This window comes from Muscardinus avellanarius (assembly GCF_963383645.1).
Source record: "Muscardinus avellanarius genome assembly, chromosome: 12".
Lineage (NCBI taxonomy): Eukaryota > Metazoa > Chordata > Mammalia > Rodentia > Gliridae > Muscardinus > Muscardinus avellanarius.
This window is the reverse complement of record NC_137798.1, coordinates 63,533,246-63,815,150: the sequence shown is the minus strand read 5'-3', so window position 1 is coordinate 63,815,150 and position 281,905 is coordinate 63,533,246. Positions and strand designations below refer to the sequence as shown.

At 40.8% G+C, this 281,905-nt stretch overlaps 4 protein-coding genes across 11 annotated transcripts; 1 reads left to right on the top strand and 3 right to left on the bottom strand.

The window, feature by feature from the left end:
• Positions 1–9,228: 9,228 nt before the first annotated feature.
• DACT1 (dishevelled binding antagonist of beta catenin 1) lies at positions 9,229–18,738 on the bottom strand (the record flags this gene model as incomplete). 2 transcript variants are annotated; one of them, XM_080707518.1, is made up of 4 exons in its annotated part: positions 9,229–11,081; positions 15,395–15,550; positions 16,249–16,381; positions 18,418–18,738. In XM_080707518.1, 4 exons carry the CDS (start codon positions 18,736–18,738, stop codon positions 9,229–9,231), a joined length of 2,463 nt encoding a protein of 820 aa, XP_080563644.1. The 2 variants fall into 2 exon arrangements, with proteins under 2 accessions (XP_080563644.1, XP_080563645.1); XM_080707519.1 differs by having other exon boundaries at positions 9,229–10,973.
• An 86,918-nt stretch (positions 18,739–105,656) lies between these two features.
• Positions 105,657–236,342, bottom strand: KIAA0586 (the record flags this gene model as incomplete). 4 transcript variants are annotated; one of them, XM_080707299.1, is made up of 31 exons in its annotated part: positions 105,657–105,808; positions 114,253–114,321; positions 139,557–139,656; positions 143,131–143,279; positions 154,931–155,114; positions 158,003–158,137; positions 159,607–159,683; positions 161,500–161,753; positions 163,268–163,490; positions 164,485–164,653; positions 169,964–170,163; positions 175,899–176,017; positions 177,532–177,725; positions 178,614–178,694; positions 186,753–186,863; positions 189,900–190,087; positions 192,665–192,859; positions 195,431–195,605; positions 197,735–197,962; positions 200,475–200,547; positions 201,073–201,293; positions 202,356–202,464; positions 206,819–206,942; positions 209,573–209,740; positions 212,277–212,430; positions 213,988–214,209; positions 215,403–215,577; positions 230,765–230,834; positions 232,255–232,324; positions 233,146–233,219; positions 236,138–236,342. In XM_080707299.1, 31 exons carry the CDS (start codon positions 236,331–236,333, stop codon positions 105,657–105,659), a joined length of 4,659 nt encoding a protein of 1,552 aa, XP_080563425.1. The 4 variants fall into 4 exon arrangements, with proteins under 4 accessions (XP_080563425.1, XP_080563422.1, XP_080563423.1 ...); XM_080707296.1 differs by lacking the exon at positions 114,253–114,321 and having other exon boundaries at positions 236,138–236,333; XM_080707297.1 differs by lacking the exon at positions 158,003–158,137 and having other exon boundaries at positions 236,138–236,333.
• A 16,027-nt stretch (positions 236,343–252,369) lies between these two features.
• Positions 252,370–255,165, top strand: TIMM9 (translocase of inner mitochondrial membrane 9; the record flags this gene model as incomplete). Of its 4 annotated transcripts, none has more annotated exons than XM_080708243.1 (3): positions 252,370–252,414; positions 253,631–253,726; positions 255,031–255,165. In XM_080708243.1, 3 exons carry the CDS (start codon positions 252,376–252,378, stop codon positions 255,163–255,165), a joined length of 270 nt encoding a protein of 89 aa, XP_080564369.1. The 4 variants fall into 4 exon arrangements, with proteins under 4 accessions (XP_080564369.1, XP_080564368.1, XP_080564367.1 ...); XM_080708242.1 differs by having other exon boundaries at positions 252,376–252,414; positions 255,118–255,165; XM_080708241.1 differs by having other exon boundaries at positions 252,376–252,414; positions 255,115–255,165.
• A 445-nt stretch (positions 255,166–255,610) lies between these two features.
• TOMM20L (translocase of outer mitochondrial membrane 20 like) lies at positions 255,611–273,808 on the bottom strand (the record flags this gene model as incomplete). Its single annotated transcript, XM_080708179.1, has 4 exons — positions 255,611–255,664; positions 257,034–257,176; positions 261,952–262,033; positions 273,629–273,808. 4 exons carry the CDS (start codon positions 273,806–273,808, stop codon positions 255,611–255,613), a joined length of 459 nt encoding a protein of 152 aa, XP_080564305.1.
• Between the last annotated feature and the right edge of the window lie 8,097 nt (positions 273,809–281,905).

The following is a 281,905-nucleotide window of genomic DNA, read 5'->3' as shown; positions in this document are numbered from 1 at the left end:
AAACAATTAGTGGAACCAGTAGGGGGATTTATGAATGTTCCAGGCTCAAGTTATTGAGGAGATAGAAAGGAAATAGGCAAATAGGGAAAAGGCCTTGGTAGAAAAAGTTAATTTCCTGAGTTTCCTGAGGGGCAATGAATATCTGAAATTCCAAAGGCTCAGAGATAAGAAGGACCAGAGCTTCACCAAGCCATCGGTTTACTAATCAACAAACCCAGGAGCAAGTCTGGCACTCCTGAAAGGAGATTCTTCAAGGACTTGCAAATATCCTATGCAAATCCTGAAAGCTGCTTCCCAGAATTCCCAAAGTCACCCTAACCAAAAGAGGACTCGCAAACAGTCGAGCAAGGCCCCTAGTCAGCCAGCAAATGGAGCTTTTCTCTCTCGGGACCCCCTCCCCTTTTGGGGAGCTGTTCTCTCTCTCATAGGTCATGTTAGCCCTGAGAGAAGGCAGAGTGCAACTGATGGCTCGTGGCCCGGGATGCTCTCAGGTAGTGACCTGAAGGCCTCTACTGGACATCAAGGCTGACCAGGGCCCCTAGGGGTGACCTGCACCTCTTTTCTGACAATTGCGTGGACCCTGGGAGAAAGTAGTTTGCAACTGACGACACTTGGCTCAGGCTACTCTTGGGTAGTGACCTAAAGGTAGCTACTGGACACCAGGGCCCCAACAGCCCCTTTGGGGAGTTCAGCCACTTTTCCCTATTCCCTTCTGGCAGATCATGTGGACTCTGGAAGAAAGCAGCCTGCACCTGAAGGCAATTCGGCTTGGGCTACTCTCAAGTATTGTCCTGAAGGCAACTGCTGGACCCCAGAGTTCCAGCCCCTTTGGGGTGCTCAGCCACCTTCCCCCATTCCCTGCTGCTTCAAATAAACCTTTTACTCCCCTTCCTGAGGTCTGCGGGTGTCATTCTTCGCTCACCGTAGACAAGAACCCTGTAAGGAAATGCCAAGTTTCTTCTCAAGAAACTCCGTTTCATCTATGATGAAACCCCAGGTTTCTTCTCAGGAATCCCCCGTTTCATCTTGGGGGGCTCAGAAGAAACCCCTGTTTCATTATTATACAAATAATGCCAGCATTCAGGTGCACACCTGCAATATCAGTACCCAGGGGCTGAGACAGGAAGACTTGAGGATCCGGGCCAGTCTCAGTAGCTAAGTGAGACCCCCAGCAACTTAGGAAGACTTTGTTTCAAAATTAAAAATTAAAAGGGGGCTGAAGGTGTAGCTCAGAGATAGAATACCTCTGGGTTCAATCTCTAGTACAGAAAAAAATAAAATAGGCTATGGATATAGCTCAGCAGTAAAAGCAGTAAAAGCTTACATGTGCTAAGCAAGCAGCACATGCCTGGCTGATAAAAGAAAATTTAAAATGACCTGCCCAGCATGGTAGCTCAGACCTGTAATTTCAGTATTTGGGAGCCTGAGACAGGAGGATCACAGGTTTGAGGACAGCCTCAGCAACTTAGCAAGCCCTTTTTCAAAATAAAGAATAAATAGTGGTGCAGATGTAGTCTGGAGGTAGAATTCCCCTAGTTTCAATCCCTAGTACCAAAAATAATAAAATGAAATAAAATAATCTAAATAAACAGAAAGATATAGTATGGTTATGGATCTAAAGACATTATTATTAAGATGGAGATATCCCCATAGTGAGGTATACTCCAGAGGATAGCAGTAAAAATTTCAGCAGGCTACTTGTCCTGGTAGAATTGGAGAACTTAATTCTAAAATGTATATAATGCAGAGAGTCTACTAACCAAAGGAATTAAGAAGGAGAGGGAGGAGAAACAGAAGAGAGAAGCTGAGGATCGGATTTCAAGACAGTGTAAAAGGGGAGAAGTCAAGAGAGTTTAGTATTGATAAGATAGATAGAGCAGAACAGAAAACATAGACTCCCCCTTACAAATGATAAATTGATTTTCTGACAAAGATGACGTGCAGAAGGGAAAGACATTGCAAAGACAGTACTAGCCAACTGGCTATTTAGAAAAACTGAGTATCTTTACTTCACGTTATACACAAAAATTAACTCAAAATAGGTCACTGACCTGTATGTGGCCCCCAAATCATAAAACTTCCAGAAGAAAGCCTATGACGAAGATTTTGCAATGTTAGATTAGGCAAAGGTGTCCTAGATGGGATACCAAAATCAGGAAGCATACAAGGAAAAATAAAAAATTGGATTGATTAAAGTTCAAAACTTGTCCTTTGTAAGGCAACATTAAGAAAGCAAAAAAGGCAAGCCACAGATTGGGGGAAAAACTTCATAACACTTAACAAAGGATTTTTACAGAGAAATTATTTAAAATTTTTTTAAATTAAAAATACTCTTGAAACTTCCTAATAAGAAACCAAACAACTCAATTTTTTTAAGTGGATAAAATATTTGAACAGACCTCCAACAAAGAAACTATGTAAGTGGTCAATCAGCACATGAAAAGATACTCAACATTGTTGGTCATTGGGGAAATACAAATTTAAATTATAATGAAATATTTCTACATATTCATTAGATTGGATCAAATTAAAAAGACCAGGCATGCCAAGTTCTGATGAGGGTGTAGAACAACTAAAACTCTCATACACTACTGGTAGGACTGTAAAATGGTACAATAAGAGCCAGGCACGGTGACGCATGCTTGTAATCCCAGCACTTGGGAGGCTGAGGCAGGAGGATCGTACAGGTTTGAAGCCAGCCTCAGCTACTTAGTGAGACCCTGTTTCCAAATAAAATTAAAAATAGGTCTGGGAATATAGCCCAGAGGTAGAAAAGTCCCTAGGTTCCACCCCCAGTACCAAAAAAAAAAAAAAAAAAAATGGTACAATCAATCAGTTGGGAAAACATTTTTGCAGTTTCTCAAAAAGTTAAACATTCCCCTATGATAAGACCCTTGCATTCCACTCCTAAATATTTACCCAAGAGAAGCAAAGACACTTGGGCCCACAGAGACCTGTGCATGTTCACTGTAGCTTTATGCGTTAACAATATCAAACTGAAAATAAACAAAATGTCCCTCAATAAGCAAATGAATAAACAAATTGTTGCATATCCAAAGGGGGGGAAAAAACAACTCAGTGAAAAGAAAAGAGAATGAACTATTAATCCATGAAACAACATGGATGAATCTATATATCTTTATGCTGAATGGAAATTCCAGACAAAAAAGAAGCACACCCTATTTAATTCCATTTGTAAAGAATGTTAGAAAATAAAAATCTATAGTGACAGGAAACAAATCAGGAGAAAAGAGTTAGAGGAAGAGATCAATTAAAAGGGTCTCAAAGGACCTGGTTGTGGTGATGCATGCTTGTAATCCCAGTACTTGGGAGGCTGAAACAGGAGGATCGCAGGTTCTGGGCCAGCCTCAGCTACTTAGTGAGGCCCTCTGCAACCTAGTGAGACCCTGTTTCAAAATAAAGAAAAATAGGGCTGGGGGTGCAGCTCAGTGGTAGAATGCCCTGGGTTCCATCCCCAGTTCCACCAATAAATAAATAAATAAATAAATAAATAAATAAATAAATAAATAGGCTGGGCGTGGTGGCGCACACTTATAATTCCCGCACTTGGGAGGCGGAGACAGGAGGATCGCACAGGTTCAAAGCCAGCCTCGCTGGCTTAAGAGACCCTGTTTCCAAATAAAAATATAAAATAGGTCTGGGAGTGTAGACCGGAGCTTAGGTCTGGGAGTGTAGACCGGAGCTAAAAGGGTTTCCAGGAACCCCAGTACCACAAAAATAAATAAATAAATAAGTAAATAAATAGCCAGGCATGGTGGCACACACGTGTAATCCCAGTACTTGGTAGGCCAGCCTCAGCTACTTAGTGAGACCCTGTTTCCAAATAAAATGTAAAATAGGTCTTGGAGTGTAGCCCAGAGGGAGAATGTCCCTGGGTTCCATCCCTAGTACATTATATATATATATATATATATATATATATATATATATATATATATATATAGTCTCAAAGAAACTATTGAGAGCAATGGCAATTTTTTTTACCTTGATTGCATTGGTTACATAGAAGTCTAAATTGCCTGGGCGTGGTGGATCCTGGTTTGTGGACAGCCTCAGTTCCTTAGCAAGGCCCTTCATGACTCAGTGAGACCCTGTTTCAAAAAATAAAAAGACTAAAAAATAGGGCTGGGGGCGTAGCTCGGAGGTACAATGCCCTGGATTCCATCCCCAATACCACCAAAAAAAAAAAGTCTAAATTGATCAAATCATAAATTTCAAATATATGTATTTTATTATACTTCAACTTATTTATGTATTTATTTAGTAATGGAGATTGGCCCTAGAGGCATTCTATCTCTGAGCTATATTCCCAGTCTTTTTTATTTTTTGTTTTGAAACAGGACCTCACTAGGCTGCTGAGAGGTTCACTAAGTTGCTGAGGCTGGCCTTTAACCTGGTATCCTCCTGTTTCAGCCTCCCAAGTACTGGAATTACAGGCATGAGCCACCTTTTCCTGGCTCATGTACTTCATTTTTACCTAAAGTTACACAAAAAAAGAGGGGTAAAGAAAAACCCAACTTAATGACAAGAGCAATGGGTGCCTATATAGTTTGTTTCCAGCCATACAGTAAATAAGACAACTTGTCATCACTGGAAAACACTTTAAAATGATACACAAACTATGTACAAACATCTCCTTAAGCGTATATTGCTGGCTACTCTGGAGAGCAGGGTAGGAGAGATTGCTTATCCCATAAGCAAGGGGCTTGGTTTTGACAGTCACTCAGAGACTTAGCCCTCCTAGGATAAGATCTGGAACTGAGACTTCTCTATATCCCTGAGATATGGGGAAGTGAAAGGCTAGACCTGGGGGGGAAAAATTCACTTGCTAGCCCAAGATGAAAAAATATATATTGCCTGGGGAAAGGTCTCTTCTGCGAACATATAACCACAGCCTGTCCTCATATGGATTTGAAATTCTAATTTACTCCTGTAGTCAGGGAACACCCAAAGCAGATAAATTAACTTACGTTCATTTCAGACTGGAAATATCCCTGGGGCACTTGGCAGGAAAAAACACAAAATTTCTGTGTATAGCAAAATCCTTAACCAATCCTCACAGAATGCCCCCACTGAGAGCAAACTCACAACACAATAAAATACATGAGAAAACTAGGAAATGAAATGTGTGCAGATATGTAGCCCTGAGTTATCCCTCTGGCTAAGAAGAATTTTGCTAAGCAGGGCAAACTCAAGCGGCCCGTAAAATCTGGCACCTCACCTGGGCGTGGTGGCGCACGCTTGTAATCCCCGCGTTTAGGCGGCGGAGACAGGAGGATCGCGCAGGTTCGAAGCCAACCACGCTGGCCTAAGAGACCCTGTTTCCAAATAAAAAAGTATAAAAATGGGTCTGGTAGTATAGCCCGGAGGTAAAAAGGCTTCCAGGAACGCCAGTACCACCAAAATAATAATAAAATAATAATAATTATAACAACAACAACAATAATAGACAAAAACCCATTTTTCCAAGTGCAGTACAACTGTAAGTTATAGGGAAGTCAGGCAGTGAACTGGGAGAACAAATCCACGGTTCTTTGAAAATTCTGTTTTTCACAGTTCTCTTAGTTTGGCATTGTCACCTAAAATGTAACTACTCAGAGCTGGTTTTCAGAAAGTGTCCCCTTCCGAAAATAATGCTCATTGAGAACAACTTGGGGAAGACTCAAGTACTGATCGCAGGTCACAGTGGACTTACACAATAAACTTCAGAGTCGTGCCCTGAAGAGATGGGATCACAGCATTAGAAATGGCGAGATTGTCCCCGCTGCCCTGCACTTGGCTTAGATTTAGTCAGGTAATCAAAGAAAAAGCAGAATGCAAAGTTGCATATAAAAACATAGGAAGAGTAAAGACTAGCAGCTTTAAGGTATTTAGAAGAGTTACCTGAGATGCCTTGCAAAGAATGTTGGGGGAAAATAGAGATGTCGCTTTGTAAGTCATAGAGAATAATCTGCTATGTTCTAATGATGAAAGCTTCAGTAAAGTTTAGAAAAAAAGAGTACTTCCAAGAATAGATAGTTAGGGAATTTTTGTTGCAGTAACATTTAACACTCTCAAGTCTAGCATTTGAAAAAATTAATTTTAACTGTATACACAGCATAGTGAATCCTTTCACTGGACAAACTTAAGACAGTTTCAAGAACAGACAAAAGTACATGTAAGATAGCAAATAAAACCCCACGAGTCCACTGTGATATTCAAAGAGAAAGGCAGACAAGTTCTTTTTTAGAATGTCATCGAAGAAAAGCAAGAAGATACTTAAAGAAGTATCTTTTTTTTGTGTGTGGGTCTGGGGATGGGACCCAGGGACATTCAACCTCCGAGCTACAGCCCCTGCCCTATTTTTTATTCTTTGTTTGAAACCGGGTCTCACTGAGTTGCAGAGGTCCTCACTAAGTAGCTGAGGCTGTCTGCAAACCACCCTCAGGTCTCAGCCTCCCCAATGCTGGGATTACAAGCGTGTGCCACCACGCCCAGCTCTGAAGTATCATTTTCTTATCCCCAGTATAGTAACTGATTTAGGCAAGGATCAGCAATGTAAACTAAAGCTATTAAGTGGAATTTGAGGGATACTATATTCACACAGTATCAAAGAATCTTCCACAAATACTAACCATTTGCAAAGAAAACATACTGTTATAATGCAAACATCTATGCTCACTAACATAACCAAAGAACTCTTATATTCAGTAATAGGACAGCAAACCAATTTTTTTTTCCAGTACTGGGGGCTGAACCCAGGGAATTCTACCTCCAAGCTACACCCCCAGCCCTATATTTTGTTTTGAAGTAGGGTCTCATAGGTTGCTGAGTCTTGCTACATTGCTGCGGCTTTTCTTGAACCTGAGATTCTCCCGCCTCAGCCTCTCAGGTACAGGTGTGCATCACCACACCTGGCTCTGATATATTTCATGTAAAGCAATAAATGTACACAACATCCCTAGTGAAATCTTGCCAAAAATGTTTAATCTTAATCCAAACAAGTCTCACATTGTTCATAGGAAATTGAGGGGCTGAAAGATGTTAAAATACAACATATAGAAACAACCACATCCACAACTTGCCTTTTCTGTAAAGCAACTGTTCCTACTTTAGCCCGAGGCAGAACTGCCAAGTTCCAGGCCAGCTTGGGCAACTTAGTGAGACCCCCTCATGTAGCTCAGCGGTACAATGACCTGGGTGCAATCCATAGTACTGCAAAATAAGTTGCTGAGAGCCTAAGTAGCCGAAGCTGGCTTCGAACCTGTGTGATCCTCCTGTCTCCGCCTCCCAAGCTCTGGGATTACAAACGTGCCCCCCCCCCCCCGCTCAGATGCCATTTTTTTAAATGTGGGGAGACTATTCTAAACTAACAGAACTCATAACTTCAAAAAAAGAGAAGTCTAGAACACATAACCAACTGCAATGCATAACCATTGATCAAATTTTGGTTGGGGTTAGAAGGATGCCATTTAAATATTCTTGAAACAAACTGGAAAATTTAAAATATTTTCTATTATGAGTCAGTTTTCCTTAGTTGTGATCATCGTGTAGTTAGAGAAAACTTCTTACTCTTAGGAAATGCAGATAAGTGTAAAAATACTTGAAATTTACTTTAAGGCAGCAGCATTTGGTGGGAAGATTTCTAGTATGTGCCTTTGATTTACAAAACCAGAAATATGGTTTAGCCTAATACATATGGAGAGAAGAAGCAAACACAGCAAGATGTCAGCAATTGTTGGACGTAGGTGGTGGTTATACAGGTATTTAATTAACTAACCTTTCAACTTTTCCAGGTTAAAAAAATTTATACTAAAAAGTTGGCAGGGGATTTCTTCTAAAACATGTTTTCCTTAAAAGACATCTATAAAATTTACCTTAAATGTTAAAGTAACTTACCTTTCTAAAAAAGAAGTTTGCTTTTCTAAGTTTTCTTACCCATCCATCCAAGGACACTAAAACCTGCCTTACTTATTGCAATTAATTTTCTAATGCTAGAATAAGCCTAATATGAATCTTACAAATGACACCAATAATCAGCACACGATTTATAGGTGTAAACATCTGGTTTTATATCCAAATAAGAAACTTAACAGCAGTAAAAACAAATCGCTTATTACAGCATATAATGTGTTATATTAAATTTACACAATGATATATATAAAAACACATACTGTTTATATCATACAGTAATTTAACAAGAGGAATATCAAAACAAATACTACTCATGCACAAAACATGCATATATTGGTATTTTTAAAAAAGCAATTTTACACAATACTGTTTACCAAAACAATTTTTTTTTTAAAAAGCCCTTTCGGATAGGGTCAGTGGTCCAATCTGGACTGGATTGCACTAATGTTCAGGCCAATGCTTAGGTGGCACAGTGCTTAGTGAGCAATTCTAGGCTTGGGCTCATGCCCAAGGTTATTTCATTAAGAGTAAATTCTTCGTACCAGAGGACCAATATTTTAGCCCAAAGGCAAGTTCTCCAAGAGACAAATGGCTGAATTGGCTACAAATTGGGAATGGAGAGAAAGGCATCAAAATGTTGGATATATATATAGTCCAAGAAGGGGTTACTGTAACCAGGAGCTAGGCACTAAAGGCAAAAGTTTTTGTGGATCCTTTTAAGGTATTACCAGCCCCCCTCTCCAGACTGCTATCTCTGGATTTAGGGTCTGGTCCACAAGGTCTGAGTCCAGTGAACAGAAGAGTTCTGAGAAGAAAACAGGAAGAAAAAACATCTGAGAAATGTAGGCTATACTATCAAACATTATATAAAAACAATCACGGCCTCTCGTACCTACTTCCCTCAATTGTATGTAATGCCCCTCGACAGGAAAGCCCTTGCAGAAACACTGCCCTACAGGAATCAAGGAGCAAATATATGTCCTAAACTCCATCCCTGACTTGGGACCAAAAAAAGTCTCATCCCCATAAATCTTGGCACATCAAAACCTGTACCTTGCCAGATGCTCAAAAACTTAAGTAAAAACCAGCTGATATCACAAAATTCACTATCACCACCATTAAAACCTCAATATTTACTTCTAACTAGCGATACATCCTCTACCTTCCATTAAAGGCACTAGTGTCCATACAGGATTGAAGAAGAGACAGACACAACTGACGCTGGCTTTATCTTAACCAAAGAAAAGCATTCCAGGAAAAGGATTACACAACACTTTAGACGCCACCTCTTCTCCCGCGGAAACGAGAGGCGGCTCAGACCGTGGTCATCAGCTTCAGGGAGCCTGACCGGAAGCGGAGGATCTTCTTCTTGAGGTTGTGCGAGGCCTTGATCTTGACGAAGGCCTTGGTGGGGTTGCCGTGGAGCTCCGCGGCGGGCACCGCGGGGATGGGGAGCGTCTGGACGAACTGGGACCAGATGAGGCCGCCGCTCTCCTCGGAGTCGCTGGTGGTGGAGCTCTCGCCCACGAACTCGCCCTCGCTCACGCTGGACTCGCTGTCGCCGAAGCAGTTGGTGGTGTAGTTGCTGCGCTCGTCCTCGCTGGTGTCCACCACGGTGGAGTGGAAGAGCGACTCGCACTCGGCCGAGTACTCGGAGTCGCTGGCGGCGTAGGCGTAGGGGCTGGCGTAGGGCAGCGCCACCGGCACGGGGTACACGCCCGCGGGCTCCCGGCGGCCGCGTCGCGCCCTGCGCAGGGCCTCCTCGTAGGAGACCTCGGCCGCCGACTTCCAGCGCCGGTAGTCGGTGCGCTTGTGCTTAGGCTTGGCCACCACCGGCTCCCGTCCGTGGCCCTGCGCCCGACTTCCGGCGCGACTTCCGGCCCGACGGCCGCCCAGGGGCCTGCCGGGAGCCGCGGCCTCGGGCCCGCCCCTGCGCCCCTTGGAAGAGGCCTTCTTGGCTCTCTTATTTGTATCCAGGTCGTCGGGGAAGCGACACTTCTTGCTGGCGGCGCGGGGCTTCTCCCGCACGGTCGGGAGCCCGCTCTCCGGCCCCTGGACGGCCTGGCCGCGGGGCCTGACGGCGGAGCTTCTGGCGCCGCCCGCGCTCCGGTGGCCTCGGTGCGGCCTGGCGCCCGGCTGCTGCCCCGGGATGAACCGGGCCTTGACCAGACAGCCCTCCTCGAGGCTCTGCGAGGAGGAGCCCTCGCTTTTGAAATCCAAAGCGGGCCTCTCCTCCAGCGGGAAAGCTGGCGGCGCGGGCGCGGCCTTGGCCTGTGCGCTGCTTTTCTGCGGCATCTTTTTCAGGGGCGGCACAGCCTTGCTGTCTGGCGGGGGCCCGGGGCCTTTGCCCGGGCTCTCCTTCGGAGCGGCGGCTGCGAGCTGGCTGCCATCTTTAAGGGCTTCCCCTGGCACCACGGCCACCCAGGCCTGTTCCTGGGAGGCGGGCTTGGCAGTCTTGGGCACGTGCTTACTCTGGAGTTCCAAGGAGCCCTCGGGCAGGGGCAGCCTCTTGCTTTCCGGCTGCTCTGCCTTTGGTTCCTTTGGCCGCTGCTGCTTCAGTGGGGAGAACGCCCCGTTGTCCAAAGAGGGTATCCCCGCAGAGGGCAGACACGCAGGCTTGGAATTCTTAAGGTTCACACCACTGCTCTGTGGGCCACCGCCAGTGGCCCTGACACACAGGCTCCCATTCCTCAGAAGCCCTTTCGTGGGGTCCGCATTCACACTGGTTCTGGGTTTGTTGGTCCTTACAGGGTGTGTTTTTTTCTGGACCAGGCTTAGAATGTAGCCATCCATTTTCTTACTGGAGGCAGGATGGGATGCAGACCACAGACTGCTCGGAGATGGTAAAGAACTGTCTGCTTTGGTGACGTCTAGTTCCGATCCCACACAAATGTCACTGGCATGGTCCCCGAGCCTGTCCTCTTCCCTCAGAGGGTTGCCGGTCAGACAGAGGAGAAACATTGGACTCTGCACAGCCACAGCATGAAGCGGACTGGGATAGCGATATACATCATTTCCGTTTTTAGACACCAGATCACACTGGTACTTGGGGTTCACATCTGCAATGACATCAAGGGAATTAAATTGTGTGGAGAGGGAACTGCAAATTGCCACTGAGGCCCGGTCTTCACAGTGGCCTTCTTTATATTCCAACCATCCTATGAGATCTGAAAAACATTTAAAGGTATACTCTGAAGAAATGAATTGGTACCACCATCTTGACTCTTTGGCCAGTTTTTTCTCTTAAAGCAAATTTTTTGTGAATAAAGGGAGAGTGCCAAAGGATTTAAAAGTACTCCAAAGGCCAGGGATGTGGCTCAGTGGTAGAGTGCTTGCCTAGCATGCTCAAGGCTCTGGGTTTGATTCCCAGTACTGTGAAAAACAAACAAAAAAATACTCTACTAGTTACTTTACCAATTTACATACAATTTATACCTGTGAATGAATGAAAAAATATTTAATGAAAGTTTGACAAAATATGACATTTTCTGAAGGAAAAATATTTAGCCATTAGGAATGCCTTCAAACTATTAAAATAAATGGGGGAAACTATAAAGTTTAATGAAAATCATGATACAGTATTGGAGTATGGTTATTAAAATTATATATACAAGTATAAAATGAAGCATATCAAGATTCTAAATATACAGTATATTGGGAGAAAATGATGTTTGCTTTCTTCATTTTCTAAATTTTCAACAGTATACTATATAACTGGAAAAAAAAATCATTCTTTTAGTCTATCTCCTCTCTCTGTTCTAGTCCTGATGTCTCTTCAAAATACTCTGGATAGCCAGGGTGGTGGCACACTTGGCTGAGACAGGAGGATCGCACAGGTTCAAAGCCAGCCTCAGCTACTTAGTGAGGCACTCAGCAACTTAGTGAGACCCTGTTTGCAAATAAAATATAAAATAGGTCTGGGAGTATACCCCGGAGGTAGCAAGCCTCTGGGTTCCACCCCCAGTACCACCAAAAAATAAAAAATAAAATACTCTGGATAAACTTGAGTTTCTGTGAACTCTTCTCATTTTGTATTTTTTAAATTTGACTCCTAATGACAGGTATCAAGTATAATTGTCAATTGAAAGGCCAAAGAAACTGATCAAATTTCAATATAGACTAATAAAATTTAAATAATAGTAACAGTATATTTTCAATAATGACACTCTAGTCAGGTGTTGTGGCACATACTTGTAATCCCAGCACTTGTGAGGCTAAGACAGGAGGATCACAGTGTGCAGATAGCCTCAGCTACTTAGGCCCTTTGCAACTCAGTAAGACCCTGTTTCAAAATAAAGATATAAATAGAAGCCGGGCATGGTTGTGCATGCTTGTAATTCCAGCATTTGGGAGGCTGAGAATGGAAGATCGCCGTTCGCGGACAGCCTCAGCTACTTAGTGAGGCTTTCCCCAACTTAGTGAGACCTTGTTTCAAAAAAGGGCAGGGGTATAGCTTGGAGGTTGAATGCCCTTGGGTTCCATCCTAAAACCCAAAAAAAAAAAAAAAAAAAGGGGCTTTGGTGCAGCTCAGAGGTAAAATGTCCCTGAGTTTCATCCCTAATACTACAAAAATAAAGAGTTCTTTGTGTGCTGTACTGGGGATGGAACTCAGGGGCATTCTACCTTCAACCTATACCCTTAACCCTTTTTATTTTGAAACAGGGTCTCAAGATGGGAATGGGTGCTCATGCTTGTAATCCCAGTAAAACAGAAGGATAAAGGGTAAAACAGAAGGATCACAGGTTTGAGGCCAGCCCAGCAACTCAGCAAAACCTTGTTTGAAAATAGAAAAGGCTACCTCAGAGGTAGAATGCCTCTGGGTCCAATCCCTAGTACTAAAAAGAAAAAGTACATCCAAAAATACAATGAAATCAAGCTTTCTTAATGAAGTAATTTTGATTCCTTATTTTGGTGAATATTATAAATATCAAATCTTCAGTTATCAAAGAAAAAGCTGAGTTCACTGATTTATCCTCCATTATAAAATATATTCATTCATTCAAATATTGAAACTCTACATGTGCCAGATTCTGTAAATTAAAAGAAAGCTCCCTGAACTTTAAAAATTAGCAGTCTTGGTGAAAAAAAAAAAAATAGTCTAGACCCAAAGGTAATATCTTTAAAGAAAAAGCTAATAAAATAAAATCTCTGCCTACTTGAACCCCACAATAGTTTGTTCTAAGAGGAAAACTACCTAATATCCTTTCCATCCCTCCTCTTCTAACTCCTATCTTTTCCTTTTTTAAATCCACATTTACCTACATTTCACCATTTATTCCTTTTCCTTATTTAAGAGTTGAACAAAACAGATATCCCAGCCCCTAAGGCCCGGCCAAGCCCAACTGTCTCAATTATCTGAGGATGTAGCATTTGGGAGAGCCAGAAGTCTGTCTTCAAGAAAACCCTGTATCACAGTGTCTTTTAATGGGTTCATAAAGTTTCCCTCTGAAACCAGATCTGCAGAGTGAAGGCGAGCAATTATCAATGAACTTGAAGCCCAGACACTCTAGATACACAGTTCGGTGCTTCCTCGAATGATTGCTGCTGACAACACCTACAGCACAAATACAAACCCACCAACCAATTAGCAACCTCAGCTGCCCAGGATCATGTCCGCCTAGCCTGGACTCAAAATTTCAGCCTTATACTGAAGTGAGAAGCTCAGACAAGCTAAGGTTGGGGCCAGCACCTACAGCAGCTCTAATCTTCATACTTTCTCTGTTCTTTCAAAGAATCACTGTATAACAGGACTTAGGAGCAGGACTTAGGAGCTGATCTGATATTCTGCCATTTAGCGGATTTGGAATTTCTGATAATAAGTTATAAGTCAAAATTCTTCCTCTTTAAGATGAGGTGGTTGAAGACAATTTTGAATTCTCTTGGGGTGGTAGAAAAACATGGTCCTACAATTAGACCTCAGCTTGAATCCACCTCTGCCCCTCACTAGCAATATGGCCTTAAATAACTTCAACTAGCCTCAGGTTTTTTGTTTTGGGTTGTTGTTGTTGTTGTTGTTGTTGTTGTTGTTTTGCATTATTGGGGGTAGAACCCAGGGGCATTCTACCTCCAAGCTACACCTCAGCCCTATGGGTTTTTTTGTTTGTTTGTTTGTTTTTTGGTGGTACTGGGGTTCCTGGAAACCCTTCTACCTCCGGGCTACACTCCCAGACTTTTTTTTATATATTTTTATTTGGAAACAGGGTCTCTTAAGCCAGAGCGGCTGGCTTTGAACCTGTGCCATCTTCCCGTCTCCACCTCCCAAGCGCAGGGATTACAAGTGTGCGCCACCACGCCCAGCTTCTGTTTTTATTTTTGAAACCGAGTCTCACTGAGTTGCAAAGGGCCTCACTAAGTAGCTGAGGCTGGCCAGGAACCGCGATCCTCCTGTCTCACCCTCCTGAATGCTGGGATTACAAGTGTGCGCCACCACGACCAGCGCCTCAGTTGTTTTATATATAAAATAAAGCTAACAGCACCTGTGCCCAGCAGGACTGTTGGGAGGACTCAAAGGAGATAAGTGTATGCAGAGCATCCAGCATGAGACACACAGTGGAAACGCAGAAACTCCTCCAGGACTAACAATACCTCAATTCTGTCTGGAGGTCATTGCAACTATAGCCCTAAATGGGAAATTATGGCATATGGGCTGAGGGGAGGCCAACATGCGGGGTTTTCAGGAAAGCATGGAGGGGCCATTCTTCCTGAAGTGCCAAGGAGTTCGTGGCCAGGTGAATGGACATACATACATACATACATACATACATACATACTGAAGGTATACTTTAGCTTTAAGTGAATAAAAGAAATAAAACAATTCCAGAATGATTTTCATAAGAAAATGCAAACAGTGGTGTCAAGGGTTTATGTGGTTCAGTGGTAGGATGTGTGCTTAGCATGGGCAAGGCTCTAGATTCAGCCCAAAATGCAAAAAAAAAAAAAAGAAAAGAAAAGATAATGCAGACAAGATAAACTAACACTGAAGGCTCAAAATGCAACTCCAGCCAGGCGTGGTGGAACACGCTTGTAATCCCAGTACTTGGGAGGCTGAGACAGGAGGATCCCACAGCTTCGAAACAAGCCTCAGCTACTTAGTGAGGCTCTCATCAACTTAGTGAGACCCTGTTTCCAAATAAAATAGAAAATAGGTCTGGGAGTGTATAGAAAGCTCCTGAGTTCCATCACCAGTAACCCCACACACATACGCACACACACAAATGTAACTCCAGATCTATGATATTGGGACAATATTTCTAAAATTATATTGTCTTGCTAGTATCAATATAAGGCCAAATGGCACCAAAGAGTACTGAATTTGTTCTATTCTCCTAGATCAAACTATGGGTTTAGGTGTAACTGACACTAAGTACAGTAAATTGGTTAACCTTTCTTTTTTCTATTAGTTAGGTTTGAGCTACATAACTTTAATACAGGCCTCTGACCCCTTCCAATTAAAATTCCTGTCAATTCTAAAAAGTCTTACCTGCAGATTTGAGGCAACCGTCTGAGATAGTCAAGGTCGCTTCCAAGGGACTGCAAAAGCAGGTGCTGGAATGACAACTGGATAAACACTCACTGAACACCGAGTTGGAGGAATTAGAAAGGGATCCTGAAGCCCCATCACTCAGCTCATAAAACCCTACAAATAAAAAGATCATTAGAATTAAGGTTATGTCCAGGGATATACACATTCATGCTTAAAAGGAAAAAGGGTAAATCATCTAGGAAAGGGAGGTGGGTTTTGATTTTTTGTTTTTTAGGAGGAAGATGGCCAATTTTGTTTCCACTGGATTTTAGAATACTGATTTTTTTATGGTCTTATTTCAAAGAATCCTCAGAAAAAGCAGAGTGTATTACTATGGCTACATTTCAAAATTAGTCTTACCCTCAAATTGACCTTCCTCCATGGCCCTACCTTTAAAGATGTGTAAGAAAGGAACTTAGATCCGCCAAAGCTTCAGACTTATCACGAATCCTTCAGAAGGAATAACTTTAGGAGAAAATCAGATCTATTTAAGGAGCCAAATGGCGTAAAAGAGGAAAAGAAACTTTTGAAGTGGTCTCAGGAAGTTGAAGTGTGACTAATTTTCTAGCCTAGTTCTGACTTTCTCAAATTTCAAAGGACCGCTCTTCCAGAAATTTGAATAGAACCCTGGACCCCAGCCAGATCAACCTCATTATTAAAAACGTCGTTCGATTTTATTTCTGTAGCCTGCAAATGAATGGCTCTTAATTCTCTGCATTGGAAACAAACTCCGTGGCAATTCGAAGGTCTGGGAAGCTAACCACAGGATAACCTGTGAGAGCAAACTTCTGTCCCTGTGCTCGCTCACTCACCTGAGCTGGGCCGGCTGTCTGTCTCCAGGTGCTCCCCAGACGTCTTTTCTACATCCAGTCTCAGGTCACTAATCTGCTTGTCGAGCTCTTGCAACTGATTCAACAAACCAGCATCTCTTCTCCTCAAACAATTCTGAATGGGGGAAACACAGGAAAAGGAAAAATGGATACACTTAGGTGACAAAGAACCAGAAGGCCTGTGTTTTCAAATTATCAAATTACCATCTAAAAGGTTCACTAACCTTATAACCAAAATTATACCAAACTGAAATAAAAGATTTCTACAATTTAAGAATATGGCCTATCTTGAATTTTACTTTTCACATGTTGCAGTGATACAGTTTCCTCATTTTTTTGAAAAAGGGACGTATTTTTAATCTTAACTGCTATATACAAGCTGTGACTTTTTATAGGTAGAGACTTTATAAACGATTTGGTATACAGCCAGTTTAAAAAAGTACTTCACAGTAGACTCTTGAATTGGAAGTCAGAGTAACAGATTTTCTACAATGTGCTATAATCTTACGTAGGTGAGGTTTTCTAGTCAAATGTCTTGGCCTGCAGAGTTTTGTTTTCTATTAGTTGCTTTGTGGGGTTTAATCAGTCTTAGGGCCTTTGAAAGTGAGAAACTAATACTAATAACCAGTGCCAAGTATAATGTGAGCTGGCAGAACCCAAAGCCCTCAAGGGAGGGCCCATCAAGATTTGAACTCAGCTCGGGTTTCTGAGGTGACAGATTGGTTGTGCTAACTCACACCGCCACCTAGTGCTTCCTAGTACTGGAAAAGAAAAGAAAAGAAAAAAAAAAAAAAAACTCAAAAGGCATCTGGTTCAAATCATGAATGCCAAGCCTACAAATGAAAATAGTACCATAAACACTGACTGGACTGGAATTCTCCTGACAGACTGCCTTGCTCCCCTTCCACGGACAATAGGAATGCACCACTCACAGTCCTGAGACTCATGAAAACAAAAAGGTGCTATTGTAGCAGAGGGTGCACAAAATGTAAAAGACCAGGCACAACCAGTTAGAATTGATTCAGAAACAATGTCACATACAAACCTGGACGGTTACCAAAGAAACACAGGAAAATGCCCAAACCAGTACTACACAAGCCACAGCATACAACCTTACAGAACAGACGCATGTGAGTACTCTCCTTGCCTGTCCTTTGACTTAAAAGCTTGGAGCCATTAACAATATGCTTGTTTGCTAAAATTTTAATTTCCTGAGGACAAATGAATCAAAAGTACTTTGATGCTCAACACATTAATTAATTATCTGGATGGAGGGAATACAGGAAAACACATGACAGATAACCCTACCGCCTTGCCACTTTATTGTAAGAAGGCCATTATATAGTGTGCCTCTTGTTTAAGATAGGGTCGGATAAGGATCTTTTTGCTGTTTTCAAAACTACATTTTGAGGTCACTGAAACAAAGCTGCCGCCATTATTCTTGAGGCGAGGTCAAAAGCTGTTCTCAATACATTAAGGTCGAAAGTTCTTTTTCTTCCTCGTTAATGAAGACTGCAGAGAATGTCTGAGAGACACTGACAGAAATCCAATAAGATAAACGCTCCCCGAGAGCAGGTTGCCTCTTCTCCCACCTCTGCCCCCAATCACAGCTGGCAGAATCTATAAACTATGAGAGGAGGGGGGCCAGCCAAATTGCCATCATTTGCATCTAGTTTTAGCTGCTTTATACAAAGGACTTCTATGTGAAACTCGGCACCAGCCCGGGCGAAAGCGGGCGCGCAGGGGAGAGCCCGGGAGGGGCCCGGCTCCCCGGCGGCGCTCCAGGGCAGTCGTAAAACTCGGTGCTGGACAGTCAGCCCACCTCCAGCCCCCTCCTCGCCCCCGTCCCCACTCGGCGGGAGTAGATGGACTAGGAGACCTCCAAAGGGAAGATGGCTTTTTAAGTGGGCGTTTGCGATCTCCGGGGGGAAGGGCACGTACTCCTCCAGGGAGACTGGAGGTGGGGACCCGGGGACCCCAAGAACCCCGAAGGCGGCGGAGGGGAGGTCGCCAGCCCCTCACCTGCACAAAGCAGGCCCGCTGCGGACACGGGACCCCGCGGCAGGGGCGCAGGGGGCGGGCGTGACCTGCGCCCTCGCCGGGCCACCTGCCCGCGCCGGCACCGCGGCGCCGCCCCGGGCCGCGACCTACCAATTGCTTCCGCAGCAGCAAGATGTTCTCCTCCAAGAACTTCTCCTCCAGGCGGCTGCGCTGCGCCGCCTCGGCCGGCAGCTCCCCCGCGCGGACCCCCGCGCCCCCCGCGCCGCGCAGGGCGCCGCGCACCAGCAGCTGCTGGCGCTGGCGCAGGTACTCCAGCTCCGCCAGCCCGGCCAGCGTGGCCTCCTGCCGCTCGCGGGTGCGCTGGCGCTCCGTGTCCGCCTCGCCCCGCTCCCGCCAGCGCCCCTCGGGCTCGCCCCGGCCCGGGGCCGGCGCCTCCGGCTCCCTCGCCGCGCCCAAGGGACTCGGCTTCATGGCGCTAGGGCGGCGGGCGCATGGCCCCGCGGCTGCCGCGCTCCGGCCCGGGCGGCGCCGAGGCTGAACGCGCGCCCCTCGCCGCGGCCCCGCGGCTGATAAGGCCCTGCCCGGCGCGACGTCACGCGCGGCGGCGCCTCCTCCATCCTCCATCCCTCCCTCATCCCTCCCTCCATCCCCGCCCGCCGGCCTTCCCGCCTTCTCGCCTCCCCATTGGCTCCTTTCGCGCCCCGAGCGGAGCCAGCGCCTCCAGCCCCAGCGCCTCCAGCCTCAGCAACCTGCAGCCCCAGCATCCTGCAGCCCCAGCGCCTCCACCCCAGCACCCTGCAGCCCCAGCACCCTGCAGCCCCAGCATCCTGCAGCCCAGCGCCTCCACCCCAGCATCCTGCAGCCCCAGCGCCTCCAGCCCCAGCAACCTGCAGCCCCAGCATCCTACAGCCCCAGCAACCTACAGCCCCAGCCACCTACAGCCCCAGCATCCTGCAGCCCCAGCATCCTGCAGCCCCAGCGCCTCCAGCCCCAGCACCCTGCAGCCCCAGCGCCTCCACCCCAGCATCCTGCAGCCCCAGCGCCTCCAGCCCAGCACCCTGCAGCCCCAGCATCCGCAGCCCTGCAGCCGGCGGCTCCCTGGAGAACTTTCCGAAACTCCACGGAGCCGCGGCGCACACTCTTAACCCTTTCCCCCTCGCGGGCCAGGCCTGCGCCTGCACTCAGAGATGATTTCCGTGGCCTCCGTTTGGGCTCTCCTTTCTGTTTCCCCGCTCCATTTTGTAAAAGCAAGCCATGCAAAGCACCGTTTGTTTGGTATTAAAACGTTAACGGGAGTTTGACGTTGGGAGCAATCGAAGCCGGAGGAGGTCGTGGCATCAGTTCTTCTAAAGGATTAGAAGCGTGCGCGCTTCTGCGGTTAGGTGGTTGTCTGTTTTTGATTGTTGCTATTTAGTCTTGATTCACTAGCGCTCTGACTCTGAGCCAGATTATCTGAATTTGAATCACTGTTTCACCCCTGAATAGCAGGATACGGGCACTCGCTATACAAATGGAGCTATTTAAAAAAACCTGCCTGTTGTTAGAATTATAGTAATTACAGCATATAATATATATTGGGGGCATACGTTGGCAACGTGGCTGGCACATAAATGAGTTGCCGCTCTTTTTTTTTTTTTTTCCTTAGAAAATTTCCTCTTGAAATCATTCACAGTATGATCATCTTGGCTTGGAGAAATTGGTCACAAAGAATTTTAGGGGCCGGAATCTGGAAATGCCCCTATCTGGCTTTTCTATGGAATTGTACCATATGTGTTTTGAAGAACAGTGTATCCAAGCGCCTCAGCAGCCAGTCGCAATTTGCCAAAGTTCAGACCAAGTGGTGTGTGAAGCAGAGCATCTAACATCATTTCACTCATACTTACACCTTTGACCAGCTGCTTGCCCCTGCTAGGAGTTCTCTCTTCCCCTCTCGGTGTGGTGTGGTCTGGTCTTCCTTCCAAGACCAGTTCACTTGCTTCCCTGCTTTGCATTCCTGAGCTGCACGAATATTTGGTCCTTGCCACATGCCATTGTTTGGTTGTTTATCTAGGTGTACGCATGTGCGCGCGCGCACACACACACACACACACACATACACACACGTCTATGTTGGTGTTTCTGTGTGTGTCTTCTCTCCAGCTACATTATAAAAGCTCTCTGAAGGCAGGGGCTGTGTTAATAGCCCCCTTAGTTCTCAGCACCGTCCCTGCAGTTATTCAACTGATAATTGCTAGATTATCATAGGTTAGATGTAAATTGTTTTTTCATTAGCATACTTATAACCAACTTTAAAACTTAATAGTGCCCAATTAATCTCTACTCCAAATAGAATCAAGTCAGCATTTGCCAAAAAGGCAAAAACAAAAAAGCAAGTGCTCCCTGCCCATCCTTCACTCTCCTCATTGCTACCTCCGACAGACGGGGAAGGGACTACAGTGTTGATTCATAAGTAACAAGATTTTATAGTAGATCTAAAAGTGGAATTATGTTTGGTGTTTCTAAGCATACAAAATCAATTCCATTCAGGCCCCCTGCTCTTTATGCCCACCATGTACCAAATCCCACTTGATAAATCAGGAACTAATTTTGCTTCCTACTTCTAATGAGACACTGAGAAATAAGGACTTACCTGCCTGTAAAACGCCATTCACCCGTTCCTCTGTCACTGTCCATTCTAAGGGTTCCTAGGCAAGCATCTTGCTTTCTAGTTCCGAATTAGGTTCTGCCTGGCTGGATGCAGTCTGTTATTGTGGCCTGTGTTGTGTCACACATTGACAACTATATTTATATAGTTGAGGAGGGGGGAAAAGCTGAAACATGTTTTTACACACTACTAATAAATCTTGCTAAAGCAGACAGACAAGTTGCTCTGTCTCCAAACCTCCCCACCTTCTCCCCACCCCCACCAAATGCCACTTTGAGCCGGCTCATTAGTCCAAAGTGAACCATTTGCCATAACAGCTTGTACATCTCTGTGAAAAGTGTTTCCAGTTTAAATATTAAAACTAATGTATTCATTCAAATGGTTCCACCAATAAAATGGTCACAAATAGGAAAAAAAGGTTATGCTTTCCAAAGTATCCATTACACATTAATAAATAATGCTCCTCTTTCACGTGCCAATTAAAACAAACTCGGGCTGTCAAATGAAGTTTGAAGCAAGGAGCTCAATGCCGTAATTGTTTTTCCAGGAAAACTCCCAATGTCATCAGATCAAGCATGACTGGCTGCTGGGTTGCCCCTCTTCTCTTCTTAACCTAAAAGCCAAATAGTCTCTTCTCCAATCTAGTTCCCTGGATTTTTTTTCCCCCCTCTTTGATTCTTTGTTTTGATTCAGTCACTCACTGTTCCCTTCTGTTGTCAACCAGACCTCACTTTCCCTTCCAGTTTAGACCTTTCTTTCCCTTTCTTTTTAAAGCAGGTATGGGGCTTCTCCCTCCACTTGTGCTACTTCATTATTTTCTTTCCAGGGTTGGTCAGCCTTTGCCAGTACTTGTGCTTTTCCTGAAGGCTTCTGTCTTTTTCAAAAGCTGTTTATTGACTCTCAGAACATGTGACACTCAAGGTACAGTAAATCTGGAGAGCAAGCTAAAATTTGCAACATGAAAGAGATTGAATGAATACATGAAATTGCATAGCCTATGCTTAAAGATATTTCCTAGGCAGAGCAAAAAAAGGTCCCTCAGATCACAGCATCCAGAGCTTTGCCCTTGGGCAGAACAATTCTTAACAGCACCCCCACCAGAGACTGAGCATCCTTCTGCAAATTCCTTGTCCAGCAGTCAACATTCTATTGCAGACAAGCAAAGTCAGAAGCATCAATTGCACGTTTTGCTATAAAGAAAAGCAACAAAATCATGCCTTGCAACTTTTATGGCCAAACAAACACAAATGATGTAATTGGGGAAAGCTGTCTCCAAACAGGAGGAAAAAAAGTAAAGGGCAAGCCTTTTAGTTTGGGGGAAGATCACCATTTGAGGGTCTGGGATCAAAGCACCAGCCAGACATCAAAGCACATCGGAGTCTAATGCCAAAAGAGCCACAGTGAATTAAACTTCATATATAAACTAATTATAGCTTGACCCCACAATCAGGCTTCAGTGAGTAGTGTACAGGGAAAAGAAAGCAGACATTGAAACAAAAGATCAGGAAAAAAGAAAGTCGATAGCAAAACTGCACAACATCATGGCCCTGAACACTTTAAAAATCTTTTGAGGGCAGAAGGGGAATCGGGCCAGCAGAGGAAATAGCAAACCGTTGATTAAGCTGGTCTTGTTTGAAAGGCTCTGAAACAGCTTCTCCCACCCTCTCTGGCTGCGTGCCCAAGCACATCCTTACTCTGGGAAGAAAAGGTTATCTTTTAGCTGTACTTTAGTGTTGTTAAAGAGGCTTCAGCTCACCAGGTTTCTGTTGAAGAAGCCCAAGGTGACTCCACCAAGTTTGCTTCTTTGGGAAACTTCTTGCAGAGTCTCGAAGACTCTAATTGCAGATGTCTCCATCAACCTCACGCTTCAGTGGTTTTATTCTTCATTTCTTCTCTCTTTTTTTTTTTTTTTTTTTTTTTTTTTGGTGGTACTGGGGATGGAACCCTTCCTTCTGCCTCCAGGCTACACTCCCAGACCTATTTTATATTTTATTTGGAAACAGGGTCTCTTAAGCCAGAGAAGCTGGCTTCGAACCTGCAAGATCCTCCTGTCTCCGCCCCCTTCGAGTGTGGGGATTTCAAGCGTGCGCCACCATGCCCGGCCTTCTCATTTTTAACAGAGGGAAGGTGCAGGGTCCAAGTGCGCAGATGCCCTAGAACTACACACCCTGGCACCAAAACTGCGAAACACGAAAGACTCCTTCATTCTCAGGCAAAACTTAAAAGCATTTCTGAGACAAGTGACTTACAAAATCGATTGTATTAGGTGGGTTTTGCAGATACTTTGCTTTATTGGAACTGATCGTTGGTATTTTTGTTTTTTCATTTCTTTGTTTTATGGCACTAGGGATTGAACTCAGGAGAATTCTACCTCTGAGCTTTACCTTAAGCCCTATCTTCTTATTTTTTATTTTAAAAAAGGATCTCAACAAGTTGCCAAGGTCCTCCCTGAGGTGATGAAGTTGGCCTCAAACCTGTGATCCTCCTGTTTTAGCCTCACAAGTATTTGGATTACAGGTGTGCACTCCCATGCCCAGATATTCTCAAATTATTTAAAATTACTAGCCTTGCCTAGTGTGGTGGCACACACCTGCAAGTTCAGTAGTTGGAAGGCTAAAACGGGGATTTCAAATTCCAGGTCAGTTTCAACTTAGCAAGACCCTCAGAAATTTAGCAATACCCTGTTTCATAACTAGACTAGAGCCAAGCGTGTTGGCACATACCTATAATTCCAGTATTTGGGAAACTGATTCAGGAAGATTGCAAATTTGAGACCAGCCTCAGCAATTCAGTGAAACTGTCAGCAGTTTAGCAAGATCCTGCTTCAAAAATAAAAAAGGATTCCCATCCAAGTACTAACCAGGCCGGACCCTACTTAGCTTTGGGGATCATATGAGACTGAGTGCATCCAGTGGTATGGCCATACTGTTAGAGCGGCCATTGCCCCACTTCTCTAACAGCAGTTGGGGTCACTTCATCAGTGAGTGGACATGTCAGGGCAGAGGACCTGGGAAAGGGAAGAATTAAAACAGCCATATGCATGGCCCTTTGTGAGGCTGAGGAAAGTAAACAGGAAGGAGAGTGGCAGGTGGGTGCCAGGAAATCACCACCACCCCAAAAGATAATTCAAATTAAGGATCAAAACTGTATAAAAGTCATTGGTTCCCCCAAACCCAATTCTGACCAATCATAAAAAAGTGGATGGAAAACCTCAGTAAGGTTTAAAAGCTCCAAGAGCTTAAGAGGTTACTCTCTTCTCAGGACCCCACCCCACCCCTCTCTGGGGGAAGCTGCTTTGCCTTCTATCTTTCCCTGACTTATAATAAACTTTCATATTTCTAAACCCAAAAAATAAATAAAAAAGGGATGGTGGTATATCTCAAAAGTAGAATGCCCCTGGGTTCAGTCTCTGATACAAAATATATATATAGAGAGAGAGTAGGACAGGGAATGTAGCTTGAAGGTAGAATGCCCCTGAGTTCAATGCCTAGAACAACAAAAAAAGAAAGAGGTTACATTGTACCCTGCACCCTACAGATATATATATATATATACTTATGTGTCAATTGATTTTTTAATTTTACAAACCATATATATTCCCTGATATGTAAAAAAGTTATATTCAACTGAAGTCACAAAAATATATTGCTGATTTTTGTTATTTTTAAGTTTATCCCAGGGAAAGGAAATCTTGTATTTTACTCTTTTCTTTATTATATATATTTTTAATATTTACCCTCAGCTTGGCATGGTGGTAAACACCTGTACTCCTAGCAGGTGAGAGGCCCAGACAGAAGTATTATATGTTCAAGCCCAGTCTCGGCAACTCAGTGAGACACTCAGAAACTTAGACTCTGTTTCAAAATAAAAAATAAAAAATATGGCTGAGGGTATAACCTGGAGGTAGAATGCCCTTGGGTACCAAAAAAAAAAATTTTTTTTTTTTTACTGTCCTTAAAGCCACATTTGAAATTTCTATAGAAACATACTTGGTCTCTAACAAAACAATTCCATATTTTAATCTAAATATCATCCATTGAAAGGTAGTAACTAGTATATAAACTTTTGTGTGTGTGTGTGTGGTACTGGGGATGGAATCCAGGGGCTTTTCTACCTTCGGGCTATATTCCCAGACCTATTTTATATTTTATTTGGAAATAGGATCTCACTAAGTTGCTGAGAGCCTCACTCAAGCAGCTGAGGCTGGCTTCCAACCTGTGCGATCCTCCTGTCTCAGCCTCCCAAGCACGGGGATTACAAGTGTCTACCACCATGCCCAGCTAGTGTATAAATTTTAAGGTAACTAATTTTCTTACTGGTCTATCTACCCTTTCATAGGAATAATCCAAGAAAAGAGAGAACATATCACTCAAACCCACAATATGGTACTATGAGCCATTTCTGATATGGTTTCCTCATCATTTCGACACTGGCCTAGAGAAATGGCCGGGGAGATAGATGGTGCTTTGCTCTAGATTATTGGCAGGAAGGAGGAGATTCCCACTCCAGGACAGTTGGTCCACTTCTTCCATTTCTTTTGCTTCTATGAACCCAGCTTTGAGAGCAGGCAGAAACCCAGCCAGAACTCAAAATCTCCCAGACCCACACTTTAATTAAGACCCCAGGGGCCTGTGGAATCCCTGTGGAAAAGCCCAGAACGCCATTATCACCCGGTGAGGAGCTGAAAGCCACACGGCTGAGGCTTTGGTGGCCTTGCCCCACGGGGAGCCGTTTCCTCTAATCCTGTTGCACCTCGCAGCAGCTGTGTGAAGAGTAGCACATCCACTTCAAACAGAAGCTGGGCCTGAGCATGTTTGGGCTGAGGGGAAGGATGGGGGTGGCGAGGAGCCTCAGATTCAAAGAGAAGTCGGCCTGGATGACAATGACAACTGGTAGCTGTGCAGCTCCAGCCCCAAAGACCCGCAGGGGTTGATAGGAAGCCTAGGAGCTAGCCTCCATCTCTCCCCACCCACCCCCACCCCGGGGACCACTCCTTCCTGAGCTCGATTCTTTGAAGTCTGTGAGGATGCTTTCAGCAACAGATGGAACAATTCACTTCTGTTCAATTGGGTCCAGGCAGACTAAATTCAAACAGTCTGGAGAGTCTTGCCTAATGATAAAGAAACACTGCCATTTTGTTACACCCAACTCTTCCCCTTCCTGGGTCCCATGGAGGAATTTGGTTGACCTGCTCTTGGCTGTGATGGAAGCTGTTTTTATGAGAAGAAGAATCAGAACCTAGAGCCACTTGCTGACGTGGTAGAAGGATACAGGTTTGGGGTCCGGCCAGTTTGGACTATATTACACTTTGCTGCCTCAGTTGGTACACATTGGTTTGCCAACTTTGACATTTCTCGCCCTAGTTTTTCTCATCTGTAAAATGGGACTTATGCCTAACCTTAGAGGTAGTAGAATGAAGTTTAGTTACCCTCAAGGTCCCAATCTTTACCCACACATGTGGATACACACATTCACACACAGAATGTCCAATGGAGGAAATTTCTGTAGGATAAATTATCATTAGCCAACTTAGTTGTTTTGAAAGTTTTCATAAAGTGTACATGTTTTTTGGTTTGCAACACTTTGTTTGATTTTGACCTAGAAATAGATCCACTCAAGGACACACAGCGGGCAGAACTGGCAAGATCTAACACAAGGATGCTGCCCTTACAAACCTTATGGACCAACAGAGCTGCATGTTGTAGTGGGAACATTGTATTGGGAAGAACATAAGCTTTGGCCTAGGTTCCGCTCCTTGAGCAAGTTGTTGAACTCTGAGCCTCTGCTGTCTCGTTTTAATTCACAGATAGCAATGGATTGACCCCAGGGAGGTTCTACCACTGAAATAGACCCTCCCCAGCCCTATTTTATTCTTTATTCTGAAATGCTCTTGCTAAGTTGTTTATGGTCTCACTAAGTTTCTGAGGCTAATCTTGAACCTACAATACTCCTGTCTCAGCATCCCAAGTACTAGAATTACAGGCATGTGCTAACATGCTCAGTTATTTCTTATTTCTCCTTTTTGAATATTTTTATCTGAGATATTTAAGTTCAGCTCTCTCTCTCTCTCTCTCTCTCTCTCTCTCTCTCTCTCTCTCTTTCTCTCTCTTTCTCTCTCTCTCTCTCTCTCTCTCTCTTTTGCACAGCCTCATTGGGGGGGGGGGTTCTTCTGGGTATTGAATTGAACCCAGGGCATTCATTCTACTTCTAAACTATACTTCAGCCCTATTTTATATTTTTATTTTGAAACAGTATCTACTAAGTCATTGAAAGTTTCACTAAGGTGCTGAAGCTGGCCATCTTCCTGTCTTAGCCTCCTAAAACCTAGGATTACTCCAGGTGTGAGTCACCATGCTAAGCCTTCATAAAGTTTTAGTATGGAAATTTTCAAAACACCAAAGTAAAGAAAATAGTATAATGCATCTCCATAAACCCATCACTCATGTTAACAATTGCAAACACATTATAAACAGAACCCATTTAGAAATGAATAATTTAACAATTTGGGGACCAGCAAGATGTAAAACAGTTACAGATAAAAAATGTGTTTTCACCAGGCATGGTGTCACACGCTTGTAATCGCAACATTCGGGAGGCTGAAACAGGAGGATCACAGTTCAAGGACAGCCTCAGCTACTACTTAATGAGGCTCTTTGCAACTCAGTGAGACCCTGTTTCAAAATAAAGAATTATAAATAGGGCTGGGTTGTAGCTTGGAGGTAGAATGCTCCCTGAGTTCCATCTCCAGTACCACGCGCACATGAGAGAGAGAGAGAGAGAGAGAGAGAGAGAGAGAGAGAGAGAGATGTTTTCATCATTAATGCCAAACACATAACAAACACTCAATAAATGCTAGATGTTATCATTATCATCATTATCAATTTTTCCCTAGAAATTATTCAAACCTTTTTATTGACCTTAAATAATGCATCTTTGATCCAAAGAGCACAAAGCTGGTTCCCACAATTTTCTCAGTATATCCTGCTGTAGGGAGACAAAGACACCCTGAATAAATGCAGTGAAGTGGCTCCTCTATTCAAGGGACAGACCTAGTTCCGGATCCCTGGTCCTCACTGTTCTTGATGCCAGTGACTTTGTTTTCCCTCAAGGCCTGTCTTTCTGCCGAGCTTGATGGTGCGCTCCTCTTGATGGCTGAACAGCTGGATACAGCTTTACTGGAGGCAAGTGGCAGAACTGGGTAAATGCTTAATGGTCAGAGTCTGGGATAAAGTTCTATTAGGAAAATAACCAAATGAACCAAAGTAGCTTGAAAATTAGTTACAGCATTCCTAGTGTCTGCACTATTCTCTTATATTTGAGTTTCAGGGACTTTCCATGAACAACTACATTTACTGAGTTACATAGATTAAAACTAATGGTTATTATACATAAACACAATAGAGCCAAAAATATGTCTTCATAACCTCAGAGATAGCCAAGTGTGGTGGAGTATGCCTATAATCTCAATACTTAGAGGAGGCTGAGACAGGAGGATTGCAGGTATGGAAGTCAGCTTCAACAACTTAGTGAGGCCCTCTGCAACTTATAAGTTGTGAGACCCTGTTTCAAAATTAAAAAAAAAATAATCGGGCTGGGGGTAGCTCAGAGGTAGAGTGCCCCTGGGTTCAATTCCTATTTCCCTTCTCCCCCTCCAAAAAAAAAAAAAAAAAACCTCAGCAGTGAATTCGTGGCCTACTTAGGGTTGCCTTTCTTGTTTAACTAGATTTTAAACTCCTCAAGGGCAGGGACAAATACCACTTCATCCCAAACTCTCTCAGAACAAGGCCAGAAACAAAGCAGATACTCAACAAATGCTTGTCTAATGAAGTCATCTTTCAAGATACCATAGGGTGGAGTCTCGCCTGTGACACCCCTGAAGGACTGACTTTGGGAAATTCCATTAGTAGATATTTAGAGACAAATTCAGCTTGGATTCTTTTCTGGTCTACTCCAATTTCAGAAATGTCTCTTATGAGTTTGTGCCCTCTAGGAAAATATGAGGAAACAAGAAAAAGAGAAAGGGTTCCATTTCTGTAAAGATAAAGCCTGATAAAGACAAAAGGGCATCTGGGGGTCAGTAGAGTTAAAACAAACTCGGACAACTCAGCCTGTTTGAAGTTGACAAGAAACAGAATGACCCGTGGCCCATGGTGGAGCACAAAGCCATTCAATCCGCATCTCCTCTGTGGGTTGACACCCCGGGGTAGCCCAGTTGAGTCTGCTGGGGACCATGCAAAAAGACCTGACTGTTTTCACCTAGAGAGCACTGCTTCGGGAGTCCATCTGTGTACACTGTGTGCCCATGAGATGGAAACTGGCAAGGAGTAACATTCATTTCATTTACGGTTCAGCCTTTCTCACTGTTTGTGATAATGGAACTAATTCCTAAAAAGACTTAAACAGTGGTTTTATTTTGTTCTGTCATTAATTACAGTTTACTTCTTGGTGATAGTCCACAGCACCTCACAGAGTCCCAGCTGCCCACTAGGATTTTAATAAATGCTTGTTGAACTGGGTGGGGGCAGGGATGAGAAATCACTAGCTAAATATTAACCAAATGCCATTTATACAAAGGGTGTTGCTATGATGACACCTCTGCTGAGAATGGTTCCTTTTCCAAAATGGGACCAAACAAGTTGCCCTGAGTATGGAAACATTTTTATTAAAAACTGTTTGAAACTCAAGCCCTTATTGAACAGGTATTAGCAGATGAAATATAATCTTTATATGAAGGTATACTACTGGAGGTTGAACCCAGGGGCAGTCTACCTCTGAGCTATACCCCCAGCCCTATCTTATTTTTTATTTTGAAACAAGTTATGGTACTCTGGGTTCCAACCTGCAATCCTCCTGTCTCAGCCTCCCAAGCACAGTGATTACAGGCATGCACCAAGTCCTACCCAGATATACTCTTGTCCGATGCTGGGCTCTTCCCCAGGTGGAAGCCAAGATCTTACCTTGCCAACAGCTGCCAGCTGCAGCTGCATTTGCTTCAGTCAACTCAAAGGGAGGGAAGCCTGGTCTATTGGTGCGCCATGCTAAGCCATGCACAGGGCGGGGTGGGGGCTGGATGCGGGAGGCTTCACTGGCTAAGAGTAAGCAGAGAGAAGATGCCCTGGAACTCATGGGCACACTCTTCCCTTTCCCTTTAGGCCATTTTTACCTTAAGGAATGAGGTTTTCCTGTTTTCAATAGAGCTAAGCCCAATTTAGAGTCACAAGCACTCTCCTGTCTGTACCGTTTGTGTCTTCTGACATTATGCAAGCCATTTCACCCCCACTAGATCTCTCCCTTCCTTTTGGAATAGCCCCTTCCTCCAAGGACCCTAAATAAGCATCTTGTCAGCTGAAGGCAGGAAATTCAAGTGGCTCTTTGTAGAAACAGAAAAGTGAGAGCAGCTTAGTATGCACCCCAAGTGAGGGCTTTATTTTATTAACTGCCCAAATCCTTGGTCTTGACCAAAAGTCATCCTGTCAAATTTGTTCTCCAAGAAATAACAAAATTAGCCCTTCTACTTTTCCTTTCTGTCATCACAAAGAAGGAAATGCCAAAGCTAAGCGATTGTGTTTGTGTCTCTGTCTATCCCTTCTGTCCTGCGTACTGACAGCAAGCCTATGGGAAGAATGTAAACAAGGAGTTGACATTCCCTGTTGACCCAGCTGTTGGTAAGCACAGTTCTTCCTTCTCAGGGAAAAAAAACGATATTTAAATTGCTAAAAATTATCAGCCTCAACTCATCTGAAACTTTACCTCATATACAAACTCTTTCAGGAAATAGGACCAGGAGAAGTTTCCTTTCTTTCTTTCTTTCTTTTTTTTTTTTTTTTTTTTTTTGCAAATTGCCTCCAGATGTGTCATACAGAAGAATCATTATATTAAAATATCACACAGTGGCCAATACCCCATAATTTATTTTTCTGTCACCTTGTTCAAAAAACTACTGATCATTAAAAAAAAAAAAAAAAAAAAAAGGTAGGTGTTGTCCGGGATCAACTTTAAAATTGCAACCACCTTGCCCTGCTCCTGCAGCCTCCAGCCACCTTCCCCTCCCTGGCCTTGTCTTTTTTCCATAACACCTTATTATACTACATAATTTACTTATTTATTATGTTCATTGTTTATTGCTAATGTCCCTCACTAGAATGCAAGCTTCACAAAAGCAGGGATCTTTGAGGTTTTGTTGTTTTGTTTTGTTTCGTTTGGTCCGGGGGATTGAACCCAGAGGATTTCCCCCTTCGATCTATACCCACAACCCTATATTATTTATTATTTTGAAACAGGGTCTCACTAAGTTGCTGAGGGCCTGGCTAAGTTGCTGAGGCTGGCCTCAAACCTCCTCATGTCTCAGCCTCCCGAGTACTGAATTACAAGCATACACCACCGCGCCTGGGGATCGTGTTTTGTTCACTGATGTACCCTAAGGGTCTAGAACCAAGCCTGGCACATTGTGCTTGCTCAAATAAATATTAGTTGAGTGAATGAATGAATGAATGAATGAGTCTGTCTACATTCATTAGCTTCAGATCTTTAATCCTGATCTCAAAATTGAGACCAAAGCCACAAGTCCTACTCTGTACAGACTATGAAGGTGACAGGGTGACTCATTTCCAATGCCCTCTCTTTCTCACGTCCTTTCTTTCCCAAAGCACCCATTTTTCATCAGTGACAACACAGTCTACTACTCTTCATGCTAAATTTTTTTTCTATTATTTTTACCGGGTCATCCCTCAGATCACTAATTTACCCAATTCCAGGAAGATGCTTCTTTTTAATAATCTCTCTGTCTTGTCTTTTCCTGTCTATTCCCTTTGTGCTAGTCCACACAATTAGCACCTCGAATAGACTTCTAATTGGCCTCCAAGCCCCCAGTCTCTCCCCCCTACTGGTTCTTTTGCATGCCCTAAGCCTCCTGGTTTTGATCACAGCGGGCCTCTGCCAGAGTGGCCTGTGATCTGGCCTCCCTATCAAGCCCCACCTTCCCCAGCAGTCAAATGGTCAGGAGTTAGGGCTTGAAAAAATAGAAAGTGCTGCATAGACCAATGGGTTCCTGTATGCTGGGGTGGAGGGAAGGCTGGGGAGAAGCCAGTAGCTGCCAGGCAAAGGGGTCCCCACTTCATCTCGGAAGATCTGAAGGGTGCACAGAAAAAAATGGTGGTTCAGAAAATAATCTGGTGAATGAGTAGAAGGCTGAGGAAAAACAGAACAAATGGAATAGCTGCAAGATATTTAGCTAATAATTCAACAATTACCATCTGAGCTCCCATTATATCACAGACAGTATTGAAGGTGTTGGAGATACAGCAGAGAATTTCTTGGGATTCTGGGAACAGATAAGGGAAAAGCAGCCAGAGCCGTCCACCGCCTGGGTCCCTGTGTCCGCTTGGCCACTTCTCTCAGCTCCAGGCAATTCCTCAGATGTAAAGTAAACACAGTTGGCCAGGCTCGTCATCACCCATCACCGTGCCAGCGCTCTCATCCCAAGGTGCCGCTGCCTCTGAGGACCTGGATCGCACGTTTGTTTCCTGTGAACCAGGAAGCAACACACTTTTTCTGTAAATAGCCAGATAGTAAATATTTTAGTACTGCATACACCACAGTCTCCATCACTACTCATCTCTGTCACTGCAGCATAAGAGTGGCCCCAGAAAACAAGTAAACAAGAAAGCAAGGCTGTTCCAATAAAACTTGATTTCTAACAACAGGTAGCAAGCTGACTTAGCTCACAGACCAGAGTCCAAATCCACCAGCCTTTCTTTGCTCTAAGATATCAGGATATTCTAAACCCAATGCTCAAATATCCATTAATTCTCATTCATTCTCTCTCTCTCTCTCTCTCTCTCTCTCTCTCTCTCTCTCTCTGTGTGTGTGTGTGTGTGTGTGTGTGTGTGTTTCTTCTTCAGTGCTGGTGATTGAACTCAGGGATTCTCTACCACGGAGCTACATTCCCAGTCCTTTTTATTTTTGAGCCGTGGTCTCACTAAGTTGCCCAGCTGGCCTTCAACTTTAGATCCTCTTGCCTTGGCCTCCCAAGTCTCTGGCATTACAGGTATGTGCTACCACACCTAGCTAACTCTGGGTTTTAATTAGGGGAGGTAGTATGAGAAAATATAAAGGGAAGGCGTTTCAGAGCCCAGAAAGCTAGAATACAATCCCAACTTTAAGGGCCTGGGGATGTATCTCAGTGGTAGAGTGCTTCTCTAGCATTTGTGAAGGAGGTTTGATTTCTATCTTCTAGTACCTCAATCCCACACCCCAAAAAAGTAAAAAATACCAACTTTACAAAATCTATGGTGTTTCAGGAAACAAAACCACAGTTCCTTATTGCCTAAAATGAGAAATAGTGCGGCATGGCGGCCAGAGTCAGACGACCTGGGTTCAAATCCAGCTCCGTCCCCTTGTACCTTCAAGATCTTGGGCAAGTTTGTTAGTCTCTGTGGACTTTCGTCCTCTCAAATATCACCTTCTTCATTGAGAGGATTAAATGGAATCATGCATAGCAGGGGCCTGGCACAGAGCAGACACTATAACTTCAGCTACTATTTCTATTATTATTGTTTATATTACTGAGGAGGGGCTTTTGCCACAATGTGTGCAAGTCCTCATTTCTTTACTTCAGAGATTAAAAAGACTGGACTTGTTCTGTTTTCGCTCTTGTACTTCTGAAGCATTTTCCACACATCTACTTGTAAACCAGCCACTGTGCTTTTAGACGATTGCCTGGCAGTGGCTTCCACGTCCTGAAGATTATCATGCATAATATATTATGCTTCTCTCAGGACTGCATTTTCCCCATTGACTGGCCTCTTGCCTCCGTCAAGGGTTTTGTGGAACAGCACTTTGCCCCTGGAGGAAGCCGCGTTTGCTTTCTTGGGACTGTGAGTACAAAGAGTTTCTTTCAGGGTGGGTGTCTTTACATCAACTAATGTGATTTCTGTCTCCAGTTACAACCGAGTTAAAATTCTCTAATACCCGATGCTCTTGAGCTAGACGTGGGAGTGTGCCAATCAGTCCGGCATCTTGGGGCAGAATCTGAGGACTGGGTGGTTGGTGGCTCCTCTCAGGGCACCTGGTCTTCCTGGGAACTGGCCCCTGGACTGAGGAAAGCGATGAAATCCATGCCTTTTGGAAGTTATTCTGTGCACTGCGGTCACAGTTTAACGTAAATGTATAAGCAATCTTTCAAAGAGCAAAATACAGACCTTATATAATGCTTACTAATATTTACTCATATTCATATATAAATGTATATCACACATTTGCATACATTATATAATTAGGGAAAGATTAATTATGCATACGTCACGTGTTTACATATAATTACATATCGTATATACTTACGTATTATCTTTCACATTGTATTGCACATACCAAGAACATTATTGCCCCATAGCACATCAAAGCAGAGATGATCTTATCTGTGTGACAGGTGGTAGGACAGTCTTTACTGTCTGTTGTCCATTAAAATGCATCGCAGAAATCTTTATGGCTACTCCTGTAATGACCCCCTGAGCTAGAGGCGGGGCTCTCCCACCCAGCCATGCCACCAGGACTCAGCCCAGGGTCTCCTGCCTGCTCCGAGGGTGGAGGGCTGCACTTCAGGTCGTCTCCTGTCTGTCAGATAATCAAGCGCAGTGCGTGTCATGCTCTTTGTTAGAAGTAATCAGCCATGGGGGCAAAGGCGGTAAACAGTCATTAATATGCAAATTTGCAAGTAACTTGCTTCTTGGTGCTAAGGTTTCTTTGTTTGTTTGCACAGTTGTGAACAAACTGAGGCTTGTCTTAACCATAATTAGCAGGGTAAATATAAAATTATGGCATTAATCGTTAGCTGTCTTTTTAAAACTGGTACTCTACCCCTGTGGTGTCTGAGATACTGTAGCTCAGTAGGGGGGTGCCTTCAAAAATGAATATTAAGATGCTGAAATACCCATTTTAATTAAAAGGCAAACACTGAAATGAATTTTTCACTTAGAAAAATCATAGCTACCAGGCAATAAATCATTGGTGTTAAAACTAGTATCTTAATATCAGTTGATCTTATGCCAATGCATAAAAAGACAAAGACCACTCTTTTCTGACAGTAATAATGAAGAGTAATATTTATTAAGCATGTGGCACCAGTTACTTGCTAAGCACTTTCTTATATCATTTCAATGAACTCTCCCAGCAGCCAGAGTAGGTGGGGCTATGTAACTTTTTATAAAGGTATTGGGGATGGAACCCAGGACCTCAAGTATGCTAGGCAAGTTCTCAACCAGAACTACATCCTCAGATCCCCCAGCCTTTTTTTTTTTTTCTTTTCTTTTCTTTTCTTTTCTTTTTTTTTTTTCTTTTTTTTTTTTTTTTGGTACTGGGGATGGAACCCAGGGGCATTCTACTCCAAGCTACACTCCCAGCCCTATTCTTTTCTTCGAGCTGCACCCTCAGTATTGTTTTATTTGGAAACAGGGTCTCGCTAAGTTGCTGAGTGTCTCACTAAATTGCTAAGACTGTCCTCAAACCTGCGATCTCTGACTCCCAAGTACTGGGATTATGGGCATGCACCACCATGCCTGTCTACATACAGTTTTTCAGGTTCTGTTCTTGTGGTGTCTTTGAAACTCTCATCTGAAGCTTCTATTCTTTTTCATCCTTCCACAAACTCACCATCAGACTGGTGATGACCTAAACCGAGTCTCCAGCTCTGACCTATCCTCTTCATTCCAGTCCACAATACAGGCTCATCTCTGCTTCCAAGGAAAGCCCAGATTTCTCAGCCTGATACTGAAGGCCCTCCGTGATCTGAGCCACCTGCTTTCCCATGCTTAGCTCCCATTTTACCCTTTCATTATTCAATTCAGGTCCCATTACTTAGTGTTAATTGGGAAAGACACTATACTTGTCCCTTGGGGTGAGGTAGGATGGGAAAGAGAGGAAGACTGACTTTTTAAAAAGTCCCAGCTATTTATTTATTTTTGTGTGTGTGTGTGTGTGGTACTGGTGGTGGAACCCAGGGCTTTTCTACCTCCAGGCTATACTCCCAGACCTTTATTATACTTTATTTAGAAACAGGGTCTCACTAAGTTGCTGAGAGCCTCACTAAGTAGCTGAGGCTGGCTTCGAACCTGTGTGATCCTCCTGTTTCAGCCTCCCAAGCGCTGGGATTACAAGCGTGCACTACCACTCCAGACCCGGTTTCAAATAAAGAATAAAAGAAAAAATAAATAGGGCAGGGGGTGTAGATCGGAGGTCGAATGCCCCTAGGTTCCATCTTGAGACCCGCAAAATAAATAAATAAATAAATAAATAAATAAATAAATATAAAAAATATAAATAAATAAATAAAAAGTGCCAGCTGGCCAGGCGCAATGATACATATCTGTAATCCTAGTATTTGGGAGGCTGAGACAGGAGGCTCACAGGTGTGAGGCCAGTGTGCAGTAATTTAGCCAGATCCTCAAGAACTGGCTGGCCACGAACCTGGATGATCCTCCTATCTCAGCCTCCCTAATACCAGGATTACAGGTGTGCATCACAGCCACAGCCGCCCCCGCTCAGAGTATATCACTTTCTATTCCGGCTCTTCACAGTAGGCCCCTGGTCTTCCAGGGTCCTGCAGGCTGGAAAGGCTGCTCTTCAATAAAGTGGATGGATGGCCTGGGAGAAGCGGTGTCTCAACAACCAGCAGAAGACAAGTTCTGGGAGCGGCTCCATCTCCACCATGTCTATGGCCTCCCTTTCTCCTCATAAACTTACAGAGAATCACGCTCCCGGTATTGTTCAGCCATAAGCAACGTCCCAAAGAGCTGTCACAAATATTCTAAAGCTTGTAATTCTTCTCTTAAATAACAGCATGCTGCTCTCCTCTACAGCTGGCTAAATGCTTCATTATAATCGCCACTCCAAGCTCCAAAAGGCAAAGGGCGCCAGCCCAAAGACTTAGTGCCCTGTGTTTCCGTGCGGTATGCGGGTCTGCCCCCAGGACAGCTCGTTTCTGGGCTACATCCCCAGCCCTTTGTGAAATTTTATTTGGAGACAGGGTTTCCCAGGCTGGCCTCACACTTGGGAGCCTCCAGCCTCAGCCTCAGAGTAGCTAGGATTATAGGCCTGTGCCACCACGCCCAGTTTTAGTGCTCTTTCAAAGAAAAGTCCTCCACACCTGTCCGAGACCCCTTTGGCCCCTGGACTCCATCTCGCCCACCTGGGGATGCTGATGAATACTGCCCCTCGCCAGGGAAAAAAGAGAGGAGAATAACGCTCAAGATCATTTACTGCTGGGTGTGGTGGCGCACACCTATAATCTCAGTACTTGGGAGGCTGAGACAGGAGGATTGCAGGTTCGAGGTCAGCCTCAGCTACTTAGTGAGACCCTCCCTGTTTCAAAATTTAAAAAAATAAATATAGGGACTTCCGGGAAGATGGCGACCGAGAAAAGCGGGGCTTAAGAGCCCCGCTAACAACAAATATCCATTACCACAAAATCAGCGCCTTTCAAAGCCAGAAAACAACATCACCAGAGAAACAAAAAAATCACCAGGCTCCAGAGAGAAAGCGGACTGAGAACAGAGCCACAGAGGAGATCCTCACGCCCGAGGACGCGGCAGACGCGGCAGCAGCGCCATACTGCCGGCGGCAACGGCGAATTCACGGGACAGCCACAGCAAGCCGAGGAGAGCCGCTGCGGAACAGCCAGGCGGGATTTCTCGGCGCAGAGGACATCTAAAGCTCCCAGTGTCTGAGCTCAGCACACGCTGCAGGGATTCAGAGTGGAAATCAAAACCAAGAAAAAAAAAACACCAGCCCAACAGCCGAGGGCGTAGCAGCGGCGCCATATTGCCACCGGTGGCAGCAGCACCGAATTCACTACAGCTACATCTGCGTACTCAAGAACAGTGAGTCAAATTGCGGGCCCCAGAGGAGAAATCCCAGTACTGTACTCACTGGGACTTGACCCAGTGGGAGAGGGGCGGTGGCAGTGATATCACAGCATAGGAGAACGTGCAACCTGGCACCCCACACAGTCTAAAGCAGCCTCTATCGACTCTCTGGGTCGGAGACTCTGTGATACAACCCAGTAAAGGAGTAGTGGGGTCTGAGATACTACTGACTCGAGATCCAGAACACCTTAAGTGAAGTCATAGTGACCCAAGGGAAGAACCCAGAGAAGGCACAAACTTCCGAAATCATGGGAAAGAGGAATAATACTGGAGCAATGAATGCTCACAACCCCACAACATCAGAACCTGATAAAACAGAAAATCAGAGATTTCTAGAAGATCAAATCAAGAAAATAACTGTAGAAATAATAGAGGTGCTTCAAAAAGAACTCAGAGAGAGCCAAAAAGAGATAAAGGATGCAATAAATGAAGTAAAGGCCTCAATTCAAAGCACAAACAACCGATTAGACCACATGGAGAACAGAATCTCGCTCTTAGAAGATGATCATTCCAAAAATGAATGCATAGTTTCTAATCTAGGAAAAAATATCCGACAGCAGGAATCTGATATTGAAGAAATATGGGCCCATTTTAAGAGAGCTAACCTAAGAATAATTGGAATAGAGGAGGGAAAAGAAAGTGAATCCAAAGGAATCAACAATCTCTTCAAGGAAGTAATAGCAGAAAATTTTCCAGACATAGAGCAAGAGGTCGATACGCAGGTCCAGGAAACTTATAGAACTCCCTTTAGACAGGATCGGAGAAGAGGATCCCCACGCCACATAATTGTCAAAATGACCAATGTGGAAGCCAAGCAGAGAATCTTAAAGGCAACAAAAGCAAAGGGCCAAGTGACATTCAGAGGCAAACCAATTAGAATCACTCCAGACTTCCCAAACCAAGTTATGAGAGCCAGAAGGGCTTGGAGTAACATATTCCAAACTCTGAAAGAAAACAACTTCCAGCCAAAAATTTCCTATCCAGCAAAACTTTCTATCAAATTAGATGGAGAAATAAGAAGCTTCCAAGACAAACAGAAACTGAAGGAATTTATGTCTTCAAAACCAGCACTAGAGAAAATACTCAAAGAGATTAACTACAAAGAAGAAATAGGTAACACACATCAGAACTAGAGAAACAAGACTTTCCATCCAACAGACAACTAAGATTGGTTATCTGTGGAGATTCATTATTTATGTTAGTCTGTTACCTATCTCTAAAGGGTATTGTTTGCCTTTATTGTTGTTAATTTTTAGGATTTCTAGTTGGAATAATAATATACCTTCAGATATAGCATTTGGAAATATTTTATCCCATTCTATTAACACTCTGTTTACATTGTCTTTGGATATACAATATTTTTTTTTTAATTTTTTAGGGAGTTTGTATACTCTTCTGTTGCCTGTGCCATTGAAATCATAACCAAGAAATCACTGCCAATTTCAATGTTGTGAGGTTTATGACCCAGATTTTCTCCTAAAAGTTTATAGTCTTAAGATTTATATTTGGGTCTTTTATCTATTTTGAGTTAATATTTGTATATGGGATTAGGTAAGGGTCCAATTTTATTCTTTTCCATGTAATTATTATGTTTCAACAATATTTAGTTAAAAGATTATTATTTCTACCACCAAATGTTCGTGGAAACCTTGTCAAAAATAACTTGACAATATAGGGAAGAATTTAGGTCTAGGCTTTTATTTAACTCCAATGGTTTATATATCTGCCTTTAGAATAGTACTACACTGTTTCAATTATTGTAGCTTTATATGGTTTGAAATCAGAAAATATACATCTTCTAGCTTTGTTCTTTTTCAAGATCGTAGTGGGTACCTAGAGTCCATATTCCATATTAGGATAGATTTTTTTTTCTGAAAAATAAATATATAAATATATGATAGTTTCACCTAAAAAAATAGAAAAAATAGATTCTCTGGTAAGAAAGAAAGCAAAAAGAAATATGGAAATGTTATCTTTAAGTCATCAAAAGCTTGGTATCAGACAAATGAAACTGTTATGTGAGATTATCATTTTTAATTTTGGATAAATTGCTATAATACTAGATGTCAACTACTAAGCCAAGCATGGGAGGGAGGGATAGGGAGAGAATGGGGTGGGGATTGGGTGGGGGCTGACTGGGCAATGTGTGCATATATGTCTACAAAAGTATGTATCCCACTATGATGTATGAATACAGTGCACCAATTAAAAAAATATGAAAAAAAATAAAAATAAAAAATAAAAAAAATAAAAAAATAAAAAAATAAATATATAAAATAGGGCTGAGTGCGTAGCTCAGAAGTAGAACACTCCTGGGCTCAATCCCCAGTACCCCCCCCCCACACACACACACAAAGATCTGTTACTGTCACTTCAGTTGAAACTACATATATTTGCATTTAGATTAGATTGTTAGCATAATAACAATTATTTTAAGAGGCTAGGCAGGCCCTGAAATGCGCGTGTGCAGTTGACGCCCATGGATGGAGAAGCCAGTGCTGCACTTGGTACACGTGCGTCTTCCCCGGGACACGCAGGGAGGCGCTGTGGAGCGGCACAGCGTCATCTGTGGTGGGACAAGCATTAGTGAACGCAGAGCGAAGCAGCTCCTTCGGGGACGATCTGGCGTTGGCGTCGCCCAGCCAAGGGGCCAGTCTCCATTCTAACCTGTCTCAAGCTTAACTTGACGTGTAGGAATGGCCAGTGACGTTCCCCAAGATGCCCTCAGCTCATTTCTGAAACGTTCACAGCTCTGAGATAGGGAAAGGGAAGGTCCCTTCTTTTTTTCTTTTTGATACTGCGGATTGAACCCAGGAGCATTTTCCCACTGAGCAACACCCCCCCTCCTTTTTTTTTTTTTTTTTTTTTTTTTTTTTTGGTGGTACTGGGGGTGGAACCCAGAGGCTTTCTACCTCCGGGCTATACTCCCAGACCTTTTTTTTTAAATATTTTATTTGGAAACAAGGTCTCACTAAGTTGCTGAGAGCCTCACTAAGTAGCTGAGGCTGGCTTCGAACCCATGCGGTCCTCCTGTCTCAGCCTTCCAAGTGCTGGGATTACAAGCATGCGCCACCACGCCTGGCTAAATTGCAGAGGGCCTCACTAAGTAGCTGAGGCTGTCCACGAACTGCAATCCTCCAGTCTCAGCCTCCCAAGTAGTTGGCATGCACCACTCTGCCTGTCGAATTTTCCCTCTTTAAAACCTGTTCTTTCCTCTTAGTTGGGGTACCCGGGCCTACTGGGGTGTTAGCATCTCATATGTTCTTCATAAGACAAAGCCACTTTCCTTCCTGACATATTTTGGCTTATGCGCTCCATAGTGTTAGTGGCCAGGGTTTAGTCTAGGAATTAAATGAGACTTTGTCATCTAAATCTGCCCTAAACAATTCTGACCTAGGTATTTTCTCAGTCCTATTTGCTTATTTGTTTGTTTATTTATTTACTCACAGATCCGAGTTCTGGCTCTCCAGCTTCTCTCTAACTCTCCATGTTCTCTGAATCCTGTGTAGTGCCTCTGAGCAGTTTTTTCCTTTGGCCCTTCTTCAGTTAACCTTGACATTAATAGTCCAACCTTTTTTCTTTCTTCTTGTTCTTGTTCTTGTTTTTTATTTTTGATTTTCATTTTATAGTACTAGGGATTCAGTCCAAGGGTATTCTAACCTCTGGGCTACAGGGTCTTGCTAAGTTGCTGACAGCCTTACTCAGTTGCTGAAGCTGGACTCAAAGCTGAAATCCTCCTGTTTTCGCCTCCAAAGCACTGGGATTACAGCCATGCACCCCCTGTCCAGCTTCAATAGGCATTTGTAACAGCAACAATATCTCAGAAAGCATGGGGATAAACATCATGAGATTTAACTTCCTACTTATTTTTTAAAAATTCATAATTTTCAAATTTAATACACAAACTTTTATTGGATAATTCTTATATAAGATTCTATACCTGCTGGACATAATGGCACACACCTGTAATTCTAGTGTTTGGGAGGCGGAAACAGAAGATTGCAGGTTCAATCAAGGCCAGCCTCAGCAATTTAGTGAGAGTCTATTTCAAAATAAAAAATAAAAGCCCGGCGTGGTGGCGCACGCTTGTAATCCCAGCATTTGGGAGGCTGAGACTGGAGGATCATGGTTCACGGACAGCCTCAGCTACTTAGTGAGGCCCTCTGCAACTCAGCGAGACCCGGTTTCAAAATAAAGAATAAAAAATTGGGCAGGGGTTGTAGCTCAGAATGCCTCTGGGTTCCAGCCCAGACCCGAAAAAATAATAAATAAATAAAGTCTGGGGTGTAGTTGGAGGTAAAATGCCCCTGGGTTTCATCCCTAATACCAAAAGAAGAAAAAAGAATTCTACATCATTAAATATCTCCTTAGTTTCCAGCATGAAGGTTTTAGACATCACATTATAAGGACATTGATTGAAGATATTTGGGAAAGTGTGCCGAATTTGTGGCTAGATCTTAGAATACTGGTGAGCAGAGCTTGGCCCCTGACCCATGGGGCGATGGGTATCTGTTTCCTGGCTCACGTCTCTTGTCTAGAATCCCATCTGTGTCAGCATTTGTTCTGGATTTTTCAATTTTTTTTGTGTGGTACTGGGGTGCAACCCAGGGACATTGCACCTACAAGCTACTCCCCCCAGCCCTATTTTTCTTTTTCTTATTTTGAAACAGGGGCTCACTGAGTTGCAGAGGGCCTCACTAAGTAGCTGAGGCTGTCCATGAACCAAGATCCTCCTGTCTCAGCCTTCCAAATGCTGGGATTACAAGCATGTACTGCCAAACTCGGCCGATTTTTCAATTTTTAATGAAGTGCAATTAGCTATTATTATACTAAAATAAACTGGGATTGAACCGGACCTTGTGGCGCATGCTTGTAATCCTTGTACTTGGGAGGCTGAGGCAGGAGGATCACGGTTCATTGACAGCCTCAGCTACTTAGTGAGGCCCTTTGCAACTCAGTGAGACCCTGTTTCAAAATAAATAGGGCTGGGGATGTAGCTCAAAGGTAGAATGTCCTGAGTGCCATCCCCAGTACCACAATACATACATACATACATACATACATACATACATACATACATACACAATCAAACAAATAAATAAAATAATGTTCCGGGCGTGGTGGTGCACACTTGTAATCCTAGTACTTGGGAGACTGAGACAGGAGGATACAGGTTTGTGGCCAGCCTCAGCTACTTAGTGAGGCCCTTTGCATCTCAGTAAGACCCTGTTTCAAAATAAAGAATACAAAATAGGGCTGGGGTGTATAGCTCAGAAGTAGAATGCCCCTGGGTTCCATACCTGCAAAAAAAAAACAAGAAAGAAAGAAAGAAAAAGAAAAAGAAAATAAGCTGGGATCGGTTTAAGAGACCTCACATTCCATCCTTACAGCCTCCACGTGGCGCACACCTCGCAGGATGCTCTCTCTTCAACCCACGGTGGAGTCTAAAAGACAACTGGTGGCACTCTGTCTGTCCTCTCCCTACACCTAACACTTCTCTTTTTGGGGTGCATGCGGGCACTAGCTGATACAATACAGGGCACCTGGATATAAGTGACCTAGGGCTACTAACTCCTTCAGGCCTCAGGGGCAGTGGGAGAGGGATTTGAACCTGTGTCCTGAGGGCCGTGGCCAATGCCAGCGTCAACATGAAATAAGGGTCACAAGGACACGTGGTAAAACACACGTGAGAGGCCTAGGGATTAAGTTCTCACAGGGCAGTTTTGCTGTTTATTGTAAATCTACAATCATCTGTGTTATTGATAACATGCGTTAATATTGCAATAACTCCTTTTGACAGCAATGAGATCAAAGTAAATGAATATTTAATGAAAAATTAAGTACTAAAAATCCAAGTTAAGAAAATCCACGATAAATGAAAACGCTTACATTCATCATTCTCCGAGGGAGCCGCAGAGACCGATGATTGGGTGAAAACCAGAGGCCCGACTCTGCCAGGAAGGCATGCAATCAATGGGTAAGAGCTAGTTAAAGAATGGGTTTGCGGGCGTGGTGGCGCACACCGGTAACCCCAGTACTTGGGAGGCTGAGACAGAAGATAGCAGGCTCGAGGCCAGCCCCAACAATTTAGTGAGACCTGTTTCAAAATAAAAAACTTTAAAAGTGCTGGGACTGTACTTAGCAGTAGAAAGCCCTCAGGTTCCATCCCCTTTACCACAAAGAAGGAAGGAAGGAAGGAAGGAAAGAAGGAAGGAAGGAAGGAAGGAAGGAAGGAAGGAAGGAAGGAAGGAAGGAAGGAGAAGGAAGGAAGGAAGGAAGGAAGGAAGGAAGGAAGGAAGGAAGGAAGGAAGGAGAAGGGAAGGAAGGAGGGAGGGAGGGAGGGGAAAGAGGCAGGTTTGGTGGCACATGCCTGTAATCTTAGTACATGGGAGGCTGAAACAGGAGAATCACAGGTTCTGGGAGTGTAGCCCGGAGGTAGAAAGCCTCTGGGTTCTACCCCCAGTACCACCAAAACTAAAAAATAAAAAAAATTAATGGTTCTTTCAAAGGTATTTTAGTATATTTAAATTCCAAATATTCTTCTGCATATAGAGAAAGTAAAACAAGAGATGCTATATGTTATCCCCATTAACAGAATTAGTTTAACACCATCAGTTGTATATCAGTGTTATTTGCTTCAAATAGAAAATCTTTTTTGTGTGTACGTGTGTGGGGGGGTACTGAGGATTGAACCCAGGGGCATACTACCTCTGAGCTTCACTCCAGCCCGATTTTTTATCCTTATTTTGAAACAGGGTTTCACTAAGTTGCAAGGGGCCTCACTAAGTAGCTGAGGCTGGCCTCCAACCTGAAATCCTCCTGTCTCAGCCTCCCAAGTACTGGGATTACAAGCACGTGCTACTATGTCTGGCTAGAAAATCTTTTAATTAATTGCCGTATTAGCTCAATATTTTCAACCCAATTCATGGTATCAAAGTAGAACTATCAAATGTCAAATTCTTTCGTTCCTGATATTATTTTGAATGAAACAAAATTGGAAATTCCATTTTAAAATTGAACATTGAGCCAGGCATGATGGTGCACACCTGTAATCCTAGAACTGGGAGGCTGAGATAGGAGTATCACAGGTTCCAGACTAGCCTCAAAAATTTAGAAAGGCCCTCAGAAACTTAGTAAACACTGTTTTCAAACAAAAAATAAAATCAGTCTGGGGGTGTAGCTCAGAGGTAGAAAGAATGTCCCTGGACTGGATCCCCAGCACCACACACACACAAAAAAAAAAAAAAAAAAAACTGGACATTGAAAATAAAACTATTTTTTGGCCAGGCATGGTGGTGCGCGCTTGTAATCCCAGCATTCGGGAGGCTGAGACAGGAGGATCGTGGTTCACGGCCAGCTTAAGCTACTCAGTGAGGCCTCTGCAACTTAGTGAGACCCTATTTCAAACTAAAGAATACAAAATAGGGCCAGGGGTGTAGCTTGGAAGTCGAATGCCTCTGGGTTCTCTCCCCAGACCCTCGAAAGAAAGAGAGAAAGAGAGAAAGAGAGAGAGGGAGAGAGAGAGAGAGAGAGAGAGAGAGAGAGAGAGAGAGAGAGAGAGAGAGAGAGAGAGAGAGAAAGAAGACTATTTTTGTGGTGAAAATAATACAAATTCTGGTGGAGCCAGAACTTTTAATCACATCATGATTGAAACAGTATTCTCCAGCTATGGCACAGAAATGTACTAAAAACTGGTGTGGTGGCCATATAACTCAGAGCCATGTCCAAACAAGCTGTGAAGAGCTGTAATTGACAAAGTAGACAAATAGACAAATATTTAATACACACTGTCACTGAACTACGAACCTGGAATCGCGCGCTCTAACTTACACCAGCATGGCACCATGTATTTTTCTCCTTTCTGTCTGATATTCATAGGATTTTAGAAGGGTTTGGGCCTTTGAAGAACTATTTTATATATAAACCAAAGTGCCCATCGATGACTTTGAACATTTCAATAAACAAGCCTAAACTTGGCCTGCATTTTATTCAAAATGTTGGAAATATTTAAACTATTTGAATAGAAACCAAATACTTGAGCTTCTGAAGCCTTAATGAAATTGCAGTTATTGGCAGCAAAACTTGCAAATTAAAAGATATTGAAATGCACCCCTGCAAAAGCAAGAGAGAAAGTGAATAAATTAGAAGAGAGAGCTCAAAGGATCTTCAGATATGGGTCTAGATTCTACAATTGTGCTTTGAAATATCTCATTTCATGGGAAGTATCTTTTGGTAACATTCCTGTTTTAACTGGATAAATGTATATTCTGTACCAAAATTGAACGAAATCTGAGAAGCTCCTCAGTTTGTGGCCATCTACATTTGGCAAAACATTTAAAAGATTCTTGGGGACAACTTTACTCATTGAGTTTGCTTATAAAATCGTTTTCTGATGCCAGGCATGGTCGTGCAAGCCTGTAATTCCAGTACTTGGTTGGGAGGCTGAGACAGGGGGATCACAGGTTTGAGGCCAAACTCAGCAACTTAGCAAGGCGCTCAGCATTTTAATGAGACCCTATTTTAAAATAAAGAATAAAAAGGATTGAGGATGTAGCTCAGATGTAGAATGCCCCTGTGTTCAACCCCTAGTATCACACACACACACACACACACACACACACACACACACACACACACACAGGAAGACACAGTGGCACATGGCTATAATCCCAGCTACTTCAGCTGCTGAGGTGGGAGGAAGAAAGGTGGAGACCACTCTGGGCAATTAGCAAGACCCTGTCTCAAGTTAAATTAAAAAAGGCTAAAAAGGTAGTATGCCCCTGGGTAAAAACAAAAAACAAAACAAAACAAAAAAAAACATTTGTTGAAATATTTACTCTAAATAAAGACAAAAATACAACTTTTTGTGAAAATAACTGGGCTGTCTTGTTTAGCTGTGTGCATGTGTGTCACCACTGCTATGAAGTACATTATAAAGTGAAAATATAATGATAATAAGAGTATAAGCATTCAACTAAAAATAAATTGACAATACATATTTTTAAGCAGAATTAGCTTTGATTTTATTAATTGAAAGTATATTTTAAGCCAGGCATGGTGGCGCACAGTTGTAATCCCAGCATTTGGGAGGTTGAGACAGGAGGATCCAGGTTCACAGCCAGCCTCAGCTACTTAGTGAGACCCTTTGCAACTCAGTGAGATCCTGTTTCAAAATAAAGAATAAAAAATAGGGCTGGGGGTGTAGCTTGGAGGTAGAATGTTCCTGGGTTCCATCCCAAGTACTGCAAAAACATAAACTAAAATATATTTTTTGTTTAGCAAAATTTGCTTTGAGTTTATCAGGTGCCTCAGTACCTGGAAAGAGTTATCTTTTCAGACAATAGCCAAATAAAAGTAATAACAATTTAAACATTTATTAACCTTAAATTGTGATCTTTAAAATGATTACAAATGGCTAAATATAAAAATTTTGTCTTTATAAGACCATACTGAAAAACATATTTTTAGAAAACTATCAGTGGCATAATTTTGGACTTCTGAAGGGTGTTTTACCAAGAGACTCCTTAGTTTTTCATCTTGCACAGGGCCTTACAAATTATGTAGCCAGTCCTGCTTTAGAAACAGGATCTGTGTTGTCTGCTGGGGCCCATGGGGTCAGTGGTTCAGATAAGGAGGCCAAAATCAGAATGAGAATTCAGAAGGATTACAACCTCAAGAGGTTTACCCCAATCTTGGTGACAGCACTGGGTTTCTACAGAATATTAGAATATCAAAAAAATCTTTATGCAATTTCTGAAGGCTGGGAAAACCCCAGCATGATCTGTATTACAGTATAATAGATAGATGATATAATAGAAAGATAGAATAGGGAGATAGATACTAGCAAAATTATATGCAATGTGCTAGAACATGGTTATACTCAATACATGACTACTTTTCTTTACCCTTTGGGATTATACCTACAGTAGTGATGAGTAAGTGTGCAAAGTATGAATAGTATGAATGAGTGTGCACATGTGCTTTGGGTGCTTTTCTGAGTCTCTCTTCCAAATAGTACATCTCAAGATATATAAATTCTGAAATCTCAAGATCTATGAAGTCTTATTTACAGATGTCGGATATGTTGCATGTTGTAAATGATTTTTTTTACATTATTGGGGATTGCGGGGATTGAATCCAGGGATGCTGTACTACTGAGCTATATCCATTGATAGCCCTTTTTACATTTTATTCTAAAATAGGGTCTCGCTAAATTGCTGAGGCTGGTCTTGAACTTGAGACCCTCCTCTCAGACTCCCAAAGAACTTGGATTACAAGCATGCACCACTGAGCCAGGCTAAATGATACTTTTCAGCCTATTATAGCTTTACTAGAGAATTTCTAGGGCCAGAACTACAATGAAAAGTGTTAATGGAGAAGTAGAGTAGTATAGACAATGAAAGCAATACTGCTACAACATGTTCATGGAGAAATATTTTTAACACAAATAGTGGACCGGTGTCCCAGCCTCACTATGAATGTCAACCATGATCAGGGTCATTTTCCCTCTGAGGACACCAGGCAACATAAAAAACTCACTTTATCCCAAGCAGGGGAGAGGCTGAATATTTCCCTTGGACCTTCAGCCTATATCTGTTTTCTTATTCTGAAACACATTTGTTTTTCCATTTTAGGCTTAACAAAAAATCTTTCTAAGACACTCAGCTTGCTTTGCACGCTGATATTCTGTGGAAGGAAACAACCAACATCCAAAATAACCACACACACCTTTTACTTTCACACCTAAAACCACATCGTGTCAAAGTTATTCAATACAGAAAACTCTTAAACTCTTAAACAGGGGTATTTGGCTTTAGGATTCAGTTTGCTGATGTAAATGGAAATATAGCATTGCCTGGACCTTAATCTGTTCGTACTTCCCTGAATGCATGAGTGGGTGGTTAGTCAAAGGTACGCCAGCCTCGATCCAGCTCTGATCCAGAAAGAGGATGTGGTAGGCAGAATTCTAAAATGACTTCAGTCAAGCCGGGCGTGATGGCGTATGCTTGTAATCCCCGCGCTTGGGAGGTGGAGACAGGAGGATCGCGCAGGTCTGAAGCCAGCCTCAGATACTTAGTGAGGCTCTCGGCAACTTAAGTGAGACTCTGTTTCCAGGGACACCCATGAGTTGCTTCCGACCAGTTGAATAGGGCAAGAGTAAGGGACAGTACCTTTGTGATTATGTTATATTATCACAGAACTTTAAATAACCTGTTGACTTGAAATGAATCTAAGAGAGATTATTCTGAGTGAACCTGGCCTGATTTTGATGATACTATCAGAAGAGGATCTAAAGGCCAGAAAGGCTGGCTTTCAAGCAGCAAGTTGTCAAGAAGTCTACAGCTACTAGAAGAAGAATCCTGCCAATAACAACATGCACAAGCCTTGGGAGAAAACCCAGGCCCAGCTGGCACCTTGATTTCAGCCTTGGAGGACTCTGAGTGGAGAAGCCGGTGCACAGTGCCCAGATTCCAGAGCATGCAATGTGAGATCATAAATGTCTCCAGGTGCTAAATTTCTGGTAATTTGCTACACAGCAACAGAAAATAGAAAAGGTTAGAAAACCAGGGGTGAAGCGAAACAGGCAACCTATGGAGGAAGTCATGAGCTAAATGATAATTAAAGCTAAATGGGAGTGCGCAGCTGCCAAGAGCCCCAGCCTGGGCCTCTCCTTTGACGGGAAGAGAAAGGTGAGGAAGGCAATAATGGACTCCTTTCAGATCTGAAATAAAAAACCACCTCCCACCTGATTATCATCTGATGCACATCCACAGTCAGAGCTGGTTCGCTATTTAAGTCAGACTTCTTGTTGCAGAGCAAAGAGAGAACAGAAGTATAATCTCAGGGTTATCAATTATCTTCCGAAGTATCGATACACATTAGTCATCAGCACCAGCTTTTTGTGTCTTTGAAAGATACCAGCCCTTAGAGTCTACTGCACTGCTCCCAGCCAACTCTCCAAATTAGCCGGAAAAGGCAAGGGTCTTCTTTCAAAGAGCTAAAGACAACAGTGTGTAGTACTGAGATTACTGGAAAGCATGATCTATCTGATCAATGATTTTTACTCCCTTTAGGAAGAGAAAGGAAAAGAATCTGTTCTGCTGGCACACAGAAGCCTTGAGGGACCTTTAGTCCTCTTTACTACCGGAGCTCCTGGGTCGTAGAAAATAAATGACTATCAAGGAAAGCATTTACGTAAAGCAGGCTGTTGTTTACTTCATACTTTTAGTTCTTGAAAAGCTGTGAATCAATTTTGTCATCAGTCGAGCCTCATTTTCAATGCATCAGGGAGCTCAGCATTTGGAGGAGCTCTGCAGCAAAGCAAATTAACTTTCTGTGCTATGGATAATTAGGCAACCTAAGCCTTCTGTTTTGTTAATATGGATTTTTTTATATCAGGATTTGTTTATTTATTTTTGATATTGGGAATTGAACCCAGGGGCATGCTACCTCCAAGCTATACCCCCAGACCATTTATTTATTTACCTATTTATTTATTTACTTATTTATTTTGGCTCTGCAGATTGAGTCCAGGGGCATTCTACTTCCGAGCTCTATCCCAGCCCTTTTCAGTTTTTATTTTGAAGCAGGGTCTTACTGAGTTGCTGAGGCTGGCCGTGAACCTGTAATCTTTCTGTCTCATCTTCTCATTACCAGTGTGTGCCATCACACCTGGCTCCGTCAGGGCTTCTTAAGGTGGAGAATTGGTCACTGGAAACTATACCAAATTCAATTTCATGCGTGAAGCACCCGTAGAAACTGTGGCTGATGTGGGATAGTCCTGGGCGGGCCTTGCTGGAAGGCAGCGGCACAGGTAGGAACTGGTCTGGAATACTGAGGAGAGCAGGCTGAAGGGCCACAGACCCAGAGGCTTCTGAGCAGGATGTGGACAGAACTTCAAGCCTGAATGTGAAGTAAACGAGGCTCAAATGTTAGGAAATAATGTCTTTTTATTTATTTGTTCTTTATTTATTTACTGGTGCTGAGGATGCAACCGAGAACTTCACACATACTAGGCAAGCCCTCTACCACTGAGTTACTCCTCAGCCCCTTAAGATATTTTGCAGCCGGGCGTGGTGGCGCACGCTTGTAATCCCCGCGCTTGGGAGGCGGAGACAGGAGGATCGCACGGGTTCAAAGCCAGCCTCAGCTACTTAGTGAGGCTCTCAGCAACTTAGTGAGACCCTGTTTCCAAATAAAATGTAAAAACAGGTCTGGGAGTATAGCCCGGAGGTAGAAAGCCTCTGGGTTCCAACCCCAGTACCACACACACACACACACACACACACACACACACACAGAGATTTTGTAATCAGACTCCAAGATATAAAGTCTTAGAAAACTCTTGGGCTAGCTGTGCCACCAAGGGGAGCTTTTAACTACTCTGTGCCTATCTCATTTCTGTAAAATGGAAGAAATTTAATTGTATAGGGTTCCTGTAAAGATAAATGCAAACTTGCAATGAAGTGCCCAGTGCTTAGAAAGTGTTGAATCATTGTTAGCTATTATGACTGAGCACAAGAGTTGTAGAGGCTCCAATTATTAAAAAGGCCTGAGAGGAAAGAGCCCAGAAGAAAATAGGCATGCCAGAGGAAAAAGTATTAGCGTCTCCAGCAGCAGAATACCTTAAACATTTCAGTTCGATGGCCTCTTGCCATTTGTAACCTTTATCTCATTTAGAAGTACACGTGCACCCAACTTATGATGGTTTGATATACAGTGTTTTGGCCTTATGATTCTACAAAAGTGATAAACATTTCGTAGAAATCATACTTCCAGATTTGAATATTGATCTTTTCCTGGGCTATTGATATGCAATAAGACGCCTCCTTGATGTTGGATAGTGGCAGGGAGCCACAGCTTCTGCTCAGCCACGGGATCCATAGGGGTGAAACAACCAACTCTGCAGTGTACTATGTGGCTGAGCCATTATATTCTGTAGGCAAGGTATACTATTTTTTTTTTTTTTTTTTTGGTTTTGATACTGGAAATTTAACCCGGGGCAATCTACCTTCAAGCTATATCTTTAGCCTTTTTAAAAAATATTTTTATTTTGAAACAGAATCTTGCTAAGTTGCTGAGGCTAGCCTCAAACCTTCAAACATCCTGTCTCAGCCTCCCCAGTACTGGGATTATAGGTATGTGCAGCTACATCTGACTTAAAAGGTGTTTTCTTTTTTGTGGTACTGGGGTTCCTGGAAGCCCTTCTACCTCCGGGATATGCTCCCAGACCTATTTTATATTTTTATTTGGAAACAGGGTCTCTTAAGCCAGCACAGCTGGCTTCGAACCTGGACGATCCTCCTGTCTCCACCTCCCAAGTGCAGGGATTACAAGTGTGCGCCACCACGCCCGGCCTTAAAATGTATTTTTGACTTCTGGCATTTTTAACTCACAATGGGTTTGTCCAGGCAAAACCCTACTGTGAGTCAAGGAGCATCAGTATAATGACGAGTATTGGGAACAGTTAGTCCCTCTGTGAAGTCCCAGGAGCCTGTCACCATGGGGACTGGGTACCAGCTCTGTGTTCTCTACTGAACAGACACATGGGTTTTTGTCAGTCCTGGGTGTGCAAACTTATTTCCCACAATGATAGGATACACCAGTCGACTGTTTTCAGACAGTTTTTGTAAACCCTCCACCCAATGCATAGTAGCAAGGATGATATTTTGCATTCATCTCCTGCCTTGATGATACTTTTCTGATCATAGAATAGCGCCAAACCCTGAAAACAACCAGCCCTTTTAAAAGCCCAAACGCTGCAATAGTAAGGAGTGTGCGTCCCTTTAGAGCCTGTCATGGTGGTAAACCTCACTGAGCTGCCAGCCTTGAAGCCTGCTCTCTCCTTTGTTAGCAATTCTGGTCACAAAAACCTACAATAAAGTGCTGCAGGCACATCAATAAAGCATATAATGAAATCAAATGAGTCTTGTTCCTTACATTTACATGCAAAGTATATCAAAGGAGCATCCAGTTTGTCCCCGAGATCCACACAATGGATTCTTCTGTGTGAAGGGAGAGAAGATATATGAAGCTGAATTAGGAAGCAATTCCAATTAAAAGGGCTGTGTTTAAGGCTCCAAAGACAATGCAGCCTTTGCCAGACAGTTAGCTATTAGGAGTGTCTGGCTGCCGAGGTGGTTTTATGGTAATTGGGCTAGAGCTGAGTGGAAGGGAGCACAGTAGTAGCACCCCTGGGTCCCAGGCCCCAGGTCACACTGTGTCTGTTAGAATCAACTAACTCCTGCATGACCTCAGCAGTAATAACAGTACCTGCCTAATAGGGTTGTTAGGGGATGACAAGGGAAAACACTCTTAAATGGCTTCAGGCGGTGCCAGGCACATGCTCAGTACTCTAGTTAGCTATTATACTTGTGACTTCCTCTAACTGGTCCCCACCCCAGGGCTGGCACCTTGCCTACGTGCCTGGGCCAGAATCGCCCAGATGACAGGTCAGTGGGCCCCGGAAGTGTGTCTGGCATGGAAGCCATCTGCTATGGGGTGAAGGGAAAGTTGTCCTTTGGCACAAAGGCCTCTAAAGTCAAGTCCAACTTTCCATTCTAGAGAAGCAGAGCTCCTGTTGCAAATATCAGATACCCAGCCATTTGAATGAACTGGTCTGTTTCCTGCACACCTTTCATATTTTGTGGCTTGAGAATTGGAGAGTTGGCAGGCAGGGCTCTTTGGCCAGATGTCTGAGATTTCCCTCCAGATTCTCTATTATCTTTGAAGGGATCCATGTTTCTGAAACTGAGTGTGAAGGCTGCTTCGAGTCAGCTCAGCTCTATAGATGAGCCCCTGTGCGTGAGGACCATGGGGGATCACACTGTGAAGGACGCAAGATGCTGCGTTTACCGGTTTCTCTCTCATCTGGATCCCCAACGGGCCTCTGGAGTTTCCCTTAGTAGAGGAGCACAGAAAATTCTCAGTTTTGTAACTTTAACATCACTCTTTATTTACCTTTATTTTCTTATTTTGATACTTCTGCCCCCGAGCTACACTTCCAGCCCCTTTTTATTTTGTTGAAACAGGGTCTCATTAAGTTGCGGAGACTGGTCTGGAACCTGCGAGCCTCCTGTCTCAGCCTCCCGAGTACTGCTGGCTTTTTCCTTTTTGTTTAAATGTCATCCCCACCCCCCAAAATAAACATAGTGATTCAACTCTAAATGTGGATTTTGACTGCACCTCCTCTTTGCTTATGTCAGTTTGTTTTAGGGAAAAGGGGAGTCATTTCAAAGTTACTTCCCGTTTCACCACTATTTTGTCTAAACCAACTGGTCTTCAAACCACTGTCTTGTTCCTGTTGCATATTTGTTAGATTACATAAAATTATATTTCACAACCTCACTGAAGTAAAAGAGAAAAAATCAGGAGAGAACGGCGTGGAGCGCTGTGGGGGCTCAGGGTGGCGCCCTCCTTCCCGGCTCCTCCGCTTTTTGCTTCTGCACCTTCCATGGCCACTCTTGGTAGTCACCTGCCTCTAAGGGGTAAGCTCTCTCTTCACTTTCTTCTTTCCAAGATATATCTGGGGTTTTTTAAATTATTTCTTATGATTAGCAAAAACTCTGTTGTTTTTCCTTCAAAATCTGCTTAATTATTTTAAAATATTCCCCAAAACTTTCCAACACACACAGCCTACAGCAGAAGTAACATAACAAATACCTGCGGCTCACCATCCAGATTTAATAATTCTTACCTTTTCCCATCATTGCTTTAGGTCCCTTTTTTTTTTTTTTTTTTTTTTTTTTTTTGCGGTTCTGGGGATGGAACCCAGGCTCGACCTCCGAGCTACAACCCCTGCCCTATTTTTTATTCTTTGTTTTGAAACAGAATCTCACTAAGTTGCAGAGGGCCTCACTAAGTAGCCGACCAAGGCTGTCCACAAACCCAGATCCTCTGGGCTCAGCCTCCCAAATGCAGGGATTACAAGCGTGCGCCACCACGCCCGGCTAGGTCCTTTTTCTTAAACCTGATATTACAGACAAGAAATGAAACCCCTTTTGTAGCCTGCTTTTCCCCATCCCTCTTCTTTCCTCGTGACTGGTTTTAAAATGTCACTTTAGAGTGACAACTTCATGTCACTCTTATTCCTCAGGGTTTTCTTACATCAGATACACTACAATTTAGGCCCATTTATACCTTCACGGTAGTAGCATTGAGGCGCACAGCCCATGCATCGTAGAGTGACAGCCACAGCTTCCGACGATACACTAGTAGCCATGGATCTGGGCTTCCTCTTCTCTCTCCAGTGTATTGGAGAGGTGGGTGGTCCTCAGGCATCTCATCTCTGTGAGAACTTTCAGTGGTTCCTCTGGCTCTGAATTTCTTATAGACTCCATAATTTCACCTGTGTTTAGTTTATACTTCAAACTTCCCCCAACCCATATTTCCAATTGCAATTTATCAAGCTTTTAGTAAGATAAATGAAGAGCTGGGCATGGTTGAACGCCTGTGAGTTCAATCCCTAGTAAAACACACGCACACACAACACATACACACACACACACACACACACAAACACACACACACACACATGAAAGTACACACCCATGGAAAAACCAGGATAGGGAGAATAAGTCCTGAGTCCAATCCAGTCTTGAGCTAGCCTCCCAAAACTGGCCAACTTAGCGAATAATGTCTTAAGCACCAGAACTCTCCATCATCAAGTCTAAGGCCAGACTGCAAGCATTTGCCTGCTCAGAGGATGGCTGCTTTGAAGAGAACGGAACCCAAGGACCCATGAAGTATTGATAAGGGAGACTGTGTTGTTGGAGACCATTAGTTCACTCATTTGTCTAAAGATTTCAAGGTGAATGGCAAAAGTGAGAGAAACATCATGAACCATCTTCATTTCTAAAGTCCTTTGCCCAGCGCTTTGAGATAAGGTAAGAAAGACTGTTTCAAATCAGACTTTCCTTTTCCCTAAACTGGCCATATAAAAAGACGATACAGTTAAGCCAAGCTTCCTCTCCAGTGGAGCCATGGGCCTTGCTGGGTCTTCCCGTGGACTGAACACTAGTGGAAAAGAAAACTGTTGCTATTGAACGACAATTATATTTTATCATTGTGTTTCAACATGCTGTGACTCCGGAGCAGAGAAGTTGCTGGGTGCCTAAACTGAGGCATATGTTTTTCAGATTCTATAGTGTGAATGTAACTTATCCAAAGAGGCTTTTAAAAAACATTTTTGGGTTTGCTTGTTGTTGTTGTTGTTGTTGTTGTTGTTGTTGTTGTTGTTGTTGTTACTGGGGATTGAATCCAGGAGCACTCTATGACTGAGTTCTCTTTTTTAGATTTTATTTTGAGATAGGGGCTTGCTAAATTTTTGTGGCCTCAAACTCGTGATTCTTTTGTCTCAGCCTCTCCAGCCAATGGGATTGCAGGTGTGCACCACTGCACAGAGTAATTTTTATGATAAATAGTTTAAAGACTATAAGAAAAAAATTGGAGATTGGGTGTATTAAGACATTGGGCTTCAAGTATCAGAAATCAAGTTAGGGAGCTATGCAAAGCGGCCCATGACTATGATCTCGGTGCTTGAGAGGCTGAGACAAGAGGATCGCAGGTTCACAGCCAGCCTCAGCAATTTAGCAGGGCCTTCTTAGTGAGACCATTTCAAAATAAAAATACAAAATTAGACATTTGAATTAACTTGCCTGTTTCCTGCACACCTTTCATATTTTGTGACTTGAGAGAGAGAGAGAGCTCAGAGGTAGAATGCTTCTGAATTTAATGCCCAGTACCACAAAAGTAAATAAATTAATAAATAAACAACAAGGGCTAGAGATGTTGCTCATATATAGCATGGTCCTAAATTTAATCCCCAGTACACACACACACACACACACACACACACACACACACACATATATATATATATATATATATATATATATATACACATACATACATATGTATATGTGCTTGTACATATATACATGTGTGTGTGTGTGTGTACATTACACACAATGGGGATGATGTGTTATAAGGGCATGAGGGATGAGCACCAGGGAATCTTCTTTCTTTCTCCCATCGTTGACTCTCTGGGAAATGGCTTCCTTCATCTTAGAGGAGGTTTTCTTTGCTACTCAGTCCCCATGGTGAACAGGGAATGGTCATTGATGGCTCCCACATTTGCATTCTTTTTTTTTTTTTTTTTTTGGTGCTGGGGACTGAACCCAGGAGCATTCTACCTTCGAGCCACACCTCCATCCCTTTTCTTTTTTCTTTCCTTTCCTTTTTTTTTTTTTTTTTTTTGGAACAGGGTCTTGCTAAATTTCTGATGCTGGTCTCAAATCTGTGATCCTTCTGTCTTAGCCACCACGCCCAGCTCCAAGTTCATACTCAAAGCACCAGTTGCTGGCTTGCTCCCCCTGGCTCTCTCGCTCTCACACAATGCCTTCTCCAGTTCCAGATGCGCATTTGAGGGACACACACACTGAGGCAGCCGTCTGCACCAGTGAGGCAGAGCCACATACCACGGAGGGAAGGGGGAGGCGACAGAGTATGTCCCACTACATTTACATTAGGGAGTAGAATGCCTTTGTTCAATAACTCTTTATTTACCACCTCCTCTGTGCCTGGCTCTTGTCTAGGTACTGGAAAAATGAACAACAACAACAAAAAAAAAAAAAAACCCACAAAGTTCCCCCTCTCAGGAAATTTACATTCTACTAGGAGGAAAACATAGCAAGCCTTTAACCAATATACGTGCATCAGCTGGTTCTAAGTGCAGTGGGACAGTGGTAGTGGTATGTGGTAAGCGTTTAACAACCAGCTTTCTGGAATGCATTTGACAATTTCCATGACATTAATAATTCTATCATGATTTATCTCAAGCTACCAATACATGTCACAGGACAGAGGGATTGAGAAGACATGTACAAAAGTTTGTGTAGTGAGTTGAGCGTGGTGACATGATTACAGCCACACCTGTACCCAGTACTTGGGAGGCTAAGACAGGAGGATTGCAGGTTCGACACTAGCCTTAGCAACTTAGCAAGAATCTGTTGCAAAAAAAAAAAAAAAAATAGGGCTAGGAGTATAGCTGGGAGGAAGAATGCCCCTGAATTTAATATCTAGTGCCAGGGGAAAAAAAAGTGTAGGTACTGTTGTATTCACCAAAGGGATACAATAGACATAAACACCCTCAAGAACATAGATAAGAGCAAAGTATAGTAATATACCTAGAAGTGATGTGTTTTGAGAATTTATTTTCTTTGTTTTTGATATAATTAATTTAATTATAAGCTAAATAAGTTTTAATGATGGCTTTCTTTGATAACTGGTTTACAAAAATTCCTGAGAATTGAAGAGTCACCTCCCATGAGCCAGTGTGACTCGAATCCAGGACACCACCTGTGATGGTAAAGACTGCAGGTTGAGGGTCGGTGTCCCAGGGGTCTACCATTGTATTACAAACCACCTCAAGACTTAGTTATTTAAAACAGAAACGCTTCTATTATATCTCACAATCCTGTGAGTAGACATTCTGGTGGAGCTCAGTTAGGGTAGTCCTTCTACCCCGCGACACAAATGTCAGATGGACTTGTTTTGAGAGTCCAAGCTGGGTTCACTCACCTCTGGTGCCTTGGCAGGAGATGACTAGAAGGCTGAGCTCAGCTGGACCTGTTGGCCAGAGCACCTCCACATGGCCACTTTGGCATGGTGGCCTCGGGAACTGTCCCAAGAAGCAGGAGGTAGAAGCTGCTAGTGTGAAAATGTCGGCTACCATAAAGAAGAACAAAATCATATCATTTGCAAGAAGATGGAAAGTCCCGGAGAGGATTATGTTAAGTGAGATCAGCCAAGGACAGAAGGAGAAGGTACATATGTTTCCTCTAATATGCCCAAACTAGGGAACATAGAGGATACCAGTGGGACTCCAGATAATGGAGGGGAAATACCAGCAAAGTTTGAATGGAAGGATAGGAGAGGAGGAATGCTGAACTTGTTTAATGAGGGTCTACATCTGAATATGTGTAAAATTATGAATGTGGCATGGTTACCCTGGAAAGTCATTGGTGGGAGGGGTGAAGGGAAAATGGGGACGGGGGGGGGGAGGGCACCAAGCATAGCTTAAATGTAAACCAAGTATGTTCAATAAAAAATTTGTAAAAAATAAATAAATAAATAAAAATAAAAATTGAATGAAAAAAATAAAATGCAAGTATTTGAAAGTGTTATAAAAAAAAAAAGAAAATGTCGGCTACATTCTGTGACTCAGAACAACCACTGACTCTGTCTAGATTTGAGGGGACATAGACTCACTTCTCAAGAGGAGCTGCAGCCTAGAATCCGTGGCCATCTTCACCCACCACTGAGAGAGAATGTAGTGGTGCAGGAGCTATATGGTTGCAGAAGACTTTCTATGAAGGCTACATTTCTTTCTTCTGAACACTAAAAACAAAATTGTCTCTGTTCCATATCTGAGACATCAGCTAAAAAGAAAACAAACAAACAAACAAATTTTAAAAAACTCATTTTGGGGCCAGAAGCATCCAAAGTCTTCTTCCCTCTTATGTCTGGTCTCTAGACTGAAATGACCAAAGGCCAGATCCCACTGGGACTGTGGGCAGGTACACCTACCTGTGGCCTCTCCATGGGACTTCAGCTTCCCAATTTGGGTTCCTGCTGGTGGTGGGAGGGACATCTCAGGACAGAATGTAGGGGAGCAAGCCTCCCAGGAAAGCCAGGAACAGTTGCCTGACTCTGGGTGTCACGCCCACATCACCTTCGCAACTTTTTTTTTTTTTTTTTTTGGCTGCAAGCAAGTCACTGTGGCCAGTTTAATTCAAGGGGAAAGAAATGAGAATGCCTCTTGATAGAAGAGGGCCAGGACATCTTGCTGATGAGCAAGTGGGGTGGGAGACACCATGGTGGCCATCTTTGGAAACGCAACTTGCCTCATCTCATGGATAACCCTGTGTCACAAAAGAACTGAAGTCGAGTTGAGGAATTGAGCTCCCTCCGCCAGACACTCCACAGTGCTGGGGTGAAGAGCCTTGTGGGGCACAATTCAGATGTTCTGCTTTCTGGGGCCAGCATCTGAGACCGGAAAAGTCTCCATCTTTTTAGTCCATGGACGGGGGCTCAGCTCAGCTCAGCACAGCCAACCTGGTGGCTGCAAAAAACACACCAGATGCTTGTCACTCCTGGGCTTGGTGGTTATGCCACCAGGAAACCACAGACAGGCCCGGCCACATGAGGGTTTGTCTCTTTTTCAAGTGGCAGGCCACCGACGAACTGCCAGAGTTACCAGGGCTCAGGCAAGAGCCAGATGTTCTTAACAGATGTGCAAAGAAGGCAGTTCCCTTATTACATCCTTGTAGGTTGTCGGATGCTATAAGATGCTTGTTTTAGCCTAATGGGGGGGTTTGGACACCCCTGGCAGAGCAATTGTAGCCGTCTCCTCTATTTTAGTGCACATGAAGTAACCAGCCAGGATGTCAAACCCCTTTTCTTCTTAACTAATTGGGTGGCCTTCCACAGCCCAGCTGTGGAAACCAAGGGAAGTCTCAAATTGAAGATATATATATTTTTCCTCTTTTAAGTTCTGAAATTTATGCTGCCATCCCACAATTTCTGTCCATTAGTATAAAACTAATTTGGCATAAGTAAGAAAGCAAGTAGAAGAAATCAGCATCTATAATCACACGTGCGTTATGTTGACCTCTGCGTATCCCCCCCCCCCCCCGCCGCCTTCCCATCAGCTTGACTTGAACGTCACACTGATTCACCCCCTTGCTTCTCCAGGTGTTTCTCCTGGTGTTTCTCCAGGTGTGCTGTCCCTGAAATGAGATGTCGCCATAGCAGACCACGAGAAGTCAGAGGGAGCCGCATACCTGTGAAAGAAACGCTCCTGGTGAAAATACGATTTCTTTCCTCTAGAGAGAACGATTGAGGGCACATAAGCAAACTGCTCTGATTGTTCAACTTAACCATATAATTTACCGTTTTAAGAATGTATTCAGCCACATTGCCCACATGCATCTGTTAACATGAGAAAGTGCTCGAACACATCCCCATTTCTCCTCCTCCTACCCCCATCCCACCAAATAACAGTGTGCAGTCAAGGTTACAAAGAGCTGGGGTTGAAACCAGGTATGTTTAGAAGAAGAAAAACCTGTAACAGGACATGAAAGCTATAATCAAGTATTTCTAAGGAATTGGACCTTCCCTATATCGCATTTTTGAGCAGCCACCCTGTACCAAGCACCACACTGAGGAAATCCATTAACTCTATACATCTCTCTGTTATCGGCCTGAGTAGGCCTGCGCCATTAAACTATGCATATGCCAAGCACAGCAGCACCTGTGATACCAGCAACTCCAGAAGCTAAGGCCAGAAGATCACAGGTTTGAAACCAGCATGGGCAACTTAGAATAAAAAGAGCTAGGTATGTAGCTCACTGGTAGGACACTTCTGGGTTAAATATCTAATTTTGTAATTGTTCTCCCTACCCACTTTACGTGGTCCTTAAGAGTCAGTAAGAAATAAAAAGTAGAGGGCAGGCACAGTGGCATACACCTATAACTCCAGTACTTAGGAGGCTGAGACATGAGGATTGCAGGTTGGAGGCCAGGCTCAGAAACTTAGACTCTCAGCACTTTAGCAAGACACTGCTTCAAAATGGAAAATAGGGCTGAGGATATAGCTTGGAGGTAGAATACTTTGGCTTCAGTCCTCAGTACCAAAACAACAACAACAGGCAAAAAAAAAAAAAAAAAAAAAAGGAAAAAGAAATATAAAATAGAAGGTTTGAGGACTAAGACTCAAGAACATTTCCTCCCTTGGTAGCAAAGAGGCCCCCAAGTGCGCATGCATCCCACCCTCATTCCGCTGACTTCAGACTCCAGCTGCAGCGTCTATCCTTTCTTCCCTCCCTGCAGATTTAGGACTGCCAGCCCTCTGAGTGCATGGGCCAGTTCCCTAAAGGGAGAGCATGATGCCAGGGTGTCCATTATGACCCCCGGACTGCGAATGAGCTGGCCACCTGCAACTCACTAGCTGCTAGATGTGGCGGCGCAGTCCCCAGGGTCTCAGGCCACCTGAACAGCACATGCGTGACGGTGACGGGGCAGCTGGTCTGTGTCTGAGCCTCGATCTGTCACCCAGCTCCCGTCTTCTCTCCACCCCGTCACCCCCCCCTTAAGCCCTCATAAGGCCGAGCTAACCTCAGGCTTTTTTGAATCAGGAGGCTTAGCGCGCGCGCTCTCTCTCTCTCTCTCTCTCTCTCTCTCTCTCTCTCTCTCTCTCTCTCTTTCTCTCTCTCTCTCACTGACTGGGGGCCCTTTACTGCTCTTCATTTGCTGTTTCTTATTCCAGAAATATGGGGGAAAATTTGACAAGTCAAGATATTCAAATTAAGCCAGATGGACTTGGCTTTTTTTTGTTGTTGTTTTGTTTTTTGTTTGTTTGTTTGCACTTGGTGTCAAAAGAAACTTTTCACTTGAAAAAACAAAGCTCTCAGAACAGCTTCTGTCTTCCTTTGCTGAGAACTCAGTAGTAAGTGGAAGAAATTCCTAAACAGAGGGTGACACCCGAGTATACTTCAGCACTCCAGTCCTTTGGTTAGGACAGGAACAGAAAGTAAAAACAAACTCCTCCAAGTATGGTGGAGGCACAGGCCTGGAATCTCAGTACTTGGGAGGCTGAGAAAGGAGGATGACAGGTTTGAGACCAGCCTCAGCAACTTAATGAGACCATCAGTAACTTGGCAAGACCCTGTTTCAAAATAAAAAATAAAATAGGGATGGGGGTATAGTAGAGGTAGAATGTCCCTGGGTTCAATCCCCAGTACAAGAAAGAGAGAGAGAGAGGGAAGAAAGGGAGGGAGGAAGGGAGAGAGAAAGAGAAGGAAGGAAAGAAGGAAGGAAGGAAGGAAGGAAGGAAGGAAGGAAGGAAGGAAAAGAAAAAGCAAGCGGGGGAACAGATTCCTGATTCCAGAAGGAGCTGCACAGGCAGTCTTGTCACCCTAGTGTTCCAGAAGGCTTTCTGTTGAATGACTAAGAGTACTTGCTTGCAAACTACAGAAACGGATCCCAGACCAGATATTTATTGGAAAGGTATCAGGTGACTCACAGAATAATCTGAAAGTTTAGAGAATCAGGCTGGGAAAGCAGCCAAAACTCAAGGCTAGCCAGCAGGAACCAGGCCAAAGTCACATCATCACTGGAGCAGATGGAAAAGACATCTCTGCCGCCCCGCAGCCTCCGCCACAGCTGCCTCCAGACTCTGGATGCCTCCACTGCAAACAAATCCTAAAGAGCCGTACATGCTTCCATCACCAGCTCAGGCCTTGGAGATTTGAGAAGGCGCATCTGACTGCTCAGCCTCGACCACGACCACGGGCCTGCGCCCTGGCTTCCAGGGGCTGAAACCCTGGCCTCTTTCAGATTCCACAGCAGGACGCAGGACCCCACACAATGGGATGATTGCAAATAGTAAGGAGTTTTATATGCAGGGGCAGCCAAAAGAACAACTGTCATCCATTTCTATTTTGCTACTTTGCACCAAGGCACTGAAACTAGAAAAAAAGACTTTGAAAGAAAGTCATGCCAAAGTCTCGATTGCTTCCTCAAATTCTAGAGTGTCTCTCTTCTACCTTTCCAGAGTATTTCCTGTGTGGAAGCTAGAGAGAGAAAGGAGATCTCTTGTAAATGAGGAGAGAGACCAGCAGAGTAGTGGAAGAGGGTTGGGCGAGGGCCAGGGGAAGGAGACACAGCAAATAGCATCACGTGCCTATATGAACGTATCTCTGTGAACCTTGCTATCGTGTACAATTATAGTGTACCAATAAAAAAGTGTTTTTGGCTGGGCGTGGTAGTGCACACCTGCAATCCCAGTCCTTGGGATTGTTCCCAAGAGACAGGAGGATTTTAGGTTCAAAACCAGCCTCAGCACCTTAGTGAGGCTCTCAGCAACTTAGCAAGACCCTGTTTTCAAATTTTAAAAAATTAAACAAAATAGGGCTGGGGGCATAGCCCTGTGGTAGAAAGCCCCAATTTTCATCTCCGGTACCACAAACATACAAAAATGGGTTTTAATTTCAATTTAAGCCAGGAATGGTGGCACACATCTGCAATCTCAGTTCTTGGGAAGCTGAGGCAGGAGGATAGCAGATTCGAAGCCAGCCTCTGAAACAGTGAGAAGCTCAACAACGTAGCAAGACCCTGTTTCAAAAAACAAAACAACAAAAAAAGTAGGGCTGGGAGTGTAGCTGAGGTAGTATGCCCCTAGGTTCTATCCTCAGCACCACACACATGCCTGGGTGCGCACAAAATCCAATTTATCTTATCTGCAATCATCCTCTCCTTATTCTATTTCCATTCCCTCCCCTCCATGACCATACCCAAGAATACATACTTCAGAGACTGGTTTGGCTTTGACTACAGCAGGAGAATTTGGACAGTGGGAGGTGTCTAGGCTCTCTCATCCTCATTTGTGCTGTCAGCAATTCATTACCCTCTGCTCTGACTTTAAAGTTACTCAACAGACACCACTCATCATTTTGTCTCACCCACTGCTCTGGTTCTCAAGAGCCTCAGGGCCTGTGACTGCTGCTGAATCTCCAGGCCTGGTCAGGCTCCTAGCAGCAACCTGGTGTCCTGCTCCTCCTGGTCTCCTTGCCCACCTCTTCTGAGCCTCAGGACTTGGACTCCAGCTCCTGCCCACTGTGCCTACACAATAAGCACTCTGTTAAGGGAACTATAGTCACTTTCTCATATCAAAGGAAGGGAGCCTGCAGGCAGAGCCACATACATGCTGCTGAGGGAGTGGGCACATGGAAAGAGGCTCTCCAAGAATCTTCTGTTCTTGCCAGGCTTGATAGCAAAATTTGTAATCCTAGTGCTTGGGAGGCAGAGACAGGAGGGTCACAGGTTCAAGGACAGCCTCAGGGACTTAGTAAGACCTTGTTTCAAAATTAAAAAAATAAAAAGGTCTGGGGATGTTTCTCAGAGGTTAAATGCCCCTGGGTTTAATCCTCAATATCAGAAGAAGAGAAGGAAGAGGAGGAGGAGGAGGAGGAGGAGGAGGAGGAGGAGGAGGAGGAGGAGGAGGAGGAGGAGAAGGAAGAGGATCTTTACTTTCCCTTCTATGGTGCAAGGAATCAAACCCAGGGCCTTGCACATGTCAGGCATGTACTCTACGGCTGGGCTATGCCTCCAGCTGCAATGATCATCGTATAGCTCGCTCATGGGCTCACCTTGGGCAAGCCAAATATATTTTGCATGGATGCCTTTAACATTTTTCTATCATTCAGTTGGACATAGCGGCCCATGTCTGTGATCCCAGTGCTCGGGAGGCTGATACAAGAGGATCACAGGTTCAAGGCCAGCCTCAGCAACTTAGTGAGGCCCTGTTTCAAGACAGAAAATAAAAAGGGCTGGGTATGTGGATCAGAGGTAAAATGCCTCTCAGTTCAATCTCCAACAACACACACACACACACACACACACACACACACACACAGAGAGAGAGAGAGAGAGAGAGAGAGAGAGAGAGAGATGGGGTAGTAGCTCAGAGGTAGAATTAGGTTCAGTTCTCTAGGTCCGATTCCCAATAGCAAGAAAGCAAAAAGGAGGACGAGAAGGAGGAGGAGGAGGAGGAGGAGGAGGAGGAGGAGGAGGAGGAGGAAAGAAAAGAAGAGAAAAGAAGAGAAAAGAAGAGAAAAGAAAAAAGAAATAGCAACAAAATCCCTCCATCTTGCAGGGTGCAGTAGCATGTACCTATGATCCCAGCTACTCCAGAGGCCAAGGTGGGAGGATTGCCAGCCTGGGAAATTAAGGGAGAACATGACTCAAAATAAAGAAGGACTGGGAGTGTAGCTCAATGATAAAGTGCCTCTGGATTCAATCTCCAGCACCACTACAAATTAAGTAATGATTTTCTGACTATCTGGAGACTCACCCTGGGAAAGCTGGACAAGCCGGGCTGGACGGGCGCCTCTCTCCAGGGCCTCTTCCTCATAGCATGGTGGTTTCAGAGTGCTCGGTGTCTTCACACAGTTGTTGAATTCGCCTAGAGAATGTTTCCCCAGAGACCAGGGCGGATGCTACAAGGCTTCCTATGATCAAGATCTGAGTCTAAGAACATCCCTTGGTTGCATTCTATTTGTTAAAATCCAAAGCAAGGCAATAAGACACACTTCTTGACAGGAAGTAGAACAGAATTTGTGGCCGCTGAATCTCCCACACCAGTTAGAATTTAAGATGTCTACATTAGCACAAACTGCCAAAGTATTCCCAATTGTTCAGTCAAGCTTATTGACATTACCTAGTAACACTTATTTGCAGAACTATTTGTTTCCGAAGTGGATGTATATGTTTTATCTTACATGACCCTAACAAGAACTTTTGATCTTTAAGAAACTGCTGAAGCCCAGTGATATTGGTGACTTGTCCAACCAAAATAATCTAGAGCTCAAGATCTTTGGCTGCTAGCGTATTGCTTTCTTTTCTCTGGCATGCTACTTCTACTTAGCTGCACAAATCCTTCCAATTAAATAAGCTCCTGCTTTCCTAGAGACATTAGGTTTGCGGTGGCCCCTCGTTGCTAATGAACTCTTTATTGATGAATTTTCAGACAGGAAGAAGATTGGTCTATTTAAATAATTAGGTACTATTCAATAAAGTCTTATAAGGACCAGATGTTCAGTGGTTGGAAGGAATGAGAATGACTGAATTCACCTAAATTGCACCTCTATTTTTTTTGTTGTTGTTGTTTTTATGGTGTTGGGAATTGAACCACCGAGAGGTACTCTACCGCTGAGCTATATCCCTGGCACTTTTTACTTTTTATTTTGAGACAGAATCTTGCTTAATTGCCCAGGCTGGTCTCAAATTCACAATCCTCCTGCCTCAGCTTCCTGAGTAGATGGGATTAGAGGCAGGCGGGCACCACTCCTGGCTGCACATCTGTATCATAGCATTATTATATTGTTGCTTACATTTTTATTTACTGGCATAGAAATGACAGTCCACTTAGTGAGATACCACTTCACTTTGGTATGAGTACACACGCACACTTTCACAAGTACACATGTGAGTCTATGCACAAGATGTCACCTACGAGATCATACAAGTGCTAGCGGTGTTATAGCTTAAAGATTTTGTCCTGTTGGAACTTGAATACACATTACTCTTGAAATACTACTACTACTACTACTAATAATAATAATAATAATAATAATAATAAATAGGATTTTAAAACTAGCTAGTCCTTTCAGAAACACATGATAATGATCAGGCCTGAAGAATCGGCACAACTTTTGTAGCCCTGAGTAGAATATGTGTAAACAAATGAGCAAACAAATAAAACTTCAGACCAGATCATAGCAAGGACAAGAATTCTACACATGTTGATTCATCCCCCAAACAGAAGTTACTGCGAAGCTGTCTTTTCAATCCTCTGCATTAGAGAGTATGTTTTTAAACAAAAGAGTACAAAAATGTTCTTTGAGCCAAACATAATGGGCTTCCAGAAACTCACTGGTTTAGAACTCCAGAGACATAGGTAATTCTTTCCAAACCAAGAAGTGATTGTTTTTCACAGATCTCAAAAGGCCAATAAACAATCAAGAGAAAAGTGAACTTGGACATATGTGTATACATACACACGTGTAAATACCCCCTAAAGGAGAGCTTTCCAGACTGACACTAAATTGTTTAGAAATTCCAACCCCAAAGGTGGCCTTACTGTGTTCTCAGCCAGTCATAGAGGTGGTATGAAGGGGGGGTGGTAAAGCTATGAACCTGAAACAAAGTGAAAAATGCATTTATTTTGGGGGGGAAGGTATTGGGGGTTGAATCCAAGGGCATTCTACCTCCAAGCTACATATCAAGCTTTTATTTTAAAATAGGGTCAGCTGGGCATGGTGGTACGTGCATGGTGGTAATCCCAGTACTTGGGAGACTGAGACAGGAGGATTGCACCCAGCCTCAGCAACTTTGTAATGCCCTCTACACTCCACAATTTAGTGAGACCCTGTTAATTAAAAAAAATAGGTCTGGGGGAGTAGCTCAATCCCCAGTACCATACACAAAAATAAAAAAAAATTAAATTAGGTCTCACTAAGTTGCTGAGGGGCTCACTAAATTGCTGAAGCTGGCCTTGAACCTGCGATCCTCTTTTCTCAGCTTTCTAGTACTAGAATTACAGGTGTGTGCCAACACACCTAGCAAAAAATTCATTGACATATGTTTCCACTTTGGGAATAAAGTAGGGCCAGCCAAGGGCAAGGGTCAGAATAGTAATGCCGCCCATGGGACAGGTGTTCCAGATAGGAGTGTCCCGAGTCACGTCAGGAGGGGTGCCTCCCCAACTGGCAGGGGTCGAGGCTGAAGCCACTGTGGAGAGGTACCAAAGACAAACCTGGCAAGGACAGAAGGTCCTTTTAGTGCCAGCAGTCGCCATTGCTGAGTGGCAGCCATGCTAGTTCCCTTTTTTTTTTTTTTTTTTTTTTGGTGGTACTGGGGGTGGAACCCAGAGGCTTTCTACCTCCAGGCTATACTCCCAGACCCATTTTTTATATTTTATTTGGAAACAGGGTCTCACTAAGTTGCTGAGAGCCTCAAAGTAGCTGAGGCTGGCTTCGAACCTGCACGATCCTCCTGTCTCAGCCTCCCAAGCGTGGGGATTACAAGCGTGCGCCACCACGCCCGGCTATGCTAGTTCCTTTTCACACAGTAAGCCACAGCCCAGTCTCCTTGCAACACCATTGCTTTTTCAGGTGACAACACAGACTTAGAAAAGTTCCCTGGCATGCCCACAATGCTAAGAAATAACAGATCCAGAGTCCAAGTCCTTCCCACCAGAGTCTACACTCTCACAGCATGCCGAACCATGGAAACCTAAAGGAGTCAACAGAATCGTGGGAGGGAGCCGGGCGCGGTGGCGCACGCTTGTCATCCCAGCGTTCGGGAGACTGAGACTGGAGGATCGTGGTTTGAGGACAGCCTCAGCTACTTAGTGAGGCCCCTTGCAACTCAGTGAGACCCTGTTTCAAAATAAAGAATAAAAATAGGTCTGGGGGTGGGGTAGCTCAGAGGTAGAATGCCCCTGGGTTCCATCCCCAGTAAGTAAAAAAAACAAAACAAAACAAAAAAAATTGTGGGAGGGTAGTTATGTCAAGAGCCAGGAGCTCAAGAGAGGTGAGCTAAGGTGCCAGGTCAATCAGATCCACCTGTTCAGGGCTTCCTACAATAGAGACGGCCTCCTGTGTTTTTTTCATAGACAGCCAAAAACACGCTGCCAAGTGTGTGAAGCTGCCTCCTCCTCCTCCTCCTCCTCCTCCTCCTCCTCTTCCTTTTCCTCTTCTTCCTCCTTCTGCAATAATGGGTATGGAATCCAGAACCTCATGCATGCTAGACAATGCTCTATCACTGAGCTACATCCCAGGGCCTTTCGATTTTATTTTGAGCCAGGGTCTTGCTCAGGCTGGCCTTGAACTTGCAATGCTCTTGCCTCCGCCTCCTGCGTACCTGGGATTACAGGCGTACGCCACTGCACCTGGTGGGGTACAGATTCTTCATAGAGTCTTGAGTCCATAAATTAAAATGCACTGGATGAATGCTTCAAAAGTAGTCAGGTCAGTTCCACCAGCGTCGGGTGCGGTGTCAATGGTAGGCAGACACGAGGCGAGAAGGCGTCGGCGTTGCTCTTCGCTCAGGTTCTATCCCAAGGCTCCCTTTCCTAAGAGGACCACTCAGAAAGACACAGTGAGGCTGTCCACGCAGAAAAGCACTTCTAGCTGAATATCATGCGCAGTGTCAAGTGCAAAAGAAAGAATGAGGTAGAAGAAGACTGAGAGGCAGCCTGGATTCCACCATGAGGACACAGGTGACCTTTGGAGCCTTGGGGTGCGTGAATCAAACGACAGTGAGGGGAAAGTACGGAACAAAAGCAGCACGCAGCTGACCGTGTCACGAAGCAGGGTAACCAGGATTAGATGGGGGCCAAGCCAGGGCCAGGAGGGCAGGGTTGGATTAGGATATTGCAAAGGCAGCCTCAGGCCAGGGGAGGGCAGGGAGCGAGGGAGGCTCCAGGTGTGGAGGGGACGGGATGCTGCACGTTGAGAGATTCTTTCTTTAACAGGGAGACAGGAGAAAAGAGAGACGGGAGACTGATGAAACACAGGGTTGAAGGGAGTTGTGCGCATGTCTGCTCCATGATCGATGGGTTCTGTCTTTTAGTATTCAACATGGCATGAAGGATAAACTTAATCCAGCAGGAGAAAGCCTTGCTGCAACAGCGGGCACGGATTCGGGTTCCTAGTTTTCTGTTGCTGCCTCTGGGCCCTAGGACAGCTTCTGAGCTTTGCTCTGCTCACTTTCAAACCAGGACGGATATACATGTGTGGCCTCCAAGGGTGAGCGCGAGGCCACGCACACCGGCTCTCCCGAGCCCACTGTTAGAATCCAGAAATTTAGAGCCGTTAAATCTTGGGCAGTTTGAAATTGGCCATGGTGGGAGAACTTACACCACAGAATTAGGCAAAGGTTACAGACCGGGGCTTCCCTCTCCCCAGTGCTGACCACACGATTGACTGCTTCCCCTGCAAGGTACCATCAGGCTGAGATGAGGGACTTGTAAAACTTCTTAGCAAACAACCAAGACCTCTATGAAGGGGAGGGATTGTTATTATATTAATATTAAAAAGTACAAGCCGGGTGTGGTGGCGCACGCTTGTAATCCCAGTATTTGAGAGGCTGAGACAGAAGGATTGGTGGTTCCTCGGCAACCTCAGCTACTTAGTGAGGCACTCTGCAACTTAGTGAGACCCTATTTCAAAATAAAGAGTTAAAAATAGAGCTGGGAGTGTAGCTCGGAAGTAGAATGCTCCTGGGTTCCATCCCTGGTACTACAAAAAATATATATATTAAAGAGTATTAATGACAGACATTTTCATATATTAGACTATTTTCCACCATTCCCAACAGATAACCTCATCTTAGCAGGTGTTTGATTGTTTGGGTACTGAGGATTGAGCCCAGGGGCATTCTACCTCCAACCTACACCACCAGCCCACTTATATTTATTTATTCAGTACTAGAAATTAAACCCAGAGGTATTTTATCTCTAAGCTATACTCCAGCCCATTTATTTATTTATGTATTACTAGGAATTAAACCTAGGGCATTTTTATCTCCAAGCCACATCCCCAACCCTCAGCATCTCCTTAAGTTGCTGAGAGTAACACTAAATTGCTGAGGCTGATCTCAAACCTGTGATCCTCCTGACTCAGCCCCCCAAGTGTTAAGATTACAGGCATGGACCAACATGCCTAGCTTTTTATTTTTTGTTTTGAAACAAGGTCTCACTAAGTTACTGAGGTCCTTGCCAAGTTGTTTATGCTGGCTTTGAACCTGCAATCCTCCTGTTTCGACCTCCTAAGTACTAGGATTTCAGGTGTGCACCACCATGGTCAGCTATCTTGGCAGTTTTTATTGGGCAGAAAACAAAGATACTTGAAAATAATGGCTCTTCTAGTCTTGTTAGAGAACTATAGTCACCAAACATATTTTGTTGAGAGCAGAAAGGAAAATGGAGATATCAAAAACTCTTTAAGAGACTCCCTACACATATGGAGGGGGAAAGGGTTGTGGGTCCCAAGAGAAGCAGAATGGACAGCCTCCCCTAAGGCCCACTTCCTGGGATATGGCTACAGAGTGGATCTGCAGTACTCACCTGAGAGTCTTCTTAATAAACTCAGCTAAATATTTAGACCCCTGAGATTATAGTCAACCGTGCTTGGTGTCGATATAATCAAGAAAATATTGTTTGCCAGCAAGGAAGCATCAGCCTCCATTTCCCCTGGGCTCAGTCTGTGCGGCAAGCCATCAACGCCTCTTCCTCTTGGTTTCTCAGGGTTTCCAAAGAAAATGAGACCACATCAAGTACGTGTGGGGTCCTGCCTGGATTGGGAGCCTTGGGTCCCAAAGGAGCTGTATTTCTTGTAAGTACTTCATAGCACAGCTGCCAGGGGCCCCTCAGAGGAGAGGCCGACTGCTTGCTTGCTGTGTGTGTGTGTGTGTGTGTGTGTGTGTGTGTGTGTGCGCGCGCGTGCGCTTTAGTGGGGACTGAGCCCAGGGGGGGCATTCTACCTATGAGCTACACCCCCAGCTCTATTTTATTATTTGTTTTGAAACAGGGTCTTGCAAAGTTGCTGAGAGCCTCACTTTGTTGTTGAGGCTGTCCTTAAATCCGCAGTCCTCCTGTCTCTGCCTCAGCACTGGGGTTACAGGTGTGCACTGCCACACTCGGCTGACAGGCCCCATGTCAAGTCACTGCTCTTCTATAAGCCCAAAGCTACGGCTTCCTCTGCAGTATTTAAGTCTCCCAGGCCATATGCCAGTGAGGGGCCATTTTTGATATAGTACTAGACCCAGTAACACAATCAACCTATTACCTCTGTTAGGCTTCCAAGGAAAACACTGAGAGAAGGCTGACTGAGGGAAAATTCTCCTGTAGAAAGAGAAAGCGTTTTGAGCCAGGTGTGGTGGCACACGCTTGTAATCCAGTACTTGAAAGGTTGATACGGAAGGATTGCAGGTTTGAGGCCAGCCTTAGCAATTTAGTGAGGCTATTTGCAACTTAGTGAGATCCTGTTTCATAATAAAAAAATAAAATAGGGCTGGGGCTGTAGTTAGAGGTAGAATGCCCCTAGATTCAATGTCCAATACCACATGCACGTATAAAAAAAGATGTCCATACCCCAAGCATGGCCTATAAGCAGAGACTCTGGACATAAATCAGAAAGGCCATCTTACTAATAATTATAAAATTCTTGTCCTACAATCGCTCACTATCCATCAATTGCTAAATCCATCCCCACAAACATTATTGTTAAAAGAAATCCCTTTAACCTCCACACACACCAGTTTACAACTGCAGTAAGAATGTGTCTGTGTCACCCTTGAGAGTGCAGCAGAGAACATTTGCAAAACAGACAGAAGATGAAAGTTCATTAATAAAAGCACGGGGCCTGCACGGGGCTGCTCTTCCTCTGGGCACCAAGCAATCACAAACTATTCAGTCCCTGTTTGCAAAGTATTATCTGTCCATTTCCCATGCAAACAACCTCTGCATTATAAAAAGAGTTTAATCCCAAACTATCTTGTCATTTAAAAATTTTCCTTTCAAGACATGCCATTATGCTGAATTGTTCTTTTTTTTTTTAAAAAAATTTGGGTACTCATAGTTTGAAATAGCTGAATTAAAAAAACACCTTTTAACATGCTTTATATAAAAGATTTTTTTCTTTACAAGCAAAAAAATTTAGCTGCAGAAGTAACACAGTATAGACTCTAAAACAAAAAAGCCCAGTGATCAGTATAGGCTCATTAGAAAGAAAAAGTCGAGTGCTACATTTAAAGTCGTAGCCGGGTCTTCCGGGAAGATGGCGACCGAGAAAAGCGGGGCTTAAGAGTCCCGCTAACAACCAATCTCCATTACCACAAAAAGAGCGCCTTTCATAGCCAGAAAACACCATCACCAGAAAAACAAAAAAACCACCAGGCTCCAGAGAGAAAGCGGACTGAGAACAGAGCTCAGGGCCACAGAGGAGACACACGCGCCCGAGGACGCGGCAGCAGCGCCATACTGCCGGCGGCAGCGGCGAACTCAGCGGACGGCTACAGCAAGCCGAGGTGAGCCGATGCGGAACAGCCAGGCGGGATCTTTCGGCGCAGACAGCATTTAAAGCTCCCAGTGGCTGAGCTCAGCACACGCTGCAGGGATTCAGAGTGGAAATCAAAACCAGAGAAGAAAAAATACGCCAGCCTCATGGCCGAGGGCGTGGCAGAGGCGCCATATTGCCACCGGCGGCGGCAGCAGCAGTGAATTCACCGAGTCCAGTACAGCTACATCTACGTACTCAAGAACAGTGAGTCAAATTGTGGGCCACAGAGGAGAAATCCCAGTATTGTGCCTCCTGGGACTTGACCCAGTGAGGGAGTGGTGGTGGCAGAGATATCACACCATAGGAGAGTGTGCAACCTGGCACCCCCCATAGTTTAAAGCAGCCTCTATCGACTCCCTGGGTCGGAGACTCTGTGATACAACCCAGTAAAGGAGTAGTAGGGTCTGAGATAATACAGACTCAAGATCCACAGCACCTTAAGTGAAGCCATAGTGACCCAAGGGAAGAACCCAGAGAAGGCACAAACCTCCGAAATCATGGGAAAGAGGAATAACACTGAAGTAATGAATGTGCACAACCCCACAACATCAGAACCTGATAAAACAGAAAATCAGAGATTTCTAGAAGATCAAATCAGGAAAATAACTGTAGAAATAATAGAGGTGCTTCGAAAAGAACTCAGAGAGAGCCAAAAGGAGATAAAGGATGCAATTAATGAAGTAAAGGCCTCAATTCAAAGCACAAACAACCGATTAGACCACATGGAGAACAGAATCTCGCTCTTAGAAGATGAGCAATCCAAAAATGAATGCATAGTTTCTAATCTAGAAAAAGATATCCAACAGCAGGAATCTGACATTGAAGAAATATGGGCCCATCTTAAGAGAGCTAACCTAAGAATAATTGGAATAGAGGAGGGAAAAGAAAGTGATACCAAAGGGATCAACAATCTCTTCAAGGAAGTAATAGCAGAAAATTTTCCAAATATAGAGCAAGAGGTTGATACACAGATCCAGGAAACTTATAGAACTCCCTTTAGACAGGATCCGAGAAGAGGATCCCCACGCCATATAATTGTCAAAATGACCAATGTGGAAGCCAAGCAGAGAATCTTAAAGGCAACAAAAACAAAGGGCCAAGTGACATTCAGAGGCAAACCAATTAGAATCACTCCAGACTTCCCAAACCAAGTCATGAGAGCCAGAAGGGCTTGGAGTAACATATTCCAAACTCTGAAAGAAAACAACTTCCAGCCAAAAATTTCCTACCCAGCAAAACTTTCTATCAAATTAGATGGAGAAATAAGAAGCTTCCATGACAAACAGAAACTGAAGGAATTTATGTCTTCAAAACCAGCGCTAGAGAAAATACTCAAAGAGATTAACTACAAAGAAGAAATAGGTAACACTCACCAGAACCAGAGAAACAAGAGTTTCCATCCAACAGACAACTAAGATTGGTTATCTGTGGAGATTCATTATTTATGTTAGTCTTTTACCTATCTCTAAATTGTATTGTTTGCCTTTATTGTTGTTAATTTTTAGGATTTCTAGTTGGAATATTAATATACCTTCAGATATAGCATTTGGAAATATTTTATCCAATTCTATTAGTAACTTTTAACTCTGTTTACATTGTCTTTGGATACACAATATTTTCTTTTATTTTTTTAGGGAGTTTGTATATTCTTCTGTTGCCTGTGCCATTGAAATCATATCCAAGAAATCACTGCCAATTTCAATGTTGTGAGGTTTTATGACCCAGATTTTCTCCTAAAAGTTTATAGTCTTAAGATTTATATTTAGGTCTTTTATCTAGTTTGAGTTAATACTTGTATGTGGGATTAGGTAAGGGTCCAATTTTATTCTTTTCCATGTAATTATTATTTTTCAACAATATTTAGTTAAATGATTATTATTTCCACCACCAAATCTTCGTGGAAACCTTGTCAAAAATAACTTGACAATATAGGGAAGAAGTTAGCTCTAGGCTTGTATTTAACTCCAATGGTCTATATATCTGCCTTTAGAACAGTACTACACTGTTTCAATTATTGTAGCTTTATATGGTTTGAAATCAGAAAATATACATTTTCTAGCTTTGTTTTTGCTTCGAGATTGTTTTGGGTATCTAGAGTCCATATTCCATATCAGGATAGATTTTTTTCTGAAAAATAAATATATGATAGTTTCACCTAAAAAAAAAAAAAAAGAAAAAAATATTCTCTGGTAAGAAAGAAAGCAAAAAGAAATATTGAAATGTTATCTTTAAGTCATCAAAAGCTTGGTATCAGACAAATGAAATTGTTATGTGAGATTATCATTTTTAATTTTGGATAAATTGCTATAATACTAGATGTCAACCACTAAGCCAAGCATGGGAGGGAGGGATGGGGAGAGAATGGGGTGGGGATCGGGTGGGGGCTGACTGGGCGATGTGTGCATGTATGTCTACAAAAGTTTGTATCCCACTATGATGTATGAATACAGTGCACCAATAAAAATAAAATTTAAAAAAAAAATTATCATCAAAAAAAAAAAAAAAAAAAAAAAAAAAAAAAATAAAGTCGTAGCCGGGAATGGCGGCGCACGCGTGTAATCCCAATACTTGGGAGGCTGAGACAGGAGGATCGCAGGTTTGCAGCCAGCCTCAGCTACTTAGGCCCTCCACAACTTAGTGAGACCCTGTTTCATAATAAAAGAATAAAAAATAGGGCTGGGGTGTAGCTCGGATGTAGAATGGCCCTGGGTTTAATCCCTAGTAACCACAAAAAAGTAAAATAGTGGAAGTGGTGGCCCTCTTCCCGTGGCACTCCCTTCCTCAGAGGTAACGAGGACATCTGCTCGTGGTGCTTCCTTTCCTCTTTTCTTACTATTTATAGGTAATATTTTATAGTACTTCCTTTGGCTTCCAGTTAAATCATTAAAGTGTAGATTCTCTATTTCCTTAGAAACCATTAGAGACACAGTCCTTCAGAAAACGTTATCACCAGGAAATGTTCATCTGTTTCCTACACACACTTTAGAGGAACCAAGAATAAGTCACTTTTCCCTAAAGAAACTGGAGATGTTTGCAGAAGAGGAACAAGGTCCATTCCAGTAGTGCTACCCTATAAGGTGCTCACTCTCCTAAGAGCACCTGGACAGTCCTCAGCCCTGGACGCCTTCTGTGACCGAGTGTGAGGGGAGCTGGCATTTCACAGGGCGCAGTTCAAGCTCGGCAATCTACAAAATGATACACGCAGCCAAGCAGACACGGGCGCTCTATTCCCGGGTCTCACCTTCCCCACCTCTGAAGTTTCCATGGTGTCTGGGCTTTCATCTGGTAAATAAATCTGCCTCCAGTCCTGTGGCAAAGGTTGGCATTCTCTCACTCTCCATTCTGGGGTGACCTGACCAATTAACAAACAGAAAGTGTCCTGTGACAGTTCATTGTTTTGTACCTGACCTGGCGAGACTGAAAAACGACTTTTTCCAGCAGTCTCTTTTGCCCATTTCCTCTCTTCCCTTCCCCCAGAACCTAAATGCCGAGATTCCCCCTGGGGATTTTATAGAAACCAGCCCACCTGGAATATTCTGCTGACAGAGAGTCAGTAATTGATGCCAGCCGGAGAAAGCACAACCTCTCCAAGTGCCGTAGTTTCAGAAAAGTCCTGCTTTGCTCACCAGGCTCACCGGGGCCCGGCCCTCCCTCCTTCAGCTGTGGAGCATCAGTGCTACAAGGTACCCAGGACATGGCGCCCAACTGATTGGCGTTGAATTGGATTAATTGCATTGAAGTCACTTGTTCTCAGTATCTCATTTGAAAATGATAAGAGTCATACGAACTTCGCAGTGTGGATGTAAAAGTCTGAGCCCTGTTTGGTCATATTGCTTGGCTTCCCCAAGAAAGAAGTCTTTGGGGTTCCTATTCCCTAAGGATAAATGGGGAACACATTCTTCACAGTCAAGTGTCAAAGAGGCTTAGGAGCTTGCCATATGGGTTCTGTTCAGTAGGTGAAAATTGAACTGAGTTTTGGTTTCTTCATCTATAAAATTAGGAAAATGGAGCTGGGCGTGGCGGTGCATGCCTGTAATCCCAGTACTTGGGAGGCTGAAACAGGAGGATGGTAGGTTTGAAGACCGCCTCAGCAAATAGTGAGACGTTCATCGACCTAATGAGACCATGTTTTCAAATAAGAAAAAAAAAATCAGACTGGAAGTGTAGCTCAAAGGTAGAATGTCTCTGGGTACGATCCCCAGTACCACACACACACACACACACAAATTAGAAAAAGTGACACCTATTCTGGACAGTTGTTGTGAATACTGAGAAGACATGTGAAAATCATGGCTCAAGCACTGTGTGTAGTATGCATTCTGTAAGCGTGTAAGCACTACCTGTTGTTATGTGCTTAGTCTACACCGCAGGCACATGACGAGAGCTAAATAAATATTTAGTGAGTGAGTAAGTAAATGAGTGAACACAGCTGCATCACCCAGGAGTATGTTAGGCTGCATGTGATGGGAGCCCATTAAAGTGACTGTACCAAAAGATGGGGTTTTTCTTGTATAATAAGAAGTCCAGATGCAGGCCACCAGAGCTGGCACAACTGTTCGTAGAAGTTATCCGGGACCCAGCCCCCTCCTTGGCGTGTGGTCCTCATGCTCAGAGTTGCGAGATGCTCTTCTTCCCCGTTACATCCACAGGAAGTCAATTCTTCTCAGAAGGGATGGGCTGGCTCCCTTTCCACTGAGACTTTCTATAACTCACCAACCAACTCAGGATCAGACGGGCTCTGTCATTTGGAATAAAGGCTTTTGTGGATTGATGATTTTGTGTCCCATATAAGCCACTTGGGTCTCAATCCTGCTCATACCCATTGTTCAAAACGAGAAGTATAAAAATATCTGGCAATATGGAGAAAGGTTTACAAAATTATCGAGTGAAAAAAGGTAAACTATAACATTTGGTCTAGGCACTAACATGGAAAGCTCCCTCAAAGATAAATTAAGTAAATAAAAAAAATCACAGACAACACTTTTGGATATCTTTTTTTTTTTTTTTTTTTTTTTTTTTTGGTGGTACTGGGGATGGAACCCTTCTAACTCCGGGCTATACTCCCAGACCTATTTTATATTTTTGTTTGGAAACAGGGTCTCTTAAGCCAGCGAGGCTGGCTTCAAACCTGCGTGATCCTCTCCTGTCTCTGCCTCCCAAGCACAGAGATTACAAGCGTGTGCCACCACGCCTGGTGGATGATATCATTTTTTATAAGAACAAAATTATAACAACAAAATAACTTATTTTGGTTATGTAAAGGAGATTTTCACTTTAGCTTTTATAGACTTGTTATGAACTTTTATAGTATGTACATATTCATATATTGCTTATCAAGTAAAATCAATCTAAATTTATACCTATGCAATAAGGCAATTATACAAACTTGTATATGCACAGGATAAAGCTCAGAGAGGAGTCTAGAAAAATGATACAGTGGGTGTGTCAGGCTGATAAAATTATAGAAAAAATTCTTAATTGTATTAAGTATCCTAAAAATGATTTCCTAAGTTCATATGAAGCACAAGTAGATTTCTGAAACAATCTAAGTGATACAAGTTTGTTTTTTTTTTTTTGGTGGTACTGGGGATGGAACCCAGGGGCCTTCTACCTCGGGGCTACACTCCCAGACCTATTTTATATTTTATTTGGAAATAGGGTCTCTTATACCAGCTGAGGCTGGCTTCAAACCTGCGCGATACTCCTGTCTCCGCCTCCCAAGCGCGGGGATTACAAGCGTGGGCCACCACGCCCAGCGTGCGCCATCATGCCAGGCTGTGATACAAGTTTTAAAAGGTATATGCTGTGGAGCCAGGCGTGGTGGCACATAGCTGTAATCCCAGTATTTGGGAGGCTGAGGCAGGAGGGTCACAAGTTCATAGCAATTTAGCAAGACCCTCAGCAACTTAAATCCTGTTTTAAAGTAAAATAGGAGCCAGGCGTGGTGGCACACGCTTGTAATCCCAGCATTCGGGAGGCTGAGACCGAAGGATCACGGTTCGCAGGTAGCCTCAGCTTCTTAGTGAGTCCTCTGCAACTCAGTGAGACCCAGTTTCAAAATAAAGAATAAAAAATAGGGCAGGGGGTGTAGCCCAGAGGTAGAATGCCCCTGGGTTCCATCCCCAGTACTGCAAATAATAATAATAATAATAATAATAATAATAATAATAATAATAAATAAAAATAAATAAAGAATAGCCGGGCGTGGTGACTCATGCTTGTAATCTCCGCGCTTGGGAGGCGGAGACAGGAGGATCGCACAGGTTCGAAGCCAGCCACTCTGGCTTAAGATACCCTGTTTCCAAATAAACATATAAAAAAAAATAGGTCTGGGAGTGTATCCCAGAGGTAGAAGGGCTTCCAGGAACCCCAGTACCACAAAAAAATAAAAAATAAAAATAAAAATAAACAAAGCCAGGCGTGGTGGCGCACACTTGTAATCCCTGCGCTTGGGAGGTGGAGACAGGAGGATCGCGCAGGTTCAAAGTCAGCCGCGCTGGCTTAAGAGACCCTGTTTCCAAATAAAAAATAAAAATTAAAAATAGGTCTGGGAGTGTAGCCCGAAGGTAGAATGGTTTCCAGGAACCCCGTACCACACACAAAAAAAGAATTAAAAAAAGGGTTGTAGCCCGGAGGTCCAATGCCCCTGGGTTCCATCCCCAGACCCTAAAAAAAAAAAAGTACAATAGGGTGGGGTAGCTCAGAGGTAGACTTCTGCTGGGTTCAATTCCTAGTACAGAGGGAGAAACAGAGAAAAAAAGGAGGAGGAGGAGGAAGAGGAGGAACAGAAGGAAGGGGAGGAACAGGAGGAGGCGAGGAAGGAAGGAAAGAAAAAATGCTCTAATTATGTACTAGTTACTGACAGGTCAGGAGATCAAAGCCTGAGAGGACAGCTACGCAGCACTGCCTTGCCACTCTGCTTTATGATTTCCAAATGAGAGCACATTATCTGGACCATCAACCTTGACTCTATAAACTAGTCACCCAAAGAAGCTCAAAATAAAGTAATTGTAAGCTGGGTGTGGTTGGGTACACTTGTAATCCAGTACTTGGGAGGCTGAGACAAGAGGATCACAAGTTCACACCGAGCCTCAGCAATTTATGAGGCACTCCACAATTTAGTGAGCCCCTGTTTCAAAATAAAAACTAAAACGGATTGGGAGTGCAGCTCAGATAGACTGCCCCTGGATTCAATCCCTACTATATAAGTAAATAAATAAATAAGTAAATAAATAATCATTGTCATAGGAAGATTCCACGTTGGGCATAGAATTTTTGGTAGGAGGTCCCTGCTAGAAGTCTTAGCCATATAGTACTTGATTTATTAGGCACAAATGACACACTTTACATAGGCAATCTCAGCTCAGTGTGTGTGTGTCTGTGTATGAGTCTTTCTGTGTGTGTGTGTGTGTGTGTGTGTGTGTGTGTGTGTGCGCGCATGCGCGCCCATGCTACAACCCCAACCCTTTTTTTATGTCTTGTTTTGAAACAGTCTCATTAGGTTGCTAAGAGTTTTACTAAGTTGCTGAGGCTGGTCTTGAACCTGTGATCTTCTTGTCTCAACCTTCCAAGTACTGGGATTAAAGGTGTGTGCCACCAAGCCCGGCTTTCAGCTCACCTCTTTGTGGCCCTGCAACATAAGCATTACACACATGTATAGGCGTGTACACATGTAAACACACTCCACATACACACTTCCTAGATCATCAAAAGTCTAAATAGGTTCCTCACTTGAGACAACATAACCTGAATGACTCAAAATCCATTCTTTTAACCCAATTGCGTTTGACATTTTCCACAGACATTTGCACTTGATCAGAGTTTTGGTTCTTTGGAACAAGTCATACAATTTGAGAAATATTTCATTGTTGTTTGGGGAAGAAGAAAAAAAACACAGAAATTTTCTGAACACTCTCAATGCTGCAAACAAATTCTGCAGGAAAATAGGCAGGCTTAAGTCTCCCCAAGTGTGCACAACATGGCCTTCAGGCACTGGGTGTGTTTTCCCCCCAAGCAATATATCACCTGGGCCACAGTGGCCCATAATGTATGGCTTTAACATATTACCAAGGGGAAAATAATCTAATGATTTACTGGGGTACACATTGGTGGCACTAGGCAGGAGCTATGGGTTTGGCTTCTTAAAACTATTAGGTCACTCCTCAGCTCTACATTTAAGGTCGTATGGTCCTCTGGGACCATAGGCTGGGAGGAAAGAAAAGGTCTCATGACTTTTGCTTTATAGCTGCCTTCTAACCAGTCACAGTGGTGCACATCTATAATCCCAGTACTTGGGAGCCTGAGACAGGAGGTTCACAGGTTCAAGGACAGCTTCCATAATTTAGTGACATTCTCAGCAACCTAGTGAGAACTTGGGGGTATAGCTCAGAAATAGGGTTCAACCCCCAGTACCACAAAAGGAATGAACAAACAAAAACAAAAAGCAAGCTGCCTTTTCAGTGGTAAAATGTGTGTGTGTGTGTGTGTGTGTGTGTGTGTGTGTGTGTGTGTGTGTAAATTACTTGACGATTTTTTTTTTTTTTTGGTGGTACTGGGGTTCCTGGAAGCCCTTCTACCTCCGGGCTACACTCCAGACCTATTTTTACATTTTTATTTGGAAACAGGGTCTCCTAAGCCAGCGCGCGCAGCTGGCTTCGAACCTGCGCGATCCTCCTGTCTCTGCCTCCCAAGCGCGGGGATTACAAGCGTGCGCCACCACGCCTGGCCAACTTGGCGATTTTAAAATGTGTTAAGATGAACAGTTGGTAACAGGTCTCTTTACCAAGTATCTCTCTAAAGGTAGTATATGATGACTGGCCAGAGCAACTCCATTTTGAGAAGGCGTTCTGCTTACTGGAAAAACTCCCCCAAATCTTGCTGGGCATAATCAGCAAGAGACCTTTAGATACCCCTTTCCTACCCCCAAGGACTCCCACTTCCTCCCTTAACAACTACCCACCAAAATTTGAATTTCCCTTCTGATTAACCCATATAAACCCTCAGTCTGTAAGTGGACATGGGCTCTATCCTCTCCTGGAGCCCTCCCGCAGTAGATTTCATCTCTTAAAGCCTGTTCAACCACAGAGCCCTCTGCCTCTTTCTACCTTTCCTCCCCTGACCTTTCAGGTGGAAAGGCCAGTCCCCTCCGTTTGCATTCCAAGGATGGAGGACTGTCACTGCTTTCTAGTTTAATGGCTGCTGAAGTTAATCTTGGTCATCAGCTTGACTGGATGAAGACACCTAGAAAACTGGTACGATGCACATGTGGGCATGTATGTGAAGGCGAATCCAGAGACAACTGCCTTGTGGGTCAGTGAGCTGAGGAGGGAGACCCGCTCAGAATGTGGGTGGCACTTCTGATAGGCTGGGGCTCAGGCGAGCACAGTGGAGGAAGGGGAAGGTCCCCGGATTGTGCACAATGTGTTCCTCCTGAACGGGTGCAATGTTTTGCTGTCTCCATCAGCCACAGGCAAGCCTGTGACTGTAGACCCACACCCGAGACTCTCCAGGGACTTCCAGGTCTTTGGCTCCGGTGGGGGCTGTACTGCTCACCTCTCCTGTTCTTAGACTGAACAGCTACTGGTTTCCTGGCTCCCAGAGGGTGATGGTGGGGCCACCCGCCTCTGATGGTTGAACCTGATAAATCCCCTTTTACAGTTATATTCTGTGCGTCCTGCTCCTCTAGAGATCTCTGGTACAGTTGCCAACCACAAGAAACGAAGTATAAGACCAGAATTGGTTTACTTTTCCAACAGTTTGATACTACTTGCTGGAGGGAAAGTTGATGAATGTGAAGTTCCTAAAAAAGCAAATTCTGGTGAAGAAGGCTGTGGAATGTGAATCTGTGAACACCAGATAAAGAAACAGGATCTAGAAGTCTATGCTCAAGCTGGGCACATGCTTGTAATCACAGTACTTGAGAGGCTGAGACAGGAGGATCTGGGTTCGCGGCCAGCCTCAGCCACTTAGTGAAGCCCTCTGCAACTTAATGAGACCCTGTTTCAAAATAAAGCATAAAAAATAGGGCTGGGGGGTGTACCTCAGATGTAGAATGCCCCTGGATTCAATTCCCAGTACTGAAAAGAAAAAAGGGATAGAAGTCCATGCTCTGTTTCTTTTTCTGTGAATACTGTCTCCTTATTGACTATTCCTTGCTTCAAAACAAAACAAAAACAAAAACAAAACTCACTATAGTCTGTTTATTTTTGCAGTGTTGGGACTCAAACCAGGGCAAGAACCATACCACTGAGCTACATTCCTAGCTCTGTTACTCTTTTTCTTTTCGTTCCTTTTAGTGGAGGGTAGCCAAAGAGAACTGTCAGTGCTGACAAGAAGGGGCACCATGATAAAGGCACATGCTGGAGCTCATTATTGCATTCCCTTTTCTCAGATGCACTGGTCAACCCCAGTACAAGGCCAGGCCAGAATGCTTACATTTTGTAGTATGCTCTTATCAGTAAAAATTAAAATTGTCACCAAAATTAAAGAGCTGTTCACTGGAGCTTGGTTAACTTTTTTTTTTTTTTCTTTTTTTTTTTAGTGGTACTGGGGATGGAACTCAGGGGCTTTCTACCTCCAGGATGTACTCTCGGACCTATTTTATATTTTATTTGGAAACAAGACCTCACTAAGTTGCTGAGCTTGGCTTCCAACTTCCAACCTGCACGATACTCCTGTCTCGGCCTTCCAACTACTGGGATCACAAGCGTGCACTACTACACTCGGCTCAGTTACCACTTTTAAATGTGCTCAGAGAACCTAGGGGCCTCTGTCATTGAGAAGATGCAGTACCTCCCGAGCCCTAAAATGCTGGTATTGCCCTGACTTCACTCATTCTGCTGCAAACCCCTGCGTGGCTCAGCCAGCCACACACTGCACACCTGGAGATAGAGGCTGGCAATGTGGGGAGCAGGAGTCACCAAACCGGGATGGAGGGGTGAGGTCGATGAGAAAGAGAAATAGGGAGACAGTAGATAATATTTTCAAGGAAATACCTTTGATGATGAAAGAAAAGAATCAATCATTAAATAAATCAATAATCAAATAGACCAAGGGTCCCTGCTCTTTTGAAGCTCAGCGGACAAGCACATGGTACTCAAACAAACAAACAAAATGCCCCAAGTAAAATGTTAACTATCAGACACCCTGAGGCTTTTCTTAATAATCAAGGGGACTCCCTGGACTACATCACAAAATTATGCTTTTTGAGAACTTAGCAGCATTTTGTTAGTCTCCTCTCTCCTATATGAATGACTTTATCTTTATTTATAATTTATTTTGCCAGTTTACATTCAAGAACAAACGTCTCACCTGATCTCAGATAGCTCCACTCAACAGTGTCACTACCTTGTCGTGTTCTAAGGAAAAATACTCTAGGAACAGGTCACTAACTGGATATTTTAGAACCTAACACATCATTTAAAAAAAAAAAGACTATGAGTGATCTCACAAAGTTTTGAGGAATGTTTAAAATGAGACTCTATTGAAGTAGCAGTGTGCGTGGCCATCAATAGCTCTACACATATTTCTTCTGCATAAAAATAGTCATGTTAACGTTTATTTCTAGATTTCCACCGATTGGTAAGACAAGCACTAGGAAACATACTTTCATCCTGCACAAAGCAACATTTAATGTATAGTTTGTGAATCTTAAAGATACTTCATATTTCCCCTCATTTTCATGTATGTTAAATTCTCTAATTACATTCTCAGCTGTTCCAGAAATCATTTATTTGATCATTTTACCCAAATGTACTTCAAAAGCAAAAAAAAGAAAAAAGAAAAAAAAACCTATGTAAGGTGTGAAAGGAGAGATGTTAAATATCTTCTTTTCTTCTTTTAGCCAGGTGCATGCCTACATTCATAGTAATTGGGAGGTTGTGGCAGGAAGATAGCAAGTTTGAGAAGGACAGCCTAGGTAACTTAATGAGACCTTGTCTCAAAATGAAAAATAAAGAGTGCTGGGGGTTTAGCTCAATGACAGTGAACCCTATAGCTCAATCCCCAGTGCCGCACATAAAACAAACTTCTTTTATAAAGTAATTTCTCAATTTTTCCTGGGGCATTGGCTGAGCAGAACTGGCTCACAGGGTGATACAATTAGAAAACAAATTCATTCTAGTTCAAGCCTCCTGGATGGCATCTCAACTGGGTTGCTTACCTACTCTTCCCCAGGGGTAATATAGTCACATTATTATATTACTAGTAATTATTAGATAAAGCTATAATAAGCAATAAAGGCAGACCCCACAGGTATTCACTCATGACTAGTTAGCAAAAAGTTCTCTGCTCAGTTATAATTACAAACACATCATAAAATCAAATGCCCAGTCTTGCGTAAGAGTGAGGATTCTGAACTGCCACAAGAAAGTGAAATCTCTCCATGTAGAGACCAAGATCTGCAGCTGGAAGCCCTACAGTGGGGAGGATTCCTGTCCATTTCTTTGTCTGAGGCTCCTATTTCTGCCCCTCCCCCCACACTACCCAGCTCTGGAAGATTGTATGATGGGGAGGGGGAAGAAAAAGGCCATGAAAGATCTTGACTGACGCCAGTATCCCCTGGGGTTGCTTTCTCTGGCTGCATGGGTATTGTAAGCTGATGCTCCCCAAACTGGGTGAACAGTTGAAGCTGATCACTTTTCTTGGAGTGCATTTTTGGGTTCTTCAGCAATCATGGTGAAAACATCAGATCACAATTCTGTTAATGTAAATAACACATTTCCCTCTGGTTGGCTGTTTTGATTTCTTCTTCCCTGGGCTCCAGGGAATCTAGCGGCACAACCCCCAGTTGGGGTCACATCACTCATCTGGGCAGTCCTCTCAGGCAAATTTAAAATGCCTCTAGCAGGGCTCTTTTCCACGTTGCCCACTTCTGGACTGAGAGAGTGCGCTCACATAGCCCTCGGTAGGCTGTGTGCCAAGTTCCCTGCTGCACCGCTGCTCTCACCCTCGCCCTGCTGCCTCAGGGGAATAGCCGCGGCTTCTCCTCCTCAGATTCCAGGGTAGAATCCTGCAGCTCCTTGCACTGGGCACCATCAATACCCAGGAGCCATCGTCTCCCACAGAACTCTGTCTACTGTCCAGCACCAGCTCCTTCTGTTTTTGAAGTGGGTGTTAGGCTTCAAGTCATCACCACCCCCCTCCCTGCACATTCTCTATTAATGATCTAGCCCCTCCGTTTAGAATGGAGGCATACTCACCACCTATTGCTTTGGCCTTCAGCTGGGAAAAGTTTGTTTTACCTACCTGTGGTGGAAAGATTCACTTATTCCACAGTAAACACCTGGGCCACCCCAGAGGGGATTGATGCAGCTGCCATATCAAACCTGAGTCCCAGAACGCCTTGCTGCACTGCCTGTACTTTGTGGCCTGAATGCTGAAAATTCACTTGGACAAAAAACAAACAAAAAACAAGATAAAATTACCACAAAACTATTTAAATGCCTGTGGATTGCCTTGAGAGGCTCACAGATCAAACACTGACATAAGCAAGCCCTACCCACAGGGCTCCTCCCCGTGAGAGGCACACAAGGAGGTTCCCCCGCGGCTCTGCTCTTGGGCTTCCTGCTAAGGTTTAATGATTTTTATTTTGGTAGTGGTACTCTGCACCAATTAAAAGTGCCTGCCAATAAATATCCTGGACCAATCTTGGCCACTGAGTGCCAGCCATTAAGGTTTAACTCTTATGGCAGGAAGACCTCTGAGACCAGGTGAGCTTTAATAGCACCTCTTTTGTTAGTTCAGAGCTTCATGTTATGCCAAGAAAGCATTAGCCTCATACCATGTTTATACTAGAGAAGAATGAATGGGTCAAAATTGTTCCCTTTCCTCGATTTCTAAATCACCCTTTTCTTAATAGTTTAAAGCTAATTTCTTATAAAACCTGAACAATAAAACATCAGGCTTGAAAGAGTCTCCGATTGCTGGCCCTGAGCATTGCCAGCCCTTCACGGTTCGATTTTTCCTCTTAGCTGGCTGTTCTTTTCCTTTCAGCAGGAACGCGTTCTGGTTTTTATAGCCCAATGGGATGAGAGAAGCAAAACAGTAAGAGGTATTCACGTAGTCATGTTACATTTCCCCAACATACAGTTCCATTAGAGTTTTCTTTCTTGCTTAAAGAATATCACTGTGTATACATTAGGATTTTAGTCCTCTAACGCAGGCCTGCTTACAAGAAGCAGGAGATTAAAGCACTGATGTCTCCATAGAAAGAGAAATAACATGTCAGTTGTGTTTATTTGTTGGGTTACATGATTTATGCTTTCTCATGTGAAGATGGAACAGAGAAAAGGAGACACGTGACATTGTTTAGATAATCCCCAAAGAAAGTTAGAGTCCGTCCTTTCAAAAAAAGCTTACCGTTCATTTAAAATATAAATGGTACTGACAGCTTATGAGGGAGAGAAAGATTTCTTATGTTCTAAGAAATAAATTCAAGATGCACCTAATTTAGTCTCTAGAGAAGGTGGATATTTAGCATTCTAAGGGAGAAAGAAAACAGTGAGATTAAGGAAGAATCTCATAAAGATGGAATTTAGGGGCTCTTCCATGAAATTTTATGTTCATATAGAGGTAAAAAAGAACAGAGTAATTTGAATTTAAAGTGTATCTTTAAAATTCTTCAGCATCTAACACAATTCAACCTCATTCTCCATCCTAGGTGGATGATTAAGTATAACAATAATGGTGAGCAAAAACTTCAGAAAACTCTGAAACGAAAACGAAAATATGTTAATAAGGTTTCAAAATAGTCTCTTCTATCCAGTTGCTTTTCTATTGAAAAAGTAGGTGGTAAAGAAGTGCAAATTCAGCCCTACTTAGATAACTATGACTTCCCAAGGATTCAAATTGGTGCATATAACTATCACTAATAAGTATAAAAACTTTTTATGTATTAAAGTACTATAGTCTTGTGCTTAGGTGTCTTTATTCATTTTTTTCAGGTTGAGAATGTAGGTCAGTGCTATAGTACTTGTCTAGCATGTCCTAGGTTCAATCCTCAGTATCACCAAAAAAAAAGCCTTTTTTTTTCCTCTTTAAAAAATCATTAATAGAGCCGGGTGTGGTGGCGCACGCTTGTAATCTCCGCGCTTGAGAGGCTGAGACAGGAGGATCGCGCAGGTTCGAAGCCAGCCTCTGCTGGTTTAAGAGACCCTGTTTCCAAATAAAATATAAAATAGGTCTGGGATTTTAGCCTGGAGGTAGAAGGCCCCTGGGTTCCATCCCCAGTACCACACACACAAAAAAAATATCATTAATACTTCACAGATATATTCTAAAAGAGAAAATCCAAATCCAGTTAAAAGCACAACTACAGTTTATAAACTGTACCTCAAAAGAGACTCCCCCACATATACACACGCTTTCTTTGTTGATTGGAGTTATTGCAATAAATATGCAGTGAAAGAACAGATAAAATAATGTACCTTCCCCAAATCTATTAGGTCACAATTTGGAGAATGGGAACCATATCCCATGTAAGATCTTCTGTGGTTGGCCTCTGTGTCCTGAACCAAAGGCCTCAATGCAGTAACAGAAAGAGGCCATCAATTCATTGTAAAGCACATGTCACTTTAACTAATTAATTAATTTACCTTTTGGTACTAAAAATTGAACTCAGGAGCATTCTATCTCTGAGCTATACCCTAATTCTTTTAATGTTTTTTGTTTTTGTTTTTTGGTTTGTTTTTTTTTTTTTAGGTACTGAGGATTTAACCAATGGGCATTCTACCTCGGAGCTACACCTCAGCCCTATTTTTATTTTTTATTTTTAAACAAGGTCTTACTAAGTTGTGGAGATTCTTACTAAATAGCTGAGGCTGGCTATGAACCTGCCCTCCTCCTGTCTCAGCCTCCCAAGTATTGGGATTTCAAGTGTGGTCACCATACCCGGCTTAATATTTATTTTATTTTATTTTGTGGTACTGGGGGTGGAACCCAGAGGCTTTCTACCTCCGGGATATTCTCCCAGACCTTTTTTTAAAAAATATTTTATTTGGAAACAGGGTCTCACTAAGTTGCTGAGAGCCTCACTAAGTAACTGAGGCTGACTTCGAACCTGTGCGATCCTCCTGTCTCAGCCTCCCAAGTTCAGGGATTACAAGCGTGCACCACGACACCCGGCTCCCACTTAATATTTAATTTTGAAACAGGGTTTCACTAAATTGCCTGGCACATGTTACTTTCTTTATTGCAAATTTGAATGTCCCTAAAACTTGATGTATGTTCATCTCATATGCAAGGGCTTTATTTACAATACTTGATGCAAAAGTCTTAGGTTAAGACTAAAAACCAGATTACTGCATCTTAAAATATTATCCTCCCACCAGAGAAGGATTCTTATTAAAAGGAGAGGATTTCAAAGTCACTTTAGAACTGTCCCACTGGGTGTTATTTTTCAGGCATCATAAAGCATTCGAATTCAGCTGCTGTTCAATCCAAGTAAAACACTTCTTATAAAGATGAGTGAGTTTTGTTTCCTGAGCTAAGGATATCTTTAAGTGACAAATGCAGGACAATAAAAGGCCTTTTTTTCGGAAGCATATAAACGGGAACGATGACAAAGAAATTTCAAGATTGTTGAGAGTTTGAGAAACCTAATAGGATACCTCACATTTGCCGCATTCTCAGCGGACTTCAGACTTCCTGGCTATTTCTGAACTATTTCCCACAAAGCCAGGTTTCATATATCAGTGTCAAAGTGTACTCTGGCTGATACTTTCCACAGCATTTGGACACATCTTGAACAACTCAGCATACAGGAGAACCAGCCTGTGAGAGAGGAGGCAATTTTAACTGGTGTGAATGGTCACACTGTGGCAGGCTGTGCACATACCTGCAGTCAGTCATTCATTCATTCACTGAGGAGCCACATGAGCCTCTAGTCCTCTAGTCATGCTTTCGATCCCTGCTAACCATCAGAGCCACTTCTTCAGTGGGTATGGAGTAGGGTCTGTGCGTCTCAGTGTTTACACAGTTCACAGTCAGATTTAGAAGCATACCTTTAGTATTTCATGAGTTCATTGCGAGAGAGGGCTTACAGGTAGCTGGAGACCATCCTTCTCCTCCACATTCTATTTTCTCTTTCTTTCTTTCTTTCTTTCTTTCTTTCTTTCTTTCTTTCTTTTCTAAGGATGGACACAGGGGCATTCTACCTCCAAGCTACACCCCAGCCCTATTTTTTAGTCCTTTATTTTTGAAATAGGGTCTCACTGAATTGGGAAGAGCCTCGCTAAGTGAACCGCGATCCTCCGGTCTCCGCCTCCCGAACGCTGGGATTACAAGTGTGAGCCACCACACCCGGCTCCTACACATTCTTGAGTTACCTTTTCATTCCAAAATCTTACTTTGTTCCTTCCTTTCTTTTGGGTTTTTGCATTTCTAATCTGGGGTCTACAGTGGAAAGAAAGAAAAGAAAGGAAAAGATTAAAAATGACAGTGCGAGCCAAAGCTAGTGGTACATGTTTGCAATCCCAGTACTTAGGAGGCGGAGACAAAAGAATTGCAGGTTCATGGATGGCCTCAGCAACTTTCTGAAACCCTGTTTCAAAAAAAAGAAATGAAATAGCCGGGCGTGGTGGCGTGCGCTTGTAATCCCCACACTTGGGAGGCTGAGACAGGAGGATCGCGCAGGTTCGAAGCCATCCTCAGCTATTTAGTGAGGCTCTTGGAACATAGTGAGACCCTGTTTCCAAATAAAGTCTAAAAAATAGGTCTGGGAGTATAGCCTGGAGGTAGAAAGACCCCTGGGTTCCACCCCAGTACCGCAAAAAAAAAAAAAAAAAAAAAAAGAAATAGGGCTGGGAGTATAGTTCAGAATTCCCCTATGTTGAATCCCCAGAAACACACACACACACACACACACACACACACACACACACGCATGTGCCTCCCTCTCTTTCACCAGTTTACTGCTGCTTCTGTCCCAGCTTCCAGTAATAGTAAGATACAGATGACCTGCAATTTGTAATGCCTCGACTTAGAATTTTTTAACTCTGTGGTGGTATGACAACCAATACAACCATCCCATTTCTCACTTTCAATAATTTTCAAGAAATTACATGAGAGGTCTGTGTTAGATAATCTTGTCCTACTACAGACTAATATAAATGTTCTCAGCACGTCTAGGGTAGGCTAGGCTAAGCTATCATGTTCAAAAGGTTAGGTGTATTTGCGGGGAATACTGGGGATTGAGCATTCTACCTCTAAGCTATACCCCCAGTCCTTTTTATTTTTTATTTTGAAACAGGGTTTCACTAAGTTGCTAAATATCTCACTAAGGTGCTGAAGCTGGCCTGGGACCTGCAATCCTCCTGTCTCAGCCTCCAAGATACTGAGATTTCAGGTATGTTCTAGGCTAGGTTAAATGTATTCAATGCATGTTTTACTTATGGTATTTTAAATTTACAATGGGTTTATTGAACATAACCCCACCATAAGTCAAGGAGCATCTATATCTTATGGCAAACTATTCCTGCTGTCAGTAACAACTAGAAACTCTGGACAAAAATTAAATGTCAGTCACTTGAATACACTGGAGAATTTCCAAAACCAGGCAGAAACTGAGAAGATTCAACCTTTGAAAAGAGAAGCGCACGCTTGTAATCCCCACGCTTGGGAGGCTGAGACAGGAGGATCGCGCAGGTTCGAAGCCAGCCTCAGCTGGCTTAAGAGAACCTGTTTCCAAATAAAATATAAAAATAGGTCTGGGAGTCTAGCCCAGAGGTAGAAGGGCCCTGGGTTCCACCCCCAGTACCACCAAAAAAAAAAAAAATCAGAACAATAAATAGAATTATGATTGTTGAATTCCTAGCATTTTCTATCTAAATATTATCTGGTTTTCTATTCTCTCCATGAGAAAACACTATATAGCAGTGGATATGTACAAAACTTTAATAGCCAATATAGTTAAGAATTGGTGCTTAATTTCTTCATGTGAAGCAAGTAAAACCTGAGGACTTGTGGAATCACTCTCATTTTTCTCAATGTACAAATAAATGATCTTAAGGATCCAATTTTCCCATTAGGAACCACCTTCATACAACAGGTAGATAATGTATTGCCCCGTTCTCTTTGTAAGACTTCAAATATCTTTTTAGAAATGGCCAAAAAATGAGGGAGGGATGTAGATTGTCTAGAGAGAAGTTAAAACTCGACTTAATTTTTTCCGGGCGTGGTGGCACATGCTTGTAATCCCCGCACTTGGGAGGCGGAGACAGAAGGATCGCACAGGTTTGAAGCCAGACGTGCTGGCTTAAGAGATCCTGTTTCCAAATAAAAAAAAGTATAAAAACAGGTCTGGGAGTGTAGCCCGGAGGTAGAAGGGTTTCCAGGAACCCCAGTACCACCACCACAAAAAAAAAAACTCTACTAAATTTTGATTTATGAAAGTGAAAATTTGTAACTACATAATTACAAAATAATTACAAAATTTGAAGCTATATAATATTGTCATGATCTGTCTGCAGGCACTCTATTATCCTCCAAAACAAAAATGATTCCATTATGTTTAAGGCCCCCCAAATGCAAAGACAACTAAAAGGCTTTTCAAGATTGCCCTTACAAGAGCTTAGTAAGAATGATTCCAGAGTCATGTTGGTGAGCCCGCACTGGAGCTGGCAGCTGCCAGAGTCCAGCGACTCTCAGAGACAAACTGCAGCAAAGAAGCTAAATCCTGTCAAGCGAGTGATTGCAGAACCAGCATGAAAAGCCATCATATTCTTCTCCCCAGGCACAATATCTCAAGAGTGCAAATCTCCAGAGCACACAGCCAAAGTACCCAGTGAACTCCCGTGGCTTCAGCTGAACTCACTGGGACTGAGAAACTACTGACCCTTTCTACAGGGACTTGAGTGGTTACAACTGGCTTCATCAATACTGTGAATCTCTAGACCACCCAGCCAAACCACCCAGCAAACTCCTGTGGCTTCAGCTTAACTTACTGGGACTGAGAAACTATTGACCTTCCTATAGGGACCTGAATGGCTACAACCACTATCATCAAGACTGTGAATTTACATATTATCCCAATGGGAGCCTGTATGGCTGCAGGGACTTGTGTGGTCTGTAAGTTTGCAAGCAAACCCCGTGGAGGTGGGGTTGGTTTTAAAGTTGGACCAAAAAAAAAAAAAAAAAAAAAACCCAACCATGAATTAGGATAGAGGTCCTTGAGACACTCAGGCAGGACCTAAAGTCAACAGTCTTCCACTCCTGTGTGATCTACAGCATTCACCACAGGATTGTCAGCAGTGGTTTCTTTGGGGCAAAATAACTCAACCACCATGCTCGAGCCTTAGAACAGTACAATTATTCCCTTAGCCAAGTTTAGGCCTGGTGAGTATCAAGGCCATAGGTTTATAGAGTTTCATGTAATCAAAACCAGCAGAGCAGCAGTGGTGTCCCTGGAGTGTTAAAGCTCTGCTAGCTGGGCCATAGGCTTGAAATGTTATAATTTCTGGCCATGCTATGATTGGTCCTGCAGAGGATGGAGGCCTATAGTCAATCAGAGACTGCTATTTGTATGCACTGGCAAAACTATGTACTATTAAAGAGGGTCTGGGGACTAACTCAAAAGTCTGATTATATAAAGCAGATTCATTGAGGCACATATATGCCCACAGCACAGGACTAATTATAAAGGGACAAAGAATAGATACAGGACTTCAACGACAACAACAAAAACAAAAAACAAAAAAGCTGGGTGTGGTGGCGCATGCTTGCAATCCCAGACCCTGTTTCAAAATAAATAATAAAGCCGGGCGTGGTGGCGCACGCTTGTAATCCCCGTGCTTGGGAGGCTGAGACAGGAGGATCACACAAGTTCGAAGCCAGCCTCAGCTACTTAGTGAGGCTCTCAGCAACTTAGTGAGACCCTGTCTTAAAATAAAGAATAAAAAATAGGGCACGGGGTAAAGCTCAGAGGTCGAATGCCCCTGGGTTCCATCCCCAGACTCACAGAAACAAACAAAAACACTCAACCAAAGACTTCTAGAGCTGATTAAAAGATTCAGCCAAGTAGTGGGATACAAAATTAATCTATAAAAATAGCTTTTTCATATGCCAACCATAAATCCACTGAAAAAGAAATCCAGAGCCAGGTGTGGTGGCGCACGCTTGTAATTCCAGCATTCAGGAGGCAGAGACTGGAGGATCACAGTTCACGGACAGCCTCATCTACTTAGTGAGGCCCTTTGCAACTCAGTGAGACCCTATTTCAAAAAATATAAAGACTAGCCAGGCGTGGTGGCGCATGCTTGTAATCCCCGCGCTTGGGAGGCAGAGACATGAGGATTGCGAAGTTTCGAAATCAGCTGCACTGGCTTAAGAGACCCTGTTTCCAAAAATAAAATAGGTCTGGGAGTGTAGCCCGGAGATAGAAGGGCTTCCAGGAACCCCAGTACCACCAAAAAAAAAAAAAAAAAAAAAAATATTATATATATATATATATATATATATATATATATATATATATATTAGAAATAGGACTAAGGGTATAGCTCGGAGGTAGAACTGGGTTTCATCCCCAGTATGGAGAGAGAGAGAGAGAGAGAGAGAGAGAGAGAGAGAGAGAGAGAGAGAGAGAGAGGAGATATCACAAAAACAATTCCATTAACAATAACTTCAAAAACAATAATACTTAGGAATAAATCTAACCAGGAAGGAAAAGAGCTCTGCAATGAAAATTACAAAACCCTAAAGAAAGAAATTGATGAAAATCTTAGAAGATGGAAAGATCTCAAGCCAGGCGTGGCAGCACATGATTGTAATCCCAGCATTTAGGAGTTTAGGACAGGAGGAATGCGGTTCTCAGACTGCCTCAGCTACCTACTGAGCCCCTTTACAACTCAGAGAGATCTTGTTTCAAAATAAAGAATAAAAAATAGGTCTGTGGGTGTAGCTTGAAGGTAGACTGCCCCTGGGTTCCATACGCAGTACAGACAGAAAGAAAAAAAGAAAGAAAGGAGGGAGGGAGAGAGGGAGGGGGGGAAGGAAAAAGAAAAGGAAAGGAAAGGAAAGGAAAGGAAAAAGAAAATAACATAAGGCTGGGTGTGCAGCTCAAAGGTAGAATGCCCCTGGGTTCCATACGCAGTACAGACAGAAAGAAAAAAAGAAAGAAAGGAGGGAGGGAGAGAGGGAGGGGGGGAAGGAAAAAGAAAAGGAAAGGAAAGGAAAGGAAAGGAAAAAGAAAATAACATAAGGCTGGGTGTGTAGCTCAGAGGTAGAATGCCCCTGGGTTCAATTGCTAGTACAGAAGTACAGGAAGGAAGGAAGGAAGGGAGAAAGAAGGAAAGAAAGAAAGAAAGGAAAGAAAGAGTAAGAAAAGAAGAAAGGAAAGAAAGAAAGAAAGAAAGAAAGAGAAAGAAAGAAAGAAAGAAAGAAAGAAAGAAAGAAAGAAAGAAAGAAGGAAAGAAAAAGAAAAGTAGGGCTAGGGGGTGTAGATCAGAAGTAGAATACCCCTGGGTTCAATCCTCAGTACCCCCCCCCGAAAAAAAAAAAAAAGAAGATGGAAAGATCTCCCATACTCTTGGATAGGCAGAGTAAATATTAGCAAAATGGCTATCCTATCAAAAGTAATCTATAGAATCAATGTAGTCCCTCTTAAAGTATCAATGCTATTTTTCACAGAGCTAGAAAAATCAGTCCTAAAATTTTTATGGAAAAGAATAAAAGACCCAGAATAGCAAAATGATTGAATTCAGCAATAAGAATCATGTAGGAGGCATCACAATATCTAGCCTCAAATTAAACTACAGAGCTATATTATTTAAAACAGCATGATATTGGCTCAAAAACAGACACATAGGCCCATGGAACAGAATAAAAGATCCATAAACAAATCCACACACTTATAGCCAACTGATTTTTGATAAAGGTGCTAAAGCCATATGCTGAAAAATGATAGCCTTTTCAACAAATAATGTTGGGAAACTGGTTATCCATATGTAAATAATGGAGTTAAACCCAAAGACCTGGAATTTAGGCTAGAGACTTTAAAATCACTAGCGGGCAATGGATCAGCACTCTAACATACAGGCACGGGTATAAACTTCCTCAACAAAAACCTGAAAGCTCAGGAAGTTAAAACAAGAATTAATAAATGGGATGGCATTAAATTAAAAAGCTTTTTTTCAGCAAAGGAATCTGTCAAGAGTCTAACGAGAGAGTCTACAGAATGGGGAAAGATCTTTGCCTACTCTTAAAATAGAGGACAATATGTGGAATACAAAAAAGAACTTAAAAGCTTTAACACAAAAAACCCCCACAAATAACCCAATCAAGAAATGGGCAATTGAGCTAAACAGACACTTCATAAAAGAAGAAATATAAATGACCAATAAATATATGAAAAATGTTCGATATCATTATCAATCAGGGAGATGCAAATCAAAGCTACATTGATTTCATTTAGCCTCAGTTAGAATGGCAATCATCAACAAGTCAAACAACAATAAATGCTGGAATAGGAACTCTTACAGAAGAAACCCTAGTGGAGTGAAGATGGTGGTTGGGGGAGAATCAGTAAAAAAAATACTTCCACTGGCATTATGTACATAATTACCAATGCCAATTTCAGTATCATGTGTAGGGAAGCAGAGGGAGTGGAGAAGGAATCAGAGGGACTCTCACCATTACTAGGTGCATGCGGTCCCTTATCACTCTGAGCTAATTATGATGTGAGATTACAATGTCCCAGTAAAAGCATATTTTAAAAAAATGATTCCAGAATCTCTCACATGGGATGCAAAGGCAGAAAACGTTTTCTCTAGCAGCCCTACGTTTTGCCTACCTTTTCCTGTGCCAACCTGTCTCTCCAATTGTTTAGGAAAGACAAGGCTGCATAAGAGGACAGTTAATTTGGCAGAGAAGTTCATGCCAGAAGCTTATCTGAACAAGTTTCCTTGTCTGGTGGCTAGAGCATACTTTCTCTGCTTGCTTCTGGGGGCAGCGACCGTGTAATGGTCCACTTTTCTGCACTAGGATGACTAGTACTTACCTCTGCAGTAACTTTGCATTCCACAAACTGTGCAATCTCGGATACTTCTAGGCAACACTCAGCATTTCTCTGTCACCTGCCTTACTGATTATGAAGTTCTTCTACTGTGCACTTTACAGTTTAACATCAGTCAGATTTTAGTCCCATCATTAACTTCCTCTTCTATGTTAAAATAAATTGATGACAATTTAAAAAAAATTTTTTATTGGTGCATTATATTCATACATCATATTGGGGTAAAAACTTGTGTGTAACACTAGACGTGGTGGCGCACGCTTGTAATCCCCGCGCGTGGGAGGCCGAGACAGGAGGATCCCGCAGGTTCAAAGTCTGCCGCGCTGGCTTCAGAGATCCTGTTTCCAAATAAAAAGTATAAAATAGGTCTGGGAGTATATCCCGGAGGTAGAAGGGCTTCCAGGAACCCCAGTACCACCAAAAAACAAAAAACAAAACAAAAAAACCCACCAAACTTGTGTGTACATACATGTACACATCACTGATTTAACCTCTACCCAATTCCCACCCCATTCCCTCCCCATCCCTCCTTCCCTTGCTTGGCTTAGTGGTTGACTTCCATATGTTTAAATACATTGTATGTTTTAGAGATCCCCCCCCCCCTTTCTCCTCCTTTAGGTTGTCTTGTTTGCTCCTCTATAGGATTTCCTTTTTCATCTAGAGTTCCTCCTATGACCCATTTCTCCTTAGCTCTCACATATTAGGGAAAGCAATTTGATGACAATTTAGTGGTTCCTTGGGAATTAAGAATGCCCGGGTTCTAGAAAGCTAAATATATGCCTACATTACCACCCAGAAATGTACCTAAATTAGTATGTCTGTCCACCAAAATAAATAGCAGTTCTATTAATAATGAGAGGTAACTACTCAAATGCCCATCAACAGTAGAATGAATAAGTGAATTATGGTATATTTATATAATGGACTACCACATGCAAAAAAAAATAGCAAACTACTGATATAGGTAGAAAACATGTATGAATCTTATAGGCATATAAAACAAACCAGAAAGAGTATATATGATTCTGCTTGAGTGAAATTCAAGATTAAACAAGACTAATTGATGGTGATAGAATCAAAATGGTGATTATATCTAGCAAAGATGGGTATGTATTGATTAGAAAAGGGGAGCAAAATAACTGTCTGGGGTGGTGGGAAATGTTCTTTCTGGGAGGTAGTTTCATGCATAAGTATACTCATAAGTGAAAATTCACTAATCTCTCCAGGTGATTAGTATTTTACTGCATAAATTATACACTCTGGTAAAGAGTAAATCTAAATACACAAGAATGTCCCAATACAATCTTAGTCAATCCTGACTTGGTACTATTTACAGATAGCTCTTATCTTAAGAACAAGGGCATTTCCTGTGTAGCATATGGTCTCACCACTGAACACCCAACTTTCAAAGCTGCTTCACTGCCTACTGTTCAGTCTGCCCAAGTAATGACCTATGTTCTGATTTCATCTCACAAAAAAGAAATGGTAAACATTAAATAGACAGTAGATATGCATTTAGAATTGTCATAACTTTGTTGGGGAAAGGATGTTATGGGAATAGTTATCTTGATAAAAAATGATAAAACATCAGTTATTAGATCTATTTAATATTGGAAAATATCTACAAGTTATGGTAGAAAATTGTAGACAAAATATTGCCCTGGAAACCACTGACAATGCCCTTGCTAAATTACATGCTAAACAAGTAGATTTTTATTTTATCAGCTATAAATAGGTCCACAAAATTGGCATCCATCCCCATCAAACTTGGAAGGAAAATTGGTCAATTTGGACAGGCTATAATTGACTCACAACAATCAATCCAAAAACTTCTGAAGAACAATACTGGCAATTACAAGGGATTTTCTTCATAAACATGGGTCTAGGCAATCTCCTGACAGCTGCTCAGATGTACAGTGGATCCAATGGATGCTGGCTCTATGGATTCATGATTTTTTGCATCATGAAAAAAGTCAGACTAAGTTGATGAGAAAAATTCAAAATTTGATCACCAAGTGGTAGAATAATATCTCACCTATAACTAACATAATCCAAGAGAGCTGAAAAGGTAAAATTTTATAAAATACAAGAACTCCACAGGATTTCTCTCCTAACATAAGAACTTTACTTTCCATTCAGGAAAGGTAGAAAAGAATAAATGAGAATACAGAAACTAAAACTGAAGCCAGGCGTGGTGGCGCATGCTTGTAATCCCTGCACTTGGGAGGCTGAGACAGGACTGCACTTAGTGAGGCTCTCAGCAACTCAGTGAGACCCTGTTTCCAAATAAATACAAAATATGTCTGGGAGTATAGCCCAGAGGTAGAAAGCCTCCAGTTTCCACCCCCAGTACCACCAAAAGAAAAAAAAAAAGAAAAAAAAAACTAAAACTGTTCCAAGCAAAGTTTGGCAAACTACAGTCCCTGGGTCTATGATGTTTTCACATGGTTCATGAGTTCAAAACTGTCCATTAACCATGGGCTTGGGAGGACTCCTTCCCTGGTGCTTCCTGTCTTTCTCCCTGCTTCCAGCTGCCCTTTCCTCTGCTGTGCCCTAATGCCATGATGTTCTGCCTTAGAGCCAGCCAACTAAGGATCAAACCTCTGAAACCCAGAGTCCAAATAAGCCTTTCCTCCTCCGAGTCATTCTTGCTGGTTTTTTGGCCCCAGTGATGCAAAAGTTGACTAAAATAACCTGATATCCATATCCAACTCCAAGCATCACTCAAATCATGGGAGTCAGGCTGGGGCTGGAGGTGTAGCTCAGTGACAGAGTGCTTACCTAGAATTCAGGAATCTTGAGTTGATCTCGTGTACTGGGCCAAAATAAATAAATAAGTAAATAAAGAAATAACAGGAATACCTCTGCTTAATGCTTGCAAACAACTCCATTAAGTGTTTCTAGGCTCAGTCTGGTTGTTATACAGTATTATACACAGTCAGTCGGGCGTGGTGGCGCACGCTTGTAATCCCTGCACTTGGGAGGCGGAGACAGAAAGATGGCCCTGGTTCGAAGCCAGCCTTGCTGGCTTAAGAGACCCTGTTTCCAAATTTAAAAAAATATATATATATATAAAATAGGTCTGGGAGTGTAACCCAGAGGTAGAAAGGTTTTCAGGAACCCTGGTACCACAAATAAATAAATAAATAAATATTAAAAAGAATTATACACAGTCAATATTATACCCAGAAAGAAACGTCAATCCAACCACATTTAAAAACTATCTTGAGTATTTATGGCACTGTCATAACCCATCCAACTGTTAGGGAATATGTACAAAGAAAATAAGCACATATGTCAGTCTTACCAAGAACTCCCATACAACTATCCTGGTGATAGAAATATCTCTTAGATTACAATTTACACAATTATTTATAATGTTATACCTTGTGACAAGAAGAATGTTTGCTTTCAGGAAAAGCAGGGCACAAAATGTAGAGTGAAATAGTTATCACTGTTTGTCATAATAATTCAGAAGAAAAGACATACGCTTTCAAGTCTTTTCAGACTACATCAATTGAGCAGCACCAGGCCTGTTTTTTATCTGTGACTTCTATATACACCAAAACTATTCTTGGGACTCCTTCTTAGCAACTCTGAAGAATTTAAATTGTTTAGTCTCACCATCTGCATCTCTTCAGATCTCTCTTAAGGGCAACCTCTCGGAGAAGTTAGTGGAATCTATGATATGCTTGAGGAGTTTTTTAACCTTGCTTAGGAAACCCCTGAATTTGAAAGATATATAAATTATCCCTCACATGGTTGAAATCAAATGTAACCATTCGCAATATAAAGACCCAGAAAACAGCTTTGATTCGATTGCTGCCTTGGTAACTAATGGACCATCGCGTAACTTCACAGTATTTACTGGCCTCAAGAGGGAGCATCTGTACTCTGGCTAATATCTTCTATTGTTACTAGGTAAACACTTCAGGACAAGAAAAAAAAAGTATCTTTAAAAAATACAGACATAAGCTAATAACTCTCAAAGGTCTGACAGTCTGAAGTTTGGAATCTATTAATCTCCTGGGTAGGTCACATAAAAAACTGGTTTCATAAAATTTTAACTGTAATGATGGGATTTCTTATTATAATTTTGTTTGCTTTTTGCTAATGCAATTTAATTAGGATCTTTAAAACTACTGTGCAATTGATGCTTGATGATCAAATGATGATTCTGTATCAGGAAGAGACATAATTATTTGTGGTTAACTCACCCTTCAGAAGAGGCAGATGACCCCAAACAGGGCAAGACAAATCCTGACACAGCTGCCCAGCTTGGCCCCTGAGGACCCACATGCTATATGCCCAACATCCTCACACTTAATATTTCTTAAACAGGTGCACATATGGATAAACAGTAGATAATAATACTTCAGTGAATTCCTTCTAAAAGCACAGAAATATTAAGAATTCTACTCATCATTATTGTTCATGTGACCCATCTATGATGAAATGCCCTTGCATCATGGTATCTTTTAAAAGATAAAATTTTTCAACTGTATGTTTTTGAATTGGTGGTAGTCCTTCATGAAATCAGATGTGCTTATATTTTTAGAAATTTTTTTTTGAATTTTCAATAGAAAAACAACAAAAGAGATTATACACAGGCTATTCATTTAAAAAGAATAACTAAATGCCGGAAATATGCAAGTAATAAGAAATCTACTGAAACAATCATTTTCTGAGAATAAAAAATTTATTCAAGATTCTTTTAAAATATAAATTCATCTTAGGGATTAAACAAAGGAACATTTTAAATACATGTTATCCTAGTATTAAGGTATGTTAATCCAGCATATTAGCCTTGATCTTGATAGAATTGAACTCTTTTTAAAAAAAATTTTGGTACTAGGGATTGAACCCAAGGGAATTTCACTTCTGAGTGACCCTCCCATGATTTGAGGTAGCTGGCCTCAGAGGACTATGTATAAGAGTAACTTTTAGTAAGAATAAATCTATAAAAACAAAATATTGATGAGCAGGAACTAATTTCTTTTTTAAAGAAATTTTCAAGTGCACAAAAGTAAACTATATCAAAGATTACACTTTTTTGGGGGGCAGTACTAGGGATAGAACACATGGCATTCTACCTCCGAGCTACACCCCCAGCCCTATTTTTTTATTCTTTATTTTTGAAACAGGGTCTCACTAAGTTGTGGAGAGCCTAAGTAGCTGAGGCTGTCTGCAAACCATGATCCTCCAGTTTCAGCCTCCCGAATGCTGGGATTACAAGCGTGCGCCACCACGCCCAGCAAGATTACACTTTTAGAGTTAGAAAAAGGAGGCTTCCTATGGGGAGGGGGTATTTCAACACCTTTAAATAAAAAAATGCTTTGGGCTAAATAAGATTTTGCTAAAATCCTTCCTAAGCAGAAATAGCTCCAAAAACCAGAAAGGGAAGAAAGCAAGTTAGGTAATATTAAAAATGAAGTCGCATTTAGGCAGGTTTCCCCAGCTTTTACCCTATATAGACATTGACAAATAAATACTGAAAACAAATCAAGAACCACATTTTTCTTCTATTTTTTTTTTTTCTTGTGGTACTGGGGGTAGAACCTAAGAGCTTTTCTACCTCCGGGCTATTTTTATATTTTATTTGGAAACAGGGCCTCACTAAGTTGCTGAGAGCCTCACTAAGTAGCTGAGGCTGGCTTCTCAGCCTCTCAAGTGCTGGGTTTACAAGCGTGCACCACCATGCCTGGCTCTCTTCTACTTATTTAAAAGAAACCATTTTTAAGTATTATAGCAAAGAAAAATAGAGACACAAGCTAATAATTCTCAAAAGCTCAGCAGTCTAAGATTTGGATCTATACTTAAAGAGAAGCTGGAAGAGCTTGACACAAGAGGAAACACGTGTGGCTGGCTGACACATTGTTGAGTTTCCACAGGTTTCCATCTCCAGTGAGAAGAAATCCAGGCCTGGGGCCATACCAGAGGCTTTCAGAATTTTACATTGTTCTTTAGTAATTCTCAACCTTGAATGTAGGATGCACTGAAACGGCCTGAAAATATCTTTTTTCATTTTTAATACCACTGCCTGGACCCCACCTAAGGTCAATTAAATCAGAATCCCTGGTATGTAGCCCAGGCATTAGAATTTTTAAAGCTCCCAGAGGTTCCAAGGTGCAGCCAGGGCTGAGACCCTTAAGTAACCTAGAGAAATGCTGATAAAAGTCAAGGATGATTGTAATTACTGCATGTTTCAACTTCACTGGTGACACAACAATATCTCAGGGAGATAAATTTTTTGCTAATGCTAGGCTGTCCTTCTTATGTGCTCACTCTGTAGTTTGGATCCCTCAAGATAATAATGACAACATTTATTAAGCACTTACCTGGTGCCAGCACTGGGCTGGATGAACCCCCACCTTTTGACCTCTCTCTACCCCACTCATGCCCTCCATAAATACATTATCACTAATCTCCATTATTTTGCAAAAACAATCATTAAATATATTAACTGAAGACAGCTGACACAGAGGGGCTTATCTGTCCATCACAGAACAAGTAGGTATCCAAAGTGGAATTAGAGGAGAAAACATAGATGAGCAAATAAGGAGGCCTAACTGGGGGTGATAAAAGGGGGAAGAGGTAAATTCCCTAACGTACATGATATACATTCATAAACATGTCAAAGTCAATCACTAGGCCAAACATGAGGAGTGAGGGGGGAGGGAGTGGGGTGGGAACTAGGGAAGGGCTAAATGAGTGATTGTGCATGTATGCCTCTACCTTCTTGTAGTCTATTAAGATGTAGGACTACAATGCACCAGTAAAAAAAAAAAAATTAAAACAGAAACTGGAATTAGAAATTACATGTGTCTCATTACAAAGCCATGCCTTGAACTTTCTTCTAATTTTATATATTTGTTTCGAAAGGTAATAGAGTCATATGTTTCACAGGCTTATAAAGTAGAAAGACTTATAAAGTGTATATATAAGGCATAGAATTAACCTATTCATCCTTTTTTCCTGTCATGAATAAAGTTCAATAAAAGAGTAACTAGTCATCCTAGATTCCTATCATTTGACCATCAGTTCTCCTCCCAGAAGACAAAGTTGGTGGTTTCTTGTTTATCTTCCCAAAGTAATTTAATGCATATATATGTAAGTATAATATATGTAAGCAAATATATGTAAGTATATGTGTATGTAGATATATTTGAAGTTCTCCCCACCACATTTTAAACAATAGTAGCATAGCTAAAGCATTACTTTACACATTATTTTCTCCACATTAACGGTGTATCTTAAGCCAGGCATGGTAACACATGATTGTGATCCCAATACATGGGAGGCTGAGACAGGAGGATCATGGGTTTGCATCTAGCCTCAGCTACTTAGTGAAGCCCTCCACAACTTAGTGAGACCCTGTTTCAAAACAAAGAATAATAGCTGGGCGTGCATTTGGGAGGCTGAGACAGGAGGATCCCGGTCTTGGACAGCCTCAGCTACTACTTAGTGAGGCACTTTGCAACTCAGTGAGACCCTGTTTCAAAATAAAGAATTAAAAAAAAGTAGGTCTGGGGTGTAGCTTGAAGGTAGAATGCCCCTGGGTTCCATCCCTGGTACCGCAAAAAAAAAAAAAAAAAAAAAGATAAAAAATGGGCTGGGGTTGTAGCTCACAGGTAGAATACCCCTGAGTTCAATCCCTAGTACTGAAAAAAAAAGTATATCTTAAAGATAATTCTACATAAATGCATACATGTTTTAAAATTCTTTTTTTATAACAGCATTTCCTGTACAACTCTATCATTATTTTTAACCAGTCCCTTATTAGATTACTTCTAATGTGCTGTTATAAAAATGTTGGAATGATTAATCTTGGGCTATCTAATTTCATAGGTATAGGCAGATAAGTAAGCCTGTAAAATAAATTCTTAGATGTCAAAGTCATGCCTTGCCCTATTCCATGTTACCTCAGGCTTCTAAAAAATAATTCACAGCCAGGCTCATGATGATTGATACTTATTTTATTCAAAAACTTTACTTAAATACCTGAATTGTGCTTTTTATTTTAATAAAAAATTAGAAATGGTTTTTCAGAATAAACTGACAGATCAAAATGGTCTGAGGGGTGGTTTTAGGTCAAAGTGAAACACCTTCACAACTCTGTGCAGGCTCTTGCTCGCCACTCAGAAGGTATCTGTCCCCGAGGACTCCGTGTCTCCCTGCACTGAGCTGATGCTCAGGGACTGAGAGCAATCCTCCAGCTTCACTGAGGGCAGTGTCACGGACATCTTGGCAGGTGATGCTTGAGAACTGAAGAGAGGTACTGCCTCACCACCTGCACAAAGTAGAAATTTATTCAGCTAAACCAGCGTATTCTGACAGTTTAATGGGATTTCTCTTATCTCAATAATATGGGGAGGGGGGAGGCAAAGCAAGGATTGCAGGCAAGGGACTGTCTCTTAAAGTGCTCAGAATTTGTCTTGAGATAAAACACACTTCTCCCCTTTCCCACTTCACTCCTAGTCAGTTGCAGACATTTTAAAAGTGCTCAAGTGCTAAGAGTTGTGGTGCAGGTGATAAATGCTACATGAGATCAGGTGTGAGCCTACTCTCAGTCAGGCATGGCGGCATATGGCTGTAATCTCAGTACTTGGGAGGCTGAGACGGGGAATCACAGGGTTGAGACCAGTATCAGCAACTTAGTGAGACCCTGTCTCAGAATAAAAAGTAAAATAGGATGGGGGGGGGCGGGTGTAGCTCAGAGAGGTAGAATGCCTTTGGGTCCACTCACTAATACCACAAAAAGAAAAATAAAAGCCTACTCTGTGAAATCCAGCCGTATGCTCTTATTGGCTGTGTGACTTTGGGCAAGTTATTTCACCACTCAAAAGTTCAGTTTCTTCAACAAAAGGAACTTCAGTCAAATAGAGAGAGAAACCACTAAAATAGTGGAAGGGGACTGAGGAAGGTGGGCAGGGGGAAAATAAGGCTTGAGAAAGAGGCCAGTTCAAATAATGCTAGGTCCATGTAATCTCACTACCTGTACGGGGAGGAAGGAGGGGGAGCAGGGTGGGATGTGGATGCAAATACACCAAGTGCTGCGTGCACGGACTAAAGTATCACTGTGAATCTCGCCATCATGCATAATTGTAATGCACCAATAAAAATATATTTTAAAAGTTCAGTTTCACCAGGCATAGTGGCGCATGCCTGTAATCCCAGTCCTTTGGAGGCTGAGACAGGAGGAACACAGGTTTGAAGGTAGTAGCTTCAGCTACTTAGTGAGGCTTTCAGCAACTTAGCAAGACTCTATTTCCAAATAAAAATAAAATTGGGCTGAAGGTGTAGCTCACAGGTAGAATGCCCCTGGGTTCAATCCCCAGTAACCCCGCCACCCCACTTGCACACAAAAAAAGTTGTTTCCTCATATGTTAAATGGGATAATGGTACCTACTTTGCATAGCATAGGAGGAAAAAATAGGATTGGTAAAGAACTCAAAAACAGAGCTTAGCACTTAGTACATGCTCCACAGCAGTTTGTATCCCTAGCCTTTTTATTTTTTGAGACAGGTCTCCCTAAATTGCCCAGACTGGCCTTGATCTTGAGATCCTCCTTCCTCAGCCTCTCAAGTAGCTGGGATTACAGGCATGCACCACTCTGCCCAACTTCTTAAAGGATCTTAAAAATAATTCTGATTAAGAGTCATCATAAGTTTTCTAAAACATTTCTAAAAAATGTTCATCAAGCCAGGTGTGGTGGCACACCCTTGTAATCCCTGCGCTTGGGAGGCGGAGACAGGAGGATCGCGCAGGTTCGAAGCCAGCCATGCTGGCTTACGAGACCCTGTTTCCAAATAAAAATATTAAATAGGTCTGGGAGTGTAGCCCGGAGGTAGAAGGGTTTCCAAGAACCCCAGTACCACCAAAACACACAGACACACACACACACACACACACACACACACACACACACACACACACACAGCTTATTAAGTCATTTCCACAGAAATAAAGTGGAATTATCTACTAACTTTTTATAGGGGCCACAGTAAAAGTAGACAGTTTTGGAGATTTCAATGATGGCTCATCACTGCAGTCCATGATGATCAGAATACTTGTAAACAGCAAATTCCTTCCATATTAGAAAGTCTAACAAAGATTATTTATTTATTTATTTATTTTTGCAGTACTAGGGATGAAACCCAGGGGCAGGCATTCTACCTCCAAGCTACACCCCCAGCCCTATTTTTTTTTAATTATTTTTATTTTGAAACAGGGTCAAACTGAGTTGCAAAGGGCCTAAGTAGCTGAAGCTGTCTGAGAACCGTGATGTGATGCTCCTATCTTAGCCTCCCAAATGCTGGGATTACAAATGTGCGCCACCACTCCCAGCTTTGTATTTTATAAAATTATGATGCAGAGCACACAAAACGACCATTGAAAATATTCAATATCAGAGCTTACATTATCAATAAAGCAAAAAGTTAGCAAATATAGCAAATTTGGTACTGGGGATTGACCCCAGGGACATTCTATCTCTGAGCTACATACCAGCCTTTTTTTTTAAACAGGGTCTCAATAAGTTGCTGAGGTTGGCCTCCAACCTGCAATCTTATCTCAGCCTCCCAATTACTGGAATCACACGTTGAGCCAACTACACAGGGCAAAAATTCCATTCTTTGAGTAGAATCACTTATTTACCCCAAACTACACTGATGTTAAATACTCTTCTCTATTTTCTAATTTTATGAAACTGCTTTATATGCACCCCTGCTTTCTACTATATGCATAAAATTGCTGATTAAATTGCTTAATGATGTAACTCTTTAAATGTTTTTGGTTCTTAAAGTAATTTCCAAAGAAAATATTATACTCACTCATTGAAAACATGGTATTTCTTGCAGTTACTGTCTTATATTTATATAGCAATTCAAAATTTTGTAAATATCTTCCCCAATCATCTTATCTGATCGTAACAGTAATTCTGGGAGACAGACAGGTGACTGAGGCACAGAGATAATAAAGTGGACCTAAAGACATACGCTGACTAATTACACATTCATATTGGTCTAATGTGTGTTTGGAACTAAGAGAGTACTGAGAGGACATAAAGATAAAAAATACAGACTCCATCTTCAAGATGCTCATAATCTCATAATGGATATAAGCTTGTACGGGGATACTGGTTTAAAGTGGATGGAAGTAGCAGTTGAACGAAGAAAAAGGACTCTTGAGTATTCTGCTTTTAAAATATGGACTGGATTGAAGGAATGGTGAGAGACAGGCTCTAAAGAAGGCCAGGGAATGTCCTGTCAGAAAAATTTTGAAAAGAAGAATAATCTAAGAAAATATATTTTAGAAAAAATAATTCTAACAGATATGTAAAAAATAAGGAGCAGGGAGGGATCTATGGCAGTAATCCCTAGAAGAACTGAAACTCCTTAGCAATGGAAACAGAGTCAAGATTTTTTTTTTTTGGTGGTGCTGGGGGTGGAACCCAGAGGCTTTCTACCTCCGGGCTATACTCCCAGACCTATTTTCTATTTTATTGGGAAACAGGGTCTCACTAAGTTGCTGAGAGCCTCATTAAGTAGCTGAGGCTGGCTTCGAACCTGCGCGATCCTCCTGTCTCAGCCTCCCAAGCGCGGGGATTACAAGCATGCGCCATCATGCCCGGCTTGAGTCAAGATAGTTTAGAGGGAGACTCAGTAATTATTAAGCATTGAGGCTGGTGCTAAAATGGCAGATTTGGTTAATTGGGTAGGCAGTAATAAGAACTCAGACATATTTGAGGGCTATAGTGATATACTGAGTGGGAAAGATGCTGGGACCAGCTACATGCTTGATGAATATGAGATACTTCCAAGATGTGTGCATAGACATTTCCAGCAGGAAACTGGATTTAGCAATTTAAAAAAATTATAAGTTTTACAAAGTGGTTTTTTAAAATTTGTCTGTTTTTTTGTTGTTATAGTCATTTGTTTGCTTGCTTGTTTTTGGTAGTACTGGAGATTGAACCCAGGCCCTTATGCATGCTAGGCAAGGACTGAACCACTAAGCTACACCCCCAGCCTTTATAAAGCCATTTTTTTATTTTTTTATTTTTGGTGGTACTGGGGTTCCTGGAAGCCCTTCTACCTCCGGGCTACACTCCCAGACCTATTTTTACTTTTTTTATTTCGAAACAGGGTCTCCTAAGCCAGCGCGCGCGGCTGGCTTCGAACCTGCGCGATCCTTCTGTCTCTGCCTCCCAAGCACGGGGATTACAAGCGTGTGCCACCACGCCCTGCTTATAAAGCCATTTTAGGGACACAGAACTACCAATCATCTAATTGCTAAGGAGGGAAAACAGATCTTCAGAACAGATATGGTGACAAAAATATGAAGAAGGGCAAAGGAAGGTGACTAAAAGGAAAACAAAAGAATCAGTGAAAAGTAGAAAAAGATTCGGAAAAATGAAGAAAAACACAGATAATCTTCAAAAAAGAAAACCTAGTACAGTTTCTCTAATACACAATGGGTAGAATTGATTCTATAACTCAGTGTCTTTTCACTATACCATATGCCTTAATTATTTGCAATAAATATTATGACTTTTAAATGTGGTTGAAGAAAATTCCTCTTAAGCTGTTGTAAGTAGTGGTGGGGCAGCTAAAGGGAGGATAAAGTTTTAGTACAAATCCATTATTGACAGAGCTAGGCAAGTTTCCAGTCACTTAGGAAGGATCCAGCACAGACTGTGGGGGTGAGGCTGCTGGGGGGAGGAGAAAAGGGCAGGGAGGATCAAATCATGGATTCTGGATCAGAACTGTGCTGGGCTCACCCTCCATCCAAATATCAACCAGATATCCACAGAACACAGCAGGGAACTTACTAGGTACCAGGCACTGTTCCTGAATCTATAGGATGAAGAGAACAGAGGTTCTGATCTCATGACCTTACGTGGTACTTGGGTGAAGAGACAAATGATAAACAAGAAAAAGAACACAAAACATCAGGAAGTGGTTAAATACTATAAAGAAAAGCAAGTAAAGGCCAAAAGACAGAGAGAATTTAAGAGACTTTGGGCAAGTTCTCTAAGGTCTCAGAACCCCAGGTTTCTCATCTATAAAATAGCCTCAGAAAGTTTTGTAAAGAACAAATGAGGTAGTGTATCTAAATGCCGCATAGTGCTGACACAGAAAATACTCAAAGCAGGCCATTTCTTACTTTTATAGAACTAGAAAGGAACTATCTAAGAGGTAGTGAGCCACAGGGTGGGCAGCAAACGATACTGCTGGGTAAGGGATAGGAATCTTTCACTGAAAAGTTATAAGGAGGGAGTATTCTAAAAGGCCTCCAAATAGTTATGTTATCATTTGAAATTCTAGTTATCTGTGTTTTAATGAACAAATTATATCTGTAAAATGTATCACTTTATCTAAAGGTTTTCTTAATGTAAAATTTGGGAAGACTTTTTAAAAAAATGTGTTCATTTAAATCAACTTTTAAAAAAAAATCAAGGCTGGGTGTGGTGGCGCACGCTTGTAATCCCCACGCTTGGGAGGCTGAGACAGGAGATCGCACAGGTTGGAAGCCAGCCTCAGCTACTTAGTGAGGCTCTCAGCAACTTAGTGAGACCCTGTTTCCAAATAAAGTATAAAACAGATCTGGGAGTATAGCATGGTGGTAGAAAAGCCCCTGGGTTCCACCTCCAGTACCACCAAAAAAAAAAAAAAAAAATCACAGTTTTAGCTGGGCATGGTAGTGCATTCCTATAATCCCAGTACTTGGGAGGTTGAGACAAAAGGATTGCAGGTTCAAGGACTGCCTCAGCAAGTAATGAGATTCTCATCACCCAGGAAAACCCTGTTTAAAAATTAAAAATAAAAATAAAATGAGCTGGGGATATAGCTTGGAGGTAGAATGCACTTGGACTCTATCCCCATTTCCTCTACAAATTAAGTTTTGGGAACTTTAAAAGATCATTTAAGAAGATTTTTCCAACTGAGAACATTAAAAAAAAAAAAGTAAAAATCACTTCAGTTACTGTTAACAGCAAAAAGGATAACATTCATTTCTAGTATGGTCCCCGCAGAGTTTAAATTTTTTTAAAGAAAAGACATAGCATCTTAATAAATCACCATTAAAGCAAATATAAATCTTCTACCTATCTTAAATGTAGTTTGATACTTTTAAAGTTTAACTTTTAAAATTTCCACAGTCAAGTCCTTACTCTATGATGTAATTGTTTCAACAGCTGTTTTCAGGTCTTAAAAAAAAAGATGATTCCTTGATTTCATGGGTTTGCAGAATCTCATTTAACCTGGCATGCATTTAAACTGGGGATGCCATAGCTAGACCATATGTTTGACGCTTCCTAAGACATAATATACTTAAGACATTCAAAACATCAGGTTTTTACCTTTAAAATATTTAAAATTAGCTAGGTGTGGTGGGGCACGCTTGTAATCCCAGCATTTGAGAGACTGAGACCGGAGGATCATGATTCAAGGCCAGCCTCATCTACTTAGTGAGGCCCTCTGCAACTTAGTGAGACCGCTTCAAAATAAAGAATTAAAAAAAAAATAGCGCAGCGGGTATAGCTCGGAGGTCAAATGCCCCTAGGTTCTATCCTCAGACCCGCCCCCCCCAATTCAAATTCATAAATGTTTATATGTTTTCTGTTATTTGATGGTGGATTTTTAAGACTAAAGAAGATAAAAAAGAACTAAAAGCAATTACCTAGCACATGTAATGAGGTGGAAATTTTAATACATTTAAGATGTTGCTTATATATTTTACATATATTTAAAAATACACATAACATAGGCTTCTAAAAGCTTTCAGATTCAGATAAACTATTTCATCAGTGGGTTTTAGATTATGACTCAACTTTGAGACAGGTTCAATCTTAGTAATCCATTATTATTATCTCTGTTATTTGCAAACTGAGATGGATTCAAACAAAGGATTATCTCCTAAAACAAGATGACAGGAGAAAAACAAAGAATGTTTCCTCTGTACCTTAATAAATCGTGGAGTTCAGCATCTCAAACTCGTCACCCTGACTGACTATGCATGGCACAAGCCATCTATATACATTTGTGGTGTTCTTCTACAAGATAATGGAATTACTTTTTATTGCCTGGATTGGAATATTTCCACAAGCAGATAGAGACTGATTTCTTGTAAAGGAAACAATTGTAATAATCTTTAATCCAAGTATATGAAATATCTTAACCCAGGGTTCATAGACAGGTGACTAGGGATCTGTGAGCACCCTGAAACTACATGCAAATTATTTTCACATAGGTAGAATTCGGGAAAGAGATAGGTGGTCACATACATACCAACTCCATGTGCACCAACTCACATTCTCTTGAATTGTTCTTTCAAGCAGTATTGGTAGAATATTAGTGTTCCTATCCTGCTAATTTGTGGATGCCTTTTCTCCAAAGGCAACTTGATTGTGGAACTTACCAAATTGCACTGTAATTATTTATTCATATGCTCATTTCCCCCCCGACAACAAATTCCTTAAGAGCATGGAAAGAGGCCAATAGTATTTGGTCTTCCTAGTGACTAGCACAGTAGATACACTAGCTTGTGAGTCTATTGTTCCTGTTAAATATGTGCTCCACTAGGCCAGAGACTCTTATTTGCTTCTATAGTCTACAAAGCATGATGATGGGTGCATAGTGGACCCTGAAATAATTGCTGAACCAAGTAAAGATCATGTGGTTCTTTTTGCTAACAGCTTGCTTAGATTCACATTGGCCAGATCTTGTCTTTAAAGTTAGCAGCTCTAAATTCCAGCAGTGCAGTTGCTTCCCAGCTGTCTGTGAAGACATTACAGTATTTCAGCCGTGTTTTACTGGGTTCTTGAAGCATTTTTCCTGTACACCTTGGTCTTATCCACTCATGCTTAATTCTTTGTGTAAGCAGCTGCTACACTATCCTGCTGTCTTCAATTCTCCTCACATACTTAACCTAGCCCTGCAGATTTTGCAACCTCATAGCCTCAGTGCTTGACTAAACAAATCCTACAATCCTTCCTAGTGAAGAAGGTACCTCCTAATATTTAATTTGCCTCTGCTTTCTAGATTTAGTCACTATTAACCATTTCTTCCTTTTCTCCAAGTTTAAAGAGGTGCTTAAAAAATGCTACAATAGTTTTATCACAAAGCATTTTAGACATATAAGCCCATTATAATTTCTTAGGTTTCTATTGCTTCTGTTTTCCAATGAGTTGACAAATGCTTATTTTAAAATTTATAATTTGGGATAAAAATAAAATAGTTCCTATAGGAAGAATAAATGTACCAGCACCTGTAAAAACAACTCTAATTCTTTTTCCTCTAAAAGAGCAATAGTTAATGTGAAAGATTTGTTTCTTCTTATGCCAGGTTCCAGCTGCTTCACTTTGTTTAAAACTGACTTCAAAGTTTAAACACTATCCTGTCCCAACAAATAGCCTCCCCCAGATGGAATTATCTTGGGTGCTCTCCTCAGTTCTCTGAACACCACACCTGCAACCTTTAAATTCAATATTTTCTAAACTTTCAAAAAGGAAGAGACAGATTTATTTCCTGTCCCCAAACTTAGGCCTTCTGGAGAGTTGAGTTTAGTGCACAGAGGGATTTCTGCATCTCGGGCAAATTGACATTAGTATTTCTATTATCTAGTATTTAAAAACTGACAGTATTTCTGTTGTACTGATTCTTAGGAGAAAGAAATAAGAAAATGAAAAAATTTTAACAGCTCCAAGTTTAAGAACTTTTAAAGTAAAAATCTTACCTGTAAATACAGATGCAAGGTACAGATTGGGCTCAATTTGTGTCCGATCCATATCACCTGGTGAAGCTACTTGAAAAAAAATTTTTTCAAAAGAAAATTAGTTAAGCCTAGAAATAACCATGACTCATTTCTATTCACTAAAAACAACACAAACCAAATGCACCCCCTATAGTTACTTTCATAAAATGAGGTAAACAGAAGCTTGACCTACTGACCTTAATGTAAAGAAAGAAGTTAAACAGTTAAATTTTAATGACTGTCAACAGAAAGTTACTTTACCTAATGGATTGTTATCTTTTAGCATAAAAGATAAGAGAATGAGGAAGCAAAGATCTTGAATAACTTGGCAATAAAAAACAAAATTAAAAATTTTTAAATAAATTCATGATCTATTCCTTCCAAGGTTAGAAATTCCCACAAATTCTCTTGCCTATGGATTTAATCATTACCAAAAGAAGTTTAGAATCTCCCTTCTCCCTAGGCCAGCCTGGGGTATATACTCAGGGAATAAGGAAGAACAATGCACTATTAAACCAAAACAAAATGCTAATATTAAAATAGGCTGGAACAAAAACTTCTTCAAGAGAAAAACCTGTAGAATATATACAGATTGAGTATTTCTAATCCAAAAATCTAAAATCTGAAATGTTCTAAAATCTGAGACTTTTTGAGTGCTGATGTGACCACAAGTGAAAAATTCAACACCTGACTTCAAGTGATGAGTCACAGTGAACACATGGGTGCACTAAAATATTACATAAAATTACCTTCAGATGTGTTTTATAGGTGTATATATGAAGAGTATAGGTATATACGGAAAGTAAATATCATATTTGGAATGGGGTCCCATCCCCAAATATCTCATTAGGCTTATGCAAATATTCCAACACTTGAAAAAGTCCAAAATCCAAAACACTTTTGGTCCCAAGCATTTTGGATAAGGGATACTGAATTTGTTGTTCTCAAGCTAACAAAATACCCTTAATATTATGAGCATGGGTCTGTGCTGTAGCATGCTATTAACCTGTGCTCTGAAATATACAGTCAGTAAGCATGATTAGCTATTGTTTCAAACAAATTCTTGGGAGAGTGTAATAAGGAAAATTTATAATATGGTACTATCAGTATTTTATTTTTCTCTAAGGAAAAAAACTATCTCAAACTTTTATTTCACAAAAACTTTTAGTGGATTTTAGGAAGATATTAACAAAATAATAAGCATTACATATTTCATTATACTGGACAATATATTCTCATTACAGATAAACATTCATGTCCAATTAATTATAGTTATATTGTAGAAAACTTAGAAATTGAATCAATATATTATTTGTGAGTATAATTAATTCTTTTACCTTTACCAGAAGAAAAAAAACAGACTTGTTAATCTTAAATGTACCACAAAATAAAAAGCTAGTAATCTCAGATTTAGAAACAAAATCTTAGGCTGGGAAAGCAAGGATACTGCTGGAAAACCTTTAAATGAAGTCATTCTAGGGACACTGAGACCGTACCACATATACATACCATTTTGCTCCCCAATACTTTTTTCAATACTTTACCTTTTCATTTTAAATAATTATTTAAAATCTTGAAGCTCTAGGATGCCAATTAAAAGTAATCAGTGGACTGGGGATGTAACTCAGTGGTAGAAGGTTTGCCTAGCATGCATACCCAGTAACTAACACATACATACACACATATACATGGCTTAGAGCATAAACTTTAAAAAAATTGTATTTGAAAGAATAGGAATCCAGAATCTGAACTTTAGGGATATAAATGTGAAGTCCCTCAAAATATGAGTATTCTAGCCCACAACACATTAATTTTAAAATGGATGTCCAGATTTTAAAATAAAATATAACAAGGAAATATTTAAAACTAGTAACACTCAGAATATCTGCATTTTTATTTTTCAGTACTGGGAGTGGAACCCAGGGGCATTCTACATCCAAGCTACACCCCAGCTCTATTTTTATTCTTTATTTTGAGACAGGGTCTCACGGAGTTGTAAAGGGCCTCATTAAGTAGCTGAGGAATATCTGCATTTTTAATGTTACTTTGAGTTCAATAAAGGGGGAAAAACCTAGAAATATTACTACAGTACTTAAAAATATGTATAAACGAAGTTAGCACTTTTTAAACAAATACTCTTCCTAATTAAGTTACTCACTGGCTGCACATCTAGTAGGTACGTCAACTCTCTCAAATAATAGCATTTTCAGAAATAGAAACTTGGCAGCAATAAAAGCTTATATCCAACTGCCAAGAAGTTTATTGTTAATTCAGAAAAATAGATGGTGCACCTAATCCTGAATACAGACCATGATTTATTTGAATAATGTACATTTACTTATTAAAACACATTAGAAAGCATTTAAGTACTTGGATGTATTGCTGTACAGTGTTATAGCACAGAGCAGCCTGCCTTTTAGGGGCAGGAATGTCTAGAGGGACATTCCAGCACTGAAATCCGGTTGAGAACTCGGAGGCTCTATGTTTTAGTAGACAACTTTATCTATAACACATTTCCTGTTGGTTCAACAGCCTGTGAAACAGTTACTAAAACAAATTCCTCTCTGACAATTCTTTATAAAAGCATGCCATTATGGCTTTAAAAAAAGAATCTTAAAGATTACAATAGGCTTGTCTTGTGAAAGAAGCCACTTGTATGGCATGATTTCATTTATGTGAAGTACAAACACAAGAAAACTAAATCTATGTTCTTAGAAGTCAACGTAATGGTTTCATCCTTGCAAGGATGTGGCGATAGTAATGTTGCTTCCTGAGCTAGACACTGCTTGACCAATGGGCCCCACCACAATTCTTTGATCTGGATACTTGCTATGCATACTTTTATGTATGATTATTATAAAAAGTTAGAAAAACACAATAGGTTAGTTTTAGCAATTAAATGATAATATACTTATAACCAGTTGTGGTGGCACAGGTCTGTAATAATAGTCCTTGGGAAGCTAAAACTGGAGGATTGAGTCTCAAGGCCAGCCTCAACTTAGCTATACTTACAGCAACTGAGCGAGATCCTGTTTCAAAATAAAAAATAAAATAGGGCTGAGAGTATAGCTTGGAGGTAGAATGTCCCTGGGCTCAATCCCCAGCACAAAGAAGGAAGGAAGGAAGGAAGGAAGAAAGGAAGGAAGGAAGGAAGGAAGGAAGGGAAATATCTTTGTAATTTGAACTGTTTTCTAATGATGAATTAGGGTCCCTCCCAAAATTTATTTTGTGTGTGTGTGTGACTGAGGATTGAACCCAGGGGCATTATACTTCGAAGCTATACCACCAGTCCTTTTTATTTTGAAACAGGGTCATGTCAAAATTGCTGAAGCTGGTTGTGAACCTGCAATCCTCCTGTTTCAACTTCCCGAGTACTGGGATTACAGGCGTGTGCCACTGCTCTAGGCTGTAATATATATATATATATATATATATATATATATATATATATATATTGGTGGTGCTGGGGTTCCTGGAAACCCTTCTACCTCTGGGCTAAACTCCCAGACCTATTTTTTATATTTTATTTGGAAACAGGGTCTCTTAAGCCAGTGAAGCTGGTTTCGAACCTGCACAATCCTCCTGTCTCCACTTCCCAAGTGCGGGGATTACAAGCGTGAGCCACCACGCCTGGTGTAATATTCTTTTATAAATGATATTTGATAGCCACCAAGGCTGCAGGCAAAATAACTCTCTAATATTTATTAAACATTTTGAAGTTAAGTACCCTACCCTCTACACAAAGAGAATCAATTTTCTGAGATGGACATCCTTCCTAAACATGAAAACCCTCAAATTATAGCTTATGATTATCACTGTATTATCTCTGTGTAGTCTTTACAACGAGTTTGCCATAGATACCCATTCCTAATGAAATTTGGAAACAAAAATTAAATCTGACATAGTGACCAGTTCACTTCCCCAAGGGCAGACCTGGTAACTTTTAAAAGAGTGAAAGAATGAAAAATGAGCTTTCAAGTACAGGAAGCCACTAGAAAATAAGAACAACACCATTCTATATCCTAAAAAAAGAGCTTTAAAGATTTTCTGTTGAATAGTAAGTTTCAGGTCAAGGGGGAGGGGGAAGGAAGGTGGTTTCTGTTCACTGTACACACGACACCGATGGGAATAAGGGCCAGTCCAAGTTCTACGTTACCCTTACTCTGGGTAATAGTTCCAAGCTGTGAGCACAGCTGTACAGGCCCTGCCAGCAAGGCCATCGCAGCAGTGCTTTGACAGCACGGGGCCCCAAAGTGTCAGGATATAGAGAAGGCAGCAGTTGTTGGCTGTGAAAACAGTCTGATACAAACCAGATGGGAACTTACTAGATGGGCAACACGAAGGAAAACAATTGGCTCATTCAACAAAGTCCGGACCCTGCCCAAGAATTCACAGAAGACAGTAACAGTCACCCAGAGTTGATGCAAACAAAAAACAGCCATGTGGTCATGGTTTAAAGAATTGTTTTTACTCAGACTAAACAGAGTTTTGATTTCTAATTCTTGTACTCATTAATTGTAGTTGGGTGTACAGGCTTTTTTTTGTGTTGCCAAAGACAAATATTTCATGTGTATAATGTATACTTTTGTGACATCAAGAGAAATATATGGGGAGATAGAAACTAATTTTGTGCTATTTCCTGTTAAGTGCTATGAACATAAGCTAAATCATTTCAGGAAACTGGTGAATTTAGAAAATGATTGATCATGCTGACATAGTCATTAGAAAATATCCAACATAATATTACCAGAACTTTACTATGTCCTGGATTTTGTTAAGGCAGGCAGAATGACTCAAAAGGCAATAATCAGAAGGATTTCAATAGAACTACATTTCTACCTAAACATTTTTTTTCTGACTTCATTAGGTAATATACTATTATTGCAATTATTTTTAAAGAAAAAAAGTACCCATGTTCCGTATGTATTCTGAGCTAACAAGTATAACAGACACTAATAATTAGTTTTCAAGATACTTTTGGCAGTAACATTTCACTTAAAGACTATTGTAGGTATGTATTCAACATACCAAGCACATGTGTATACATATATACATACTATTTCAATATTTCAACAGAAGAATCAGTATACTAGCTCAAAATACTTCACAAGTAATTGCATTTTTCAACTAAAACTCCCAGCATAACTTGGGCCTCTGCATTTACTACCAATTTGAAAATATGCACAATGCTAAGGATGAAGCTCAGTGGTAAAGTGCATGCTTTTTGCATGTGCACAGCCATGAGTCTGACTCCTAGCAACATCAAAATATTTTAAAATTTTCTAAAAAATTAAAAAATACACTCAAGGAAGCCTTAATTTTGCAATCACCATTCTTAGGTGATGGCTAAGGAGTTCATCAGGGACACGTGAAAAGAACGAGCCGAATTTACAGCATCTGTCACGGACATATTTTTAAATACTTTATAATTAACTGACCCTGTTTTGTCTTGCACTTTTATAATAATAAACATGACTAGGTTTCTTAGAAGGCATTTTAGCTGTGGAAACTGATGTAGTACATGAGACACAAAGCAGGTTCCTCAATTTGCATTTGCTACACTGACCAGATTATTCCATTTACTAAACTGAGGCTGAGCACTTAAAAACACCTTTCCTGGCCAGGCGTGGTGGCGCACGCTTGTAATCCCCGCGCTTGGGAGGCGGAGACAGGAGGATCACGCAGGTTTGAAGCCGGCCTTGCTGGCTTAAGAGACCCTGTTTCCAAATAAAAATATAAAAAATAGGTATCTGGGAGTGTAGCCCAGAGGTAGAAGGGTTTTCAGAAACCCCAGTACCACCAACAAAACAAAACAAAACAAAAAAACACCTTTCCTGTTCTGTGAGATCCCATGTAAGGTAATTCTGAAGCAAATCAGAGAAACAGAAGTGGAATAACAATTTGGAATATAGATTGCATCAAGCAATCTGTATTTCCTGCCACAAGTATTTCAACTTTGCACTCTGCTATATATGCACGTCTTATTTATTTATTTATTTATTTTTGCAGTACTGGGGATGGAACCCAGGGTATTCTACCTCAGAGCTACACCCCCAGCCCTATTTTTTGTTCTTTATTTGGAAACAGGGTCTCACTAAGTTGCAGAAGGCCTCACTAAGTAGTTGGGGCTGGCTATGAACCTGTGATCCTACTGTCTCAGCCTCCCAAGTACTGGGATTACAAGTGTGCACCACCATGACCAGGTAACATATTTTTATTTTATTTATTTTGGTACTAGGAGTTGGACCCAGGGGCATTCTACTTAGAATCTAAACCCCCAGCACCCCCTCATTTTTTTTTTCAACTTTGCTTATTACTTCTTTTTTTTAATTTATTTTTTAAATTGGTGCATTGTAGTCATATATCAATCACATTGGAGTCTAAGACTTGAGAGGATATACAAGCACACATCATCCAATTAGCCCTCCTCCAGCCCCCATCCCTCCATTGCAAGCTTCTTTGGTGATTTACTTTGATACATTTGTTTATGTACCTCCTGCGTTTTAAAGAGGCTCCGTCCTCCAGTATTACATACCCTCTGATTGGTCACATTAGTTGCTTCACTATAGGGCCCTTTCTATAGCTCTACCTCTTCCTGTTGCCCTTTTCCTCCTAGTTATTGCTGATTAAGAGAAGCATCTGATTTATATTTCCTGCGATATTTCTCTGTGCATGCTGCGTTGCGAGTACCGATCCCACTCTTGATGGTCCCAGTAGTGGCCTGGCTACTCAGTGGACTGATCCAGACCTCGCTGGCTCAAGCAGCGGCCTTGCCTCATGGGAGGCCCCAGTTCTGGTCTCGCTGGCCCCTGCACCGGTCTAACCCCTAAGCTGGCTTTGGTCCTGGCCTTGGAGGCCGCAGGAGTGAACTTGCCTCACGCCAGGCTCCGATGCTGGCCATTGGCCCCTGCACCGGTCTAACCCCTTGGCAAAATTCCAATCCCGGCCTCAGAGGCCCCAGCACCGGCCTAGCCTCACGGCAGGCTCCAATGCCAGCCTCGTTGGCCCCAGCACCGGCCTAACCCCTCGGCAGGTTCCGTTCCCGGGTTAGGAGGCCCCAGCACTGGCCATGTCTCACGGCAGGCTCCGATGCTGGCCTTGCCTCACGGCAGGATCCGATGCCGGCCTTGATGGCCCCAGCACCGGTCTAGCCCTTCGGCAGGTTGTTATCCTGGCCTCGGAAGCCCCAGTACCGGCCTTGCCTCATGGCAGGCTCCGATGCCGGCCTCGCTGGCCCCAGCACCAGCCTAACCCCTTGACAGGCTCTTATGCCAGCCTCGGATGTCCCAGTACCGGCCTTGCCTCATGGCAGGCTCCAATGCCGGCCTCACTGGCCCCAGCACCGGCCTAACCCCTCGGCAGGCTCTTATCCTGACCTTGGAGGCCCCAGTACCGGCCTTGCCTCAAGGCAGGCTCCAATACCGGCCTCAGAGGCCTCAGCACCGGCCTTGCCTCACGGCAGGCTCCAATGCCGGCCTTGCTGGCCCCAGCATCGGCCTCACCCCTCGGCAGGCTCCAATCCCGGGCTCGGAGGCCCCAGTACCGGCCTTGCCTCAAGGCAGGCTCCGGTGCCGGCCTCGCTGGCCCCAGCACCGGCCTAACCCCTCAGCCGGCTCCGATACTGGCCTCGGAGGTCCCAGCACTGGCCATGCCTCACGGCAGGCTGCGATGCCGGCCTCACTGGCTCCAGCACCGGCCTAACCCCTCAGCAGGCTCTTATCCTGGCCTAGGAGGCCCCAGTATCGGCCTTACTTCACGGCAGGCTCTGATGCCGGCCTCGCTGGCCCCAGCACCTTCCTAACCCCTCAGCAGGCTCTTATCCTGGCCTCGAGGCCCCAGTACCGGCCTTGCCTCAAGGCAGGCTCCGATGCCGGCCTCACTGGCCCCAGCACCGGCCTAACCCTTCGGCAGGCTCCGATGCCGGCCTCGCTGGCCCCAGCACCGGCCTAACCCCTCAGCAGGCTCTTATCCTGGCCTCAAGGCCCCAGTACCGGCCTTGCCTCAAGGCAGGCTCCGATGCCGGCCTCGCTGGCCCCAGCACCGGCCTAACCCCTCGGCAGGCTCCAATCCCGGCCTCGGAGGCCCCAGCACTGGTCATGCCTCACGGCAGGCTCCGATGCCGGCCTCACTGGCCCCAGCACCGGCCTAACCCTTCGGCAGGCTCTTATCCTGGCCTCGAGGCCCCAGTACCAGCCTTGCCTCACGGCAGGCTCCGATACCGGCCTCGCTGGCCCCAGCACCGGCCTAACCCCTCGGCAGGCTCTGATCCCGGCCTCGGAGGCCCCAGCACTGGTCATGCCTCACAGCAGGCTCCGATGCCGGCCTCACTGGCCCCAGCACCGGCCTAACCCCTCGGCAGGCTCTTATCCTGGCCTCGAGGCCCCAGTACCGGCCTTGTCTCAAGGCAGTCTCCGATGCCAGCCTCACTGGCACCAGCACTGGCCTAACCCCTCGGCAGGCTCCGATCCCGGCCTCGAAGGCCCCAGCACTGGTCATGCCTCAAGGCAGGCTCCGATGCCGGCCTCGCTGGCCCCAGCACCGGCCTAACCCCTCGGCAGGCTCTTATCCTGGCCTCGGAGGCCCCAGTACCGGCCTTACCTCACGGCAGGCTCCGATGCCGGCCTCGCTGGCCCCAGCACCAGCCTAACCCCTGGGCAGGCTCTTATCCTGACCTTGGAGGCCCCAGTACCGGCCTTGCCTCATGGCAGGCTCTGATGCCAGCCTCGCTGGCCCCAGCACCAGCCTAACCCCTCAGCAAGCTCCGGTCCCGTCCTCGGGGGCCCCAGCACTGGCCTTGCCTCATGGCAGGCTCCGATGCCGGCCTCGCTGACCCCAGCACCGGCCTAACCCCTCAGCAAGTTCCGGACCCGACCTCAGAGGCCCTAGCACAGGCCTTGCCTCATGGCAGGCTCCAATGCCGGCCTCGCTGGCCCCAGCATCGGTCTAACCCCTCTGCAGGTTCCAATCCCGGCCACAGAGGCCTCAGTAGTGGCCTTGCCTCACAGCAAGCTCCGATGTCGGCCACTGGCCCCGGTGCCCGCCTAACCCCTCAGCAGGTTCCGATCACTGTCTCTGTGGTTATTATTTCAAAGGTTCCAGGTGTAATGTATCAGATCTCTGCCTCCCCTGAGTATTGGCCACTGGCATTGCCACTGCCTCCACCGTTTCAAATCCTTCCCAGGCTCTTTTTCCACTCTAAATGTTGTCCAGTGTTCCTAAGCATGCGTGATGGTAGCATTCGACATTTGGTGTAATTTCTCCAAAAAAAATAAAGTTGGTAAGATCCGGTTTCTGCTTCTCCTGAATACAAGTCTCCACCACCATCGCAGAGAACCCTTTCAACACCGCATTTCTCCTTGGTCTCCGCTAAACTCTCTCCTTATATGTGATGTCTGAGATTCTTAACAATATAGAGAAATAGCAGTCCTCTTTCACGGAGAATTTTTCCATAAGTTCCAGTGCATTTAGATAAGTTTTGTCTGCATCTCCAGTGTCCTGGCATCCATAATGGCTTTCTTACCTCCTCTCCAATATTTATCTTTTTTTGTTCTGGGCCCGGTTTCTCCAGGGATCAGGCGTGCTACTCGCAGTTCGGCCCGGGGCCCAGAGTCCCGCGACCCAGGCCCCAGCTAGCGTGCCCCGCGCGCGACCCCTGCCCAGAACCCAGCATCTTACTGGGCCTGGTTTCTCCAGGGGTCTGGCGTGCTACGCGCAGTTCGGCCGGGCCCAGAGTCCCGCGACCCGGGCCCCATCTGGCGTGGCCTGCGCGCGACCCCTGCCCAGAACCCAGCTTCTTACTGGGCCCGGTTTCTCCAGGGGTCTGGCGTGCTACTCGCAGTTCGGCCTGGGGCCCAGAGTCCCGCGACCCGGGCCCCATCTGGCGTGCCCCGCGCGCGACCCCCCGCCCAGAACCCAGCGTCTTACTGGGCCCGGTTTCTCCAGGGGTCTGGCGTGCTATGCGCAGTTCGGCCCGGGGCCCGGGTCCCGGGCCCCGGCTTTTGTGCGCCGCGCGCGACCCCCGCCCCCCCCTCATTTTTTTGAAACAGTGTGTCACTAAGTTACTGAGGGTCTTGCTAAGTAGCTGAGGCTGGCCTTGCACCTGTGATCCTTCTGTCTCAACCTCCAAAGTATATTGGAATTAACAGGTGTGCACCACCATGCTCAGCTTCAGATAAACTTTTTTACAAGTCAAAATTAGTTTGTGTAGCAGCACTGTTTTGACTAAATGTAGTTATTAAATCAAACATTTGGTGTGTGCTTACCATAAGCTGAATTCCCATGTAAAAAGTAGGAAAGAAAAAAGTAGAAAGACATGATATTTATTTAAGGCTAATATAAGAGAAATTGGGAATAAATGCATCATGCATCAAAAATATATTCTGTACTCAACACATGAAATCAACTCTCTTGCCTTGGATTTATTAGTAATGCCTGTCTACCTGGCTGCTTCCTTCCCTCCCTCCTTTTCTTCCTTTCTTCATGTGGGAACTGGAGATTAAACCCAGGAGCATTCTACCTTTGAGCTACATCCTAGCCATTTTTACTTTTTGTTTGGAAACAGGGTCTCACTAGGTTGCTAAGAGACTTGCTATGTTGCTGAGGCTGTTCTTGAAACTGTCAGCCTCCTGTCTCAGCCTCCCAAGTACTGGGGTTACAGCAGTTACCACCACACCCCAAGCCAGTAAATGTATTTCTTAGACCTTGGGTTAATTTAGGAAAAAAATATAACTGGTTTAATTCTTGCCATTAGGCTTATTGATAATTATTTATACACTTTTTCAGAAATAACCCTATCTACTTTGATGGGGTGCTATATATATGAACCTAATGAACTAGCATAAATTTAAGTAAAAAACTTTTACCAAGCCGGGCATGATGGCGCATGCTTGTAATCCCCGCGCTTGGGAGGCAGAGACAGGAGGATCACACAGGTTCAAAGCCAACCTCGCTGGCTTAAGGGACCCTGTTTCCAAATAAAAATATAAAATAGGTCTGGGAGTGTAACATGGAGATAGAAGGGTTCCATCCCCAGTACCACACACCAAAAAAAAAAAAATCATTCTGGCTTTGGATGGTAATAGACAGTAGGGAAGCAAAAATGAAAACAGGAAGACCAATTGAGAATTTTCTCAAGGTAACATTAATGTTGAAAAATATTTTGCTTATAAAAGTCAACTACAAGCCAAATGTGGTAGCGCACACTTGTAAATCCCAGCATTCGTGAGACGGAGACGGGAGGATCACGATTCATGATCAGCCTCAGGTACTTAGTGAGGCTCTTTGTAACTCAGTGAGACCCTGCTTCAAAATAAAAAGAATAAAAAATAGGGCTGGGGGTGTAGCTCAGAGATAGAATGCCCCTGGGTTCCATCCCCAGAACTGGGGGGGGGGGGGAGGAATCAACTACATAACTATAGGAGGTAGAAAATTTAGTTTGATTCCAGGTTGCTGAAAAAATCTTGGCCAGTTTTATGAAAATACTGTGTCAGACAATTTTTAACAACGTCTGTGAACACTGAGACAATCAGAGAGTAGAAAGTTACTCATCCCCTCTGAGCCTGGCTTCACATCTCACTAATAACTGCAATCACATCTCTACATATTGACAATTGTGCTGTGAGAATGAAAGCTACAGGTCTGAGAGTTCTTTACCAGCAGTAAGTCACTGGACAATTCCTAGTTTCATCCCCGTAGGTTTAGACAAGAAACAGATCTTCTGTATTGGCAGTGACTGCTTTGTCCTAATGTAACGCTATACAAGACAGACTGCTTCTTTCAAGTATGATCACTCAAGTAAAGAGATTAGAAACAATATTAAGTGGTAAAAGGAACATAACATTCAGACTTTGAGTTAGATAACTATCATCATATATCTAAAAGGTTGTCCTATTCAAAGACTTGTTTGTAACACTCATCAGACACAACTAGAACTTGAGGTTAATGTTAACTTAGAATAATTAGTGCTTTCTGTCCATGATAGTATCAGTGTGTTCCCTAATACTATGAGATGAGCACCTCTGGGTGTTATCTTCCTTTTGCTGCCCCCCTCTTTCCCCTACATTTAAATCTTACAAATGTCTAGGGCCTGGAATGCTTCTTTCCCGTCTATACTCAATTGTTAAGGTGAGTCTCCTTCATATTCATAGCTTTAAATAGCAACTGCACTATCAATTCTCAGGTGCTGTGTCCTGCTAAGATATCACATTTGGAGACACAGAATAATCAGTTGCCCCTCTGTGCTGACACTAACTCTGATCACTCAATCAAGGTGCTATTTTTGTCTTTCAAATAATGAACTAATTTTCAGGCCGGGCGTGGTGGCGCACGCTTGTAATCCCCGCGCTTGGGAGGCGGAGACAGGAGGATCGCGCAGGTTCGAAGCCAGCCGCGCTGGCGTAAGAGACCCTGTTTCAGAAATATAAAATAGGTCTGGGAGTGTAGCCCGGAGGTAGAAGGGCTTCCAGGAACCCCAGTACCACCAAAAAAAAAAAAAAAAAAAAAAAAGAACTAATTTTCAAGGACATACTTTAAAGCCATGCAAATATCCTGCACCTCATCAAAATTTCCCTGTACATTTAGCATTCACTGATGACTTTTACTCACCTAATTTTCACTATGATGTTTACAAAATGCTGACATCCTGACATCAGCAGTCACTCCATACTTACTATTTGACATCTGATATTTTTTATAAACCTTTTGTTTTTCTTATCATTATCTAAAATTGTTAAAAAGTTGTTTGCCTGTTTTTTATGTTAATGTTCACAAGTATGTATGCTCTGTTAAAACGGATTTCACTGTTAGACTTTAAACAATGTCTAGCACATAGAAGTTACTCAAGAATGAAATGAATGAGCCAGGCATGGTGGTGCAGGCCTGCAATCCCAGTACTTGGAAGGCTGAGATAGGAAGATCTCAGGTCCAAAGTCAACCTCAGGAACTTATTTAGGCACTCAATTTAGCAAGACCCTGTTTCCAAATAAAAAATAAAATAGAGCTGGGGATGTAGCTCGGAGGTAGAATGCCTCCAGGCTTAATCCCCAGCACCACAAAAAAAAAAGGGGAAAAAATTAAATGAATGAACAATCAGATAAAGAAAATGACCCTGAACTGGCTGGGAGAAAAGAATTAAATAATGTATTTATCCAAAGGTAGAGAGCAGAGATACAAAGATGAATGAAACAAGGCCAAAAAAATCATTCAAGGTACATAAAGAAGGGCTAAGAATGAGTACATATAAAAAGGCATAGAGGTTCTAAAGAGACCAAAGTGGGCCAAGAATATTCATTTATAAGATGGAGAGATCATATCACATGGCAGGGGAGGAAAGGTTTTAAGTGTAGATACTGAGAAAGGTATGGGATGGGGCAAGAGGAGCTTGAATTTGACTGAAAAAAATAATGTCTGACTAAGATACAGGGGATTCTACAAGTACAGTGGGGTGAGGGGCTGAGAAAGATATAATAATAATAATAATTAATAATAATAATGATGATGATGATGATGATGATGATGATTATGATGCTGGGTGTAGTGGTGCATGCGTGTAATCCCAGCATTCAGGAGGCTGAGGCCGGAGGATCATGGTTCACAGACAGCCTCAGCTACTTAGCGAGGCCCTTCGCAACTCAGTGAGATCCTGTTTCAAAAAAAAAAAAAAAGACTAAAAATTAGGGCTGGGAGTGTAGTTCGGAGGTACAAAGCCCCTGGGTTCCATTCCTGGTACCACACACAAAAAATAATAACTATTATTTTTACTGTTATTTTGTACCAGGGATGGAACCCTTCTCATCCTGTCTTTCCCTGTCCCACCTGAGCTTCATCTCTAAATGTCTTTCCTCTCTCCCTTTTTCTCTTTCCTCTTCACCATATTTATCCTCACCTTTTCCCTTTTCTCATACCTTTCCGTCCTTTCTCTGCATTTATTCTTTTCTCCTCTCTGAACAATATCACTCTCTTTTCTCCCTGTATCAACAGTATAAATTAGTTGGGATCAAAGTTGCAGGAAGAAAAATTACCTTTTTGGGGGGAGATGGGTACTGGGGATTGAACTCAGGGGCACTCTACCTCTGAGCTAGCTCCGGCTCCATTTTTAGTTGTTATTTTGAAACAGGGTCTAAGTTACTGAGAGTCTAAGTTACTAAGGATGGCTGTGAACCTGCAGTCCTCCTGTTTCAGCCTCCCAAATACTGAGATTATAGGTATGCACACCACATACAACTGAAAGGTTACTATTTATTTATTTATTTATTTATTTATTTATTTATGGTGCTGGGGATTAAACCCAGGGGCATTCTACCTTCAAGCTACACCCCAGCCCAATTTCTTTATTCTTTATTTTTGAAACAAGGTCTCACTAGGTTGCAGAGGGCCTAAGTAGCTGAGGCTGGCCTCAAACCCAGATCCTGTCTCAGCTTCCCAAGTTAATGGGATTATAAGCATGCACCACCACACTTGGCAAAAGGTTACCTTTATAGAGGAGAAAACTCTAGTTCACTCTTCAACCCCAAAACAAAAACCAAAAAGCAGAGAAGATAAATGTAGAGCAGTGTGAAGCTGAGGCTAGGGGAGCTATAAAAATTCATATTCAAAAGAGATGACCTTACAAAAGAAGCAGAACATAGTAAAGAGAACTGAGAGAATAAAATTGAGATTAGACTTGAGAAGGACTGAAGAAAGCATTACTTGACAGCTAAGATCAACATGAAATTAATAAAAAGAACTACTGGGGAAAGGCAAAGGTCCAGTTCAAGACCTCTCTCCAGTAGCTGATTATAACTGTACAAACTGCATGTTCATTCCTACAGGGAACAATATTAGAGACCCTTGAAAGTGAGAAGAATACGGAAAGGATAGTGCCTCAAGTGAGTGATATGACTTGAATGTCCCACCAAAACTCATGTTGAAACCCAAGCCCTACTGTTGTGTGTGTGTGTGTGTGTGTGTGTGTGTATGTAGATACACATACATATATCCACAAACACACACACAAATGTATGTATGTATACAGTGTCTGTGGGTGTGTGGTACCTGTGTCCGTGCGGATTGAACCCAAAGGCTACTGGGAATTTGCCTCTGAGCTACACTCCTCATCTCTCTCTCTCTCTCTCTCTCTCTCTCTCTCTCTCTCTCTCTCTCCATATATATACATATATATATATATATTGTTTTGAAACAGGTCCTACTCTTGCTGAGAGTCTTGCTAAACTGCTGAGACTGGTCTTGAATCCTCCAGTCTCAACCTCCCAAGCATCCCAAGTACTGGGATTACAGGGCTCTTAAGAGGTGGAACTTTGGGATCTCCCAAAGGACTTCTGGGAGGTAAAGTCAAATAGGGTGTGGATTTTGTTATTGTTGTTTCGTGGTGTGTGTGTGTGTGTGTGTGTGTGTGTGTGTGTGTGTGTGTGTGTGTTGCTAGGATTGAACCCAGGGACATTTTTACCTCTGGGCTATACCCCAGCCCTTAAAAAAAAAAAATTATGTTCAAGTAGGGTCTCTCTAAATTGTTAAGGCTGTTCTTGAATCTGTGATCCCTCTGTCTTAGCTTCCAAAGTATTGGTATTTCCGGCGTGCTCCAGCAAGCCTGGCTGGGTGTTGTTGTTGTTTTTAATAAAAGGAGGAGACAAATCTAGGATGTTGAATCTTATCATGTGGTCCCCTGTATTGTCTTGGGATTCTGCAAAGTCCCCACCAACCAGAAGGACCTCACAAGATACAGCCACCCTCAGATAACTGCCCAGCCCTCAGAATGGTGAGCTGAATAAACCTTTAGCCTTTATAAATTACTCAGTGTGTGGTATTTCATTTTATCAACAAAGAAAGAGTAAGGATTACTGTAACTATACAGGCAACTCTATAGGTAAAAAATGATATAGAGCTTTAAGAATAACCATCCTGAGAAGCAGCATAAGGACTGAATGGTTGAAGATCTTAGTATATGTGAAAGAAAAAAATAAATGGCTGAGGTGGCTCCATTTACCTAAAGCATTAAGTACTTTCCCATATCTGTGTCCTTGTTCCATTACCCTGAACCAACCAGGCTAGCTAGTGGAGAAAGGAGAAGAGAAAGCTGTATCCTGAATAAGACAGCTATCCTTATACATCTTAAGTAGTAAAGGTATTCATTATTCCCCAACATACAGTTAATTATTCTAAAAAACGAGGTTTCCAAAGAGTTAAGAATCTGGGCTTGGTGGTGCAGGCCTGTAATCCCAGTACTTGGGAGGCTGAGACAGGAGGATCACAGGTTTGGGAAAAGCTTCAGCAAGTAATGAGATTCTCATCAACCTAGTGAGACCCTGTTTCAAAATAAAAAATAAAAACCAGGCTGGGAGTATAGCTCAGAATGCCCCTGGGTTCCATTCCCAGTACCAAAAAATAAAACAAAAAACAAGAGCTAAAGTTATGCAGGATAAAATGCAATAAAAAACCATTTTAGAAATCTTAATCTCAGGTAATCAGTGCCCTGTTGCTTCTGAACAGCATCACTTAAATCCCAGTTTTTATCTCATCTACTCCTAAAAGGAGATGGCCCTATGTAGGAATGGCAAATAGGAGAGAAATCTGAATTCTCCTAGGACCAGATACTATAAGCAATGAGAACTGTTTAAAGACAATCTCCTTAGATGCTTTTCTTCATAAACAGACATCATAATTATACACTATAAAAAATCAATAAAACACACCTAGAACACTTCACATACCTAAATCCAAGTTTTACTTTGTCCCTTCTACCCCCAAACTGTGTCTGTCACTCTTATTTGCATTACATTTCTAAATCACCACAGGTTTGCTTTGGTGTAACAAGTCTCTTAAGAGCTGCCATTAGACTTGAATTACATGTTTTACATATGAATCACATGAAAAGACCTATGCCATTTACTTAATGCTATCTGGTTTCTGCAGCAAAGGACAATCTTGGGAGATTTTCCTACTTAAAAAAATTTAACAAGTTTTTTTTTCATAAAGCTATCAGTGTCAAACCTTTCTAGATGATGTTATACCTTTGCTTGTAGTGGGGATGGGGGAAAAGGTTGAGCCCAAAGACAAAAATTGGAGGATACAAAAATTGGGGGATATTTTACATAAATAAAAATCTTATTAATTCTTTGTTCAAGTTCTTCTTCTTCTTCTTCTTCTTCTTCTTCTTCTTCTTCTTCTTCTTCTTCTTCTTCTTCTTCTTCTTCTTCTTCTTCTTTTTTTTTTTTTTTTACAGGGAATGTAACCCAGGAGCATTCTACCTCGAAGCTACACTCCCAGGCCTATTTTTTATTCTTTATGTTGAGATTACAAGCGTGTGCCACCATGCCTGGCTGTTTACGTTAATTCTAAACTGAAATAATCAGTCTCTTTTATTTCCAGGATATGAACAAAAAAGGTAGAAGTTTAAAAGTGAATTAGAATAATCTACTGCTACCCTGGTTGAAACAGTCTACATAATTTTTATTTTATTTATATAAAAATAAAATTACTAAAAAATTTAAGTAAGCTATTAGGTTGATTAGAAGAGCATTTGTAATATACCAACCTGCAACTAGTTAATTTTATTTGAAGGAGGACAGTGTGGTACAATAAATTACTCAACTAGAAGGTTAGATTCTGCCACTAATCACAATGATGATGTTTGGTTCTGTTGAATTGGAGATGATTCCTCTGCTCTAAAGATTTATTTACCTCAACATAAAGATGTTCTCAAATGTATATTCACCACTGTGATTATTAGGTTAAATTATTCTTAGTGGTTACTGAATCAAAAGGCTACTAATTGATCCAATAATTTATATTTATGTCAATTATTTCAATTAAAAATCATAATAGAACTTTAAGGTCAGATTTCAAGAAATTTGGCTAGAAACAATGAAAGAATTGCAGAGGTTTTTAAAATGTTGGTGAGTCTTCAAAATAATTCTGGTTTATGCTTTTAGTGAGATGTGTTTAATGCCAGAAAGACTTGAGAAAAATCTAAGTTCTCCATACACAGTATATTACTAATGCTACAAAAAAGTTTTAAAAAGTAAATAAATTTTATAATTCAAACATTTCTGTCTTGGAAAAATACTTTTAGTAACAATAAGTAAAAATGTCATGAAAGTCCTTGATAATATTCGGTGTCTTCTCTAGTAGATTTTCTATGTCAATCCTTCTGCATTTGCTCCTTCTAAGGGGACAGCATTAGTTATGCACATTTATCTCCTGGGTAATATATACATTCATCTCTTAAGACAGAAATCCTTTCATGCAGACATAAACAGCTAAATAATCACCTATGTTTAAAAATCCATTAATGTGCCAGAGAAATTAATGCTACAAAGAAATCACCAATCTTAGAGAAGCAAATAGAAATGACTTTAGATCATTCCACTGTGCCTCTGCACATTGTCTACATTAAAAAATGTCAATAGTTGAAAATGATTGATATGAAATATTCAAATGTTCTCTCTTCCCTTCCTTCCAATTTACTGCTAAGTTGCATAATTAAATGTTGTTTGGGCTCCACAGCAAATCATGTGACCATCAAATTTAGTTCCGTGGACACTTACTGGTCATCAACTGTGTTCTAGGCACAGGGCTATTTTTAGAAAACAAGCTCTATAAAACACATGATAGCAAAACACCAAACTATTCCATACTGCTTTCCCTAAAATTTTAAATAATAGGTCTGGGGAATACAAAGATGACAAAGACAGTTCTTGCCAACAAACTGTTAAGTCACATGAAAATACTTGTTAAGTACTTATTCAATATGTGGTATAAAACAAGGAAAAGAACCCCAGAAAATCTGGTTGGTTGTTTTGTTTTTGAACTACTAAGTATTGTAGATAGGGACTTTAATTCCAGAGCTTCATTTCTAAATTGTGTGCTTTGAGAAAATTAGTTAACCTTTATGAACTTGATTTCTCTCTCTTATAAAATAGAAATAAAACAACCTGCATGACATGGTATTTTGTGGAATAAATAAAATAATAGCACACTGTACCTAATAAGCCTTCAGTAAGTAGAAACTATTAAGATTATAATTATGTTTAAGGTGGAAAAAAGATGAGAGGAGAGGGTGGGTTAAAATGAATGAGAAATTTCCAATTGGAGGTTGAGTAAAGGGTCAGAGAAAGAAGCAGAATGTTGGAAAATGAATAGTTATAGGCAGGTAAAGTGCAGAGAGGTGATGCCAGTGAAGGATGACAATGCACAAAGGCGCTGAGGATTGAATGTTTATTGAGTTAAACTGGTTTAATTAGTTATATTGGATATGTCAAGGAAAAAGTCACAGTGTTGGGACTAATAGTTTTTCTTTTTCCCCCTTCTGAAACCTAAAAAACTTATTGTAAAACAAGAGGATTAGCCAAGCGTGGTGGCTCATGTTTGTAATTCCAATTCTTGGGATGCTGTGACAGGAGGATCATAGGTTCGAAGCCCGCCTCGGCAACTTAGGCCCTCTGACAACTTAGTGAGACCCTGTTTCCAAATAAGAAAATCAGCTTGGGGGTATAACTTGGAGGTAGAATGCTTCTAGGTTCCATCCCCAGTACCAAAAACAAAAAAGGAAATATTTATGAGTCTATATTTTCCAGAAAAAATAAAAACAGATTTTGATAAATTATTGCAATTAAATAGATTGCCTTTAGCACTTTGATATATATTTTCTAAACAACATAATCTACAATAAGAAAACCAAACTGCCCTGAATTTCAACCAACTCTGACAACCCAACCCATTCCAGGATTTAAACATAAAACCTACTTCCTCATCGCCAGGCGTGGTGGTGCACGCTTGTAATCCCCGCACTTGGGAGGCGGAGACAGGAGGATCATTCAGGTTTGAAGCCAGACTCGCTGGCTTAAGAGACCCTGTTTCCAAATAATAATATAAAATAGGTCTGGGAGTGTAGCCCGGAGGTAGAGGGGTTTCCAGGAACCCCAGTACCACCAAACAAAACAAAACAAAAAACAAACCAAAAAACCTACTTTCTCCACCACTGGTTGTATTATAGTATGCTTGACTTCCTAATTATTATTTATTATGGTAGTCTTAAAATTTTAAGAGAAAAACTAAAAAAGAAGAATATTTTTAAGGTGAACTATTTTTTTTCACATCACTTTATGGAATTTAATTGTTCCTGAGCTCATAAATAAATGGGTTTCAAATTAATCTCATTTGTATTAAAGAAAGTTAACTTGTCCAATAAAAATGCCATTAAAGTTAAGGTGGGAATGGTGGCACATGCTAGTAATCCCAATACTTGGAGGCGTTAAATGAGGGAAGAGGTTTGAGGACAGCCTCAGCAAAGCAGTGAGATCTTGTGTCAAAAATTTTTTAAATAAAATAAAAAAGGCTGGGGGTATAGCTCAGAGATAAAATGCCCCTGGGTTCAGTCCTCAATACAAAAAACAAACAAAAACCTTACACAATAAAAAGAGGAAAGTAGAAAATAAAATCACTTTTTGAAGAAGTTGCTTTTACTAATAAAATTCTTAGACACATTGATTAGTACAATGAATCAGATCAGTGTTATCATGTGGTTAAAAATATACCCAATGAATTCTCTGCCAAATGAAAAGATCTTATTCTTCTACTCCAAAGATGTAATTGTTAGAACAATCAATTCAATTTATTTCTTTTATATTAAAATCTGCAGGTAATAATCATGGAGGTAAAATAAAACAAAACCAAAAAAACAAGGATTTTGTAGATTTTTCAGCAGCACAGTGCTGAACTCTATATCCTGCTATATCCTCAGTTGTTTACTGGATGATCACTCTAAGAGTTGTCATTGCCAATAAACTTTGATTTCTTTACATATTAACCTACTATACATCTCAAAGTGAAGTATATGATACTTTGTGTTGAAGTGGCCATATTTTGGGAATCAAAATATTCTTAAAAGCATTTATCTGGCAGAAAAGACATGGTTTTGATTCCTTTGTGATAGGGTGAATTTTGTTATCTTCAAGGCCTCTGAATGTAAGAGAGAGGGCTGAATTCCTTCAGGATCACCCAAGTCCTGAAATCCTTAGAGGAATATTTCGGCACTTTGACTTTCTTATTCTCTGAAACAGTTGGCAATGTCTCAGAATTTCTTCACAGAAAAAAATAAAATTCCCAAAATGTAGGCAAGAAAATGTCATAAACTGACTATATGTACAAAGGCAATCATATTCATTCAAGAAATATTCAGTATAGATATATGTATCAATTATAGAAAGACCTGGCTTTGAGTTAAAATAATCTATTTTTAGCCAGGTGTGGTGGTGTGCTACTGTAATCCCATTTCTTGGGAGGCTGAGACAGGAGGTTTGTGAGTTCCAGAACAGCCTCAGCAAAGAGCAAAACTCATAAACCTAGTGAGACCCTGTTTCAAAATAAAACTAAGCCAGGTGTGGTGCTTGTAATCCCAGTACTTAGGAGGCTGAGACAAGAGGAGCACAGATTTTAGGATAGCCTCAGCTACTTAGTAAGGTCCTCCGTGACTTAGAGAGACCCTGTTTCAAAACAAAAACAATAGCTGGGCGTGGTGGCGCACGCTTGTAATCCCCAAACTTGGGAGGCGGAGACAGGAGGATCGCGCAGGTTCGAAGCCGGCCACTCTGGCTTAAGAGACCCTGTTTCCACATAAAAAAGTATTAAAAAATAGGTCTGGGAGTGTAGCCCTTGGGAATGTAGCCCAGAAGTAGAAGGGCTTCCAGGAACCCCAGTACCACAAAAAAAAAAAAAAAAAAGAAAAAAGAAAAAGAAACAAAAACAAGAAAAAAATAGGGATGGAGTTGTAGCTTGGAGGTAGAATGTCTCAGGTTCAAGCCTCAGTTCTACACACAAATAAATGGGGGTTAAGGGAGGGTATCTCAGAGGTAGAATGCCCCTGGATTCAATTCCCAGCACCACAAAAATAAAAAAATCAATTAATTAATCTATTTTAACTCAACTACTTTTATTTGTCTTAGTCAAGGCTGAAATAGATCTGTTCTAACTTTTGTATTAGATATAAAATTAAATGCATATTAACTCTGTTATAAACCTTTTTAAAATAAAGCTTCCACTTAGTTAATACCTTAAGTTTATTTTTCTTATGATTTTATTGACTTATTAAATGCCAACTGGACATTACTTACTGGCCTTGACTCATGAATCAAAAAAAAATGTAACTATTGCCATCCTGTGGTTAGACATTCACATATGTGAAACTAAAAACAATGCCACTTTCCTAAAGAGAGAGATTCAGTCTTTAAAAAATCGTGCCAGCCGGGCGTGGTGGCGCACACTTGTAATCCCCGCGCTTGGGAGGCAGAGACAGGAGGATCGCGCAGGTTCGAAGCCAGCCTTGCGCGCTGGCTTATGAGACCCTGTTTCCAAATAAAAAAGTATAAAAAATAGGTCTGGGAGTGTAGCCCGGAGGTAGAAGGGTTTCCAGGAACCCCAGTACCACCAAAAAAAATAAATAAATAAAAAAATCGTGCCAGCCAGGCATGGTGGCTCATGCTTGTAATCCCCTCACTTGGGAGGCTGAGACAGGAGGATGCACAGGTTCGAAGCCAGCCTCAGCTACTTAGTGAGGCTCTCAGCAACTTAGTGAGACTCTGTTTCCAAATAAAGTATAAAGTAGACCTGGGAGTATAGCCCGGAGGTAGAAAAGCCCCTGAGTTCCAACCCTAGTACCACCAAAAATAAAAAAATTTTAATATTAAAAATATTTAAAAAAAATCTTGCCAAAGATATTTTCCTATGAGCCGAGAGAACCACTGTTTTACTAGACATAACAGCCACCAAGAAAACACAATTTATTTATAATTTTAAGTAATTTTTTTCTTCAGTTCTTGATATTGAACCCAGGGTCCCATACATGCTAGGCAAGCGCTCTACTGCTGAGCTACACCTCCAGCACTATTTATTTTGAGACAGGGTCGTACTAAGTCCTCCTGCCTCAGCCTCCTGTGTAACTAAAATGACGGCGTGAGTGTGTGTTAGTTACTGGGAATTGAACAAACTGGCATTCTACCTCCGAGTTATAGCCCCATTCCTATTTTACTTTTCTTTTGAAACAGGGACTCCATAAATTGTTGAGGCTGGCCATAAACTTGCAGAGTGCTGGGATTATAGGCATGTGCCACTGCACCTGTCCTAAAATTATCTTTAAAAAACAAAACTAAATGAATTAATTTGACCATGAATGGTAACAGTACTTAGAAGAACATCAAGTCAGTTCTGATATTATCTTAGAAACATTTATTTGCCCTGTCTGACACAAGTAATTTTTATTTATATTTATTTATTTGTATGTGTGTGTGTGATACTGGGGGTGGAACCCAGGGGCTTTTCTACCTCTGGGCTACACTCCCAGACCTATTTTATATTTTATTTGTCAACAGGATCACACTAAGTTGCTGAGAGCCTCACTAAGTAGCTGAGGCTGGCTTCGAACCTGTACGATCCTCCTGTTTCAGCCTCCCAAGTGCTAGGATTACAAGCGTGCACCACCACACTCAGCAACAAGTAATTTTTAAATCAATATGAGAAGAGTTTTAAAGGCAACTTGCCACATAATTCTAAAATGTAAATTTAACATTAATGTACTATAATTAGGTTAAAAATGTCCAAGAGGTCAAACTTCTAAAAGGATGGAGTAAGAGAGGAATAGAGGAAAAATGAGTCAAAACTTAAAGCTCATATGGTATACTCTCCCCTCTTCCCAAACTAGGAATTGAACCCAGGCCCTTAAAAATTCTAGGCAAGCACTCTACTGCTGAGTTACATTCCCTAGTTCTAGAATAAGCTTAATAACTTACCTTGAATATTTCTTAATTTAGGTCTGTAGTTATATTTGAAATTACACTGGCATTCAATAGTATGCAATCACTCAAATATTTAAAAATTAGCTATAAAAGAAAAAAAATAATTCCACTACTCAAGATATTTCTAATATATTTTCCTGGATTGTAGACAGGATGTTTTTAAATACACAAGATCTTAATTTCTACTGCCAAATTTTAAAACTTAGATTTTATAAAATGTGAATGACTAAGAAGAAGGTTAACAAAGCACAAGACTAACAGCTTATAGAAACATGAAAAATGCTTTAATGATGACTGTGGAATTATACTATTTTGGTAACATAGTAGTCTAGAAAAATTCAGTCATATAATAATATGTAAGGTGAGAATCATTTTTTAAGTTATATTTCTTAGTCAATATCACCATACAACATTAAATGGCCTTTACACACAGCATGTCAACAGCCATAATTTCTGCCATTAATTTATTTTAACTGTGTGTGTGTGTGTGTGTGTGTGTGTGTGTTTACTGGAGACTGAATCCAGGGGCATTCTATTTCTGGGCAATATCCCCAGTCCTTTTTATATTTTGTTTTAAAATATAGGTTACTTTCATTACATGGCTGAGGCTGTCCTCAAACCTGCAATCTTCCTATCTCAGCCTCACAAGTACTGGAATTACAGACATGTGCCACCATGCCTAGCTATATTATAACATAATATAGCTAATATTCACCAGACATGGTGGTGCACGCTTGTAATCCCAGTGCTTGGGAGGCTGAGACAGGAGGATCGCACAGGTTCGAAGCCAGCCTCAGCTACTTAGTGAGACTCTCAGCAACTTAGTGAGACCCTGTTTCCAAATAAAGTATAAAACAGATCTGGAAGTATAGCCCAGAAGTAGAAAAGCCCCTGGTTCCACCCCCAGTACCACCAAAATAACCAAAAAGCAATAATAATATATAATATTATAATAAAAACTATAATTTAAAACATATATGTATGTATGTATGTATGTATGTATGTATGTACGTACAGATAAAAGAAGAACCAAAAGAAGAACAGTCAAGGAAAAACACTAGCTAAAAGTTTTTTAAGTCAGTTAGAAAAGCCACACGTGGTGGCGCACGCTTGTAATCCCAGCATTCGGGAGGCTGAGACCTGAGGATCACGGTTTGTGGACAGCCTCAGCTACTTAGTGAGGCCCTCTGCAACTCAGTGAGACCCTGTTTCAAAATAAAGAATAAAGAACTGGGCAGGGGGAGTAGCTCGGAGCTCAAATGCCTCTGGATTCCATCCCCAAACTCGCAAAAAATAAATAAATCAGTTAGAAATAGTGTTTATGGGTAAAGAGAACTAGCAAATTTATAGTTAGATACAAGATTCTTCAGACAAACTAAATGAAAGAAAACAAAATTAAAAACCTAGAGATGAGTAAGATGTACATGAAATTTAAAAATACTCAATACATAGTTTTCCAATATCACAAGTATCAAACTCTAATATTATTATGAAAATAAGCCTTACCTTGTTGTGAAAGTGAAACATCAGATTTATTTCTTACATGTATTAATTGCACTGGCTTTTGTTCAACTTCCACAACTTCCTGATCTTGCTTTTGTTGGCACTAAAGAATTTAAGACATAAAGTCATATGATGATGATGATGATGTGGAACTGAGGATTTAACCTAGGGGCATTCTATCTCTGAGCTACACCCCAGCCCTATTTTTTTTCTATTTTCTGTGGTATTGAATATGAAACCCAAGGGCTTTTTTTTTGGTGGTACTGGCAATGGAACACTTCTACCTCTGGGCTACACTCCCAGACCTATTTTATATTTTATTTGGAAACAGGGTCTCTTAAGCCAGCAAGGTTGGCTTCGAGCCTGCGCGATCCTCCTGTCTCTGCCTCCCAAACGTGGGATTACAAGCGTGGGTCACCCAGGGCCTTCTAAATCTGGGCAATACCACCAGACCTATTTTAAGTTGCTGAGGGCTTCACTAAGCTGCTGAGGCTGGCTTCGAACCTGCATGATCCTCCTGTTTCAGCCTACCAAGTACTAGGATTATAAGCGTGCGTCACTACGCCCAGCCTATTTTTTATTCTTTATTTTGAAACAGGATCTCACTAAGTTTTAGAGGGCCTCAATAAGTAGCTGAGGCTGGCCAGGATCCTCCTTCTCAACCTCCCAAGTATTACAAGCGTGCGTGACCCAAGTATTACAAGCCTGTACAACCAGGCCTAGCTTATAATATTATTTTTATTATTTATTTATTTATTTATTTATTTATTTATTTATTTATTTTGGTGGTACTGGGGTTCCTGGAAGCCCTTCTACCTCCGGGCTACACTCCCAGACCTATTTTAACATTTTTATTTGGAAACAGGGTCTCCTAAGCCAGTGTGCGTGGCTGGCTTCGAACCTGCGCGATCCTCCTGTCTCTGCCTCCCAAGCGCGGGGATTACAAGCGTGTGCCACCACGCCTGGCTATATTATTTTTAAATTAAAAAAAATCTGAGTAGCCGGGCGTGGTGGTGCACGCTTGTAATCTCCACGCTTGGGAGGCGGAGACAGGAGGATCGCGCAGGCTGGAAGCCAGCCGCCTGCTCTGGCTTAGGAGACCCTGTTTCCAAATAAAAAAATATAAAATAGGTCTGGGAGTGTAGCCCGGAGGTAGAAGGGCTTCCAGGAACCCCAGTACCACAAACAAAACAAAACAAAACAAACAACAAAAAAAAATCTGAGTAGTTATTCAGGTGTTTGTTATATATAATTTTAATAACAATTTCCTTCTAATTGTCTTTTGTCATTTGGTAATTTTTTAGCAACTTCTACCAACAAATGGGCAATGAGGTACATACTTTTTAAAAAAAATATTGCAAGAAAAAGAACCTTTACAAAGATCTCAATAATATTCATGGATCTTAAATATTTTAAGTAATTTCTTTCAGTCTTACTGGATAATTCAGAATTACTTATAAATCAAACTATTCTCGATTTAAATACAGATGATGGGGTTAGACAGAATGAGAACTTAATTTGGCTGTAAGCACTTCCATATAACCATTTTTGCATAAAATGGAAATTTACATAATGCACTATAATTTTCAGAGCTTTTATATATAGTAACACAATTTATTCTCACTAGTGTAAAGAAATATTGTTATCCTCTCCAGCATTTCCTTTTCTTACCTATACCTAACCAAATTTGAAATTTATGAGTCACAAATTTCTGCATAGTCATACATCAAACACCATGATCACTTTAGCCATTTTCTTTCTTTTCTTTATTACTTTGTGAGCTTGATTATAAATAAATCTTGAAAACAGCTACCAAATATGCTTTAACAAGAACTTAAAAAGACACTGCTGAGCTGGGTGTGGTGGTGCACACCTGTAATCCCAGTACATGAGAGGCTGGGACAGGAGGAACACAGGTTCAAGGACAGCCTCAGCAACTTAGCAAGATTCTCAGTGACCTAGAGAAATCCTGTTTCAAAAGTAAACAGTGAAATAGGACTGGGGTTGTAGCTCAGAGGTAGAATGCCCTGGGGTTCAATCCTAGGCAACACACACACACACACACACACACACACACACACACACACACCTGGAGTCATCAATAAATTCAACCAGAAAATCTGAGACAGCTGTCTACTTATACATACGTGTACAGTGCTGAGGCATTTTTAGAGGCACATATGAGTAGCTTTAGATGACAGGAATAACAACTAGGCTTAACTCTGGTCTTTCAAATAAAGAATTAATAGTCATGTAGATTTCTGTCTTAAAGGGAGTACTATTTTGGTGTGTATTTCTAAAATACGTTGAGGATTCCCAATCCAAAATTCAACATACGAGATGTTCAAAAATACCACTTTTAGAGTGCCAATATGGAGGCTTCAAGTGAAAAATTCTAAATCTGAGCTCAAGTGACAGGTCTCAGTCACACTAAAAATACTGTATAAAATTACTTTCAGGCTTTGTGTATACAGTGTATATGAAACATATATAAATTTTGTGTTTAGACTTAGGTACCATTTCTGAATTTTTTTTTTTCTGGTGCTGGGATTGAACCCAGAGGTATTCTATCTTTAAGCTACATCCACAGCCTTATTTATTTATTTATTTATTTATTTATTTATTTACTTGCAGTACTGGGTATGGAACCCAGGGGCATTCTACCTCTGAGCTACACTCCAGCCCTATTTTTTATTCCCCGTGATTGGGAGGCTGAGACAGGAGGATCGCACAGGTTCACAACCAGCCTCAGCTACTTAGTGAGGCTCCCAGCAACGTAGTGAGAACCTGTTTCCAAATAAAAATAAAAATATAAAATAGGTCTGGGAGGATAGTCCGGAGGTAGAAAACCCCTGAGTTCAACCCCTAGTACCACCAAAAATAAATAAATAAATAAATAATAAAGTATAAGTGATAGACAAACTATTTTTTCAGTACACAAGATTTCATAGGCCATTGGCTTTACTCATGAAAATTTGGCTTTACTCATGAAATTTTGTATGCTCTCATGGAACACATTTTAGATTTTTTTTTTTTTAAGGTGGTGCTAGGGGTGAAACCCAGGGGCTTTCTACCTTCCGGGCTATACTTCCAAAACTATTTTATGTTTTACTTGGAAACAAGGTCTAAGTTGCTAAGAGCCTCACTAAGTAGCTGAAGCTGGCTTCGAACCTGTGCGATCCTCCTGTCTCAGACATCCAAGCGCGGGGATTACAAGTGTGTGCCACCATGCCCTGCTCACATTTTAGATTTTAATGCAATAAACACTCACTGACTACTTACCTACTATGTACAAATTACTGAGCTAGATGTTGTCTAGAAGTAGAGAGATGTAAGCAATAATAGCTACCTAATTAGGTGCCAGATATCTTATATCCATTGTTATTAATATTTAACTTAAAGATGAGGAAACTTAGGCTTAGTAGAGGCTAAGCTTTATATCCAGGTTTGGATTAGTAAATAAAGCACAATTTAAGGCAGTCTGATGCCAAAGATTGTTTTTGACAGTGAACCATACAAAAGCAATATTGCTACAATTTTCATTTTAAGTAAAATTCAAATGCTCTTAACTTGATACCTGAGAAAAATCTTCAGCTGCTTCCAGTAAATTAACATTTTCTTGTGTTGTCAGAAGTGTGGAAAGAACAAGATTAGAATTTGGCTGCAACTCCAGGTCTCCCAAACTCATCGGGCCATGACTAGCACATGAGTCTTCATAAATACCACCTGTAAGCAAAAAGTTAAACTGTTAAATTTATCTTTAAAAAAGAACAAGTAGTCGGGAGTGGCAGCACATGCTTGTAATCCCTGCGCTTGAGAGGCGGAGACAGGATGATTGCGCAGGTTCGAAGCCAGCCGCGCTGGCTTAAGAGACCCTGTTTCCAAATAAAAAAGTATAAAAGTAGGTCTGGGAGTGTAGCCCGGAAGTAGAAGGGCTTCCAGGAACCCCAGTACCACCAAAAACGAAAAACAAAAACAAAAGAACAAGTAATTGGCTAAAACTACCAATATTTCTCACCTACTTCAACTCAAAATACCTCATACAAAGTCTTCATTGCAATTGAACCCCAAATTCATAAGCAATGCAAAAAGTACCTACATTTAAACAAATCTTGGAAAATTCTAAGTAAGGTTCCAATCCACAAGAACCTATGCAGTCACTCCCTTCTCACCCTCTTCCTGCACTACAACTCCAATACTCCTGTGCTCACCTTTTCTACTACCAAGAGAAACACAAGCACTTTCTATCTAAAATGCAATCTTAAAGCAAAGGGCAATTACTTGTCAAGAAAATGCTGGTGTTGCTTAGCTCTGTTCTGTCGATTTTTTTCCCAAATGATCAAGCTTCTCTTTTCCTCATCTAAATGGCATCTCAACTGAATTTAAAAGAAAGATAATAACATAAATACCTATGCATCTAATATTAATCATTGTTACTTTGGTACTTTGTACTTATATCTATAGTACTTTGTACTTACATCTATAGTACTTGGTACTTTCATCTAAAGTACTTGGTACATTCATCTATATTATTTAATTTGAACTTTGCAATCATTCTATAAAGTAAGCAAGCCAGACAGTATTTGACTATCTTTCAATGACAAAACTAAAGGTCAGAGAAGTGACTGTGTAATCATCAGAAAGCTAGTAAGAGGCACAGAAGAATTAAAACCTGTATCTTTCAACTCCTAGTTACTGCTCTTTATTTCATGTTCTTCTAAAATATTTCTAAGAAAACTCTATTTTTCCTAATTAATGGCTACCTTTAAAATATAGCACATGATAGTATCTCTATCTTCTTTCCTTTCTTTCTTCTTTTGTTGTACTAGGGATGGAACCTAGGGGCACTCTATCACTGAGCTACATCTCCAGCCCCTTTTTATTTTTTATTTTGAGACAGGCTGTTGATAAGTTTCAGAGACTGGCCTCAAACCTACGATCCTCCTGCTCAGCTTCCCAAGCTGCTAGGATTACAGGTGTGTAACACTGTACCTGGCCATATATCTCTTTTTAACCAATAGAATAGACTTGAAGAGTTAGACATAAATTATTTTACATGAAATAATACAATAAAGACACCATAGATATTTTCTACTTAAAGGCAAATTGGAATTACACAATTGATAATTTCCTAGGTATAACTAATAACCATACTCTGATCTTTTATGTTCATCAAGGATTTTAAGGGGGTTTTACAAAAAGCAAAATATATCCATTGAGTTTTATTTTTAACCTTTATAGTATTCAATCTGTACAAAAATATCCTCAAAACTACTATGTGATTAATCCTCATTTAGTTATCTAGCATAAGATTATGTTATCTAACGTACTTAAGTTATCTAGCATACTTATTAAAAATAAGTAATAGTAATAATAACCATAACTTAAAGTAAATAATGTTCTAGTTACTTATGGTACTTCTTTATGGTTACTTATGGTTACTTCTTTCCATTCTGCCACACCTTTTAGAAAAAAAGATCTTAACAAAATTTTCCAAAATTTTGTTATAACTATTGGTAAATAAATTAAGAGAAAAGAATGAGCACATGTAATGTTGAAAGGAGAGATATTAAAAACTTTTTGTTGACAATATGACATATACTTGGAAACTCTAAGTGACTCTAGTGGCAAAAATGAACTCTATTAGAACTAATAAAAGAGCCAGGTGTGGTGGCAGATGCTTGTAATCCCAGCATTTGGGAGGCTGAGACAGGAGGATCTGGGTTCATGGTCAGTCTCAGCTACTTAGTGAGGCCTTTTGCAACTCAGTAGAGCCCTGTTTCAAAAATAAAAGAATAAAATATAGGGCTGGAGGTGCAGCTCAGAGGAAGAATGCCCCTGAGTTCCACCCCCAGTACCATAAAAAAAATTAATAAAAGAACTTAGTAATGTAACTAGATACTAAATAAATATAGCAAATAATTAAATTTCCCTTTATTATAACAGTAAGCATATATAAGTAGAAAAATGACCTTTGCTAATAGTGACCAAAACTATAAAATAATTACAATTAGCAATATATGCCTAGACTCTATATAAAGAAATTTATGAAACCTTATTGAAGGACAAAAAATATGCTGAAAATTTTAAAACAAATCTGAGAAATTTAGAATAAGATTTTTTTTGTGTGTGTGTGGTACTGGGGGTAGAACCCAGGGGCTTTTCTACCTCTGGGCTATACTCCCAGACCTATTTTATACTTATTTGGAAACAGGGTCTCACTAAGTTGCTGAGAGCCTCACTAAGTAGCTGAGGCTGGCTTTGAACCTGTGCATCCTCCTGTCTCAGCCTCCCAAGTGCGGGGATTACAAGCATATGCCACCACACCTGGCTTAGAATAAGATCTTAACAGTAAAATATACCATAAAATGTCAGTAATTCCAAAATATAATTAATATTATTCAGTTAGTGATTTTTAATATTTATTTACTGTGTGTGTGTGTGTGTGTGTGTGTGTGGCTGGCTGGCTGGCTGGCACTGGGGGTTGTACCCTGGGGCGGGCATTCTACCTCTGAGCTATATCCCTAGTTCTATTTTTAATTTTTATTTTGAAACAGAATCTCACTAGATCCTGTGATCCTCCTGTCTAAGCCTGTCAAGTACTGGGATTATAGGTGTGCACTAGCATGCCCTGCTTAGTGATTTTTAACTGGGTAAAATAATTTTAAGTTTACTTGAAAAAATAAGTGCCTAAGAATTGCCAAGAAAAATATGAAAATGAAAAAAATGGGAGGCCTGCCCTATTTAGTAACAAAATGTGTCATAAAGTCAAAACAGTCTAATAAATGTTTTAGATCATAAATATTCCTGAATATTTACAATAAATAATCCAGAAAGTTATCCCTACATCTATGTGAATTTGTGCCTCTGTGTGCACACAGGCATGCACATGCATGTGCACAGGTGGGTATTCAAAGCAGGGGCTTTCTACCTCTGAGATATATTCCCAAACCTATTTTATTTTTTAAATGGAAAGAGAGTCTCACTTACTTGTGGAGGGACTCACTAAATTGCTGAGGTAGCCAAAAACCTGAGATCCCTGTGTCAGCCTCCCAAGTACTGTGATTATAGAAATGCACCACCACGTCCAACTTCTATGAGAAGCTATATTTCAATTCAGTAGGAAGAAGATAGCTCATGTAAAACTTGAAGCTGACACAACTGGCTATTAACTGGAAGAAAATGAAACTCAACTTCTACCTTCTATCATTTACTAAACAAATATCAGATTAACATAAATGTAAATATATAATAAAAAAAATTTTTTGGTGGTACTGGGGTACCTGGAAGCCCTTCTACCTCCGGGCTACACTCCCAGACCTATTTTTACATTTTTATTTGGAAACAGGGTCTCCCAAGCCAGCGCGCGCGGCTGGCTTCGAACCTGCGTGATCCTCCTGTCTCTGCCTCCCAAGCGCGGGGATTACAAGCGTGCGCCACCACGCCCGGCTATAATAAAAAATTTAAATCTTGCAAGAAATAATCTAAGAGACTACCCATATAAACTTGAGTTACAGCCGGGCATGGTGGTACACGCTTGTAATCCCAGCATTTGGAAGGCTGAGACTGGAGGATCGCGGTTCGTGGACAGCCTCAGCCACTTAGTGAGGCCCTCGGCAATTTAGTGAGACCCTGTTCAAAATAAAGAATAAAAAAATAGGGCAGGGGATGTAGTGTGGAGGTCAAATGCCCCTGGGTTCCATCCCTAGACCCCACACACACACAAAAAAAAATTTTGAGTTAAGGAAACCCTAACTAACCAATAAGGACTGTAAGTTCAAGGCCATCCTAAACAATTTAGCAAAACTCTGTCTCAAAATAAAATACAAAGGGCTAGAGATGTAACTCAGTGGTAGAGCTCAGCCTGTAGGAGGCTCTGGGTTCAATCCTCAGTACTGCAAGAAAAAGAAAAAAAAAGCACTTAAAAAAAAAGCTCTAAAATATTATATAAAACTACCTACAGGCTATGAGCATAAGGTATATATGAAACATAAACAATTATATTTATTTTTTATTTATAATTTATATATAATTTATATATAACTTATATTATAATTTATATATAATTTATTTATATATAATATATTTATATATAGTTATTTATAAACAATTATATTTATTGCATTATATTTATGCAAGTATTCTAAAATTTGAAAAAAATCTGAACTCTAAGACACTTCTGACCACAAGCATTTCAGATAAGGGATGTATAATCTGTATAAAAGACAGCAATATCTAATTATGTAAATTTTTAAAATTACATAGTAAAAAAATCATAAACAACATCAATGAATAAAATATAAGCTTGGATATTTGCAATATGAACAGAAAACATCTAAAATATAGAAATAAGGCCAGGTGTGGTGGCGCATGCTTGTAATCCCAGCACTTGGGAGGCTGAGACAGGAGTATCACGCAGGTTCAAAGGCAGCCTTAGCTACTTAGTGAGGCTCTCAGCAACTTAGCGAGACCCTGTTTCCAAGTAAAATATAAAAAAGGTCTGGGAGTGTAGTCTGGGGGTAGAAAACCCCTGGGTTTCATCCCCAGTACCATAAAAAATAAATTAATTAAATAAAATATAGAAATAGCTTTAAAAGTTACAATAAAATTTAGACCCTTACAGACAGGAACAGGACTTAATAAGAGCTAATCCAGGCTGGTAGTAGTGGCACATGTCTATAATCTGAGTACTTAGAAAGTTGTGACAGGAGGAGAATAGGTTCACAGCCAGCTTTAGCAATTTAGCGACACCTTCTGTAACTTACTGAGAACTTGTTTAATAAAAAACAATAGGCCTAGGGTGCAGCTCAGAAGTAGAATGCTCCCAGGTTCAATTCCCAGTACCACACAAAAAGGGGAGGAGGGATAAAATCCCAATGGCTAATAAAAGTATGAAAAGACACATAAGCTCATCAGCAGTCATAAACATATCTTTATATCTCAAATAAGAAAAGTAAAGACACAATTTCAAGAGGGGATATAGGGAAAGAGCACTATTAAACTATAAAAAAAACAAATTGATTTGAACTTTTAAGAAAGCAACTGGGCATTATGTATTTTTAAATAAGGAACATATTTGCTCTTAGATCCAGTATGCATTTCTAGGAAGCTATTCTATAAAGGATTGTGAGTGTACATTTACTCTAGCATTGTTAATAGTGGGTAGAAAGAGTAATAAATATCAAATCCATATCATGGAATTTTATAGAATCATTAAAAAGAGTGAATTTAAGAAATAATAGGTGGCCTGAAGTAATCTATGGAATTTTATTAGGTAAAAACATGCAGACAAGAGTACCTGATATGATCTCAAGTTGTAAAATAATGGCAATCATATACACCATATGTAAAAAAAATGGGCAGGGGGTGTAGCTTGGAGGTCAAATGCCTCTGGGTTCCATCCCCAGACTCGCAAAAAAAAAAAAAAAAAAAAAAAAAAAAAAATTATCGTAACTTGAATTCCCACTTTTCTAGGATCCTACTGTAATAAAAAAGCAACCACAGTAGACTATCAGAGAAGACTAAGTTCACCTGAAATTACCAGTCAAGTAGTTATTTTTTTGTCTGGCTTGTCTAATAGATATTTTCACTTGTAGGAAGCTTATGGGCACCTCAAATTCAACATATATAAACCCTACCCATCCTGTTTCCTCCTAATTCTGTCTTTCCTCCATATTCTCATTCTCATGGTGAACAGGAACCATCTATCCAATCATTCTAGCCTAAAACCTAGGAACTTCTTAGACTTTTCCTTTTAGTTAATCAGTCTCTTTGCCTCCAGTCTCTATCTTTCACATTGCAACTCAGACATTCTTACTAAATAAAAGGTAATATGATCACATCACTCATTTACTTATAATTCTTAGTGGATTTGTGAATATCATACAATATTCAGAACTGGTAGAAATCAAAGACTAAATTTTTCTAAGGAATGAAACACAAAATAAGATTGACATTATTTTCCATTTTGTGCACAAAGGAATCTATCATTTTCAGAGTAAAAAAAAAAACCCTTGATATATCATGCAGGGCTTTTCATGACTTGGTTTCTGCTTACTTCTGTTATTAGTACCTAATATAATGAGCCTAAGCTCTAACTCATTTACAAAGCACTAGAAAGCTCCTCCTTCTTTATCACACTAAAAAGCATCTATTCATCTTTCAGGATTCACTTTGGTAAGACTCCCCTCTTGCCGGGTGTGGTGGCGCATGCTTGTAATCCCCACGCTTGGGAGGCGAAGACAGGAGGATCGCCAGGTTCAAGGTCAGCCGCGCTGGCTTAAGAGACCCTGTTTCCAAATAAAAATACAAAAAATAGGTCTGGGAGTGTAGCCCGGAGGTAGAAGGGCTTCCAGAAAACCCCAGTACCACCAAAAAAAAAAAAAAAAAGACTCCCCTCTTCTATGAGGTCTATCCTGAATGCCTTTTCCAGCTACAACTGACATTTATACCATTCTATAAAATGCAAGTTATGCCTTCTTTACAAAAACTATGATAATTCATAGACAGGACCTTACAAGATTACATGTTCCTAGCACCTAGCACAAAAAATAGCAGGCAGTCAAATGAAAATGTCTCCTAAATGAATAAGTGGGGATGAGATGCACCTCAATGATGCAGTGTTTGCCCAGCCTAAGCTAGGTCCTGGGTTCAATCCCCCAGCACTGCAACAAGGACAAAAAAGTAAATGAAAAAAACCAGAATATTCTTAGAATTTATCATTTGGCCAATTTCTTTAAGATTCAATTCTACTGGGCATGGTGCATGCTCGTAATACCAGCACTTGGGAGGCTGAGATAAGAGGATCACAAATTCTCTCTGCCAGCCCCGAGATACTCTGCAACTTAGTAAGACCCCGTTTCAAAATAAAGAATAAAAAGTAGGGCTAGCTCAGAGGCAGAATGCTTGAGTTCAATCCCCAGGACCACACACACACAAAAAAGATTCAATTCCATGTTGGCTCTGTAGGAAATCTCTATGCCTTCACATGTGTGCTGCGTTCCTCCTCTGCACTCGCACAGCAGTCTGTGGTGTTGTACTAATCACACAATGTTATAATTGTTACATCTTTTATTTCTCCCACATTCATTTATAAGCTTTCTTAAAATCAGATGTCTATCATCTCTGAATCTCAAGTGGCTAATTTAGTGCTTATATAATAGACAGTATGCCTTTAATACAGGTTTTCTGAATAAATGAAGAGCTATAGTTGATATTATATCCCAGGGTCCTCACAATTTGCCCAAAGTACCAGCTTACATTTTGGGGATCCTCAAAACAATCCTTCACAGCTGATTCTGTATTATTTTGTTACTCAACCCAACCTAAAAGTCGCAGGAATAAAATTAGTGGTAGAGAGCCAGGCGTGGTGGCACGCACTTATAATCCCAGCATTCGGGAGGCTGGGACCAGAGGATCTCATTTCAAGGATAGCCTCAGCTACTACTTTGTGAGGCCCTCTGCAACTCAGTGTTTCCAAATAAAGAGTAAAAATAGGACTCAAGGTATACTTCAGACGTAGAATGCCCCTGGGTTCCATCCCCAGTACAGGGAAGGAAGGAAGGAAGGAAGGAAGGAAGGAAGGAAGGAAGGAAGGAAGGGAAGGGGAAGGGGAAGGGGAAGGGGAAGGGGAAGGGGAAGGGGAAGGGGAAAGGGAAGGGGAAGGGGAAGGGGAAGGGGAAGGGGAAGGGGAAGGGATCTTTGGATTGAATCCTCTAACCCTAGTCAAGCCTTCAGGTGACCTTAATCCCAGCCAATCATTCAACTGCAACCTCAGGAGAGATGCTGAGAAACACTCAGCTAAGCCACTACTAGATTCATGACTTTCAGTTAAATGAGATAATAAATGTTAGCTGCATTCAGCTGCTACAATTTGGGAGGATGTTCTACAGCAACAGAAAATCAACAACCAATATCCCCTCTTGATAGATGAAGAATGTGGATTCAAGGACCTGAATTAAGTTACCTGACCTAAGACAGAGTTGTAACTCAAACCTAGTTCTGAAATTATAAAAGCCCAAATGTTGTCACTTTGTTATACTGCCATATGTATGTACGTATATATTTGTGTCTATAATATATATAAAATCTATATGCATGTATATAGTCAATCTTACATTATGCCATATTATTTTTTCTAATTAAATTAAATAAATACAATGTAAATGTACCTATTACTAAAACTGCACTGTACTACGCCGGGTGTGGTGGTGCACACTTGTAATCGTAGTATTTAGGAGGCTGAGACAGGAGGATCACGGTAGTATAAACTACATATACTATAGATAGTCTTCTGGGTGCTACCAGAGATATATAAAGACTGGATAGGCTGTATTTTTATGGATTTTATTCTATAATAATTTAACAAGTACCTAGTTCCTCTCAAGCACCTAGGTAAAGTGATCTGTGAGAGCCATCTAGTGTCAATTCTGTTTAACTGCAACCTGCATTGTTGGCTAGCTATACATTTTAAGCCATTTGAAATCTACTGATTTGAAAGAATGCAAAACATGTAATATTCTCACCAAAGGCACAAAATGAGAAACAATGCCAATATTTGCATTTATTCCCACAAAAAAATTCAGTTTTGAATTTCTCTCAATTGTGATTTCTGGCTAATTTGCCCACCTACAGAGGATTATTTTCACTTGGGAGAATGCAACAATGGGCATGAAAAAATCAGGAGCAAAAATACAACTAGGCTCCATTATTTGCAACTTTTGCATTTACTAACTCATTAAAATTAATTTGTAACCTCTTTAAAACTGATTTTCACAATAGCTGTGTGGTCACTGTAGACATGTACAGAAGGAAAAACTTGAATTGCCCAAAATGAACTTTCCCTGAAGTTAAACAGGTAGACACCGGACCTTCTTATTATTATCATACTATAACAAGAACTGTGTGTGTGTGTGTGTGTGTGTGTGTGTGTGAGAGAGAGAGAGAGAGAGAGAGAGAAGAGAGAGAAGAGAGAGAGAGAGAGAGAGAGAGAGAGAGAGAGAGAGAGAGAGAGAGAGAGAGAGAGGATGCGCGCACGAGCGAGAGAGAATGCTCCTTCCCTCAGCCATATGGGAGCTGGGCATGATGGCATATACCTATAATCCCAGTACTTGGGATACTAAGAACAGAGTATCATAGGTCTGTGGCCAGCCCCAGCAACATAATTTAGTGAAAGTTTCCACAATTTAGTGAGACTTTGTTTCAAAATAAAAAATAAAATCCTTGGGGTGTAGCTAAGAGGCAGAATCCACCTGGATTTAATCCCCAGTACCACAAAAAATAAAAATAAAAATACTGATGCATGGTCTAGTGTTCTTAAGCACAGGAAGATTGTGATGTGCCTTGTGGAAAAATTGTGTGCTAGATAAGCTATCCTCAGGTATGAATTATAGTTCTCTTGGTTGTGACTTCAATATTAGTGAATCTACAATATATATTGAATAAGATGACTTCAAACAGAAACTAGATTACATATTCATCAACTAATAATATTGTGATAAGAGGCTTGCAGGAACCTAAATGAATTTCTTGTAGGAGTAATGAATCAGTGTTTGCTAGAATGTTCATGGGGACTATAGAATATAACTACCATAGATAACGAAAAATATATGCTAGTGATCAGTAATATATTTTATCCTTATTCCCAAAGAGCAGAAGGTCTGTTAGTTAAACTTTCCAAATGAGTCTGGAGTGCATTAAGCACTAGTCAGAAAATCACAAAGTGTAGAGAGTATATTCTGGAAGTATTGTTTAATTGAACTTTGCCCAAATAAGATCTGGTAAGTCAATTTTGATGAGATAGTTATTTTTTTTAGTATATACTAAAATAAATGCATTCATATTAAAAATTTTAAGTGTATGTACATATATTACCAAAATTATTTCATGTGCCACCCAATAGTACGTGCTACCAACATGAAGCATGAATCACATTTGGGAAAATATCACTACATATCTCATAGAAAAAATTATACCCTCCCACTAGAATGGCAATCATTAAAAACACAAACAAGCCCGGGCGTGGTGGCACACGCTTGTAATCCCCGTGCTTGGGAGGCAGAGACAGGAGGATCTCGCAGGTTCAAAGTCAGCCTCACTGGCTTAACAGACCCTGTTTCCAAACAAAAAAAAATTATAAAATAGGTCTGGGAGTGTAGCCCAGAGGTAGAAGGGTTTCCAGGAACCCCAATACCACCAAAAATAATAATAATAATAATAATAAAAAAAACCCCACAAACAACAACAAATGCTGGCGAGGATGTGGAGAAGTGGGAACTCTCATACATTGTTGGTAAGATTTTAAATTAGTGCAACCACTTTGGAAAACAGTATGGAGGATCCTCAGAATAATGGGAATGAACCTACCATATGATCCAGCAATACTACTTCTGGGTATCTACCCAAAAGAATGGAAACCAAACTACCAAACTAATGCATGTGTCTCTATGTTCATAGCCACACAATTTACCATTGCCAAACTATGGAACCAGCCAAGATGTTCATCAACAGATGAATGTATTACAAAACTATGGGATATATACACAAAGAAATTTTACTCAGCCATGAAGAAGAAAAAATTACATCATTTACAAGGGAATGGATAGAAATAGAGGACATTATGCTAAGTGAGATTAGTCAGTCACAAAACATAAGAAATTGGATGTTCTCCCTATTATGTGGAAGCTAGGGAGAAAATGGGTCATAGAAGATACTGTAGCCGAAGGAGAATGAACCACAGATGAGCAAATGAGGAGGCCTAACCGGAGGTGATGGGAGAGGGGAAGAGGGAATTTCCTAATATATATGATGTACATTCACAAACATATCAAAGTCACTAAGCCAAACATGAGAAGGAGGGAAAGGGGAAGGAATAGGGGAAACTGGGGAAGGGCTAAATGTGTGATGTGTGCATGTGTGCCTCTACCATCTTGTACCCCCCATTTAAGAATATGACCACTAGCCGGGCGTGGTGGCGCATGCTTGTAATCCTGCGCTTGAGAGGCAGAGACAGGAGGATCGCAGGTTTAAAGCCAGCCACGCTGGCTTAAGAGACCCTGTTTCCAAATAAAAGTATAAAATAGGTCTGGGAGTGTAGCCCGGAGGTTGAAGGGTTTCCAGGAACCCCAGTACCACGGAAAAAAAAAAAAAAAAAAAAAAAAAGAATATGACCATAATATACCAATAAAAAAATTATATCTTTAACAAAGAAATTTTTCCAGTCTCCATCTGAAAAGTTATACTTTCTCAATTCATAATAGGAATAGTACTACAGATTAATATAAAAATAGCATTAATCATGGAAAGTGTACAAAGAAAATATGACTGGAAACACATATCTTAATACATGACATATCAAGAAACAGCATTTTGGTGTGTACCTGAAACTGTGTCAAATTGCTGAAATAATGGCTTAGGATCATGTTGCTGATCCACAAACTCTGCATTAGCAACAGGTTGGGGCATTATTAGAGACTGTCCCCTCAGGATGGTCTCTGCTGCTGTTGCTGCTGTCATCCTGGGTCTTTGTCCTTCACTAAGCTCACCAACGCTGTTTTCAAAGTCCTTTAAAAATGAAAAACAACTGTTAAAACCATTATAATCAATTCAAATCAAAACAAAATACTTGTTGAATATCATAATCCATACCACTCAAATATTTGAAAGGTATTTCAGAAAGTGCTATGTTACATACACATTACATGAAAAAATAAGTCTAAAGAGTTAGATGAGTAAGGCATCAAATGACAGGCTTTGTTTTAATATCTTATTTTTTATGAATTTAACCACTGTGGGTTTTTTTTCCCCTGGTACTGGTGATGGAACCCAGGGCATTCTACCTCCAAGCTACACCACCAGCGCTTGCTTGCTTGCTTTCTTTCTTTCTTTCTTTCTTTCTTTCTTTCTTTCTTTCTTTCTTTCTTTCTCTTTCTTTCCTTCTTCTCTCCTTCCTTCCTTCCTTCCTTCCTTCCTTCCTTCCTTCCTTCCTTCCTTCCTTTCTTTCCTTTCTTTCTTTCTTTCTTTTTGTTTTTGTGGTACTGGGGTTCCTGGAAACCCTTCTACACTCCGGGCTACACTCCCAGACCTATTTTATATTTTTATTTGGAAACAGGGTCTCTTAAACCAGCAAGGCTGGCTTCGAACCAGCGCAATCCTCCTGTCTCTGTCTCCCAAGCATGGGGATTACAAGCCTGTACTGCCACACCTGGATTTATTCTTTATTTTGAAACAAGGTCTCACTGAGCTGCAAAGGGCCTCACTAAGTAGCTAAGGCTGTCCATGAACCACGATCCTCCTGTCTCAGGCTTAAAATGTATCTCTCATTTCATGAATTAAAATTGCCTAAAGCTGTCAGTATGAACTCTATAATTAAATAATTATGAGAATAATATACTTTAAATAGCATAAAGAAATAATTATAATTTTTATAAGTACACAGATTAAAGAAAACCACTTTCCTCATGCTTAATAAAGTTCTTTCCCTTGGGAAAGTACAATGTATTTCTTTGTCATATATGTGAAAAAAAATGAAAAACTAAAAAGGTTGTCTTTTTTTCTGTATTGAAAATTACATATCCTAATCACTGATACATTTTGAGACTTGTAGATATTCGTGTGTGTGTGTGTGTGTGTGTGTGTGTGTGTGTGTGTGTGTGTGTGTGTTACCAGGGGTATTCTGAGCTACACCTCTGGCCCAATTATATTTTATTTATTTTACTTTTTGTGGTACTGGGGATGAAACCCAAGAGCATTCTACATCTAAGCTACACCCCCAGCCTGATTTTATTCTTTTATTTTGAAGCAGGGTCTCATTAAGTTGTTGAGGCTGGCCATGAATCTATGATTCTCCTGTTTTAGACTCCCAAGTTCTAGGATTATAGGCCTGTACCACCAGGCTCAGCTGATTTGTAAATATTCTAATTAATAGGTTTGCTAATAAAAACTGAATGTAAATTCTAAATGTGTCCACATTTTCTCCTCCTCCTCCTCCTCCTCCTCCTCCTCTTCTTCCTCTCCTCCTTTTTTTGGCAGTGTTAGGGATTAAACACAGGGCTACATGCATGCTAAGTAAACAATCTGCCACTGAGCTATATCCCCAGCCCCCGTGTTTCTCATTTAAAACCGGTTTCATTTCAACCAATATTTATGATGATTCTACTTACTATAAAATCAAATCTAAATTTCTTAGTTCAATACTCAAGATTCTTGACAGTTGCCCTAATTTTTTTCTATATATCTCTATCTCCCCTTATTCCTTTAACCTGACTCTTACTTAGTAATATTAATTGATTCAATATTCCTTAAACTGAAAAAATAATGCTTTAAAATTAATATATCCCTTGGAGACTCTTGGGTAATGTTTAGAATGATGGCAGACATTTTATCCAGAGATTAATTAGGAATATTTCACAGTACATATATTACTGCTTAAAGAAAGGGTTATATCTCATTCATCTTTGTATTTTTCCAAGGTTGTTGTGTGTGGCATATAGCAGAATGAGTGAATGATTCTCAGAAATCTTTTTTTTTTTTTAATGCGGGTCTGGGGATGGAACCCTGAGGCATTTGACCTCTGAGCTACACCCCCTACCCAATTTTTTATTTTTATTTTTATTTTTTTTATTTTTTGGTGGCACTGGGGTTCCTGGAAGCCCTTCTACCTCCGGGCTACACTCCCAGACCTATTTTTACATTTTATATTTGGAAACAGGGTCTCCTAAGCCAGCACGTGCGGCTGGCTTCGAACCTGCGAGATCCTCCTGTTTCTGCCTCCCAAGCGCGGGGATTACAAGCATGCGCCACCACGCCGGGCCCCAATTTTTTATTCTTTATTTTGACTCAGGATCTCACTGAGTTGCAGAGGGCCTAAGTAGCTGAGGCTGTCTGAGAACCACGATCCTCCGTTCTCGGCCTCCCGAATGCTGGGATTACAAGTGTGCACCACCATGTCTGGCTCTCAGAAATCATTTTAAAGAGCTCCAGTTTTTTCACTGAAGAACAAAAGGGTTAGAACAAATGGTCTAAGTTATTTTCAGTTACAAAATTCTACAGTTCTGTGATTCTGGATTAAAGTTGCTACAACACTGACTTCTGAGTGACTAAAATATAAGCCTGACTTAATTAAAAGTGAGACTATAAGGCCTGGCGTGGTGGCGCACACTTGTAATCCCCACGCTTGGGAGGCGGAGACAGGAGGATCGCGCAGGTTCGAAGCCAGCCGTGCTGGCTTAAGAGACCCTGTTTCCAAATAAAAATACAAAAGTGGGTCTGGGAGTATAGCCCGGAAGTAGAAGGGTTTCCAAGAGGAAGTAGAAGGGTTTCCAAGAGGAAGTAGAAGGGTTTCCAAGAACCCCAGTACCACAAAAAAAAAAAAAAAAAATTTAAAGTGAGAATATTTTCACTTTTTCCTTTATTTGTATCTAACCAAGAAAAGTATTAAGGTTAGAAAGTACCTCTGACTGATAGAATGCTTGCTGGGAAGCTAGTAATTCCTGGTTTTGCTTCGTAAGAAGAGAAAGAACTTCATCCGTATGAAATTTTTTATGCGGCATCCTAATCACTTGTCCTTCACTGAGAGGATCATCTTCCTAAAAGAAACATAAGGATAATTAATACATCAAAACTCTTTATCAAAAAATTGTATTTTTAAAAATTATGATTTTTATGAGACAGGAGGATCACAGGTTTGTGGCCAGCCTCAGCAATTTAGTGAGGCCCTCCATAACTTAATGAGATCCTGTTTCAAAATAAAAGAATAAAATCGGGCTGAAAGTATAGTTCAGATGTAGAATTCCCCTGGATCCCATCACCAGTACCACAAAAGAAAGAAGGAAGGAAGGAAAGAAAGAAAGAAAGAAAGAAAGAAAGAAAGAAAGAGAGAAAGAAAGAAAGAAAGAGAGAGAAAGAAAGGAAAGAAAGAAAATAACTGTTGAAATAAAATCTTATCAAAAAACTTCTTGAGCCAGGAGTGGTGGCGCACGCTTGTAATCCCCGTGTTTGGGAGGCTGAAACAGGAGGATCGCACAGGTTTGAAGCCAGCCTCAGCTACTTAATGAGGCTCTCAGCAACTCAGTGAGACCCTGTTTCCAAATTTAATATGAAATAGGTCTGGGAGTATAACCCAGAGGTAGAAAGCCTCTGGGTTACACCCCCAGTACCACACACACAAAAAAAACCTTCTTGAATATTTCCTTACTCCTTTGTAAAATTATATCTTTAAAAATAGCAACAATGGCTGGGCGTGGTGACGCACACTTGTAATTCCAGCATTTGGGAAGCTGAGACCTGAGGATCGTGGTTCGAGAACAGCCTCAGTCACTTAGGCCCTTTGCAACTCAGTGAGACCCAGTTTCAAAATAAAGAATAAAAAAATAGGGCTGGGGATGCAGCTCTGATGTAGAATGCCCCTGGGTTCCATCCCCAGTACCACAAAAAAAAGCAACAATAACAACAGTTACTTGAAAATGTGTACAATGTAATAATTTCCATTCATCAACAGTTTTTTCAAAAGAAAATTTCCAGTAGCATATACTACATGTACATATATATGTAAACTATGATATACTCAAATTGACTCATATGTCAGTTTTTCTTCTATAGAGTTAGATAACAACTGGAAAGGATAAGTATCCCTAGATTCTATTTAAGTTTTTCTTCTCAAGCCATTAAAGTTAAATATTTATGAGCACAAAAACTTAATCATGGTTAGGGAAAAATAACAAATGCATTATAAGAGAGTTGGTTAAAATAGCTCAAAATATTGTAAATACAACTCATCTAGGTGACAATTTTCACTGAGATAAATTTCTTTACCTAATATTACATTAATTGCATACTTTTCAACTATTGGAGCCACAGAAGTTAATAACTTTCTTTTCATTCTTACAATTATGATATTATATAGTGAAATGTGCAAGAAACCCCAAATTCCTTCATAAATAATATTTTATTAAAGTTTGTGTCTACAACTCAAATAATTAAGAAAAAACCTGATCAATGTCAACAAGTTCATCAAGACATTCTTCCTGTCAGAAATCAATCATTAATCATTCCTTACCATTTCAAGAGCATCACGCAGAGTGCTGGATAAAGTATCATTTAAGTTTGTCATACATAGTCCTCCATCTCCTAAAACTAGAAATTAAAATGTAACACTTTAGGAAAAGATACACAAATGTAGTAAATAATCTAACTAGAAAGTCATAAAACATTACATTTAAACTTATACTGCAATACAAATATTGGAAAAATCCATAAACAAGTAATTTACAAACTACTCCATTTCCATTAAACAGTCAGTACAGTTAATAACAAAGGAAATTTTTGTTTCACCTACTAACCTGTCAGAAATTAGAAAGAACTGTAGAACTATAAGCAGCACTGTAGCTATAAAATGGAGAAATTAGTACTTCTATATATTGTTCATACAATTAAAAACTGACTATTAAATTTAAAACTACAGCTGATTAATCTTTCCAGAGAGCATGTTGGCAACACTGCTATTTTAAAGGTATCTACTCTGGAGGAGGCACAGTGGTGCATGCTTGTAATCCCAGTACTTGAAAGAGGCTGAGACAGAAGGATCACAGGTTCAAGGACATAGCTTGGTAACTTAGTAAGGCCTTGTTACAAAGTAAAAAATAAAACAGAGCTGGGAAATAGTTCAGAGAAAGAATGTTCCAGGTTTAATTCTTAGTACCACAAAATAGATTAATGTATTTATATAGGTATGTATGTATGTATGTATGTATGTATGTATGTATATATGTATGTATTTGTGTGTGTGTGTGTGTGTATGTGTATACACTCTGATTCAGCAATTCCACTTGCAGTGGCTCATGCTTATAATCTCAGTAATTTAGGAAGCTGAAATTGGAGTACAAATTTGAGGTCAGCCTCGGCAATTTACCAATTATAAAAAGAGCTGTTAAAGAAGCCTGTAGAGGGTTCCTAGGTTCAATCCCCACACATACATATAAGCGTACTCCCCCATACACACACACACACACACACACACACACACACACACACACACACATATATATATACATATATATATATATATGGATAATTGTGTGTAGTCTGGAAATATGAAAAACAATGTAAATGCCCTCGACTCTAAGGCATTGTTTTCTTTTTTTTTTTTTTTTTTTTTGACTGGGGACTGAACCCAAAGGCATTCTATACCCTCAGGCCTACTTTATTTTTTATTTTCAAACAGGATCTTGCTAAGTTGCTGAGGCTGGCCTCAAACCTATGATCCTCCTGTTTCAGATTCTCAAGTACTGGGATTACAAGCATGCACCACCATGTCTGACAAAGCATTGTTTTAAAAGACTGCACAACTAAAATAAAGGACACAGACCTATGTATATTGGTATTAAAAGATGTTTACAATATGTTCTTGAGTTAAAAATTCAAGTTTCACAATAATATGCATAATGATATTTTAAAGGTAAATATATACATGTATGCATTTATGTATCTATATATACATAGACAAAAATAGACTGGAAGGATATAGTTTAAATTATTTATGATATTCTTTTTTTGGCAGTACTAGAGATTAAATCCAGGGGCATTCTACCTCAGAGCTATACGGTCGGCCTGATTATATTATTTTATTTTGAAAAAGGGTCTCAGTAAGTTACAGAGGACCTCACTAAGTTGCTGAGGCTGGTTGTGAACCTGTGAACCTTGTCTCAGCCTTCCAATCACTGGGATTATAAGCATGTGCCACCATGCCCAGTTTAATGATATTAAATCTAAAGGAAAGGATTATGAGGGAGATTTTCTCTTCTAAAATTAAAGCCCAGAAAAGTTAGCAAATTTTTACAGAGTCCCTATTCTTTCTACTATACCATGTTAAATCTTGAAACTTCAAACATAAAAGTCTTACTAGAGGAGTTATCATAATTTAACCAGTGAAATCTAGTAATCTATTACTTACTCTTGGGAGCCAACTTTGGACCATAGGTAAATAAAACCTCTCCTTCAGAAATAGGCCTATCTAAAGTTTCAGTTTCTGTGGCAGTGATGCTCAAAGTACTCTCCAGTGTTGATGAACCAGAACTTGGCATCTGTAAGGGGGACGAGGCCTTGGTGCCCACAGGAAATGGTGCAGAGGGAACTGGCTCTGGAGGTGCAGGCTGAGCAGGGAAATCCATACTCTCAGGGTCTTCATCTTTAGCCACAGACATTACACTAAAATAATAAAGACATATTTTGAACTTACTAGGTCACTGAATGAAGGCATATGTTCATTCTTATATAAAAAACAGATTCAAAGGTACTATTTCTCTTGGCAAAGTATTTCTATGATCTATACTAATATAATTAACAAGATACATTTGTCTAAAATCATTTTTATGCTTTAATCATAGGCCATCTTGAAGGTTCTTCTAGGCACAAAACAAATCTACATGGAATACATAGTAATATCAAAGGTAACTGATCAGCTGGGTGTGGTGGCCCATGTTTGTAATCCCAGAAGCTGGGAGGCTGAGGCAAAAGGATAGCAGGTTTGAGAACAGACTCCACAACGTACTGAGAATCTCAGCACACTAGCAAGACCTTATTTCAAAGCAAAAAATTAGAAAAAGGGTTTGTTAGTATAGTTCAGAGGTAGATTCCCTGGGTTAAATTTCCCCCAGTACCATAAAAAAAAGTTAACTGATCATAGTAAATGATAATCCATACTAGAGAGAAATCATTTTCTGTTATTAACAATCTGATAAGTCTTTATTATAATGTTTCAAACCTTTATAAATATAAGTGAAGGTATAAATAAATTGATAAAATATTTTAAAAACTAAAACCTATAAAGCTCTTTTTAAATATATTTATGGCTTATTAAAACTTTGCTATTTATTTATTTATTTATTTATTTATTGTATTGGGGATGGAACCCAGGGGCTTTTCTACCTCTGGGCTATACTCCCAGACCTATTTTATACTTTATATTCTTTGGAAACAGGGTCTCACTAAGTTGCTGAGAGCCTTATTAAGTACCTGTGGCTGGCTTTGAATCTGTGTGATCCTCCTGCCTCAGCCTCCCAAGCACTGGGATTACAAGCATGTGCCACCACACCTGGCTTATAAAGCTTTTCATTTTTATGTATTCAGTGGATCGTATATATCAAATAAGTTGGAATGTAGTCATTAAAAGTGAATACAGGGCTGGGCGTGGTGGCGCACGCTTGTAATCCCCGTGCTTGGGAGGCAGAGACAGAAGGATCGTGCAGGTTCGAAGCCAGCCTCACTGGCTTAAGAGACCCTGTTTCCAAATAAAAAGTATAAAATAGGTCTGGGAGTGTAGCCTGGAGGTAGAATGATTTCCAGGAACCCTAGTACCACCAAAAAAAAAAAAAAAAAAAAAAAAAAGTGAATACAGTGTCAGCCCTCTGTGAATATTCATAGGTTCCCCATTCAGGATTCAACTGACCACAGAAAGAAAATATTTGGGGGATGGGGAAACGAGTCTTTACTTGCCATTATTCCCTAAACAATACAATATAATAAGTATTTACATAGCACTTACATTGAATTAGGTAATAACCTACAGATGATATAAAGCATATGGGCAGATGTGTACAGATTATATGTAAATGCTATGCTATTTTATATAAGAGAGCTGGGTATGTGCAAATTTTGGCAATGGAAGGAAAATCTTAGAATCAAACCCCTCAGCTACAGGAAGACTCTATGTTCTTATTTACATTGCTCTAGGTTGAAGAAGCTCCTCTTGAAGAGAATTAGGATTCTCTTCATCCAGTGGCAGGTCTCCATCCCCCCATGGCTTAGAAAGATCTGGGCTTGATATCTTCAATTTATTGATGGAAATCTCTGACAAAGTTGGGGTAAGAGCTGCTACGGGAGGAGGTGAGGTAGCAGGAGTAACTGTTGGAGTATTAACAAGTGTGACAGCAGGAATGTCATTTCCTAAAGAGTTTTTTTTGGAAAAAAAAAGAAAAAGAAAGAAAAGTTAGTAAATGACTCCACATAAGGCAAGATATGTTTCTTCATACTGCACTTAACATTTTGGCATACAAATAGTGACAATAATAACAACAATAATAATGGTGATATCTGTTAATGAAAGAATCTCTAAATTAATTTAGTACAAAAAAATGAAAAGACATTTTTAATACTACCATACATGTAAAATAGTATAAACATCTATTAGATTATGTACCTTAAGAAGTGATGTTATGGTTTTAATGTGTCCCCTAAAAGCACACATATTAGAAACTTAATCTGTAAATCCATATGTTAATATCTAAAGGTAGGCCCTTTGGGAGCTAGTTAAAGTTAGGTGAGGACATGAAGGAGAGAACCCATGATGGAATTAGTGGGCTTATTATAGGAAGAGACCCAAGCTTGCAGGGTCCTGCTCTCTCACCATCATGTAATGCTTCTGCCATGATGCAGCAGGCAGGCCCTTACGAGATACAGCCCCCCATCTTGAACTTCCAAAACTCCAGAATTGTAAGAAATAAATTTCTTTTCTTTATAAATTACCCGGTCTGTGGTATTTAGTTTTAGCAACATAAAATGAACAAGAAACCAATTACTTAGTTTTCTCACAAAATTATTTACTAAAATCAAGTAAGCAACAAGTATACACCACCTATACAGCATGCTATAAAAAAATCCTGAAGCCAGAGAATGGGTGATGTATACCTATAATCTCAGTACTTGGGAGGCTGAGGCAGGAGGGTCACAGGTTCAAGGCCAGTCTTGGCAATTTTGTGAGATGCTCAGCAACTTAGTAAGACTCTGCTTCAAAATAAAAAGTAAAACAGGGCTGGGGGTGTAGCTCAGAGGTAGAACTCCGAGTTCGATCCCCAGTACCAAAAATGAAACCAAAAAATTATCAAATTTTACTTCATAATGGATAAAATTGAAAGTGAGTGCTAGAAAATAAGATTTCTACCTTTTTCAGCAACTATTTCCTTCACAGAAAGATCCACATCATGATCTGAGCCACAGGGAGAAGAATCTGGAGTTTTCACTAATACACGCTCCTTAGTGAAAGATGAAGGTAACGAAGGGGAGGGAGGAGGAGTAGGCTGTGGAGTAGCCACTGGGGTACATACTCTTGCCTAAAATAAAGTAGGAAAACAAGACAAATGGTGTTTATAATCAAATAAAATGATATGAAGTAAAAAAATGAGCTCACTAATAGACCATATAGAATTGAAAAGATGGGTAAAATAACAAAAAGGAGCCTAAATGCACTGGCTCTTAAATATCCAGCTGCCAGTGTTAAGACTGGCCTCCAGAAAGCCTCTGGCAATTGAAACAACTCTGCCTCTGAAGTGGGCCCCAAAGAAACCTAAGGCACCCTCTTTTAACACAGAGAGGAAGATTGGACAGATGTAACTAAAGATCAAACTCCACTACAAATCTATTGGGCAAGCCATGCAATGGGAGGAATCATGTTAACTGGCACAAAAATCAATCTTAGCACAGAGGAACAGCATAAGTAAAAAGGTAAGAAAAAGTGGGGGAGGGGGTGAGAGGGAACAACATAGAGCTAGAAGGTACTAGGGAAGGAAATAGGGAATTAATTAATTTATTTATTTATTTTTGTGGTATCGGGGATGGAACCCAGGGGCACTGTACCTCTGAGCTACACCCCAGCCCTATTTTTTCATCTTTTTATTTTTGAAACAGGGTCTCACTGAGTTGAAAAGGGCTTTACTAAGTAGCTGAGGCTGTCCAAGAACCGTGATCCTCCTGTCTCTGCCCACAGAATGCTGGGATTACAAGCGTGAGCCATCACAGCCGGCAAAAAAGGGAATATTTTAACATTAACTCGTTGAATAGGTAATAGTTCAAATGGTTCAAAATTAAAGTACAAAAGGATTGTAGTGAAAATTAAGTCTCCTGTGTCCTTTTACCTAGTTTCCTTCCTCAGAATTATCAAATAATCTTGACTTAAGTCATTTCATGTATACTGTATACATATATTCATCTCTGGAGAAAATTTCCAGATTTGGTACTGCTTGATTAAAAAGCTGTGTTTTAGCCAGATGTAGTGTGCACACCTGTAATCCCAGCACATGGAGGCTGAGACAGGAGAATCACAGGTTTGAGGCCAACCTCAGCAATCTTAAGGCCCTCAGCAACTTAGTGAGACCCTGTTTCAAAAAAAAAAAAAAAAATAGGGGTAAGGGATGTAGCTCAGAGGTGGAATGTACTTGGGTTAAATCCCAAGTACCGCCAGGCGTGGTGGCGCACGCTTGTAATCCCCGCGATTGGGAGGCAGAGACAGGAGGATCGCGCAGGTTTGAAGCCAGCTGCGCTGGCTTAAGAGACCCTGTTTCCAAATAAAAAATATATATAAAAAATAGGTCTGGGAGTTTATCCCGGAGGTAAAGGGTTTCCAGAAACCCCAGTACCACAATAAATAAATAAATAAATAAATAAATAAATAAATCCCAAGTACCACTAAAACAAAACAAGCAAAACAAAAAAAAGGAGCTGTCCTTTTCACTGTTTTTTTTTATTGGTGTACTTGTAATCATATATCATGATGAAGTCCAAAGTGATAGCGACATACATGCACATAATACTCAGTATATATCTATGTTTATAGCAACATAATTCATAATAGCCAAATTATGGAACCAGTCTAGATGTCCATCAACAGATGAATGGATTAAAAAATTATGGGATGTACTCACAATGGAATTCTACTCAGCCATAAAGGAGAACAAAATCATGTCATTTGCAGGAAAATGGATGAAACTGGAGAACACTATGCCAAGTGAGATTAGTCAGTCACAGTAAGGGAAAGGTTGGATGTTGTCTCTCACTAGTGAAAGAGCTGTGCTTTTCACTTGAATAGCTATTGCCAAATGTCCTTCTTTAGGACTGTACTATTTACACTACCTACCACCAGAAGATATGGAATACCCGTTTCCCCAAAGTTTGTTAAACAACAGCATTTTCAAATTCTTAAAGTTTTGCCAATCTGATTAGTAAAAGTGGAATATCTATGAATTATTTTCTTATTATCAGTGAGGTTGACATTCTTGTGTGTGTGTGTGTGTGTGTGTGTGTGTGTGTGTGTGTGTGTGATGTGGTGCTGGGGATTGAATCCAGGAGCCTTCTACCTATGAGTTATACCCCCAACCATTTATATATTTATTTATTCATTCATTTTGAAATAGGGTTTACTAAATTGCTCAGGCTGGCCTCAAACCTGTGATCTTCCTATCTGGGTCTCCCAAGTACTAGGATTACAGGCATGCGGCACCGTACCTGGTAACAATCTTATAGGTATATGGATGATTTATTATTTGTCATGTTCTTTACTCATTTTCAAAATGCATTATTTGCAGCAGAGTACAGTGGTTCAGGCCTGTAGTCCTAGTTACTTGGGAGGTTAAAGCAGGAGGATTGCAAATTCAAGGCCAACTTTGACATGTAGTAATCCCCTGTCTCAAAATAAAATGTAAATCAGGATTTAACTCAGTGGTAGAGTGCTTGCCTAGCTCGCACAAGGCTCTAGGTTCAATCCCAGAACTGCAAACAAACAACATCATACTATTTGCCTCTTTTTTTCTTTCTTTCTTTTTTTTTTTTTTTTTTGCACTGGGAAGTGAATACAGAGGCACTCTACCTCTGAGCTACACCCCCAGACTGATTTTTTATTATTTTACTTTGAAACAGGGTCTCACTAAGTTATAGAGGATCTCGCTAAGGTACCAAGGATGACTTCATACCTGTGATCCTCCCGTCTCAGCCTCCCAAGTACTGGGATTACAAGCATGTGACCGGCTTTTTAATTATTCTAAAGAGCCTTTATAAGTCAGGTATGGTGGTGCATGCTTGTATAGAAATTTATAGCACCTCAATAATTAGCATATTCATAACCTTCATTTTATTTTATCTTACTTTTAATTTTTGATACTGGGGATTGGACCCAGGGGCATTTTCCTCAAAGCAATACCCAACCTTTTTAATTTTTTTGTTTGGAAACAGGATCTTGCTAGGTTGCTGAGAATCTTGCTACATTGCTAAGGTTGTCCTTGAACCTGAGATCCTCCTGTTTTAGCCTCACAAGTACTGAGATTGCAAGCACAAGCCATCATGCCAACTTAACTTTCATTTTAAAATGAAAATATACACTTTTTTTCCCTTTCTTGAGTTCACTGTTTTCAAATATAATGCCACTGGTCATTCATCATGAGATGATCTGAGTTATTTTTCTAGTATTGGTAATAGATAATGATGGTGAAAAACTATTAGTTACTGACTGTTCACCAAGTTCTAGATACTAGATTAATTTCTTTATATACACCACTCATTTAATCTTCCATAAAACCTTACATGATGACTAAGAAGAAACAGTATCATAATGATGCTAATCCTTCCCAAATTAAGTCAATCAAAATCAAACTAATTTTCACAAAAGTCCTAAGATTTTTTTATGGAAGGCTGGATGTGTACCTCAATAATACAGTGCCTGCATCACATGCATGAGGCCCTGGGTTCAATTCCTAGCACTACAAAAACTATAGTCAAGCATGGGAGTATATACGTGTAGTCCAGCTACTTGGGAGGCTGAGGCAAAAGAATCACTTGAGCTCCAGAATTTAATAGTTTGAGGCTAGCCTGGGTGGAAAAGCATAATCCCATCTCAAAACAAACAAAAATACCAGCTGGGTATGGTGGTGCAAGCCCATAATCCTAGTACTTGAGAGGCTGAGACAGGAGGATCACAGGTTCAAGGCTAGCCTCAGCAACTCAGTGAGATACCATTTTAAAATAAAAAATAAGGCCGGGCGTGGTGGCGCACGCTTGTAATTCCCATGCTTGGGAGGCGGCGACAGGAGGATCGCGCAGGTTCAAAGCTAGCCACGCTGGCTTAAGAGACCCTGTTTCAAAAAAAAAAAAAATAGGTCTGGGAGTATAGCCCAGAGGTAGAAGGGCTTCCAGGAACCCCAGTACCACCAAAAATAAAATAAAATAAAATAAAATAAAATAAAATAAAATAAAAAATAAAATGAACTAGGTATGGTGACACATGCCTGTAATCCTACTACTTGGGATGCTGAGACAGGAGGATCACAGATTTGAAGCCAGTCTAAGCAATTTAGCAAGACCCCATTTCCCAATAAAAACTAAAATGAATGAGAGAGAAAGAAAAAAAGAAAGGAAGAAAAGAAGAAAGAAGAAAAGAAAGAGGGCTATGTATGTAACTCAAAATTAAAGCTTCCTTGGATTCCATCCCCAAAACAAAAATAAAAAAATAAAAAATAAACTCTCCAAAATAATTTTAAAATATACTTGGCTAATTATATTACAAAGGTCAACAGGCCAAGAAAATCCATGGCAATTCTGAAAATAAGAAACAATAATCCATCAGTGGGGGGAGGGCTCGCAATATTCAGTAAGCAGATTTTGGTAAAGCTATAGTGACTTAAACTCTAAGTATTCCATCTCTATTATATAGATAAGACAGAAGTACAGAGCTGAGGAATTAAACTAATGTCTTACCAACTCCAAATTCTATGCTTTTTAACAAGTATACATTTTTAACAAGTATATATTTTTCATGAAAGTACATACACATGGACAGAAAAGAAATAAAAATATTTGACATAGAGAAAACCATAACCCCAACCATATTTACACTACATGAAACTACAACTTTAAAGTTTTTGTTTGTTTGTTTGTTTTGGTGGGTGTAGTGGGGATTGGCCCAGAGGCATTCTACTTCTTAGCTATACTCCTAACCCTTTTTACTTTTGTTTTGAAACAAGATCTGCTAGGTTGTTGAGAGTCTCACTATGTTACTAAGGTTGACCTTGAACCTGCTATCCTTCTGTCTCAGCCTCCCAAGTATTGAGATTACAGGCATGCACTACCACACTCAACTTCAAATGATTTTATATATATAATGTATAGCAAATACAAAGATGTATTTTGTGTGTGTGTGTGGTACTGGGGATGGAACCCAGGAGCATTGTACCTCCAAGCTACACCCCCAGTCCTACTCTTTAGTCTTTTTAGTTTTTGAAACAGGGTCTTACTGAGTTGCAAAGGTCCTCACTAAGTAGCTGAGGCTGTGCGTGAACAGTGATCCTCTGGTCTTTGCCTCCCTAATGCTGGGACTACAAGCATGCACCACAATGCCCAGCACAAAGATGTATTTTTTTAAAATGTTCCAAAATGCTACCAATTGTGAAATATAGGTGAAGGGTATACAGGTGTTCATTGTATTATACTTTCAATATTTTTAAAATATTGAAAGATTACCTTATGTCAACGAGAAATAAAATTCTACCTCAAGCTATGATCCTATGATATACAGTGTGCAATTTATCAATTTTACTGTTCTTAAATAATATATAAAAAATTCCCAGAACTCTAAATCATGAAAGGAAAGTCACTCTTACCGGAAAGCACATTTCATTTGAGGAAACATCAGCAGAAACACTTGTAGCAACAGGACCTTGCTTCTTGGCTTCTCTGTCACCCAGCATAGCAGCAATGGTCTCTGCAAGAGCTTCATTCACCAAATGGCTAATCATGTCTGAATTCACAGGAACCCCCGCATCAACAAAAAGTTGGACAGCACCACCATTTGTTCCTTCCACTGGAAAATAAAGACTTTCAAAATAAGTGGGCAAGAAACACACTTGCTATATAACCCTTAATTTTTAACATTTCATAGATGCCAAGTGGGGGTGAAGGAGGAATAGAAATAAAAATACAAACATACCTACTTATCAGGAAAGTGACATGATATCATGAAAATTCTCTGACAAATAAAAATTTATTTATATGGCCTCTTCCCTACCACTATAGAGTTTATAATAAAAGGATGTCATCATCAGGCTGAGCAAGGTGCCACATGCCTGTAATCCCAGTACTGGGAATTACAGTGCTCCTAAAACAGGAGAATCACAGGTTCAAGACCAACTTCAACAATCTAGCAAAATTCTATTTCAAAACAAAAAATAAAAAGGGCTAGGAATATAGCTTAGAGGTAAAAAAAAATACCACAAAAAATAAACAAATTTAGCTAATTAATATAAATAAATATCATCTAGAAACAATTTACATTTCCCATCTTGACTAAAACATCAGGACACATTGATTAACATTTTAGGCTAAACCTCCTCTAAGGTCTATGGCGAGCTGGCTGCTATTTTTAATGCTCCTTCGGTATATTAATTGTCCAATGGATTGTATCTTTCACTTATAAGAATGTACCTAAATTAAGTAAAAGCTCCTTTCGAGACGTTACTAAATGTAATATGATACTACTAAAGCTGTGTGGAAATAGGTGAATGATGATCTGTGCAATCTGATGGAAATGTGAACTTTCAAAAGTGTGCTCCTTTAGTTACACAGTGATGGCAGCAATACACATAATTCTTTAGAAAGTGGGAGAGATGTCATGGGATCATTTATTGAGAGGTAAGTAACATCAATTTACTCTGCAGTTACTATATCAGAGAAATTTATATTCCACAAAATATATCACTGTTTTCCTCTTAGTTTCCACAATTCATTGTTTTGGCATGAACAAAATCCAGAGCATCTCTGTCATAAAGCCAAAATGCCCTCCCCAGATACTGGCAAAACAAAAGTAGTACATGTGCTTTTACAAAGAGAACAGGATTTAAATACCCAATTTGGAAATTTTAAGATTTCCATCTAGAATAACAACAATTTTCTTATAACTTTCTTAGCCAAGTTTTTTCCCCCTGTCTTTGAAAAAATAAATAATGGAAGAAAACCTAGTGCAGTAGGAGGTTAGATGCAAGCTACACTCAACAGGAAGAATTAATCAATTATAACAAAATATATGGAGCTAAGATATAGCTTATATATTTGTGCCTGAGAAGGAACTAAAGAAAAGGAAAGCAAAGAAAATGGGACAAATATTAAACTCCAAAGCTTTAGAAATTGGGTGCTGGAAATATTGTGATATAAGTAACAGGAATAGAGAACAAAGAAGAACAGGTTAGGGTAGAACATCAGATTTTGGACATGCCAAATTTGGGATGCCAGTGTAGCATAAAGTAGAATATTCATCTGCAAGCAGGAAATAAACGATGAAATGAAGGTCTTGAAGCTAAAAACGTAACAATAGAAAGAAGCATAAGAATCCAAATCCCAGAGAACATTTTAAGAATTAGAGGTAATCAGCCAGGTGCTGTGGTGCATAGCTGTAATCCCAGTACTTGGGAAGCTGAGATAGAAGAAACTGCAAGTTCAAGGACAACCTCAATTTAGTGAGACCCTGAGCAATTTGGTGAGAGATCCTGTTTCAAAATACAAAATAAATAGCTCAGAGGTACCAGTACTAAAATAATTAATATAATGATAATGAATAATAATAATAATAATAATAATAATAATAATAATAGTCAACAGTGCCTATGCTGAGAATAAGGATTTGAAAAAGGGTACTATCGCCAGGCGTGGTGGTGCACGCTTGTAATCCTCGCGCTTGGGAGGCTGAGACAGGAGGATCGCATAGCTTTGAGACCAGCCTCAGCTACTTAATGAGGCTCTTAGCAACTTAGTGAGACCCTGTTTCCAACTAAAATATAAAATAGGGCTGGAAGTACAGCCCAGAGGTAGAAAGCCCCTAGGTTCTACCCCCAGTACCCAAAAAAAAAAAAAAAGAACAAGAAAAAGAAAAAGAAAAAAAGAAAAGGAAAAAAGAGAGAAAAAGAAAAAGAAAAAGGGTACTATCCGCTGAATGTAAGAGCACATACCTATAAAATCAGTATTTGGGAGATTGAGACAGGAGGATCCCAGGTTCCAAACTAGCCTCAGCAATTTTGCAAGACTATTAGAAACCTAGTGAGATTCCATTTCAAAAAACAAAAGAGAAAAGGTAGTATCTTTGTCAACCAAATGCCTGTGAGAAAGGAGTTCCTTGAAGGAGAGAGCAGAAAACCAATCCATAAAGACAAAAAAAAAAAAAATGAGCAATGAAAAAGTACAAGCAGAGCCAGGCATGGTAGCACACACTTGTAATCCCAGTACTTGGGAGGCTATGACAGGAGGATCGCAGATTCACTGCCAGCTACTCACTGAGGCCTTCTGCCATTTAGTGAGACCCTGCTTCAAAATAAAGAATAAAAACATAGGGCTGGGGGTGTAGCTTAGAGGTAGACTACCTCTGGGTTCAATCCCCAATCCCCACCCCCCAAAAAGAGTAAAAGCAATAAATGCAGACTCTGAAGGCTGGGATTTGGGCAATTAAAGGTCAATCTATAAAAAAGGAAGGGTAGGCTATTCTGAGACTGAAAAAAAGAAAACATAATGATACAGATAATGATACACAGAAATAAAAAAAATAACAAAGTTGGAAGAAAACGTGTACTACCCAATTTCAAGACTTGCTTACTAAATTACAATAATCAGAAAGTTTGAATATATATGTGTGTGTGTGTGTGTGTGTGTGTGTATATATATATATATATATATATATATATAGTGTGGCATTATATGTATATATATGTATATATGTATATATATACACATATATATAGTGTGTGGCATTAGTGGAAAGAAAGCTTATAGATCAATGGGGCAAGATAGAAAGTCCAGAAACAGACTACATATTTATAGCCAATTGATTTTCAACAAAGGTGCGATGGTAATTCAATGGAAAAAGTATCATCTTTCTAACAAATAGCACTAGAGCAATTAGAAATCAATATGAAAAAAAAAAACTCAGTCCTTCACACCATATATAAAATTTAACTAAAAATCTACTATATAGGGCTGGGTAAGTTAATCAATGGCTGTACTAGCTTAGCAAGTGTGAGGTTCTGTGTTCAGTCTCCAGCAACACACACACATACAAAAGATCTGAAATGCTATGGGCCTAAATGTAATGTTTCCATACATCTTCTAGAAGATAACATAGGAGAAAATATGAACAGTTTTGAGCTAGGTAAAGATTTATTAAGTAGCATTGCCCAAATACTCCTCAAACTATAAAAGAAAAATTGATAAATTAGACTTCGTCAAAATTTATTTTTGTTCTCCAAAAAGCAATGTTGAGAATGCAAAATGCAAGATGAAAACAAGAACATATTTGCAAAATATGTATAAAGCCAATAATGAACTTTTATCTAAAATTATAAACATTATAACTCAACATGAAGACAGAGACCCCAATTTAAAAGTTAGCAAAAGATCTGAAATGATAATTCACCAAGTAAATATACAGCAAAGAAACATGCATAAATTTGCATGTCATTAATCATCATTAGTAATTAGAAAAATGTGAATAAAAACCAGAATGAGATATCTTCACACAAGTACAGAATGTCTAGAATAAAAACACTGAGTACTGATAAAGATGTGGAACAACTGAAACTCTTGTATACTACTGGTTAGACTACAAAATAGTACAACCATTTTGGAAGATATACGGCATTTTCTTATAAACATTTACTTACTATATAACAAAGAAAATTTAAAGATACATCTATATAAACATTTGTCTTCAAATATTCACAGCAGCTTTATTTATAACAGCCCTAAACTAAGACTATAAATATCCATCAATTGGTAAATCTATTAACAAATTATGGCATACCCATAAAGTATACTACTACATGCAATAGCATGATTGTCAAATAAAAGTCAGTTAACAAAAAAGTATGTATTGTATAATTACAATGTATAAAAGCTGAAAAGACAAGAACTAGGCGTGGCGATACATGTTTGCAATCCCAGTACTTGGGGGGCTGAGACAGGAGGATTCAATAGGTTTGAAGCCAGCCTCAGCTACTTAGTGAGGCTCTCAGCAACTTAGTGAGACCCTGTTTCCAAATAAAATAGAAAATAGGTCTGGGAGTATAGACCGAAGGTAAAGAGCACCTGGAGTCCATCCCTAGTACCACACCAAAAAAAAAAAAAAAAAAAAAAAAAAAATCTGTAAAGTGGCATTAAGGGAAGTTTAGGATATAATGAAAATGCTTTTGTATGGCATGTTTGTACAGATAATATACAGCTGCGTGCATCTGCCTAAATTTGTCAAATTGTACACTTAGAATTGGTGACTTTTGCCAGGTGTGGTGGCACATGCTTTTAAACCCAGTACTGGGAAGTCTAAGAGGATCACGGGATCTCAGCCAGTCTCGCCTACTTGGTGAGGTCCTCAACAACTTAGTGAAACCCTGTTTTAAAATAAAGAATATTATGCTGGGCGTGGTGGCGCACGCTTGTAATCCCCGCGCTTGGGAGGCAGAGACAGGAGGATCGCGCAGGTTCGAAGCCAGCGTCGCGCGCTGGCTTGGGACACCCTGTTTCCAAATAAAAATGTAAAAATAGGTCTGGGAGTACAGCCCGGAGGTAGAAGGGCTTCCAGGAACCCCAGTATCACAAAAAAAAAAAAAAAAAAATATATATATATATATATATATATGGCTGGGGATGTAGCTCAGAGGTAGAATGTCTCTGGGTTCAATTTCTAGTATCACACACACAAAAAAGAATTGGTGAAGTGAAAGGCAAATGAATTGTTAAGCCAAGTATGGTGGCACATGCTTGTAATCCCAGCATTTGGGAGGCTGAGACAGGAGGATTGTGGTTCATGGCCAGCCTCAGCTACTTAATGAGGGCCTTTGCAACTCAGTGAGACGCTTTTTCAAAATAAAGAATAAAAAAGAGGGCTAGGGGTGTACCTTGGAGGTAGAATGCCCCTGGTTCCATCTATTCCAGTACCGAAATAAATAAATAAATAAATAAGTAAACAAACAAACAAAGGCAAACAAAGTGTAATCTCAAAAAAAAATAAACCTGATAGATAAGTAGGGAGGAGAAAGAGAGGTAGAAAGAAGAGGAGACAAAGAAGAATAGAGAAGAGGAAAAGGGGGAGGAGAGGAAGACAGTCAAATATGGTATGGACTTCTCATAAAAAAAAGGCTCTTTTAACCATTCAATGAATATTTAAAGCGATTAGGTGTTAGTCAAGCACTAGGCACTAAAGGAGAAATAACTTTAATCCCAAGTAACTTATACTCTAGTGAGTAAAATATGTAAACCAACCTTAAATACAATCTGATAATTACTATAAACAAAAAATATGCAAAGTATTATAGGGGAATAGTAGAGATTGCTGAAATAGAAGGAATGCGAGGGGGTGGCTTAATAATAAGATGCAACATGAAATAAGGAAGTGAGAGAGAACTGACCTCCAATACAAGAGAACTGTGAAATGAGATTAGAAGTAAGACCTTATCTTTTGTCAGCCAAAGACCTACTACACCTCTGGGACATATAAATCCACAGTGAACTAAAGGCTTTTTCTTTTAACAACAACAACCACAACAATGATTTCATCTCACTTACCAATGTCAGAAGTCAAGGGCTCACTTGCCTCGCTGATGGAAACACTGGTGTTAAGTCTGTCCTGTTGCTGGACTGGGAAGAGCCCAGAGATAATTCTTGACATTATTTCTTGTTCTACCCTGTTGGGGGGTACAAGTTAGGGATTTCTAAATTTGGATGAAATGTATAAAATGTTAGACATACCACCCTTAAAAAAAAAACCTTTACCCTTGGGCACATGTGAAGGTAATCATTTAAAAGTTCCATATGGAAAGAAAAAAAAGTATCTTCTAACAAGAAAAAACATACATGAAACAGAATCTTGTTGTGGGACACAGTTCATGAAACAAGATTAAAATCTTTCATATTTGTCTAATAAAAAGTTTAACAAAAGCCCTAAATTCAAAATAGGATTTGGCCAATGTTGATCAAGCACATCATGTACCTAAAAGATTTGACTCCCATTGAGGGTATACATATAAAACCCTATCAGATCAGACTAGAAAAGAAGTCCAGCTGCTTTTTTCTCAAAGAAATATACAGATCGCAATAGAGAATCATTTTCTTCTTAAAAAGGAAAGAAAAACTTCTTTCCAAGGTTATTTCCAGAAATGGAAGAGAAAGGAAAAGGAGAACAGGACACTTGTACTGGCACATTCATTCCTTTAGAGCAGCTAATAGACTTCTTTGGAAAATCGTATTATACAAATAACAGGTGTTTGTTGTAAAAATTTCATAAAATATATGTTTTTTAAAAGATGAATAAACCTCACCCATAATCCTAGATTTAAGGACAGACACAGTAAACACTATAGTATATCCATTTTCAAAGTTTTGTCTTATGCACATTTATTTTTGAGTAAGGTCTTAAAAGGTGGGGCTACTTTGCTAGTATTATGCTTCATTTGTCCACCTTTTTTTTTCTTTTTTTGTGGTACTAGGAATGGAACTCAGGGGCATTCTACCTCCGAACTACACCCTCAGACCTATTTTTTATTCTTTATTTTGAAACAGGTCTCACTGAGTTGCAAAGGGCCTTACTAAGCAGCTGAGTCTGTCCACGAAGTGATCCTCCCATCTCAGCTTCCTGAATGCTAGGATTACAAGTGTGCATCACCACACCCAGCTGTACACCATTTATTAATATCTTTCAATATCACTAAATACTCTTCTAAACCTAAGTTTAATTACTGTGTTAATATTTAGTTGTTTAGTTTACTCCATAATTTCTTTAAGGTTTCTCACAAGTAAAAATAGGGATATAGTAAGAATTAATTTCATGTTCGCATGCAGTATATAATACCATATTATCAGCACAGTTGTAAATATATAAACTTAAAGTAGTGTCTTGTTTCTAATGTTAGGTATTATATGGTCTAGTATCAGATTAGGATAAGTTTCTGAAAGTAAAATGATGAAGAACATGTACATTTTTAAGGCTTCTGTTATTCAACAATAGCTTCTTCTACCATGGCAGATATCCTAAGTACAAATATTCAAGGACAAAAACAATACTTCCAACAGTTAGACTTGTCATGAGTATTACATCAGATAGTTTACAGTGACTAAAGAAACAAAATTAATAAACAAAAGGAGACAAGATTTTCAACTAAAATTAAGTACTTTCTGTTTGTATTTGCATTTGTAAACTCACCACTGAATTAAGCTGTTTTCCAATGTTTCTTTTCTCTCAATTACTTTATCCAGAACATCAGTAGTGGGCTGAAAAGTCGAAACAACTGGTGGAAATGGAGGACCATTATATTTTGTAGAAATATCTTTAACACTTCTGTTAAACTCTAGCAATGGTTCAGAGCATTCTGGAATTTCATCACGTATTTCCTCTTCCTGATTAAAAAAAAACAAACCAAATTATAATATTCCTGTAACTGTTCAACATTTACTAAGTGCCAGGTATAGCCTGTGAATCTAGCTAGGTGAATTAACTAACACTTTTAAGTTAACCAACATCATTTCTAACTAGGTGGGAGCATATTATAACACACATTAAGTAAAACTTTAATTATACAATTAGTGTATTTTTTTTAAACCCAACATTCATGCTGAAGCTGTAGCTCAGTAGTCTGCTTGCCTAGCATGTGCAAGGCCTGGGATTCAGTCCCGAGCACTGCAAAACAAAGCCAAAAACCTGATATTCATTCTATAAAACAAACTAGAGCTGGGTGTGGTGGCACTTGGAAAGCTGAGACAGGAGGTTTGCAGCCAGCTTCAGCTACTCAGTGAGGCCCTCCACAACTTAGTGAGACCCTGTTTCAAAATAAAGAATAAAAAATAGGCCTGGGACTGTAGCTTAGGGAAAGAATGATCTGGGTTCAATCTCTAGTACTGCAAAAAAAAAAAGGAAAAAGAAAAGGAAAGGAAAGGAAAGGAAAGAAGAAACAAATGTAATTCAATAAAAAAAAGAAAAGTGAAAAAAGGGAAACCAAAAAAAAAAAAAAATGGAAAGAAAGAACAAAGTAGAAAGCAGAAGAGTCAAAATCTAGGAGGCAAACAGTAGAAAGTTATCAAGTTATCACTACGTTTCATATAGACAGGTGATTTATAGAGATGAAGACACTACCATACAATGGAATGACAATTATATAGTTTCTAAAAGTAAAAATATACTTAACTCAAAGCAAAAGCAAGTTTCTCAAAACACTGTAACATGATATTAATACTAAAAGTATTCAAATAAAAGAAAAATAACTTCTCATGGCTTCTAAGCTTTGTTACCTGTATAACATCAATTACTTCATCAAAGTTAGTTCCTGGAAACTTCACCTCCTCTTCATCTAACTTCATAAGTTCTGGAGCCTAAAAGAGCATTTTCAGAAATTTTTCAGTTTGTTCATCTTTTTAAATATATATAATTCATCATATTCCCACATATAGCATAAACTATATGTAATTATATGGCCCTACTTTTAATTTTCATATCCTGTTCAGAATTTAATTAATTGTAAATGAAATCCAAATAGTCCCCAAGCAATTGGCTTATCATTTCCATAGCTTTAAAAAGTTATATATGAGTTTCACTATTGAAAGGCTTCCATTGGCCGGGGGTGGTGGCACATGCTTGTAATCCTCACACTTGGGAGGCGGAGACAGGAAGTTAGCGCTGGTTCAAAGCCAGCCTTGCTGGCTTAAGAGACCTTGTTACCAAATTAAAAAAATAAAATTATATATATATATATATATATATATATATATATATATATATATATATATATATATATTATATTTATATATATGTCTGGGAGTGTAGCCCGGAGGTAGAAGGGTTTCCAGAAACCCCAGGACCACACACACACACACACACACACACACACACACACACACACACACACACAAGGCTTCCATTGATAAATGAAATCTAAGTCAATGGATTAAAATGTTGATATTATTTCTCTACTACAATTAAGATCAAGAAGAGTATATGTTTAGACATATAGTTACACACATATACAACTCACAAAAAAAATACAAAATCAATTTTTTTGTGGTGGTGCTGGGAATTGAATCCAGAGTTATTCTACCTCCAAGTTAATAACCCCAGTGCTATTTTAGTTTTTATTTGGAAACAGGGTATCAAAAGTTGGTGATAAAGCCGGGCGTGGTGGCGCACGCTTGTAATCCCCACACTTGGGAGGCAGAGACAGGAGGATCGCGCAGGTTCAAAGCCAGCCGTGCTGGCTTAAGAAACCCTGTTTCCAAAATAAAATATATATAAGCCAGGCATGGTAGCGGCACGCTTATAATCCCCGCGCTCGGGAGGCGGAGACAGGAGGATTGCGCAGGTTCGAAGCCTGCCGCTCTGGCTTAAGAGACCCTGTTTCCAAATAAAAATAATATAAAAAATAGGTCTGGGAGTGTAGCCCAGAGATAGAAGGGCTTCCAGGAACCCCAGTACCACCGAAAGAAAAAAAAAGTTGGTGATAACCTAGCTAAGTTGCTGAAGCTGACTTCAAACCTACGATCCTGTTTTATTCTCTGAAGTACTAGGATTATAAGTGTGTGCCACCATGCCCAGACCCAAATAATTTCTTAAAATAAACAAAATAAGGCAGCTCCCAGAGACCTCCAGCAAAGAAGCAGCAAATTCTTGTAAAGCCAACAACTACAGAGCATCATTAAATGCTTTTAATTTTCTCTCCACACTTGACAAGGACCCAACTACTCAGATGGCCCAATTAGAGCCTATAGTGGCAGCTGAACCCATCTCTGCATGCAAGAATCCAAGCAGTACTCAAGACCGTGAGTTAACAAGTCTTCCCAGCAAGAGACTGCCTTGCATGAACACAGGGGCTTCATGACAATGAAGAGACTTGCCAGGTCTGTAAGTTTGCAAATCATCCCTGTGGAGTTGAGCAGGATACAACTGGACACAGAAGAACATGAATTAGCAGACAGCCCCTAGGGATATTCAAGTGGGAGGATTCGAGGGTCGCACTTTGCCATACCCATGCAGGGTCTCCAGTGATCACCACAGGATAGCTGGCTGTGGTGTCAGTGGGGTGAAATCATTCAGCCTACTGAGCTGCAGGCTCGGAAAGCTATAAACTCATGCCTGGCCATGTTTGGGCACTATAAGCACCAAAAACAGAGGACAAGGACTCGCTGATATGATCACAGCTGCCCAGAGCATCAGTGGTGTCCCTGGGTCTAAATAATGGAACCACCCAAGCCCCAGGTTTAGAACTGTAGAGAGTTTCCCTGCCAGAGCTTGGGCCCTAAAAGCAGGGAGGTGAGGGGTCAGCAGAGTTCATGTGATCACAGCTCTAGGCAGGGAACTCAACACTTTCTCTACCAGCAGAGTTTGTTCATACAGGTGACTGACAGTGCTCCACATGATCATAACCAGATCAGGAGTTCAGGAGTGGTGTCCCAGGGGTCATAAAAGCTCAGCATGCCAGGCCACAAGGTAGAAACATAGCAATTGCTGGCCCTGATGAGCTTAATCCCACTGGCCAGAGTTTGGAGGTCAGTGCTCTACAGTTTCACAAGCTCACAATCAGCAGAGCAGAGGTGGTGTCTGTGGAGCATTAAATCCCAACCAGTAGGCGGCAGACTCTGAAAAGAACATCATAGTCTCTGGCCCTATGGAGTTTGGGCCTGGAGAGCATAGTGGCCTGCAGCCAATCAGAGACTCCAGTTTGCCGGCACTAAGAACTGTATCTAGTTAAAGAGGCTCTGAGGAACAAACTCAAAATTTGATTATATGAGACATATTGGTAAAGGCAAATATTTATTCCTAGCATAGACCTTATTATAGAAGAATAACAAATAGATACAGGACTGACACACAAAGAGGAAGAAGATGTCAGAACAACAGAAATACACACTTGAGAACCCTGAAAATATAAGAATGAAAGACAGCAAGGAAACAATAAACTCCTATAACTCAACAACAAGGAGGATCACTGATGCTGATCTTCAGAAATTGCCAAAAGAAAAATTCTGAATTTTGATCTTCAGTATGATGAAAGGCCTCAAATAAAGTATACAGGAAGTGAAAAAGCATATTAGTAGAGAAATGAATCCCTAAGAAAGAACTAAAAAGCAGCTTTGAGCGAAATGAGGAAGTTAATAAATGAATTAAAGACTACAACAGAAACCACCCAGACCACATGGAAAACAGAGTATCAGTCTTAAAAGACAGTTCATCCAAAACTGAAAACACAGTCAACAATACAGAGAAGACAAAACAACAACACAACCTGAACATTCAACATATATAGGATATATAAAACATTCTAACTTACAGATAATAGGCATTGAAGACAGTCTAGAAGCAAGGGTATAAAAACTTCTTCAGAGAAATAATTTCAGAGAATTACCCACACAGAGAAAAAGACTTGGACATCCATGTACAGGAGACATTCAGAACACCATCAAGACATGATCAGAAAAGCTGGGTGTGGTGGTGCACGCTTGTAATCCCAGCATTTGGGAGGCTGAGGATCATGGTTCGTGGACAGCTTCAGCTACTTAGTAAGGCCCTCCGCAACTTAGTGAGACTCTGTTTCAAAAAAATAAAGAATAAAAAATAGGGCAGGGGGTGTAGCTTGGAGGTCGAATGGCATGGCCCTGGGTTCCATCACCAGACCCACAAAAAAAAAAAAAGGACATGATCAGAGGACTTTCCAAGGCCATGTAATAATCAAAATGACTAACATAAAGGCCAAGGACAAAATCTTAAGAGCACTGAGAACAAAAGAAGAGGTGACATTCAGGAGCAAGAAAATAAAAATCATCCCAGACTTCTCAAACCAAGTCATGAAAACCAGGTGGGGCTGGTATGATATACTTCAAATCCTGGAAGAAAACAATTTCCAACCAAGACTGCTATATCCAGTAAATATATCATTTAAAATTTAGGGAGAGCTAGGTATGGTGGAACACACTTGTAATCACAGTATGACAGGAAGCTGAGACAGGAGAATTACAAGTTCATGGCCAGCCTCAGTTACTTACTGATGCCTTTCACAACTCAGAGAGGCCCTGATTCATAATAACGAATAAAAAACAGGGCTGGAGGTGTAACTTGAAGGTAAAATGTTACCCCTCCAGCACTGTGGTCCTGGTTCAACCTCCATGACAAAAAGAAAAAAGATGGAAAAATAAAAACATTTCAAGACAAGCAGAAACTAAAAAAATTTATGACTATCAAGCCACTAGAGAAAATACTTAAATAAATGAGACAGGACGAAGAAAAAAAAAAGCAAATACCAGAACCAGAAAAGGGACGAACTCCAACAGATGGGCAACAAAGTGAAGGAGAAACAATACTATATCAAACAGAAAAATAGAACTCAAAATGACAGGAAAAATCGTATCTCAATAATAACACTCAATGTCAAAGGCCTTAACTTTCCAATTAAAAGACATAAACTGGCAATGTGGATTAAAATAACATAACCCAATTATATGCTGCTTGCAAGAAACTCACCTTCCAGGCAAAAATATGCTAAAGGTGAAAAAATAGAAAAATATATACCATCCAAATGGAGACCAAAAACAAAGGTAGCAATGCTCATATCTGACAAAAATGACTTTAAAACATAACAGAAGAGACAAAGTGGGTCACTCCTTATTAATAAAAGGAAAAATCCAGCCAGGCATGGTGGAGCACGCTTGTAATCCCCACACTTGGGAGGCAGAGACAGGAGGATCGCGCTGGTTCAAAGCCAGGTTTGCTGACTTACGAAACCCTGCTTCCACATAAAAAATATAAAAATAGGTCTGGGAGTGTAGCCCAGAGGTAGAAGGGTTTCCAGGAACCCCAGTACCATCAAAATATAAAATAAAATAAAATAAAAAATCCAAGAAGAAGATATAATTATAGTAAACATTTATGTCCCAAATGTGGACACACCCACATTTGTAAAATAAACTCTTCAGGACATCAGGTCTCAAATAGACACAAAAACAGTAATATCAGGAGACTTCAACACACCACTAACGCCACTAGACTGATCTTCAGGCAAAAGATGAGTAAAGACTCTTCAAACCTAAGGAACCCTATAAGCCAAATACAGACTATTCCAACCAACAACAGCTAAACTACAAATTCTTCTCAGTTGCTCATGGAATCTTCTCCAAAATAGACCACATCTTGGGCCATTTTGGAGAAGATTCCATGAGCAACTGAGAAGAATTTGTAGTTTAGCTGTATCAGCAAATTTTAAATGTAATTTTCTGCATCTTATCAGATCACAATGGAATGAAAGTAGAAATCAACAACAGGAAGACCAAAATAAATTACATAAGTACATGGAGACTGAATGACACAGTCTTGAATGAGGACTGGATCAGAAAGTAAATAAGAGGGGAAATTTAAAAATTCCTAGAATTAGCAGGGTGTGGTGGCGCACGTTTGTGATTCCTGCGCTTGGGAGGCTGAGACAGGAGGATCACGCAGGTTCGAAGCCAGTCTCAGCTACTTAGTGAGGCTCTCAGCAACTTAGTGAGACCCTGTTTCCAAATAAAATATAAAATGGGTCTGGGAGTGTATCTTAGAGGTAGAAAGCCTCTGGGTTCCATCCCAGTACCGCGCGCGCGCGCACACACACACACACACACACACACACACACACACACACACACACAGTTCCAATGTCAATCTTTACAAACTTAAAAAAAAATAAATTTCATAGGGAGGAACAAAAAAAGCAATATAGCCAAAGCAATTCTTAGCAATAAGAACTATGCAGAAGACATCCTATGTCCTGACTTCAAATTATAGTACAGAGATATAGTAATAGAGACTTTGAAGTTATACTGCAATATATAGGGACAGGTAAAAACTTCTTCAACAGAATCCTCAAAGTTCAGAAAATTAAAACAAGGGATGGCATTAAAATAAAGGTTTCAGGCTGGGCGTGGTGCACGCTTGTCATCCCAGTACTTGGGAGGCTAAGACAGGAAGATCGCATAGGCTCAAAGCCAGCCTCAGCTACTTAGTGAGGCTCTCAACAACTTATTGAGACCCTGTTTCCAAAGTATAAAATAAGTCTGGGAGTATAGCCCAGAGGTAGAAAAGCCCCTGGATTCCACCCCCAGTACTACCAAAAAAAAGTTTCTGCTCATCAAAGAAAACCAGCAAGCTAGGCATGGTGGTGCATGCTTGTAATCCCAGCATTTGGGAGGCTGAGACAGGAGGATCATGGTTCGTGGCCAGCTTCAGCTACTTAGTAAGGTCCTTTGCAACTCAGTGAGATCCTGTTTCAAAATAAAGAATAAAGAATACAAAATAGGGCTGGGGTGTAGCTCGGAGGTAGAATGCCCCTGGGTTCCATCTCTAGTACCTCAAAAAAGAAAAAGAAAAAGAAAACCATCAAGAGTCTAAAGAGAAAGATTTCAGAATGGAATATCTTTCTCTGATAGAGTACTAACATCTACAATATACAAAGAACTTTAAAGACTTTACATTAAAAAAAATCAAATAACCCAATCAAGAAATGGGCAACTGAATTGAATAGACACTTCACAAGAAAGAAATACAATGGCCAATAAATACATTTAAAAATTTTCAACATCATTAGCAATGAGGAAAATACAAATCAAAATTCCACTGAAACTGAGTGTGGTGGTACATCCTTGTAATCCCAGTACTTGGGAGGCTGAGACAGAAGGATCACAGGTCCAGAGTCAGCTTCGGCAACTTAGTGAGACCCTGTTTCAAAATAAGAAATAAAATCAGGTTCGGGGTATAACTTGGAGGTAGAATGCCTCCAAGATTCCATCCCTAGTAGCAAACAAAACAAAACAAAACTACACTGAGATTCCATCTAACTCCAATCAGAATGACAATCATCAAGAAGTCAAAAAGTAAAGGCCGAGCATGGTGGCACACTTATAATCCTGGCATTCGGGAGGCAGAGATCACAGGATCGTGGTTCTCGGACAGCCTCAGCTACTTAGTGAGGCCCTTTGCAACTCAGTGAGATCCTGTTTTAAAAATAAAAAGACTAAGAAAACAGAGCTGGTGGTGTAGCTCAGAGGTACAATGCCCCTGGGTTCCATTCCCGGTACCGTAAAAAAAAAAGTAATAAACATTGGTGAAGATGTAGGGAAACTGTAAGTTTTCCACACTGTTACTGGTATTGCAAATTAGTTCAGCTATTATGGAGATCAGTGTGAAGATTTCTCAGAAAACTGGGAATGGATCCACCATATGACAGTTATACCACTCGGTATTTTCCAAAGGGATTGAAACCAGAGAACTACAATAATATATGCATAACTATGTTCATAGTAGCACAATTAACAATAGCCAAATTATCAAACCAATCTAGGTATCAATTGATAGGTGAATGGATTACAAAATTATTAAATATCCATGCAATGGAATTCTACTCAGCAATAAAGAACAAAACTAAGTCATATGCAAAAGAAATGAAAGAACCGGAGAACATTACGTTGAAATTAGCCACTCACAGAAAGTCAAGAGGGTCATATATTTTCTCTAATATGTGGAAGCTAGGGAAAAACGGGGATCTTAGAAGGACTTTAGATAATGGAGGAGAAACTTCAGTGGAACCAGGGAGGTGGTCTAGGGGAAGTGGAGGGGGGAGAGGGAGGATCAATGAAGGAATCACTTTCATCAACATTACATACATATGTGAGAATAACAATGTCAATCTCTATACCCTGAATGGGAAGGAAGAGGCAATGGGGAGAGAGCGGGAATGGGGGACACCAAGTACTGTGTGCATGTATGTCACTATCACTATGATTTATAGTATGATATGAGAATATAATGCATCAATAAAAGTACATAAAAACCAATAAAAAAGAAAAACAAACCGGGCATGGTGGCGCACGCTTGTAATCCCAGTATTCGGGAGGCTGAGACCTGGAGGATCACAGTTCGTGGACAGCCTCAGCTACTTAGTGAGGCCCTCTGCAACTCAGTGAGACCCAGTTTCAAAATAAAAAATAAAAAATAGGGCAGGGGGGTGTAGCTCAGAGGTCAAATGCCCCTGGGTTCCATCCCCAGTACGGCAAAAAAAAGAAAAACAATAATAAAATTATTATTGTGTGTATATATATACCTATATTCCTGTGTAAATTAAAGATATTTTCCCAAAGAGAAAGAAATTCTTTCTTCATAATATGAGTCTCTCAAATTAAGTTACTAAAAGTTAGTGAGGATTATCGCTTTCTGAATATTTATAAATGTAAGGCTTTGAAACAAATATCTTTTTCAAGTTCATAAACAAGTCAAGATTCATTTGAATTTTTTCCTCAAAACCCCAATTACTATAATAGATTATAATTCCAATAAAAAGTTCTACATGAATAATATTAGTTAAAATCTATACTCAGAAAATACTCTTTATTATAACATAGTAGAATCATGAAATATACCTGTATCCAGGTTTGCATCGGAGGAAGAGATGCTTCTTTGGGATTTGTCACAGGTGAACTAAAATCAGCACTACTATATGAAATGCTGTCAATGTCCACACTGGGTAATACCTACAACAGAATACAACATCTAGTTCTCTGTTGATCATTCTGACTCAAATGTTTGTCAGAAATATAGATAGCAAGCCAGGCATTGTGGTGCACGGTTTTAATCTCTGTACTTGGGAAGCTGAGATAGGAGGATTGCAGGTCTGTGGTCAACTTCAGCTATTTAGTGAGGCACTCTGTAACTTAGTAAGACTTCTGTTTCAAAATAAAGAATAAAAAATAGGGCTGAGGGTGTAGATCGGAGCTAGAATGCCCCTGGGTTCAATCCCCAGTACCAGAAAAAAATAGATGGATGGATGGATGGATGGATGGATGGATGGATGGATGAATGGATGGATGGATGGGAAACCATGTCCTCTAAATTTTTATTGCAAAACCAAAAACTAATAAAATTTTAAATGATTAAAGCATATTTTACAAAATATGAAAAGAGAGAACATAAAATCCTATCTTTGTTTTCACTATACTATATTCTTGGTCTTTTTACTATTCACTTGTACATAGATAAATCTAAAAGCTTTCACTCCTGATTTTTCACTATTAGGTCATAAACATACTTCTGTACAGAACTCTGTTTTTTTTTTTTGTTTTGTTTTGGTTTTTTTTGGTGGTACTGGGGTTCCTGGAAGCCCATCTACCTCTGGGCTACACTTCCAGACCTATTTTATACTTTTTTATTTTTGGAAACAGGGTCTCTTAAGCCAGTGCAGCTGGCTTCGAACCTGCGTGATCCTCCTGTCTCCGCCTCCCAAGCGTGGGGATTACAAGCGTGCGCCACCACGCCCGGCTCAGAACTCATATTTTCAAGATAACCATATAATATTTCTACAGATACATGCTTTGACTAGTAACATGTAGGATATTTCCAGTTTTTCATTATTATACAGAAATCAAAACAATAAATTCTTCATACATATAAGGGTTTTTTCCTAATTTTCAAATTATTTCATTATTCTTGGTAAACAGGTATCAATTTAACTTCTTGGGCTACAAGGGTATGGTTATTTGAGCTTCTTGACAATTACTGGTGAAATGTAATCTAAAGAATTTCTGTTTTCATCATCAAAAATAATAATTTTAAGTTTTATCCAATCCTCAGAATTAAGTAACACAATTAAAGTTTTAAAACATAGGTTTAAGCCTGGTATGATGGCCTATACTTGTAACTTAGTACTTACAAGGCTGAGACAGGAGGATCACAGGTTCAAGGCTAACCTCAGCAACCTGGCAAGACAAGACCATGTTTCAAACTAAAAAAATAAAATAGGTTAGAGGCATAGCTCAAAGGTAGAACACCTCGGGTTTAATCCCCAGTATCACAATAAGTAAATAAATAAAGCTTAGTATTGTTATTTTAATTTGCATTATTTTAGCTACTAACAAAATTTAAATTTAGTGTGCTTGCTGATAAATATTTTTTACAGAATCTTATTCATATTCTTTGAGTATTTCTGGATTTGGATCTATGTTTTCATGTTAAATTATGGAAATCTTTATATTTAAAAATGAATTCTTTACTACCACCTTCCTTTCTTATGTTTTCACTGTATGTTGTTTTCCTGTTTAGGATTTTTAAAAAGATGTAACCTTAAGCTGGGCATGGTGTTGCACACTTGTAATCCCAGGACTTGGGAGGCTGAAATAGGAGGATTGCAGGTTCAAAGCCAGCCTCAGCAACTTAGTGAAGTCCTCCATAATTTGTGAGACCCTGTTTCCAAATAAAAATGTAAAATAGGTCTAGGGATGTAGGTCTGAGGTAGCAGGCCCCTATGTTCCATCCCTAGTACTACAAAAAAAAAAGGGAACCTCTAGATTTTATAGATTCAAATATTTTTCTATCATACCTGTTTCCTTCTCTTATTTATTCTTAGCTTCAGTTTTCATAAAAATTTCATGTAATTATTTCTAATTCTTCTATTTTTATTCTATATAATTATTTATACTTTAGCCTACTGACTATTTGAAGCCCATATGGTATCTGCAGTAGAAAGAAAGTTCAAAACTAATCTTTCACATTTTAAGTCATCATAACCTACAGTATTTCATTCACATGAATACTATTTTCCACTAATTTATGAAGTCTCCAACACAATTATATTCTTTTAAATAACTAAGGCTAATTCTGAAATCCCCTTATTTTGGGCAAGTACACAACCCCTTTACTTTTCTAAATCCTTTATTCTCTCAGATATAAAAATGATCCTAAAGTTCAAGTTTAAAAAAAAAAACAAGCCGGGCGTGGTGCCACACGCTTGTAATCCCAGCATTTGGGAGGCTGAGACAGGAGGACTGCATTTTGCAGTCAGCCTCAGCCACTTAGTGAGGCCCTTTGCAATAAATAAAGAATAAAAAATAGGGCTGGGGGCTGGGGGTGTAGCTCAGAGGTAGAATGCTCCTAAGTTTCATCCCTAGTAATGCCAAAAAAAATAAATAAATCTTATGAGGGGGGTGGTAGTTTTTAAAACTAGAATCTCACCAAAATTGTACACTAAATTAGGCAGAATCAGCAACTTAAATATTTAGTCTTTCTCATATAAAAATAAGTTATCTCTAGCCAGGCATGTTATTACATTCCTGTAATTCCAGCTAATAGAAATCACAGCTTTGAGGGCAGCCTGGACAACTTAACAAGACCCTACCTCAAAACAAAATTAAAAAGGCTGAGGGGTATAGCTCAGTAGATTTGTCTAGTATGAGCAAGGCCTGTGTACAATCACAAGTACAAAAAAAAAGTTCTTTCTTCATTTATTCAAGTCTTTATATGTATTTGTATGTGTTTGTATTAAGTTTAAAGTATTGATTATATATGTCTCACACAACTCTTCTTAATCCGAATATAAGTTCAATTGCTCCCTTTGGAAAATTGTCAAATCACCTGGCCATGAATCACTGACCCTAGAAGTAGCTAAAATCATGCACAAGAGTAGAAACATCATATTACTATCATAGTTTTAAAGAATAAAAGAGCCACAATAAAAGCAAAGTTTTCATTAAACAATATAATAGATTTTAAGTACTAGTATTAAGCTAAAGGCATACCTGAACAGCAAGCTGAGGAGGATCCTTCTTTTCTGACTTCATTTCTACAACTGCTATGTTAGGTTTCTTTACTGCAGTCTCTACTTTTCGAGATGATGGAGGAATAGAAGTAGTCACAGTTACAGGGTGTGGCTTGTTTACAATTACCCCAGCAGGTGGCATGGAATCACTATTACTCTGAGTTTGTCCTGAGAAATTTAGAGGAGAAAATGAGTAAAATATTTCAAAAATAGAAGGAAAAAATCCAATCTGTTGCCAAGAACTTTGTGATTTCTCATATGAAAGGAAAACACTATCTGAGGATAACCTCTCCCCTCCATTATCACCACTGTCAACATTCCCACCACCTCACTCTTTTAGCAGCAGGCACATTTATTAGTACTAACCACTTTACATATATTTTCTAATTCTCAAAATATAGGCTATGAGGCACTGATATACCCATAGTTTAAAAAATGCCCCCAAATTTCTCAGCTTTCATTTCAAAAGTCTCACTTGTTTTTTATGCTTCAAAGTAAAGAGAGACAGTAGTGTACTCGTTAAAAATACAGACCACCTTAAAGCTAGACTGCTTGGGTTTATATCCCAGCTCCATCCCAGCTGTGTAGCCTTTGACAAATTTATCCCCTTTGCACCTCAGCTTTCTTTTCTTTCCCTTTTTTTTTTTTTTTGGTGATACTGGGGATGGAACCCAGGGGCATTCTACCTCCAAGTTACATCCCTATTTTTTATTCTTTATTTTAAAACTGTCTCACTGAGTTGCAAAGGGCCTCACTAAGTAGATGAGGCTGTCCACGAACCACGATCCTAGTGTCTCAGCCTCCCAAATGCTGGGATTACAAGTGTGCGCCACCACACCTGGCTTTGCACTTCAGTTTTTATCTGCACAATTAGTATCCTACCAAGTGCTATATATGGTTGACTAAAAGCGTGAATATACATGAGGCACTTAGGTAGGCTTTTTTTTGGGTGTGTGGGTCTGGGGATGGAACCCAGGGACATTCGACCTCTGAGCTACACCCCCCGCCCTATTTTTATTCTTTATTTTTTTGAAACAGGGTCTCACTAAGTTGCAGAGGGCCTCACTAAGTAGCTAAGGCTGTCCATGAACCGCGATCCTCCGGTCTCAGCCTCCCGAATGCTGGGATTACAAGCATGCGCCACCACCTCTGGCTTGTTTAGGCTTTAAGAATGTTAGCTGTTAGCCAGGCATGGTGGCACATACCTGTAATCCCAGTACTTAGGAGGCTGAGACGGGAAGATTGCATGTTCAAGACCAACCTCAGCAACTTAGTGAGACCCTGCTTCAACAACAAAAATATAAAGACCTCTGGAAAAACAGCAACATTTCTTCAAAGAAATGTTACACTCCATTCAATAAAGTTACAGAGCCCCAAAAGAGAGTAACATAGCTCTGAGGCAGAATGCTTCTGGGTTCAATTCCCAATACAAAAAACAAATTAGCTACTGTATGTTTGAACAGACATTAGTTACCAAATCGATATGCTATTAACACATAATATCAAAAATAAAAATTCTCTTACATTAAAATTTTCATATTTAGCTGGGCATGGTGGTGAACACTTGTAATCCCCATGCTTGGGAGGCGGAGAAAGGAGGATCGCACAGGTTCAAAGCCAGCCACGCTGGCTTAAGAGACATTGTTTCCAAATAAAAAAGTATAAAAATAGGTCTGGAAGTGTAGACCGGAGGTAGAAGGGTTTCCAGGAACCCCAGTACCACCAAAAAAAAAAAAAAAAAAAAAAATTCATATTTAGCTGGGTGTGGTGGCGCACGCTTGTAATCCCTGCGCTTGGGAGGTGGAGACAGGAGGATCACGCTGGTTCGAAGCCAGCCTCGCTGGCTTAAGAAACCCTGTTTCCAAATAAAAATATAAAATAGGTCCGGGAGTGTAGCCCAGAGGTAGAAGGGTGTCCAGGAACCCCAGTACCAACAACAACAACAAAAGAAATTCATATTTAAATAATCCATCAAAATTAAAGAAAACAAGCAATGGAACAAAACAAAAACAAGGTTTCAAGTGAGGGCAAAAATTATTGGTTCAATTTTTAACATAACTAAAAAAGATCTCAAATGAATAATCGACTATTGGCTTATAATACACACCACACAACTTTCACTTATCACAGCCTAGTTCAAAAAGCCTAGTTCAAAAAGTATGTAAAAGCAGGGCATGGTGGTGAATTCTCAGTAATCTCAGTAGTTAGGAGGCTGAGAAAAGAGGATTGTAGGTTCAAAGCCCATCTCAGCAACTTTGCAACCCTTGTTTCAAAATTAAAAATAAAACAGGGCTGAGGGTGTAGCTTAGAGGTAGAATACCCCTGGATTCAATCCTCAACACCACACATACACACACACACACACACACACACACACACACACACACACAAAAAACATAAAAGTGCTTTAAAGTACTTCTAAAATATCAAAACTAACAAGCCAATCAAACTACATAAATTCTTGAATTATTATGTCAATGACATGTTCAACATTTGTAGTTTCATTTAATCTACAACAATGTGCTATCAATGCTTTGTGAAACTATAAAGCAGAAACCCATCATTTAAGAGATTGTTATTACATGTCATTAAGATACATTCGGAGGCCCTTCCCACAAACAACACAAAGCAACAAACAACACACATTGGAAAACACAGGTGACTATAATGTCAGCACCATTTTATAAGTTCTGCAACCAGTGATAAGAAATTAAAATTCACCCCACATATTCCATTGGTTCTTACCTAAAAGAATTGCCATAGGAATGAGATGACCTTCCAGTGTACCTGAAAGAGTGGGCATTTCTCTACTTGGACTGAACAAATACTGCTGATCGCTATGAGGTAGTACAGTAATGGGATGTTGCCTTTTAGGATCCACCTTCACAGGTTTTGTTGAATGAAAGTCAGTTTGTGTTCTTATTGACTTTACTTTAGTTCCTGCAGTAATCATCAATAACAGATATTTTAAAACATTATTTAAATATCTACTATCCAGCCATCTAAAAATACAACTTCCTCAGACAAAAATTTCATTCCATTTAATAAAGTTACAGGGTCCCAACAAATAGACCAGAGATTGGCAAAGTTTTTCTTAAATGACCAGATAGTAAATATTTCAGTCTTTTTGGCCACGTGGTCTCATTTGCAACTACTCCACCCTGATGATGTATCATGAAAGCAGCCATGAAAAACAAATAAATGTTTATCATCCAAGAAAGAAAAGTTTTAGTACTACTGCTACATTTTACGTCCTGTTCTCTAGTATTCATTCACTCTATTGAATAAAAATTCTCTGAGTGTTTGTTTAAAATATGTATTTTCAGCATTTAATACGTTAGGCATCATTCCAGACACAGTTAATACAAAAATGAATACACACTGGGCGTGGTGGTGCACGCTTGTAATCCCAGCATTTGGGAGGCTGAGACCGGAGGATCGCAGTTTGCGGACAGCCTCAGCTACTTAGTGAGGCCCTCCACAACTTAGCAAGACCCTGTTTCAAAATAAAGAATAAAAAATAGGGCAAGGGGTGTAGCTTGGAGGTCAAACGCCCCTGGGTTCCATCCCCAGACTCACACACACACAAAAAAAGTGAATACACCACTCATGGAGCTTACAGTGTAGTAAGAAAAACAAAATATAACATCAAATAATGAAAACTGCTGATAGGAACAATAAGGCAGGGCAAAAAATAGAGAGGGACAGGAGACAACTCTTTGTATAGGATGGCCAGGGTAGGCCTCTCTGAGGAGCTAGCATCAAAAACCAGAGGTTGAAAGGACCAAGAAAATGAGCCATGCAAGTGTCTGAAGAAAGAGCTCTCCAGAGAGGAAATGGCTAGAACCAAGACCTCAGAGTAAGTGTGGGTTCACAGGCTCTCACTCATTTTACCTTAAAAGTGCTACTAAAATAAGTATTTTAGGATTTGAATTTTTTTGTGTGCATGTGGTACTGGGGATGGAACCCAGGAGCATTCTACCTCCAAATTACATACCTAGCCCTATTTTTTTATTCTTTATTTTAAAACAGGGTCTTACTGAGTTGCAAAGGGCCTAAGTAGCTAAGGCTGTCCAAAACCTGTGATCTTCCTATCTTAGCCTCCCAAATGCTGAAATTATAAGTGTGTGCCACCACTTCTGGTAAGGATCTGAACATATTTTTAAGACCTCAAGCTATTTTTAAAAAAGGCTTTCCAGCCAGGCATGGTGGCACATTCTTGTAATCCCAGCATTTGTGAAGCTGAGACCGGAGGATTGCGGTTTGCGGAAAGCCTCAGCTACTTAACGAAGCCCTTCACAACTTAGTGAGACTCTACTTAAAAAAAAAAAAAAAAAAATAGAGCAGGGAGTGTAGCTCCAAGGTCAATTGCTCCTGGGTTCCATTCCCAAACTCGCAAAATAATAAAAATTTTTAAAAAAGGCTTTCCAAAGCTGACATAGAATAGTAAATTTCCAATAAATAATATTAGGGTAAATAGCATTCATAAACTATATGTTTTACCAAAATAATACCAGTAGGATTTATAAATAACCTGACATCCTATACAATTGCCTAAGTTATAGAAAGGAAGGAAACAGGCAGTTATGCTGGCACATGCTTATAATCTCAGTAACTGGGAGGAGGCATAGCCAGCCTCAGCAACTTAGTGACACCCTATTTCAAAATAATATAATCAGACTAGGGGTGTAGCTCTGAGGTAGAATGCCCCTGGGTTCCATCCCACAAAAAGAAAGAAAGAAAGAAAGAGAGAGAGAGAGAGAGAGAGAGAGAGAGAGAGAGAGAGAAGAGAGAGAGAGAGAGAGAGAGAGAGAGAGAGAGAGAGAGAGAGAGAGAGAGAGAGAGAGAGAAGTGGGGGGGAGAGGAGAATGAAGACAATTGCCACAGAGAGGAAAATGAGCTGGTACCCACTAACAGTCATATATTGTCATATGTTAGTTGTGTTCTCATTGCTAAAGTACAAGCTAAGAAACTCCAAAATGTTAGAGTCAATATTTAAGTTATATTTAAATATAGCAGTGAAATGGCTGATGTTGGTCAAAACATGTAGTGATAAGTAGATATGATTTTAGTTATATACCAAAAAAAATGTTCACCTTTGCTACTTAAAGCTCTTTGAGAATAATCAACACTGCAAAAGTGCAATCAACACTAGACAACAGTAAATAGCATCTGGCTGATCTGTTTGTTCATAAGAACATGGTGGATCAGGGCCTTCAAGGAAATGTGCACTTTTCCAAAATTATAATTTAGATTGTCCAAGACTCATTACCCCCTAAATAAAAATTTACAATACATTATCTAAAGATTCCATCTACTCCTACATTTCTTCTCACTTTCCTACTTTGTGCCTTGATCTTTTAAGGTCTGGTCTATTTCTTCATTTTTTTCATGTCTCAGAAATATATAACTTGAGCTATAAGTAATAAATAAAAAGCAAATAAAAGAAAACTTAAAATCTTAAACTGATACCATAAAAATGAGGTAAAACACAAAAATGAAGTTCCTTACCTTTAACTTGTTCTATTACTTTTGGTCTCTGTGGCTTGGACTTAGGAGATGGAGAATTAAATCTGAGATATGGTCCTTTTTTAAGAGTACTACGATGGCCCTGATAAACTGGTTTTCCATATATTTGTAACATATAATCCTCATCTTGTATCACTGTGGTTGATTTCAAAAGCCCCTATGAATACAATTACTAAATTCACCATGAAAATGGACATTAAATACTTACCTAAATTTTCTAAAACATCCTTTTGCTAGTACTATAAAAAAAATGATCAGCTCATCAAGTGCTATGGGCATATATAACCCTATCATTCTGAACTACATTATGATGTGAGAATACATGCACCAATAAAAGTGTACTTGAAAAATGATCAGGTAAGAAATATCCTCTATTATTTTTTTATTGAAGCACTGGGGATGGAACCCTGGGGCATTCAATCTCTGAGTGACACCCCCAGGCCTATTTTTCATTCTTCACTTTGAAACAGGTGTCACTGAGTTGCAAAGGGCCTCACTATGTAGCTGAGGCTGTATGCAAACCAAGATCCTCCTCTCAGCCTCCCAAATGCTGGGATTACAAGTGTGTGCCACCACTCCCGGCAAAATCCTCTACTTTAAACATCCCTTAAAATTCTGAATATAGCTTTCCAATATGAGTTTTTAAATCCTGATATATAAATATAAAAATCACTCACCTAGCCAGGCATGGTGGGGCATGCCTGATATTCTAGTACTTAGGAGGCTGAACAGGAGGATCACAGATTTGAGGACAGCCTCAGGAATTTAGCAAAAGCCTATTTCAAAATAAAACAGCCGGGCGTGGTGGTGCACGCTTATAATCCCAGCAATTGGGAGGCTGAGACAGGAGGATTGCACAGGTTCAAAGCCAGCCTCAGCTACTTAGTGAGGCTCTCAGCAACTTAGTGAGACACTGTTTCCAAATAAAAGTATAAAATAGGTCTGAGAGTATAGCCCAGAGGCAGAAAGCCTCTGGGTTCCACCCCCAGTACCACAAAAAATAAATAAAATAAATAAAAATAAAACAGACTGGAAGTATAACTCAGAAGTAGAGTTTCCCTGGGATCAATCTGCAGTACCAAAAAACAAACATCAAAAACAAACCAAACAAATTCATCCACCTAAGATACATGGAAATTCTTATTAGAGTATTTTCAGCACCAAAAATAATGTTTAAACACATTTCATAGGCAGGCACGGTGGCACACCCCTGTAATTCCAGTACTTGGGAGGCTGAGACAGGAGCACTTCAGGTTTGAGGCCAACTTCAGCAAGTAGTGAAACTCTCATCAACCTAGTGAGACTCTGTTTCAAAAGTAAAAAATAAAATAGGATGAGGGTTTGCTCAGAAGTAAAATGCTCCTGAGTTCAATACCCAGTAATCAACACACACATACACACACACAACTGCATCTTACATATTATATTCAAATAAAATAAAAAGAGCTGGACATGCTGGTACATGCCTGTAATCCCAGCACCTGGGAGGCTGAGATAGGAAGATCATATGTGTGAGGCTAACTAGCCTCAGCAATGTAATAAGACCCTCTTTCAAAACAAAACATTTTAAAAAGAACTAAGGGTATAGCTTGGAGGTAGAATGTCCATGGGTTCAGTAAAATATTTTTTCAAAAGATGATAAGCCTAGTTTTTATACATTCCTGACCCCACTTTCAATCATAACCTAAATGACACAGAAGAGCAACATTTAATGAACATTTACTAAGTCCCAAGTACTAATCTTCTCAACAATATATGTTTGGCATTAAGAAGATTAAAACCTAGTTAAAGTAGTCAAAAAAATTCCACCCAAAGCATCTACAACTATGTCTTGCATTCATTAATTACTAAACATAGATTTATTAAATTTGAAAAACAACAGCAATAAAGTACATACAAATGAAGATAAAACACACTCTTGAGTACCATGAACAAGAGAATCTAGTTTGGGGACTGGATGAATCTCTAGATCCACGTGCTATAACACTATAATTGTAAGTATGAGACCTCCAGCCATACGTGATGGCACAGACCTGTCATCTCAGCTACTTGAGAGGCCAAGGCAGCAGAATAGCTTGAGCATGGGCAACACAGTGGAACCCTATGTCTTTAAAAAAAACAACAACTAAGTATGACATCTGAAAATAAAACAACTACAAATTTTGTACTGTGCCTCCCACATTATGGGATCAAAATATATTTATATTTTACTTCAATATTTATATCTTAGTGAAAATGATCAATTATAATAAACATTCATATCATGAAACCAAGTTAAGATCTTACTTCTTTTCTTTCTTTCTGTAAATTTAAAGCAGGCATGCCTCTCATAGTTGGATTTCTAAAATTCTCTTCTTTTTGTTTTTGAGAATGTTTTCTTGGAATCACAGATTTGTTTACAATTTTGTCTTGTGTGTTGGTTTTAACATCTTTACTCATATTCTGAGCTCTCTTGGTCCTTTGATTCTTCTGATCAAATCTCTTTTGTTCATAGTCTTTTCTTGCTAGTTCATCCTAAGGCAATCAAAATTTAAATTACTTAAAACTTAGGAAAATTACAATGGTCTCATATGAGAAAGCATTAGAATTTATGCTGTTATTTAAGTAGAGTTTACCAGTTTTAGGTGCTTTAGAGAGAAAGGATATTAGCTTATATATGAATATAAATTATCTAGAAGAATAAACAAGAACTAAAAAGACTAGTATTTTATGAAGAAGGGGTATGGAAAATAGTATATAAGGTACAAGGATAAGAGGGCAACTTTTCATTACAAACATTTCTTTACACTTTTAGACATTTGAACCATAGAAATTTAGTAACTTAAGACAAATTAAATAGAAAATAATTTTCACAAAAGTGAATAGTTTGTAATATAGCTCTGAGATAAATGTTTATAAATTAAAATAATAAGGTTGAAACAATATATTTTACATAGAACTCAAAGTAATACTGCCAGTGGGCTGCAAAGACAGACTAGATTCCAAATTTCCTGACTCCCAGGTTCAACTATTTTTCCAGCACATCATGTAGCAGCTAATATAAATTCTTCATAATTGCATTAGAGATACATATTCCTAAGTAAAAATCAGAATGGACACTTCACCTTACTACCATTGTGAGTAAGCATACAAACACATCTTATAGTCAGAAAAATATCACCGTAGCCTCCAAGACAAAATTACAGGTTATCCTGTCTAGTTCTGCTCCTTCAAACATATAAAGCTTTAACAATTTTCTATTACTAATCCTTTAATAAAAATAACTCCCACGTTGGGCAAGATGGCACACACTAGTAATTCTAGTACCTGGGAGGCTGAGACAGGAGGATTCCAAGTTCATAGCCAGTCTCAGCAATTTATTAGCAAGGCCCTCTGCAACTCAGTGAGACTATACTGCAAAATAAAAAATAAAATAAGGCCTGGTGTGGTGGCACATACTTGTAATACCAGTATTTGGGAGGCTGAGACAGGAGGATTAAGGTTTGTGGCCAGCCTCAGCTACTTAGTGAGGCCCTCTGCAATTCAGTAAGACCCTGTTTCAAAATAAAGAATAAAAAATAGGGCTGGGAGTGTAACTCGGAGCTAGAAAGCCCGTCGGTTCTATCCCTAGTACTGCAAAAAGTAAAAAATAAAATAGGCCAGGGATATAGCTAAGAGGTAGAATGCCTCTAGGTTCAGTCCTCAGTATAAAACACACACACACACACACACACACACACACACACACACACACACACACACTCTCTCCCTCTCTCTCTCTCTCTCTCTCTCTCTCTCTCTCTCTCTCTCTCTCCCACCCCCCCCCACAGATTTAACAATGTTAAAACCTGAAGATATACCATAACTTTTGTGAATGTGAGAAAGACTTTTTTCCATCTGGAACTGACTTCTATATACCTATTAACCTTGGAAACTCAGTGAGATTTTTTTCCCTCTTTAACTTTGGGTGTTTCAACTCTAATTTATCCATGCTCCTCCCTCCCTACTGTTCCCTTCTTTCTCCTCTCTCTCTGCTCACTTTCTCCTCTCTCTGCTCACCTCCTCTCTCTTCTTTTTCCTCTCTCTAAAAACAAAAATATAAAAGTCTTAATTTCCTTTTTCTCTCTCTCCCTCTTTCTCTCTTTTTCCTTTTTCTCTCTCTTCCTCTTTCTTCCTTTGCCTAGCCCCTAATTCTTACTAAGTAAATACAAAAATACAAAGAATGGATGAATAAAATTTAATCTTTCTTTCTTTCTTTCTTCCTTTCTTTCCTTTTCTTTTATTTTAAGTACTAGGAATGGAACCCAGGGGCATTCTACCTCTGAACTATATCCCCAGTCCGAATTTTTTATTCATTATTTTGAAACAGGGTCTCATTAAGTTGCAGAGGGCCTCACTAAGTAGCTGATGCTGGCTATGAACCTGCAATCCTCCTGTTTCAGCCTCGTACTTGGATTATAAGCCTGCACCACCATGCCCAGCAAAAACTAAAAATTTTAAATGAGCCAGGCATGGTGGCACACACTTGTAATCCCAGCATTTGGGAGGCTGAGACCGGATGATTGTGGTTTGTGGACAGCCTCAGCTACTTAGTGAGGCCCTTTGCAACTCAGTGAGACCATGTTTCAAAATAAAGAATAAAAAATAGGGTTAGAGGTGTAGCTCAAAGGTAGAATGCCCCTGGGTTCCATCCCCAGTACCACTAAATAAACAAACAAACAAACAAACCTATAGGTAAGGAATATTTTGTGAACAAGTATGTCATTTAGAATTTGGAATCAGCCCAGATGTGGTGGCACATGCTTGTACTTGGGAAGCTGAGAAAGGAGGATCACAGGTTTGAGGAAAGCCTAAGCAAGTAATGAGAGTCTCATCAACCTAGTGATACCCTGTTTAAAAACAAAAATAAAAAGTAGGGCTGGCAGTGTAGCTCAGTGGTAGAATGCTCCTGAGTTCAATTGCTGGTACCACAAAAGAGGAAAAAAAATTAGAATCAATGTCATATTCTGAGAATTTACTTAACTTTTGTTTTTTTTCCAAGACATACCTGAATTTCTTCAGAAATAGTTTTAATCCACTCATCTACTGTCTTTTTTATCCTAATTTTCTCTGACATCTCTCTACAAAAGAGAAAAAAAGAATTTTCTTCAATTAGCATTTATGCCCTGAGAACAGGACTAGATCAGATATAGTTATCTAAGTTTGAAACTACAATGTAGCCCAACATCCTTCATCTGAAAAGGAAAAACCAATGGTATTAGTTTTCATCAAATGTTTGAAGAGTATATGTTTTGGGTTTTGTTTGGTTTGGTAGTACTGGGGGTGGAACCCAGAGGCTTTCTACCTCCGAGCTATACTCCCAGACCTATTTTATACTTTATTTGGAAACAGTGTCTCACTAAGTTGCCAAGAGCCTCACTAAGTAGCTGAGGCTGGCTTCGAACCTGTGCGATCCTCCTGTCTCAGCCTCCCAAGCATGCACCACCACGCCCGGCAAGAATATATATTTTAAAAAAACAAAGATGTAGACAATGAGAAAAAAATTATGAGGAAAATTTCCATTAGTAAAAATAAAATATTTAGAAAAACCTTAGAATGGGACTGGCATTTTCACAAATAATCCTGGGATGCCAGCATTCTCTTACCTATTAGTGGATAATGCATTGATAAATGAATATACAGCAGCTCCATCCTTTGCACGAATAATGGCTTCCAGGTTTTCTTCAAGTACTTTTTTATTGTTTTGTACTCCTCTCAAAATCTTCTCAGCATCTTTCAATACAGATCTCTTTGTATTGGTTGTTTGACGTTTAATAGAATTCTGTGGAAGATCAGCAAGCCTCAACATAATTAGAGATTCTTTTGACTTAAAAGGGAAAAAAAAGGTACCATGTTTAAATTACATTAATTTGTTGTTGTTGGTACTGGGGATTGAACACAAAGGCATTCTACCTCTGAGCCATACCCTCAGGGTCTCCCTATGTTGCTAACAGTCTTACCATGGTGCTAAGGCTGTCCTTGAACTTCAATTCTCCTGGTCTTATCCTCCCAAGTACTGCAATTACCACCATGTTCAGCTGTCCAGCTTTACCTTGATTATTTTAATCCAAGCAATATTCATTAATTATCTATTATTATAATAATCTGTTATTATAATCCAAGCAACAATATTACTATTGTTGTGGGAATAAACTACTCCAACATATTCTGAGAACCCAAGTTTTCAAACTGAAGAGGTACAAGGGAATAGATGGCAACTGATCTTGTTTTTCAATTTAGAAGTACTAGTAGGGATGCTATATAAACCAGAGGTGGAGAATCCACAGCACTGCTAGGCAGTTCAGTGGTCATGAAAGCTCTATTGCTAAACAAGGCTGTAGGTAGTTATGTCAGACCTTGTGGGCTGAATACACAAGGCCATTCACAGCATTTTCTCCCTTCCTTGCTCTCCAAGAGAAGGTGGATCCAGGCGTGGTGGCAGGCTTGTAATCCCAGCACTTCGGAGGCTGAGACAGGAGGATTGCACAAGTTCGAAGCCAGCCCCAGCTACTTAGTGAGGCTCTCAGCAACTTAGTGAGACCCTATTTCCAAATAAAGTATAAAAACGGTCTGTGAATGTAGCCCAGAAGTAGAAAGTCCCTGATTTCCACCCCCAGTACCACACACACACACACACACACACACACACACACACACACACACGAAACTGGAAAGACAGAGATGGCCATGTGGCTCAGTGTAGGCAAACAAGTGGTAAGAAGAAATCATTTGGTGAAGATTTTAGAAAAAATTCTGTAAAGGGAATAGACTTGGCCAAAACGTTTTTTAGTGCTTTATCTTTACTTTCTTCCTGACTCCTATCTTCAAAACTTTTTTATTCCTTCATAATTTTTACAAATCATCAATCTTAACACTATTCCCCTTTTACCTGGAACATGCCATTTGTTTCTTTCTTCTTTTCCCCAAGATCATGAAGAACATCATTAGATTTCTGCAAAGTCACTTTAGATGTTCCAAGTTCTTCATAGGAAGAAAATCTCTGAGAAGGTAGAGTTTCAGTGCTATAGATAGAATAAAAGTTTCCTAAATTGTCATAAATTCAGTAAATGGTTGATTACATAAATTTCTTATGCATTGTCAGAATAAATTACTAACTGGTATCCCATTAGAATTGCACTACGGAATTATGCAGTTCTGTGATACACATATGAAATATAGAAAATTATAAGAGAAAACTGATCTGAATAGAAATGCTTAGGTATTATTGCTAAGACTGGCCTTGAACCTGTGCTCCTCCTGTCTCAGCCTCCCAAGTACTGGGATTACAGGCATGTGCTAGTACTGGTTTTGCTTTCAAGAAACTAACATTCAGAAGCACTTCCAGACTAGTAAAGAAAGAATCTCTGAACATCCACTTCTTCATAAAGGTATCAATAAAATCAGCAAAACTCATTTAAATCTTTTTTTGTTTCAGAACTCTGGAAATCAATGGCTTACAATAACCTAAGAAGCACTTACTCAAGAAAAAATGGCCAGATTCTGAAAAAGAATGACAACTTTTAGCATTTTTTTAACTTACTCCATTGTCAATATCCTTTTCCCAAATCTGTGATATCCTTAAAAACCAATAACAACTAAAAAGTATTGAACAAGTTTGGAGCTTCACAAAAAGTTTTACTCATATAGTCTGTCTTTATTTGACCTACCTAAGAGTGAGCTCCATACGAAACTATCCCAACAGCATTTTTAAAAACAGTTGCATAGCCAAGCATGGTGGCACATGCTTGTAATCCTTATACTTGGAAGGCTTAGACAGGAGGATTGCAGGCTCACAGCCAGCCTCAGCTACTTAGTGAGGCCCTTCGCTACATAGTAAGACCCTGTTTCAAAATAAAAAATAAAAAATGGGGCCTCAGCTACTTAGTGAGGCCCTTTGCAACTTAGTGAGACCCTGCTTCAAAATTAAAAAAAAATAAAATAAAGAATAGGGCTGGGGGTATAGCTCAAAGGCAGAATGCCCCTGGATTCCATCCCCAGTACTGCAATAAATAAATAAATAAATAAATAAATAAATAAATAAGGTTGGGCATGTAGCTCGGATTTAGAATGTCCCTGGGTTCCATCTCCAATAACATATATACACACACCAGGGTCAACTGTGTCACATCTCAGCTGCCAAAGATAGTAATACCAGTTGAGACAAACAAGTCTGTGGCTAATAAACTACAAAATCTAAGGAATAAGACATCCATAATGGCCGGGCGTGGTGGCCGATGCTTGTAATCCGAGCATTTGGAAGGCTGAGACCAGAGGATCGCGGTTTGTGGACAGCTTCAGTTACTTAGGCCCTTTGCAACTCAGTCAGACCGTTTCAAAATTAAAAAAAGAACTAAAAGATAGGGTTGGGGGTGTAGCTCAGAGGTGCAATGCCCTCTGGGTTCTACAGTACCACAAAAAAAAAAAAAAAGACATCCATAGTGGAGCTTTGATAAGCTTCACTGTATTTCTGGGGATCTAGAGGGTCATACATAAATGGGGCTGCAAGCATGCCCAGAAAAAAACAGAGAAGGTCCAAATTTCTCACATCTGGCTGACATTGAGGCTCTATGCAAACAGGAAGTGAAAGCTAAGACAAACATTTAAACTGCTCAAACACATACTCATATATTCTCTCTCTCTCTCTCTCTCTCTCTCTCTCTCTCTCTCTCTCTCTCTCTCTCTCACACACACACACACACACACACACACACACACACACACACACCTACTTCCTAGGTAAAAGCAGGAGACTTATCAGTTCAAGGTAAAAAAATATGTTTCCAATCATTAGGAAAGTGGGTTAACAGTAGGTTGCACATGACAAAGAATCCAGACTTTAAAATTAGTCCAGAAAAGGCACACAATAACCAGAACAGTATTAACCAGAAACAACAAAAAATTGTGGGAAGTAAAAGAATCTGACCTCTAGTATTGCCTCACTGTACAACTTAAAATGTCTAGGAGTCAACAAAAACATGATATATACAAAGAAATAGAAAAGTATAGCCCAAACACAGGAAAAAACAGTCAATAGAAACTATCCCTGAGAAATCCCAGATATTACACTTACTAGACAGACTATAGTAGATTAACTATTACTAAAGAAACCAGCTCAAAAATATTAAAGGAAAGTATAAGAATGAAGTTTAACCAAATAGAAAATAAAAAGAAAAAAGTAGAAATACAAAATTTACTAGAGGGGTTCGACACAATATTTGAGTTGATAGAATTCAATAAACTTGAAAGATAGGCTAATTGAGATCATCTAGTATGAGGAATAAAAAGAAAAAAAGAATGAAGAAAAATGAGCAGAACCTCAGAAACCTATAAAACACCATTAAGCTGGGCATGGTAACACATGCCTATAATTCTAGTACTTGGGAGGCTGAGACAGGAGTATCACAGGTTCAAGGACAGCCTCAGCAAGTAGTGAGACTCTCATCACCCTAGTAAGACCCTGCTTCAAAATATAAAATAAGCCAGGCGTGGTGAAGCACACTTACAATACCAGCATTTGGGAGGCTGAGACAATTGGCAGACAGCCTCAGCTACTTAGTGAGGTCCCCTGCAACTCAGTGAGACCTTGTTTCAAAATAAAGAATAAAAAATAGGGCTGGGCTGCGGGCGTGGTGGCGCACACTTGTAATCCCCGCGCTTGGGAGACGAAAACAGGAGGATCACGCAGGTTCGAAGCCAGCCATGCTGGCTTAGGAGACCCTGTTTTCAAAAATAAAAAAGTATAAAATAGGTTTGGGAGTGTAGCCCGGAGGCAGAAGGGCTTCCAGGAACCCCAGTACCACCAAAAAAAAAAAAAAAAAAAAAAAATAGGGCTGGGGGTGTAGCTTGTAGGTAGAATGTCCCTGGGTTCCATCCCCAGTACCACAATAAATAAATAAATAAATAAATAAATAAATAAATAAATAAATAAATAAATAAAGTAAAATAATAAAAAATAAAATAGGGCCAGGCGTGGTGGCGCATGCTTGTAATCCCCATGCTTGGGAGGCTGAGAGAGGAGGATTGCACAGGTTCGAAGCCAGCCTCAGCTACTTAGTGAGGCTTTCAGCAACTTAGTGAGACCCTGTTTCCAAATAAAATATAAAATAGGTCTGGGAGTATAGCCTGGAGGTAGAAAGCCTCTGAGCTCCAACCACCAAAAAATAAAAACCAAAAAATAAAAAATACCACCAAAAAATAAAAAATAAAATAAAATAGGACAGAGGGTATGACTCAGGTAAAATGCCCTTGGGTTCAATCCTCAGTAACACACAACACACACACACACACCACCATCAGGCATACCAATATACAATACAGTACCAGGAAAAGAGCAAAAGGTCATTCACACTAATAATTTAAAAGAATAATAGCCCAAAACTTCCCAGGTTTAATGAAAATTATTCTGTTCATCTAAGGATCTCCACAAACCACAAACAGGACAAACTCCAAGATATCTATACATAGATATGTCATAGTATTGACAATATGTCCTGTATTGGATAGTAAAACTCAGATATATCATCAGACTCTAAATTTAAAAGAAAATAATATTCTGCATTTTAAGAAAATGGGATCTTTATTTCACTAGTATATTATAGAAAAAAGGTAGAAGATGTATTAGGATCAGAAAATAGTAACTAAATTGAAGATAATATTTATTTATTTATTTATTTATTTATTTAATTTTTGCAGGTCTGGGGATGTAACCCAGAGACATTTGATCTCTGAGCTACATCCCCTGCCCTATTTTTTATTCTTTATTTTGAAACAGGGTCTCACCAAGTTGCAGAGAGCCTCACTAAGTAGCTAAGGCTGTCCGCGAACTGTGATCCTCCAGTCTCAGCCCCCTGAATGCTGGGATTACAAGTGTGCGCCACCATGTCTGGCTTGAAGAAAATTTTTAAAGCAATAATAAAGTTTATTAAGATTCCTAAAAAAAATTTAGAAATGTGAACAAAGGTCTTTCCTGTCTAGCTTTCATTCCTATCGCATTTTTTTTTAAATGGTATACATTTAAACTGTGCTTGGTGCCCTCTTCTGCCTCATTTCCCACCCCCCAACAATGAGTGTCCAGGTTAACCGTGTTATATTCATACTTTTACTCATATTCAGATTAGTTTCTCCATTAATCAACCTCAGCCTTCTTCTTCTCCTATCCTTCCATTCTAGCTTTGCTGTCGTTTCCCCTCCATTATCTGGAGTCCCTCTGGTATTCCCAATGCTCTCTAGTTTGGGCATATTAGAGGAAACATATGTCCCTTCTCTTTCTGTGCTTGGCTGATAACACTTAACATAATGTTCTCCAGATCTTTTCATCTTCTCGTTAATGCCATGACAATCGCTTATTTTTACCTGTCTCTTTTCTCAAAGTTCCATTCCTTTTTTGACCTAGTTAGTGAGGTGGTATCTGATGAATCACTTTTTCTTGTCAAAGAATCATTATTATTCAAGATTTCTTCCAATAGTCTTACTTTTCCTACAATAAAATATAATATCATTTTCCAAATATTAGTTCATTTCTCTTTTATACAATATCTCACATATATTTTTATTCTTGCCTAAATGAGCTGCTTACATGTGTTCCCCAAATTTCATGTGTTGAAAACTTAATCCCCAAAATCTTATGTACCGATTTTCTTTTTTTTTTTTTTTTTTGGTGGTACTGGGGTTCCTGGAAGCCCTTCTACCTCCGGGCTACACTCCCAGACCTATTTTTTATACTTTTTTAATTTGGAAACAGGGTCTCCTAAGCCAGCACACGCGGCTGGCTTTGAACCTGCGTGATCCTCCTGTCTCTGCCTCCCAAGCACGGGGATTACAAGCGTGCGCCACCACACCCGGCCTTATGTACCGATATTTGAGAGGTGAAACTTTTGGGAAGTAACTGGGTCATGAAGGTTCCTTCTCCATAAATGGATTAACCCACACGTGGATTTTCAGGAGTGGACTTGTTATGAAGCCAAGCTCTCTCTGGCTAGCTTGCTTTCTTGTCATGTGATGCCTTCTACCAGTCATGACCCAGCAGGAAGGTTCTCACTAGAGGCCAAGCAAATTCTAGTACCATGCTCTTGGACTTCCAGAATTGTGAGCTAATTAATCCTCTTTTCTTTATAAATTATCCAGCCTATAGGATTCAGTTATAACAGTAGATAACAAATTAAGACAAAAATGAGACTATAAATACATTCACCAAATGAAACTGAATACTCATACCTCACCTAAGCCACTGATAAAAGGCTGAATTATACAGGTAAAAAGCCTGAAGGAATTTTCATCACAAAAAGAACTATTATGCTCACAGAGCTCAGTGTATTGAACTACTTTGATAAATTAGTAAAAAGGAGGTTTACTTAGTTCTTTACAGCAATTAATTGGATCTTTCCATTAGCCTTTTTAGTGGGACTCCATAAAAAATTTCAGGGTGAGATTGGATAGATTCTTTTTTCTCTTTTTTCTTTTCTTATATTACTAGGGATTGAACCCAGAGGCATCCTACCACCAAACCATACTCCCAATCCTATTGTAATTTTTATTTGGAAACAGAGTCTCACTAGGTTGTTCACTAAGTTACTGAGGTGGGCTTTGAACCTGTGATCCTCTTACCTTCCTCTCCCAAGGAGACTGGTTTCTTTAATAAATATTATCGTCTAAATTCTTAAAACTTGCCTGAGGCAAGTTTAGTAGAATGTATTTAAATGATTCTAAGAATAAAAGCCTAGAGCTTACTATTTTCACTTACTAAAAGGGCTACATTTTAATGCTATGTAAGATCAAGTCAGTTTTAAAAGTTCTTTCACCTACCCAGGCGTGGTGGCACACGCTTGTAATCCTCGCACTTGGGAGGTGGAGACAGGAGGATCGCGCTGGTTCGGAGCCAGCCTCGCTGGCTTAAGAGACCCTGTTTCCAAATAAAAATAGGTCTGGGAGTGTAGCCTGGACATAGAAGGGCTTCCAGGAACCCCAGTACACCAAAAAAAAAAAAAAAAAGTTCTTGCACCTAGGCATGGTGGCTCACATTTGTAATCTCAGTACTTGGGAGGCTGAAATAGTAGGACAAAGGTTCAAGGCCAGCCTCAACTACTTAGTGAGGACCTCTGCAATTCAGTGAGATCCTGTCTCAAAATAAAAATAGGGCTGGGGTATAGCTCAGAGGTAGAATGTCCCTCCATTCAATGGCCAATACCACACACAAAATAGTTTTTGTTCTCAATTAAAAGGCTTATGTTTTAGCACTTTTTCCAGCTGAACATAGTGATAAATGTTTATTTCTTTAAGTTTCATCATTAAAATGCACATCTAAACAATACAAGGAAGCATGGCATGGTGACGTACACTTGTGATCCCAGCATTTGGGAGGGTGAGACAGGAGAATCACAGGTTCACAGACAGCCTCAGCTACTTAGTGAGGCCCTCTGCAAGTTAGTGAGACCCTGTTTCAAAATAAAGAATCAAAAAAGGGCTGAGTGTGCTGCTCAGAGATAGAATGCCCCTGGGTTCCATCCCCAGTACTGAAAAAATAAATAAATAAATAATAAAAACAATATGAGGAAGCATATTCTAAATTTGATTAATCTTACTTTCAGAAAAGTATGTTTTATTTATTAATAATAAAACTTATTTATTAAAGGTTTAAGAGCCCATAGGGGATAAGAATAATTATAAAGCTGTACCTTCAACTCCTACAAATAATCTAGAGAAATGATCTGCCCAGTACCATTTAAAAAATACTGAAAATAGAGATCCCACATTATTCTAAATCATGAGTAGGAAAATCTGAGAAGAGAGAATTCTATATTATAGGTGAGAAAATTTTGAGGACAATTTCCTAATTTGAAATATGTCTAGTAAGCCAGGCTGGTGGTACATGCTTGTAATCCCAGTACTTGGGAGGCTATAAGACATGAGTATCACAGGTTTAAGTACACCATCAGCAAGTAGTGAGACTCTTATCAACCTAGCAAGACCCTGTTTCCAAATAAAAATAAAATAGGACTAGAGATATAGCTCAAAGGTAGACTGCCCCTGGGTTCAATCCCTAGTGTCACACACACAAAAAAATAAATAGGTCTAATAAAAGGTGTGTGCTAATTATAGTTGCTTGCTTACCTCTATGGCCTGACATTTCCATATTTTCTTTTTCTTCTATAGAATTTTCCCTCTTTGACATTTCATCATCTCTTGAAACAGGTACAGGAACAAACCTTCGAGGTGCTGGTGTCTCCAAAGGAGATTTCTGTCCATCAAAGCCCACATCTCCAACCACTCTTAAAGGAGCTTTAAAATAAAAATAATAAGTTTAGCTTTGAAAATTTTAGGTTGTAGGATATTATTATTCCATGTGTTTAAAAATAAAATTCAGCCAGGTACAGTGTTGCACACTTGTAATCTCAATATTTGGAAGGCTGAGACAGAAATATCATAGGTTTGAGGCCAGCCTGGATAACTTAGTAAGATCCTATCTCAAATTATTTTTTTTTCAGGTCTAGAGATGGAACCTAGGGGCATTCGACCTATGAGCTACACCCCCTGCCCTATCTTTTATTCTTTATTTTGAAACCAGGTCTCACTAAGTTGCAGAGGGCCTCACTAAGTAGCTGAGGCTGTCTGCGAACCATGATCCTCCAGTTTCAGCCTCCCAAATGCTGGGATTACAAGCATGCGCCACCACACCCAGCTCTATCTCAAATTTTTAAAAATTTTTAAAAAGCTGGGGGTTTATCTCAGAGGTAGAGCACCTTAAGTTCAGTTTTTATTAACACACACACACACACACACATACACACACACACACAAGCAATAGTATGTAGGATACCCAAATTATTAACAAATATATAGAAATAACTTCATCCTTGCAAGGCTTGGTGGTACATGCCTGTAATCCCAGTACTTGGGAGGCTGAGACAGAGGATCACAGGTTCAAGGTCAGCACACAGTAATTTAATGAAAACCTGTTTCAAAATAAAAAATAATCCAAGCATGGTGATGCATGCCTGTAATCCTAGTATACAGGAGGCTGAGATAAGAGAATGGCAGGTTCGAGGATAGCCTCAGCAACCTAGAGAGACCCTGTTTCAAAATAAAAATTAAAAAATAAGGATAGGGATGTAGCTCAGAGGTAGAATGTCCCTGGGTTCAAACCCCAGTACCAAAAAATAAAAATAAATAAATAAATAAATGCTGGAAGTGTAGTTTAGTGGGAGAATCCCCCTGGGTCCAACCCCCAATACCACCAAAAAAAGTAGGGGGATAGTCCCCTGATTTTTTTTGTTAATTCAAATATTGATTTTAACTTAAAATCCAAAGGTTTGTTTCATAAGCTAAGTATTCCTTTGTTATTGTAAACACAAAACAAAATTATTTTAAGATAGATTGCAGTAGTAACTCTAAAACCATTTAAAAATATAGTAGCCTTACCCCTATGCATGGGAAATATATTCTAAGACCCTCAGTGGATAACAAACTGCAGAGAGTACCAAGATCCCCCTCTCTTTATACATACATACAGATACACACACACACACACACACACACACACACACACACACACAGTTTTTCCCCATAGATACATATGGTATATTATGGATAACTGGACATAAATATTCATATTCTGGGCAAGAGTGAGTGGACAGCATGAGACTTCATCATGCTGCTCAGAATAATGTGCATTTTAAAACTTACCAATTGCTCATTTCTGGTTTCTATTTAATATTTCTTTAGATCATAAATAACTGTTGGTAACTGAAATCTCAGTAAGCAAAACCACATTTAAGAAGACTACAGGAGCTTATAACTGTATTCAAGTGGTTTTTCTCCTGAGAGAAGCAAGAAAACCAGTAAATATGCAGTTTGTCAAAGAACTGTAAAATTGCTGGGCGTGATGGCGCATGCTTGTAATCCCCGCGCTTGGGAGGAGGAGACAGGAGGATTGCACAGGTTCGAAGTCAGCTGCACTGGCTTAAGAGACCCTGTTTCCATATAAAATAGGTCTGGGAGTAGAAGGGCTTCCAGGAACCCCAGTACCACCAAAAAAAAAAAAAAAAAAACTGGAAAAGTTATATTACAATTGTGGTTTTTTTTTTTTTTTTTTTTTTTTTCTGGTGAGGGATAGAACCCAGAGGCATTCTACCTCTGAGCTCCACTCAGTCTGATTTTTATTCTTTATTCTGAAACAGGGTCTCAAATAAGAAGGCCTCACAAATTGCTGAAGCTGTCCACAAACTGCAGTCCTCCTGTCTCAGCCTCCCAAGTGATGGCGCATGCCATCCCAAGTGTAAACCATGCCTGGTTTACAAGTGTTTCTGATACTATATAAGTAAAATTTTTCTAAATTTATAAGTGTATCTGACAACTTATGAAAGTTATTAAATCATAAATTAGAGCATGATCCATAATTTAAACAAATTACAAAATAACCTAAAATTTACTTGACCCGAAAAAAGAACTAATTTTATTAAAAAAAAAAAAAAAAGGGACTCCTATAACTAATTTTTTTTTCTTTTCGGTTCTGGGGATGGAATTCAGGTGCATTCTACCTCTGAGCTATATATACTCCCAGCCCTATTTTTTTAATCTTTATTTTGAAACAGGATCTCACTAAGTTGTGGAGGGCCTCACTAAGTAGATGAAGCTGGCCGCAAACCTGGATCCTCCTGTCTCAGCCTCCCAAATGCTGGGATTACAAGAGTGTGCCACCATGCTTGGCTTTCCTATAACTAAATTTTATAAATTACCACTTAATTAAGTTTTCAGCTTTATAGCACAAAACTCATAGCTGACATTTTTTTATTTGTAAGAAGCTAAATATTTTTACCTTGTCTGGAAACAAATGTGGTATGTGAAGATAGATTGCTGCTACCAAGATTAGGATGTTCTGATTTTACTGAATACTTTTCCACTGCTCTGGAAGGAAGCATGTTAACAGGCTGAACACTATTAGTCTTGAGTGCAGCATTAATAAAATGTGCCTAGAAGAAATAAAATTATTTTATTAATTTCAAGTATCATTTGAAAGAGTGAGATGATAAAATGAATTGAGATTAGCAGACTTGAAAATTTATTACACTTACTAAACAATGAAAATATATCTTTTTTTTTTTTTTTTTGGTGGTACTGGGGTTGCTGGAAACCCTTCTACCTCCAGGCTACACTACAAGACCTATTTTATATTTTTTTATTTGGAAACAGGGTCTCTTAAGCCAGCATGGCTGGCTTCGAACCTGTGCGATCCTCCTGTCTCCGCTTCCCAAGCACGGGGATTACAAGCGTGAGCCACCACACCCGGCTGAAAATATATCTTATATAGCAACTATCACTGTAGTATAGCAGAGATTGGAAGAATGTAGTATCCCAAATACTTGGGTTAAGTTTGATTACTGTGTAACAATCATTTTCCTTAACAATTCTAAATCTGAGAGTCTTCCTTTCCTTCTCAGAGATGAGTTAGAGGCAAATGCAACAGCCTAAAAGAGGACCAAGAAGAAAGGGCCCTAACACTAGACTATACTTTAACCAAAGAATTTAAAACTAGCCAGATGTGGTGGCGTACACCTGTAATCCCAGTACTTGGGAGGCTGAGGCAGAAGGATTGCAGGGTCAAGGACATCCTCAACAGTATAGCTGAGACTCTCAGCAATCTAGTAAGATCCTGTTTCAAAATAAAAAATAGAAAATAGGGGGGTAGAGGTATAGTTTGGAGGTAGAATGCTCCTGGGTTCAATCCCCAGTACAAAAAAAAAAAAAAAAGAAGATGAATTTAACACTAAAACATTTCCTTTTTTAAAATCCTGTAAAGTAGTATTTCATTTGAAGGCTTGAAAATCACAGATAGTAAGCATTCATTCAAATGTAAGAACTGCTTTGTAGCAACAACAGTATATGCATTTATATAGCATGAGATTAGAGTAATAACATAGTTTTGGGCATTATGTATTTAAATACTTGATGTATATTTTATTTAGTTATTTTTTTTGGTGGTACTGGGGGTAGAATCCAGAGGCTTTCTACCTCCAGGCTATCCTCCCAGACCTATTTCTTTTTATATTTTATTTGGAAACAGGGTCTCACTAAGTTGCTGAGAGCCTCACTAAATAGCTGAGGCTGGCTTCGAACCACTGCGATCCTCTTGTCTCAGCCTCCCAAGCGCTGGGATTACAAGCGTGCACCACCATGCCCGGCTTGAAATGTATATTTTAACTAATAACTGATTTAAATTCTTTATTTTTTTAAAGTATTGGAGATTGAATCAAGGGGCCTTCTATGCCAAGCTATACCTCCAGCCCTATTTTATTCTTTTTATTTTGAAACAGGGCCTCATAGCCAGACATGATAGTACACCCCCTGTAATCTTGGGAAGCTGAGACAGAAGGTTTGCAGGTTTAAATCCAGCCTTGGCAACTTAACAAGGCTCTCAACAACCTAGTGAGACCCTGTTTCCAAATAAGAAATAATGGTTAATGAAAACCAACTTAGAGACGCAAGGGATGAAAGATTATGAAAACATATACTGGCTTTACTATAGATACCTGAATATCCATTTGTTGTTGTTGTAATTTTTCAAGGTACTTAATGTGCTGCTCCATAACCACATTCATTTGCTTTTCATAATTATGACAATGTAGTTTCTCCTGTTTATTCTGAATATTTGTTTGCTGCTCTGTAACTCGTTTTAAGTGTTTATCAGTCTCTTGTAACTTATTAAGTAATTCTGTAACAGAATTAACTTTTGCTTCCAAATCACTCTGCACCTAAAACAATAAAAACAAAATATTTCATATTACAGAAGAATACCAAAAAAGTTCAATTTACTAGAAAGGTTATTTGAAACAACTGATAATGAGAAATTGTCAAGTTAGAATGTCCATCTATGAACCATGTTCACCCATAATGCCTTTATTTTTAGCGTAAAGAAGTTAAAAGGCACTAGCCTAGCATGGTGGAGCACACAACATTCGGGAGGTGGAGATCAGAGGATCGCGGTTTGCCGACAGCCTCAGCTACTTAGCAAGGCCCTTCGCAATTCAGTGAGACCCTGTTTCAAAAATAAAAAAAAGACCGAGCCAGGCGTGGTGGCACATGCTTGTAATCCCAGCATTCAGTAGGCTGAGACTTGAGGACTGCGGTTCCCGGACAGCCTCAGCTACTTAATGAGGCCCTCTGCAACTCAGTGAGACCCAGTTTCAAAATAATGAATAATAAAAAAAAATAGGGCAGAGGGTGTAGCTCGGAGGTCTAATGTCTCTGGGGTTCCATCCCCAGACCTGCAAAAAAAATAAATAAACAAATGAAAACTAAAAAAAAAGACTGAAAAATAGGGCTATGGGTATAGCTCGGAGGTAGAATGCCCCTGGGTTTCATCCCCAGTACTACAAAAAAAAAAAAAAAAGAAGAAGAAGAAGCAAAAGGCAGGAGATAGCAATCATTAGGTATGTTTCCTCTCATTAAAAAAGAAAAAATTGTCAGATAGAATTTTACAATGCCAGAAATAAGAAACTTTAATGGAAATTAAAGAAAATAGCAAAGTAAAGCAGCTTCTGATAATTAATGTTAAGGCAAAGTTAGGTCAGCAGCCTTTAGTTCATGTCTTAGCTCTGCTACCTATTAAAGTCATGTGTCTACTCTTATCTCTCTCTTCCTCATTCCAAACTAACATGCTCCCACTAGCTTTCAAATAAGAATGCCCAATCATCCAGGTTGCCAAGGCGCAGGATTCAAGACTTTAAGCACTACATGTGGAAAAATTGGATTCAACAGCACCATCACAGCAATGAAGTATAATTTTTATAACTCCTGAAAATAATCACAAATAGTAAAATTCTTTCAAACTGAGAACAGCCATATGTGCCTAAGTCTACAGTTGAATACAACTACTAACAGAATCAATTCTTAATATGTTATATTTAACAAAGTATATTAGAAATATCTGGGGAGGAAAATTTACCTTTATCAGCGGAGCTGCTGTTGCGATGGCAGCAGCAGTCGCAGCAGCCACAGTTGTAGCCGAATCAATCCCACTGGGCGAAGTTCTAGCCTCCTGAGTAATAGTATCCTTTTCTGTGCCGGCATCTTCTAAAAGATGTACCTTTACTTCCTTAAAAATAGGCATGCTTTGAACTCTGTAAATAAAAAAAGAAATAAAAGTACATTTAGTAAGTTACATTGAACCATTTCAAGAAATGCCTACAAGTGGTAATCTGCTGATTAGAAAATAAAGAAGTAATCTTCTTTGTTTAAAAATTAAATCACCTATCAAACAAAGTTATTCTGTTAATGGAATTTATTTCAGAGCCCAGGTCATTAAGGATTAAAGAAGTAAAAAGGTAATTCCCTTAACATAGTGATATTACTTTAGAAAAATAAGACAGACATATATGAAAAAGCCATGACCATAACTATAAAGCCACATAATCAGAAGTATAAATTTAAGACATGCAGAAAACAGTTCTAAGAAATCAAATACCAAGTATTATTGCCAAAGGCAAACATCTCAACAAACAACTGCTGTAGTTTCAAGCATTGGTAATTTTATTAATTTTGTTCTCCGAATATTTTTAGAAGAATTGCAATATTAGGATAGATTTTTTTCTGAAAAATAAATATATAAATATATGATAGTTTCACCTAAAAAAATAGAAAAACATATTCTCTGGTAAGAAAGAAAGCAAAAAGAAATATTGAAATGTTATCTTTAAGTCATCAAAAGCTTGGTATCAGACAAATGAAACTGTTATGTGAGAGTATCATTTTTAATTTTAGATAAATTGCCATAATACTAGATGTCAACTACTAAGCCAAGCATGGGAGGAAGGGATAGGGAGAGAATGGGGTGGGGATTGGGTGGGGGCTGACTGGGAAAAGTGTGCATGTATGTCTACAAAAGTATGTATCCTACTATGATGTATGAATACAGTGCACCAATAAAAAAAAAAATTAAAAAAAAAAAAAAAGAATGGAGTTGGAGTAAGTGGTAGAGTACCTGCTTAGCATGTGCAAGGCCCTGGGTTCTAATCCTAGTGCACACACACACACGTTATTGATGTACACATTGACCACATTTCTTCAGCTTTATTGAGGCACGATTGGCAAATAAAAATTACACCTATTTACAGTATTCAACGTGACATTTTGATGTGTGTATGATTGTGAAGTGGCTGTCAGTCACTTACATACCTACCACTGCACAGTCACCTTGTTTCTCTGGTAAGAACCTTTAAGATCTGCTCTCTTAGCAAATAGTACTACTAAGTACAGCCGCTATGCTGGGCAACAGTGCTCTGGGACTCACTCACCATGAATTGTACTTTGGGGTCAACATCTCTCCATTCTTTCCACTTCCAACCTCCAGCAACCACTAGAGGTTGGGCAAATATGGGCAAAAAAGAAAAAAAGTCACTAAGTAGCCTGGGTTTAAAATGAATCTAGCTAGGCCAGGCATGGTGGCACACGCTTGTAATCCCCGCGCTTGGGAAGCAGAGCCAGGAAGTTCACGCTGGTTCAGAGCCAGCCTCGCTGGCTTAAGAGACCCTGTTTCCAAATAAAATATAAAATAGGTCTGGGAATGTAGCCCGGAGGTAGAAGGGCTTCCAGGAACCCAGTACCACCAAATAAATAAATAAATAAATAAATAAATAAATAAATAAAATTAATCTAGCTGAGGAAATATACTAAAAAAATAAAAAACCTCGACTGAACTGAAGAATCTCTACATAGTAATAAGAAAAATCAATAGGAATAGTCCATCCCTAGCTCTGGATTCCTTCTTTGGATTTTTAAAGGAAGTTCAAAACTCCTAAACTTACCTCCTCTTTGATATTTCCCCATTTTTACTAAGAGCATTATTATTCTCCAGGAGTCTCAAAATTTTGAAGTTCCTGACTTATCTTCTCATACTCAATTGACTCATCAGGTTTGGCCAATTATTTCATCACAATTACATGAAGAGTGTCATAGAATTATAGAGATGAGGAATCTTGTAGGTCATTCACCTTAATTGCTAATATCATATGAAGAAACTGAAGTCCATAGAGCTAATGGGAGTTACTTGTTAAAAAGTACACGCTTGAGCCAAGCGTGGTGGCGCACACTTGTAATCCCATCATTTGGGAGGCTGACACTGGAGAATCGCGGTTTGCAGGCAGCTTCAGCTACTTACTGAGACCTGTTTCAAAATAAAGAATAAACCCAGTACCCTGGGTCCCAGGCAGGGGTCGCACGGGGCACGCCAGCCGGGGCCCGGGTCGTGGGACTCTGGGTCCTGAGCCGGACCGTGCGTAGCACACCAAACCCCTGGAGAAACCGGGCCCAGTAAGATCCTGGGTCCCGGGCAGGGGTCAGGCGGGGCACGCTGGACCCTGGAACAGCTGGAGCCCGGGTCATAGGACTCTGGGCCCCAGGTGGAGTAGTGCGGAGCATGCTGGACCCATGGGGAAACCGACCAGGTCACAGTGCTACTGAGTGCCTGATCCCACTACCTCCTCAAACCACATATACTGTCTTCTCTTATTAAAAAAAAAAAAAAAGGAAAAGAAAAAGAGAAAAAGAAAAAGAAAAAAGAAAAATATCGGAGAGGGGTTAAGAAAGCCGTGGCGGATGCCAGGACACTGGAGATGCAGACAAAACTTATCCAAATGCACTGGAACTTATGGAAAAAATCCCCGTGAAGGAGGACTGCTGTTTCTCTATATTGTTAAGAATCTTGGACATCACCTATAAGGAGAGAGTTTAGCAGAGACTAAGGAGAAAGGCGGTGTTGAAAGCGGTCTCCGCGATGGTGGTGGAGACTTGTATTCAGGAGAAGCAGAAATCAGATTCTACCAACCTTATTTTTTTGGAGAAATTACACCAAATGTCAAATGCTACCGTCACGCATGCTTAGGAACATTGGACAACATTCAGAGTGGGACAACATTCAGAGCTTGGGAAGGATTTGAAATGGTGGAGGCAGTGGCAATGGCAGTGGCCAATACTCAGGGGAGGCAGAGATCTGATGCATTACACCTGGAACCTTTGAAATAATAACCCCAGAGGCAGAATGTTACCACCACGCACCCTCGAGAACGTGGGACAATTGGTTGAGCGAAGAGGATGCTCAGATTGGAGCCTGCTGAGGGGTGAGGCCGGTGACGGACAAAACAAAGCTGGGATCGGAGCCTGCCGTGAGGCAAGTCCGGTGCTGGATCCTCCGAGGCTGGGATCGGAGCCTGCCGAGGGGTTAGGCCGGTGCCGGGGCCAATGGCTGACATCAGAGCCTACCATGAGGCAAGGGCACTACTGGGGCCTCTGAGGCCAAGATCAGAGCCTGCTGAGGGGTTAGGCCGATGCTGGGGCCAGTGAGGCCGGGATCGGAGCCTGCCGTGAGGCAAGGCCGGTGCTGGGGCCTTCAAGGCCGAGATCAGAGCCTGCCGAGGGGTTAGGTCGGTGCCAGGGCCAGCAAGGCCAGAATCGGAGCTCACCGTGAGGAAAGGCCGGTGCTGTGGCCTCCAAGGCCTGGATTGGAGCCTGCCGAGGGGTTAGGCCGGGGCCGGGGCCAGCGGACGGCATCAGAGCCTTCCGTGAGGCAAGGCCACTACTGGGGCCTCCAAGGCTGGGATCGGAGCCTGCCGAGGGGTTAAGCCGGTGCTGGGGCCAGTGAGGCCGGGATCAGAGCCTACCGTGAGGCTAGGCCGGTGCTGGGGCCTCCGAGGCCGGGATTGGAGCCTGCCAAGGGGTTAGGCTGGTGCTGGGGCCAATGGCCGACATCGGAGCCTGCTGTGAGACAAGGCTGCCACTGGGGCCTCCAAGGCTGGGATCAGAGCCAGCTGAGGGGTTAGGCTGGTGTAGGGGCCAGCAAGAGCAGAATCGGGGCCTCCCGTGAGGCAAGGCCGCTGCTTGAGCCAGCGAGGTCTGGATCAGTCTACCGGGTAGCCAGGCCACTACTGGGGCCGTCAAGAGTGGGATCAGTACTTGCAACGCGGCATGCACAGAGAAATATCGCAGAAAATAAAAATCAGATGCTTCCCCTAATCAGCAAAAACTAGGAGGAAAGGGGCAACAGGAAGAGGTCGAGCTATAGAAAGGGCCCTATACTGAAGCAACTAAGGTGACCAATCAGAGGGTATGGAATAGGGGAGGATGGAGCCTCTTTAAAACGCAGGAGGTACATAAACATATGTATCAAAGTTAATCACCAAACAAGCATGGGATCGAGGGAGGGGGAGGGAATGGGATGGGGCCTGGATGAGGGCTAATTGGATGATGTGTGCTTGTATATCCTCTCAAATCTTGTACTCCAATGTGATATAGGATTACAATGCACCAATTAAAAAAAAAAACAAAATAAAGAATAAAAACAGGGCAAGGGATGTATTCTCAGAGGTAGAATGCCCCTGGGTTCCATCCCCAGACCTGCAAAAACAAAAACAAAAAAAAACAGCACACGCTTGTAATCCCAGAATTCAGGAAGCTAAGACCGGAGGATCAGGGTTCATGGACAGCCTCAGCTACTTAGCAAGGCCCTTTTCAACTCAGTGAGACCCTGTTTCACAAAATAAAAAAACTAAAAAATAGGGCTGAGAGTGTAGCTCGGAGGTAGAATGCCCCTGGGTTCCATTCCCAGTACCGCAAAACAACAACAACAACAAAAATAAAAACATGCATTTAGTAAGTGAGTTAGAGTTTCTTTCCCAGAGATCTTCCCATGACTCTTCAGCTATTAATTTCCAAAATATTCTCAATCTAGAGTCATACTGCTTTCCTTATTAACCACACACAGGACACTATACCTAGAGCTGACTCTAAGCCTTCTTTCTCTGTTCTCAGCCTTTTTTCCACCATACATACATACATACATGTATACATACATACACACATACATATACACATATATGTATATACAAACATACATACATACCCTACTTCTCTACGATGCAACACAAGTCTTAATTTTTCAGTAAGCCTGTCTATAACACTTGCTATTAATGTCTATCTTAAGTCCTTTTGCACTTACTGCCTAAACCACACAATTGAAGCTTGATCATTAGCCATTCCATAGTTTGTCTGTAGAGAATTTACTAATTATTGAATGCAATGCTTTTTGCTGTTACAGTTCTATTCACTCACAACTACATACTGTAAATGTTACCTCCCCAACTAACACATAAGCACCACAGAGAGAGGGAGAGTCCACTTTATACTAAACAGAAACTAACAAAGGACTAGCACAAAACAGATGCTCAATATATTTAGCCAATTGAAGGAAAAATAATATATATTAGACCACATACATATTTTATATGTACAGTCTAATAAGATTTTAATTTCAGTTCTTTATCTTTTTAGTATTCCTGCCTGAAATCTAAAAGTGACCTCCTCTTTTGTGTATGTGTGTGAGTATATGTGTGTGTGTTTGTGTGTATGTGGTACTAGAGATTGAACATAGGGGCATTCTACCTCCAAGCTATACTCTCAGCCCTTTTTATTTTTTATTTTGAAATAAGGTCTCACTAGATGACCAAGAGTCTCACTATTTTGCTTAGCCTGTCTTTGGACCTGCAATTCTCCTGTCTCAGCCTAACTGTGTACAGCCACACTTGGATTTAAAAGTGACTCCCCCCCACCCCCGTGGTACTAGGGGCAGAGCCCAGGGGCATTCTATCTCCAAGCAATACCCCCAGCCCTATTTTTTATTCTTTATTTTGAAACAGGGTCTCACTGAGTTGCAAAAGGCCTCACTAAGTAGCTGAGTCTGGCTACAAACCATAATCCTCCCATCTTAGCCTCCCAATGCTGGGATTACAAGCGTGCACTACCACGTCTGGCTGAATTTTTCCACCTCTCACTAAGTTCACTAATAATTCTTGCTAAATTTTGTGAACATTTTTCAGTTCTTATCTTCCTTTATATCTCAGAAGAATATCTAACTTAGAAACTAATTTCCCTTGGCTTGCTAACACCAGACTTCCCTATTTATCTGGCAAAACTTTCTGAGTATCATTTGGAAACTACCTTTCTTTCACTGCATATCCTTTAAATGTTTGGTTTTCCCAGAATTCCACCCTATGCCTTTCTTTTTGCTCTCACTAAATCCCTTCAACTATTCCCAAAGTTTAGACTACCATGTACACAATGAGCACTTCTGCATGTGGATTTCTAGCTTGGCCATTTTGGTAAACTTCACCTTTATATTGAGTTTCCTTGAACACTTTTTACCCGAATGTCTCCTAGGTACCTCAAACCCTTGCTCGCACTCAAAATGACACTTATTCCCCCAAGGATTCCTTTTCTCATGATACTACTGACCACGTATTTTTTCTTTGTGTGTGTGTGTGTGCATGTGCATATATGTGCGTGTGTGTGTGTTACTGGAATTAAAGCCAAGGGCAGTCTACTTCTAAGCTACATCATCAACCCAATTTTTTTTTTTTTTTTTTTTTGGAACCAGGGATTGTACCCAGAGGCATTCTACCTTCAAGCTACACCTCCAGCCCTATTTTTTATTCTTTATTTTTGAAACAGAGTCTCACTAAGTTGCAGAGGGCCTAAATAGCTGAGGCTGGCTATAAACATGTGATCCTCCTGTCTCAAGTACTGGAATTATAAACCTGTGCCACCATACCCAGCTTTTTTTTTTTTTTTTAAATAGGGTCTCACTAAGTTGTGGAGGACCTCACTAAGTTGCTAACGCTGGCGGGAACCTGAGAAGCTGCAATCGTCCTGTCTTAGCCTCTTATGTACTAGGATTACAAGCATGGGCCACCATACCCACTCTGACCATGTATTTCTGCAAACCAAAAATGGGAGATTCATCCTTAGCTCCTTCCTCACCTTCACATCTAATGAATCATGTCTATCAATTCTATATCCAAATGGTCTTTTAATTCTGTCTACTACTTTCCAATCTAGCATGATTTATAGCCCCATTCCACCACTCTCCAGTATACTAAAGACAAATCTAATCCATGTCACAAAAAGATCTTTAAAATTTCTCTATTTAAGGCCAGGCGTGGTGGTGCAAGCCTGTAATCCCAGCATTTGGGAGGCTGAGACTGGAGGATCGCGGTTCGCAGACAGCCTCAGCTACTTAGTGAGGCCCTCTGCAACTCAGTGAGACCCGGTTTCAAAATAAAGAATAAAAAATAGGACAGGGGGTGTAGCTTGGAGGTAGAATGCCCCTGGGTTCCATCCCCATACCCGTAAAAAAAAAAAAAAAAAAAAAAAAAATCTCTATCTGGGCTGGGATGTAGCTCAGTGGCAAAGCGCTTGCCTGGCAAGTGCACTGCCCTGGGCTCAATCACCAGTCCAAAAAGACAGGAAGAAAAGACCCCCTTAAAAATTTCTGTATCTGCCAGGCATAGTGGTACACGTTTGTAATCCCAGTACTTGAGAGGCTAAGACAGAAAGATCCGAGTTTGTAGCCGGCCTCAGCTACTTACTGAGGCCCTTGTGATACCCTGTTTCAAAATAAAAGAATAAAAAGATAAAAAACAGGGCTCGGGATGTAGCTTAGAGGTAGAATGCCCCTGGGTTCAATCCCAGTTTTGCAAAAACAAAACTACAACCACCAAAAAAAAAAAAAAACCTATAGTTGATTTCCTGAACTGTAATTCAGGCTTCTTCCAATTCATTATTCATATTACTACTTGAATGAGCCTGTAAAGAAGTCATCTCACTCTTTGTAACTTTTAAATGATTTGCCATTTCTTTCAAAGTCCAACCTCTGTTAGAGGAATTCATAAATTCCGTGTTCTAGATACTCTGGCCTGATTCATTTCTCTAAGACTCCAGTCAATTACCTTGCATTATTATAGCCTTAGAGTACGCGACATCATTCTATTTTTGTCACACCTACATTTACAAATACATATAAAATATGTACAATTAAAAGTAGCTAAAATTACTTTGCAAACTTTATGTTTGAGTTAATTTTGGGGAAATGATTTTAAAAATTAATTTAAAAATTGATTTTAGACCTGGGCAAAATAACACACACCTGTTATCCCACTACTCAAGAGGTTGAGGCAGGAGGACCTCAAATTTGAGGCCAGTCTCAGCAACTTAGCAAGACACTGACTCAAAATAAAACTCAAAGCTTGGCATGGTGGCAAACACTTGTAATCCAATACTTGAAAGGCTGAGACAGGAGGATCCAAAGTTCACAGCAACTTAGTCAGACCTCGTTTCAAGTTAATGATCTTATATGTTCTAGGTACAGAATTAATTAATTTATTTATTTATTTATTTATTTATTTATTTATGCGGTACTGCAGATAAAACCTATGGGCATTCTACCTCCAAGATACAACCTCAGCCCTATTTCTTACTCTTTATTTTGAAACAGGGTCTCAGTGAGTTTCAAAGGGCCTCACTAAATAGTAGCTGAGGCTGTCCACGAACCATGATCCTACTGTCACAGCCTCCCAAATGCTGGGATTACAAGCATGTGCTATCACACCTGGCCAGAATATTTTCTACAATAATTTCATATTAAGAATCTACCAGTGCCGCATGTGGTGGCACACGCTTGTAATCCCCATGCTTGGGAGGCAGAGACAAGAGGATAGCGCAGGTTCGAAGCCAGCCTTGCTGGCTTAAGAGACCCTGTTTCCAAATACAAATATAAAATAGGTCTGGAAGTGTAGCCCAGAGGTAGAAGGGTTTCCAGGAACCCCAGTACCACCACCACCAACAACAAAAAAAGACAGAAAAAAAAAGAGGAAAAGAAAAAAAAGAATATACCAGGTAGGCATGGTGGTGCATGCTTGTAATTCCAGCATTTGGGAGGGTAAGACCGGAGGATCACAGTTTACAGACAGCCACAGCTACTTAATGAGGCCCTTTGCAACTCAGTGAGACCCTGTGTCAAAATAAAGAATACAAAATAGAGCCAGGCATGGTGGCACATGCTCGTAATCCCTGAGCTTGAGAGGCGGAGACAGGAGGATCGGGCAGGTTGGAAGCCGGCCTTGCTGGCTTGGCTTAAGAGACCCTGTTTCCAAATTTAAAAATATATATAAAATAGGGCCGGGCGTGGTGGCGCACGCTTGTAATCCCCGCGCTTGGGAGGCAGAGACAGGAGGATCGCGCAGGTTCGAAGCCAGCCGTGCTGGCTTAGGAGACCCTGTTTCCAAAATTAAAATAGGTCTGGGAGTGTAGCCCGGAGATAGATGGGCTTCCAAGAACCCCAGTACCACCAAAAAAAAAAAAAAAAAAAAAAAAAAAAAAAAATATATATATATATATATATATATATATATTAGGTCTGGGAGTATATCCAAGAGGTAGAAGGGTTTCCAGGAACCCCAGTACCACCAAAAAAAAAAAAAAAAAAAACAGGGCTGAGGGGGTGTAGCTTGGAGGTAAAATGTACCTGGGTTCCATCCCCAGTACCACAAAAATAATAAAATAAATAAATATTTATTAATTTTTTTTTGTGGTACTGGGGGTGGAACTCAGAGGCTTTCTACCTCCGGGATATACTCCCAGACCTATTTTATATTTTATTTGGAAACAGGGTCTCACTAGGTTGCTGAGAGCCTCACTAAGTAGCTGAGGCTGGATTCGAACCTGTGCGATCCTCCTGTCTCAGCCTCCCAAGCACTGGGATTACAAGCGTGCATCACCACGCCCGGCATAAATAAATAAATAAATAAATAAATAAATAAATAAATAAATAAATAAATAAATAAACCTATCATTCTTTTTTTTTGGGGGGGTGGTACTGGGGTTCCTGCAAACCCTTCTGCACTTCAAGACCTATTTTTATATTTTTTATTTGGAAACAGAGTCTCTTAAGCCAGAGAGACTGGCTTCAAACTTGCGCAATCCTTCTGTCTCCACCTCCCAAGTGTGAGGATTACAAACACGCGCCACCACGCCAGGCTCCTATCATTCTATTCTTAATTTTGAAGAAGTCTGTGTGTTTGTGGATGTGGATAAGTGCATATAAAATGGGCATGAAATTTTATTAGATGTGATCTGTAGGGTTTGTTATACATATTATGCTTGATATAGTTATATAAATATATTAATAGACCATGATTATTAGTGAGGCAAAGGCTAAGAGTATTGAAAATGGAGCCAGGCTGCCTAGGTCTTATTTGTAATGTGGGAACATTATAAGACATGTCAAGTTTGGTGGGAATGAGGAAGGGCTAAATGAGTGATGTGTGCATGTATGCATCTACACCTTATACCTCATTAAGATGCATAACAACAATGCACCAATAAAAAAAAAACCTGCCAGATGTGGTGGTGCAGGCTTGTAATTCCAATACTTGGTAGGCTGAGACTGGAAGGTTGCAGGTCTGAAGACAGCCGCAGCTACTTACTAAGACCCTCTTCTGCAACTTAAGTGAGACCCCATTTCAAAATAAAGAATAAAAGCCGGGTGTGGTGGCATATAATTGTAATCCCAGCATTCAAGAGGCTGAGATAGGAGGATCGTAGTTCACGGACAGCCTCAGCTATTTAATGAGGTCCTTTGCAACTCATTGAGACCCTGCTTCAAAATAAAGAATAAAAAATAGGGTTGTGGGTGTCACTTGGAGGTAGAATGCTCCTGAGTTCCATCCCCAGTACAGCAAAAAAAATAAAAATAAAAATAAAGAATAGTCAGCCGTGGTGGCACACGCTTGTAATCCCTGCACTTGGGAGGCTGAAACAAGAGGATCGCACAGGTTTGAAGCCAGCCTCACTGGCTTAAGAGACTCTGTTTCCAAATAAGAAATATAAAATAGGTCTGGGTGTGTAGCCTGGAGGTAGAAGGGTTCCATCCCCAGTACCACCAAAAAATAAAAAAATGTTTAAAAAGAATAAAAAATAGAGCCAGGGGTGTAGCTCAGAGGTAGAATGCCCCTGCGTTCAATGCCCAATACCACAAAAGAAAAGAAAAAAAAAAGATTAAATAGAGCAAGCAAGAGGAAAACAGTGCAGAGAGCACAGTAAACGACATATCACAATTTTTTATTGTTTCTGGGCACTGTGGTACATGCCTGTAATCCTAGATACATAGGAGGATCGCAAATCTGAGACCAGCTTTGGCAACTAAGTGAGACCATGGCTCAAAATAAAAATAAAAAGACTAACAATCTAACTCTATGGTAGAATAATTACCAATATGTATGAGGCTCTGGGTTCAATTCCTAGTACTACAAAAACAACAACAAAAAGAAATAAAAGAACTTGCTATTATTGTTTTTATTATTTACTTTTTTTTTTTTTTTTTTTGGCAGTACTGCGGATGGAACCCAGGAACCCAAGGCATTCTACCTCCGAGCTACACCCACAGCTCTATTTTTTATTCTTTATTTATTTATTTTTTTATTATTATTATTATTTTTTTTTTGTGGTACTGGGGTTCCTGGAAGCCCTTCTTCCTCCGGGCTACACTCCCAGACCTATTTTATATTTTTGAAACAGGGTCTCTTACGCCAGCGCGGCTGGCTTCGAACCTGCGCGATCCTCCTGTCTCCGCCTCCCAAGCGCGGGGATTACAAGCGTGCGCCACCACGCCCGGCTTATTCTTTATTTTGAAACAGTGTCTCACTGAGTTGCAAAAGGCCTCACTAAGCTGAGGCTGTCTGCAAACCTGCGATCCTCCTGTCTCAGCCTCCCAAATGCTGGGATTACAAGCGTGCACCACCACGCCCGGCTACTGTTATTGTTTTTAAAACATTGGTGCATTCGTGAGCTAAACTCTACTTAATCATTCTGTATTAATCTCTTAATACAGAATAAGAGATAATTTATTCTTATTTAAAATAATAACACTCTTCTTTATTTTTGGAATAGGCTCTCACTAAGTTGCAGAAGGCCTCACTAAGTAGCTGAGGCTCTCCACAAACTATGATCCTCCTGTCTCTGTCCAAGAACTTTAAAAAAAAATTACAATAATATAAACACACAACTGCCTCTGATGAAGGTTACTTTTAGGTTTGGGAACTTGGGCTAGATTAGCATCATAAAATAACATGAGTAGCATTCTTTGCACTGGAGCAGAATATAACATAAGCATAATGTGTTTCTTAAAATTTTTCAAGAACTAAATTATCAGTTTTGGGAGATTATACTTTGGAAGTGTTCCAAATTTTTCCCAGTAATTGATCTATTAAATTCTTCGAGTTCTGTGATTGTTTGCTAAGTTATTTAATTATATTTCTCTTTTAAATTTGTTGCATAAAACTGTAGTATATTCTTATTTATCTTAACCATATCCAAATTTGTCATTATGTCCTCTTTTATTTCTTTTTCTTTTTTTTTTTTTTTTTTTTTGGTGGTGGTGGTACTGGGGGATGGAATCCAGGGGCTTTCTACTTCTGGGCTACACCCCAAGCCCTATTTTTTAATTTATAATTTCTAAACAGGGTCTCACTAAGTAGCTGAAGCTGGCTTCAAACCTGTGCAATCCTCCTGTCTCAGCATCCCAGGCTCTGGGATTACAAATGTGCACCACCACTATGCCCGGCCCCTTTTTATTTCTAACTTATGTATTCTCTCATTGTGTGTGTGTGTGTGTGTGTGTGTGTGTGTGTGTGTGTGTGTGTGTGTGTTAGTAGGGATAGAACCTAGGGGCATTCTACCTCTAATCTAACACCCCCTGCCTTATTTTTTTATTTTTTATTTTGAAACAAGGTCTAAGTTGTGAAGAGTCTCGCTAAGTTGCTAAGGCTGGCCTTAAACCTGTGATCCTCTGGTAACGCATGCATCACCATGCCCAGCCCTCTCATCATTCTTCTGACTTGGGTTTACTTATACTTCTTTACTTCTAAACACCAGTTAAAAACATTCTATTTTGTTTCCATTTTCTCTTTTACTGGATTCTATTTTACCTGGTATAATTGAATTCTTCTCCTTTCTCTGCTTTCTTCTGTGTTAAGGTTTTTGCCTAGCATGTACATGGCCATGGGTTTAATTCCCTAGCACCAGAAAAATATAAATAAAACAGACTCAAAAACATATCACTCAAGTCAGGTGTGGTAGTACATGCTTGTAATCCCAGTACTTGGGAGGCTAAAATAGGAGAATCACAGGTTTGTGACCAGCTTCAACTACTTGGGGAGGCCCTCTACAACTTAGACCTGTTTCAAAATAAAGAACAAATAGCTGGGTGTGGTGGCGCACCCTTGTAATCCCAGCACTTGGGAAGCTGCGACAGGAGGTTCACACATGTTCGAAGCCAGCCTCGGCTACTTAGCGAGGCTCTCAGCAACTTAGACCCTGTTTCCAAATAAAGTATAAAATAGGTCTGAGAGTGTAGCCTGGAGGTAGGAAAGCCCCTGAGTTCCACCCCAAGTACTACAAAAAAAAAAAAAAAAGTAAATAAATAAAGAACAAAAAAATAGGGCTGCGGGTGTAGCTCAGAGGTAGAACATCATGGGTTCAATTCCCAGTACTGCAAGAAAAAAAAAAATGTAGCCCTTCTTTAGATCCGAATACATAATAAAATTATAAAAACCATAATAAAATTATAAGACAGGGTAACTAGAATGTTAACTCATTATTTGCTAAGAAATATTATATCTTCAGTATAATAAATGCTAATAACTGAAGCCAAGCAATGAGAACATGATGGTTTATTCAATTACTCTTTACTTTTGTAAATACATTAAACATTTTGAATAAAAAGTTGTTTTGATGCCAGGCGTGGTGGCGCACGCTTGTAATCCCCGCGCTTGGGAGGCAGAGACAGGAGGATCGCGCAGGTTCGAAGCCTTCCGCGCGCGCTGACTTATGAGACCCTGTTTCCAAATAAAAAAGTATAAAAAACAGGTCTGGGAGTGTAGCCCGGAGGTAGAAGGGCTTCCAGGAACCCCAGTACCACCAAAAAAAAAAAAAAAAGTTGTTTTGAAGTTGATGGCTGTTATGCAACTCAACACAGCAAGGAACATCCACATCATTAATGATTTAGTTTAAAATACTGGGATAGCCGGGCATGGTGGTGCACACTTGTAATCCCTGCACTTGGGAGGCTGAGACAGGAGGATCACACAGGTTCGAAGCCAGCCTCAGCTACTTAGTGAGGCTCTCAGCAACTTAGTGAGACCCCATTTCCAAATAAAATAAAAAATAGGTCTGGGAGTATAGCCCGGAGGTAGAAAGCCTCTGGGTTCCACCCCTAGTACCACCAAAAAAATAAATTAAATAAATAAATAAAAATATTGGGATAACAATAAAAAAATATGAAAGATAATAATTTAAGAAAGCTAAATCCTGGCATAATAGGATAAGTTAAGTCAAAACTTAATAAATAAAAATATTAACATAACTGAGCGTGGTTGTGCGCGCTTGTAATCCCCGCGCTTGGGAGGCGGAGACAGGAGGATCGCGCTGGTTCAAAGCCAGCCTCGCTGGCTTAAGAGACCCTGTTTCCAAATAAAAATATATAAAATAGGTCTGGGAGTATAGCCTGAAGGTAGAAGGGTTTCTAGGAACCCCAGTACCCCCCCACACACACATATATATAAACATAGACATTACTTTATGAAATTATTTCTCAAAAGAAAGAGGTAAAAAAATTAAAAGTTGTTGCCTTTGGGGAGTAGGCGGGGTGATTAAAGATATGGGGGGCAGAACACAGTAGTTTTCATTACAAGATTTTCAGATTTATATTTTTAATTTTATATATTTATTGTTTTCTCTTTCTTTCTTTTTGGTGGAGCACTGGAAATTGAACCCATGGCATTCTAAGTCTGAGCTAACACCCCAACACTTTTATTTTTTTAACTCTGAAGCAGGGTCTTTCTTGCTTAGTTGCTGAGGCTGTCCTCAAACCTGTGATCTTCCTTTCTCAGCCTCCCAAGTACTGGGAATACAGGTGTGCTCCACCACACCTGATTAATTTATTACTTTCATTAAAGAGTTTAAGACTAAAAACCAAGTGTATATACCTTATCGAAAGTAAATAAAATTGTCCTAATTAATCTAGTTAAAACATATGCCTTGAATTCTTCTTCAACTCATTTTTTTTTGGGGGGGGGGTTTTACTGGGATTCCTGGAAACTCTTCTATCTCCGGGCTACACTCCCAGACCAAATTTAATACTTTTATTTGGAAACAGGGTCTCTTAAGCCAGTGAGGCTGGCTTCGAACCTGCACGGTCCTCCTGTCTCCACCTCCCAAGTGTGGGGATTACAAGTGTGTGCCACCCAGCTCAATTCATATTAATATTACTACTCCACTACTTGTCTCCTTATATTTGCTTTCTCTTCAAAATATCTTTAGTATTTTTATTTTCAGACTGACTAAGGAAATTTATCCTATGTCCAAAGTATAAATAGAGTTGATTTTAAACAGTACATGATCCAACTATTTTTGGTAAATGAAACTTACTTTTGCTTTAAAACTGTTCTTACAGCATCTTTCTGTCCCATGGTATACTGAGAAATAAAGATGTCATTTCCTGAAAAATTAAGACACAAAACATATTTCAGATTTCTAAAAATTTATTAAATGTTAATAAGCTACTCAAAAATCCAATTTTTAAACTAAAGTCAGCTTAAGGGTTTAGTGACATGATATCTCAATTTTAAAAAGACAAAGAACCGGCCAGGCATGGTGGCGCACACTTGTAATCCCAGTACTTGGGAGGCTGAGACAGGAGGATCACAGGTTTGCAGCCAGCCTCAGCTACTTAGTGATGACCTCTGCAACTTAGGAGGCCCTGTTTCAAAATAAAGAATAAAAAAATAGGACTAGGGGTGTAACTTGGAGTTAGAATGCCCCTGGGTTCCTTCCCCAGGCTGTCCTAGTGTCTCAGCTCCCAAATACTGGGATTATAAGTGTGTGCCACCATGTCTGGTTAACAGTCTGATAAATTTTTATGTACTATTTTCCATGCTGAGACTGTCCTCGAACCTGTGATGCTCCTCTCTCAGCCTCCCAAGTACTGGGATTACAAGCATGCACCACTTTAAAATTAAAATGCGCCATTTAAATTTTTTTTAATTTAATTTTTTTAATGCTTGGTAATCAAACCCAGAGCTTCACACATGCTAGTCAAGCACTCTATCACTGATCTATACCTCAAACCTGAAATTAGTTTTCCTCCCAAATTAAGGTTTTTTTTTATATTTTTTTTACTTGGAAACAGGGTCTCCTAAGCCAGCAAGGCTGGCTTCGAACCTGTGTGATCCTCCTGTCTCCGCCTCCCAAGCACAGGGATTACAAGCGTGTGCCACCATGCCTGGCCCAAATTAAGTTATTAATGGACTTTTTTTTTTTTAAATCCAGGAAAGGGTTTGCAATGGCGGCTGCACAACTAGGTGAATGTATTTTTTACAAATTTGTACATTTAAAAATGATTAAAATTGCTGGCTGTGATGGTGCATGCTTGTAATCCCAGTACTTGGGAGGCTGAGAGAGGAGGATCACAGGTTCGAGGACAGTCTCAGCAAGTAGTGAGACTCTCCTCAACCTAGTGAGACACTGTTTCAAAATAAAAATAAAATAAGCCCGGTGTGGTGGTGCACACTTGTAATCTCCATGCTTGGGCGGCTGAGACAGGAGGATTGTGCAGGTTCGAAGCCAGCCTCAGCTACTTAGTGAGGCTCTCAGCAACTTAGTGAGACCCTGTTTCCAAATAAAATATAAAGTAGGTCTGGAAGTATAGGTGGGAGGTACAAAGCCCTTGGGTTCTACTCCCAGTACCACACACACAAAAAAAAAAACAATAATAAAAATAAAATAGGGCTGGGGGAATAGGTTGGAGGTAGTATTCCCTAGGCTCAATCCCTGGTTCCACCAAAAATAAAAATAAAAATAAATTAAAATGGAAATTTATGTGTATTTTGCCATAAAAATAATCAATTTCATTATTTTACCTTTTTGTCTACTGCTCTCATCTGTTTTATCCAAAGTTAAATCCTGTGCTGCAACATCTTGAGAAAAAGCCTTTGGGATATAAAAGGGAAAAATGAGAGACTAAGCTTTATAATAATTATTACATATCAAGTATAGTTTACTAGCCATTTAACTACTACAGTTCAACACAGGACTATGTGGTTTTTGTATTTCATTCCCAGCACTACTTAATGCTTAGGTACTTTGAAGCTAATCAAGGATTTAATTAGTGAGTAATGTGCTGCTGGACAAGTGAATGAATGAACGAACAAACAAATGTGGCACTGCAATTCAGACTCAATTTGGGATTCAGACCCCAAGTGTTTGAAAATCTCACTCACATTCAAATGGAGTAGATACAGCTGGCCGCTGAATGGCATATCATTACAAAATAATCACAGTATTCTTGGTCATTGAATTCAGAAGTGATCTCAGAAGGCTCTTCTCTATAGACGGTATATACTAGCAAAGAGCTTTCTGCTCATGAGTGTGATCCTAGACTTCATCCCGAATATTCTACTTAATACTAAGACATTATCACTTTTACAATACTAGATTTACTCAGTGTTCCTCTTTGACTTCTCTTTTTTCTGCTCAATTAGAAAAGAAAAAGGAAAAAAATTACAAAAGAAAATTGTTCAAACTATCCACTGATGACAGGTGCTTTCTAGAAAATTGATGAGATTAACAATCTATGAGATAGTAGACATCTTTAATGTCTCAAATTTATTCAAGTCTCAATTGTGGTATATCAAATGTTTCTCTTCATATGTAATAACTAAGAACAAGGCTTACTATCAATCAAATTGTTTAAGGATACATTGTTTGAAAATACTGAAAATTTCAACATGATTAAGAACTCTTTTGCTTACACTTTCTGATACAGTGGGATTTTCTAATGGAGGCTGATGATAAGTTCTAGCAGAAGTCAAGTCTGATGATGAACCTAACGAAACAAAGGAATCAATTTTAGTGAAATTAGAACCTTATCTTTTCCTATACAGAATTTCTATACAGAAGTTGTACAGGATGACTGAAAAACTGTAAACTCTGTATTAACTTCAGACCTAAGTTGGAAGATACTATGCATGCAAAAAAAAAAAAAAGAAAAAAATAGATTCAAGAATATTTCTTTTTATTTTGAAACAGGGTCTCACTGAGTTGCAAAGGGCATCACTAAGTAGCTGAGGCTGTTCATGAACCACAATCCTCCAGTCTCAGCCTCCCAAATGCTGGGATTGCAAGCATTTGACACCATGCCTGGTTTGAGATTTTCTTGAAGCCGGGCATGGTGGTATACACTTACTTTGCAACTCAGTGAGACCCTGTTTCAAAATATAGAATAAAAAACAGGGCTGGGCTGGGCCGGGCGTGGTGGCGCACACTTGTAATCTCAGCACTTGGGAGGCTGAGACAGGAGGATCGCACAGGTTCGAAGCCAGCCTCAGCTACTTAGTGAGGCTCTCAGCAACTTAGTGAGACCCTGTTTCCCAATAAAATATAAAATAGGTATGGGAGTATAGTCTGGAGGTAGAAAGCCTCTGAGTTCCACCCCCAGCACCACAAAAAAAAAAAAAAAAAAAAAAAAAAAAAAAAAAAAAAAACAGGGCTGGGTGTGGTGGCACATGCTTCTAATCCCTAAACTTGGGAGACAGAGACAGGAGGATCGCTCAGGTTTGAAGCCAGCCTTGCTGGCTTAAGAGACCCTGTTTCCCTGTTTCCAAATAAAAATATAAAAATAGGTCTGGGAGTGTAGCCCAGAGGTAGAAGGGTTTCCAAGAACCCCAGTACCACCAAAAAATAAAAATAAAAAACAGGGCTGGGGGTAGAATGCCCCTCCTCAGTACCAAAAAAAAAAAAAAATCTCAAAGGAGATGTTTAGATATTTATAGTTAACATTTGGGGAAATAAGGACCAGTAGAGACAATCAAAAGAGGTAAGTATGAAATATTTTTAAATATATCAGTTCACTATTGGATGTTGGCAAACTATGGGATTTACCAGGAATGAAATATGACTATGATGTAAAAAGCCTCATTTAATAGCAATCCTGTTTTGCTATCACTGGTGTGCCTTCAAAAGAGGAAAATCAGTAAAGCATTTTGAAGGGCTTGGAATGCAGCTGGGTGCTTGCCTAGCATGAGTGAGTACTTAGGTTAGATCCCCAGCATTTTGCTGTTATTGAATATATATTTTTTTTCTTTTTTTTTTTTTTGGTGCTGAGGATTCAACCTAGGGGCATTTTACCTCTGAGCTACGCCCTCTGCCATTTATTTATTTATTTATTTATTTATTTATTTATTTATTTATTTATTGTGGTCCTGGGGATGTAATGCAGAACTCTACCTCTGAGCTATACCCCCAACCCTATTTTTATTCTTTTATTTTGAAAGAGGGTGTCACTAAATTGCAAAGGCTGGATATGAACCTGTAATCCATCTGTCTCAGCCTCTCAAATTCTGGGATCACAAGTGTATGTCACCACACCTGGCTGAGTATGTGTGTGCGTGTTACTGAAGGCTGAACCCAGACCCTCACACATACTAGGCAAGCACTAGGCAATATCCCCAGCTGTTTTTATTTTGAGATAAGGTCTTGCTAAATTGTTCAGGCTGACCTTCAACTTTCAATCTTCCTTTCTAAGCCTCTTGAATAGTGGGATTACAGTGTACTCCACAGGGCCCAGATTATATTAATTCACTTGCTCTTTAGAGTAATCAGTACAAAGTAAGTAAAGCATGTTATCTTCATTTTCACTGAGCTCCAAACAGGATAAGTGAATTGGAATACAGAAGTCATCACATGACTTAAATTGTGCTTTTCTACTCTGCCAGGCTGAATTGCACTATCTAAAAACAAGGTAGCCGGGCGTGGTGGCGCACGCTTGTAATCCTCGCACTTGGGAGGCAGAGACAGGAGGATCGCGCTGGCTTAGGAGACCCTGTTTCCAAATATAAAAAAAAATGTAAAAAGAGGTCTGGGAGTGTAGCCCGGAGGTAGAAGGGCTTCCAGGAACCCCAGTACCACCAAAAAAAATAAAAATAAAAACAAAAATAAAAACAAGGTAGAAAGCCGGGCATGGTGCCCCAAGCTTGTAATCCCAGCATTAGGGAGACTGAGGCAGGAGGATCCAGGTTTGCTGACAGCTTCAGCTACTTAGTGAGGCCCTTTGCAACTCATTTAGACCTTGTTTCAAAATAAAGATTAAAAATAGAGCTGGGGTGTAACTCATAGGTAGAATACCCCTGGGTTCCATCCCCAGTACCGCAAAATAAAATAATAATTAATAATAATAGTAATAATAATAATAATAATAATAATAATAAAAAGCAGAATCCAGGCTTGGTAGTGCACACCTATAATCCCAGTACTTGGGAGGCAGAAGCAGGAGGATTGCAGGTTCAAGGACAGCCTCAGCAATGTAATGAGACTCTGCAACCTAGCAAGACTCTGTCTCAAAAATTAAAAAGGGCTGAGGGTATTGCTCAGGAGATATAATTCCCAGTTTAAAAAAAAATCATTTGGTAAAGAGCCCTACTGGAGAAAATATAGCATATTGTGCTTACGTGTATCCATCATGGATATGAACAATAATATGCAAAAATCACACAAAGAAAAAGCACAAAAGAAAATGGTTAAAGTTTCATTCATTCATTCCATTCAAATATTTTATAGACTGTGTGTAGCCATTTTCCCAGGAAACTGTCAGTTTTCAAGCATCTGTATAAACCAGACATATCTGAAATTTGGAGACTTAAACATTAAGAATCCCCTAAATCTTGAAGCACAAGTGAAAATAAGGACTAAAAATTAACGAAAACAAAGACAGGCTGAAAAACTACAGTATATAGAATCACATACCACGTAATGTTCCATTTAAGTTAGTCCCCATTTGAACAGGAAGACGTTTATTTGCAGACAACGCTGGAGGAACATAGGGCAACTCGTTTTTCGGACAGGCCAAATTCTCACCCTGATTCGGAGAAACGATCTCCCGAAGTCTCCTCACTGGCATTTTAACCCTTTTTTTCTGTTCCGGGCTAAACTCAGATCCTTTCATATGGCTAGTAACAAAACTAATCCCAGAGTTCTAAATGAAATAACTTTCTTCTTGGTTCCTAGGAATTCAGAGTAAAATTTTCACCACTTTGAGGACCAAGAAAGCAGAAGAAGCGGGATGGAGGATATGATACTTGAATTTCAAAAGTGATTATGAAACAAGCCGTCGTCAATTTAAAAAAAAAAAAAAAGAACGTCCCTACAGCTGGAAATTTAAATTCTGGTGTTTAATCAGGGGCCCAAAACGACTTGCCGGTCATAATCACCCATGAAGCTCGAATCTATTAAAGCACCACGCCAACGAATCCAAGTACGGATGACAACAGAACGGCTCTAACAATGACTGTGTTGACAACGCCCTTCAGTGCCAAACCAAACAGGCGTGGAGGCGGGGTGAAGACTCCTTCACAGGGCGCAAAGCAGGTCAAATCGGAACGCTGTTCTTAAAAAAAAAAATCACATAAGAAGCTTAATAGCTTTCTTCATCCACAGAGGCTCACACACGCTTCCAGACACAAGCGCCCAACACCGAAATTCGCCCCTCGGTGTCTCCAGAACACGCCGAGCCGCGCAGCCGCGGGTCTAACCTGACCACAGCTTCAGTTGCGGGCGGGTCCACACCTCGGTCCCGCGAAGCCCGCCTTGGGGGCGTAACGCGCATGCGCGTCAGGAAAACCCTCCAACCCGAGGCGAGCGCTCCCCGGTGCCCGTCCATCCCTGTCCGGGTGGAAACACGCTCCCGGCGTAAAAGGCGTAAAAAAAAAAAAAAGTCAGTTTATTTTTATTTTAAAGGCTGCACCTCGGCCGACCAGACTAAAACTCTGGATAAAATTCGAGGGACTCATCGAGTACTGGCGCTCCGAAGCACGCGCGGTCCACCGGTAACACTGCTCACGTTTCTTAGGGACTATTTACGTGGTGGCGCCTGAAGACCGTTGTGACCTGCCATTAAGTAAATTAGGCTTCGAGACGCCTTCGACGGATTCGGATCACGATCGGGGAGGAAGTCGGGAAAAGGGAGCGTTCTCTAAGCGGATAAGCACGAAGTTCATTCTTCGAGCGCTTCAGCGGGCATTGTTTCCGCTGGCTCCCCCTACACACACCCAGATCTCTCCGCCGTGGGACGAATCTGCGCCGCAGGTTTAAGCCGCCTTGACGTCCCGCTCCCACGTGTTCTCTGCCGTCCCGCGGCCGCGGCGCCCGCCCCGCCGACCCTCCGCCCTGGGCTCGACCTGCGCCGCGGCCCCCACCCCGTACTGGCGTCGGAAGCGAAAGCCTGGGATTAAGTATGGTCTCTCCTCCGTGCGCGCAGAGTCCCGGGCTCCGGGCGGGGGGCGGCGGGGCCAGCCGAGGGGGCGCGGGCGCGGGCGCGGCGGGTCGGACCGGCGACCTCGACCCTGGGCGGCCCTGGAGGCCGGGCTCCCCCGGGCCTGGGGAGTCGGGGTCTCGCTGTGGGACCGTGAGAGAGTTGGGCTGCCGGGCATTCCACGCGTGACCTTGAGCTGACCGCCGGGAGACCCTCCTTTAACTGAAAAACTCTTCCTAGAATACCGGGGCAACAGCCCTTTCCTGATCTGTTCATTTCCGAACACGCGCTACTTCGAGCTTTTCCTTTACAAAGCCTTGCTGTGGGCCTTAAAAATAGATCAAACAAAGCCAAGGTACTCGGATGTAACCGCTAAGTCACGGATTTTATTTCTTTTGCGTCTTTGCCTCTTTTCAAAGAAGTCTGGAGTTTAGGAAGCACCTTAAGGGCTCAGCTTTAGAGAGGTTTTTAATTTTTTTTCTCGTATCTTGATTTTCTGTAACTAATCGTTATTACTTGCTATGTCAGTGATATTTTTCCCTTTCGTTATTGGTCTCTATGTACTTATTTGTTCACAATTTTTGTATAATTAAGACATAACATTGTCAGAGCTGGAAGAGACCGCAGAGATGCCTTCACTCCCGTAATTTCTAGGTAAAATTTAGATGTGAAAGAAAAGATTTTTCCCCTCCAGTCTCCAACATCTGAATATAGGCACTATGTAAAATGAGCCGGGCGTGGTGGCGCACGCTTGTAATCCCCGCGCTTGGGAGGCTGAGACAAGAGGATCGCACAGGTTCGAAGCCAGCCTCAGCTACTCAGTGAGGCTCTCAGCAACTTAGTGAAACCCTGTTTCCAAATAAAACAAAATAGGTCTGGGAGTGTAGCCCGGAGGTAGAAAGCCTCTGGGTTCCACCCCCAGTAGCACTAAAAAAAATAATAAAATGAGTAAAATGGAACTTAAAGCCACTTTAGTATCAGAGCGAGGTTTCAACCCCAAATTGTCTTGCCCCGTTCACTAGTAGAAGGCTCAGTCTTTATGCCCTGAAGCCAACCTTTCAGTTTGAAATTACAAATTATCTTTCAAAAGTGTTTTTTGGTGGGGTTTTAAGATGACAACCTAAACCTAAGTTCCCAAACCTGCTGCAAGTAATCTAAAGGGCCATGTGACAGAATGGCGTAAAATCATACTGACCAAACAGAACCCAGGGGCATTCGACCTCTGAGGTACACCCCCTGCCCTGTTCTTTATAATTTATTTTGAAACAGGGTCTCACTGAGTTGCGGAGGGCCTCACTAAGTAGCTGAGGCAGTCTGCAAACCGTGATCCTCTGGTCTCTGCCTTCTGGTACCACCCTCGCACCCTCGGCTCTTTTTTTTTTTTTTTTTTCCTTGAAACAGTCTCACTGAGTTACAAAGGCCTAAGTAGTTGAGGCTATCCAAACCCAGATCCTCCTGTCTCAGTCTCCCAAATGCTGAGATTACAAGCATGCGCCACCATGCAGGGCTCAGACATTTGACTTTTAAAATTAAAGGCACTGATAACTCTGGAACAACAAAAAAAAAAAAAAAAAAAAAACATAGCTCACAAGATTCTCTTTGTTTTTTTATTAACATTTTTACTGTGTTTTCTCTTTCCCACTATGACTCTCTTGATATACAGATATACCTATTTTTCTGCTGAACCATTTGCAAACATGAACTTTAACCCTAATTATTTTTGTGTGTTTCAAGGGCATTCTATTACACAGCCAAAATAAAATTATGATACTTAATATTCAGGTTTCTCATTGCCTCAAAAATGACTTTGTTTTTATGCCCTCCCTCAATTGTTTTTAAAACCAGGATCCAGTCAAGGTTTACACAGTGTTTAGTGGTCATGACATTTCAGTCTTAGTCTAGATCAGCCTCAACTCCTTTTTTAAAAAGCCAACCAGTTATATTCAGCTATCCAGCATTGTGGATTTTCCTAGTTATTCCCACATGATCACAGTCTGTTCAGCCATTTTTTACAAGAATGCCATGTAAGTGTTAGGCATGGTGGCACATGACTAACTCATTTGGGAGGCAGAGACAGCATCACAGGTTCACAGCCAACCTCAGCAACCTGGTGAGACCCTGTTCCCAAATTAAAGTCAAGTAGGGCTGGGGATGCAGCATAGAGGTAGAATGCCCCTGGATTCAGTCCCCATTACAGTAATAGTAATAATGACGTGTAAACAATACATGTGCTTAGTGTGTCCCATTGTGAACTACCTAATGGTGTGATGCTAGATTCAATCAGTTAAGGTGGTAGCCATCAGATCAATCAGTTAAGGTGATAGCCATCAGATCAGTCAGTTAAGGTGGTAGCCATCAGATCTTTCCAATGTAAACAGATTTTTTCCTTTCTGTGGTATGTGCCCATTCTTTCTCTTTCTTACTTTCTTTACAGTATTGGGGATTAAACTCAGGGGTGTTCTACCAGCCCTTTTTATTTTGAAACAGGATATTGCTAAGTTGCTAAAGCTGGCCTCCTGTCTCAGGTTCTCAAGTACTGGGATTCGAGACATGTGCCAACACACCCAGCCCTTAGAGATGCTTTAAAGTCGTGGATGAAGCCGGGCGTGGTGGCGCACGCTTGTAATCCCAGCATTCGAGAGGCTGAGACCTAGAGGATCGTGGTTTGCAGACAGCCTCAGCTACTTAGGCCCTCCGCAACTCAGTGAGACCCGGTTTCAAAATAAAGAATAAAAAATAGGGCAGGGGGTGTAGCTCGGAGGTCAAATGCCCCTGGGTTCCATTCCCAGACCCGCAAAAAAAAAATAAAGTTATGGATGTATCTTATGTATCCTGTTCCCCAACAACTTAACACTCAATGGTTTTATCATCCACTTATGATCTTTGCTTCAATCACAAGATTGAGAATTACCAATACCAATCTTCAAAGACAAATTATACTAATCTTTACCATTGCAAGGAAAAAACTGATCTGTCATTTTGGTAATAAAAAAGAGGCTTTTTAAAAAGTAATTTAGCCACAGAAGTTAGATTTCATCAGAAAGACTACTAGAGCTTGAAAGGGCCTCAGCAGTCATATTATAACACCCTAATTTTTCAGGTAAGAAATCAGGCCTCACTGAAGACATTCAAGGAAAGGCTGGACAGCTACTTTTCCAGAACAGAAAAGAAACTCATGCATCAGAAAAGGTTTGAGCTTAATGACTGATAATATCTTCATTCTAAGTGTTCCCTGTTTCTAAGACATGCATTGTTTGGCACAAAACTAACTTAGCATTACTGTAATTATTACAAAGACTTAAGCCAGGAGCTGTAGAATTCTCTTATCCTTTCTCTTCCTCTCCACATTTCAGGGATATAGCCAGAAAATAACTCCTGATTAGCTATTTGCCTCTACAGTAACAAACACTTGCTGTTATTTCTAGAAACTAGGACCAAATAAAAAGAGCCAAATTGCTGCTGCCCACTGTCACCATCCGTTATTTTGAGTAGCTATTGGTCTTTGTCAGTTAGCATAATTTATCAAAGAACTACAAAATCAATGATGAAAGATACAAATGACCTCAGCACTATTAAGTAAATATAAAAATCATTTGTTCACTCAGTCATCGTTAGTGTTTTCTTAGAAAAAGTGGCTATAATTATGTCCAACTTTTTTTTCCCCCCTTGATACTAGGAATTGAACTCAGTTGCATTCTGTCTCTGAACTATACTCAACAGCCCATTTTTTTATTTTGAAATGGAGTCTTACAAGTTGCTGAAGCTGGCCTCTAACCTGCACTTCCCTAGTCCCAACCTCCTAAGTACTGAGATTTACAGGCATGGGCCACCATACCTTATTGTTTACCATAATCTTAATGGTAACTACAGAGAATGGCTGTGGTGATTTAGGCAGAGTTGAAAAAAAAAATTGTTGCCTGGCACATACCTGTAATCCTGGCTGAGACAAGGAGGATTACAGGTTTGAGGACAGCCTCATCAACACAGCACGAGAGGCTCAGCAACCTAGCGAGACCTTGTTTCAAAACTAAAAAATAGCCAGGAGTGATGGAACACACTTGTAATCCCAGCACTTGGGAGACTGAGACAGGAGGATCACAGGTTCAAAGCCAGCCTCATCTACTTAGTGAAGCCTCCACAACTTAGGCCCCGTTTTAAAATAAAGAATAAAATAGGGCTGGGGGTATAGCTCGGAGGTAGAATGCCCCTGGGTTCAATCCTCAATACTGCAAAAAATATATATAAAAAGAGCTGGAAGCTGGGCGTGGTGGCGCATGCTTGTAATCCCAGCATTTGGGAGTCTGAGACAGGAGGATCACAGTTCAGCTACCTAGTGAGGCCCTTTGCAACTTAGTGAGACCCTGTTTCAAATTAAAGAATAAAATATAGGGCAGGGGGTGTAGCTCGGAGGTCAAATGCCCCTGGCCCCGCAAAAAAAATTTTAAAAATTTAAAAAAAAAAAAGAGCTGGAAGGGATAGCTTGGAGGTAGAATGCCTCTGGGGTCAGTACCCAATACCACCCCCCCCCCCAAAAAAAAAGGCTGACTGTTAGCTATTAAGTTCAATTGTAAAAGTGTGTTGAGCAATAGTTTAAGGAATGTATATTAAAATACTTTACCAAGAAAATAATTTCAAACAAATTCATACCAACCTCATTTGGGGTGATCCTTACTTATGTCTTGTTAAAGATTTCCTAATATAGAGCCGGGCGTGGTGGCGCACGCTTGTAATCCCCGCGCTTGGGAGTCTGAGACAGGAGGATCGCGCAGGTTCCAAGCCAGCTTCAGCTGGCTTAAGAGACCCTGTTTCCAAATAAAATATAAAATAGGTCTGGGGGTGTAGCCCGGAGGTAGAAGGACCCTAGATTCCATCTTGAGTACCACCACACACACACAAAAAAAAATTCCTAATAACAGTCATCATTTGTCACCATGAATTGTATAATAAAGGAAAAAGGAAAACTGAACACAGTATAATTTCTGAAACTCACCAGAATACTGAAGTATTTCAAATTCTGCCTTTATAACCTCTGGAGAAAAAAAATCAATAAATATTCATTTTAACCTGAAAAGGTTATAAGAATAGGAAAGAGAAGCAGATTTTAACATACAGTAAGGAAATTAGAACCATTTCTCTTTTTAGTGTGAACTACAGAAAGTTTGGTTTGCTCTGTGTCCTCCTGAGGTATAGCAAATGTACTGTACTAGTTCAACAATTCAAAAGGCTCGGGTCTAGTGGGTGACCTTTTGTACTTTCAGATAGAAGCCAATTGGTGAGCCAAGTTCCTTAATACTTGTTTTAAGTTCCCACAAAACAGTGGTTTTAGTTAATACTTGGTTTCATACAAGTCTTACCGGTTCTTAGATCTTTTCAGACTACTTTCTGAGTGGAAATCCAAAAGGAGTTTAATTTGGAACTTTTTTGTGTGTGTTGTGTGGTACTGGGGATTGGACCTAGGGACACTTTACCACCAACCTATATCCCCAGCCATTTATTTATTTGTCTTAAATTGAAATAGGGTTTGGCTAAATTGCCCAGGCTGTCCTTGAACTGATGATCCTTTGTTAGCCTCCTGAGTAGCCAAAACTAGGCACTACCACACCTGACATATTTTGTAACTCTTGTTAACCACATTTACCATGTTGCATCTTGTTTTTCGGCAGGGATTAGAATGCTATATAATCTCATTTTTTCTTTTTTATTAAACAGTTTTATTCTAAGATTATTGTAGATTCATATGCAGTTGTTAAAGAAAATACAGAGCAAGTGTGGTGGAACACACTATAATCCAAATACTTGGAAGGTTGAAACAGAAAAATCACAGGTTTGTGGCCAGCCTCAGCAATTTGCAGCCCTCTTCAACTTAGGGAGATATTGTTTAAAAACCATAAGGTCTGGGGGTGTAGCTCCGAGGCAGAATGCCCCTGGGTTCAATCCTCATTGCCACAAAGAGAAAAGAAGGAAAGGGAGATCTGTTACCCTTCACCCAGTTTTCCATAGTAATAAAATCTTACAAAACTAGTGAACATTATTACATCCAGGATGTTGATATTGATACATTCAAGATACAGAACATTTCCATTATACAGGTCCCCTGCTCCCTTTTTGTAGCAATGCCCACTTTCCTCCTACTCCCACCCCTCAACCACTGGCTACCCAGAATATCTTCTTCATTGCTGTAATTCTATCATTTCATGAATGTTACATAAGTTGAATCAGAATCATGCAGTATGTAACCTTTTAGGATTTTTTTTCACACAGCATAACTGTCAGATATGTTGGATATATAGATACCTTTCCTCTGTGAACATAACTCATATTTCTCTAGGATAAATGCATAGGACTGGAATAAACTCCTATAGTAGTTGCATGCTTAAGTTCTCACGAAACTTAATAACTTTTTTGTGGTATTAGGCATTGAAACCACAGGCATTCTACCTCTGAACAACACCCCCAGCCCTATTTATATTTTTTAATTTCAAAACAGGACATCCCTGAATTGTAGAGGGCCTTGCTAAATTGCTGAGGCATTGCTGGAACTTGCAGTCTTCCTGTCTCTTACATACTGGGATTACAGGTTTACACCACCATGCCCAGTTTAAGAGTAACTTTTTACCAGAGTGTCGGTACCATTTTACATTCCCACTAGGAATATATGAGTGATCCAGTTTTTATATTGCTTCACCAAAATTTGATGTTGTCCTTGTTTTTTATTTAGCCATTCTGATAAGTATGTAATACTATCTAGTTGTAGTTGTAATTCGCATTTCCCTAATAGCTAATGGTTGTGAGCATATTTTCACATACTTATTTGCAATCTGTATATCCTCATATGAAATATCTTCTTATAGCTTTTGACCGTTTTCTAATTAGATCATTAATCTTACTCTGCAGTTTTGAGAATTCTTTTTAATTAACTACCTGTCCGATATATCATCTGTATAATCTGTTTTGCTAGTCTGTAACTTATCTTTTCATCCTCTTAGTGGTATCTCACAAAGCAGAAGTTCTTAATATTAAGTCTTAATATTATCTTAATATTAAGTTCTTAATATTATCAGATTATCTTCTTATAGGTTCTACTTTCTTTTCTATGTGCCCCTTGGTACTAGGGATTAAACCCTGGGGCTTTCTACCCCAAAACATATGCCCAGCCCTTTTTTGGTGGTACTGGGGATAGAACCTAGGGGCATTCACCTCTGAGCTACACCCCCAGCCCTATTCTTTATTTTGGAACTTTATTCTTTATTTTATTCTTTATTTGGAATAAAAAATTTTATTTTTTATTCTTTATTATTCTCACTAAGTTGTAAAGAGCCTAAGTAGCTGAGGCTGTCTGGAAACGGCAATCCTCCTGTCAACCTCCCAGGTACTGGGATTACACGCGTGTACCACCATGGCCAGCTCTACTCAGCCCTTCTTTTTTAGTGGTACTAGGGTTCCTGGAAACCCTTCTACTTCTGGGCTACATTCCCAGACCTATTTAATACTTTTTATTTGGAAACAGGGTCTCATAAGCCAGCAAGGCTGGCTTTGAACCTGTGTAATCCTCCTGTCTCCGCCTCCCAAGCGCGGGGATTACAAGCCTGTACCACCATGCTCAGCTTTGCTCAGCTCTTTTTAATATACATATACATATACATATACATATATATTGTGGGGGGGTACTGGGGGCTAGAACCCAGGGGCTTTTTACTTCTGGGCCACACTTCAGCCCTATTTATAATTTATTTGGAAACAGGGTCTCACTAAGTTGCAAAGGGCCTAAGTAGCTGAGGCTGGCTCTGAACCTGTGCTACCCTCCTGTCTCAGCCTCCCAAGAGCTGTGTGCCACCACTCCTGGCTAATTTATATTTTTAAAGTCTTGCTAAATTGCTGAGGCTGACCTTGAATCTACCATCCTCCTGTTTCAGCCTCCCAAGTACTGGGATTACAGGGCGCCACCATAAGAAGTCTTTTCCTGGCACTAAAGCCTAAAGATTTTCTCATATTTTCCTAAAAGTTTTAATAGTTTTATGTTTTATTCTAAGCCCCTATTTTGTTATGTTAATGGTTATATTCCTTCCTTAATTTAGTTGCTTTTGCCCCTTTGCCAAAAATTAGTTGGGCATACTTGTGTGATCTTCTTTCTGGGTTCTCTCTTCTATTCACCTATGTTTTTTCCTCCACTGATACTATAGAGAATTCATTACTGTAGCTGTAGATGCTTTGAAATCATGTAGACTCATTCCTCCTGCATTAGTTTTCATTTTTCATATTTATTTTAGCTGTTAGGCCCTTTATTTTTCCATATAAATTTTAGAATGATCTTGTCTATAAAAAAAATATAGCTGGGATCATTATAGGAATTGCATTAAATCTATGTATCAGTTTGGGGTTGACATTATTACTATTCTGAGACTTCCAGTCTTTGGACACACGTTTCTCCATTTTTTGGTCTTTGATGTCTTTGATTAGCATTTTATAGTTTTTAACATACGTGCTATATATGTTTTGTTAGATTTACCCCAAAATCTACTTTTTTTTGTAGTAACTGTCATTTGGTATTTTAGTTTCAGTGTGCATATATTTATTGCTAGTACATAGAAATGCAATTGATTTTTTATCTGTTATCTACAAATAGGGACAGTTTTCTCTTTTTACAATCTTTGTGCTTTTTATTTCCTTCTCTTGCTTTACTACACTAGGTAGAACTTCCAGCATGAAGTGCTGAATTATCTTTTAACATTAAGTATAGCATAGATTGTAGGGTTTTTTAATAGATGCTGTTTATCAAATTGAATTCTCTTCCCACTTTTCTGAGAGTTTTTAACCATGAATGAGTGTTGAATTTTTGTCAATTATTTTTTTATACATCAATTGATATAATTTTCTTTAGTCTCTTAATATATGGACTACACTGATTAATTTCCAAATATTTACCAATCTTACATAACCTCAAATAAAGCCTGAATGGTAAGGTTATGATTCTTTTTGTATATTGTATTTTGTTAAACACCTTATATCCTTTCATGAAGGATGTCTTTTATAGTTTGTTTTTATTGTGGTACCCTGGGTGGAACCCAGAGGCTCTTAACCTCTGGGCTATACTCCAGACCTATTTTATATTTTATCTGGAAACAGGGTCTTGCTAAGTTGCTGAGAGCCTCACTAAGTAGCTGAGGCTGGCTTCGAACTTGTGCTATCCTCCTCTCTCAGCCTCCCAAGCACTGGGATTACAAGTGTGCGCCACCACACCCAGCTCTAGTTGTCTCTTTTGTACTCTGGATAATACTAGCTTTATCAAATAAGTTGTAAGATTTATATATGTAGAGTTTATGATAGTCCTTATATCTTTGTGTGTGTGTGTGTATGACATACACACCCACACAACATACACTAGGATTGAACCCAGAGGCATTTTATTTTGGAACAAGTGGCTGAGGCTAGACATGAACCTGCAATCCTCCTGCCTCATCTCTCCAAAATACTGGGATTAAAGTGTGCACCATCATGCCTGGCTTCCTATATCATTTCAGTATCTGCAGAATCTTTAGTGATAAATACCATGTTTCATTCCTGATGTAGGTAATCGAATGAAATGGGAACTATAACATATTTAAATTTATATAACAGCTAAATCAGTGTCATAAGGAACATTTTATAGAACAAAATGCACATATTACAGAAAAAGATATTTTTATTGTTTAGGTTCCAAATGTTGGAGTTTTTCTAGTTATCTTTTTCTTCTTGGTTTCTCTTTTGATTCCTGTGGTCAGAAAACATACTCAGTAAAATTTTACTTCTCTTACATGTTTCAAGGCTAGTTTTGTAGCCCAGGATATGGTTTCTCTTGGTATTAGTTCCATGACCCCTTGATAAAAATGTGGGTTCTATTTCTGTTTAGGTGAAATGTTCTGTAAATGTGGTTTGTGTCTAGTTTGAATTTCTTTGTATCTGTACAGGTTTCTGTCTAGTTCTATCAGTTCTTGAGAGAACAGTGTTGAAGTCTCCAGATACAGCTCTGTGTTTGTTTCTCCTTTTGGATCTGTCAGTTTTCATTCTTCATACGTAACAGCTCTGGGCATTTGTTTAGTTATACTAGGAATTGAACCCAGGGCCTCACACATGCTAGGCAAGTGCTGTACATTACATCCAAGTCCCTTCCACCTCCCCTCTCCCCCTCACCTTCTATTCCTCCCCACCCCCAGACAGACTAAGGTGCCTGCACTGGGAGAGAACTTTTGATCCTCTTGTGTCAGCCTCCTGAGTAGCTGAGAATATAGGCAAGTACCACCACACCCAGCTACAGCTGTGTTTTTGAAGTGCTGGAGATTCAACCCAGGGGCATTTTACCTCTGAACTATACCTCCAGCCCTGTTTTATTAAATCCCTTTTCTAATAATTTTGTTTCTGAAGTCGGCTTCCTCTGATATTATCCTTCTTTTGATTAATGTTTGTGTGACAGGTTTTTTTTTTTTTTTTTTTTTTTTTCCGTCCTTAAGACAGAAGCTCATTAAATTGCCCAGGATGGCATTGAACGTGCAGTGTTCTACCCTCTGGCACCCAGTTTAATTAGTGTACTTTGGTCATTTAAGTCTAATGCAGTCCTTTTAGGATTAGAGTTTAAATGTGTTACTTTTTCTCTTCACTATTGTTTCTTTTCCTGCCTTCTTATGCTCCACTTATCTATAGTGTTTCTGAATGTATCTCCTTTTTGTATCTTTTTTTAGAGGGTGCTTTACAAATTACATGACATATACATAGTTTATCACAATCTAATGGTGCCAATATATTAACAATTAAAGTATAGAATCCTTACCTCTGTTTACCTTGTCGCATATATTTAGTTCCAGATTAGATGGCCTTGAAATTTTTGCAACTACTAACAAAAATAATTCCGGAAACTCAAGAATGGAATCTTGAGTTTATACTTAAGTTTTTCATAAAACTGAGTTTATACTTAAGTATACATTATACTTATGTTTTTATTACTATTTTCTTCCTTTTTGATATTCCAAGGTTCCTTTTATTAACCAGCCAGGTGTGGTGGCACACGTTTTCGGCATTTGGGAGGCTGAGACAGGAAGATCACTGTTCACCAACAGCTTCAGCTGCTGAGTGAGGCCCTTTGCAACTCAGTGGGACCTTGTTTCAAAATAAAGAATAAAAAATAGGGCTGGGGTTCAAAAAAAAAAAACCCAAAAACTTTAACCATTATTTTAGGTAGGTCTGTGGGTAACAAATTATCTTGATTTTTTTTCCCCTTCATTTGAGAATGCCTTGATTTCCCCTTCATTCCTGAAGGATATTTTCACCTGATACAGGTTTCTGGGTTGACCATTCTTTACTTTTAGCACTTAAATTTTTTTTTTCTTAACAGTACTGGAGATTGAACCCAGGGCCACTCTGCCTCTGAACTACACTCCCAGCCCGCTTGCTTGCTTGCTTGCTTGCTTGCTTGCTTGCTTGCTTGCTTGCTTGCTTGCTTGATTTGTTTGTTTGTTTGTTTATTTATTTATTTATTTATTTATTGTGCTGGGGATGGAATCCAGGGGCATTCTACCTCTGAGCTACACTCTAAGCCCTATTTTTTATCCTTTTTATTTTGAAACAGGGACTCACTGAGTTGCAAACGGCCTCACTAAGTAGCTGAGGCTGTTCTCAAACCATGTTTCAACCTCCCAAATGCTGGGATTACAAGCATGTGCCACCATGTCCAGCTCCGCCCACCCCTTTTTAATTTATATATATATTTTTTTTTCTTTTGTGGTACTGGGGCTGGAACCCAGGGGCTTTTCTACCTCTGAGCTATACTCCCAGATGTATTTTCTATTTTATATGGAAACAGGGTCTCACTAAGTTGCTAAGATCCTCACTAAGTAGCTGAGCCTGGCTTCGAACCTAGGCAATCCTCCATCTCAGCCTCCCAAGTACTGGGATTACAAGCATGTGCCACCACACCCAGCTCTTTATTGTTGTGGGTTTTGTTTTGTTTTTGTGGTCCTGGGGATGGAACCCATGTCTGGGCTATGCCCCCGAATTACATATTTTTATTTTGAAACAGGGTCTAAGTTGCTGAGAGCCTCGCTAAGTAGCTGAGGCTGGCTTCAAACCTGTGCAATCCTCCTGTCTCAGCCGCCCAAGTACTGGGATTACAAGCATGCACTACCACACCCAGCCTTTATTTATTTTAAAACAAGGTCTCACTAAGCTGCAGAGGACCTCAGTAGTTTGAGAGCTGGCTGCAAACCTGTGATCCTCCTGTCTCAGCCTCCCAAGTACTGGGATTACAAGCTTGTGCCACCACGCCTGGCTAGCACTTGAAAATTTTGTGATGCTTCTTTCTGGCCTCCATAATTTCTGATGAGAAATCTACTGTTGTCCTAATTGTTTTCCTTTTTGTTTTTCATTCTCTGCTTTCAGAATTTTTTCTTATTTTTTAGATGTTTGATAATAGTGATTCTTGATGTTGTTTTTATTGGGTTTATGTTTGGGGTTCATTCAGTTTCTTGAATTTTCAGGTTTATGTCTTTGCAAAATTTGGGGTGCTTTCAGTGATTTCTTCCCTGGCTAGGAGGGACTGAAATGCCTTCTAGCTGCTTCCCACGTGGCCTTCAGAGACTCACACCACAGTATATGGCGTAATCATTATAGGACAATGATATAAGTCTAAACTCTCAGGTTGGCCTTCTTTGATACTACCCTATAGGAAAGAGAGAGGGGTGCCTCACTACTGCAAATTGGGATGGAAGCGAAGCTTCCCTGGTGGTTTCTACTGACACCTGGTGGCATCAGTGGAAGGAGGTCTTACTATCTGGCAGGGATGAAAGTTACATTCCCTTATCAGCCTTCTCTTACACCACCATAGGGAGCAACTCCATTTTAGCTTACTGGGAGTGGAAATCTAGGCTTCACATTTGGCCTCTGTTGATGCAGATAGTGATGTAAGGGCCACCAGTCTTCTTTCTATCCATCTCTGGAGTCTTCCTGGATTTGCTTTATATATATACTGTCCAGGGTTTTTAGTTGTATATCATAGGAGAAATAGGGAAAAGCATGTTTATACCATCTTCTGGAATAACATCTCCTAAACAGCCTCACTAAATGATATAGAATCCTGTTTCTTTGATTAATAGTATTATTATAAGTGATATAATCGAGGGAAACCAAAATGGATATATCTTACCTGGAACATATGAATGATAAAAGTCACAGCAACATCTGAAAAATTGCTGCCTTCAATTCTTGATGTTTTTCCAGGTATTTTGCATCGTAAAATATAAATACATATTATTTATAAAGCTGCGAAATAAAATAGGAATAAAGAGCATTCTTGTTAACTTTATTAGGTGTTTATGGAACACTGCCTAAACTTTGTGTTAACTTAAAATTTCTACTACATTCTTTATTCTCTGTTAACATTCAGCAGCAGATACAAAAGGAATTTTTATAAAAAGGGTAATTTATATGTTGTTGCTACTAAACCAAAAATTCTCTGATATGCACAGTTACAATGCATGCGTGCATGCATGTGTGTTTCTGCGGATTGAACCTAGAGATGTTCTACTTCCAAGCTACACCCCTAGCCCTTTTTATTCTTTGTTTTGAAATGAGTTCTCGCCACGTTGCTGAGAGTCTCAGTAAGTTGCTGGTCTTGAGCCTACCTTCCTCCTATCTCATCCTCCCAAGTACAGAGATTACAGGAGTGTGCCACCACACTTGGCCCTCAGTTACGCTTTTACTCACGCCTCTAATCCCAGTACTTGGGAGACTGAGACAAGAGGGTTGCTGCTTCAAAGCCAGCCTCAGCAACTTAGTGAGTTCTCTTCAACTTAAGGGGGATTCTGTTTTCAAATAAGAAATAAAAGAGCTGGGCTGGGCATGGTGGCACACGCTTGTAATCCTCGCACTTGGGAGGTGGAGACAGGAGGATCGCGCAGGTTCGAAGCCAACCACGCTGGCTTAAGAGACCCTGTTTCAAAAAAGTGTATAAAATAGGCATGGGAGTGTAGCCCGGAGGTAGAAGGGTTTCCAGGAACCCCATCACCACCAAAAAATAAGAGCTGGGAATATAGCCCAGAGGTAGAAAGCCCCTGTATTCCATTCCTCATTAACACACACACACACACGAATTGCATTTGTTCATATTTGAACTTACATATTTACATTGATAGTAAAAGGATCATTAACAGCTCAGGTAAGAGATGAATTAATGAATGGAATGGTTAACTCAAGAAATTTTATACTACTACTAGAGTTTTCTTTAAACCCCTACTAAGAAAGGGGCTTTAACAAGTTTCTTTGTGTTCGGTGTGGTGGTGCATGCCTGTAATCCCAGTACTTAAAGAGGCTAAGACAGGAAGGTCATAGGTTTGAGGGCAGCCTCAGCAAGTAGCAAGACTTTTTAACTACCAAGCAAGATTCTGTTTTAAAAAAGAAAATTATAGCTGGGGATACAGATAGAGATAGAATGCCCCTGGGTTCAATCCCCAGTACTATAAAAACAAAGCTGGAGAGTTAGATAAGATGGGCCTTTGAGTCCCATAATTAGCATTAGAAAATCTAACTGTATACTGTAAAGCACTGTTATCATTAATCTGTGAGATTGGGGGTGGCATATAATTAAATATAGTTACAAACAATAGGATATGGAAAATAAATAGCTCTTTGGCTAGCCTTAAAATTTTGTATATAGATTGATGAACTTTTTTTTTTAACTTTTAAATCAGGTGACTAATAAACATACCAAAAGAATATGGCTGCACAAATACCAGAATCTGATCAAATAAAACAGGTAAGGTATTATAATCAAGGAAAAAGGACTGTGCAAAACAAAAAGTATAAGAGTACTAGATGCAATCATTTGAGTCAGAGATCTGACAGAACATATTTCATTTCCAATAATTAATATTAAATAATATGAAACGTTGCTTTTGTTTTGGAGTCAGGGTTGCATGTTGCCAAGGTTGGTCTCCAACTCCTGGACTTAAGTGATCTCCTGCCTCAGCTCCCAAGTAGCTGGGACAGCAGGCATGCGCAGTGGCACTTGGCTTTGGCTCTGAAGCTTATGTGCTTGCATATGTATATATGTATATATTTCTTTTTACTCACGCAAGCAAGCCCTTTTTGAGATAGGGTGTCATTTAAGTTACCCAGGTAGGCTTAAACTTGTGATCCTATTGACTCATCTTCCCAAGTAGCTGGATTATAGGTGTGTACCACCAACCCAGCTGCATATGTATTTTTTTCTTAATTTTGAAACAGGGCCTCATTAAGTAGCTGAGGCTGCCTGTGAACCTGCAATCCTCCTGTCTCGGCTTCCCAAGTACTGGGATTACAGGCTTGTTTCACCAAGATTGGCTCTGCATATGTATTTTTATTTTTATTTATTTATTGTGGTACTGGGGATGGAACCCTTCTACATCTGGGCTACACTCCCAGACCTATTTTATATTTTTATTTGGAAACAGGGTCTCTTAAGCCAGCAAGGCTGGCTTCAAACCAGTGCGATCCTCCTGTCTTCGCCTCCCAAGTGCGGGGATTACAAGCGTGTGCCACCACGCCCAGCTGCATATGTATTTTTAATGTGACCAATAATCAGGGAAAAAATATACAACAGAAACTAAAACTATATTTTGTAGATCATATATCTATTTAACTTACAAGAAACTATGGTTTATAGTGTGACCAGCCATTTTGTTTAAATAAATATCAGTCACCAGGCCTGGTGGTGCAAGTTTATAATCTCAGCATTTGGGAGGCTGAGACAGGAGGATCATGGTTCACAGACAGCCTCAGCTACTTAGTGAGGTTCTTTCAACTCAGTGAGACCCTGTTTCAAAAAATAGGTTTGGGGGTGTAGCTTGAAGGTAGAATGCCCATGGGTTCCACCCCCAGTACTACAAAAAAAAAATTTTTTTAAAAATCAGTAAAGTTTAAAAGCATCTTTCTTGTAAAAAATGAGTATTTTTGTAAAAACTGTACTTAAGAACTTTCTCATTTATTTGTAGTTTAGGGAATTCCTTGGGACCTACAATAAACTTACAGAAACCTGCTTTTTGGACTGTGTAAAAGACTTCACAACAAGAGAAGTAAAACCTGAAGAGGTATGAAAAGTGTTGCTTACTAATAATTATAAACAGTGGGATGCCCCTAAGCATTGCATTTCACTTGTTCCTACTTACTACAGGAATTTGGGTTGCCTTTTATGTGACATTGCTTGGAGGAACCAGAGCCTCCAAGGAGTTTCATGGTGACAGAGTTGTGTGTATGTGTTTTAGTGGGGATTGAACCCAGAGGCAGCAGTCTACCTCCAAGCTACACCCCAGTCCTATTTTTTTATTCTTTATTTTGAAGCAGAATTTCAGTAAGTTACAGAGGGCCTCAGTAAGCAGCTGAGGCTGGCCACAAACCTTCAATCTTCCTGTCTCAGCCTCCCAAGTACTAGAATTATAAGCGAACGCCATCACATCCAGCTAGGTTTTGAAAGAAGTTAGAGAAGAAGTCTAGGGTTGCTGAAATTACTACTCTTCCACAGCAAAATGATTCTTTGTGTGTGGAGTGCAGGAGTAATAGGGATTGAACCCAGAGGCATTCTACCTCTGAGTTACACCCCCCAGCCCAAATTTTCTTTTGGGGGGGGGGGTGTGTACCTCTGAGCGACAGGCCAGATCTTTTTCATTCTGTATTTTGAAACAGGGTCTCACTAAGTAGCTGATGAACCTGTGATTCTCCTCATCTCAGCGTCCCAGGTACTGGGATTGCAATTGTGTGCCACCATGCCTGGCTTGCTTTATATTCTTTATTCTGAAACAGGGTCATACTAAGTTGCAGAGGGCCTACGTAGCTGAGGCTGGCCGCAAACCTGAGATCCTCCTGTCTCTGCCTCCCGCGTACTAGGATTACAAACATGTGCCATCATGCTCGGCCCAATTTTATTTCTTATTTGGAAATAGGGTCTTGCACATTAAGTTGCTGAGACTGTTTGCAAACCTGTGATCCTCCTATCTCTGCCTCCAAGCACTGAGATTACAGGCATGTATCATCATATCTGAGTAACAACAAAGATTCTTAATAAATCACCTTTCAGTACAGTTGGCCTGGCTAGAGAAATATGACACAGCCTTCCTATGGTCCTGAGAACTAAGCTTGACATTGGAAAAAGCAAAGCTTGAAAGTGGTAGTTCATATTGCATAGGTAGACTCTGAAACCGATCCTATTTGAAGTCTTATCTAATTCTTGTCAGTGGATTAAAGTATCAACAATTTAAATCTGTAGTCATTTGCTACCTATTCACTAATCTTTTGTCAATACCAAGAAAAACAAAGTTCCCACTGGTTGTTCTTTTACAATACGTGTATTATTTAAAACTTGATATTTTTGTATTGGATCTCCCCTTTTTATTTCTAGATCACCTGTTCAGAACATTGCTTACAGAAGTATTTAAAAATGACACAAAGAATATCCATGAGATTTCAGGAATATCATATTCAGCAAAATGAAGCCCTAGCAGCCAAAGCAGGACTCCTTGGCCAGCCACGATAAACAGGTCCTCATGGATGGACTTTCAATGAAAGATTGCCGTCAGTTATTGCACTGGAAATGAGGATTCATCTGATAGAATCCCCTCAACGCAGTAGGCACCATACTAAACCATCTGTCATGACTTTGTGGCAAATGGAAACCAATGGAGAAACAAAATTGCTGTCACCAGAAATAAAATAGAAGATCTTACTGTTTGGTGAAAATAAGATGCAGCATTTGTCGAGGCCTTAAGATTCAGCATCTTAGTCACTTGATTAGAAAAATAAACCATTGTTTCTTCTATTGTGACTGTTAATTTTAAAGTAAAATATGTGTCCAATCATGTATGAAATAGAAAAAAAATTTTATTATTGAAAGTAAAATAAATGGAAATATCACTGAGCAGTTGTTTATACTACTTAGAACCATAGTATTCTGACTGGTCTGTGGATACGTTGAATGTTTTTCAATCGGGATCATCCTCCAAGCATTCCTGTTCATTCATGTCTGCCTCAAATTGCTGGTGAATACATAAAACAGTTACTTGCTAATCGTTTCTATGCATGTTCCTTGGCTCCCTTCTTTGTCAGTGTGCACATTACACACTGCTTACCCTAGCTACATTTCACACATCTTCAGGAAACCTCCCTTCTCAGACTATCTTGGGAATGTTTAAGAATTGACTGTTATGTTTTAATGAAGTCTATTATTTTGTATTGTGTTAAAAAAACAGCCCAACATGAATGGTTGAGTCTGACTAACAATATACATTTTATTGCAGGCCTTGACATGTGAGCAGTCAAATAAAAAGTGAACAGTTGAAGTACCTTAAAGTTAATGAATCCTAAAGTGAATCCAAGCATTTGCAGAAAATTCTAGTTACATGAGTATCCCAAGCCGTGTGATAAGTGTAAGAGAATTAATACCCTTGAATATATTTTGTTTCCAATTTAAACTTGTATTTAAGAGAACACTAGTTAGCCTATATGTCTGAGTTTGCCAAAGTGGTCTCTTATGTTTTGTCATGTTAATGGAAAGTAGATATCCGTGTGTGTGTGTGTGTGTGTGTGTGTTTTACTAGGGATTGAACCAGGGCATTCTCCCAGGCTTTTTTTTTTTTTTTTTTTTTTTTTTTTTTTGGTACTGGGGTTCCTGGAAGCCCTTCTACCTCCGGGCTACACTCCCAGACCTATTTTATATTTTTTTATTTGGAAACAGGGTCTTAAGCCAGCGTGGCTGGCTCCGAACCAGCGCGATCCTCCTGTCTCCGCCTCCCAAGCGCGGGGATTACAAGGGTGTGCCACCACGCCTGGCTCTCCCAGACTTTTTATTCTTTATTTTGAAACAGGATCTCACTGAGTTGAAAAGGACCTCGCTAAGTAGCTGAGGCTGTCCTCCTGTCTCAGCCTCCCAAAAGCTAGGATTCCAAGCATGCTCCTCAGTGCTTGGCTAGATACCCTATTCTTTAAAGTTGAAATGTTTAAATGTATAAAAAAAACAGCCAGGGGTGGTGGCACATGTTTGTAATCCCAGCATTTGGGAGATTGAGATAGGAGGATCACAGTTCATCTATAGCCTCTGCTACTTAGTGAAATGTTCTGCAACTTAGTGAGACCTTGTTTCAAAATAAAGAAATTGGTCTGGGATGTAGCATGGAGGTAGAATGCTCTTGGGCTCCATCCCCAGTACTGCAAAAAATAAAATAACAAAATATACAATTCATTATAATCAGAATATGAAGACTAGGTTGGCTTCTTAAAGCGTGACAAGAACCAAAACTTAACTCATTTAAACTTTAGACAAGTCACATGTATGCTTTGCTATCTCTGGAATCAAGCCACAAAGGTAATTTACTATATGTATTACACAAAGATCGTTAAATTGCTCACCTGGCAAATAAGGGGAATTTTGTGCAACAGCATCGCAAATACCTGGGGAGGGAGTGTATGTTTGAAAACCTTGAGGAGCTCCTGTGGTCGCCCACATGCTAAGAGGGCATTGCTGAGATGTTCAACCCCCATTCTGTGTTCTCCTGAAACAGATTGGTTAAGTTTTGACAAATTTTTAATGTTAAATATACTTTCTACAAGTTACCCAGAAAGCAGTATATTTAAAAAGCATATTAAACCAGGTGTGATTGTGCATACCTATAATCCCAATACTTGGGACACTGAGGCAAGGAATCACAGGTTCAAGGACTGACTCAGCAACGTAGCAGGATTTAGTGACCTAATGAGACTTTCAAAACAATTTTTAATAAGAGCCTGGTATGGTACTGCAGGTCTGAGGATCACAGGTGAAACTAATCAACCTAGTGAGACCCGGTTTCAAAAATAAAACAAGAAGCTGCGTTTGGTGCGCATGTTTGAAGGCTGAGACAGGATTGTGCTTTGCAGACAGCCTTGGCTACTTAGGCCCTTTACAATTCAGTGAGACCCTGTTTCAAAATAAAGAATAAAGCTGGGTATGGTGGTGCACGCTTGAAATCCCAGTGCTTGGGAGGCTGAGACAGGAGGATCACACAGGTTCGAAGCCACCTCAGCTACTTAGGTTTTCAGCAACTTAGACCCTGTTACCAAATAAAACAAAATAGGTCTGGGAGTATATCTCAGAGGTAGAAAGCCTCTGGGTTCCACCCCCAGTACCACCAAAAAAATTAAGAATAAAAAATAGGGTTGGGGATGTAGTTCGGAGGTAGAATGCTACTGGGTTCAATCCCCAAGACCACAAAATAATATAAAACTAAGCTGGAGGTATAGATCAGAGATAGAATGCCCCTGGGTTCAATCTCCAGTACCATAAAAAAGGAGATTGGGGTTCAGCTTCAAGGAAGAATACCCCTGAGTTCAACCTTCAGTACCAGAAAACAAAGTGGGGGGGCATAGTAAAGAGCTAGTTTGCAATGATTCATGACTGCCTATCCCAACACTTGAGAGGCTGAGACTAGAGTGTAGGTTTGAGGTCTGTGTACAGTAACTTGGTAGCCAGGCATGGTGGCTCACGCTTGTAATCCCAGTACTTGGGAGGCGGAGACAGGCAGATCTCAGGTTCGAGGCCAGCCTCAGCTACTTAGGCCCTCCACAAATTTAGTAAGACCCTATTTCAAAGTAACGAATAAAAAAATAGGTCTGGGGGTATAGTTTAGAGGTAGAATGCCTCTGGGTTCAAACCCCAGTACTGCAAAAAAAAAAAAAAATATATATATATATATATATATATCAAACTAAAGACTTAAAGACTTTGATCTGGGCATGGTGGCACATGCTTATAATCCCAGCATTTGGGAGGCTGAGATTGGAGGATCACAGTTCGAGGACAGCCCCAACTACTACTTAGGCCTTTTGCAACTCAGTGAGACTCTGTTTCAAAATAAAGAATAAAAAATAGGGCTGGGGGTGTAGCTCAGAGGTAGAATGCCCCTGGGTTCCATTCCCAGTACAGAGAAGAAAAAAAAACAATAAAGACTTTAGCAAAGTCCCATGAAGAGTTAAGAATACAAGAAGGGGAACTGAACTTCACAGAGCTGAGGGTGTAGTAGGATTAACTGCATACAGTAGGTGTATTTACTCTCTAGAAATCCATTCTTCCATTGAATATGTTCACACTCTGCATTTTGAGTAGGTAAAGGAGGGTATGATTTTTTTTTTTTTTTTTTTTTGTGTGTGTGTGTGGTACTGGGGTTCCTGGAAGCCCTTCTACCTCCGGGCTACACTTCCCAGACCTATTTTTACATTTTTATTTGGAAACAGGGTCTCCTAAGCCAGCGCACACGGCTGGCTTCGAACCTACGCAATCCTCCTGTCCCTGTCTCCCAAGCGCGGGGATTACAAGGGTGCGCCACCACGCCCGGCCTCCTATTTTTTAACTTTTTTTTTTTTTTTTTTTTTATGTGGAAACAGGGTCTCTTAAGCCAGCAAGGCTGGCTCTAAACCAGCACGATCCTCCTGTCTCCGCCTCCCAAGCGCGGGGATTACAAGCGTGCACCACCACACCCGGCTGGTATGATTTTTTTTTTTAATGTGGTTTTGCTTTTATTAATATGAGATTGGTTGTCATGTATGATTGGTGAATTATTAGCGACATAATATTTGATGTTCCAAGCTGACCAAGGTAGCCCATACTTGTAATAATGCTTAGGAGGCTAAGACAGAAGGACTGAAAGTTTGAGGACAGCCTCAGCAAATAGCGAGACCCTGTTTCAAGATAAAATAATGTTGGGGATGTGTATAGCTTGAAGGTAGATGCCCCTGGGTCCAATCCCTAGTACCAAGGGGAAAAAATCTGATGTTCTAGCTAAATTAAACTGTTAAGAAATAGGTATCAGGCCGGGCATGGTGGTGCACACTGGTAATCCCAGCATTCAGGAGGTGGAGACAGGAGGATGGCAGTTTCCTTACAGCCTCAGCTACTTAGGCCCTTCCTAACTCAGTGAGACCCCCGTTTCAAAAAATAAAAGGCTACAAAAAATTAAATAAATAAATAAATGGCTAATATCTAGAACCTAGGGTGTAGCTTGGAGCTAGAATGCCCCTGGATTCCATCCCTAGTACTGCAAAAAAAAAAAAAAGACAAAGAAGAAATATCAAACAGTTGAAAAAAGATTTAGTAACATAAATCCAGAAGGAAATAAGTGATTTACAGCCTTTGATTGTGTGTGTGTGTGGGGGGGGGGTACTGGGGGTGGCACCCAGGGGCTTTCTACCTCCGGCCTATACTTTCAGACTTATTTTATACTTTATTTGGAAATAGGGTCTCACTAAGTTGTTGAGAGCCTCACTCAGTAGCTGAGGCTGGCTTCGAACCTGTGCGATCCTCATGTCTCAGGATCCCAAGCTCAGGGATTACAAGCGTGCACCACCACGCCCAGTTTACAGACTTTGATTTCTAAGTAAAGTTTTAAAATGTGTCTTAGGATGGTTAGCTATAAAGTGACAAAGAAGGAAAATTTGAAGATTGGAAATAAATGATAATTTTGTGTCAGAACATGGAATAACTTGATTTCTCTTGTTTTACTAGGATATAAGCAAAGATTAGTGAAATGATGTAAGATTTCAAATCTAATTAATGACATGATTAGGAATAGAACCTTTTTTTTTTTTTTTTTACAGTAGCAGGGATTGAACCCAGGGGCATTCTACCTCTGAGCTATACCCCCCAGACATTTTTTGTGTGTATGCACGGTACTTGGGATGGAACCCAGTGGCATTGTGCCTCCAAGCTACACCCCCACCCCTAGGTTTTACTCTTCATTTTGAAACAGGGTCTCACTGAGTTGCAAAGGGCCTCACTTAGTAGCTGAGGCTGTCCATCAACCACGATCCTCCTGTCTCAGCCTCCCAACTACTGGGATTATAAGCACATGCCACTACACTTGGCAGAACCTAATTTTTGATCTTTGAGTATGCTGCTTCTTTTCAGGGTTTTTTGGTTTGTTTGGGTTTGGTTTGAGTTCCTTTTTTTTTCTTCTTCAGTACTGAGGATGGAACCGAGGGGCATTGTACCTCCAAGCTACACTCCCAGCCCTATTTTTTTTATTTTTTATTTTTATTTTTGCAGTACTGGGGATGGAACCCAGAGGCATTTTACCTCTAAGCCACATGCCCAGCCTTAATTTTTTATTCCTTATTAATTTATTTATTGCGGTGCTGGGGATGAAACCCAGGGGCATTCTCCAAGCTACACTCCCAGCTCTTGAAACAGGGTCTCACTGAGAATTGTAAATGAAAATAAGTGAGACACACTTGTTTCTTTATCTACCCGCTTTTCTGTGTGTGCGTGTGCGCGTGAGTGCGCATGTGCGAGCACGCACGTATAATGCTGAGAATTGAGTCTAGGGGTGTTGTATCTCTGCGCTGCACCCCTAACCCTACTTGTATTTTGAAAAGTTCTTGCTACGTAGGTGAGAGTCTCACTACTTATTGAGGCTCTTTTCCAACCTGCAATCTTCTTGTCTCAGTCTCCCAAGTACTGGGATTACAAAGTGTATGCCACCACACCTGGCTTTTCCCCGCTTCTAAGACTACAACATAAATTTGAACACTCACTCTTAACACAGTGGAGAGGTATGCTGAAGAAAACATCAGGACAGTTCATCTTTAACTGAATGGAGCACGCCGGTTAACACATCCCACAATTAAGGTTTTTTTTGTTGTTTTGTTGGGGTTTTTTGTTTTGTTTTTGGTTTTTGCAGGGCTAGAGATGGAACCCAGGGCCAGTCTACCCCTGAGCTATACCCCTAGCCCTATATTTTATTCTTTTTTTTTTTTTTTTTTTTTTTTTTGTACTCGGGATGGAACCCAGGGACATTTTACCTCCAAGGTAAATTCCCAGCCCAATTTTTTATTATTTATTTTGAAACACGGTCACACTGAGTTGCAAAGATCTTCACTAAATAGCTGAGGCTGTCCACGAACCACAATCCTCCTGTTTCAGCCTCCCAAATGCTGAGATAACAAGTGTGCGCCACCACACCCAGCTATTTATTTGACAAATACTCATCAATATACATATATATGTGTATATATATATATTTTTTTTCTTTTGAGGTACTGAGGATGGAACCCAGGGGCATTCTACCTCCAAGCTATGCCCCCAGCCCCATTTTTTATTCTTTATTTTGAAAAGGGTCTCAGTGAGTTGCAAAAGGCCCCACTAAGTAGCTGAGGCTGTTCGCAGACCACGATCCTCCTGTGTCACCCTCCTAAATGCTGAGATTACAAGCGTGTGCCACCACACCTGGGACTAAACAATATTTTTTTAACTTAACATTACTGTAAGTAACTTATAAAATAATGTTTATATTCTTACCTCTGGATAACCAAAGTTCTGCCATCCGTACCTCTTGCAACAAAAGTTCTCGCAGTTTTTCATCCCTTGCTGGATCCCACAACTGAAAGATTCATAAACATTTAACAATGAGTAATGAATGTAAGGTATATGTTATTGATCAAGATTCGTTGTTTTAGAAATATGTCAAGCCAGGCGTGGTGGTGCACACTGGTAATCCCAGCTTTCGGAAAGTTGAGACTGGAGGATCACAATTCACAGACAGCCTCTGCTACTTAGCCCTCCACAATTTAGTGAGATCCTGTTTCAAAATAAAGAATAAAGCCAGGCGTGGTGGCGCACGCTTGTAATCCCTGCGCTTGGGAGGCGGAGACAGGAGGATCGCGCAGGTTCGAAGCCAGCCTCGCTGGCTTAAAAGATCCTGTTTCCAAATAAAAATTTAAAATAGGTCTGGGAGTGTAGCCTAGAGGTAGAAGGGTTTCCAGGAACCCCAGTACCACCAAAAAAAGAAAGAAAGAAGAAAGGAAGAGAAAGGAAGGAAGGAAGGAAGGACGGACGGACGGGCAGAGGGTGTAGCTCAGAAGTTGAATGCCCCTGGATTTTATCCCCAGACCCACACACAAATAAAAGAAATATGCCTTGAACTTAGTCTCTAGTGTGCAATGAATGCAGTTGTTCTTTATTATCTTTAAACCAATTTTTCAGAATGGAGTTCTAGTTTTCAGTAATTAAAAAACTACATGAAGCTGGGCGTAGTGGCGCACGCTTGTAATCCCAGCTTCCGGGAGGCTGAGACCGGAGGATCGCAGCTCACGGACAGCTTCAGCTACTTAGTGAGGCCCTTTGCAACTCAGTGAGACTGGTTTCAAAAATAAAGAATAAAAAATAGGGCAGAGGGTGTAGCTCCGAGGTCAAATGCCCCTGGGTTGCATCCCCACCCACACACACAAAAAAACCCTACATGACATATATCAAATTTGGCTGAGAGGCTTGTAATAACTCTTACCCATATTTTATCCATGCCCACTAAATGCACAGCTGAAATACTGCTATAATTAATACAACAAAGATAGCTTTGTATTTTGCAGTATTATTTCACTGCCTGGGTTATATTAGTTTTGCACTGAGGATTAAACCCAGGGGCACTCTACCTCTGAGCTCCACTCCCATCTTACTTTTTAATTCATTTTTTACTTTTTGTGATACTGGGGATTAAACCCAAGGGCATTCTCCATCTGAACTGTGTTCCCATTTCTTTTTGTTTTGAAACAGTCTCATGCTGCTGAGGCTGTCCTGGAACTTGGGATCCTTCTGTCTCAGCTTCCCAAGTAGTGGTATTATAGGTATATGCCACCACACTTGTTTTTTTTTTTTTATTTTCAAACAGGGTCTTGCTAAATTGCTGAAGGTGGCTTTGAACTCATGCTGCTCCTGTCTCATCCTCCCAAGTACTTGGTTTACAGGCATGGGCCACCACACATGGCTTGCCAAGGTTATTAACAGTGCTTATTGATTTAGTTGCAATGATATCTCTTTAGTAGGGAAGGCAAGAAGCTATGATAATGCTTCTATACTCAGCCTCCCAAGGAGAGGCAAAGGACATGGTGGGGAGTTGGCAGGGCAGTTGGTGTCTATTCAAAGGCTGCTTCGCTTTGCTGCAGGCTGATTCATGAAGGCAGCCAGGGTCACAAGATTGCATCATCAGGCCAGGTGTGGTGGCTCACGCTGGTAATCCCAGCATTTGGAAGGCAGAGACCAGAGGATGGTGATTCGCAGCCAGCCTCAGCTACTTAGTGAGGATTGAGGCCAGTCTTGGCAATTTGGTGAGATCCTGTTTTTATATAAAAAAAAAATTAGTCGCCAGGCATGGTGGCGCACGCTTGTAATCCCCGCGCTTGGAGGCGGAGACAGAAGGATCACGCAGGTTCAAAGCCAACCTCGCTGGCTTAAGAGAACCTGTTTCCAAATTTAAAAAATATAAAATAGGTCTGGGAGTGTAGCCCGGAGGTAGAAGGGTTACATCCCCAGTACCACCAAAAATAAAAATAAATAAGTCAGGCATGGTGGTGCACGCTTGTAATCCCAGCATTTGGGAGGCTGAGATAGGAGGATTGTGGTTCCGGGACAGCCTCAGCTACTTAGCAAGTTCTTTTGCAACTCAGTGAGATCCTATTTCAAAATAAAGACTAAAAAAAACAGGGCTGGGCATGTGGCTTGGAGGTAAAATGCCACTGGGTTCCATTCACAGTACCACAAAATAAAATAAAATAAAATAAAATAAAATAGGGCTGAGGGTATAGCTCAGAAGCAGGGTACCCTGAATTCCATCTCCACTGCCATACATACAAAGATCTGTGAAGAGATTCAGGGAATTCTGATGAAAGCACAAACAATTCAAAACTGCACAGAATGCACCAAGTGATCTCATGTAGCTAGTGTGACATGAAAGGGTGGATGTGGCAACAGTAATAACTACCAACTACTGAAGGACAACTGTGGACTAGAAACTTTACACACATTATTTCCAAATTAATAATTTGGCAATTACCGTAGAAGGCACCTTTGGGTGGTAGTGATGCCAACCTGAGGCTGGCCTTTAATTTGCAGAGTAGGGAGCTACTACAAGGAAAGCCTGAAGCAATGGAGACAGAAAAGGAGTAGGCTGTGAGATAAAGCACAGAAAGGGCTGGGGCTGTTGCTCAGTGGTAGTGCTTGCCTGGCACGCACAGGTCCTGATGCAATCCCCAGCACCACGTATACAAAGAGTATCCAGGGACTCATGGATCGAGTCACTGGTAATTTTGAGATAAGGGCATAGATAAATAAGAACTGGATATTGATTATAGAGACTGAGAATATGTAAGTAAGGCCAGTCAGGGTCACAGCAGGGAGTCCAGTGATACCAGCAGCATCATAGGAAGCAGAGGAGTAGTGGCAAGGGATGAGAGGATGAACTTATTTGTGAACACACTAGCTCAGGATCCAACAGAGTGACCAGGTGACAAAGAGTCAAGCAGGCAGATGAAACATGGGATATTGGAGCTGTAGTAAGAAGCGATCTGTGAGCTGGGCGTGGTGGCACACGCTTGTTCTCCCTGCGCTTGGGAGGCGGAGACAGAAGGACTGCTCAAGTTTGAAGCCAGCCATGCTGGCTTAGGAGACCCTGTTTCCAAATAAAAATATAAAAAATGGGTGTCTGGAAGTGTATCCCAGAGGTAGAAGGGTTTCTAGGAACCCCAGTACCACCAAAAAAAAAGAAAAAAAAGTGATCTGTGAGCCGGGAGTGGTGGCACATGCTTGTAATCCCTGCGCTTGGGAGGCTGAGACAGGAGGATCGTGCAGGTTCGAAGCCAGCCTCAGCTACTTAGTGAGGTTCTCAGCAACTTAGTGAGACCCTGTTTCCAAATAAAGTATAAAACAGGGCCGGGAGAGCCGGGCGTGGTGGCACACGCATGTAATCCCAGCATTCGGGAGGCTGAGACAGGAGGATTGCAGCTTGCGGACAACCTCAGCTACTTAGTGAGGCCCTTTGCAACTCAGTGAGATCCGGTTTCAAAATAAAGAATAAAAAATAGGGCAGAGGGTGTAGCTCGGAGGTCGAATGCCCCTGGGTTCCATCCCCAGACCTGCAAAAAAAATAAAAATAAATAGGGCTGAGAGTATAGCCCAGAGGTAGAAAGCCCTTGGGTTCCACCCCCAGTACCACACACACACACACACACAAAGTGATCCGTGATCACTTTTTGTTACTGGAGGTTGAACCCAAAGTTATTCTACCTCTTAACTGTAACCAGGCCTATTTATTTATTTATTTATTTATTTATTTATTTATTTATTTATTGTGGGTCTGGGGATGGAACCCAGAGGCATTTGATCTCCAAACTACACCCCCTGCCCTATTTTGTATTCTTTATTTATTTTTGTTTGTGTAGTTTTGTTTTTGTTTTTTGGTACTGGGTGTGGAACCCAGAGGCATTCTACCTCTGACCTACACTTCCAGCCCTATTTTTATTCTTTATCTTCAAACAGGGCCTCACTGAGTTGCAAAGAGCCTCAGTAAGTAGCTGAGGATGGCCACAAACCTGGGATCCTCCTGTCTCAGCCTCCCAAATGCTGGGATTACAAGCATGCACCACCATGCCCTACTTAAACAGGGTTTCAACTAAGTTGCAGAGGGACTCACTAAGTAGCTGAGGCTGGCCGGGAACCTGTGATCCTCCGAACTCTGCCTCCAAAGTATTGGGATTTCAAACTTGCGCCACCATGCCTGGCCTGAGAGCACTGTTAAAGAAGGAAAGGATTTTCCAGGAAGAAGAGGGAAGAGTGCAGAACCTGAGGCCAGCTCCAAAAAGAGTCACCTGAAGGAGCTGGTCAACTAGCTTCTTGGGCTTCACCCAGAACCACAAATCCATCCAGGAATGGTGCCCTCAATCTTCATTTGTGTGTGTGTGTGTGGGGGGGGGGGTACTGGGGATGGAACCCAGGGGCATTCTACCTCCGAGCTACACCCCCTGCCCTATTTTCTATTCTTTATTTTGAAACCAGGTCTCACTGAGTTGCAGAGGGCCTCACTAAGTAGCTGAGGCTGTCCTTGAACCGGGATCCTCCAGTCTCAGCCTCCCGAATGCTGGATTACAAGCATGTGCCACCACGCCCAGCTTCTTCAATCCGCATTTTTAACAAACTCAATAAGTGATTCTTACACATTCTAAAGTTTTGATTGGAACTCAGGGATGGCTCAATGAGAAAGTTCTCACCTAGCATACTTGAGGCCCTGAGTTCAATCCCCAGCTCTGGAGAGGGAGTGTCTGAGCAGCACTGCTGCCAGTAAGAATTCCCTGGGCTATCCGTGATCTACTGAAACAGAACTGCTAGGTGCCAGGATCAGGAAATGTGTACATTTTAACAAGTGCCAGGAGTAAATCTAATATAGTTGTTCCATGGACCATACTTTGAAGAACAAACAGTCCTGAGACAAGAGGAGAAAGAAAAATGCTAAAAGAGATATGGAGAGAGATTTCTGCCTTGGATTATTCATACACAAAACAAGAATTACTGTGAGGAGTCTGTGAAAGTACAATCGAAAAAATCTTGCTTCTGCATATTTCACACTCAGACCTTCATTATTTCCCATCTGTAGGGCCACTGTCGGAGTTTCCCGTCTTCAACTGCCCTGCTCCACTCCATCCTCCATACTGGCACCTGAATTATTATTATTATTTTTTGGTGGTACTGGGGGTGGAACCCAGAGGCTTTCTACCTTTGGGCTATACTCCCAAACCTATTTTCTATTTTATTTGGAAACAGGGTCTCACTAAGTTGCTGAGGCTGGCTTTGAACCTATGCAATCCTCCTGTCTCGGCCTCCCAAGAGCTGGGATTACAAGCGTGCACCACCACGCCCACCTCTGAATTATTTTCTTTAAAAAGTGAAATAGGGCCAGGCGTGGTGGCGCACGCTTGTAATCCCCGCGCTTGGGAGGCTGAGACAGGAGGATCGCACAGGTTCAAATCCAGCCTCAGCTACTTAGTGGGGCTCTCAGCAACTTAGTGAGACCCTGTTTCTAATAAAAATATAAAATAGGTCTGGAAGCATATCCGGGAGGTAGAAAGCCTCTGGGTTCCACCCACAGTGCCACCAAAAAAAAAAAAAAAAAAAAGTGAAATTGGCTGCCAGGCTTGGTGGCGCATGCTTGTAATCCCAGCACTTGGGAGGCTAAGACAGGAGGATCGTGCAGGTTCGAAGCCAGCCTCAGCTACTTAGTGAGGCTCTCAGCAACTTAGTGAGACCCTGTTTCCAAAACAAAATATAAAATAGGTCTGGAAATGTAGTCCAGAGGTAGAAGGCCCCTGGCACCACCAACAAATACATAAATAAATAAAAATAAAAGGTATAATAGGCCAGGAATGGTGGTGCATGCTTGTAATCCCAGAACTTGGGAGGCAGAGATTGGAGGATCACAGGTTCAAGACCAGCCTCAGCAACCTCATAAGGCCCTCCACAAGCTAATGAGACCCCATCTCAAAATAAAAAAAATAAAGTAGAGCATAGCTCAAAGGTAGAATGCCTCTGAATTCGATCCCTAGTAACACACACACACACACACACACACACACACACACACACACACAATGTAAAACAAAACTAGAAAATTAACAGCATCTGTATCTGTAATAAAGTCACTATCACTAGTTATCCACCAAAACAGAAAAATGTCCAGACTTCTCAGGTTATCATTCAAAGTCCTCTACAAAAAGACACTAACTACCACTCGGCTTTCTGGCCACAACTTGAATTGCACTCCTTAAAGATTGCAATTCAGCTGGGCGTGGTGGTGCACGCTTGTAATCCCCGCGCTTGGGAGGCTGAGACAGGAGGATCGCGCAGGTTCGAAGCCAGCCTCAGCTACTGAGTGAGGCTCTCAGCAACTTAGTGAGACCCTGTTTCCAAATAAAGTATAAAATAGGTCTGGGAGTATAGCCCGGAGGTAGAAAGCCTCTGGATTCCACCCCCAGTACCACCACCAAAAAAAAAAAAAAAAAAAAAAGATTGCAATTCAAGCTGGATGTGGTGGTGCACGCTTATAATCCCAGTACTTGGGAGGCTGAGACAGGAAGATCGCAGGTAGACAGCCAGCCTCAGCTACTTAGTGAGGCCCTCTGTAACGTAGACCCTGTTTCAAAAATAAAGAAAAAAGCCGGCGTGGTGGCGCATGCTTGTAATCCCAGCATTTAGGAGGCTGAGACCAGAGGATCACTTGTAGACAGCCTCAGTTACTTAATGAGGTCCTTCATAACTCATTGAGACCCTGTTTCAAAAATTTTAAAAAGCCAGCATAGTGGCACACGCTTGTAATCCAGCATTGGGAGGCTGAGACAGGAGGATCGCAGTTCGCGGACCGCCTCAGCTACTTAGTGAGGCTCTGCAACTCAGTGAGACCCTGTTTCAAAATAAAGAAAAAAAAATTGGGCAGGGGGTGTAGCTCTGAAGTCAAATGCCTCTGGGTTCCATCCCCAGACCTGCGAAAAAATAAAAAAAAAATTTAAAAAAAAGACTAAAAACTAGGGCTGGAGGTGTAGCTTGGAGGTACAATGCCCCTGAGTTCCATCCTCCATACCACAAAAATAAAGAATAAAATATAGGGCTGGAGGTGTGGCTTGGAGGTACAATGCCCCTGGGTTCAATCCCTAGTACCGCAAAAAAAAAAAAAAAAAAAAAAAAATTCAATTTCACAGTCTGTGCTGTGGCACAAGCTGTTTCCCTCTGCCTACAATGAACAACAGTATTCAACAAAGGTGTGCCAAAACCCTGCAATGTGTGTAATAGATAGACACAAGAGAGTAAAAACAGACAAGGTCTGCCCTCATGGAGCTTAGTCTAATAAAGAGAAAGTATTAAATAATCACACATGAAAACGTGCAGTGCAGCCATGGATAAGGTAATGAAGGAGAGGGACGTGGCGCTTACCAGGCTCCGCTCCGGCGAGCCCAGCGAAGGGTCTCTCCTCCCGCGTGAGCGCCTGCACTCCCTGCCCAGCTTCCTTACCAGGTCAGTTGACCTTTATTCTCTGATTCCATTTTTAAAGTGCCCGGCTCCTGCCTTTCCATGACCCTTTAATCAGCATTTAATCTTCCCAGTTACCACGACACCACTACATTACACCACTGCAGCAGCCTGTTCTCTCAGTCCATCTAGCACACTCCTGCCTAATCAATCCGCGTATTTTCTCTTTCTTCCTCCTCTTCCGGCTCCTCCTTCTTATCCTGCTTAAAAGCTGGGTATGATGGCACACAGCTGTAATCCCATTACTTGGAAATGAAACAGGAGGATCACAGGTTCAAGGCCAGCCTCAGCAACTTAACGAGGCCCTCAGCAATTTAGCAACACCTTGTTTCAAAATAAAAGCAGAAGCCAGGCATGGTGGCACACACTTGTAATCTCTCAGCATTTGGGAGGTTGAGATTGGAGGATCACGGTTCACGGACAGCCTCAACTACTTAGTGAGGACCTCCACAATTCAGTGAGAGCTTGCTTCAAAATTAAGAATAAAAAATGGGGCTTGGGATGTAGCTTGGAGGCAGAATGCCCCTGGGTCCCATCCCCAGTAGAACAAAAAATAGAAACGAAAGAGGGCTGGAGATGTGGCTTAGAGACAGAAGACCCCTGGGTTCAATCTCCAGTACCACCAAAAAAAAAAAAAAAAAAAAAAAAAATCTGTTTAGAAATGCCAGTACCTCTTCCGCAGAAAAGCTGCATTTTCCAAAACTAGCCATGACAATATTAGTCTCCCACATATGCTTTCAGAACCTTGCCTCCCTATTAATAATAGAGGTGGAGTCTATTTCAATACTCTCTGCTAAGAACTGGGTGGGCCTCAATGCTGCAGTAAGAGGCACCACCTGGCAGGATCTCCCCGACGTGCGCATGCTCCAACACGGTCTTGTTCTCTCCCTATCCATTATGTGCATGTGCTTGCTTGCCCCTGGGGACTCAGCCCAGCATATGATGAGGAAGCTCGAGCCACACAAAGAAAACTTGTGCAGGTTTAGGCCAAAACTGCCAGTAAAAGAAGGACCGACAGCAAGCCAGGGGTGGTGGCACACTCTGGTAATCCCAGTACTTGGGAGGCTGAGACAGGAGGATCACAGGATTGTGGCCAGCCTCAGCTACTTAGGCCCTCTACAGCTTAGTGAGATCTTGTTTAAAAATAAAGGATAAAAAATAGGGCTGGGGCTCAGAGGTAGAATGTCTCTAGGTTCCACCCCAGTACTTGGAGAAAAATAAAAAAAGACTAATTAGGCCAGGTGTAGTGGCCAACACCTGTAATCCCAGCAACTCCAAAGGCTGAAGCGGGAGGATCACAAATTGGAGGCCAGCCCGGGCAATTTAGCAAGACCTTGCTTCAAAAAATAAAAAGGGCCAGGTATCGTGGCGCATGGCTGTAATCCCAGTACTTAGGAGGCTAAGAAAGGGGAGATCGCAGGTTTGCAACCAGCCTCGGCAACTTGGCAAGACTCGTCACAACCTAGCAAGACCCTATGTAGCTTGGAGGTAGAATGCCCTGGATTCAATCCCCACTGCTGAGGTAGGGGGCAGAGGACCTAGAACAGGAGGGGTTAAAAGAGGTCATCTCCATAGAGAACAGAGATGGGGGGGCCAGTAGATAGGGCAGTAACAGTGAAGTTAATGCGATACTTCAGCCCTAAGAGTGATAAATGGAGAAAGGGTGAGAGCAAATGGGAGGTGCCAGAAAATAATAAGAGCCCACTGACCTTTGGGAGAGAAATTCAAATTTGGGATTGAAACTGGGCAAAAGACATTGGGTTTCCAAGACCTGATTCTGAACAATCACCAAAAAAAAAAAAAAACCAGATAAGGAAACTTTTACAAAAAGGGATAAATCTCACCTCCTAAAACTTCAATGGTTACACTCTTTTGGGGACTCCTCCAACCTATGCAGGGAGCTGTTTTCTCTTCTCTCTTCCCTTGGCTTTAAAATAAGTCTTTATACCCCATGCCTACACTGTAGTCTTTTGACTTATTCTTTAATTTCACAGACAAGAACCCAGTATGAGGAAAACCTGCTTTCTTTCTGGCAGTAAAGGAAGAATTCGGTTACAATAATAGCCAATAAATACAAAGGCCTGGGGGTATAGCTCAATGGTAGAGTGCCTCTAGGTTCAATCCTTAGTACCAGAAGAAAAAAGAAAGTCAAATCAAATTCTCATTCAGAGCCAGCCGCCGTGGCTCACACTTGTAATCCCTGTGCTTGGGAGGCAGAGACAGGAGGATCACGCAGGTTCAGAGCTAGCCGCGCTGGCTGAAGAGACCCTGTTTCAAAATTTTAAAAAAGTATAAGATAGGTCTGGGAGTGTAGCCCGGAGGTGGAAGGGCTTCCAGGAACCCCAGTACCACCAAAAAAAAAAAAAAAAATTCTCATTCAGAGTCAGGTGTGGTGTTGCATGCTTGTAATACCAGTACTTAGGACTTAGGAGGCTGAGATGGGAGAATCACAGATTCATGGTCAGCCTCAGTGACTTAGTGATGCCCCCAGCAACTTAGTGAGACTCTGTTTCAAAATAAAAGAATAAAAAAAAAAAAATAGGACTGGGGTGTACCTCAGAGGTAGAATGCCCCTGGGTTCAATCCCCAGAAGTATTCAGATCTAGGTGCTTGAAACCTCAGTAATTTGAGAGGCTGAGACAGGAGATCACAGGTTCGTGGCCAGCCTCAGAAACCTGTGAAGCTCTCTGCAACTTAGACCCTATTTCAAAATAAAGAATAAAAAGGTCTGGGGACGCCGGGCATGGTGGCGCACGCTTGCAATCCCCGCGCTTGGGAGGCAGAGACAGGAGGATCGTGCATTTTCAAAGCCAGCCGGCGCTGGCTTAACACACCCTGTTTCCAAAAATAAAAAAGTATAAAAAAGGTCTGGGAGTGTAGCCCGGAGGGAGAAGGGCTTCCAGGAACCCCAGTACCACACACACACACACACACACACACACACACACACACACACACACACAAAGTCTGGAGATGAAGCTCAGAGGTAGAATGTCCCGGTTGAATACCTGTACCAAACACACACACAAATCTCATTCAGAAAAAAGATGATGCTGGCGTGGTGGCGCACACTTGTAATCCCAGCATTCAGGAGGCTGAGACAGGAGGATCGCGGTTCACGGACAGCCTCAGCTACTTAGTGAGGCCCTCTGCAACTCAGTGAGACCCTGTTGCAAAATAAAGAATAAAACATAGGGCAGGAGGTGTAGCTCGGAGGTAGAATGCTCCTGGGTTCTATCCCCAGACCCGCAAAAAAAAAAAAAAAAAAAAAAAAAAGTGATGCTTCTGCTTCCGAGCCAGAAGTATGGCCCTGTGAGATGGAAATGGAGGCAGGTGCCTAGAAAGCGGGTCACCTGACCCCCACCTGCCAGGGTCACTAAGTGTCTCCCCCTGTGGCTGTGTCCATATCTGCCTTTTTATAATCCCACCTCGTTCTTCCCTCTCCTTTTTTTTCTTCTTTTCCTGTGTGTGTGTGTGTGGGGGGGGTATAATTGGGGATTTAGCCCAGGGATCCTCTCCCTCCACGCTACACCCCCAGCCTGATTTTAGTCTTTATTTTGAAACAGGCCCTCCCTAAGCTGCGGAGGGCCTCACTAAGTAGCCGGGGCTGGCTGCGAACCTGGATCCTCCTGTCTCAGCCTCCCAAGAACTGGAATTAGTGTGCCACCAACACCCAACTCCTTTTTATTTTTTATTTTTATTTATTTTTGGGTGGGACTGCTGATGGGACCCAGGGCCAGTCCACCTCTGAGCTATACTCCCAGACCTATTTTAGTCTTTTATTTGGGAAACAAGGTCATACTAAGTTGCAGAGGGCCTAAGTAGCTGAGGCCGGCGGCGAACCTACGATCCTCCTGTCTCTGCCTCCCAAGTACTGGGATTATTACAAGCCTGCGCCCCCACATTCGACTTTTATATTTTATTTTGAAACAGGGTCTCACTAGGTGGCTGAGTCTAACTTGCTGAGGCTGGCCTCGAACCTGCGATCCTCGAGCCTCGGCCTCTTTCTTGGAGGCCGGCGGGCTCCTGCTCCGCGCCCTCACCTGCGCGCCGGGCTCCGGGGCCGGGGACCGTCCGGCTCTTCTTCCTGCGGACACAAGGACACAAGACGCGCGTGCGGGAGCCATGGCGGGCCTGGGCCCCCCGCCGCCCCTGCACCCGCCGCGCCGCGCCGCTCACGGTCCCGCCGGCGGCGCCGGAGCTCGGGGTCGTCCCGCCGCTTCCTGTCGAAGTAAATGCAGTAGCCGAGGAAGACCACGGCGCCGCCGGCCGCCACGGCCGCCAGGAGGCGGAGCAGCTGCGGGACGCTCGGCATGGGCGCGGGCGGGCGTTGGGCGCGGGCGCGTGGGGGCTGCACCTGCGACCCGCGAGGCGCCCGTCCTGCACCCCGGCCTCGGCTGATGGAGCTGCTGGGCAGCGCCCCCGGCCCGGCTCCTTCCCAAAGCTCGGATGACGCCAGGGTCGACGCTGGTCATCTCACCGCACAGCTCCCAGGCCTAACCTGACCTCCTTTGTCACCTGGAAGGGCCCACCAGTCCGAGTCCAACCCCGAGCAGTGGGAGGAGGGAGGAATTTTTAAGCAGTAACATTTAGCCGGAGGAAGATGGGAAGGGTTGATTCTTTAGGCTCAGCCTGACAGTCAAAGCTACTAGAGCTAAAAGGATTGTGAGAAACCCTGTTATGTTCTGACCTAGATGCTCCCCCCCCCCCGTGGTACTGGGGGTGGAACCCAGGGGCTTTCTACCTCCAGGATATAATGCCAGACCTATTTTATACTTTATTTGGAAACAGGGTCTCACTAAGTTACCGAGAGCCTCACCAAGTAGCCGAGGCTGGCTTCGAACCTGTGAATCCTCCTGTCTCAGCCTCCCAAGCGCGGGGATTACAAGCGTGTGCCACCATGCCGGCCTAGATGGTTTTCTTTCCAAAATTTGATTTATTCAGCAAATAAAGCCAAATGAAAAGTAAGACCTTGCTCCAAATACCAGAGTTTTGATTTTTATACTAAGGCAGAGAAGGCGCAAGCCGGGGCATTCTACCTTCAAGCTATATCCTCAGCCTATTCTTTTATTCTTTATTTTGAAACAGGGTCTAAGTTTCAGAGGGCCTCATTAAATAGCTGAGGCTGTCCTTGAACCTGCAATCCTCTTGTCTCAGCCTCCCAAGTACAGAAAGTACAGGCATGTTGGCACATGCCCAGCTTTATCATCTTTTTAATAAATATAATCTGGCTGGGAATGGTGGTGCACACTTGTAATCCCAGAATTTGGGAGGCTGAGACCGGATGATCGCGGTTCGTGGACAGCCTCAGCTACTTAGGCTCTTTGCAACTCTTGTGAGACCCTGTTTCAAACTAAAAAATAATAAATAGGGCTGGGGGTGTGGCTCGAAGGTATAATGTCCCCAGGTTTCATCCCCAGTACTGCAAAAAAAGCAAGTATAGCTGGGTGTGGTGGCGCACGCTTGTAATTTCAGCATTTGGGAGGCTGAGACAGGAGGATCGCACAGGTTCAAAGCCAGTTTCAGCTACTTAGTGAGGCTCTCAGCAACTTAGTGAGACCCTGTTTCCGAATAAAGTATAAAATAGGCCCGGAGGTAGAAAGCTCCTGGGTTCCACCCCAGTAACACCAAAAAAAAAAAAAAAAAAAGTAAGTAAGTATAATCTGTAATGTGCCACATCTCTCATTCCTGATACTGGCAATGTTGTGCCTTCCTCTTTGTTGATTTTCTCAAAGAAGTAGGTAGCTTTTGTGCGTGTGTGTGTGTGTGTGGTATTGGGGATTAATTCTACCCTGGAACTACAACCCAGTCTATTTTTTTCTTTTTGATACAGTCTTCACTAGTTTGCTGAGTCTCACTATGTTGCCAAGGCTGTTCTTGAGCTTGTGGTCCTATCTGACCCCCCAGGTACTGGGATTACAGGACTGCGTCACCATGCCCAGCGAGCTGGCTATTTTTGCATCTGTTATTGTCCCGTTGAGTCCATTGTTCTAAGTTCCTACTCTGCTGGAACAGAACATGACACAGAAGAGACAATGGTATGGGATGAGTGAGCAGTGACCCCGAAAAACAAAACACCTTACTCATTTCTCAAGGAAAAGTCCTTTTATTATTGCCAATGTTTTGACATCAGAAATTTTCTTATTCCTAATTTATATAATACATTAATACTAACAAGATATACCTCAGCATAATCTTCATAAGGAAAGTTAAATGAAAGAAAAGAAAAACTGGAGGATGGAGGCAACTTGAGATAATAAGGGAAAGCGGTGGAGGCTGAAGACACAGCGAACCAGAGAAAGAGCGCGAAAACTAGAGGGACCTTGGAGTATTAAACTAGTAACACAGAGGACGAAAGGTTACAAACGAATGGTAAGAAATGAAGGTCACTCCTGAGAGTGACGACCTTCAAGTCATCATGGTAAAATGTTTAACTTAAGAGTATCGGTATTGCAAAGAGGTATTTGAGAAATGCTCAACTAGTAAAGAACTGCTACATAATTGGCTTAAGTAGCCAGGCACGGTGGCACATGCATGTCATCCCAATACCCGAGAGGCTGAGACACAAGAATCGCAGATTCCAGGCCAGCCTCAGCAACATAGTAAGATCCTGTTTCAAAATATAAAATAGGGCTGGAGTATAGCTCAGAGGCAGAATGCCCTGGGTTCAATCCCGGGTACCACAATAAATAAATAATAAATTGGCTTAAGTAAGTTATGAAAAGCAGGATTTCTACTTCTACTCTAAAATAATGAGTGTGTGTGTGTAGTACTAGGTATTGAACCTGAGGATGTTTTACTTCCAAGGTATACCTCCAGCCCTCTTTTGCTTTTATTTTGAAACAGTGTCTCACTAGGTTGACAGATTCAGTACCCGCTGAGGCTGTCTTTGAACCTGTGTTCTTCCTGTCTCAGCCTCCCAAGTACTAGGATTACAAGCGTACACCACTAAGCCCGGCTCCTAGTCTTTATTTTTTGTTTTGAAACAGGGTCTTGCTAGGTTGTTGAGAGTTTCAGTAGGTTGCTGAGGTTGTTGGTCGTGAACCTGCAATCCTCCTGTTTCAGCCTCCCAAGTACTGGGATTGCAGGTGTGCACCACCACACACAGCGCCTTGTCTTTTTTTTTGTTTTGAAACAGGGTCTTGCTAGATTGCTGAGTGCCTCACTAAGTTGCTGAGACAGTCCTCGAGCCTTGTGAGCCTCCTGTCTCAGCCTCCAGAGCACTGGAATTACCTGCACCACCACACCAGGCTCTGTTTTCATTTGTATTGTGGAGTATTCCTCTCTGGGTCTAACTATGTTGCGGGACCTTATCTGTTGACGGAAACATGGTTTATTTCTAACTTTTGCTATGAGTAATAAAGCTGCTATGACTTCAACAGGCTAAAAAAGTCCCACTTGATGAAATTTGATTAAATTCTTCCACAATATCCTCAACCCTTGGGATGGTCAAGGAAAACTCATGGGATCTAGTATTCTTAATGGATTTATAAACATAATAATTTTTTTTCTTTTTTGTGGCACTGAGTATGGAATCCAGGGGCATTGTACATCTGAGCTACACCCCCCAGCCCTATTTTTTTAGTTTTAAAAAATTTTTATTATATTTATTTTTGTGGAATTCGGGATGGAACCCAGGGGCACTGCACCTCCGAGCTACACCCTCAGCCCTATTTTTTGCTCTTTTTTTTTTTTGGTGGTACTGGTCTTCCTGGAAGCCCATCTACCTCCAGGATATACACTCCCAGACCCATTTTATATTTTTTAAATTTGGAAACAGGGTCTCTTCAGCCAGCATGGCTGGTTTCGAACCTGTGCGATCCTCCTGTCTCCGCCTCCCAAGCGCGGGGCGGGGATTACAAGCCTGTGCCACCACGCCCGGCTTTTTTTTTGAAACAGTGTCTCATTGAGTTGTGAAGGGTCTTGCTACATAGCTGAGGCTGTCCACAAACTGCGATCCTCTGGTTTCAGCCTCCTGAATGCTGAGATTACAAGCATGCATCACCATGCCCAGCTTTTTTTTTTTTTTTTTTAAACAGGGTCTCACTGAGTTGAAAAGGGCTTTGCTAAGTAGCTGAGGCTGTCCGTGAAACACAATCCTCCAGTTTCCTCTTCCCAAATGTTGGGATTACAAGTGTGTGCTACCACACCTGGCCTTATAAACACAATTTATAACTTAACTATTTAAATATGGGCAGATCCTTTTACCACAGTGTCATTTTCTTATTAATAAAGGGCACTGAGTCTAAAAAACTATTTCTAGTGATTGCTTTTGTTTTAGAGATATTTATTTATTTATTTATTTATTATTATTATTTTTGTTGTTGTTGTTGTTTGGTGGTACTGGGGGTGGAACCCAGAGGCTTTCTACCTCCAGTCTACACTCCTAGACCTATTTTATATTTTATTTGGAAACAGGGTCTCACTAAGTTGCTGAGAGAGACATTTAAAAAGTTTTATATCAAGCTGGGCATGGTGGTGCACGCTTGTAATCCCCGCGCTTGGGAGGCAGAGACAGGAGGATCTCACTGGTTCAAAACCAGCCTCATCTACTGAGTGAGGCTCTCAAACTTAGTGAGACCCTGTTTCCAAATAAAGTATAAAATAGGTCTGGGAGTATAGCCTGGTGGTAGGAAAGCCTCTGGGTTCCACCCCCAGTAGCGCGCGCGCACACACACACACGTTTTACATCTAGTTTTTGAGTATGTAATTTATATGGTTAAAAAATAACACAAAAAACTATAATAAAAACTCTCCCACATCTGTCCCTCAGTTTGTTTCTCCTTTCCAAAGGCAATCAACCTTATCAGGTATCCTTGCACAGATAATGTATGCTTCTTTATTCTTTTATTTTTGAAACTAGGGGTTGAACCAGGGGTGTTCTACCTCCCGGCTACGCCCTCAGCCCTATTTTTTATTCTTTATTTGAAACATGGTCTCACTAAGTTGCAGAAGGCCTCACTAAGTAGCTGAGCTGGCCAATGAACCTTCGATCTTCCCGTCTCAGCATCCAAAGTCCTGGTGTTACAAGCATGTGACACCACATCAGGCTTCCTTATTCTTTTTTAGTTATATAGTATTCTTTTTACATAGTTAGCTTCATAGTGATAGCCATTTTGGTAAGGTCTAATTTTTATTACAAACAGTCCTCAGATACAAATGGGTGCGAATACCTATAGGATAAATTCCTATAAGTAGCCTAGCTCAATCAAAGTACAAAGTGTGTGTGTGTGTATTACTAGGGATTTAACCCTAGTTGGGCATTCTATCTCTATGTCCAAGCTATACCTTCAGCCCCATTTTGTTTATTTGTAAATGGTCTCACTAAGTTGCTGTGAACCTAAGTTGCCGAGGCTGGGTTTGAACCTGCAATCCTTCTATCTCAGCCTCTCAAGTACTGGAATTACAAGCATGTACCACCACGCCCAGCTGGTACATAGCACTTGGTTGTGTATGTGTGTGTGTGTGTGTGTGTGTGTGTGTGTGTGTGTGTGTGTGCATGCGCACATGCACGCACTAATAGGCATTGAATCCAGGGGTGTTCTCCTCTGAGTTATACCCCCCATCCCCATTTTTTGTTTCAAAACAGTGCAATTTCCGAGGCTGGAATCCTCCCGTCTCAGCTTCCCAAGTGCTGAGATTATACATGTACTTCTCCATGCCCAGAAGTATATGGAGTTTTTAATCTCAGCTGATATTGCCAAGATTCCCTACAAAGGGCTACTGTATAGTTCCATCAGTACTAAAAAAGTTTCAGAAAATGTCACTTAGGCTGGGCATGGTGGCACACACCTGTAATCCCAGTGGGAGGCTGAGACAAAAGAATCACAGGCTCAAGGGCAGCCTAAGCAATTAGTGATACGCTCATCAACCTAGCAATACCATTTCAAAATAAAAATAAGAGCAAGTGTGGTGGCACACGCTTGTAATCCCAGCATCTGGTAGGCTGAGAGAGTAGAATCGCAGCTCACAGACAGCCTCAGCTACTTAGTGAGGCCCTTTGCAACTCAGAGATCCTGTTTCAAAATAAAGAATAAAAAATAGGGCTGGGAGTATATCTCAGAGGTAAGATGCCCCTGGGTACAGCAAATAAAATAAAATAAAATAAAATAAAATAAAATAAAATAAAATAAAATAAAATAAAATAGGGCTAGGGTGTAGCTAAGAGGTAAAATGTCCCTGGACTCTATCCTCAGTACCATATAAGAAAAGAATAGAAAAGAAAAAAAAAAAAAAAAGAAGAAACAAAGAAAATGTCATTTAAGATTTTATATTTGTATCTCCTTTGATTTAGTATTCTCTCTCTCTCTCTCTCTCTCTCTCTCTCTTTTTTTTTTTTTTTTGGTCTGGGAATGGAACCCCGGGGCATTCAACCTCCGAGCTGCACCCCCTGCCCTATTTTTTATTCTTTTTTTGAAACAGGTTCTAAGTTGCGGAGGGCCTAAGTAGCTGAGGCTGTCCGCGAACCACGATCCTCCGGTCTCAGCCTCCTGAATGCTGGGATTACGAGCGTGCGCCACCGCGCCTGGCAGGATTCTAGTTCTATGAATCGATGCTGCAAATGCTAGAGAATGGATCGTTCATAGCTAATGGCTGAAAACCTAGACATCCAAAATGTAGGAGAATAAACAATTCACAATACAATGAAGTATAAGGTAGTTACTTAATGTGGAATCACCATTCATTAATGTGAAAGAATTATTAATTAGTATAAAAAAGTTGGCTTTAAAACCAGTGCACAACACAATCCTCTAAATATTTTTAGAAGTTAGTGTGTTTATAGTTGAAGTTTGGTATTTTTATGCATACAGCAAAAGACATGGATATAAATACAACCACTACTAAGTGGTATTTCTAGGTATTTATAATTTTTAGTTTTAATGTACTTCTATATTCTAAAATTTCTATAATTAAAATACATTACTCAGAAACTTTAGAAGTTATTTAAAATGCCAGATGGTCTTCAGTTTAAAGGACTTTTCAGATAATAAAAATCTATTTCTGTAAGTCAATGTGTTATTTGTAACATTATGAAAAAAAGTCAATAGATCTAAACTTCACTTTTTTTTTTTAATGGTACTGGGGATTGAACCCAGGGGCATTCTATCTCTGACCAACACCCCTAGAATAATTTTATTTATTTGGAAACAGGGCCTCGCTAGGTTCATGAGAGTCTCACTACTTGCTGAGGCTATCCTTGAACCTGCTGACCCTCCTGTTTCAGACTCACAAGTACTGGTATTACAGGTGCATGCCACAACGTCTGACTTTATTAAATACGTTTTACTATAGTGATATTAGTTCTTTTTTTTTTTTTGCTACAACTGAATACCATAAACTTGGTAATTTATAAATAATAAAGGCTTAGCCAGGTATAGTGGCCCCATACTTATAATTTCAGTACTTGGGAGGCCAAGACATGAGGATTGCAGGTTCAAAGCCAGTGCAGAATAAGGAAATGAGACACTGTCTCAAAATTAAAAAAATCAAAAAGGGTTAGGGGTATAGCTCAGCAGTAGAATACCCCTGGGTTTAATTCACAGTACCACATAAAGAAAAAGAAAAAAGAATAAAGGTTTATTCAGCTCAGGATCTAGGGCCCGGGAGGGTGGATGCAGGTCCTTGTCTGGTGAAGGGCCTTGGGCTGCAGGGAGTCTGCAGAATCCCCAGGTGACACAGGGCATCGCCTGACGGGAGGAACACAATCCTAGACACAAACTGGCTGTGTAACAGCCCACTCTAGGGATCACCCATTAACACATGAATAAGTGTTCAGAAAAGCAGACCCAATCACCTCTAAGGGCTCCACCTGGACCCACCTGTTAAAACCTCACTATGGGAATTAAAGTCCCATAGGAGTTTTGGTCAAACCGTAGAAATAGTAAAGGATGGAGGATAATATGATTAATACTCAAGTTTATCAGATGTTGGCATTTTGTCCTGTTCTTTGGATTCTCTTTTCTTTGGTGGGGAATAAATACCCCTGTATACCCGACCCATGCCTTCTCCTTTCCTTCAGAGAAAACCACTATCCTGGGTTTGATATACATTTCCCACTTATATTTTATGCCTATATAGACACAACCAATGTACTGTTATTCTTGTGAATAACTTTGTAGAAATTGTTTTTTATTACTTGGCAGCTTGGTTTTATACTTTTTTTGTTTAATCCATGTTGATTTATTTGTCTCTGGTCCATTTATTTTAACTGCTCCATAGTATTGCATTAATTAATATGCTGCAATTTATTTATTCATCCTCCTGCTAATGCATATTTAAAATAGCTCCTTTTGAGCCGAGTGTGGTGGCACACACTTATAATCCCAGGACTTGAGAGGCTGAGACAAGAGCATTGCAGGTTCACAGCCAGCCTCAGCTACTTAGTGAGGCCCTCCAAACTTAGTGACACCCT